We start from the raw sequence: 203,818 nt of genomic DNA, 5'->3' as shown, positions 1-203,818 counted from the left end.
GCCTAGAGTTGTTAGCAGCGCACCTTGCCTTGAACCATCTCAAAGGTCTCTTACGAGGCAAGCATGTGCTGGTCCAAATGGACAACACTGCGACTGTTGCGTACATCAACCGACAAGGTGGTCTGCGCTCTCGTCGCATCTCGCAACTCGCCCGCCACCTCTTCCTTTGGAGTCAGAAGGTTCTGAGGTCACTTCGTGCCGTTCACATTCCAGGCCTGCTCAGTCGTACAGCCCATGAGCAATGCTCCCAGGAGAATAGCGACTCCATCCCCTGACAGTCCAGCTGATTTGGAGGCAGTTCCGAGCCACTCAGGTAGACCTGTTTGCTGCTCCAGAAACCTCTCACTGCTAGTTGTTCTACTCCCTGACCGAGGGAACTCTCGGCACGGACGTACTGGCACACAGCTGGCCGCAGGACCTACGCAAGTATACATTTCCCCCAGTGAGCCTTCTCGCACAGACACTGTGCAAAGTCTGGGAGGACAAGGAGCAAGTCTTGATAGTAGCACCATATTGGCCCACGTGGACCTGGTTCCCCGAACTAGTGCTCCTTGAGACAGCCCCTCCTTGGCCAATTCCTCTGACAAAGGATCTACTGACTCAGAGATGGGGCACCATTTGGCACCCGCGTCCAGACCTTTGGAAACTTCAGGTCTGGTCCCTGGACGGGACGCGGAGGTTCTAGATGACCTACCCCAAGAGGTGGCGAACACCATCACTTCGGCAAGAGCACCGTCTACGAGACACGCTTAAGCCTTGAAGTGGAACCTGTTCGTCGAGTGGTGTTCTTCTCGCAGAGAAGACCCCCGAAGATGCCCGATTGCGGTCATGCTGTCCTTTCTGCAGCAAGGGCTGGAGCGAAGGCTGTCTCCCCCCACCCTCAAAGTCCAGGTTGCTGCTATTGCTGTGTACCATGACCCCGTGAATGGGAAGTCTTTGGGTAAGCATGACCTCATCGTCAGGTTCCTTAGAGGGGCCAGGAGGTTAAATCCATCCTGTCCCGCCTGTATACCCTCTTGGGACCTGTCTCTAGTGCTTAAATCACTACAGCAGAGCCCATTCGAGCCTTTGCATTCAGTTGAGCTAAAGTTTATTTCATTGAAAACTCTGCTCCTGCTTGCACTGGCCTCCATCAAAAGGGTAGGGGACCTGCATACATTTTCGGTCGACGATTCGTGCCTAGAGTTCGGGCCGGCTGACTCCCAGGTAATCCTGAGGCCCCGGCCTGACTACGTGCCCAAGGTTCCCACTACGCCCTTCAAAGACCAAGTGGTGAACCTGCAAGCGCTGCCCCTGGAGGAGGCAGACCCAGCCCTGGCTTTGCTTTGTCCCGTCCGAGCATTAGGGTGCTACATAGACCGGACGCAAAGCTTCAGGACCTCAGACCAGCTCTTTGTCTGTTACGGAGGCCGGCAGAAGGGGAGTGCCATCTCTAAGCAGAGGATGGCCCACTGGAATTGAAGGAGGTGTATGTGTGTATCTTGAGAGATGTAGTGCAGAGAGCAGCTTCTGGGAAGTGCCGTGGCATGACTGGTAACACAAGCATTAACTACAGTGGCCGTCAAAACACATAAATGGCTATAAATTTGAACTGTTGCTTTTAGATAAAAAATAAAATAAAAATAAAAAATTATACAAAAACCTTTCCATAGCATTGCTTTCTTCAGTGAAAAAAAAAAAATTTTTCATCTCAATCACACTTTAATTTAGGGACCAATTCTCACTAAATATTAACTAAAAATTTTGTTTCAATGAACTACTAATTTGCTGCTTATTAATAGTTAGTAAGGTAGTAGTTCAGTTTAGGTATAGGAAATAGGAAAATAGTGTATCAATAATGCAAAAGGCAGATCATCATTGAATTCAGTGATTTCATCATCCAGCTCAGTTCAGTTTAAATAGTATCTGTGCAATAAAGTTGATGATATCACTGGAAATTAATAAGCATGCTAATAAGCAACTAGTTAATATTCGGAATTGGGCTCTAAAGTGTTGCTTTTATTAATTATATAATATGGGCAGTTCTTACAGACAGAGGCATAGCAATACAGCTGACAAGACATTTTGAGGGACAACTGACTATTTGAACAATCGTAAATGTTTTTATTAATATAACATGGAGCAATACATATGCATCCCCCCTAGGGGGCCCCTTCTCGCATTACGCTGGATGTGTTTTTTCTTTCCCTTGTGATGCATCGGCTGCCATTTTCAAACTGGCACAGCACTTACTCATGCATTTGCTAATTTAAACATGAAGATGACTTATTCTTCTGGCAGCCAGAAGCGGGAAAAAGCAAGAAGAGGAGGAAAAGAGATAACATGCCAGAAGTAAATGATGGAGATAAGATTGACTAAAGGATAATTATATGACAAGCAAATGTTTCACTGTTAATTCCAGCATATTTTTGTTTAATTATTTGGAAGATGAATTACTGGTAATAGTCCAATTACAAATAGGGTTACTGGGAAATATTGGGTTGCACTTAGCACCAGCGTATTGGACAGACCTAAGTTTTTATTTATTTATTTATTTTCTCCCCGGTGGAAATTACTGCAGATTGCACATTGAATACTCTTAATGTTTTCAGTAATAATAATAATAATATAGTTTGAGCTAAAGCTGATCAGCCTTCTAGCTAGTTTAAAATGATTTTAGTTTTTACTTTCCCGACTGTACAAATAAACTGATTAAAACATAATTGAATAAAAAGCTAATAATAAATAAATAAAAATAACCAGCGAAGCATCAAAAACTTGAGAATATTTCTTCTAATTTTATTAGCCTACATTCATTGTAATTGGTGACTGATAATTGATATTTCTGGTATCAAGGTCATGCTGTTGAGGCTTACTGTTTGTCTGTTGTGAGACAAATGAGCATAACAGCCCACATGAAGAAACACACAAAAGCTTATTTAAAACTTAAAAACTTATTTTGTCAAGTCAAGTTAAGTCAAGTCACCTTTATTTATATAGAGCTTTATACAAAATACGGTAGATGGTGTCAAAGCAGCTTTACAGTGTCAATCGGGGAAATAATTTGTCAGTAATGCAAGAGGACAATAACAAACAGTTATATTTCCACTTAAAGTCAGTTCAGCTCTCTTCCAATAGTGTCTTTGCAATCAAACTGACAATATTGCCGGAAATTAAGCATCAACTTAAATACATTATTAAATATAGACTATCAACACCAAAGTACATACAGTAGATGGCCTCAAAGCTAACTGAGACAACAATTTCATCTGGTTAATTAGATTTTGAGAACATCTGAAAAGTCCCGCATTCTACTGTGGTCTTAGTAATGATGTTTTTTTTTGGAAGGATATGTTTGTCAGTCTAAATTCTGAAAATATTTTGCATAGAAGCACAATGGACTAATTTGATACAAATCCTTTTTTTTTTTCTTTTTTTTTTTAAGGGAGATTGACAATAGTATGATGGTGGCATTCATGTTGAACATTATAACTGGCTAGAGGTTTCCATGGATACAAATCAAGACTTTGGCATCATCTTTACACATCGAACACAGACAGCAGTGAGAAAAGAAGAGATGTGAATATGTAAATGTGCAGAGCTGAGAGAAAGAAAAAAAAGACGACAAGAGATTAAGATGTTTCAGATTCAAACACAAAACAAATGCCAAGATGTTAAAAACTTATCATCAATAATTAATTAATAGCAGGTAATATCTGGACCCATTTCAACAAACATCTCAGCATGTGAAATCCCTTGTGGAGTAGATGACCTGGATTATTTTACTAGCCTTGGGAAAGCAGCCTATAAACAAAACGTTTTTTGTCGATTTTTGATCTTCACTTTTTCATCCTCCAATTTTGAGTATTTTGTTAATATTGATATTGTAGAGTGTATTGCATGGGTTGTCAGGAGTTTACTGTGAAACAAAATAAAATAATTATCTGTATAACAGTAAAACAATCCCTAGATTTACCTAAGAATATTGTCTGCTTTTACACGTCATAAGGAGATTCAATTCTGAGGCTTTAAAAGCTCACCACTTGGCCTCCATTCTTATTCACGGAGGCATGGTAAACCAAGGTTGAAGCTGATGGTAATTTATTTCTTTTCATGCAGAAACCACATCATCTGGTTCAGAAGAAGGTCTTCCCAGCCCAAGAGATAAATTGTCATTCTGAAAGTTTCTTGAAAGGCTAATTTGGAGGCTAGCTGATTGCGGCCTCTAATCTGGGTTTAGTATTGGGAAACAAAAGCCAGTCTTTAGATATTTAGGCAGAAATATGCCCAACAAGTCCCCAGTCGAAGCCTTTCTCTGTATCATCTGCTCTGGCTTTCTGCTCCAGGCCCTGTGGTTTATGTTGAAAGCGTGGACTTAGAGTTCTCAATGACAGAACTTCATTGACCGGCTTGTTTACATGACTAAAGTAGTTCGATAAAGCAGTTCTGTTGTTTTGCCCATTGATAAATTACCCTCAAAGCTCCCGCCTGTGGAATACCAGGCAACAGCTCACACTTGTACAAAACAGTTCTCATAAACTAGAAGAACAATGTGATGCTCTCTGTTCTGCAATGTTGTAGAAGAGGCCTTCACTGACTTTAAAAACAATTCAATGAAACTTATTTCTTACATAATATTTTATTATTTTCTAAGGATGTAATGAAATCAGCTTTTACTTGCAGTTACATTACGGACTAGAGTGTTTATGTCCAGAGAGATACGTACATTAAGAGAGGTACCTCTCACCAAAAGAGTTTTAACGTATAAAGCCAGTGATGCAATAAGGGATTTTTAACTTTTTACTATACAATTCGAGTGCCTTGGAGTTCTAGTTCTTAAATATATACTATCCTATAAAACCAAAGAGCACCGAGATTTCATACCCCATGCAGCACTTCTTGATGCATTCAGTGCTTTGACACATTATTTATTTTATTTATTTATTTACTTTTTACCCTAAACTACAAATTTTCACAAAAAGTCAAGAAGTAACAAACCGGTATTTTGGGCAGTTTGAAAATCAACTGTCGGTCAAACTGACTCCCAAAACAACTGAAGGGTTAACTATATGCATTTTATTATGAGGAAACTTGTTTTTTTTTTGAATAACAGTTTTAGTGCTTATCTGTCTTGTCATTGTCATTTTGTCTGTGCACTGGAAGCTTCTGTCACCAAGACATATTCCTTTTGTTTGACAGAATACTTGGCAATAAATCTCATTCTGGGTCTTATTCTAAATACAGAGTGCTGCATGTCATTGCAGACAAAGACTTTCAGTAAAAGAACTGAATCCAGCATTTCTTTACTGTAATAAAATTGTTTTCAGTGCTAATACTGCTGATCTATAGCTTTTCGAAATGTGCAGTTGAGGTTAATTATGTCATTGTCTGAATTTATTGTGAAGTCTGGTGCCATAATTTAATATTTTATAAGTGTTGCTTGTAGTCTTGGCATTTGAGACTGACCTTGTCTGATTTACTGTTGTACTATAACGGAGCCAGCATTCTAGATGATTATCACAGTGTTGTTTGCTTTTGACAAAAACAATCATAAGGCAATTAACAAAGAAAGTTATTTTCAGCTCTTCCATTTTCACAGAAGTCCAAATGGAATTGAGTTAATAAAAAAAAAGAGAAAAAAAAAAAAAACTGAGCAATATTAGATAATTGCTTCCAGTAACTTTCAAAAAATAATTAAATTAGGTTAAGCCACACAAGAGATAATTGGGATATTTGGGTCTTGAACCATATGCATTTATAAACAGTTGTTCACTTGCCTGTTTTACTTGATTATTTTTGTATCTCCCTCTCATTTCCGGTGTGAGTGTGAGCGCATTTTTGAGTTTTTTTCTTTTTTCTTTGGTGTTTTTTTTAATAATCTCACATGATGTCATGGTGTTAGAGTGGCATAGTGAGTGTCGAAGATTGCTGTTTGGCTATGGGAGAGGTTATTGGGCATGATAGTATTTTGTGAGCGTCTAAAATGAATAGTGCTGTTGTTGTTGTTTTTTTAGTTCATTGGAAAAGGCAAATGAGTTAGAAGAGAAGGATATTGTTGTAAACAACCTCTTAACACCTGTTCTTCCACTTTTAATTCCTTCAAAAAATGTTACATATCTAATGTCTAATATTCCATCTTTTGTTTCTGATGATATACTGGTTGAATTTTGTCCAGCTATGGAAATCTTGTTTGACCCATTAAGAAGATTATTTCCGGTACCACACGATAACACCTTTAACTGCCCGAAACCGTTCTGGTGCTTCCTCAGCCCTTGATGGCAGAAATGTACTTCATTTACTTTTATATAATTTACTCAAATGTATTTGCAACTATACATATATATATATATATATTTATTTATTTATATATACAGTAGTCAGCATTTAAAGTGGATCAAAAAAGATCATTAAAAATATCCTAATACAAGAACACATTTTTGATTTAGGTTTTAGGACAACTTTGATTACACATTTTGATCCATTTCAAATTTTGACTGCTATATATACAGTATTGTTCAAAATAATAGCAGTACAATGTGACTAACCAGAATAATCAAGGTTTTTAGTATATTTTTTATTGCTACGTGGCAAACAAGTTACCAGTAGGTTCAGTAGATTGTCAGAAAACAAACAAGACCCAGCATTCATGATATGCATGCTCTTAAGGCTGTGCAATTGGGCAATTAGTTGAAAGGGGTGTGTTCAAAAAAATAGCAGTGTCTACCTTTGACTGTACAAACTCAAAACTATTTTGTACAAACATTTTTTTTTTTTTTTCTGGGATTTAGCAATCCTGTGAATCACTAAACTAATATTTAGTTGTATGACCACAGTTTTTTAAAACTGCTTGACATCTGTGTGGCATGGAGTCAACCAACTTGTGGCACCTCTCAGCTGTTATTCCACTCCATGATTCTTTAACAACATTCCACAATTCATTCAAATTTCTTGGTTTTGCTTCAGAAACAGCATTTTTGATATCACCCCACAAGTTCTCAAATGGATTAAGGTCTGGAGATTGGGCTGGCCACTCCATAACATTAATTTTGTTGGTTTGGAACCAAGACTTTGCCCGTTTACTAGTGTGTTTTGGGTCATTGTCTTGTTGAAACAACCATTTCAAGGGCATGTCCTCTTCAGCATAGGGCAACATGACCTCTTCAAGTATTTTAACATATGCAAACTGATCCATGATCCCTGGTATGCGATAAATAGGCCCAACACCATAGTAGGAGAAACATGCCCATATCATGATGCTTGCACCTCCATGCTTCACTGTCTTCACTGTGTACTGTGGCTTGAATTCAGAGTTTGGGGGTCGTCTCACAAACTGCCTGTGGCCCTTGGACCCAAAAAGAACAATTTTACTCTCATCAGTCCACAAAATGTTCCTCCATTTCTCTTTAGGCCAGTTGATGTGTTCTTTGGCAAATTGTAACCTCTTCTGCACATGCCTTTTTTTTAACAGAGGGACTTTGCGGGGGATTCTTGAAAATAGATTAGCTTCACACAGACGTCTTCTAACTGTCACAGTACTTACAGGTAACTCCAGACTGTCTTTGATCATCCTGGAGGTGATCATTGGCTGAGCCTTTGCCATTCTGGTTATTCTTCTATCCATTTTGATGGTTGTCTTCCGTTTTCTTCCACGTCTCTCTGGTTTTGCTCTCCATTTTAAGGCATTGGAGATCATTTTAGCTGAACAGCCTATCATTTTTTGCACCTCTTTATAGGTTTTCCCCTCTCTAATCAACTTTTTAATCAAAGTACGCTGTTCTTCTGAACAATGTCTTGAACGACCCATTTTCCTCAGCTTTCAAATGCATGTTCAACAAGTGCTGGCTTCATCCTTAAATAGGGGCCACCTGATTCACACCTGTTTCTTCACAAAATTGATGACCTCAGTGATTGAATGCCACACTGCTATTTTTTTGAACACACCCCTTTCAACTAATTCAACTAATTGCCCAATTGCACAGCCTTAAGAGCGTGCATATCATGAATGCTGGGTCTCATTTGTTTTCTGAGAATCTACTGAACCTACTGGTAACTTGTTTGCCACGTAGCAATAAAAAAATATACGAAAAACCTTGATTATTCTGGTTAGTCACATTGTACTGCTATTATTTTGAACAATACTGTATATATAGTTGTCAGTTATAAACATCAAAATTAAAATAAATAAACATTTGAAATATATCAGTCTGTGTGTAATGAATAAACATAATATACCTGTACAAGTTTCACTTTTTGAGTGGAATTAGTGAAATAAATCAACTTTTTCATGATATTCTAATTATATGACCAGCACCTGTAAGGTCCATAATACCTGGAGAAAGTCATCTGTTCGCATTCCCATGATAACCCGATGGTTTATTGGAACAGCCATCAAAGATGTTTTCCAGATGGTGTAGACAACAACTGTTAGCAAAAGCTGAAAGAGCAATGCTATTTAAATCTTGAGCCTGACTGTGTCACATCCAACAACACTGGCTCAACTGATTTTGGGGTTGGTCCATCTGCTATTTGGAGATGGTTGGCAGTGGTACTGTAAGTGATGTTTAAAACCTGGATACAGTTGCTACAGTTCTTCTTTCAATTGCATTTGGTGCTTCTTCTAGCTTAGAAATCGCACACTTCAACCATAAATAATAAATAGACAGTAGCTAATATCTAATGTGCATATACTCTTTCACTTTCTATTTCTTAAATCTCTTTGAAAAATCCTTTACATTAATATTTTCAACTGAGAGTTTGAAATCAGCTTCTCTCATATCAATGTTAGCATCTACCCTCTTTGAAGAATCAAACAAATTAAATGACCCTAGTGTGAACAGGATTGCATAACACCATCTGCAGCCTCTATCTTCATCCTTAACCAACTCAGTTCAGAAGCTCTGTGTGTTCAGCGTTAAGCCCCTGCTGAAGCACACTGCCTTGTCTTATATATCACAGTGCAAACTCAATTAATGAGCAGCAGCGCGTCAGCACTCCTTACCAGCACCTCTGAAAGCGCAAGCTTAGCTGGCCTTCTCTCTTAGGTTTGCTCGCAGCATGCGGCTCGTGGCAGTGGAATTTGTCTCGCTCTCTGAACTACAGCTCAGTGAGGGGCTCAAAGTGCTGACTGTACTAGAGATTCTCTGAGTAAAAGGAGGGTGTCTGGGGTGGATGAAAGGGAAGATTTCTCGTCCCACCGTGCCTGGTCCAGGACTTATGGTGCATCTTCAGTTCCCTGCAGATTGGAATGTTTTAATGATAGTTTTCATTCTGCTGCTGAAATGACTTTAGCTCTTAAAGGAATAGTTTACTGAAAGTTTACTCATCACCAGGCAATCGAAGATGTACATGAGTTTGTTTTGTCATTAGAAACAGATTTGAAGAAATTTAGCATCACTTTGCTCACCAATGGATCCTATGCAGTGAATAGGTGCCATTAGAGAACAAACAGCTGATAAAAACATTACAATAATCTAGAACTAAACCACATGACTCCAGTCCATCAGTTAACATCTTGTGAAATTAAAAGCTGCATGTTTGCGAGAAACAAATCCATCAAATCACTTCTTTTTCAAAATGCCAGTTTATAATCTATAATAACACTGCTTTAGGTGAAAAGTCCATACCCTATTGTCCTGTCATATCAAAATCCACTAACATATTGGTTTATAACTGTTTTGGCTTTTAACTTGACAGTTTGAAGTTAAAAACAGCTTTAAAATGTATTTGTTTCTTAAAAGTACACAGCTTTTCACTTCAAACTATGTTACTTGATGGACTGGAGTCATGTGGATTACTTGTGGATTATTGTGATCTTTTTTAGCATCTGTTTGTATCACCCATTCCCTGCAGAAGATCATTTGGTGACCAAGTATGTAGTGCAAAATTTCTCCCAATGTGTTTTGATGAAGAAACAAACAAAAACATTTACATTTTTGGGTGAACTATTCCTTAAAGAGGTGAATCTCATTAAAAGTAAATATATATATATATATATATATATATATATATATATATATATATATATATATATATATATATATATATATATACGTATATATGTGTGTGTGTGTGTGTGTGTGTATCTCATAAAACTACCTATTTTTGGACCATGACATTTAAAAACATTCCCTCCAAATTGTATAATTAAAATATGTTGCACTGTCTTGATTTGTATTGATAAAAAATACAAAACTGCATTCATTATTATTATTATTATTATTATTATTATTATTATTATTATTATTATTATTATTATTATTATTATTAATATTCTTTTATTTAAATTTAAAGCATGGTCTGAGGGACAAGGACTGAAATTGTTCCTCCTTAGGAGACAATGTTTTAAAAGAGAAAAGGGCAAACTAGAAAGAAACAAACATATAATTCCACCAGCTGACTCATTTTTATATTGTATTATAAATGTAAACCCTGGAAAAAATTTTTTTTTACTTCATATATAAAATAATGTCTCCATAAATAGGCAGTGGAGGAGGTATCAGGCAAAGGTAAGGCAAACATTCATCTTCAGTTCAAAACAACACAGCAAATCTCTAAGAACGGAACTTTGAAATGTATAATGCTTGTGAGTTGAATTGTTTGGCACACAGTCTCTGGGGAAGGCTTTGCCATTCTAAAAACATATTTATGGGAAACAACTATTTTAGGTTTTTGTGTGGTAAAGTAACTTTATCTTCTGTAGCAGCAATGATAAATGTTTCTAAACACATCTGAAGTAATTGTGCGCGTACAGCTGTCAGCAGAGATAACGGACAAGAGGATATATTGTAAAAATGGGCAGCTGTATTCAGTAGTGCTTTCATGGGTACAACATTCAGCGACATCAGCCAAGAGGTTTTACAAGCCTTGGCAAAGATCAACTGCATTATTGTCAGTGATAAGTAGCTTCCATTAGCATAATTGAGACTATCTCAACTGGCCAACACACACAGTGTAAAACATGCAAACTTATTCAAAGTTCACAAACCAGTGTGATAAACCAATCTGCTTAGAATTACAGCATCTGTGAATTGATCGTATTGACAATATAAGGCAAAAAAAAGTAGCAACTTGTTTAAGGGGGCTTATTAATTTTGATTCCACACTCATTGGTCTTATTTCACATTTCATGTTTAATTCCATACATTGGTACATTTTTCAGTAATCAAACACAGATGGTGCTGTTTACTGCTGTAGTTAAGTAATGACCCTCACTCGAGGTGCCTGGTAGCGATACTGAATGTCCCTCAGTGGACAGCCTTTTATTCCCCTGTCTACTGATGGCCGGCGACAGCTCCTCTGGCTACGGGCACCTGGCATTGAGCTCCCATTGTCACTGTGTCAGCTCAATCCATGGCATGTAGCTGAAAAGAGTCATGCAATGTGTGAAACAGAAGAATGTTATCCATAAATACAGCGATTTTACAGAATGAAAAATCCATGCTGCACTTTAAAAGAACACTCCACTTTTTCGAAAATAGGCTAATTTTACAACTCGCCTAGATTTAAATAGTTGAGTTATACCATTTTGAATCCATTCAGTCAATGCCCGGTTAGCACTTTTATCTTAGCTTAGTATAGATCATTGAATATGATTAGATTGTTAGCATTGAATATGATTAGAGTTAACATCTCACTCAAAAATTACCAAAGAGTTTTGATATTTTTCCTGTTTAAACCTTGACTCGTCTGTAGTTAAATTGTGTACTAAGACCGACTGAAAATTTAAAGTGATTTTCTAGACCGATATGGCTAGGAACTATACTCTCATTCCGGCGTATATGAGAATATAGTTCTTACTGTAGCTATATCGGCCTAGAAAATCGTTTATTTATTTTTTTTTTTATTTTTTATTTTTGTCTTAGTAAATGATGCAACTACAGAAGAGTGAAGTTTTAAATAGAAAAATATTGAAACTTTTTGGTCATTTTTGAGTAAGATGCTAACGGTCTAATCATATTCAATGATCTATGCTAAACTAAGCTAAAAGAGCCTCCACCAGACCCCGAGATTGGCTGAATGCATTCGAAAACTATAAAACTCAACTATTTAACTCTAGGGGAGTTGGGAAAATTAGCATATTTTCAACACACGTTAATGCAATTTTAAAAATATACATACTTGACTTCACTTTTATTGCTGTCATGTGAGTTTTCTTACCATATTCACCATTGTGAGGACTGGAAGCTGGAAAGAGTCATGCAAGGTAATAAAGAGAAGAGCATGTTCAGAAACACTCATTTGTTAATGTATTCAAATAGAAATCATTCAGATTTGACATCCCTTTTATTGCTGTCACATGAACTTTCTTACCATTATAGCAGATAAACAGAGGCATGTTGTTGGAAAGAGTCTTGCAAAAATCAAATATAGTGATTGTCCAGAATTACAGTTTCATGCTGGAAAGTTAATGATTTTTATGTACAGTATTTACATAAAACTTTAAGATATGACTTACCTTTTATTGCTGTCATGATATATGACTTTATTTTATTTATTTATTTTTTTGCCTTTGAGACGGCTCAAACCATGACATGCAGACAGAATCATGCAAAGAAAGAAAGTTAAAAAACGTTCAGGAGTTCAGTGACTTTTTCCATATATAAGATCTTGCTGCATTTTAACACAAGTTTACACCGTTTTTAATGTATTCATATATGCTACACATTTAGATTTTTTGAAAATTCAAAATTATCAACATTTTATTGCCATTATTCTTGCCAAGAAACATTGAAGAATCTTTAAGAGATTTTTATTTTCTTTTTGCAGAAAAATATATATTTTTTAATTAATCTGAAAAGGCCAATCATTTTTGCTGGATTCATGTATTTTTATAGAGCTTTACTTGATATATTGCTTGTCCTAGTAAAACTTCGATCCAAAATGACTTTTAAAGTCCAAAACATCATAAAAGCGCATTCAAACTGTTAACTATGACCTGTAACCATAGTCTCAGTGACTAAAGTAAATATGAAAGATGGTGATGTGCAAAGGTCCGATTAAGGCTTTGAAATAAAGCAAACCAAATACAGACATCCAACCCTGCATACACTCATTTCATTGTATTAATTAGTAATAGAATAGAATAGAATGTGAAATCACATTCATCACGTAGCAGAACATAATTACCATCGCTCCTTAACAGTCAAATAATTTTTCCAACAAAAAGGGATATAGAGTGTGACGAAAACCGAACAGAAGTGGTCACAGAAGATAAATTCAAATCGCATGTATACCAGGTGGAAATGGTATCTTGGCTGACAAAAATAAAAAATGCACTTTAATACTCTGGACATGGCTACTCTCTCTCTGATTTCTGGGATATTGTAAATAATTTGTGGGCGGCAGCTTATAAATTCTAATAACCAAAGGGTGGCAAAGTACCGGGAACAGAAGTGGAGGTAAACAAGAAAAAGTGTTAAAGTTTGCACTAAAGAAACAAAGCTGCATCAGCACTTTGGGGTCATGACCCAGCAGTGTTTTCATTAAGACCTGAGTGTGTATGGTTTAAAATACAGTATCATTCTGTTTGAATTGCAGCAGACGATAAGATACAATGACTTTGCATTTGCATAAATCTTTAATTACGCCTGTGAGTCAGTGCATTTGACAAGTGTTGCTTCTGAAGTCAATAATAAATAAAGTCCTTAGCTAAGCCATTTTCCCCCTCTCCCTCTGTTAAACACCCTTTCTTCTAGCTATGGTTGCATTTAACCAACTGGTGGTCAGATTTGAGAAAGAAAAATGTTGCCAATAATGCTTTACAGGCTCTAACAAGCTTTCAGACCATGCTGGGTAGCAACTGATTACATCTAATCTGGATCTGGACTTTTTTTATTGATTACATGATTACATATTATTCACATGGTCACTGGACATAAATATTTCATATGTTTGTATTAAGTGTTTTATTGTATTTGTAATTTTAAAAATATTTGTTTTAATTTTCACATTAATTTTATGCAGGTTTGGGAAATCTTTGGGATGTAATGTTATAATTAATGCACTTCATGTTGTTAATAAGAAAAAATAATGGCTTCTTATTGTCATGTCAATATAATACATATTATCCTATTTAAATCAATGTGATAAATGAGTTAGGTCAAAGTAATCAAAATGTTTTCTGATTGTATTACCTGAAATGTGTAATGTACTGGATTACATTACTAACTACAACTTTTGTCAATAATGGACTACAATTAAGTAATCAAATTAATCTATCCAGCACTGCTTTCAGATATGTCCTAAGAATGACAATAATATATTTCCGAAGAGCACATAAAGCAATTAAGTCAGAGCTTACAATGGTGTCATTTGATTGATGTAAAGAACATTAGGTGGAGGTGTCTGCAGTTTAGTTACTTACACCACAATCAATCTGGTGTGCCGCTCCATTAAAAGCTCTGTGTCAGAAAACAACCATATGCAGTATGAGTGTCCAATGCCTACTTCTAACCACTCACCATGTGGTAAACCCCTACTGGGATATTTATGAGGTCTCTGAGGACATATCGTTTTGAAATAAATGGCTAGAGAAATGGACTTTTAATGGCAAAATGACAAAATAATCTTTTCATTTGGTGCTGCGGGAAGCATTTAGCACTCCTTTCCTGTTTAGCTAAGTGTATAAACCCACTTATAAGGCTTAGCAAAAACATCATTGCAATTACTATAGAGTTTATCTTTCAATCCAAAACACAGATTTGCAGGCACATGTTTAACAAACATAATAGCATGGGAAAGGGTCCCACAATAGTGCTGCAGAGATTATATATTATAGATTATAGATTATAGCCCTAAACTGAAGAATTAAATAGCATTTTAGCACTTCTGGCTTCATTGTCCCAAAGTCAATAGGGTTTTTGGTTAAATGTCTGAAATAAGATCTGTGGCAAACAAATATTATGTCACAATATTTTCGCATTTTATTCTCTGACATTAAATGTCTTTTTTTTTTTTTAGTTTTTACTTACATTTACATTTACATTTAGTCATTTAGCAGACGCTTTTATTCACAGCGACTTGGACAATGGAAGCAATCAAAAACAACAAAAGAGCAATGATACTGTATATAAGTGCTAAAACAAGTCTCAGTTAGCTTAACCTCAGTACACTTAACAAGGGCTTTTAAATAATATAACAAATAAAAAGAAAACAGATGGAATAGAAAAAGAATAGAGCAAGCTATTGTTAGAAGTCTTTTTCATAATAAATGAAAAGAAAATAAATACAAAAAGATTAGAAAGGTAGTTAGATTTTTTTTTTCTGAGATTCAAACCCACAACCCTAAGGTTAGGAGTCAAATTCTCTAACCACTAGGCCACAACTTCCCCATGAATAGCTAAGGACTCAGCTGCTCGGATTGAGTTGGAAAGGTCATTACACCAGGAGAGAACATTTAATTTAAAAGTCCCTAAAAGTGACTTTTGCTGCTTCTTTGGAATGGCACAGTCAAGCGACATTCACTTGCAGAATGCAAGCTTCTGGAGGGCACATAAGTATGAAGTAATAAATTCAGGTAAATTTGTGCATAGCCAGTGGTGGTTTCGTAGGCAAACATCAATGCCTTGAATTTTATGCGAGCAGCTATTGGTAGCCAGTGCAAATTACTTGTCTTGAAAAAGGTGGCGCGACATAGGTTGTTCTGTCAAACAGGAAAACTCATCAACTTTCTACTCCACTTTCACAACCTCCCTGTGTTTATAGTCATGCTCTTGCAAACTATTCTAAATGAAACTTTTAGGGAAAATGTCTTTTATTTATTTATTTATTATAAATTTTGGAAGCGTAACTGGAAGGTTCAACTTCTGCCCTCCCACTAAAAAACTGTGACCTGCACCAGACACTTTTTGCAGGATTGGTCTGTTCATTACCTCGTTCAACAATTTAGCTTTTTAGTTACAAAATGCATAAAGGCTGTGTTCATTGTTGAGATTTTCTTGATAAACAAAATATGCAAGAATCATAAACTTTTTATGGTTACAGAGATTATTGTCTTCAATAATCCAAAAGCCAATAGAAAAATCTTATTGAGTTTATGTTGAGAGGACTAGGGTGATGCTCACTTCCGGGTGGAGTACAAAAACAAATCATCATTGCAGCACTCTATAACAAGCTACGGTTCCCTTTTAGTCGATAACTCTCGACGTTACGTCGGTGACCGACAAATTGGGATATCGCTTTAATAGACCAAACGACTTTGAGTTTAAACTAAACAAGCCAATGCACTGCTGCCGCTGATCACAGCGTGAGTATAATAAGGCAGCAGGTACAATGCATATCAGCTGTGAACTACCGGTTCAGCATGCTGTCTTAAGCATTGTGTGTTGGCAAAACTGCGCTTCAGTGGGGGTCATTCCCAAGTCGAGTGGGTTGTGCACTTCAGGCAGCACTAACCCCTGTTGTGTTGCAAGTGGCCAATTCTCCTGTGCGCCTCAGCACTAAAAGAGCATTTCCTAAAGAGCAAATTTCTCTAAAAGAGCTTCATGGGTGTGTCTTTTCAAAGAAGACAGATCATCCTTATAAGGTTGCCATTTCACCCGTGCGTTTCTGGGTCCGGTCGTTATCTAGCAACGGGTGATGGTCACAATCACTGGCTTACATGTCTGGCAATTTGTAGTTGTAGTTGTAGCAGACCGGCCTCTATGATGACGCAGTAGACAACCTGGCCCAGCAGTTCTCGGTTGCACAGGAGCAGACTGAGGTGGTCCATCCTTCTGCCCGGCAGGCAGCTGCTGCCTCCACCCGTCCACCGGCCGCAGTGCCCCAGCCTGCCAATCTCACCCAGTGAGGTAGTGCTTTGATAATGGTGAGTGGAACTACTTGTTCCGAGCCCCGACCTACACCTAATAGGGGTGCAGGCGACTCGCACAGGTCACTGGAAGGGGCAACACCCATGACACTTTGGAAGGGATCCCAATTCGTCAGTCACTGACGTTATATAGAGAGTGACCAACTGAAAGTGAATGTCTTTGTTACATATGGTAACCCTCATTCCGTGAATGAGGGAACTGAGACGTCACATCCCATCGCCACGGTTGCTGTACCATCGCTGAGCTGCTAGGTCTCTCGGGTTGGCTCCTCAGCGAAAACCTGGTATGCATTGCACCTGCTGCCTTATTATACTCACGCTGTGATCCGCAGCAGCTGGATGAAATAATTGCATGCCAATGTGCATTGGCTCATTTAGTTTATACTCGAAGTAGATTGGTCTATCGAAGCGATATCCCAATTCGTCGGTCACCAACATTACGTCTCTGTTTCTTCCTTCAGGGAACGAGGGTTACCATACATAACCGAGTATACCGATTATAGCTCTTAGTTAGGCTAGACCATTGGATGAGCATACAGCCTGTTCAAATGGTCTATTGCATAACACTGTTTTATTAAAAAACTGATACACCTTCATTCAGGTAAAAGCAAAAGTGATTTGTTCCATCCAAAGTCAGTATCTAAGTTAGTACTTCTTTTGATTAAGTAAATAATTTGTAAGTGTTAAAGGTGCCATATGCAAAAATTGAGATAAAAATATCCATAACATGACCTACACGCATCAAAAGAATGAGAAGAAATAAGGGCGATGATGTCATTAAAAAAATGTCAAGTTATAGTGCTGCAGAGATATCAACCTTAATTAGCATTAGCATTGCTAGCCCCGGCCCGACAGGTGTCGTAATACCGGTTTCGGCCATGGGAGGCGGTATGCGGGCAACATAACCACCAGCCAACCTGCAATACACAAATAACTTGTGCGGCTTGTGGGCGTGCCTGAACCAGATGTCAATAATGTGGAAAGTACAGCCCACTACTTCATTTCAGTTCAGGGAAGAGAGAGAAAGGATAGCTCAAGCCCTTGGCAAGAGACCACCACTCGCTACAGGGAAACAACCGCGCTCGGAATCACAAATCAAATCCGATAAGAAAAGAAGCAAATGAGAAATGAGGTTCGACTCCGAAATTGCAACATTTCTTTTTGATTGGTAAGTTAGATGCTGTTAGTATTTCGCTAGAAGTTCGTTTCATATGTTTGTGTATTTGTTTTCGGGAAGTTATAACATAGAAATGTATCGAAGGCTGTTCGATAAACATGTTAATGTTAGCGATGGCTAACCGTAGCTGTGTTTGATAATTAGCTAGCTATAACTTAACGTTAACCATTTTATTATATCATAACTAACCTGCTCTGTCTAGTCTGTTGGTCTCCGTGTCCTCTTCGTGGTTTTTCTGTGCGTGAAAAAATTGATGTGTGGCGTGAAAGGGTGTGAAAAGAATCAATTGCGTGTGTCTCACGTGAATGCTTGAGAATTGGCACATTAGTTCCCAAGCAGAATAAAGGACAGGTTGATTATTGCTGTTTAGCGTTTGTATTAATCTATGATGTGTCCCTGTTTGCGTACAGGGACATAAAAAAATTTATTAAAAGTGATACGTGGACCAAGGTGTCTGAGATTGTTCATTTTAAGTAAAGGATCCTAATATTTCATCCACAACAATATTTAATGAGGTTAACTTATAACCCCTTGTGGTTAGTCTGCACGAGATCAACAAGCTTGTATGCTTTGTGGCCGCTTTAAATACAAAATAAGCATTCGATCTACGTTAGAGCATCTGAGCGCTCACAAATCTTTCTGCAGCGTCGTGAGCAGAGCGGCAAGAGCGATTTTTGACGCTCTAGAGGCTGGCGGTGTGAACGCACAGTTAGGCTTCGGCTATGGCTGTAATGTTGTTGTGAAAGTAGGGGCGGAGCATAGAGAGACTATGCCGTTTCTCGTTTGTTACTCTAGAGTAGACCAATTCACTTTATTGAGGCATACTGCCCCCATCTGGTATGGAATGTGGAGTATGACTTGATTTTTTTTTTTTTTTTGCCAAACATGATTAATCGTGATTAATCAAAATATGTATGTGGTTCTCTTTCACTGCCTTAAAATCTATTAGTCTAAAAAAGACTCCATCTGTCAAGACAACAAGCAATTGTATTTTTAATAACAGGCAGAGAGAAAAATAACTTTCCTATCTACAAGTGTGCTGTACTTTTACTTAGTTTAATAAACCATGATACCAATCCAACTGAATGTGTGTTAAATGGGTGGTTTTGTTGAAGTACATGGAAAACTTCAGGTTACGCTGAATGAAAATATAAATGTCACATCTACATTTACAAGTGTAAAGGTTTTTTTTTGAAACACTCAAATATTTGAATATATTAAACAGCACTCATTGTAATGCAATTCTTATATTTGTTCTAATAATTGCTCTTATATGACCTTGCTTTGAAATGTACATCAAAACTAAACAAGTGAACAGATGTATCTTTAAATAATAATAATAATAATAACAACAATAGGAGCTTTAAAGGTCCCGTTCTTCGTGATCCCATGTTTTAAACTTTAGTTAGTGTGTAATGTTGTTGTTAGAGTACAAATGATATCAGTAAAATTCTAAAGCTCAAAGTTCAATGCCAAGCGAGATATTTTATTTAACAGAATTCGCCTGCAAAAAACGACCCGTTTGGACTACATCCCTCTAGTTCCTGCAGTAATGACGTCACTAAAACAGTTTTTTGACTAACCTCCGCCCACATGAATACACAAAAAGGGGGCGTGGTCTTGTTGCGCTCTAATGGAGAAGAGGAAGAGTTGTGTTTGTGTTTGTCGCCATGTCGTCGAAACGCTGTTATTTTCATCCCATTTTCAAGTCCAATCACCTTTGTTTGGGGTTCCCTGGGACATTGTACTTGGAGATTAATGGTTACAATTAATGTTTAACTAGGTTCCGAAAAATTATAATCCACATGTAAAACTATGTGCAGCACATTTTGCTGAGGACAGCTTTCTCAATCTCAATTCCCTCTTTGTCTGGAGAAGGCGTTGTTTATGGACCACAACCGGTAAGTGTATTTTATTATTTAAGTTGGTGCGTTTAACAGTTTCTGTAACTTATTACACAAAGGGCAATGCTGTTTAGCTTTGTTAACTAGATTTTAGGGCTGTGCAAAAAAAATGAATGCGATTTTAATGCGCATCTCGTCAGTAAAAATGCTCCTGTGATTATAAGTACATCTCCAGCACATGCTCCTGCCCACTTGCTTCTCAAAACTAGTCCAATCACATTTCCAGGAGGGCAGCGTGCGTTAAGCTGGTGTCGAATGACAACACAGGAACCGCTGGCCCAATCAGAACTCGTTACATATTTCTGAAGGAGGGACTTTATAGAACAAGGAAGTCATCAGCCCGTTTTTATGACAGTGAAAACAGTTGTATACAGAGAGGTGAATTGTGTGAAAAATGTTTCTGTGTTTTTCTACACGCGAAACATGAACACATGTTATATTGCACACTGTAAACACAATTAAAGCTTCAAAAAAATGCGTAAAACAGGACCTTTAAAAATAATTTTGCAAACCATATTTTTACTTTACTTAAATACACCTTAATAGACCAATAATACTGAGTTATATTTTGGAGCTGTCAGGATGGATTTTGTAGGAAATTGTAAACATATGCCATTCGTATCATGTCATATTCATACACAGAGAAAAATTGGTTCGGCTACACATTGAAGGAGAATAATCGACCATGGATCATTCAAAATGACATTTTCTTTAGTAAATCAAGTACTAAAACAATGTTGACAACATGTGCAAATAATCAATGTTATCAGCAATAAAAAGTCTGTGACTCCATTTTTTTATTTTTATTATTATTATTTTATTTTTATTTTTTTGCAGGGACTGTTTTTTGTGATGTCGCTGCTGAGGGTTTCATTTCTCCATCTCACTTCAGCGCACATGCAATTAAATGAACTTTTCTGACAGCGTGCTAGACAGGACAGAAAACTAATGACTTATAAATCTGACCATAAGGAAAAGAGATTAAAAAAGTTTGCAGAAGCCTCAACGCTTCAGATTTCCAAGAAAGTGGCTTACGGGGAGCGAGGAGAAGGTGCTGAAGGCGCCTTGTGTAATTCTACCGCAGATGAAAACTCTTAATGCCATTTCTATCTTATCAAGGTCCCCTCCTCAGCCCCGACAACTGAGCCATCATCTGAATACTAATGCATTGGTAAGGACATGTTAGAGTTCCATTAAAGAGAAAAAAAATCATAGCACAACTGAGCTGAGGCAAACTCATCATCAATTACAGCTCTGAATAGCCAAACTCTCTTAATTTTTTTTTTCTTACTTGTAGCCAGTAAGTTGAGCCTGTGTGTGTGTGTGTGTGTGTGTGTGTGTGTGTTCTTGTTTTTGTGACATATCAGGACACAACTCTATATAATGACATGTGTATGACACAGGTATTACCAGAAGAGGGTGACTTATGAGGACATAACCCATGTCCCCATTTTTCAAAATGCTTATAAATCATACAGAATGAGATTTTTTGAGAAAGTAAAAATGCACAGAGTGTCCTGTGAGGGTTAGAGTTAGGTGTAGGGCCATAGAATATACAGTTTATACAGTGTAAAACCATTATGCCTATGGGATGTCCCCACTTTTCAAAACAAATGTGTGTGTGTGTGTGTGTGTGTACTGCATGAATAAATAAATGTTCAATATATTTACACGCATGCTGTACCATACCTTATCACAAATACATATATGGTAAATATATTGTCACATATGTTTCAATCTATGAAAGCTGCAATATCTTATGTATTTAATATATTGTACACAATATATTATTCTGTATATGTTCTAATATACCATTATATAATTGAATACAGTATATTGATCATTCATATATTAGGAAATATATTTTCTCAAGGGTGTGGGTAGTCGAAATGCTCAAATAAGCAAAACACAGTGTATGTCTGTTTTCATGTGGAAATCATGAGAAATATGAAATATTCTATGAGACATATCATAGAAATGTGATGATAGCAAAATGATGCCTGTATATTCATATGAACAACCAGTAAAGGAGCCGAAAAATGACTGTGTCGTTCTATAGAAAAAACTTTATTGGGTTTTAATTTGTTTTGAAATGGAACACTTTGCTTTGCTTTCCATAATCTTGTTTCTTTCACCTGCACAAACCAGTGAGAGTGATGGTGAGCTTCTACAGAAGGGCCTTATATGGAGATGATTTGGGCTTGTTTTATGCAAATTTCTAGCCAAAGGCACATCACCTGTTATTAAGAATGAATCAGAATCATAAAAAATAGGTGCAATTTGGTGGAAATTATGATTAGTAGTAAAGCCATGCAATTATTAATGAATAATTCCCACGTTTTGGAAAAGTCAGTGTAGAAATGGTTTACTATTACTGCCTCTGGAATATAAGAAAATATTTTAACACTCCACATCAGCTTTAATATTGAAAAGTGCCAGTGGCATTGGCATCCTAAATATTTTAACAATAATTAGAATAAGTAATTAGCAATAATACTTAAAAAAAAGAGCATAGCATTGCAGCCTCTGTCTTTCAAATCTTTCCCTATATTCTTACTGCATTTTTACAAACTGTTGCCTGAAGTCTCTAAAAATATACAGTACTTTATTAAATCTGAAGGCACGGAGAGTCAACATCAGATTTCATCCGAGGCATCGATTTAGCTCACACTGTTAACTTCTTTAACCAAACACGTGTCCCACGAAATGAATGCCTTGTGTGTTTCAAACATTGCGTATGGAATTATAACTGCACAATATCTTCAGCAACTTTTCCAATCTTTCTCACAAATAATCAATCGCTTTGAAACTGGATGGAAATCGAGAGGGAAGAGAGGGAAGAAGAGAGATTCAGGACTACAGAAAGTCAGATCAAGGCAGCTACTTAATGGTTTAAACTCAACACTTTCGTGGCGCTGAAGGGTGTCGGAGTGAAGCTGTAACACCCAGAGTCTTCAGAACAGCAGAGGGTCCAGATCTCGATGTCCAGATGGAGGAGAAAAGAAATAGAAGGAAGAACATTTGAGATGCAGCCCCTACTGTTTCAGTGGGTGGTAGGAGTCGATATTTTCAGTCTTACATCAATGTCCATATTTATTTTATTAGCTCTGAAATGCAACTAAAATAGTAGTAAAACAAATATTTAGTGGGCACTTTCCAGTAATGGGGTGAAAAATAAGGTTTGCAACCCTTTAAAAAGTTTCTCATCCTTTCAGCAAATGCTCAGTAAATAGCATACTTAACCCTAAAGCCTTCTGGATCACATTTGATACACAACTTTCTAAGGCCTCTATCAACATGATCCAAACTTTGCTGAAAAATCAGTTGTACATGATCTTCTACAGACATTCTGTCATCTAACTGATAGTTTATACTCTTTTTAGCAAGTAAAATGACTATTAGTATAATAATAATAAAAAATATTATTATTAAGTATAAGAATAAGTTTCATATTATTAGTAAAATTCATATTATTCATCATAAAATCATCAGTAATCATGTTAAACTGTGAGTATCAAACATGATAACAGGCTTTTGAGGATCATTTATTTTAATTTATTTTATTTTAATATTATTAATTCTCAGTTATTATTCTATTGCATTGCATATTTTGCCCTACATTAGAGCTTGATCATAATACTAAGAATATAGATATAATCTTACTAAGGCATCTTACTAAACAAAGTCACAATGGATGTGCATTTTGTGTAAGTATTACTGTACTTGTGATTTACAATACAAGCTATTAGGATTTCATCTTACTTTTTAGAAAAATACATGTCATATTTTTATAAATATGTTTTTACATATATGTTGTATATGTTTATATGTCAGTTTTGCATATTTAAGATCAACTTACAAATGTATGTTTCAATTATGATGCTTTATTGGTGTTTTATTTTATATTTGGTTATTATTTCCCATGTTTACATGCATGTGTGTGTGTGTGTGTTTATATATATATATATATATATATATATATATATATATATATATATATATATATATATATATATATATATATATATATATATATATATGTATGTAATTACAATATTTATAAAACTAGTACATAATCTATTAATTTAATATTGCCAGCAAAACAATTATATGTATGTGGTAGAGTGCAACACACTGCATGTAAAGGACAAAAACTAGTTCAAGAAAAAAAAGATCACTAATGATGTGGCTTAAAATGTGTCATATTTCAGGAGCTTTGAAATGTATTGCACATTTGTTGTATCTGAAGGGTGAAAGGACAGTTTCAAAAGAGATTTGTTTGCATTTGAATAGACAAGCGTGTCTCAGAGACCTCCATTATTTAAATTGTGATTATGCTGAGATTCGGTATTGGTCAGAAGGGTATTAAAAATGTGGAATATCTGTTTGCTCTCTCATAATTGGAAATATTTAGATGGCCTTCATGACTTCAAAGGAATGTTTCAAGAACCCTAAGCTCCTGTTGAAAAGGTCTGTCACTTCATCTGTGCAACTCAGCTGAAAAGAGGTAACATCGCCCCCTAGAGGTTTGTAAGATAGCCCTGATGATAATAAAAGTAGCATAAACGATCTGTTCTCAGTTTGAAAATCAAAAGCTTAAAATCTCTCCAAACCCTTTAAATTAATATCTTAATATAAAATCACTTTTTTTTTTTCACGCATTTTTTTTCATCCTCTCTATTATGTGCAGATTCTCCCCTTTGCTCAGTGCTGCAATTTGATCCTGGATTTGTTTAGTTTATTATAATGTACTATAATGTTCTCAAATGCCTGCCTGCAGAAGAGACATTAGCCAAGTGGCATGACTGGGTGTGGTGAAGCCATTTATTGGGCTGAGGAAGGGCGAGTGGTGGAGGATAAACCCCAATGAGTTAGAAGTGGAACAAAAATGCATGGGCAGACAAGCTACACTGACTCACCAATCCTGTGAAAGGGGAACTTGGCTATTTATCATCCCAGCCTCAGATTTGCTCTAGGGGCCTTAACCAGACAAGCCGCTCCATGTGAATCATCAGGGTATAAAAAAAAAAAGTAAAAAAAAATTTGATGTATTTTACATCAAACCTCTCCTTCAGCAACATCTAAGGGCGTCTAATTGCGATCTTTATAGCCTGGGATGCACTGCATAGAGAACAGTGCATTTGCTTTAAAAGCCAACGGGGAAAAGAGAGCAGGGAAGAAGATAGTCTTAGAGTAATTTCCGCTCTTCTTAATGTCCTTTCAGGTAATAGATCAGACTGTGAAATTTTACTGCTGAAGGGAAGACAAGCTGCATATAATGTATTTCTGGACGTTAGGGCGTTTCTCTGGCCGCTCTTTCAAAGTGAAAAGCAATAAACCCATTAACGCAGTACCAAAACCTAGTGAGCTGGCCACATTTTAAGACATCATAGCTGCACTTCCAAGTATGTTCCGAAAGGCAAGTGGCAACATTATGCAGCCTTATGAGAAATGTATAGGTCTAACTGAAAGACAGGATTACGTACACTGAAAATAATTAAATAAATAAATACTAGGGCTGTCAAACGATTAATCGCATCCAAAATAAAAGTTTTTGTTTACATAATATATGTGTGTGTACTGTTTATATTTATTATGTTTATATAAATAAACACACACACATGTTTATATTTAGAATTTTTTTTTTCATATTTTAATTTTTTTTTTTTTATTTTTTTTATTTTTTTACAGCTTTAATTTATTTTTTTCATTTTTCATTTTATTATTTTATTACTTTCATTTCCTGATGGGCATTTTTAATCATAATTTTTGAGTAAAAAAAAAATATATATAAATATATTCATATAAAAGCTGTATCTTTCTCCAACCAAAGTGACTTGAACGCATCTGATACAACTTCCCGACTTGAATGCACTAGCAGTTGACAGCAAGGTAGTTCGGCAAGCTTGTAAAGACACTAAAGTCACCCCTGACCTCCTTCTCTTTTAGAAATCTTCTCTTCTTCTCTTTTCCATTTAGATTCCCTCTCATTTCACTCGCTCTGTCTACCCACCCTAACCCATTCTTCTCTCTTTAGTTCTGTGCTTTCCACTTTGTCTCATTAAAAAGTCATCAAGCTTAACCTATCTGCTTACATGTGGCAAGGGTGTCACCAATGAATAACTCAGTTTCTGCAAGTAAAAAGACCATATAAATGCGGGAGGGGGACTTGTCCAACAGTAAATGCCACACTCTTATTGATAAGAAATGAATCTCAATTCGGGTCATTAATCATGAGGAGGGGGAATCGGTGACAGGCTGAGTGCTCCACGTGCCGCCGTCTGCAGACGAGCCGAGCAGCGGAAATTGTGAAATTACCTCAAACGTCAAACTGTGGAAGAAAATGCAATGCTGTCATCGAAGTCAGTGTCAGACACTGAGACCCTAGCTGTAGGATCACGCAGTGTTAGAATCAACCAGCAAACATGGGTTGTTGTTGTCCGCCCCTGAGTTATTTGTTTGTTAATCAATGCCAATGCAATGCCTTGATATACAAAGAATGGTTTGCACAATGTGACATTGTGGGCACCTGTTTACATATAGTTTTCATTGCAGTTTTGACCTTTTAATGCCTCCCCATTTCTTATCTGGCCTGTTTTATGAAAACATCCATTTGTAACTGATGAGCATTTCACAGTATTCTCCCATCACAGAAAGCTACAGTATCACGACATACTATAACTCGTTGGCCATGTGTGGCATTCCCAGTTGCACTTCCAGGAGCTGCATCCTCTCGAATTGTCACTTTATCTTGCCTCCATCATATCCTAGCTCTTCGTAATCCACACACAGACCATATTAGAGTCTGCACCTGCACAGTTCTGCTGAATGCTGCAGATTTACACAGAATAGACCTTTATCACAAGGCTTCAGTTGTAGGGTGAAAAATCTTCTGCCTTTAGATTTTTAATGCATAATTCATCTTAAAGAGTTAATCTAAACAGACCTAGTACCTCAGGTATCAGTGGGTTGATGGTAAGAATTTATGTAAAGGTTTTTTTTTTTTTTTTTTTTTTTTTTTTTTTGCCATTCAGCTGAACACAGTATGAACACATGTATTTTCCAGTATCAGGAGGATAACTGTAAGCAGACTGCTTTTTTTATGACAGAAATGCAACACTGCAATGCACACAATAGTACAGTATAGCATCATTAGAGCAAATAAGAACAAGTCATGGGCCTACAAAAAAAAAAAAAATACTAATAATAATAATAATAAATAAAAAAGGTACATTGAGTAATGATTGTACAAAGTAAATCTTGATAATGTTCGCATTGATTTCATGCCCTTAGTATTTGATTTCATCATCATGAATGTTTTAAAACCCATTTTATGTTGACCAAACTTAGAATAGTTCTTTTAAAAGAGTCAGACAATTCAGGAAACATTGGTTTAAATATATTTTTACCCTCCTTGGTTACAGTGAAATGATTTGGGCATGTGTTCAGATGTGTATGTAAAGATAAAATGATGGTTGTATGATGATATGAATGCATTTAATTTTTTATTTTTTTATTTTTTAAGCAAAAACATCACTGTCTGTGGTAGAAGTACAAATGGGAAATGAACATTCACAGTAACGTTAAAACATCAAAGTTTATACAAATTTTTCGGCAAGTAGAACGCTAGACCAGGTGAGCTACCAAGCAAGTTTACCAACTTAGAAAAGCCATACAAAAATTATGGAGCTTATCACGTGATGAAAACATGAAAAAGTTTACAAATGGGGCGATTCTAGGATTTTCATTTACCACAAAAAATAGTTTCAAGTCAGTTATTTCTATATTTTGTTGTAGTGTGTCAGTAGAACATATCTGTTTACATTTCCAAACATTATTTTTCCCATTAATTGTAATAATCCAGTGAGATTTGTGTTTGCACAAGGAGTCCGACAGCAGCCAGTGCTCCACACAGAGATCTGATCTCACCATCATCAGTCTGTCTGGAATAACAAGAAGAAACAGAACAAACTGAGACAGACTAAATCCAGAAGAACTATGGCAATGTCTCCAAGACACTTCAAGAAACCTACCTGCAGAGCTACCTAAAAAACAATGTGAAAAAACAAGGCTATAGTTTACATGTTTACAATGTTTACAAATCATGTGCTACGGTAAAAAAATAAAAGTAAAAAATAAAAAACACACACACACAGCTGAGCCCATATTGTGCCAGGAATCTGATTCCTTATACTTTCAATGATCACAGCAATTAAATCTGCTGAAGTGTCTTGACTGATTCATAATTTAATGGTTCATTACGATGATGAGTCAAACAGGACCCCTGGGACACCCCATCCCTGTCCAAGCAAGAGCATCCACACGGGAGACCTCCACACAGCTGGTGAAGCCAAGGCCTCCAAACACGCACTTCAGCCTAGATGCTAAATCATTTATTGACATCAGCTGAAATATAATCAGGAGCTTGCACACAACAAACCCGAGCAGGGAAGCTAATCAATGCAGTTTCTGCAAGCGCACTGATATCTATTGCGTGTGTATCTATCAAAAATATATATCCCTGAACTGGTGCATGCATGTGTGCTTGGTATTCTGTAATGGTACAGTACAGTGCTATTTCAGTGTATACAGTACCTGTTTCCTTTCTGGGTATAGTCCTAATTAAACCAAACTGCTTTGAAAGACACCACAGGCGACCATGCAACACTGAAATCAGCCTAGCCTCATGCTGCCTGTTATGGCACGATTCCTGTTAAATTCTATTTTTTAAAAGAACATTTTTTGTCACTGAATTCTCCTCTAGGCAACACAATTACATTAAGCCTCAGATTCACAGAGCAATCGCTCAGCCATTACCCCATCACAGGAGCATTTCTGAGTCTCAGGCTGTGAGGAGGTCTCCTGTTCATCACGAAAACCATGGAATAGCTCCAATTCTCCCCGTCACTTGAACTGACTGTTGCTGAATCGAAGAGGCCGAATGCTAAAATCTGAAAATGACGAGTGTGGGAAATTACAGCTTGCACACCAAAAAGAGTTGCTGTCTGATTTGCATTCCACATATGAACTGCAACTGCAGAGTTGCAAAAAAAAAATACTAATAATAATACATGGGATTTTCTTCTCATGGCTTAGGACTCTTTACTGAACATATTCTTGAAATGAAGATGGGGGGTGATGATTGGTTACTGCATGAATTCTTGTCTTTTTGCTCATGTCATCTTAAATCACTAAATCTAACTAAAAATAAATGACCTTTGGTTGCGTTGTCAGTCTGAATGCCTCTTTGCAGGCTATCTTATGTTGCACAATGGTTTTAAACTAGTTGCATTTCATTCTACTGCTGCTGTCTTTCAGTTTTGGAGTAATGGAAAATTTTGAATTGCATATGTAAATTAGTTGGCCAAAGTGTTTTAAATTCTTCCTCCTGCTTTGCGTCGACTGAATGCTCATTTGGAATTTGACATCATTATCGTCCCAGCGCGCCCTGTATTTGTTTGACCGATTCTACCGGCTCCAATTAGGCTGAAGTCTAATTACTTTCATTTAGAAAGGTATTAATTCAGAATCCCCACCCCCACTCTCATTAGTTCCAGCTCAATCTATCAGACAATATAATTAGTCTGTTTGGAGTTGAAAAGGGGAAGAAAAGAATGGAAAGTGCCCGAATGACATGACGATATTCATTGACTGACGTATAAACATGATTTCTGTTGCTTTATGGTTCATTTCGGTTGTTTTATTTCCTTGGTTGACATTTATGTGGTTTTGGTAGTTTTACATCTGGGTTATGGGTGGTGTGAGCGAACAGTATAGCCCTTAAAGGAGTTGTTTCGAGCGTTTGGTTTATTGTAGCCATATATGTCTGGCCTGTTTCATTAGACCTTGAAAACTGCTGCAGGTCATCAGACATCCAGGAGCTTTCCTGATGTCACACACAGATAGATCTACTCTGCTGTATGACCCTTCAGGCCGTACAAGATATTGTCAAAGCGATCTTCCTGATATGTTGTTCTCTCTCTCTCTCTCTCTCTCTCTCTATCTGAGGATTAAGTGAGTGACTGTTATGTTGTGCACTCAAATCAGGGTAAATCTGCCTTTCTTGTGTTTTATCACCTGTAGGGCATCTGTGAACACCATCATCCATGGCTGTAGATCCCAGATGGACATGTCCACACCAACTTAGGTCATGTAAATCAATAGGGCAAGATGTCACTGGCCACCCCTTGTTAACCATATGGCCCAAAATCTCATCTCAAAACATTTAATGAAAGACTTTGATCTTATTAGTTTTGTCAGTTCATCTGAACATGACCATTTGTGCAATTTAAGCAGTAAAAACAGTTTAGTCGTTAACTGAACTAATTTCGTGCATTTGTATAATACTGTTTTGTGACATTGCATTATATGGAACATCAGCGTTTTTTGTATCTCTTAAGAGAGGATTTGTGGACACATTAATGTTTTTAGATTTCTGGAAATATTGTCTTTATTTTGCAAGAATTGGTAAGCCTTGAGTGACATGTTACTACTGTAGTGTTATTATATATATATATATATATATATATATATATAATAATTATTATTATTACTCAGTTATTATATTAAATGTATAGGCTATTTTAGTCATTTTATTTAAATCTATATTGAGTGAAATTGAGTAAAATAATTACATTTGAATATAAAAATATGAGCAATTATATATGTACATATATTCATATGCCATACAATGTCATAGGATGAATGTACCTTTTCGTTAAATCTATTTTACTGAGATTCTGCTTTGTTGGTCATCATTTATTTAATGAATCGGCTTAATTGTAAAAAAAAAAAAAAAAAAAAAAAAAAATTTAAATAGAATAGTTTATTTGTATTTTACATTTATGACACATAAAAATATAAAAATATTTTTTTATATATAATAATATATTTAAAAATATATATATAAATATTAAAATAAAATTACTTTCCTTGGAACTATTTTCTTTTGCTGAAATGCATATAAACCAACCTGTCAAATTTAGTCTAAAGTACAAATAACTGGATACTAAATTTTCTATTGAACTGTATCAAAGAATCGTCACACTTTCAATTGCGAATATCAACAGAGAGATAGATAGATAGATAGATAGATAGATAGATAGATAGATAGATAGATAGATAGATAGATAGATAGATAGATAGATAGATGCCACTTACAATATAGATTTTGTATTACTATTATTTGATAACGGAGATATATGTATTTTTTTAACGACTTTATTAATGAGAGTGTTGAACGTTAAGAGTAAAGCTGTTACAAATGCAGCACGTCTACGGGTGTTATCTAATGTAACCAGCAGGAGTCTCTTGATCTCAGGCTGACTGCTGCAGAAGTTTGGCTTGATGAAAGTTCCGAGCGCGGAAGTGAAGAGAAACTTTCGCGTGAATCTCTGCAAGAGAGCGACACTTTCCGCGTCCGAGTGTGGATAAGGATGACAATGATGACACACATCTACCAGTCTGTCTGAGGAAATACCGAGTTGCACTGTTCTGTGAGGCTTTGTTTCAGGTCTGATTATGGGGTTGCCTACTTTAGAGTTCAGTGACTCTTTTGTGGACAGTCCGGACTTTAGAGACAGACTCAAATGTCACGAGATCGAGCTGGACCGAACGAACTCGTTCATCAAAGAGCTGATTAAAGATGGACACCAGCTGGTCTGCGCGCTCAAGAGTGAGTAGCAACACAACACATCGCTAATAATAACACGCGCATCTCTACTATCACCGCTAATGTTAGCTGTAACTCAATGCATAGAGTGCTGTCTACTTAGAAAGCATGTGTTCACTATAGGCGTGTTTTAAAGCGCGCGTGGGACGCTCAACAGTGGTGTCTATGTAGGCGTCATACTAGGTTTTGAGACACAGTGATGAATTAGAAATAACACAGTTTGTTTATTGTCGCCGATAACGCACATATTAATAATAATACGTGATATTAATAATAAAACGTGGCCCGCTTTTATTAAACAAAATATCACTCAAAAGTTCCAACTCACATTTTACTGCTGGTTATATATTCTCTATATAATCGTGTATGTGACAAATAAAAAAATCTTGATCTAATCTAAAATCTAATAGTACATGTTTAATCAATGTTTATTGCTTTGAGTTTACTTTTAATTCAAATAGCACATGCATATGGACTAAATAGATTCTAGCTTTAGTTTGCAGCCTTTTTGTGAAAGTGACAGATTAACAAATGTTGTGTCGTTATAAATATGCTTGTCTGTTCAGAAAAATGTATGTACATTCAAAAAGGCATAGTTAGAAATGTTCTGAAATTGACTAATACATTTTGATGTCACATGCATGTGATAAGGTAGCCTAATTATAAAATAAAAAACAGAAGTATATCGATTTTTTTATATTAATTTTTTTTTTCTGGTCAGGGAAGAGAGACAGAAAAGGAGAACAAACATTTTGAAATGTTAAGTGTCGACATTTCTATTTCAGTTCATGTTCTCCCTAGAACTCCAGAGTTTATCTGAAGTTCTAAATGGTGAATAGTTTACTGATCAAGGCCACAGATACTCTGAGACTGTTGTGATTCTCAGCGTCGTCCGTCACTAGAGGCTTTCGGTTTATTAGCTACTTACACTGATGAGTGCTTTTCTAGAAAAAGAATCATGGTGAATTCAATTTTGTACTTTAGATAGAGAACTCCTATTTTAGCCACAAGCCATTTTTTATTTAAACACGTCTTTATGATGACTTGTTTATTACAAACATGCTGATTTTTTTTCTTCTTTATAATACATTAATTGATTGACTGGAGTCATGTGGATTACTTGTGGGTTATTGTGATGTTACAGTACTTGTGGATTATTATCAAACCTCTCTCATATAGTTTCATTATGGTGTCACAGATAGCTAGGACTGATGTCAAGATTTTTAGTGAATAATATCTTAAACTTCAGTCTGCTCATCACACAAAGCTATCAACTGGCTTCAGAGGACCTGAAATACCACATACAATGAATATTAACTTCTTTTGCATCCTTTTTGAAGCTTGAAAGCCTCCAGTTGCATGGGAAAGAGCGTATAAGCAGTATTTAAAATCTCTCTTTTTGTGTTCCGTGGGAAAAACAAGGTTTGGAAAAGCATGAGGGTGAATAAATGATGACATCATTTTTACTTTCAGGTGAACTATTCCTTTCGAGTTCATTGCTAATCACAGTTACTTTCTGTGACACTCATAAACTCTTATGTCCTTTAGATCACTTCAAATGACACACAAAGACACAGACTTGCAGTTTAATACAAAAACATAAAAAAAAATTGTACAAAGGAATAATTGTCCTTAAAGCTCTGTTTCACATAGGTTTACGATCCCTCTCTGTACTGTACATTTGTTGCTTTAACCTTGCTTTCTACCCGGCAGGTAACTTTAAAAACTACCATTTATTTTTATCATTTAAAGTGCTTCTCTCAAGTCAAATGAACCCAAATGAATAATACTGTCTTTCACACTGATGTGTCAACGGGCGGCAGTGCAATTTTGTTCACTTCATTCAATGCTTCAGCGGGGTGCATGTTTTTGGAAAGGTCACATAATCCTGCAGTTAACGGCGGCACATAGTGACTGCTAGAATCTCGGGTGGTAATTTTCTGTAGCTTTTTCGTAATCTAATATAATATATTCATTGTGCTTTTTTACTATACCACAAAACAAAGATCTTTCATTGTTCCAGTTTTTTTAATCAATAAAATAAACCAAGAAAATTACAGTGTAAGTGAAAATATGCAGTTGTTACCTTCTGACATTTAAAAATGCTTTCCCGTTTGCATACAGCCTGGTCTCATTATATATAAGTAGGTATTTGTACATAAATACATTTACAGGTAGAAAATATACAAATATAGAGGTTTATAGACATTTCATTTTTTTCATTTCATTTCATTTTTTTCATTTTTTATATTATTGAAGAATGGTTATAAAGAAAAACTTAAAACACAGACAAGTTTAATCACAGTAATTTATTCCAAAAATGTATAAAAAGAGTACCAGAGTAGTTCAAATGACATAAAACCACTGTCACTGGCAGCAGATTTCATCGTTACGGTCTCTGTGGCAGGAAAAAAACAGCTGTATGAAGATTTGAATTTGATTCTGTTCCTCTCACAACGCAATCAAGTCTATATTGCAGTGCAAGTTATGTTTATGATGATCATTTTATTGTGCATTTGTGGTGTACTTTAGAGATATTTTTAACAACATATTAATCATTTTTATGTTTTTTTTTATTAGCAGCATGTTCAGAAATCTTAAATTGTTAATAAGTAGTAGAAAAATGAAATTTGATTCATTTAGAAGTTTCAAAGTGGTCTTTTTTAAGAGTATGTAATCTGGCATCAGAAGCCACAATGAACAGATAGAAATATTGTAATTTCTCGTTATATTGTTTAAAATACATTTATAATTGTTACAATAAAGTACATTTGTAATAAATGCAATCAAAAGCTAAAGCTTGTTGATAATAAATACAATAGAATCAACTGAATAATTCTGTGAATTAGAATGTCCCTATTATGGGTTTTTGAAAATTACCTTTCATCACAGCTCTAAGTAAATGAAAAAATCCTGCAAAACTGAAAGTGCACCGTGTATAGAGTTATTGTTTCTCAAAAGAAAGAGTCGACTCTGAATCATTGAAACGAGTAATTTTTTAAACAAATCAAAAAACGTTTCATGTTGACGTCAACGTGAAAAATTAGCATATTGCCCACCCACTTTTTGGTCTTTTCACATTGGTCTGCATGAAAATGCTAATTCATTCTTTGCCACTAGGTGCCGCTTTTGGAGCAGAAAAAATAGTGGTTTCCCCGGTAACACTGTACACAAAGCAGCACTGCTCACAAACCTCCTTTATCAGGCATTAAATGCATGATGCAATAAAACTGAGACGAGTCTGACCAATCACCGCAGATTAGCGTCACACAAAGGAGGGGGTTTGGAAAAAGGTTTGGAATTTTTGGGAGTCATTAAGCAAGTAAGGTAAAAATAAATGCATATTAAAAGACAATAAAAGTGTCTTTTTAGACCTTGCATGCATGCAGTCCTGTTACTGGGGACTCCCAAAACCAAAATATAATCCTTTCATACCCCATAATAGAGTTCCTTTAAATATTCATAGATTAAATAAGAATTCATAAAACTTTATCCTAAAGTTGTGTACGTAAATGATTCATGTTTCACTACATTAGAATCGTTTGTTTTTGTGTCTACACTAATAATTAATTTGTGAACCAGTTTTGCAGTTCAAATCAAATTTTTCATATTTGGAGCTAGTTATCATACACCAACATTGTAGTTGACATGTATTTGAAGCCAGTCTTGCTGCAGTACAAAGATGCTCACTCAGCAATGGAAGTTTGAAACGAGCCATGGCTCTTCTGCAAACATGATTAGTCCCATCTAATTCTGCAGCAGAGAGTCTGTCAAGGTAATTAAGGGGAGCTCGAGCTGAAGAGACTACTTACCGCCCTAATGGGTTAGAGGTGCTTCCTGATCAAAAGGCTCTTTGCCTTATGAAGGTGATTAGTGATCTCCAGCTCTGAATAAGAAGGATGTGAGGGTCGGATTTCTGTTTAAATTAACATAATGATGTCCTTGTAACTGCTATACAATTGATCCTCATCTCTGAGGGAAATATTTAGGAAGAAGTATTGTATATTAGAGCCCAAATGCATAAGGACTGAATAGGCTAGTGATTTTTGTTTGAATTTGTATATTCTGATTGCTTCTTGTATGTGCAATGGTTGCGTGATCTGTTGGCTAGCATAGGTTAAAATCTTCTAGTATGAGTTGAAACAGTATTTATAGTTCCTGACTTTTAATAAAACAGGCTGTGTGACTTTGAGGAATAATGCACGGATAATCTAGCTCAAAAGGTGCATTGCCATGCAGGTTCAAGGGACTTCATTTAAACTTTTGCTATTGCTCAAGTGTAATGATTATCTCTCTGTGTGCCAAGGTTTCCGACCCACGTGGTAAAGGAATGTGAATGTCTAGGTTAGTTGAGATCTATTTTTAGTGTCGGTGAGATTGTCGATTACCAAAGAAAATGTTTACTTGTCTCAGAAAAATTGCTTTCAGTAATGCATGTATAATGTGGATTACAGGTCACGGCATTCTAAAGCGTTTATATAACTCAAAAAATCTACACACTACTCAAGCTTACAGCATTGATTTGCGACACATTTTTAGCAACATTTTGGTCAATAAACCTTCCTCAGGTTTACAACTCATACAAAAGTATCAGCAAAATTAATTCTTTTTTTACTATATTTAGGTAGCAAATGGATAAAATTTTTGACTATATTTGGAGAAAAAGGTCTTGTTAATGTTTTTTCAGTTTTGTACAAGGTAATTTAAGCAACAGTTTTTCAATAATGGAAGAATATATAAAAGTATGGTAATTGAGGTAAAAAGCACCTCTGCCGTTCGTGCTGAATTAATGCACAATAATTAATTAAGTAATATGACGTTGCTAAAAATAACATTATTTGGTGTATTTGGTGAAATGTAATGGGTTTATGCGGTTTAAAGTTCCAAAAACACATTATTTTCTGCATACTATACATTATTGCTTCTCCTCTATGCCCCGCCTTTCTGAATCGCGTACATTTTTACAAAGCTCATCATTCTGAATAGCGAGGTGTGCTCGGATTGGCTCAGACTTTCACACTGAAAACACAGCGTCTCCACAACATGGAGGAGCGGCAACAGCGAGAATAAAAGTAACGGCTTCTTTCTTTGTGTAAAAAATATTTGGACGGTGTTATGCAAATCTTCCCACACTGTGACGTAGACATGTGGGGGCGAGTAAGAACGAGCCGTTTCAGGGGGGCGTGGTTGACTCGTATCTATTATAGAGAATATCTCTTTTGATTTGAGACTTTAGTCATTGCAACTTAACAGATCTTCTTTATGCACCAAGAGCTTGTAACACTCCAAAGAGAAAGGACAAATTTAAATCACATCATATGACCCCTTTAATATGATGATAGAAGAGCTGGCTGACTTTTCCGTTTGTTGACATTACATGGTAAAATTCAGATGGTAAATATCATATTAAGTTGGGTGTCCACCTTAGAGATAATCACTGTTTATAATGAAACCATCACATTTAAAAATATAATATTAATCATATCATATCATTAAACATAACATTTATTGTTACTACTTCTACAGCTATATTAAATTATTATAGGAACCCCTTCGGTGCTCTATATTTTTTTAATTAAATTATTTTAATGAGTATATTTACTGAGCAAAAATGTATTATTTTATGTATCAGAATAAACAGAAAATAGAACAGTTTTTGCTAAAGTGATCGATTTTTAACTTATCAAAAACATATGACTTTAGCTAAAGTATGAAATCGCATTTTCACTGTCACACAAGATAAAAATGGTAATAATTAGTATTGTCATTATTTAAAATGCATGTTAAAATCGTTGAACATTTCTTTGTCCTACATGGACCTGTTATAAAAGCTGACGTGTCTGTTTATTTATTTATTTATTTTGAGCCAAATCTCAACTTTTATAAAAACTTTTAAAAAGAAAAGCATAAAAATGTAAATACAGAACATCAGGCATAACTTTAAAAGTGTCTATTTTAGTAAATTGCAGTCTTTTTTTTCATCCATATATTTCTAAAAGCATAGGAACTTGATACATTTGTCAATGAAAACCATGTCCTCTGGTGTGACACAATATGGTGATTTTAAGTCAGCCAATTCCACAGACAGCTTTAATTAGTTTAAGGACCCCATTCAAGATCATTCAAGATTACTGAAGCCCCATCTGAAGCCCATGACATGTGGGCTTTTTTCTCAGCATTTTTCAAATATTTAACTTTTTTGGAACCGCTATAAAAGTGTAAAAAAAATTTGTCATTTGGTGCAACACCCCTAAATTATATTTGTTTGCAAATTTGTATTGATAACTGCTATTGACAGGTCAGCTAGGAATAGCAAGGTCATAAACTGGCACAAAAGGCTGAAACATCCTTTGGTGTAGACCTGTACTGTCACACCGGAGGACAAAGATGTCACACAAGAGGACAAGGTCTTTTTAAGAATAATTTTAAATAGTTAAAAAAGATTTGTTTAACTACTTTGTATTATTTTTGGATCATTTTCAGTGTTCTTTAATACATTAATTAAATTAAACCTTGTTCTGATGTTTCTGCAGAAAACTTGTACTGTTATTAAGTTTCATGAATATAAGTATAAAATGTGATACTTTGTTTTTGAGATAGAAAGAATTGAGGGAGACAAATGAGTGGGAGAAAGAGAACATGGACATTTTTGAGAGAAAATTTACAGGAATCCAGAAATTAAATAGAATCAAAATGATGCATTAAAAAGAGCAGCTATATACTATATACTGTAATATATGTATATATATATATATATATATATATATATATATATATATATATATATATATATATATATATATATATACAATTGTTTAGATTAATGTTTAGATTAATGTAATAATCAAATCTATTTTCTTGCAGATGTTTAAAGGCTGATATGTAAAGTTTATCATTTTATAAAACTTTGTTTTTGTGAAAACTTGTAAACTGTAAATTATGCTTTTTACAGTTTAATATGGTACTATAGACATTGCCCTACACCGCTCATATGGTATTCATTTTATTTGTGCAGGTCTTAAAAAAGGTCTTTAAAAGTCTTACATTTGAGCTTAAAATCCTGCAGAAACCCTGTTATCTGCATGTCATGGCCATTAATCAACATCAAAGGGTACTTCAAGTTTAGCTAATAAAAAAAGTTTAAGAATGGTTGTATTACACAAATAAGAATTAAAATGAAGTTGTGCATTTCACTGCAATGTGTTTGAAAGAAAAAAGCCTTCCAAAGACACAGTTATTGATGCTTAAATAACCTTTCATTAATGTGTTCATCAGCAGTTGATGCAATGTTGAAAAACTTCTTAAACCTGAACTGATTTCTGTAAGTCCAGTGTTCTGAAACTGTGTAGCTACCTGAGACTAGTGACTGTGATTTTAGAACAGAAAATGTTTAAAAGATGAAAGAAAAATGGAATTAGGGAAAACTCATTTATTGCTATTGTGTGAATAATATGCAATCATGTAATCAGTAAAAAAGTAAGTGTAATCTGATTACAAGCACTGTTGGGAACGTTACTTTAAAAAAGTAATTAGTTATAGTTACTCACTACTTGTTCCAAAAAGTAACTGAGTAAGTAACTGAATTACTCGATAATAAAATTAACTCGTTACCAGGGAAAGTAACTATTTGCGTTACTGTAAAAAAAAAAAAAAAAAGTTGCTATATGTCAAATAATTTTCTTTTTTTTTGCAGTTTTCACAAGTCAGTTGAAATGAGTAGAACAGACAGGTGTTCATACATAACTTTCGATATTTATCGCACGTCAACAGACAGCAGGAGTTTTATCCTGCACTTCAAGTATTATCTTTGTAAGAAAAGTGTTTTTGGCCACTAGCTTTGTAGATGCATGTGTCACACATGTACACATAACATGCACGTTCTTGCCTTTGACCAGAATGAATTTGAAGTAATGCTTATATCTCCACCTTGAAAATGCCAACTTTTCATTGGATTGCTCCTGACTCGCCATTTCTGTTGCTGTTGCGAATCTGTGGAGCTGACTGTTGCGTGTATGTGTGTGTGTGTGTGTTTGTTTGGCGCCGCTGGCGCGTGTGCCGGCATGTGTGTAAAAACACTGGTTCTGATTGGCTACCATGAAACACATGACTCTGCCTTAGCCAATCGTAATCGCTTATCTCGTTATTAACCCACCTGCTCACTTGCTGTGTGAGCCAGGGGTGCGTTAGGATTGCATAGTTTATTAAATCAATGCATAGTAACGCACCGCATTTAATGTTCAGTAATGTTAACGGCGTTGTAAGTTAGATTACCCCGTTACTGAAAAATAACGTTGTTACCTAACGCCGTTCTTTTAAACACCGTTATACCAAACACTGATTACAAGTATTTTAAAATGTAATTTAATCTAATTACAAGTACTTAATTTTTGGAATCTCATTATGTAATCCAAATTACTAAAAATACGCACACAAATATTATCATAGCTTCATAAAATTAAGGTTGAACCACTGATGTCAGATGGACTAATTTAACGATGACTTTTCTACCTTTCTGGGCCTTGAACGTGGTAGTTGTGTTGCTGTCTATGCAGGGTCAGAAACCTCTCGATTTTATCAAAAATATCTGTATTTATGTTCTGAAGATGACCGAAGGTCTCATGGGGTTGGAATGACATGATGATGAGTAATTAATGACAGAATTTTCCTTTTTGAAAATGAAAACAGCGCCACCCACCCCCACTTCCCCGCTCTCGTAAAGCACAAGTCGCCAGTGCACTAAACTTGAAAGCATTTCTTTTCCTCTATCCCTGCACTAGTAAGGTCGTTGTTTGAATTTCACTACTCTTCTGGGAGTGGTGTGTGTTTATGCGAGTAAGTGCAATGCTCCAGGGGCTTGCCACAGGAAGTGCGCTGTAAACAATGTTGGGTAGGCTTGTCCTTTCCTCCCACACTGATAACTTTCCTCACTGACAGTACTGCAAGTGTGTGTCTGTGTTAGTTTGTATCAGTAGGATCCAGGATGCCGAGAGGCTAATTAATCTGAACAAAGATTGGATTGTGGGGAGTTATTTACACAGTGAAAGGTTCTAATTCTTCAAGGCTCCAAGAAACAAGTTACACAGAGTCCACTGTTAGAAAATGTTAGACTAGCCATTCCATCTATAAAAAATGTCACTGTGAATACGGTTCTGACCTTTACAGATTCACTCCCAAGAGCTGTTGCCCGATATGACCTAGAGTCTTGGATGAGAGATACACTCTTTAGTGACTAACACATCATCTCAAGTGATGCTAAATGAACACACCTGGATGGCATGTTAACAGATTTTCTAAATGTTGTATTTGTTACGCCCATTACAGATACTGTAATACAGTATATCTTACTTGCTTTATATGCTTTATACTTTATATGAGTTTTGGCCATTCATTTACGAGACAACAACATTTTGGTAGCCTGAAAATGCAAACTTTTGAAAATGGGTTTCAAAGTCCAAATATTTGAAAACAGTACTGCTATCGTCTACTGTAAACTACCAAAACACGAATTTGTGAAATGGTTATGTCATACGCATGCATATTAAATACTCTGTCTATAGGATTGTGTTTTGTGCATGGGCACATAGTGTTTCTTTACAAAGTGGCATTGGCGTAATACATCATTTTTAGTATTGTTCACGAATCTGTGTGAATGGGGATCATTTTGACAAAGTTGTCGTCTGTGCGCAAAACAGTTTTTAGTAAAATTCTTGTCATTTAAATGTATGATAAAACTAATATTATTAAAAACTGAAAAAAAAATTAAAATTATTTTATTTCAGCTAGTTGTCAAGGCAACAGTTCTCTTTTTTATTTGAAGTACTAAAATAACTAAAACTTAAACTTTCAATTTTTTCACATTGATAACACTAAGAAATGTTGCTTGAGCAGAACATCTTGAATGATTTTTAAATCATGTGACACCAAAGAATCTAATAATGATGCTGAAAAGTCAGCTTTGCATCACAGAAATAAATTAAATTGTAAATATATGTGTAACGCAGTACAAACTTCATAATCATCGGGAAGAAGGAGGCGGAAACCGGCAGACAATCAAAATGACTTTAATAAACACAAAACACAACACAACACAAACAAAATAAAAACACAAAATAAATCCCAGTCCTGGTCCTCTCTCGTCCTCCACTGTCGTCGCTCCTGTTTTATATTCTTCCATCTCCCCGTGGGACTCGAGACCGGTGGGTTGAGCAGGTGTCGCTCATTTCCAATCACTCCACCGGCCTTGCCCCGTTCCCACGGCTCTCGGCCCCGCCCCAGTCGCCACAATATTTAAATAGAAAACAGTTATTTTAATTAGCAAAATTATTTCACATTATTAATGTTTTTACAGTATTTTTGATTAAATCAATGCAACTTTGTTAAGCATAAGATCATTTTTCTTTCAAAAACAGAACAAAATTATTTTTACTTTTAATTATTCAACACTTTAAAATGCAAGTGTATGGATATGGACCTATATATAAAAAATAAAGACAAAAATAATCAACAAGAGAAACTAAGAAAAAAGTAAAAAAAAAATAATAAAAAATAAAATAAAGGCAATATAAAAAAACAAATAAACAAATCTAAATATTAACAAAACTATATCAATGGTACTAAAATAACCAACTTTTATAAATGGCTATTTTTTTCTTCCTTTGGCTAGTGCGTGTAATTTCAAAAGTACATGACCTGGATGATGTCATTGTTGGTTTATGGGCACTCACTTGTGAAAATGGCATGTGACTGCATTAGAACTACTTGCAGTAGACCAAAAAACATATCTATTTGCACAACAATCAGTGTCCTCTATAGTATTTATATGCTGCTTGCAGAATAATTTTTTGCACAAAAAAAAAACTGATAATTGGATAACTGGTTTGACCAACCTTGATCAAAGCTTTGTTTTACCTTTATATATCAGGAAAAAACTAAATCAATCCTGTTTATATATATTTTTTTGTTATGCACGTTGCTAGTCTGTGCATTTTTCATCAGGGCAACAGTTGTCTTTGTTATATTCATATATATATATATAAAACATAATATCATTTTCAAAATGTAGTTATATGCTCTGCCTTTGAAATTACTTTCCTTTTCAGATGACTGTGAATCGCTTTTATTTTCCAAGCACATATTTTCAACCACTTAGCTCCATTCTGGTAAATAATGACCACAGGTTTTCTTGTTGAATATTCTGGTTCCTATATCACATTGTTGAAAGTAAAGTTTCAATGTACTTAGTAAAGACATGGTGAATTACAGAACTGAAAACTTGCTCCTCAGTCTAAACAAACCATTAACTGAAACTTGGCTTAACTTCCTGAACTAGGTACAGTTAAATATCAAAATATCGTGATCATTTTTTTGCATTGTTTATTCAGGTCCTTCTTATATTTTTCATTTATACAAGCATGCATTCATACGTTTTCTCACACTTAATTTAATGAAGCGGCAGGTTGTTCAAAAGGTAAGTGTAAAGTCTGAAACTGCAGTTTCTCAGGTCTTAACTACAATTGGCCAAAATAAAAATGTGGTTTAACTTGAAGATATTACATAAATTACTTTTTTAAATAAAATACTTTAAATAATAATAATAATAATAATAAAAGTTTCAAATAAAACATAAATAAAATAATCATAGCATTATTAACACAACCACCTGTTTAATTCTAAGCATTATTGAGAGGGAAGATGGTAACAGAAAATGAAATCCTATTGTTTGTTGCAAGAAATCCTCTATTAGTATTATCAATTGAGCTTGACTAGCAGTATCACCCAATGGCCTGTCTTTCATCTTATAGTTCTATCTGTCTTACATTGTAAAACTCGTGCCAAGATCTGAAGATATACAGTACTGTATAATTGATCATTTATCCAGCTGAATTGTAATTGAACCCCATTCAGCTAATGCATTAAACAATGATCTTTAAATAATCCCTACTGATGTTAGTATTTGACATTTCCCTTTGCTCAGCAGAAAAGAGCATTTGGCACTAAACAATATGCTCTTCACTGCTAATTAAAATTGATGCCGTGTGATAGAATCTGAATGAGATGCATTAGTTTGTTTTGCTGTATGGCTGTTTGTCTTTGTTTATGCAATATATTTCAGGCATGGTATTGCTTTTTATGTATCTAGTGCATAAAAGCGGACACCTGGTTTTGTAATTTTGTCTTTGCTCTGGTAGAAGTTGCATGATTACCATTTGAGATGCATGTCACTTTGCTTTTGCTTTTGCTTTAAGAGGCTTGTTTGTACGACTTGTAAGAGTGATTCTATCAGAATCAAATCAGAATGAATGTATTCTGAGGCTGTTGAGCCATCGTGAACAGAGCTGTTCGTCGTCTGTGGTTCTTGTTTTGTCTGAAAGCTAGTATTTCTGATAATGGAGGTCTTGTATTGCCGCTGTGACCTGTTTGATTGGAGATGTTTGGGTTTCTTTTTGGCTGGTTGTTTTTATTGTGTTACCTTAACCTCTCTTTAATGATGCAGCTTTCTAGTAAGTTGGCAAATGTGTCAGAATTTTGCATACATTTTTGACTTGGCATGTTGAAGAATTTTGTTAGCGTATTTGACACATCACTTCAGATTGCCAGAAACGTCTAATTAAGCTTGCACTGGAAATACTGACAGACTTTAGGTACTCGCTCACCCACGGGCACATGTCACAAGTCAGAAAATCAGAACAGAACGGAGAAAAAAAAAGTGAGTATGCGTTAGATTAGAGTTCAGTAGGAAATTACACCATTTTTTTTTTCTTTCAGAATATATAGGCTCTACTATAGCAAATTAAAAATAGGCAACTTTCCAAGTGTGCCATATATATATATATATATATATATATATATATATATATATATATTAGAGGTGGGCATAGATTTTTTTTTAATCTAGATTAATCTCACTGTGATCTTGAAATTAATCTAGATTAATCTAGATTAAAATGGCTCATTCGAATTCTGCCGACAGCATTCAGAATATGTGTGTTACCCAAGTAAAATTAACAAACAGTAAGTCTTTGAGAAGGGGTTTATCAAGCTAGATGGTGCATTAGAAATGTTCATCTCCTGTTTCCAAAATGCATCACAAACTGCTTGAAAAAGCTGTAAACTAATTCCACATTGCATAAGGTGCAAACAACTGTACACCTGTTTCACATACTCACATATTTTTTTACGCACCCATGTTAATGGATTCCAGTTGCGTTCCAGGAGTGTTACGTCTGCAGCAGTGCAGCGATCGTTTACGTACCGAGTAGCTAACTGCAAACACGTCCTGTGTGAAAGCACATCGAGTCTGTGCTGCACCACATACGTAACGCACACGGACTGCATACGCACTGCAGACGGACTATGTGTGAAACAGGCGTGAGCTGGGCCATAGCTGGGGTCAGCGGGGACCCGGTGAAGGTTGTACCAGTGGGCCCTGTTTGAAATTGTTTAATTTGTATGTTCGTTAATTTTTATTTATTTGTACTATTTATACGTTTAAGTTTTTTTCAAGTTTGTAGGTGTCAAGATACAGAAACTAAATAATTAAATGTAAAAAAGCACTGGATAGTCTTCAATGTAAAAATGAAATATACAATGAAACCTACATTTATTCAGACACCTTCAACATTTCTCACATTATTACAGTTTTGCTATATATATCAACAAATATATCTGGTGTCTGAATCATTTTTGGTTTGACTGTTAAAGCTACAAAGTAGTCAAGAGCAGTGAATGATTTTCATTTTCATTTTCTTGGATTAACATTACAGCAGCTAGTAGCTAAATTAGGCGCGGTTACTTTAAGAGACGATGAACGCATCCAATATAATACACATCCTATTTTTTTCTCAACTGTTTACTTTCACTTAAGAAATAACTGACAGTTTTTTTCGAACATAATGTCCAAGGTGGATATTTTGACATATTTCGTATGTATTTGTCGGCACTAGAGTAAAAATTAGCTAATTCGATGTTCAAGTGTTTTAATCAAAACACTTGAAAACGCTTATTTTTAGCATCTCGAGACGCCTTTCTCTGCATGAGCCCTGAACACCAGAACACCGCGAGTACTGAATTGGGCTCTTTCACATCTTTTTGTTTGCAAACTGCGATTTGTATTTGTTCATTCGGTGCAGGAAGGACTTCGAGGAGAATTTTTATCGCCTGATAAGAGTCTCGCGTTAACGCAGCACGTTAACGCCGATAACGGCCCACCACTAATATATATATAGGGAGCAGCTGGCCCGTACGGTTAATGAATAACGGATCAACTACGACAGCCTACATCGCACATCCTGTGATGTGACTACCGTGGATTCGTACATCGCGATATCGATGCTTAAACGAAACATCATGCAGCCCTAGTTAACATATTGATACTGTTTACAGAAGCGGCACAATGCGATTTAAGACTAAAAAACTAAACAGTGATTCTTTGTGGAAGCAATTCTCCACAGTAAACTGATGCCTCATTCTATTTATGATGTGCTGACACAAAGGACAACTGATATGCAAGGTCACTTTGTGTAGACAGATACAAAGACTATTGTGGCACGATGCGACATGAGTGACAGCGGTTGTGTCTGGTGTAGATACTAATTTATACTGTAACCAGTTTTTTTTGGTTATGAATTAATTGCAATCATACTTTCAACATTTCTCTTGCATCCTGCATGTTTTAGGAGCACATATGATAACTTAAAATGATGTCTATGTAGGGCTTATGTTGTCATTTAATATAAAGCTGCAAAACCTTTCTACTTTGTGGCCCATGTAAATGCAGAGGTGCAAATTTTGGACAGCACCCATTTATTGCAGAAGATCCATTGGTGAGCAAGTGATGTAATGCTAATTTTCTCCAAATCTGTTCTTATGAAGAAGCAAACTCCTTCACATCTTAGATTGCCACAGGATGAGTAAATGTTCAGGAAATCTTTGGGTGAACTATTCTTTTTGAGTTGTGACATCCATAATTGAATGCACATTATTTTATCCAAGTCGCTTTGAAAAGTGCAAACATTTAACACAGGTTGTAAAATATATATGCTACAGATGTCAAAAGTGGTGCCAGTCTGATACTAAAAGTGCTGTGGGCCCTTTGAGATCAGCCATTATTAAGCAATAGCGTTCCAGCAGATCTTGATGAAGCCACCTGGCCATGTAAATTCAAAGATCTAATATTTATTATGCCTCTCCATGTCTTTTTTTCGAGATTCAAGCACGTACAGTGTCATTTTAGGTTGAGATACAGCAGGCCTGACTGGAGGATTGGTGCTCAGAGAGCTGCTGACTGGAGGAGTGCCAGGCCTGATTTCCTCCGGCTGACACATGGGCACCCCCCGCTGAGAGGCTGATGAGCGATTGTCATCGTTACCTGGGGCAAGACTCATCCACTTTCGATCCGCTCTGAGTGGAATCAAAGGACAGGGAACTCCTACAGTTCGATGAGAGAACAATCCCTTGCTTCTTGTTAAGCTGGAGGTAGACGAGGGTCTCTTTGATGGGCCCCTCTCATGGTAAATCAGTATGGTCTTCCTGTCAAGAGCATCTGATTGAGTATCAGAGGAATACAAGTTTTCTTCGAGACGTCCTGTAGTACCTTACTTGTCAGTTCCCACAAGAACATTATAGTTTTGGCGGTTCTGTTTCACAATTCTTACGAACCTCGAACAAAGAAAACTTGAATGGCACTTTTTGAAACCGTTTTTTTTTTTTTGAGTGAACTATATTATAAATCCTGTTTTATAAGAGAAGTCACCGAGAATTGTGTCATTATTTTTTATGTTATCCGAATGATTGACTGTCATAAAGCTGAAAGCCTAAAAATCTGATTTAATAATAAATATTTTTCAGTCATGACAACTCTCGGAAATTGTTTGAAAGACATTTTAGTAAAGTAAATGGAGATGTACATAGGTTTGGTATTGGCGGACTAGATCTGATACGCTGCTACTGCAGAGCAAGTATGACTCACTTCTACAAAATAACATATAAAGACATGCTGCTGCAAGATGAGAGAGAGGTAGATCCCCCTAGCAGATCTAGACAGGTGGTGGTGGGCTAAAGAGAGGGCTCTCATAGTACGCAGTTACTATGCACAGGTTTGCAGAAGACGAGGTTATATAGAGAAAATAGTAATGAATGTGTGAAGCTGACTGGTTGGAGATGTTACAATTGAATAAACCTATCCGGATGCTAAAGGGTTTCATGGCTGAACTATTTATTTAAAAATAGTTAATAATTAATTAATAAAAGATCAGTATCTTCCCAAAACTTATTAATTTGCTCCCTTGTTTTAGTTAAATCATATCCACATTGCACTATTCATACTACTTAATTTAAAGTTGTACTGCTTTAAATTAAGCAAGATAATGGATTAATAAATTGTGGTAACAAATTAGGACATGGTCACAATTTACTTAAAACGAGGGACTGAATTATCAAATCATGGCTAACAAATCAATAAAGCATAGTAATTAATTCTTAATTTGTGGTGATTTCTGTACTTTATTTTTATTTTTTTCTGTATATCTGGGGCTCTATACAAATTGGTTGCTGAGTAAAAACGTTCAAACCCTGAATTAGGAAAGTTAAATGGTGTTTGATTGTCATTTTATGTTGACTTCAAAGCTGCCTTTAATCCATTACTGATGTTTAAATTTAGTATCATCCAGTAGAAGTCACTGAACACACAGCATGCTTTAAGTGTTTTACAGCAGATACTCTCCATTTCAGGTTGTTTTTTAGAGACTTGTGTGTGAAATCATATTATCACTACAAAAGGTGTGATTTGCCTCATTATTGACTCTATTCCAACCGATGGAATATTTTGGAGTGTGAAGACAGAACTGAAATGCCATTTCTCTACACGCACCCACTGAGAAATAAATAAATAAATATATATATGTGTGTGTGTGTATATGTATATTGCATACACACAGCCACCCACTAACTGCAACACACAATTAAACACAAGCTCCCTCACTGTCTCGTAATGCTTGCTGTGGTAGCAGGACCAGAGGAAATGTCCTTTCTCTAACAGACAGTGAGCTATGGAGGCACTCTTCCACGGCAGTCTGTGTGGAAGTGTGACATCAGATGAAACCTGTGATAAAGGCAGGCTGGAAGCCCGTCATATGTGCACACTGCCTCTGCCTGGTTCCGCAGAATGCCCTGTAATTACACTCTCTGCAAAATTATACGCCAGATGCAACGCGCTTGTTAATATCAACAGGAATGTTGCTAAGTGCCGACATGCATGTTGAATCGTGTTTAAAAGGATAGTTCACACAAAAATAGGAAATTATGTCATTATTTACTCACCCTCATATCATTCCAAAAGCAACTTTTTTTTTGTAGAATACAAACTAATTTTTATACAACTCTTTCCATAGAGTGACATACATTTTTTTTTTATCTTTATTTGAAATAAAATAAACATTAACAAATAAAATGGTACTTGCCAAGGCTTTTTCACTTTGTTTAGCGAAACTTTAAGTAAATGACTTGAATTGTTTAAACTATAACGAATAAATAACAATGAAAACTACAATAAGAAAGTTTTTTTTTTTTTTTTTTTTACAAAACCAATCATGTTCAAACACAAAAAATTATACAATTATACAATTATACAAAAACAGAAATGCAATGATGGGGAAGTTTCAAATGTAAATATTTTATTCAGAATACAACATAGATAACATATCAAATGTTTAAACTGAGAAAATGTATTATGTTAGGGGAAAAATAAGTTGATTTTAAATTTCATGGCATCGACACATCTCAAAAAAGTTGAGGCAAGGCAATGTTTACCGCTCTGTGGCATCCCCTCTTCTTTTTATAACAGTCTGCAAGCGTCTGGGGACTGAGGAGGCAAGTTGCTCAAGTTTAGGAATATGAATGTTGTCCCATTCTTGTCTAATACAGGCTTCTAGTTGCTCAATTGTCTTAGGTCTTCTTTGTCGCATCCTTCTATTTATGATGCACCAAATGTTTTCTATGGATGAAAGATCTGGACTGAAGGCTGGCTATTTCAGTACCCTGATCCTTCTTCTACACAGCTATGATGTTGTAATTGATGCAGTATGTGGTCTGGCATTGTCATGTTGAAAAATGCAAGGACTTTCCTGAAAGAGACGATGTCTGGATGGGAGAATATGTTGTTATAGAACTTGGATATACCTTTCAGCATCGATGGTGCCTTTCCAGATGGGTAAGCTGCCCATGCCACACGCACTCATGCAATCCCATACCATCAGAGATCAGAGGCTTCTGAACTGAGCGCTGATAACAACTTGGGTTGTCATTGTCCTCTTTAGTCCGGATGACATGGCATCCTAGTGTTCCAAAAATAACTTTCCATTTTAAATGAGCCTTGGCCCAGAGAAAACGCCTGCGCTTCTGAATCATGTTTAGATATGGCTTCATTTTTTGACCTACAGAGTTTAAGCCAGCAACGGCAAATGGCACGGTTGATTGTTTTCACCGACAATGTTTTCTGGAAGTATTCCTGAGCCCTTTTTGTTATTTCCATTAGAGCAGCATTCCTGAATGTGATGCAGTGACGTTTAAGGGCCCGAAGATCACGGGCATCCAGTATGGTTTTCCGACCTTGACCCTCACACACAGAGACTGTTCCAGATTCTCTGAATCTCTGGATGATATGATTCACTGTAGATGATAACTTCAAACTCTTTGCAATTTTTCTCTGAGTAACTCCTTTCTGATATTGCTCCACAATTTTTCACCACAGCATTGGGGGAATTGGTGATCCTCTGCCCATCTTGACTTCTGAGAGACACTGCCACTCTGAGAGGCTCTTTTTATACCCAGTCATGTTGCCAATTGACCTAATGAGTTTCAAATTGTTCTTCCAGCTGTTCCTTATAGGTACATATAATTTTTCCAGCCTCTTATTGCTACCTGTCCCAACTTTTTTGAAATGTTTAGCTCTCATGAAATCCAAAATGAGCCAATATTTGGCATGACATTTCAAAATGTCTCACTTTCATCATTTGATATATTATCTATATTATATTGTTAATAAATTATACGTTTATGAGATTTTAAATTATTCCATTCCTTTTTTACTCACAATTTGTACAGTGTCCCAACTTTTTTGGAATCGGGTTTGTGTGTATGTATGTATGTATGTATATATTATTAGTTAACTTTATTAGTTATACATATTTACATATTATGCATATTATTAATTGTATAGCTTTTCTTGAAACATAGTTAATGCCCACCACCAAACTCTCTTAACATGTTGAGTTTTGTTTTGTTTGTTTGTTTGTTTTTTGTTTTTTAGGAAAGAGTAGTCTAAGAGTGTTATATGAAACAAGCAATGTGAAGATTTAGCAAAAATTCTCAATGTTCCATAAAAAGGAAAAAATACCAAATGAGTTTCAAATGACGTGGGCAAGTAAACAATGAATGAATTTTCAGTTTTGAGTTAACTATTTCTTTAAAGTTAAACGAGAGTGAAAGAATGAGGGAGAGAAAATGAAGAGGCAGCAATGTGGATGTATGTGACCTTTTAAGTAATGTCCTCTGAACATGCTCTTCTTCTGGTATCTAGTTTTTCCATTTAAGCCTTGATTGTCTTGTAAGGGAATGTTTTTTTTTTTTTTCTACCCCTGAAACTCGGGAGGTAATGACATGTATCATCTCTTAGCAGACTTATGTGTGTTATAGGGAGTGGTTCCAGCTGGTTATATGTTCACTTGCAGCTTTTGTGAGTCAGTTTGAGTGTGTAATGCTTTGTGACAGCTCACACAGCTCTGTCATCCTTCTTGAAGCCATTATTCCATCTTATTCTTATTGATTTATCATTAAAACCCGGTGTGAACTTGTGCAATTACTTAAAAACTCACACTCATTCTTACTGGTGCATGTCCCATCATGCAGTAGTGAAAACAGCTAGTGTTACTCTTGGCAGTGTGTTCATTACACCAGATGTCTGAATCAAGAGCTGTGTTCCAAAACCTATTGAGATGCCTACCTAGGGAGCATCTTTAGACATCATTGGTGTGCTTTTGACACAAAGTCTGTTGAAAAGTGTCATGCACCTCAGAACAGTTTGAGTCCAATCTAAGGCAGCATTGCTTGCTGGTGCTTCAAGTATAAATGGCTGTTTTGTTGAATAAATTGTATTTTTTTCTTCCATTTATCAGTGTATAAAAGCCCCCCCCCCCCCCCCCCCCAAAAAAAAAATGCTTAAGTATCTGAGAAAATATCAGTAAAAGCTATTATGGGTCAACCTCTACACATGAATGACTATTGACAAATTTGTTTCCATATATTTTAGTCTCTTACGATGTTCAATTTGGAGGAGGATGCTGGCTTACAAGGCAACTTGCAAAGGTTTGAAACAGCCAAGAACTCCCATTTACAGCTCAATGTGACAGCTCTGTGGAGACGGACAGCAGATCTACAAGCCATTACCCATAGAGATAAAGAGACAGTTTGGAGAGCTGAGGTGATACAGGAAGGTAAGGGGAGCAGAATGCCACAATGGAGACCCTGGTGGCAGAGGTGTGATTTTATAGGTGTTTCCACGGCTTTGTGCTCAGAATCTGAAAACCGATTGGGCAGCAGCAGGTGTCCTCCTCCCTCCTCCTCCCCTCATGAAACCCACTTGCATTTTATTCAGTGTTTGATCATGGGAAAAGTGAGCCCTATTAGCTCTCACTGAAGGTTTTAGGAAAGTAGTGTAGTTATGGATCAGCACTGCAGTGGTGATGCTGTCTGTCGGTACGAAAGGTGAAGGGAGCTGCATTATTGATGGGGCTCATTCAGCTTGACTGAGCAGACACTTACATCTCAAACAGATTATTGACCAGCACCCTGGAGTCTCAGAGCTGCTGCATGGCATGAGATGACATGCTCATTCAACTCATCGGTGGATAACCTTGTTATGCACTCTCAGTGCTTGGGTGATGCATAAGGCCTCCAATAAAACCTGATATTGGATTAAATTCATGTGTGTATCTCAGTTAGAATCTATGACTAGATTTAAAATATATCTTTTATATAGCAAGATGTTTGCAAATGGAAACTGGTTATTAGTGTGTTGTCTGTGGTTTCCAGAGTGTTGCTCTGCATTTGCTAAGGTGTTATGAGGGGTTTTAGTGCATTGATGTCATGCTTAGACAAAATTGGTCACCACTTTATTTATTATTTTCATATTATGGAAGTCAGTGTGGATCAGCAACTGTTTGGTTACCCACGTTGTTCAGAATATATACTTTTATGTTCAGCAGAAGAAACTCGTACAGGTTTGGAACAAATTGAGGGTGTGTAAATGATGGCAGGATTTTTAAACCCACAGGGAGTTGAATTGGAATGACAGGAAAAAAATAAAAATAAATAACACAACTAGCTGGAAATGTTAATTTATTTTATAATTTAATAAGTGAAACTCAATGCAAATCTCTATAATATGTCATATTTTTAAACATCCATCAACACATTTCAAAGCATTTTTTTTTTGACAAACTTAGCTTTTCTTGTTTAACATTATTTTTTTTACTTCCTCATATATCATAATCAAATTGCAATTACCGTATACGTCCAGTTTGCAACCACAACTCAAATTCATTTCAATTTAAGGATTGATTTTGCATTTAAAGGCATATTAGCATCCACACCTACAAAATAACATTCTAATTATTATAAGTGTCATGTATGTTGTATATACATATGATGTACAGTATGTAGATTCATTCATCATACGGTGTATAGACAACTTTACTGATTATGAGTTTTTTGACAGTTTAGACTTTAGTCAGTCATACTGTTCCTTGACAATGTAAATATACTTGCACGCTTTCTCTGTATAATTTATTTGTGGTTTGAATAACTTTATAGGATACAGGTACTAAAAATTAGTTAATTTGTGAAGATGATTCGGACATCTCTGAATGTTGAAAATGACATCTCACATCATTCCACTCTCTTTCATAGCGTCTTCAAGCTTCACCTCTGTTATTTTTTTTTTTTTAAATGACCCCTAATGATGAAAAACTTGCATACATTATTGTGCCTTTATGTGAGTGTATCAGTTTATTAGATCCATACAGTCTGTGTTAAAGGGACATTGGCCTAATAAAGCTTTGTTGTCTGTAATTAATGTTAATCAAGCAACAAAAGAATACCTGAATACTACTGTTAGACCTGAACTGTTTCCTAAATGAAATTCAGGTCCTGAGTTTAGTTGATAATATTGGATAAATAACTAATAATATTCAGTGATGTGATATGTCCTCTGCGTGGATTAATGTCTGACATGGTCACAGCTTGCACTTATTATTAAAACAAATAGAAAGCAAATAATCATTAATGGTCATTAATTTCAGAAAACATTTGCTATGATAAATTTACATGTATACTTGTAAAATAATGGAACATTAGGTCTTGAATTACTGTCTCAAAAGTCATGAATTCATCCGAATTTATTGGTAAAAATGTGTATGAACCCTGTAATTCTGTGACTGTTTTGTTTGCAAGAAACTCTGACTAAAATTGTGACCTTAGCGGAAAATGGCTACAAAAAATATATGATGTGCTGTGTTGTTTTTATGGGATGTGGGAAAAATCACATCACATCCTGTTGCCCTTTGCTGCAATGTTTTCTTTAGTTAGGAATCATGGCTAATTTATCCACATAAAATCTGTAGCCATTAGAACTGAACCCTGTAAGTGGAATGTTCCACTGTTTACTATAAGTGAGATTGCAGTGTTCTCTATATCCTCCCTGAACTCTGCATTCTGAATGTATGTTTGGCACGTGAGATTCAAAGAGCCAGAAGTTACAGAAATGTTATTTATCTCTGTTCTTGACCGTGTCTGACCAAAAAGTGGGCGGAAATTGTATAATGCACACAAAGTTGAAATAGAAGAAAATTAAAGTCATTAAGTGTAAATTGAATATGACCTGAAGCTCTCTTCCCAGTCCTCACTGCTATTTTGCAGTGTTCAGTGTCAATGCTATTACTAGATTTGACCAAAGCGAGCCATAATGCCCCAAATTAGACTTACATTGAACTTAAAAGTGAAGCATTTGCATGGAATTAACTTTTGATCTTTCTGGAATTACAAGCCTTTCTTCGTGGCAGATTTGTGTCAGTCTGCATATTAGTGCTAGTCTATCAAATGAGCATTACAATGCTTCCCTGTGGCCTTTCTTGATAGATGGTCAGTGAAGAATTTACCAAGCCAGCAGTCAAAAGTGCAAAGTTAGAATTCCTCCCTGCCACGTTGTGAATGTGTACGTATTGCGCTTTTGACAAATCTTGTGTTCTTAAGATTGAAAGAGTAATTTTCCAATCCTGTGTTTTTCCAAATAGAAGATTAAGGAAAAAGTAATGAGAAAACCTTTTCAGAGTCGAAAGTCAGAAAGCTTTTGAAAGCTTTTTTTGGTATTTGGAGGAGCAGTCGGGTCTATCACCTCTTTTAAGGCATGATGAAATGGCTTTTCTCTGCAGTCTCATTACCGTTTTTTGATTGAGTTGCTTAGCATTTCCTGCTCAAGTCTCTTCCACCCACTCTTGATGACTGAGATGTACATTTAGCACTCCAAATGAGAACTCATTTACTCTCAGCAGGGAGTGAGGATTGTGAATTTGTCTTTTTATACAGACTCCCATAGTATCGTGTTGAAAAGAGGATACACCTCTGACTCAACTGGCTTTGATTTTAGTTCGATTTTTATCTCTTTAGTTTTAGTTTTATGGTTTAAATCTCTTTTTCTTTGTTTCAGACCTCTCGGCAGCCGTGCAGAAATTCTCCCAGTCTTTACAGGAGTTCCAGTTTGAGTGCATTGGTGACGCAGAAACAGACGATGAAGTAAACATCGGTAAGTGTGATGTCAACTGCTTATTTGAGGTCTGCTACTGCTCATACTCCTTCAGTCTTGTAGATGCACATGACAAATCACAACAGGTTTCCTTAAATATTTCAGTTATTTGTCCAGGCAGGTAGATTAAATTGAGAACAATTGCAAACATTTGCTGAAGTTTCCTGCTTAAATGTTTTACAGACAAAAAGACCTAATGGAGTTTCAGAAGCTAGGGCTGTGAGATTAATAAAACAAATGTATTGATTTAGATTTGGGCTTCCCGTGATTATGAAAGCATCAAAATAAAACGATTATTGTGCCACATTATTTTCCTTTCCATTACAGCGGTGCATGTTTACCCCGCTTAAAAACCCAAACTTTACATCCAATCATGGGTACTTGGACTTTGGACTGCAATAATGAATGAACTAGGATTTGAGATTGACTCAGACATTTTGGACTGGAATTGTCTGAGTGCAGACAAATCTATGTCATGTGTAACATGAAAGATAGAAAAAATTGATTGAAACATATAATTAAGATAAAAGGCATTAACAAACACCTCCCACTCAAACTCAATTGGTTAAATAATAGTTCACCCAGAAATGAAAATTTACCCATAATATACTTACCATCATGCTGCGCCTACATCCTACATCATCGCTGGAATGCCACTCTCTCGTGAACACGCATACGAAAGTTAGCGGAAGCTAGAGATTACAGATTTTTACCACCGTGGTGGTAATGGACCAACAATTGCCGGTGGAGCGGTGTTGATATAAAAATATAATATATATAATTTATGTATAAATATATTAGTGGTGTCAAAATTATTACGTTAACAATGACGATAATTTTCAGTTTAATACATTAAAAATATTTAACGCAATTAATGCAGGGGCGAGACTAGAGTTGGCCACCCCACTCACAACTGCTGCTTCTGTCTCTTTTTCTCTTGACGAGAAGTGAATTCATTCAAGTCGCAGAACAACTCAGAAGTCAAGCGAGCGCAGAAACGGTCCTGTGCTCGCAGTGCGTGCTCTTCAATCGCATGCACAAAGGCACCAGTGCTTGCTGCCTTTTTTCGTATCTTTTCAAATAAAACCGCAAAATAAACTACATGCATGCAGTGTTGTTGTCAGTTAAGTCATGGAGCCAGCTCATGTTTATTTAAGCACTTCCATCAGTGAATTCGCAGCCTGTAAAACATAAAAATAAATCTAAAAAAAATAATACAGTTAGACAAGAAAGTAGCCTGAATAAGAAAGTTAAATACGCCCTGTCTATCGGACGCGAGCGGCGCAGCGCGACATGATATTACTCATTATATTCAGTGATGCTACACTGTATGCAGCACGACACGACATGACAAATCCCCGACAGTAAACTGCCTCGTCCTGTTTATGAGGTACTGACATGGTGTTCAAATGTTCTGAAGACACTAGACAGATTAAACCTGTTGCGATGTGGCAGTGTTGTGTCCGGTGAAGACACGGTTCACTGTTCCGCTGCCAAGCAAATGGCTCATTAACTCCTCGTCTGCCCGTGCTCTCTTTGAAATAGGAAGAGTTACCAGATTTCTTGTTAACATCTTTAATTTATCACGGTCTCATTTGTATTTTGCCAGTTTGGACAAAGCCTCATCAAACCTGACCAGCCAGCCATTTGCGCTCACAAGAACTTGAACACACTTGTACAAATTCGGATGGGTGAGATGAATGGAGATGGGTCCAGATATAATATTTGATTTCCCAACAGAGTTCATCGCACAACACAAAATTTATTTGCTGAACCAACCAATTTGCTGGCATTCGTCTGAAAGAAAGTCATATACACTTAGGATGTCTTGAGGGCGAGTAAATCATGGGGTAATTTTCATTTTTGGGGGAACTATCCCTTTAAAGACTTGGACTCGATTCGAACTTGAAAATATGGACTCGGGCCTTACACTAGTAAAAAGTATTCTGTGGGACGTGCTTGATATTATAAAGAAAGCATATAAAGCTGTAAAACAGAACTCATGCTCTTCCCCAGGCATCGTTCTGTGCATGTGCTTCTAGACAATGAGAAACACAGACAACCAAACTATACTTTGGGCTTCAAGTGTAAGCCTAAACTGTCAAATACACAATATGTATACAATATAAAATATGTCAAAATTCCCACCTTGACGTATTGCCAAACACTGTTAATTATGCTCAGACCTTTTCTCATCAGATACGAATATTCTAATTAAATATGAATTCCTTCAAGTCTTAACTATGTGGGCTATACTATCCACATTCATTTACTCTAAACCCTTTTAGTATATTTTTAGTCCATGAACTCTTATCTAAGCTATGAAAGAGCAACATCTAAGCGAAAAAGAAAATAGAATAAAAATGTTCCTCCAAACCCATTAAAGATGATCTGCTTAAGCATTTTAAGATCATCTTAATGGAAAGTTCTCCTAATGCTCTGAGGAATAGTTTCCTTCCTCGTCCCCAAATGTCCCGCACACTGACCCAGATGGATGGAATTGTCATGTTAATCAAGAATTATCCCTGGAAATTCCATATGAGTTCCATATAAGTCATCCAGAGTTGAGTAGCAAAGACAGATTTCTAGGCTCTTGTTTCTTCCACTCCGACTCTTTGCCTTTCGGCTATCAATTACAATCTTTAGCACGTGAGAAGTCACAGAAGGACTTACAATTCGTCGTTTTGTTAATAAACACATACTCGTACGAAAGCGAGCATCGGGCATTCTGATATCCTGTCCCAGTCCAGATTTAGCTCAAGAGCTCAAGGCAGGTCTCAGTGAGATTGCCTGGCCGGTATGCATAATGCATTGTATTGATTTGCCTACATTCCAGACAAAAAGGTCTCCGCTCAGCCCTTTAAGAGATCAGAGTAACTAATTGTGATTTGTGTCAGAGATTAAGGAAAATGCAGACGGCTCACCCTCAGTGGGCACGGAGCAGATGTGCTGAGAGTTCATACGCCCTGATGGGTTGATCACTCATTCTGTTCTGTCTCTTTTTGGAGCCATTCATCTCTTTCTATCCTTCTCTCATTTCTACGTTCTCTCTCATTACTTTGTTTATTATCTTCCTGTCCTGCTCTGTGCATTGTGTGCTGGCATGACACTCAGAGCATCTGCATCTAACAGCTGGCTTCCAGTCTTTCCGGACTCTCAGTTGCACAAGCCTGCTACCTTTTCCTCTTCTTTTCCCAAGCAATCTGATGAGGAAAAAATCAATTTCAATGCGTTGAGGTGTGGCAAATCATAATGGAGTTCATTTTGGCCCTTTCGTATCTCTGTCTAGTCGCCAAATAGGAATGGGGTGAATTATTTTTCCCAGTATTTGTATGATTAAAAGGGATGTTGGGCGAGCCGGCCTTAATGGTAATGTTTTGGAAGGTGGCACAAAGGCATCTTTACGGCTGTTTAGCTAATGGACAGCTTTAATGGACAGAAAGGTTGATAGGTAGGAAATGATAGGGCTGCAGCTATTGATTTACACATGTAATGCGGCGAGATGATTTTGGTTTGCATTCCATGGACAAGTGAATTTTGATGAAACCTGTGGCTGCATATTAATACAATCTCTTTGACATGAATCCAGCATTTTGTTCAAAGTCTGTTCAGTAATACTCAGATAAATATTGTAATCTATCCATCTATCCATCCATCCATCCATCCATCAATAACTGTATATAATTGTTTCATTTGATCATAGCAAATGAGAATTAGAAAATAATCTCTACAAAATATTTGAAAGAAAAAAACGCAGCATTGTGGTTGAGACCTACCGTATTCATTCAAGTCTGGCCATACCGGTATATATACAGTACAGACCAAAAGTTTGGAAACATTACTATTTTTAATGTTTTTGAAAGAAGTTTCTTCTGCTCATCAAGCCTGCATTTATTTGATCAAAAATACAGAAAAAACAGTAATATTGTGAAATATTATTACAACTTAAAATAATTGTTTTATATTTGAATATACTTAAAAAAATAATAATTTATTCCTGTGATGCAAAGCTGAATTTTCAGCATCATTACTCCAGCCTTCAATGTCACATGTAACATCCAGTCTATCACATGATCATTTAGAAATCATTCTAATATTCTGATTTATTATGAGTGTTGGAAACAGTTCTGCTGTCTAATATATTTGATGAATAAAAGGTTAAAAAGAACTGCATTTATTCAAAATATATATTTTAATAATAATATATATTCTAATAATATATATTCTTTACTATCACTTTTTATCAATTTAACACATCCTTGCTGTATAAAAGTATTGATTTTATAAAAAAAAGAAAGAGCAAAAAAATGACTGACCAGTAATGTATGTTGTTATTAGAAAAATATTTAAATTTTAAAAACATAGCTTCTTTTTTTAACTTTTTATTCATCAAAGTATCTTAAAAAAGTATCACGTTCTGAAAAAATATTAAGCAGCAGAACTGTTTCCAACTTTGATAATGAATCATAATATTAGAATGATTTCTAAAGGATCATGTGATAATGATCCTAAAAATCCAGCTTTGCATCACAGAAATAAATGATAATTTAAAGTATAATAAATTAACAACAATTATTTTAAATTGTAATAATATATCACGATATAAATTTTTTTTCTGTTTTTTTGATCAAATAAATGCAGGCTTGATGAGCAGAAGAAACTTCTTTCAAAAACATTAAAAATAGTAATGTTTCCAAACTTTTGGTCTGTACTGTGTATATATATATATATATATATATATATATATATATATATATATATATATATATATATATATATATATATATATATATATACACACACACACACACACAAGAACATATAACCTCTATTTATATAATATCAAGCATATTAAGATTGTTGTCAAGTACTTGTGAGATTATTTAATATATCAGAAGACCACAAAATCACCAAGCTTATTTATTAGATTATTTAAAAATTAAAAATAAATGCATAAAAAAGTGTTTAAATACAATACAAATTTTATTTATACTTAAATCCACAGCTTTTAAAAAATTTCAGCAATTCTTGCCTTTTACTTAGTGCTGTTGTTGACATCGACCATTGAAAACACTATATCTGTCGACCAGCAGAAAAACATTCTCATCTATCAGTCTTCATGGAAAGTTTTCGAAACTGTCTGGTATTTCTGAGTTTTGTTCCCATAGTGTCCCAGTCCTAAAAGGGTACGATTACTCTTACTGAAGAAAATGTAATTGTCTTGTGGAATCAATCTGGTCATCGATGAAAGTGAGCTTTCAGAGTGACTTGACCGGACCCCTCGTGTGCTGTGGGACCAGAATCTTGATGTAGCTGAGCTGCAATCTGCTTTGAAGCTCCAGCCAGTCTGTGTCACATCAGCAGTCTGTCTGGGAGTACAGACAGGGTCACCTGACCTATCGATTTCATTCCATGACTTCCTGCTGTGACATTCACAATCCACACCAGTTATCCTGAAATCAATCTCACAAAAAGATTGATGTAGCTCTAGAAATATTAAATGTCCTAAAAGTATAAGACTGACTCTTCTGGACTCTGACTTTTCCATTGTCTCACACAGCGGAGCTGTTCACTAATGACGTCAATTTGTAGAATGACCCAAGAGGAAATAGTAGTAACAAAGTCCAAAAATGTCATAACCATCCTTCACTAACATATTTTTTCTTATATTAATATTTACAAGAATGTTTTAATTTAAGGCCATTTCTCTGTAGTTTCAACCCAATTCAAAAGCAAAAGGTAAATGCTGATGTCTGTACCATCTATGTTTGTATTGAATGTAGGCTACTTACTGTGCAGATACTGCCGTTAATTTCAGATGGTTATGGTTATTGTTTTCAATAGCCAAAAGCCAGTTTGTCCTATTAAATACCAAATAAACATCGTGTTGAATGCATACTTTCCTTATTTATTGTTTTGTTGCTTAAAGGAAAAAAAAAATGGAAATTGGTATCGGAATTGGCCAGTTTGCTTGTAAAAAAAAATCGGTATTGGTATCGGCCATGAAAAATGATGATCGGTGCATCCCTAATCAAATTATATGATATTTTTATTATGAGAATTTTTGACTTTGAATTCTGTTTTCACAACATGATCCTTGAAAAATATATACAATAAAAATTATAATATAAATAAATTAATAGGAAAAAAACCCATGGCTGTTATGTAACTAAAGCTTAACGTTTTTAATAGAAAGAAAGAAAGTATTGCAATAAAAAAACACTCTGAAAATAATGTTGTTCAAGTGATTTCATGGGGTTTTAAAGCTATTTCTTGTTGAACTGTAGTCGTGTGCGACCGGTCTTGATTTATGGGTGGTGCATTAAGGGTTTTTAAATGAGAGGACGAATCCTTGTCTGCCCCTCTGATCAGTCCCTCGCAAATGTATGTACGTCAGATCTCTTCTATCTTGAGCCAAAAGCCCATTTCACAGAATGACTCATCCCTGTCATTCTCCCTATTATCCTGTGAATGATACATACCTTCTAACCCCTTTTAGCCACTATATCCTGCCTTAAGTACCTTATAGTTTAATAGAGACATTTATCCAGCGCTTCTGCTCTTTTCTTCCACATCTCTCACTTTATCCCTCTCACTCTCTTAATTAATGAATAAACAAATTCCAAATTGTATTTATTATTATTATTTTTATTTTTATTTGTATGTAAACGTAAGATCACTTTGAAAACTATTGGTAAGTACACAATAAAAAAATAAAAAAATAAAACAAAAAAAAAACAATGGCCATGTTTAATTAACTTTTTATATGTCCATTAATGTCCCTAAAGTTGGGTTCATTTTTATGTATTAAAATCTTTCAATATAAAATATAGGTAAATATATCTATTTTTACAGTGTGAAAAAATATATGTATTTATTTATTGTTGAATTCAACATTTAATAAATTTTCTTTAAACATTGTCAAAATACTAAAAATGATCAAGATATAGTTTGAAAAATAATATTTCCCAGCCCTAACAGTGATTGTGTTGTGTGCATGTCTGGCATCAGTGGGTGTTTTTGGAGGATTCTGTGAGATGGCAGTCTTACATTCAGCTGTCTATGCCTGCTAAAAGCCATGGTGCATAAATGGACACAAAGAGAGTGGACAGACTATCTGGACCGATGGTTTGATAATTGCATTTATAGAGTTGGCAAGCTGAGCTTGACCAAGTGTCCAAGCTCAAACGTAGGTAAAGTCCATCCAGGCAGAGACAGCAGCTGTCTCTCATTCACAGTCTGTTTAATTGAAGCGATGGAGCCATCAGTGGCTTGAAGACGCTGTTCCGAGCAATCACAAGCTGTTACTGTGCTACAGCGAGAGAAAGAGGGTATAGTGCCAATGCTGGATGGTGATGGGTTTCATTTTAAAGGATGTGTATTTCTTAGTGAAGCACTTAACACAATAGTCTTCGAATTCAAACTCAAGATCACTTCACTCAAGAATGTAATTTTGTCATTATATATTGAGAATGGGTCATAGTTTTAGTTGGTTAGCATGGTACAAATTTTTTTAAAATAATAATTAATAATAAAAGTTCCATAAAACATAATTCATAATTTGAGCACTATATTTCCTAATTTTCATTCATAACATTCATAATTAAGGGAATTATAGATGGAAGACTTCATCAGACTATTTCCAAACATCCATATGTTTAACTTTTACATTAAACTTAACTGTATGGTGAATTTTATAATATGCGCAAATTGGAATCAAGGTTATTTATTCACACTCACACCTGCTTCTGTTTCAAATTTTTAGAAAAATAAATTAAAAAAAATATTCCAAGGATAGCTCATATTAGGCTACATTAATTGTAGACTCGCTTTCTCTCTTGTAACCTTTGGGTTAAGTACTTTGCTCAAGGACTGTGGGAATTGTGGGAATTAAAATAATTTCCAGTTCATGGGTCAACTCTATTTGAGATTGATCTACAGTACCTTCAGTGCAGTGGTTACTCCTACGGTAAAGGTTACCTTTTTTTAGTCCCTGCTGGTAGAGGCTGTAACTACACCATCTGACATCTGAACTTTTTTAATTATTTTCTTTTTCATAATATTACATTAATTCCAGTATTATAATCAGTAATCACAATTAAATATGATTATTTCTTTGCAAAATAATAAAACTATTATTATTTTATATTAAAAATGATTTTTTTAAATATGAAATGGTTAAGAGTTGAATCTGGTAAAAAGTGTGTGTGTGTATACATAGAATTTAGTTTAAACTTTAAACCCTGAAACCAATCAGCAGCACCTAAAAGCCTTTAAGCACTCAGTTGTGGATAAACCATTAAACACGTCTATACCTTTTAGGTGACCTAAAGTGGAGGAATGTCTTTTTTAACTGTTCTGTATTGATTTAAATTCATAGAATAATGTCCATTGTTCATTCTGCATTTGTATTAAATGCTGAATAATTTATATAAGTAGCAGTGGCAATAAATCAATGCTAACACTGTTTACTTAACAGCATTTCTATTGACCCACATGAATCAAGTTATTATAGTAAGTTTGAACTTTTACCAACAAATGAAAATGGATTAATAACTCTATTTTACTTCTCCAGCTCAGTCCTTCAAAGAGTTTTCCCAGCTGCTGAGCACCATGGAAGAGGAGAGAAGGCGGCTGGTAAGTACTGAGTATACATACTATAGATGTGTTTATGGTATCTGTAAAATGAATAGCTGTGTATCCTATGAACATCATTTTATTTTTTTATTTATAATACCATAGTAGTACCATATTGTTTTCCCCATGTCATTGCTTTCTTGGGTGTGTACTGTATGTTTCGGACATGTTCTATGGCAATACCATTATGGATTTATTTATTTATTAAAGATTATAAAGGTAAAAAATGTGGTAATACTGTAAAGCATAATTTTTGCAGATGCCAAGAAAGTACTGCTGTTGTTTCCCCTCAAATTAACGCTCCATAAAATCCTCATGATTAGCAGAGCTGATAATGAGAAAGCAAGAAAACAAACAAAGCCTGCCTTTCCCCTCTGATCAGTAAAACAGCAAGTCTGAACAAATATGAATCTGTCAGATAAATAATGTTTAATCACCCTGTCAGGGTTTATTTAATGATAATGACCAGTTAACGGTGTGTTATCTTGCTTTTACACAGCTAATTTACCAAATAAAATAATGCTATTTTGTTTGAAAAAAAAAGAGACCAACACAAGAAATTAAACAGTTAATTATACAGTTGTTCATTATATCCAAAGAGCTGTGCAATTTTTAATCAGCGTTTTAAAACAGGTACACTCTTCAGTGTAGATCATAGTGGCACGCTAGACTTGGTCGTACATTGTGTCTGGTTTCTGTGTGGATGTGTGTGTGTCTCAGACCTCAGAACTGACTTGTCAATGAAATCCAGAAAACAAATATTAACCACACAGCTCTATGGTTAATATTTTTTGACGTGTGTGGTCACTCATCACGACTTATATCACGCACAGTTCCAGTAATATGAAGTACAGTTCTGGGAATATGAACCCTTGCGCTGTAGTTTGACACCAAAGGTTCAGTAGTTTGTACGAAGTCACTGGTGCACGTAGCCCTTGGGCCTTATTTTCTTCACATTGCGTCATTATTGTCCTTCCTGTTAAATTAAATGTGAGAACAGCAAACACTTCAGGCAATATGCAGCTTTATTTAGACAAATGTTTTTAAAACGTAACCACAAAGATGTGAGAATAATCCAAAATGCTTAATAGCTCACTTAAATGGTGCTTTAATGATGTGTGTTACCAGATGACCAGTTACCAGCTGTTCATTTAAACCTTTACACTACTTTACTAAATGGCAAGAATAATACATCAGACAAATTCAAAATCAGGCCATCCATTTTTAAATGATACGTTTTATAGTTTTGTTTTTAAGTTGTGCTGTAGATCCAACATTCATCTTTCTAAATGGTTCATTGCTTGCTGTCAGTAGTATAGTGATGTATAAATCACAGCTCACAGAGAAATCACAAACCAAGCAGATTTTGGTGGGTCAATGCACTGTATCTATCCTCATGACCCTCTTGAACCTGTCGCAAAATCTGCGTGGGGAAATCTTTTGCCCTCATGTGAAATTCCCAATCACGTGGACTCCATTTGAAATAACTTGGTTTAGCAAAAAATTGTTGCAAGTGCTTATTCTTCTCTATTGTGACATCAGAGTGAAACTGCTTCTTGAACAATAACACAAAAAAAAGTATAGGGAGTTGATTTTGCCAACTGAGTATTGATTGGATCATTGGATTTGTTGTCATTTGCTAATTAGTACAATCTCATGTGAGTAGTTTCTGGAGGGGAAGCCATATTGCCCACCTCGGTGCGCATGTCACCAGAGAAGAGATGTTTATGTGAGGGGGAAGGATGAAAACAGTTTTTTCGGATTATAAACATTCTATCAGTGCCAATGTAAACTCTGATAACAGCTCAGTCTAATTTAAACACAGCATCACTGCTGAAAGTTGACGCGTCTTCATGGAAGATGCCAGCTAGTGCAGAGCCCAACTCGACCGCAGCAGAGAAAATCAGGTAAAATTGTTGACCCGCGAGATAAAGTTGTATGCAAGCTACTTAAGATACAGTTAGCATAACATTCGAACACTAGCAACATGAGGTAACATCTCAAAAATGTGCACCCAAATGAGCATTGCATAATGTGTGGAACTACAGCTAAACAGTCACGTCTTGACACTTAACGTTACTTTGCATCGCCCGCCGCAAGCTCTTTGCCGGCAACACGACAAGAGGCCATAACGGATAAAATAATTTCGTTCATTTGTAAGGACATGAGACCGATCAGTATCGCGGATGGGGCACGCTTCGGGGAGTTCTCTCAAGCAATGGATCCGAGGTTTGATTATTTATCGTTTCATGTCAAGGAAAAGGTCGATGTTTACCACAGCACAGCTCACTCTGAGCATTCGATGTCGGTTCTATATGCTGTAAAACTTCAATTAATATTAATAATATTTGTTTCAATCACTGAGTGAAGCCTGCTATATTTGGGACAACAGTCGCGACCTTAAATTGCTTGCACAAAAATTTGTTTGTTCATTTAAACCATTATGCGCAGAGAACATGAGGGTGAGAGAGCGTGAAGTCTGCAGTCTTGGCCATTAGTTGATTTCCTTGTTTTTGTGTAGGTTATACGTTGTCATATATGTTTAAACTTAAATAGACTAACTATACAAGTAGTTATGTCTCTTTGTATTATTTTAGCCTGTTATTGACGTTATGCGCATCATTGACAACATGCGCAGCCAGATGTTCGAATAGTTCGAATATTCGTGTATTTTTAGAGGGAATATTCAAACGTCATTTTTGAGCAATTTTGACAGCCCTAACAAGAACCTCCACTGAAATCAATTGTGAGTTGATTCTACCATACACTTCACAAAATAATTCACATCCTTTTGCATTTGGACAACATTCTAATCTGTCACTTAAGAGGTTAGATAACAGATAGGATGTTGCCTTGGTAGACAGCATGGAAGCTCACTATGTTTTGAAACAGAGTTTAAGTATGTGTGTTTGTAAGTGATCCCAAATGGGAGCATTACTGTTTGCTTCCTGTGAAATGTTTGAAGTTATAGAAGATAAGGGAAGTTTGATAAAATGACTAATGGTTTGTTTTCGTGACCTATGTTGCTGTTTTTTCTAGAAGACCTGCTCCTTAATGTCTCTGAGTTTCGTTCGTATACTGCAACCCCTGCTAACTGATCTCCATATATGTGGGGGAAAAAGCAAAGTCTGTTTCATTTCAGACAGTGAGTAATAGGGTGAATATTATATAAAAAAGGACTTTTAAATATACATTTTATTACGCTACTCCTAAATGCATAATTTATGGATTTATGGCTGGAATAAACTCATTTGCGCGGTCTCACACCGTAGACACATTAGTTTTATTGAGAACAAAACACTTTTGAGAAAAGCAGCCTCAGTGGATTTGATTTCATTTTCCTCTCCATCATCTTAAACATGTAATCTCTTTTTAGAAGTCTTCATGCATAGTTTGCTGCAAAGAAGAAACGCAGAAGATTTAGTCAAAGAGGAAGCCCACAGGACAGAAAATATCTCAAATGGGATGTCTTTATTATCTTTCTCCTAGACAGCAATAAGTTTAAATGGAGATCAAATGGAGGCTTAAAGGTACAGTCTCACAGAAGCATGTGAAATTATTTTGGACCCTGGAAAAAATATAAATTTGTATTCTTTATATTGAAAATATTTAGAACTGTTGGTCAAACAATTTTTATAATTGTATGTATGCCAAAATGTATTTATAAAAATAGTTGAATCCAATTTGAAAAATAAACTTGATTTTTAGCTTTGACAAATACTTACTTCAATCTCTTTTTGAGTCGATTGTGTGTTTAGTCTCGTGTGCACCGTATAGAGTAGAAGTACTATTTGTGAGTCGCTGCCTGTGTTGAGCATTGCAAATCACTCATTTGTGAGGTTGCATTACTCAGGATGCTGATGTTGAAGACAGCTGTACGTAGGTGGTAGACAGCGAGGCTAGGTTTTGAAACAGAGCCATTATTATTTTTTGCATTGTGTGGATCACTGCTCTTTGTTTTCGGCGATTGACTTTCCTCACTGCTTAATCAGACATCCTGTAATTCAGGGCCAACCATGGTTAATGAGAAACCACATGGAATGTAGCTGGAAGTCAATGAAACTTTCCACTTTACTCAGTTTATTTACATAGCTTAGTGTTTCATCCCTTTGGCCTGTAAGTCTGCTCTTTTTAAAAGGATGCAATGACAGGTGTGTGCTTTTTTAGGGTATACTTTTGTGTTTAAAGCTCAACCTGATTTCAAATGCTCTCATTGCTCCATCTAGCAAAACCTTGTGTCATACATTTTTGAACAGATGAATATAAGTAAGGGAGGAAGGAGATTTTCCAAATATTTTCCATGGTAGAGTTGCTAGTGCGCTCTTGATCTCCTGAGCCCAATCAGTCATGGAACAGAGAGCGCTTCACTGTCAGACTGAATCCAAGGCACCCGTATACATACATTCGTCAGTTCTCTTCAGTCGAGTGGGATTGAAGCAAGGACCTTCTGATGCAGTAATGCTCTAAATAATTCTGACCTGTTGACGTGCCAATGAGAGAAGAATTGTGATTATCTATCCACGATTATCTATCCACGTCTTGTGGAGATCAGAATGCTAAATGGCGCTTCAGATTTTAAACTTTCAGTTTGCGATAGGTTTGCACCTCTGAGATGCTCTCTAATCATTTAATCATCATTTACATTAAAGTAGGGGCCACAAAATCCCTTAATTCATCTAGCAAAATTTAATAGTGGCCAGATACATAAACCGTTTAGACTGTTCTCAAAAAGTCAAAACAAAAAGTTATTATTTCATTGAAGACTTGTTCTAACTTTATTAATTAAGGTACAAAAAGGTAGATTGGTCTAATTTGATTCTGAAAAGTAAAAAATTAAGACTGAATACTTTTCTCGGCTAACTGGTTAACACAGTAGGGGTGTAAGAAAATATTGATATACGTGAGTATCACGATATTTTGTTTGGCGATACAGTATCGATTCTCAAAAATGGAATATAGATTTTTTTTTAAATCATACTAGATTAATGGCAGTTGTTTTGTAATTTTGAGTCATCCCGGCCGCTAGATGGCAGTCTCCATCTCTGAATGACAGTCAAAGTGACAGAAAATACTAGCATTAGAGCATGCTACTGGTGTTAGCATTAATATCACTCCAAGTAATGGAGGATGAAAGAGTTGTCCCTGTTCCTGGTTCAGTGTACAAAGCTGAAGTGTGCTGTCATTTGGGCTTTGTAGTAACGTCCACCGTGGGACCATGATGAGGGCGCCGCCTCGGTCCCGCCACGTCCCGTGTGATGAGGGGCTCGCATGGGGCGGGTCAAGGTGGGCGGTAGGGTCGCTGTGCGGCGGAGCTGCAATAAATTTGGGGGTGTTTTGTGCAGTTGGGGCGGTGCTCGCGTTGCGGTTTCGCCAGTTACACTGTAACATAAATACAAAGTGAAAAACCTGTGAAATCCACTTGAAAAGGTTCAACATTTGTATTTATTTTATTGTTTTACAATTGTTTTGTTTTCTTTAGGAATACTGTAAGCACTTTTTTATTTATATTAAGCAGATGTAATTTTTTGTTCAGATCAAAATGTTATGACATTGTATCTCACAATTGTAAAATGAAACAAAGCAGGTTCTAATATATATATATACATACTTGTGTGTATATATATATATATATATATTTTTTTTTTTTTTCCGTACATTACTTCCATATGTACATTAACTGACAGTCACCACTGATAAGTGACTACTAAACTTAATTTTCTGTTTAGTTGCTTTGCAGCAATTTGTATTGTAAAAAAAATGCTATATAAATAGATTTTAATTGAATTATGTTCTTAAAGACAGCTTTCCTAAAAATATATCCTTTTCCTAAAATAACTGATCCCAATATATTATATTGCTGACAGTATCGAAATTTATCGCAACATATCATATCGCAACCCCTGTATCGTGATACATATTGTATCGCCAGATTCTTGGCAATACACAGCCTTAAGACAGAGTCTTAACATAGTGGCTATTTTTATGCAGCTGCCCCCAGAACTCCTTAGAAACCACCTGTTAGTGCCTTAGCAACCACCTAGACCAGCCTAGCAATGTCTTAGCAACCACCCAGAGGTGCGTTTCCCAAAAGCAACTATGGTCCCATTGTTATCAATAGAGTTCAACAGAATTTGCCACCATATTTATGCCCCCAGGAACTTTATGCCTTTACCCAGGAACTAGGGACTTTGGCCTGGTCCTTGGTGTGCTTCCACCGCAGGAACCAGGAACTAAATAAAGTTCCGGGTAAAAAAATGCCCCTCAGAAAGTCCCTGCTGGCGAGGTAGTACTTTTTCTAAGTTCCGGAACTTTTGGGGGCGGGACCTGGGCGCTAAACATCCTGATTGGTTGAGTTCACGCAGCATTGGTTGAGTTCAACCACCATTTTTTCGGATAATTAAAAAAAATGTACTGTTATTGTTTTATGAAATGTAATTTAAAAAGTATTCCAGGCGATAATGTAATGGTTTAAAACTAAAAGATGTGGTTTATTTAAAAAGACAGCGCCTACTTAAAAATGTTTTTCCGCCGATCTCGGAGACGGTGAGCTCCAGGCGTTCAGCGGGAGCTCAGTCCTCATGTATCCGCAAACAGCAACTCGTCTAGACCTTCTGATATGTGCCGCTGGCTCTGATGTCTCTTTAGTGGTTAAACATAAGATATAATTCATTTTGGGTAAATCTAACAGGTTATCTTTGGTCTGTATTCAATTTATCTATATGTTAAAATCAAAATAAAAAAGGCAAGTTTATATAATATTTCGTTTCATTGTAATGGCTGTATATATACACATATCCCTGAACTAAGTACATTCCTGCAGCTGTTATTATGCTTAAATGAAAACGAAAGGGGTGGTATTTGATATCCTATTCATTTTATTGTAAATGTACAGTGAGGAAAAAAGCAGTAGCCAAGGCGAGCTGACTGAAGTTATCAAGTACGCTGCTGCTTGCAGATTTACCAGATTTGCGTCGTCGCGGACATCACACTCCCGAGTTGATACGTCTGAACTACCGAGGATGTACGTCCAAAATCAGCGTACTATAGTATTGAGAAACACACGCAGACCTACGTCACCAGTCTATTTGCCTGATCTTCCTGGTACTTTACACAATGGTGGAAACGCAGAAAGCAACAAGTCTGGGAGGGGAAAAGTTCCAGGTACAAATGTTCCGGGTAATTTCGGTGGAAACTCGGCATTAGTTAACAATACTTTTGAGAAACAGCATAACATCACCTTAATAACCACCTAACAACATATTAAAACTTCCCAGAACATCAAGTATAGCACCACATTAGCAACATTGTATAACTCAGTCTATCGAGGTCACTAACAACATTAACAAAATGGAACTTTGCAGTGAATATATCAGGGTCTTTAGTAACCATCAAGAACAGCCTAGTAACAACCCAGAACATCCCAGAAACCACCTAGCAATGTCTTCACAACTATCCAGCTCTATCAAACAAAAGCATGCACCTGTATCTCACCAAAACATCATAGCAACATGCTAAACAATTTAGAACACTTTGGCAACTGCATAGCAACACCCTGGCAACCAGTAGCACTGTAGCAGTGAGATTTGCATGGGCAAACATCACCCCCAAATTCTTTTTTGACATGATATGAATGAAAACTAGAATGAATGGATGGCTGAAGGTTTTAACAAATAAACTCAAAGCAAACCCAGCATTCTAGATCAAGTTTCTTTTGGGGCTTTGCGGGTGTGTGCTTTCACAGATGAGAAATTGAAACAAAATCCTCAACCCCCACCCAACCCCCCGTGTCCCCTAGTCACATCTGGAGTCAATCAACAACCCAAAAATAGAAAAGACACTGAGCGATAAGAAGCTGCTTTCCCTCACTGCCTCATAGATACATGTGTATCAAATTAGTGCCACTTCCTGTTTTAGAGATTTATTAACTGAAATATATATTTTGGTGCCAGGACTAATTCAAGGAGGTTTTGGAATGGTTTGTACAGTGAAGTTGGGTTATTGGCACTAGACAGGCATGAAGGTTTTATTACCGTCATGATGGTTTGCTTGGCTCAAAGCCACATAAGAAATCCGTAACCATAAATGTGTGTGAATGTGTTCATGTGTGTGTGCACCAGCCACCCAAGTGTGTTAATGTGGAGCACAGACTTATCGAATTCCACCATTTTAAAGAGAAGTCTGGTTGAATTCCCCCTGGTGTGAGACAGCAATCCTTGAACAGCAGAAAGAGAGATGGAAAGCTTGTGTGTGTGTGAAAGAAAGAGAGAGAAAGTGCATTGAACACTGCACGGTTGGAGATTGTTCAAAGCTGCTGAGTTCTGATGGTATTCAGAGGCCAGGGGCCTGATGTTGTGGCGCTGTTTTAAAGGTGATCATATCCTTTAGGGAAATCCTCTTGAAGCTGTTCCAGAACAAATCTGCCCTCAGCCAATAATTTTGTGAAAGCAGTGAAATTTGGTTCCTTTTTTGTCAGTCTAGCCAGGTGGGGTTATCTTCAGCCTGCAAACTGTTTTGTAATTTCCTCACTTGCTTGAGCATGTTCCTCTTAGCTTTTTTTGTGTTTTAGACAGCTCTAAGTACACCTTTACATCCCGTCTTACATTAAGAAGACAGGCCCTGTGTTCATTCATATAATCTTAAGTTACAGGGAACACACATTTATGCTTACATTCTGCCCTAAACCACTCACAGCTTATTGTACCCTCACATTAAGCTTCAATTTGACGTGATTCATATTTCAAGAAATGCTGCTCTTTTGAATTTTATATTTTATATTCATCAAAGAATCCTAAAATATATATATATATGGTATCATAGTAAAAATTATCAAACATAGAAAACGGTTACTTATCATTTTTACATGAATAGTTCACAGTCTTACCGTTTTACTGTATTTTTTATCAAATAAATGCAGGTTTGGTTAGCATAAGAAACTTATTATTTTTTTTTTTTTAAATATTTAAAACTTGGATTTTTGAATAGTAGTGTATGTATAAATAGAATTTAAAATTGTCCCTGACCTCAGTGACATTTAACCAATAACTTACAAATAAAATAAATAGAAGTTTGATTTTTTTTGTGAGAAGGGCACAAAAAAAACACCTCTTTTTATTATTATTAATATTCTTTATTTATTTATTTGTTACAATATTTTTTACTAAATTAATCATATTTGTTTAATTTTAAATTCAAGTGCATTGCTGAGAATTTGGGATGGATCATATGCTTAATTGTTATAAATATATAAAAATAAGCCACCAAAATTCCAGTAAAGTGCTAATTCGAAGTTCATGCAAACCAGGACCTGGTTTAGGCTAGATGTGGTGAGTTGTTCAGTCTCCTTGCTGTTTTGTTTATCTTCGCTATGATTGCGTTGCCAGTGTGGGCACGCAGTGTGCTGAGGCCAGTCTTATGGAATGTCACATCGAGCATGACGACAGAGAGGGTAGAGAGATAGAAAAGAAGTGATTGTTTTCAAGGTTTACAGAGTTTGTTAATGGGACTCATGAGGGCATTTATGGTGAGACACATATGGACTGTACTCTACTGTGAATCCAGGACTCGAGATGAAATCACTGCCTCACAGCTAGAACCAGAAAACAAGGAGATTTATTTGAGTTTACTGTAACTAAGACAAAAGTGTCTTTAAACAAAAGACACCACATACCTCTCACAGCTAAATAGAATACACAGAGAGAATGCAGCTTCATGGATAATGTCCATACACAATGACAACTTATATATATATTTTTTTTTTTTTTTTTTTTTTGTGAAAGACTTCTCATGCTCAGCAAGGCTGCATTAATTTGACTACAAAATATTGTAAAATATTAATACAGTTCCTGTGATGCAAAGCTTAATTTTAATCACCATTACTCTTCAGTGTCATATGGTCCTTCAGAAATAATACTAATAGGCTGATTTACTTCTCAATTATTATTGGTAATCAGTTATTAATATTGGTTCTTGTATGATAATGTCAAAATCAAAAAGTTCTTGCTGCTTAATTTTTTTTTGTCAAAATCATGATAAAATGTTTGTTTGTTTTTTCAGCGTTTTTTGATGAATGTCCAAAAGAACAATTTTTTTAATATACTTTTATATTTATTATAGATGCCTTACATACAATCAAATTGTGTATCACAGTTTAGTAAGTATTAGAAATATTAAGCTGCAAAAAAGTATTAGAAATATTAAGCTATAAAAAAAATAAAAAAAGAAGAAAACTTAATTATTCCTAACTTTTCTTGTGACTGGTAATTAAACCATTTTACTTAACATAATGTGCAATTTTTCCTAGAATGAGTAAAAAATCCATCGGGAATTGAATGGAATGTTTTAAAAGGACTTTATTTATTTTAGACCAGATAGAAGTGGCAGTTATCTCTTTTAACATCCTATCTATGAAATCTGACTGTTTTGAGCAAAACAGGACATTCTTCACCTTACACCTCTTCCAATGAATTGAACCTTGAATGAGACAGCCTCTCCGACGCCGTCATGCTCAGAAAAACATCTCATATCTACTCATCGACTTTTCAGATGAGTAGGATGTGAGGGTTTATTCAGGAAACAGGTATTTGGCTGCATTAGCACCTGAGGTGGCAGAGCAGGTCAGGGAGATTTGTGTTTCGCTGAGAGCGCACTTAACATAAACACAACTTAATTGATATCTTAATGGAGAAAATGCTGTCATGAAAAATCAATACGAGTTCATCATAAAAAGTTAATGTAATTTGCTGATGAAATGCCTTATGGGTAATGCTTCAGAGCCGAAATGGATTTCCCTCTCTCTTTAGGTTTATCGGCGGAATGTGTGCTGCAAGATCTGTTGAACTTCATCCAAATGAATTCAGCAGATATTCGGTTTTCAGCTCAAAGAAAATTTTTGCAGTCAACCTCACTGACACCAATTAGAGTTGTATATAGATCACCGCCGACTGTTCTCAGATGCCCGGGATGAACCAGGTGCTTTGTTCCTTGCAGGCATTTTCTTTGATCTCTTTTGAAAAGTTTTTATGAGTAACTTGAAAGAGTTGATGAGTTTGTTATCATATGATTAAGTAAAAGTTTTAATTGCTAACAATTTCATATATTTTTCAGTGTATGGAATGATATTCCGGACATTATTCAAAAGGAAAAAATTGTATTTGCAATTGGGTTTTCAATTTGTGGACGCAAAAAATGTGACATAATCTAAATGCAAATCGCGCATTACTGTTTGCATTTTCACTTTCGCGAATGCACAGTGAGTGCCAAATTTCAAATTGAAAAGCAAAGTCCATTTGCAAATGCAGTTATCATGTCTTACGAGCTATGAACCAGTGATATGTAAAAAGCAATATTAATTACCACATTTGCTTTTTCACTCTCGTAGCGATGGAACACTTTAATCCCAGTTTATACAAGGGCAAGATGAAAAAAAATAGTTCACCATTTGAACCTTTCTGAAAACAGGCAGTTCCCCTCAGAGACACATCTCAACCGACATCTCTATCCTTTAACACTTGAGAATGTATACAAGTATCACAAAGTATCTATTTTTATTCACAGACGCACTGTTTTCATAACAAAGGAGGCGTTGTGACAAGTTGAATGGGAATCCACTTGCAGGCTTTATTAGTAGAGGGTAGTCAAACAGGCTAGGTCAAACACCAGTGAAACAGCACATACAAGGCAATCAAAAAGAGTAATTCACTAAATAAGCGAAGGTCAGGGCAGGCAGCAAACAATCATAAACAAATAAATAGTCCAATATCAAAATACTCCAAAAGAATTTTGGGAAATGGAGTCCGGGGTGAAGTGGCAAGAGTCTGGAATGGAGTGCCCCCTAGCGAAGCTCACAGGCACTCCAGCTAGAGAACATGACAGTTTTCCTTTGTTTTCTCTTTTTATTTAATTTTCACATTCCCCCTATATTCTGTTCTTTTAGCATTATATTTAGGCCTTATGGCATGATGTTTCTTGGGGTGTAAAACAGTTCTAAGGAGTGGAATATAAAATCAGTCCACTCCAACTTTTTGCATGTACTGTATGTTTTACATAAACTTCCTGCGTGATACAGCAATTACTTTTTCGCATTTAAGGCCTTTTTTGATGTCCTTGGTATGTCTTCAGTGACATGTGATCCCTATAGGTGAGACTGTCTTCAAAGGCCCCATCAAGACAGGCCATTTCAGATAAGGGTGATTATGGCAGCTCATCCCGAAATTAATTCCAAAGGCCAAATGTCCTGAGAACTGCCTCCACAACTACAAAGGAAAAAAGGCATTGAAAACCTTTGCTGTTGATATCAAGTCATTCAGATTCAGATTAGTCACAGTGTCTGAGCACTGCAGCGCAGGATGTTTTGCTCTACAGCTAGGCAAGTTAAGACGGTATGAAATCAGCCGTGAGGACGTTCCACTCCAAACCGGTAATAAATTGCAGCCAAGGTGTCGATTTAACTCATGCATTTAAATCATATAGATCTGATCCCTTTCAGATCTAAGCATTATCCTGGGAAGACACACACACACACACATAGTCCTATTTGTGCCTTACAGATTCTTCAGAGTTTCTAATACACATGCTTTATTCATTGGTCATAAAATAATAATCAAGGAATGAGCTGGAAATTGTAGCATTTATTGAGTTATTTTCCAGTTAGCCACATTTAGCGTCTCCATTAGCCGTAGGGATGATGTTCTCATCGCAGTTCTTCCCTCGTGTCGGAATATTAATCTAACCAGTAATTCCTTTGATAAAGTTATGCTTTCTAAATTCCTCATTCAAGGCTTGGGGGGGGGGGATATTTTTGAATGCCAATGAAGCAGTGCTTCCTAAATTGTAATAAAACAAAGGAATGAAATGAGAAACTGATAGAAACCGTGCCAGTTTTGGGGTTTATGTCTAATCACACAGTGTTCAAATGTAGATGAGGTTTGTGTGCCTTTGTTAAGCAAAGGTGAGGGTGACCGTGTGTTTCATGGGCTTTTTGAGACAATGAAAACAATTCTTTTTGATTTATGGGTAGAGAGCGACGCTCTCCAGAGATGGTGGAGGAGAAAGGTCTCTCTAAAATTAGACTAGGTATTATGTGCTGTGTTATAGCTTTATCACACACCCTCACAGTGTGGAATAACTGTTAATCAAAGCAAGTGTCATGTCACACAGCCACGGCAGGTCTGCTCCACATACGCCGATGTGCATCCTGACCTGGTATGTTTGCATGTTTTGGGCAAGGAGGTTTTTAATACCTGGTGAGAGGAATATTCATTAGCTTACCAATTCATCTCATTGACAACTGTAATGTGCTGCTGCAAAAAAATAAAAATAAAAATAGTAAAAAAAAAAGTATTTGGCATTACAAAGATCTGAAATACATGGTATACTTACTGCAGGTTTGATGCAGCTTATATATTCTGGTTTCCTTTTACGTATATTTTTGCATTTTTAATGTTATACATTTAGATACATTTTATATTATCTTATAGACGGTTTCAACAGCAACAACATGAATAAACGTTACCGTGCATGCGCGCTTTTGAGGACCTAACTTCCGGTAGACTTCCAAATAGAATCAAAAACAACAGCCAAGTCCCTCTAGAGTAGGGATGCACCGAATCCAGATTTTTGGGGTTCGGCCGAATACCGAATCCACTGTTTAAGATTCGGCCGAATCCGAATACCGAATCCTACTCGCATCCTTATTCCATTAAAACAGTAAAACACATTAATGAAGTAAACAACGTCCACAGCAATGTATTTTTCATTTTATTTTATTTTATCTGTAAAAAAAAAGAGAATGGGCAACATTATGCCAGGATGACAAGCAGAATTTTTTTTTGACAATTACCAAGCTTATACTTACCCAAGTAAACAACCAAAACCTTTCAATAAAAGTGCAGCAATGCAAAGAAAGGTGTTTTTCTTTTCTTTTTAAAAATCTGAATATGTTTGGTGACTTAACTGAAATTAATGTTATTGAACATTAACTCAATAAACATGTATAGCAGGCTGTTTAGTTTTCGTTTATAACAGTAGGATAGGCTACGATTAGAACAGTAGCCAAATATTACGAAAAATATTACGGAAGATCACACACATCTCCTTCATCATAATTAAATTAACGTAAAACCTCTAATCTTTCACATGAAATGATTAAAAAAAAAACAAGACGCTCTGCATTAACAGGTGACAGCCGGTTGCGAGGGTTGGAACGAATGTCCCCAGCAGTACTGAAAAGTCTTTCACTGGGCACAGATGTAGATTTTTGCCATTTTTGCCATGCAGCATTGGAAATCGCTGCTGGTTTGCCTTCCACCACTGAAGAGGATCCTCTCTAAGAGGAATCAAAGGCTCACCGAAAAAAACGCTTATCTCCACGTCAGCACCCAATGTGACTGGCTGGCTCTGTATTGCTACGGTATAAATCGTCCCAGCCGCTCAAGATTCCTGAAGAGTTTAGGTTAGAGCGAACTGTTGGGCCGTGTTCCTCCTCATATAAACACCTTCACGCAATCCACGGCCGCGTGACGTTGACCAGCGTAGCACAAGCCTAGGGTTCGGTTCAGTTCGGTGAAAAAAAAAAATAAGATTCGTCTGAAACCGAACCCCGTCAAAAAGCCCAGTATTCGGCTGAATCCGAATCCTGGATTCGGTGGATCCCTACTCTAGAGTAGTAATTTTTTGATAACAAACAAAATATGTTTGCTGCGTGGATCAGGCGGACTTAATGAAAATGCAAATTCATTCTTTGCCCAATCTGAAAAAATTATATTATATTATATTTAGGGGTGTCCCTGACTAAGGATTTTCATAGTCAAATCGGAATTTTCAAATCTTGCCGATGTTCAACTGATAATCGAATCAAATGTTTGGGGGTGGGGCAAAATACATTAACAAGAGTCAAGTCAGATATTCAACTAACATAATTACTGATGTTAACACACAGGGAAAATGTGTAATGAACACCTTGCAGATATAAACGGGGTAAATAAAGTTTTATGTTTTGATTAACAGATATCTAACACTTAATGTCGGCGAAACGTTTTATTTTATTTTTTACAAAAGTGCTCTCATTATAATATTAGCCTAAAACGAAACGTTAGCAATTAATGTTCTGCAGTTCTGTTATGAGCTGCGCATGCTGATGATGACCTGTAGAGTGACGCATTTGATAGAGTTTTTAATCAATGGGATTCAACTCATAATTTCATATAGAATACGCTTCGTTATCTATACAACATTACATTAATATTAAGACTTATAGGCTATTTGCAAAAAGGGCCCAAAATGCACATGAACATATCTGCGGGGCTCTGAATGGACGCGTTCTTCACGAAACAATGTGCAAAATCACAGCAGCTAAACTAATAGCATTTTAGTATAATGGTCTTCTCATTATAATAGTATGTATATACAGTCACAGTCTTAATCCAGTCTCTGTGTCAGTTTGAGTCTTGGTAAAGTTTTAAATCCCTGCCGCCAAGATGCTCCTCTGTCGGTCACGGATTATGGAAAGTGGAAGATAAATCTAAAGGGGTGGTTAGATTTATTCTCACACTTTAAAATATTAATTTGAAGCTTCTTTATTTTCAGATTCTTCTAGATTTATCATAATAGGCTGTATATTAACTTATTGGGAGAAAACCAGTAGTTCTACTGTATGTGAAATCAGACATTTAAGCTCCCCCATATAGTCAAAATGGCATAATCAATAACACTCCATGAATGATTGAATGACTGTTAGATTGGTAATCGAATCAGGCTCCTCGAATCGAAGCATCGATTCGTCGACTATTATATTATATTATATTATATTATATTATATTATATTATATTATATTATATAATATTATATTATATTATATTATATTATATTATATTATATTATATTATATTATATTATATTATATTATATTATATTATATTATAACAGGAATGCTGGAGCCTATTCAGCATCTTGGGTTGATTCAGTGTGTCAATTAATGTAAATCAAATATAGTCTATAGAATGCAGTAATATGCTCCTAAAAAAAGTTTATGTCTCATATTTATATCTTATGACATAAAAAATATATCACACAAGCAACGAGTGCATGATCACACAACGCGCTGCTTTTGTCCAAATGACAGAAGTGCAAATCTGATACTGATTTTGTATAACAGTTTTTTTTTTTTTTTTTTTGATAAATTATTATTATGATTTATTTTTCCGATGACGATCCCTTTAAAACCAATTAAAACCCAATAATAGCACAGCATAATTTATCCTTTTAAATCGCAGTATAAATGCATTAATGCCTCTGACCTGCAATAAACAGTCTGTAAATACCAATTCAGATGCAGCAGCCAAAAAAAAGAAGAAGAAAAGAGATGGAGCCTAAAAATGTGTTTAAAACTTCTATGTTGAGTCAAATAAAATATTTATTTCTAAAGCTACTTTTTGCAGTGTTTATTTAATAAATAAATAAACAGCTGTTGACCAATCAGAATCAAGAACTGGAACAGTTTTATAATGTCATGTCATATATCATATTCCTGGTTTGAGACCTTGGGGTTCATATTGACAACAGATTGGGCAAACAACACTATCTTTCTAAAATCTCATTGGTTTTAGTGTGTGTATAGCTGCACACTCTTTTAATCTGTTGACATGACTGCCTTGTTCTACACGGTAGTGAGCTGGGGCTCTGGGTGTAACAATGCAGATGAAAGAACTCATCAAGAAAGCAGGCTTTTTCATCAGAGAAGAACGGAAGCATCTGGAGGTTGTAGAGGAGAGGAGACTGCACTCTCCACCCCCTCTATGACATGGCTGTAGAAATGAACAGCATGTTCTGAAGTAGGCTGATTCAGCTGTGCAACTGAAAGCACTACAGGAAGCCAATCATGTCTACTGCCTAGGGTGGCCATATGTGCCGTTCATACGGGACACGTCCCAGCCAGGATTTTAATACGGCCTAAAATATCAAGGTTTTGGCTATTTGCACTGTGCAGGTTGATCATTGTGTAACATTCATGAGAGCTATAAAGAGCAGAGGAGACGGCTCCTTATGCCTTGAATCGCTTTCACATGTTTGTTCGTTCGTTTGACTTGAAGCATTGTGGTGCACTTTGTTTTGTTTTGTTTTTTGAACGGAGCATATTGCCACCCTACTGCTGCCATAATCAACAACCATGTGCAGTGACACCATTGACCTTTAGTGAACAATCAGATGTTCTTGGGCACAACATTAAAAATCATGCAACATTGTTGCAAACCCCTCAGTGAGCTCCCATAGAACATCCTATCTTCACCTTGGTGATCTCCTAGAACACAGCACACTAGCAATGCCTTTGTAACCACCCAGAGCACCATAATAACCACCTAGCAACATCTTTACAAACCTGTTGCTGTTTCCCAATTCACATATGTATAAATAGTATTCGAAAAGAACTGGCATGTCCCAAAGAGAATTGAGAATTGGCATGTCCCAAATCATAGCAGGTTGAAATGAGTGTTAAAAAACTACAAACATGGTGGATATGTGAGATGATGTAAAGTGGAGAAATGGGTTTGAGTGAAAAAATAATCAATGTATATCCAGTCTGAAAAAAATTATTATTTAATATTATCTGCATTACATTTCATCTGCAGCAAATTTTATACACATATGTTTGGTCATTAACTTTTAAATGCATCATTATGCATTCACACGAGTAGAGTTCTCGGCATGAAGGGTCCACAATTTGCAAATCAACCTGCAACTTCATTTCTCTCTAATATGGTAGGAAAGCAAGTTATACGAAATGTGAATTATGTTAATGTGACAAGACAATTGACAGGGCGGTTTAAATGGTGACAGAATGCACGAAACTAAGCAACAGAGTTGTCTGTTAAAGACACAGTTATGACAAAGTAGTATGTCCCAAAGTTTGCCTACTATTCTGCTACACACTCAAAAGTATGTACTTCTCCTTCACAAAGAATATATTGTACAAGTAGGCTAATTGGGACGCAGCATGGGTGAACACCTAAAGAACACCCTTACATCGCCTAGGCAACCTCCAAGAATACCCTAGCAGCAGACTAGCAATGCCTTGGTAACCACCCAGAGCACCTTACAGCAACTACCTTACAGCATTGTAGCTATTTCCTAGTAACCACTCACAGTATTGTAACAGTTACCTAGTAACAACACCCTAGCGACACTCCTAAAAACCACCTAAGACACCCCAGCAACCACCCAGAGCACTGTGCCAACCACCTAGCAACTCCCCTAGAAACCACCTAGCCATATCTTAGCAAAGCCTGAGTGAGCACCCTATAATTACCTTAGTGACCTCCCAGAATACCCTAGCAGCAAACTAGCAATGCCTTAGTGACCACGCACGACACCATAGCAGCCACCTAGCAACATCATTGCAAAGCCTGTGACCACCCATTGAAAATAAGCTTGTAATGCACTAGCAACCACCTAGAACATCCTTTCAACTTCCTAGCAGAGCCCTAGCAAATACCAGCATAGCAACCACATAGCAACACGAATGTAAATCATCTTGATCTCTGGTACAACATATGCGAACAAACACACAGGCTGATGCTGTAATTGAGAGAGTCTCCTGCTATCTGTCAGTGTGCTATGAGGGGCTTTTAGAGCCCATGATATAGAGATATAGGCATTTTTTAGATTTTAAATGCATGTCTACTGAATCTGTGGATGTGAAACTCCTTCTATGCTCGTTGATGGCCATATTCCTCTTGTTTCATTGCCTGTTTAAAACAAAAAGCTCTTTTCTTATTTCTTTATTGCTCAGATTCACAGTCTTCATGTTATTGCCGATTTCCCTCATTTTAATAGTCTGTGGAGTGAACTGTAGCAGTGTGCTCTGGAGTTCTCATTAAATGAATACTGATGAATGAAGTTTTATCACACTAATCATTACTGTTCTTCTGTCGGTGTGAACGTTCTCACAAGCCTGCCGCAAAAATGTAAACTCACACCACAAATTTGCTCTAAATAGTGAGCTTGTTAAAATTTCTCAGCTTTTGGTGTTAATGCTACACGTTCTTTCGAACTTTCATTCAAGTTGTGAAGTACACCGAAGTTAATGTAGTTTAATGAAGACTGTTTTCTCATGCAATGCCTTGCGTCTGTGCTTGACTGATTGCAGATCCAGAATGCCGATGATGTTCTGATCACACCCTTGGAGAGATTCCGGAAAGAGCAGATTGGAGCAGCCAAGGCAAGTCATCCTATTACACTTCAGAAAATAATCAAATTACCCTGGTATTTAAACTCTGTACCAACACGACTAAAATATGCTACTGATTTATGATTGTGTGTGTTTTTGGAAATGTGTTTGCATTTAGACTTACAAAATCTTGTTTGGAATATATTCTGTGAAAATCTGCTGCTGGGTTATTTATAATTGAAATGATCCCTTATAAGGGTTTTGCTTTTAGCATGTGTTGAAGGACAGAAGATAGTAATATTTTATGAATGTTTAGCCATTACAAGAGTGTCTTTATACCTAAAAAGTACCTAAAAGTGCCTACGGTAATACCATGTTTACCCTGCCATGATTAGTCAAAATATATTGGAATACCAAGAAGTATTGTATATGAATATAATTCTGTCATTGAGACCAATTTCATAATCAAAATAAACTGTAATGGATAAAATCCCGCCCAACGTGTCTTTTCTAACTGAAAGTCTAGTTTTACTCAATGTCATCACAGAAGTAAAATGGGTTTTGAATGTTGTTTTATGGATTTTATTGTTTTATTTTAAATGGATACTGCAGTTCTAATTCTAATTATTGGAGAGCTCTGTTTCCCCCACCCTGGGTTGCCAGATGCAACAAGGAACAAGCTCAAATGACATGTTAGACAACAAACCTTACACTGTAAGTTGAGGAGGTGTTTTAGTATTCCTGTGCTCATAGAGCTTTTTAGATGGATGCCAAGACTTTTTAATTAGGTAGAATTTGCGATCTCTGACCCAGTTATTTTGCTGGCTTCCTTTGGTGTCCAATACTATTGGGTAAAATGGTAGTGGGCGGAGTCACACCGACCAACACAAAAACAGACATTCCGACACAGAACTCATATTTCAAAGCAAAATAACTGGCTGGAGCATTGTTTGTTGGAGAATAGTATATGAACTTAGCATGTTTCATAAATATCTGCAAATAATATGGTATTGTATGATCAAAAAATTACATACATACACTTTTAAAATAGTGATTAAGCAAGATACTATGCATTAAGACATAAATAAAAAATCTTCCTAAACATTTCTAATGTATGTTTTAATGCAAATACTCTGTACTTTGGTGGTACCATGGTAAAATTATGAAAACACATTAGAAATACTTTGATGTGCACAAATACAAAGTTATTTCAAAGAATACATGGCATGGCAAACATGAATTCTGTTGACGTATTTTTAGTTAGTGGTATGAAGGCACTCTCCTAATGGATAAACATTCATAAAATATTATCTTCAGGTATTCAATAATAATACATTTGAATCATGCTAACAGCAAAAACCTTAAATGGAATATTTTCAATCCTAAATAACACAGTGGCAGATTTTGGCAGAATATAGTTCAAACAAAGCTTGTCCACAGTCTGAACACAAACATGTTTCCAAATACACACACACACGGCAGCATCACTGTAAGGTAGAAACTAATTATACATTCAAATAAGCAGCATCAAAATGCCCAGCAGTTTGAGGACCTTGGGGTCTGAAAGATCACAAACACACACACACACACACACATTCAATCACACATATGAACAACTACACTCAGCCCTAAATAAATATATACCTACACACTCGAACACACATGCTGAGTGTCTTCCTTGAGGCGAGTGTTAGGTTCAGCCATCTGTATATAACCCAAGACCTCTGATTTATATTCCCACCTCAAAGCAACTTTTGATTTATTTTGCATGAAAAGGGTTTTTGTGAGTGTGGCCTGTGCTTTGTGGAAGGTTCACTGGCTGGACCAGAGGGCCAGTATTCTCTCTACTCTTGAGCAGAAGAGTGGACACATTGGAAGCAGAGACGGATTCTCATAAACCGAGATCAACTGGTGTCGGGTTGTGGAGCTCTTTCTCTTAGATTTTTAGTAAAAAATAAATATATATATATATATATATATATATATATAGATATATATATATATATATATATATATATATATATATATATATATATATATATATATATATATATATATATGGTTTTAAGTCAGTTATTTCTATGTTTTGCTGTAGTGTGTCATAAGTAAATATCAGTTTACATTTCCAAACATTAGTTTTGCCATTAATTGTAATAATCCAGTGAGATTTGTGTTTGCACAAGGAGTCTGACAGCAGCCAGTGCTCCACACAGAGATCTGATCTCACCATCATCAGTCTGTCTGGAATAATATGAAGAAACAGATCAAACTGAAACAGACTAAATCCAGAAAAACTGGCTATGTCTCCTAGTTTGTCCGTTTTTTTTTTACGCATAGTGTGGTCACACTAAATGTTGATTAAATTTAGTTAAGTTAATAGAAGATAATTAATAAAATCTATTCATGGCATTATTTTTGACAGCATCCTTACTTTACAGCCTTTTTACACAAGTGCCTAAAACTTTGCACAGTACTGTAGCTTTATAGGTTTCTTGAAGCATCTTGGACACGTGGCCACAGTTTTTCTGGATTTCGAAAAACAGTTTGTTCTGTTTCTTCTTGTTATTCCGGACAGACTGGATGATGATGATATCAGATCTCTCTGTGAGATATAATATATGCAATATATATATATATATATATATTTGAGAGCAAATGTGATTTGACTTCATCTTACAGAAAAAAAATATTAAAGTGTTTTCAGAATATAGACTTTATGTGCATGATTTCATATGCCTTATTGTCCTGTTGTACTTCTGTCTGTCTTGTTTTGTTATGTTTTCTTCTGCTTTATATATTTATTTATTTATTTATTTGTTTTTTCTTTTTTTGTTATTTTGTTTGTTTTGTTGCTTTGTTTTGAGGTTTTGTGTTGTCTAGTTTTGTTTTTGTTATTTATTTGTTTGTTTGTTTTTTTCTGCTGTGCAGCACTTTCTCTATGCCTTTTGACTTAAAATGTGATTTATTAATATGCATATATCTGTTATTGCATGGCCATATTTATTTGATGTACATATTTCTCATGCATCTGGTCAGAATGTTATAGCTTTGTATCATGCATTGTAACATCTACATCTCACTCTGTTTTTGTAAACTAAACAAAAGGATCATGACATTCACCTCAGCCTCTCTCTGTAGAAAGTGTGATTATGAAAGTCATCACCCAAGTCTCTTTTTTCACTCTTTATCTCCTTTTTAACCATTTTTATGGCTTATTCCTTTCTCCTGTACTATAAACAGTCCTAATGTTGAGAAGGGATGAAACACTAGCCATGGAGTCAGGAGCCTTACTAAAGGATTATGAGAATGTGGAGGATCTGCCAGCTGCCAGACCTCCTCCTTGCTCAAATTTAGTGTTCAGAGGGTGGCTGGGAGGTGTAGACATCCATATTAGGGAATTAGAGCCTCGCTGCAGCTCCAGCTGGTTAACCGAGTGAGGTCAGTGGCCGATAAAAGGGCCACTCAAGCCTAAAGCCTGAACAATTTATTTCCTGTTGGCCAAACAGTTCTACTCGACACCTCACAGGCACAAGGCTTTAACTATGGAGGAGCTCTTACGTATGGGTCATCGGAGCTTAGAATCACAAGCTGTGCAACGTTAAAAGAACATGAGGAAAGTTTTTGTAGAATTGTACTGTTCTTTCTTCTCCATGCAGTTAATGCCTCATTTTGTATTTTATAACAAATATTTGACATCTCAGTATTAAGTGTAGTTTTTCACATTTGTCTAAGAGATTGATTTTGTTTTATTAATAATTTGGGGTAAATTCGCTTTTTCCTTCCTCTGCAAATGTCACTGGCACAACTCTAGCCCAGAACAGAAGTTAATGATCTCAGCTCATGATATTAAGACTCGCTTGTGTAATTTTCTGTGAGCCACGTCTCATAAAATGGCTCCAACAGGTCATCAAATCGGCATATCAGCTCAAAAACGTATAAATAATTAACAGAGATGGGACCAAGTCACACATGTGCAAGTCTCAAGTAAGTCTCAAGTCTTAATCTTCAAGTCTCAAGTAAGTCCCAAGTATTTTTTTCTTGGGCAAGTCAAGTCAAGTCAAGTCACAAGCTATGTCAAGTCAAGTCCAAGTCAAGTCACCTTAATATTGTTATTTTACCCGCAGAATCTGATCTTAATAAAGTTAAAAGACAAGATATAAGTAACTGTCAGTAAATTAAAATAATTTGGATTTGCATTGTAAATACTCATGTTCAGTAAAATACATCATGGAATCAAACAAAATTGTAACTTCCTAAAATTATTTATTTTTCACTTCTGCCAACAGTGTTTGAAATGTTTTACATTTTCAACATTGAGTCCATAAAACAAATAACAGCTAAACATCCAACAGACTCCTCTCTGAACACCTCTCTCTCTCTCTCTCTCTCTCTCACACACACACACACACACACACGCACACACACACACATACACACACACACACACTCTCTCTCTCTCTCTCTCTCTCTCAGAGTATAGAATCTAAATTGTATTTTCAGTTGTTTCATTCTTTTTGTTATGTACAGTACAGACCAAAAGTTTGGACACACCTTGTCATTCAAAGAGTTTTCTTTATTTTCATGACTATGAAAATTGTAGATTCACACTGAAGGCATAAAGGGCTATTTGACCAAGAAGGAGACTGATGGGGTATATATATATATATATATATATTTATATATATATATATATATCTATATATATATCTATATATATATAGATATATATATATATATATATATATATATATATATATATATATATATATATATATATATATGTAATATGCACTTCTCATGATTGGGTAATCGCGGCAGCTACATTTGTTTTTCTGATTAATTGTTTTGCTCTATGAGAAAGACAAGGTAACTAAATATTCGGGGCTTATGCCCCCTTAGCCCAGCCCTAGCGCCGCCCCTGGAATGCGTTTTTTTGACGGCCTGCTAGCGGATCATTAGGGGCCGTTCACATCACGTCTTTTGCGCGCGCAAGTTCGTTATTTCCAATGTAGACGCGCGGTATGCGTGCTCATAATGGAAGCAACGCGCTCACGACGCGCACCGCATCGAGTTAAAAACATCTCAACTTTTCAGAATGCCGCAAGCGCACCGCAGGTCATGTGACAATAACTAATCAATCAGCTTCATCCTTTCCCGTATCAACGTTGAAAGCTCAGCTAACATGAAGGAACAGTTGTTCGTAGCTGTATATGGATTGCCATTTTGAAATGAATTTAGAAGCAGAGCTACAGGGAGCAATTTTTAGTGCTGCAAATCCATTTATCCTTTGCTGAAATTTCCGCGTCTCCATTGAGAGAGAGCGTGTCATGGATGCTTAGCAACGACAGACGCCCCAAGAGCACTTCTGTCCGAGCGCTTTGGAAAGAAGGAGAAAGCGGCGCGACTAGCGTTTTCCACGCGTTTTTAGTCGCGAACTATTGAAGACAAAAGCGATGACCCTCGGTACCTCTCAGGCTGACATGTTGATGTGATGTGATATCTGATTTAAGTGGGCGTGGTGTGTGTAAGGAAGAGAGGGCATGACTGATGATAGTGTCCTGATCGAGTCACGACGCTATTCTCAGCCTGCGCTCCAGCTGAGTAATCAACTTTATTTAAAAAAATAATTTATATATTTTATATTCAAACTGAATATATGATTTGATTAACACTCAAGTCATTCAAGTCATCGTGTCTCAAGTCAAGTCAAGTCCCGAGTCTTTAACTTCCAAGTCCGAGTCAAGTCTCAAGTCCTAAAAATAGCGACTCGAGTCGACTCGAGTCCAAGTCACCAAGTCACAAGTCCCCATGTCTGATAATTAAAGCTGCATCGTCAAACTGGACCACAAACTTACCATATGCCAGTCATACAGTCATTGCCAACAGTATTATCTAGTTCACTGAACTAAAATCGGCAGCAAGCACTTCTTACCTTGCCCATGAAAGTAGGTTTGTATAGTTTATTGATAATAAAACATGTAACTTGCCAATTTGGCTATAGAAACCACTTGGGCCATTCTACAAAACATTCGCCCCTTATATAAATAACTTTGACAATGACTAGCTGGTGTCAGCTTGTACTGTGTGTTTATACTGAGTTTACTAACTAATGTGATACAGTATGTGGCATTTTCTAGACATATTACAGAAATGCTTTTACTTTATTGTATATTTTTGTATGTGCTCTTTCTTGAGGTTAATTTCTTTATTTTGCTAATATTTACAATTTTGATTCAAGTCCAATTTATTTGTATAGCACTTTACACAGTGCAAATTGTTTGCATATAAGTAGCTATACAGAAAATCATGTTGATGTTTATAATATTTTAATATCTTCAATATTATAAATTTGTATTCGTGTTTACCAGAGTGGAGGTAGTTAAGTGCAATAAGGCGGTGAAAAAAAAATTATGATGTATTTTTTTTAGCTGTAAAAATGTCAACCCTGTTATCATACGTTTTTAGAGTACATCAAATTAAAATTCTCTGTGAGACACCTACTTTAATGACCTTACACACAAAACATTTAGGGACATATTTTAACGATCTAAACGTGAAATGTAAAGTGACGGAAAAACAGTCTGTGTGCCGGGGTGCATTTTTGGAATGGGTTGTCCCTATTCTCTTAATAAGTAATGGGCGTAATGTTCAATAAACCAACCAGAGTGTCTTTAATCTCCAATTCCCTTTAAGAGTGAGATGCGGAAAAGCTGAATAAAGAAACCGATCTGCTCGTGCGCGAAGTTAACCCTCTGGAGTCTAAGGGTATTTTTGGGGCCTGGAGAAGTTTTGTCATGCCCTGACATTTGTGCTTTTTTCAGTTTCTTATAAATATCTAAATGGGTAAAGTCTAATATCACTGTAATCAGCACAAACTGGGCTATAATAATATGTGAAATGCATGTATGTACACGATTGTATTTTTGAGAAAAAAAAAAAATGTTATGCATGGTTAGTGAAAAACTAAAAATGTTAAATCACTCGAATAAGGCCATAAAACACATACACAACATTGGTTCCCGGGATTGTTGAGAACTGGAGCTTGTAGCCTAGAGTTTTTCTTTCTAAATTATGCGAAAATCATCTTGCTTACTCATTCACAGAAAACAATATATTGATTTAAATTTTCTAAGACACTTTTTGTTGGTAAAAGTCATATGCGAGTAGGCGTCAACTATCATGAATATCATTGTGATTTACACCTGAGAAGACAAAGGCCTGCATAATGAGCTGCATAATGAGCCTCTCATTCAACTGTGCCACTGTGAGGGAGGACTTACAAGAAAGAATGTGAGAACAAAATAAAAGTATATTATTTTATGTTTGTAGTTTATTAAGAATATATTTAATTATCCCACAACATAATTTAATATCCACTTGGGGGAGCAATTAAACAGTTTATTAGGGACAATCAAAGCTGACTTTCAAACACATTTTTGGGCATCCTTATTCCAGTCACACAATCCTTCAGAAATCCTTTTAACAATCTTATTTTCTACCAAAAAAAAACATTTATTATCATCATCATCATCATCATCATCATTATTATTAATGTCGAAAAGAGCTGAGAATATGTTTCAGTTTTTTTTAGGGGGAATAAATTGAAAGAACTGCATTGTTTTTACATTTGTTAGAGTTATGTCTATTTGACACATTTATATTATTTACATCAAGCTTTTGAATGGTATAGTATTGTATACTGTTATTGAAACTTCATAATGTTTCACTTGATTATACATTTAGTCAGGAATTACAGTTTGGAAAAAGTATTTGGAAAAAGTCTAACTAGTAAAATGTTTACACGTTATGTGAAAACTAGTGCGTGAGCAGATCATCTACGGGACAAGCAGGAATCCACCAAAGCTTCCCAAGGTGAAGAAGGCGTGGAATAAAGTAGAATTTCGTTCATCATTATAAGTAGTAATAGGCTGAATTACAAATAGGTAGCCTAATTCTTATACACGCAATGACTATCCATCATTACATTTTCATATTTATGTAGCCTACACAATAATATTATTTTACACTGTAATCCTTTTGTTTTTAATATTTGGCATGTTTGTATTATGCGCATCCCTGTGTGTAATAAGCAAAGTCAATGCGCACTGTGGACCCGCCCAGAGGCGCATTTTCTACCAACGCGCTCTTTAAATAATACAAAAATATTGTGTCATTGACTTTAGACTTTAGACCAGGTTTGAGTTGGTCTATGGCGCAGTCTATTTTCAGCTCCTTAAAACAGCAATGTGTCAGCAATGTGCCTGAACACACCTATTTTTTAGACCAGCACGCCCATGGGTGCACAAATGGGTGCAAATGCATTTGCTAAATGTGAACGGCGCCGGACTGAAACTAGCAAACACACTTGTGCTGCGCCTTGCATTGAATTGCGCCAGGTGTATGATAGGGCCCTTAAAGTCAAAAAGGTAAAACATAAAATCATCAAGCTGCCAAACCTGTTACCTTCCTTTAACCCTGAAAACATCACATTTAAATTCTCATTCTAAGAAGCACCTTTTAGTTTCATGACGTCAAGCACAAAACTTTTAAAGTCAAATAGACAACAGTGAACCCTGTTAAGTTCCTGAAGGAATAATTATACCACAAGTAGTATTAAGATTTATTAATTTAACTTGATATCGCACAATGCAGTTTATATCTGAAATGTAAAATGCATTTTAAAAATCGCCTCACAAACTTTTGCCTATTTGCCCAGCAGCAGTTAGATCATCAAGGCCAATAGAGTAATGATGGATGTGGGCCCATGGTTTTCTGTCAGAGTGACGGCTGGAGATACGAGGCACGTGTGAAGCCACCTCTGGACTGATGGTGGCTGGAGCAGGTGGCAGAAGGCAGGGGGTGAATGAACATCTGCCCTGACCGGGACTTTGCTAATGAAACATGCCGCTATGAGATTGACTAAGTGGTTACACAGTCAGATTGGCAGACAGAAGACCACAAATGAGAAATGAGTTCCTATATAAAGCTAGATATCTTACGAAGGACGCTTATTTTGATTGATAAAACATAAAGTTTGAAAAGAGTGAAGGAAGAGGAGTGTTGATTGTGTGGAGATGTGTTAAAACTCTCAGAAAAAAAGGTACAAAAGCTGTCACTGGGGTGGTACCTTTTCAAAAGGTACACTTTTATAGCTTTTTGGTACTAATATGTACACTTCATGCACTCCCTTTAAGGTACAAATGTGGATTCTTTAGGTACAAATGTGTGCCTTTTGAAAAGGTACAACCCCGGTGACAACTTTTGTACCTTTTATTTATTTTTATTTTTTTGAGATTGTTTGTATTTGCATTGATGTGTACGATCTTGCTTAAGACACGACTTTGTTGGAGGAACTAGTGTAAGGAGGAACTAACTACAGATTTCATATCTTCAGGGCCACAGCGTGGCACTTCATGCATAGTTGTACTTTATGTATGTGTGTTTTCAGTTTCGTTTGTGAGGTTCCTTTTCAGTTAGGTTTCTATTGTAAGGTGAATAAAAGTGGCTGACTGAGATTGTGAAGCAGAGCCGGTGTGTTCAGTTGTATGTGCATCTCTGAGACCTTGCATTTCCAGCCGGCAGGTCGAGCTAACCCTGGTCAAAGACAGAGCTGAGGTTTTGTTTATGTCCTCAACCACTGGGAAATTCACAGACAAGAGTTCGCTTACACAAAAAACTCACACCGTCAGTCACGACACACACTCCCACTTCCCTAGACCAGCATGCATATCTGATGACATTCAAAGGTAACAGCCAAACTTGGAGCATTGTGCAAACATGCAATTACTTAAAGAAGTACATTGTGAATGGGGAACAACTTGTAATCATGAGCAAGAAGTAATCCATACGTACTTTGTTCATAGAGTTCAGTAATTGTAGATGCATGTCCTTTTGTTTATAACTGTTTATCTACTTAAATATTGAGTTTAAGCAACCAGTATGGTTTTAGATGTCTACCACCTACATTGGCAACTTGTTGTTGTAGTTGTTGTTTTTGTTGTTGTTGTTTTTTAAGTTGGAACAGTTTTTATCAATACTTTCCAATTAAAAACGTAAAAAAATAATAAGAAGAATAATAAAAAAAAAGATATTGAGTAAAATTTTATACAGTATGTATGGGTATTAGTGGTGGGCCGTTATCGGCGTTAACGTGCTGCGTTAACGCAAGACTCTTATCGGGCAATAAAAAAAATATCGCCGTTAATCTATTCTCAAAGTTGGGTTGGGAGCTGGGTCTATACTAAGCAAGCTTATGATGACTTTCACCATGATATTTTATATAACTGACTGGCTGAGGCCAACCTAAAAAGATGCTCAGGACAGTTGACGGGCCACTGCTGCGCATCGTCACGAAAGCTTATCTTTTTCACGTGTTTTAAGACGTACCGCTTGTCGATTTAAACATTAAAGCATCCAAACACAAGACACGGAAAAGCTGAACATTTATAAATTTATTTATTCATTTATTTTTTACACAGGGCGCAAGCAGCTTGACATAATACTGTAGAACCCATTATTATCAGTGATGCTGTGTACACTGGATTCAGTGAACTGATGCCTCATTCTATTTCTATTTATGACGTACTGATACAAAGTTCAGTTGATATGCAATGGTTGCATCCAGTTTAGACAGCCTCAAGTTGGTGCCACATCTGGTGTAGACATAGTGTAATTCTTCTTTTTCCTCTTTTAAACAGTTTTTCTAAAACATTCTAATGTGTCATATTATTGAGCATTGAATATTCACAGTATAGAATGGCCATGTAATTGGGTTGCAAAAAATGCTTCTGAATTTGGGGGGAAAAGCACCTATCAGTCAACTCTTACTATTTATTTCACCTGGAAACTGAAATGTAGACAGTCACACATTTTTTGTCAAAATAGGTTGCAATTTTAAACCATGACTTCAACAATTTTAAAAGAAAATGACAGTCAAGACTCACTGAGTTTATAACAGTATATTCTGGGATTGCATATTCCTTGAAGGATGTACTATATGTAATGCTGTCTGCTGTTTGGAACAGCTCTGTGATGCCTTATAATGTTGTCTAGAACTTTAGAACCAAGTTACAAATATCTGTGGCAGGACAAGAAATACATAATATCTGAGGTTTTGCTGTCAGGTCTTTCTAGGGTTTTAAAATTCACGATGAATGGACTGCATCAGGTCATCATCTGCTCAAGGCCTGTCTAATCTAGGGCACTTCCTGTCTGGTGCAGAGTGCTGTACAGTGTGTTTTTGAATAACTTTTCTCTGCAGGAGGTGGACAGATTCAAAGATTACTTCAAACCTTCATCAGAATAAGAGCTGTGAGGGGAGCTTCTTGCCTCCAGAAATAGTTCAAAATAAGAGGTGGGAAGCTGACCCTTTACCCTTATGCGCTTGGCAGGAAATAATAGCTTTTATGTCTAAGGTTGATCAAAAGTTGAGGGAAGAACAGTTCCCGTCTCTGTGACGCTTTCATGAAACAAGAATTGAAATGCGCTGCAGTATGTTATAGTATTCAGTTCTGTGATTACAGAGTTCTGATGTTTGCATAATAAGATTAAAAATGATGGCTTGGTAACTGTTGTGCTAAAGTTCTTTGAATCATTCAGGATCATTTTCATAATAAGGTGCCTTGCAGCTTCCTTGTGATCACAAATATTGCTTTTTTTATATCATCGCCGGACACTCTGTCTAATTAGTCATGAGAAAGTTTGCCGGATAAAATTGTTCATTGTTATTATTTATTCAATGTTTTATTTTATTTTTTTAAAGAGCACTGCGCTGCATCAGTAGAGCTTCAGTGTCTCAGGCACAGGTAATGTCCCACCTGCTCTTATCAGGTAACAGAAGACTGAATAGAACTTAATGAGTTTAAGAGAAGTGTTGTGTGAAGATGTTCAGGATGTCACTACACATTATGATCCACAGCTCTATAGTGAGCATCACAGGACTGAGACAACTTCTCTTCACTTCTCTTCTCTTCTCTTCTCTTCTCTTCTAATACCTATATTTTATCTCTGGATATTCTCTCTTTTCTTCTTCTCTTGTCTCATCTTGTCCCCTCCTCTACTCACCCATTGTCTCATCTCTCTTCTATTCTCCAGTTTCAGCTTGTCTGGTTTTCTTATCTTGTCTCATTTAAGCTTGTCTTTTCTTTTATCTTATTACTTATTATCACCTCTCCCCTTTTCTTGTCTGTTCTTAATTTTTCTCTTGTCTCATCTTGTCTTCCCTTGTTCTCTCTGCTCCTTGTCTTGTGTTGTTTTCACTTCTCTTCTCATCTCAGTTTCTTTTCTCTTATCCTCTCTCATTTTTTATTGAATCTTCTCTGTTCTTGTCTTTCTTGTCATTATCTCCTCATCTCTTCACTTTTCTTGTCTTGTTTCTTAATTTTGTCCTCTCATTTGTCTCTTCTCATCTCATCTTAGTTTGTCTCCTCTTCCCTGTTCTTGTCTCATCTTCTCTCCTCTCTTCTCTTCATCTCATTTTGTCTTCATTGCTTAGCTCGTTTTAGTTTGTCACTCATCATGTACTGTCTGCTTTTCATCTTTACTCATCCTTTTTTACTGTTGTCTTCTGTCTTTTTCTCTCGTCTTGTCCCAGCTCACCTCATCTCCTCTGTTCTTCTTCTCTTGTCCTCTGGTCTCTTCTTTTTTCTTTTCCTTTCACTTCTTTTTTCTTGTCTCATCACTTCTCCTCTTCTCTTTTCTCCTCTCCACTTGTCTTGCCTCGATTTGTCTCTTCTCTTCACTCATCTGGTTGTATATTGTCTTTTCTCCTCTCCTTCACTTGTATTGTATCTGTATTTTTCCATCTCATCTCATCTTCTCTACTCTATTTTCCCGTCACTGCCTGTCTCATACACTCATATTGTCCATTCCTCTCATCTTTTCCTCTCTTATCTCCTCTTTTGGTACTAAGTAAGGTGATCCTCTCATATTTATTAATTGACGTTTTATCAGAGTGATACAAACAGTGGCAAAACATTCCATCACAGTTGTTTATATTTGGCACCAAGCTTGGAAAATGTGGATATTGGCTAATGTCTTCTAAAAGCAGAAGAGAGAAAGAATAAAGAGTAAGAGTCTGGGCTGTTTGTGCTGTCCACCCTTGGGGGTGTTGGTTTGTGTCCCCTTGGAGCTGTCAGTATCTCAGGCAGTGATTGCTCAAAATCGGTGCCATCTGCCTGTCTGGCCAGGTGGCTTCGCAGGCTCCAGGATTCTCTCTCTGTGTGTGTGTGTGCGTGCTCGTGCACATATGTTTGTTTGCCTGGCTTTTTTGTCCCTTTGTGGGGGATCTGAAGTCTGTCTGTCATGCAGAGCCCCATTCGTTGCACAGTGGTCTTTAACCTGGCTGCAGTTCACACTGCCCCCGTGAGCAGAGGTCACGTGAGGTCGTCTCAGCAGAGGATGGCAGTAAATTGTTGAAAGTCTGAAACAATGCCCTGATGGCCACACTGATGGTCCTGCAGACGCCCTGCAGGATCAACGAAACAGGATCACACTGCGTAGCGTGTCTCGGCACCTTATAGGTAGCACTGCATTGACTCTGTTACTGTAGGAGCACCACATTTCCAGAAATATTCAATATGAGTTTGCCAAGTTCTACTTGTGCCCTGTGTTGTTTGGAGTGCTTTCATAGTTAGGGCTGGGTATCAATTTTGATGCTTGATTTTAAACCGAAAAATGTCATTTGTCAATTGCTACCAAATTTCGATACCTAAGGGTATCTCGTCAATGTCATGAAACATGCTTAATGTGCCTAAATCAGTGCTGGTAATCAGCTCTGGTGAGGAATCAAGGAAAAACACTAGTTCACACCGATTACACCCAGATACGTGACTCACACATGAGGCTGTAGTGTGTAAGCGTCCCAACACCCATTAATGTACATTTACATTTTGAATAGCATTTTAATATGAAAAACGATCCTCGTCCATACTAACATTTCCACTGCGTTTCAGAAAAGATCTCTGTCCCAACTACATGACCAAAAACACACGTCATGTGATCTTAGATGCACACTTTGCTCGTAATAACTTCAGATTGCAATCTAATGTGTGTTTTGGCCATATGTTGCTAAAATATGTTATTTTTAACCTTCTATATCAAGCTAATCACTACACCTTCTCATGTAACACCCTGTAAAATAGGCAGAACCTCATGAAAATCGCATACAAATCATATACTGTCATAATCGTGTGTTTATTACCTTCATGTTTCATCTGTAGAAATGTTGTTGTTTTTTGGGTTTCATTTGTACAGAACTGAAGGCTGGAGTGTAATGGATGTATGTCATCAGAGACAGGACATGTTATGAATGTGTAATATGAGTGACATATGAGCAGAGAATGAGCTTCCTCTGAATCAGAACAGCGATTGTGGAAGAGAAAACACAGGCAGACAGCGCTGGATGCAACCAGGCGGCAAGGAAGTCATCCGGAAGTTGAAGTCGGCCGCGAGCTGCCATCTTGTAGCAGAACTTCACTTGCGTTAGCATCCCATTGACTTTGCATTCATTTTGGTGTCACTTTGACGGCGAATGACTTTACATCTGAGGCATTTAAAAAGACTCCATTTGTCCATTATTTATTTCTAAAGATACACGACAGTGTATAAAGGGCTCCATTACCTTCTATGTTACATTATGGCCCCATAGAAACAGTTTTTGTAAAAATAGGCTAACGATTGTGTCATAACCACTCGACTCTCTGTCGCACAGTAGAGAAATTACCGTACAGACAGGAGGAGAAGCTCGCAGGCAATTAACTTAATATGGCGTACTGGCGTTACATTTTAAAATACTATACAAAATAATTAATCAGAATACTTACTCCTGCTCACTCACGCCAAAGAACTACCCGCTCAAGATCGCCGTCTCTGCAAGATTAACGATGGCAGTTTGCACGCACAGCTACTAGAAGATTTACATCTGTCAGACAGGTTGTTGACGTCGTCAAGCTTCGTTTGAGTCTGCGCGTCAGAAACGGAAGTGCTAAAAAACGCTAAAAATGGGCTTCACTTGTCTCAATTGAGTTCCAATGGGGTCGCTGTGTCCATTTCTTTTACTGTCTATGGATGCAGCTAATGCTTAACAGTTAACAGGGAAATTCATAGAAATTGTTATTCTGTCTGAACTACGCATTTTAAAATGAAACACACCAGTGTAAATGTAGCCTAAACGATGCGGAAACTGAAAGCTATTTGAACTTTATAACAACTATTTTCATTGATTTCTTGTGTTGGTTACATTTTGTTATCCAATGTCAAAGAAACATTATTAACCTCAGCTGACATATGGATTAAGCAAAATAATTAGTAAATGTGTTTTAAAGTGTGATTTAAAATTTTTATCTGACTATAAGATGTTTTATTGTTAATTTAAGAGGCTATTATTCATTTAAGTTATTTTGGACTCAAGGTTGACATACTGAATAAATAAGTAAAATGTAAATTTTGTGTTTCCATCCTAACATGACATAGTTTCCTGCTAGTTTGGAGCCGGTCTGCAGCCAGTTCTCTCCATAACTCCGTGCAGTGTTTGTGAATGGAGTGGTTGTGTGTTGGACTACTGAGGCATTTCTTGGTGTGGTGACTGTGGCTGTAGTGTGTTTGTGGATGACCACTGAGGTCCTACCGTTCATCCTTACTCTGTGGCTTGGGATCTACGGGTCACTGTGGTTTGTTTCTTTGCTCCAACAGAGACAGCTTGTTTGCAGAATTGATTTCCCTTTTCATACTCTGGACTTTCTATTTTAGTTACTGCATTAAGAATTATTAGTAGAGATTGTCATGTGATCTCAACATGGCTGCCCCATGACCTACCGCTTCTTTTTAGGTCACTTGTATGATTTTTTGAATCTCATGTGACTGCACATCATTAAAATGTTTAAAATACATCGAATTGCCGATTTGTAGAATAATTTTGGTTTAATTTTCAAATGATTAAGTATTTGATTCCATTAATACTTTGGATATTACACATTTATTTTACTCTATTTAAATCAGCTTTGCAGACTTCCACTTTTTCATCTAAATTCTAAATACAGATACTGCAGGGACCAACTTATAAGCAAACCCTGAAGTAATTTGTAGACTTTTTAGTATTACTGTCTTTTTATAGCTGAAATTCTTATCAAATTTTCCATTATTGTCAGAATAAACAAACACATATGAATTCTGTGGATTTGTGTGGGCCTGGTAATGATAAAGCCTCTGGCTTATTTCTTTGGTTTGTTGTTTTTTTTACTTCTAGTTTGAGTGGTTATAGAGAATTATCCCATTGATTTACAATGGGATCCCATTGATCCCAGTTTAATTCTCATAGTTGTATTTATCTCTGATTCTCCCTCTCTCAGCATCTGTGTGTTGGAGAGAGAGAATATGTGTTTCCTTCAGTCAGGTTTTTGCAGTATTCATCTAAAAAAAAAAAAAATGTCATCAAGCCCAAAGATCCAGTATATTGTATTCCTCTGTCATGCTCTCATATAAAGCAAACAAACCCGATGGGTAATTTATTTGCTGTCAAGACACCATCTTATGTGTTTATTCATTTATTTGTCTGTTTTATTGTTTAGGAGTACGAGTCAGATATAGACACGACAGATTCCTCTGGAAAGATTTTCTCTTGGACACAGTAGAGGTCTTAAGACTCAATCTTGCTATTACTTATTGATTGTTGTCAGGAATTTGGAAACGTGGTGGATGCAGAACTGTTATTATTTTGTCACTCAGGTTGTGTGGTGGTGAGATTGTTCAAGCGCATTGTTTAGCTAAGTCATATCAGTAGCCGTTATATGGAGTCGAGGGTTATTGGAGGGGCCATGGGAATGAAAATACACACTCAAGCTCGAGTTTCACTGGAAATTTCCGTTCACTGCATGACTGTGTATAACTACAACTATAGCTATCTTCAGAATAGCATGTTAACATGCTGTTTTCACAGTATGCACTAAGTATACTGTGCTCAGTATACACATTTTTCTGTACATATTTGCACTTTTTTTATATAAATAGTATTGAGGTTTTTCGAAAATGTTTAGGATCACATATATGGCGCTCATGCATTAACCTCAAGGCCCTGCATTAACCCTGGCCCTCAAACAAACCAGCTTGCTTCTTTTGACAGTGGTCCAAACAAACCCTCTGTCATTTCCCATGCTCCCACTCAGAACAGCACTTAAGTTGCTACAAAGAAACCGAGCACTTTAAAATTTACATATGACCTTTGAATATAGTGATAACTGTAGAATCTAGAATCGCTGCATGAAAGGCCTTGGGCAAGACAACTCAGGTGTGAAAACACTGAATGGAGTCAGGGACTTTTGAAGGGTTCAGTGTTGTGGATTCTCTTGTGTGAAAATCTCCTCTCGTGAAGTTGTGACAGGGAATGGAAGAAGCAGATGGATATCTGAATGATACATTCACGTCTGTTACTCTTCAATCTCTCTTTTCATCTAAAGCTTGCTGATAAAAAGTGCACCAAGTTTTTTTTTTTAAATAAACTGTTTTGTGCAATGGTGTTTCCACACCAATAGGTGTCAATATAAAGTCTAAGACCACAGTCATGTGGTAAGTGAAGCCAAACAAATTACTCTGAGCACTCAAGGGCTTTGTCCGAAAGCTTAGGCAGCGAACTTGTTGCCTTTTGCTCTATCGGGCAATGGCTTTATAGGCAGCATTTGTACACAAAGGGTACCTCACTTAATGATTTCAGACAGATTTCTGAGGCAGCATAATGGTTTAATGATCTACAACAAAATAGAGAGAGCTGAATATTTAATTATTGCATTTATGCTGCCTTCAAAAATCTGATGAGGGTTAGGGCTGGGCGATATTCGATTTCCGATTTTTTTCCGATTTTCCCCGCTACTTAAGGAAAGCAATAAGTACAAACAGCAGACAACTTAAAGCAAATTTAGCTTTTATTTTAATCAAAAGTAGGGGTGCTCTGATCACGATCGGCCGATCGTTATGCGCATCTCGTCAGTAAAGCCGGTTCTCTAATCAGCGGTAAATTCCCTCAGGTGCGTGATTTCACATCGAGCAGCTGTTACTACACAGAGCCGTTTGTTAACTGAGAAGATGCGCAAATAAACGCTGAAAATGAAGTGGATTTGCGCATCTTCTCAGTTAACAATGGCTTCTTGTAGTAACAGCTGCTCTATGTGAAATCACACACCTGAGGGAATTTACCGCTGATTAGAAAACCGGCTTTACTGACGAGATGTGCATTAACGCTTGGCCGATCGTGATCGGAGCAGCCCTAATCAAAACAAGACAAATGTAACCCACATTTTCATATTCGGCTGGTGCTGCTGCTTTTGACTGCCATGGGCTTTAGGCAGCGTGGGGTCTCTTGCTCCACGTCTGTCGCAGCAAACCCATACCAGTTCCAAACAACAGATGATTTTATTCCTTTCTTGGGAACAAACTTCCAACTCTCATCGGTAGCCATGTTGTCGCTTGCTGTTTCGTGTGTGCTATGATGTTGTTGTTGTTGCTTGCCATACTGCCATGTGAAACTAACGCTACGGAAGCTCCGGGGAGCCAAATATGCGCCATTACACAAAAATTTGATTTACTTATTTTTTTAATCGCCTGTAACAAAAAATTCAAATTAATTAATTCAATCGATTTTTCGCCTAGGCCTAATGAGGGTATCTCAGTAGACAAGATGGTCACATAATCATTGGATTTGGACGTGCATATGCTACTTGTGGAAGCAGCATTTTTCAGCTTTTGGACACAGCCAAGTGCATGCATGGTCCAGTTGGTAAATGGCGTAACCGCACCATTGTGCTGCCAAAACAGCATTTTTGCACTGATGGGCTTTCAAAAGTGACTGTATTGTGACAAAACAGCGTATACCATCTTGACTTTTAACACCCATGACTTTGAACCTACTTTGTAAGTTTGTGTTGCTCTATCTTGATTCTCTTGGCTGAAATTTTAGATTTGTATTGATTGATTTGGTACGTTTCCTCTGGTATGCTTGAGAGAACAGTTCTTGCAGTGTGCATTTCCATAGAAGCTTGTCTATCAAAGGGTACATACCATACTACCTGTGTCACTGAGTCAGCATTTAGACTCAAATCTGACTTTTCTGTCTGCATGCATCTGTCAGGGAATGTAATCTTAATAATAGTTGACCCATAAACTCTCGAAGTTGGATTTAAATGGCAGTGAAGGCAATTGTGCATATTTTCAAAAGAGTGCTGTGATTTGCTCTTCTGTGACTGTTGAGAACAGAAAGAGATCAGTCTTATCTTGTAACTATGTGTGATTAAGTATATAATCATCTTAACGCTTGGTCTATGTCATTTCCTTCAGAGTGACAATATATTTATTTACATGGAATATTTTAATTATGGGCTAAACTGTTTCTATAACAGTAACTGCATACTGTCTCTCATTTGGAGACAGGAATGGGTTTGTGTGCTAAAGTATTAGAGTGCCATCTTATGGCCTGATAGGCAGAGCACAGACACATTTTGTTGTCAAATGTTAGTGTAACGTGTTCGTAGTTAATGTGTTTCTCTACACCTGTGGTAGCTCTTTTAGGACACCTGTGTGACTGACTTAATACACTAAAAACCACTAGAAAAGTCGGTTTGGAGAAAAACGTTGAATTATTTTTGAGTCATTGCTCTGTATTTTTTATTAGTTACAGCTCTGGTAATTTTACAGTTTACATATCAGACTTTAAGCTGCCTTAATAATGCAAATATAATGCCAGTAACAATGTGTTTTTCATAGGAGGGGAAGAAGAAATTTGACAAGGAGGCGGAAAAGTACTATTCCTCACTGGAAAAGCATCTCAACCTGTCGTCCAGAAAAAAAGAATCAGCTCTCCAAGAGGTGAATCATTCCACAAATTAGGCTAGATTTGCATGTACCGAAGGAAATAACAGTACTTACATGGCATCAAAAGCATTATAGTAAGCTTAAGTTAGTGCTGCATTTGAAGTGTCTGACCATCATGACATCTTGCTTTCTGTCTGCTGTGCACTGAACAAGTAACTACAAAGACCAATCAAAATGTAGTCTGCAAACCAATGCAAGATAGACAACTGTTCACATTTATTTATTTATTAAAACAGAATCAACAGCATGTGCAAAACTGAAACCGTGTAAATTGTTCATGATCACATTTTTAGATGAGGTAGGACATCTTAACTTTTATAGTTTTTATAGTCCTTGGTGTTCTTTTTGCAACTTGAAAGGCTAAAATTTTCTTTTTTGTTTGCTTTTTTTCCCATTTTGGGATGAATAATCCTCTAGAAAACATCAGTGTTTAAAAGCTTTAGTTCTTTTATTTTTCATGCTGTTCAAAGATGTTCCTGTGCATTTTTGTAGCTTGTCATCACTCACATTCTCACAAAGCTGAGCCAGAAATTCTCGCATGTAACCATTAACCAAAGCCCAAACACGTCCAAATGAGTGTACAAGCCTGGCAGCCATCACTTTCTGTCCATCTCTCCGGTAACAGCGCTCTTTGTTTGTTTGCAGGCTGATGTCCAGATTGATAAGGAAAGGCAGCTCTTTTATGATGCCTCTCTAGAATACGTCTTCAAAATCCAGGTGGTTCAAGAGAAGAAGAAATTTGAATTTGTTGAGCCGGTAAGATCTTTGTGATACATAAAATCACCTCTTATATTAAATTTGAAGTTCACAAATACATACAAAGCCACTCGTATGCACATAAGCACAAGAAAAAACATGTATTCAAATGTGTCTATTATAAAAGAAATCAGAAGCCCTTCATGCAGTGTAATGCAACGAAAATCAATCCATCTGGTCAGTAATGGTTTTGTAGTGAACAGAAAGTAGCTGGACAGTTTATGACCACTGAAGTGGTCGTGCCAACTTACAACTTACTCATTTCCTGTTTCACAATAACCCCTGATCTATTAAAGGTACAGTTCACTCAAAAAATCACTGTCATATTGTTCCAAACCCTTGATGACTTTCTTTATCTGTGGAAGACAAGGTATTTTGAAGAATGTTGCTAATCAAAGTTTTTGGTTGCCATTGACTTTCATCGAATGGGAAAGAAGACATTGAGACATTTCTAAAAATATCTTCCACAGAAAAAAAAAAAAAAAGTTGGGACAACATAATGATAGAGTCAATGATGACTTTGCATTTTTAGGAGAACCTAACATGCACTGGCATGTAAAAAAAATTCCATTTAAATTCAATCCAATAGGAAAGAAAAATCTCAAATGAGATCTTTTTCTAAGCAGCAATGAGATATATTGAGATTTCTGATGATACCTTCTGCTTCTCAGATTTTTCTCCAGAAAAGACCTCATTAACCTCAAGTATGTCTCCTCTGGAGTTTCAGAAGAGTCTGGGACTGTGCTCATATTTGACCAGATAACTGCAACCAAAAGTCACACATTTTAATATGAGCTTAAACTTGTTCACCCAAATTGGTCCATTATCAATGATCTGAACTGTTATCCATGATGTCAAGTTCTTCTAATGAATCTTTGAAGGAACATTTGAGGCAGACTTGATCCTTCCTTTTAACTTGAAACATTGTCTGAAATATTTTTACTATTAAACGCAGGAGAAGAACAGATCTTTGTTCTTTTTTTCAGCCCTTTTAATGTTTTACCTTTTAAATCTCCACCAAGCGGACAGCTCGCGTGAAATACACAACAGCTGGACCTCACATATTACAGCAGTGGACAGAATTTGCATGACTCATTTCTGCATTAAGCATATTTATATGCATATATGTCTGTGATAAAATGAGGCAGAGAATGTGCGGTGTAGATTTAGAGGTGCATCCATTGTTTATCACCTGAAATGGGAAAAAGATGCTGTTAATCTCCCAGAAGCACCGCATTCTGGTCTGATCTTGAGTTTCAGGTTGTGACTTTTGCTAAAGTCACTATCAGAAAGTCAAATTTTTGAATAAGCGTTAAGTATGAGAGAGCTGGGATAACTGTAATGATTAATAAATGGGGCTTTAGTCATAACGTTATGCATTCATCGTGCACTGAAAAAAAAATGGTTTTGAAACAATTTTCACTCAGAAATTGCTATTAAATGTCACAAGCTATTACAATAAAAATGCGAGTAACACATTGATTTAAGCATGAAATTTTGAAATAGATGGACTGAAATTTTATTTTCTTGTAAAACATGCTCCAAAAACCAATAACTGGAAAATTATTAATTTCAGTGTACGTCAGTTCTATGCAGGAACCTTTTTTTCTCAATAATTAATTTGGTAAATTAAGTAAATGCCTTCTCAGTAATTTTATTTTCAAAAATCATAGCATGCGTCACTTCTCCAAATCTGACTTGTACTGACACCTAGTGGTGTGGATGCAGAAACATGCAAAAGGAATAGTTTCCTGTTACCGATGCTACTGTAGAAATGGACTATTCACCGGAAGGCAATATTTATTTTTAATTGTCAGTGAAAAAAATCCAGCAACAGAATTTACAGAAGATTTACAGAAATACAGCAAAATAGTATTTGGCTGGTCATGTGATCTCAACATGGCTGTCCCCATGAGGGGACCCACTCCATGTAAAATTAAGGGTTTTTATTAAGACTACAGTTTTCTTATTAAGTCAATGCACATATTTTTTAACATTTTACAAAAGTACTATTTATGTATTTAATTAATTAATTCTGTCTTTTGTTGAGGATAAATACACTTTGTATTGTGTAACAGTAGTTAGAGAACTTTACAATGAATTTTGTGTGAAGTCTTGTCAGTCTTTTGACTGAACAGTTATGTAAAACCTTCAGAATTTACAAACTTACACAAAACATTGTGAAATCTCTGTGTTGCACTGAGAAAGAGGTAGAGATGTTATGTAACAGGCATATGATGGAAACTTGTTATTTACATCTTGTTGCACTTATATTTTGCTCGGGTTGCAGCTCTTGGCCTTCCTACAGGGTCTGTTCACATTCTACCATGAGGGTTACGAGCTGGCCCATGATTTTGAGCCCTACAAACAACAGCTACAGTTTAACCTACAGAATGTAAGTACAGTACATCCCTTGTGAGTCATGCAGCTTCTCTTTCACTTTTTCACTTACTGTTGACCAAAAATGGTTTTACTTTAGAAAATATATTTAAAGCCACATGTTGTTATGCCTGGCACATATAAAATGTTTTGCGTCCATTTTGCCCTCTCTTTTTTATGATGTGACCTGCTCCGTGTGTCTTTGATCAATATTGGCCTGTAATAAAACCACTTCCTGCTGCTCGTCAGCATCTCGGTGTCTGGGCGCCGTGACCTTTGACCCTTTCATTGCATCACTGTCACTATAAACTCAAAGCAGATGTGGTGTCACAAAATGTCAGCCTGTTCTAAAGCACAAAAGACCAGTGCAGCAGCACTGCGGCATGTATAGGCTGAAACAACACTGCTGTGAAGACGTGAGGCATTAGCCTTAACAGTAATTCACTACCGCAGGACAAGCACCTTTAATATTGTACGAGTGGCATTGATAATTCACAGTGATGTATTTGGCTGTGATGTCAGTATCTCTAGAGGAGAAAAGAAGGAGATGAAGCCATTTCTTTACAGCAAACTGTGAAAGACAATTTGAATGCACTTGGTGTGAACATACAGTATATGAATATATATATGAGGCATTCATGGCTAGGTTTGCATTTGTTAAGTAATGGATAAAGCATGTCCAACTGGTTGTTATTGAAAAATATACCCAGACAGGGTTAATCAGGTCTTTTATCACCCGGAGGGTTTTATTTTGTGATAACAACCAGCTGGTTGTACATTATCCAGCTTATTATGAGGCTGCTTACCACATAAGTAAATAATTGGACACAAAATATTGAATTGAGTCAAAATATTCCATTAGCACTACACATTACTGCAGTACTATTACTGAAATCTTCCGATTTAATTTTCACCACAAATGCTAAATGGCACACAAAATGGCACCAGTCGAATTTGAACGTAACAAGAGATAATGAGTCTGCGGTGTGTTAAGAGATAAAAGAAGTGCCAGCTTCAGATATCAGAATGAGCTGTCTGTTATACAGCGTTGGTATTGACGACAGTCATTATCAGGAAACATTAGACCTTGGAATGCTGCAATTGACAATCAGAATCAAGTATTTCAGAGTTTCGTTTAATAAACACCTAGCTGCGGATCATCTTGCCTGCATGGAAACTCCATTGATGTTTGCAGTGCACAATTTGAAATATCAACAATATCACCTCTTTGCAGAGAAATTTTGCTTTTATTCAATAAAAGTCAGAGGGCAGTGTTGATGACTAGTCTCTGTGCTCCTGAATGTTTTCTGTCTGATTTTCAAATCCATTTTTGTTTAAAATCACAGTTGATTCACCTCGTAGCTGTTGATGATTGTTTGTTGAGAGAGAATTCACTTTTAGACCAACACAAGCAATAGCAAGCTGTCAAAAACGGGTATATGTGTTGTTGGCATGACCCAAGGAATATTTTGAGACCAGTTTTAAAATAACAATAGCCTAATAAAATCAAAAGTTATTAGCATTTTTGTAAAATACAATAAATGGTTTATTACTCTTTACCAGTGTTTGGAATAACGGCGTTTAAAAGAACGGCGTTAGGTAACAACGTTACTTTTTCAGTAACGCGGTAATCTAACTAATTACTTTTCCCGTCGTTACAAAGCCGTTAACATTACTGAACGTTAAATGCGGTGCGATACTATGCATTGATTTAATAAACTATGCAATCCGAACGGACCCCTGGCTCACACAGCGAGTGAGCAGGTGGGTTAATAACGAGATAAGTGGTTGTGATTGGCTAAGGCAGAGTCATGTGTTTCATGGTAGCCAATCAGAACCAGTGTTTTTACACACATGCCGGCACACGCGGCTGCGCCAGCGGCGCCAAACACACACACACACACGCAACAGCTACACAGAGATTCGCAGCAGAGATTGCGAGTCAGGAGCAATCCAATGAAAAGTTGCCATTTTCAAGGTGAAGATATAAGCACTACTTCAAATTCATTGTGGTCAAAGGCAAGAACGTGCATGTAATGTGTGACACGCATCTACGAAGCTAGTGGCCAAAAACACTTTTCTTACAAAGATAATACTTGAAGTGCAGGATAAAACTCTTGCTGTCTGTTGACATGCAATAAATATTGAAAGTTATGTACCTGTCTGACTTGTGAAAACTGAGAAAAAATTCTCTGACATGTAGCAATTTTTTTATTATTATTTTTACAGTAACGCAAATAGTTACTTTCCCTGGTAACGAGTTACTTTTATTATAGAGTAATTCAGTTACTAACTCAGTTACTTTTTGGAACAAGTAGTGAGTAACTATAACTAATTACTTTTTTAAAGTAACGTTCCCAACACTGCTCTTTACAAATTTGGTGAAAATCGGACCAAAGATCTAGGAGGAGTTTGAAAAAGTAGGTTGTCAACATGAATCTAAATTGTGGAAAGGAAGTTCAGCCAATATTGGTATAATTAGTATCTGTGTTCACGTCATGATCCAAGGGATATATCAATAGTTTCAATAATAGTTAATCAAATTGGTTTCGTAATGATATCCTAATGCGTTCATAAAATACAGCATTTTAGAAAATAATTCAAAATGGCCGATGCCGAAAATGGCTGACATGGGCATGATGCACCAAATCTAAAGAGATTAGTTTTGTGATTTTTGGCCAAAGCATTCAGAAGTTATGAGCAAAAATATGCAGTTTTCATATCTGCTGACCACTAGGGGGCAGAGCGCCAAAACACTTCAGGTAGTCTCAGGTCATGCCGTTGTGGAGATATAGCCTCACGTCCACTTTTGCAGGCTTTTCATAGAATTCGTTCTCGTGCTATTCAAAAAGGGTATGACTAATCAGCTTGAATTCCATACATTTTTGCCAGTGAGGTCTGAAGATGATATGGTTTCATTTTCATGGCAATTGGTTCAATGGCCTAGGACGAGTTCGAAAAAGTAATTTTTACAATCAATTGAAAAGTGAAAAAAATCGTCATTTTACGATTTTTAATTTTGGTTTTGTGTATTAAAATTTTGTGGCTTATGGTTAAAAAATTATTACCATAACATTTTTGAAAGTTTAGACAAGTGGTGGCGCTAGAAGGTTTGAGTTAAAGACTCCAAATTTGCCATGGTAACTTTTCCCTCTGTCCTCTATCAGTGTGCCAAATCTCACAACTTTCCCGCAAGCGATTCTATAGGCTTCCATAGACTTGTAGCGGAAGAAAAAATAATCATGCTAACGGATACAATAGGCGCCTAAGCATCTTAAAAAAAATCTTTAAAAAAATCTTAAGTAAAGTTGAGAAAAAGTTGTCACGACTTAACAAACTTTAATTTGAAGCAATAAAAAAGTATTCGAAGTCAAATGGGCAAAAATTTCATTTTTTTTTTTTTTTCTGAAACAGATCATTGTGATTCTGGCAATGTTTTTATTATGCTGGCTTTGTACTTAAAGGGCCAGTTCAAAAATGAAATATCTGTGATTGGCACAAAAATTTGAATACTATTTTGCATTCGAAAATAGTGTACCATCTACACTAAACCCTACCTTAAACCTAACCGATAGTGTTGGCATGCACGTAGTGTAAAAATGCATTTACTGAAGCAACCATGTCTTTTTAGCTTGCTTCTACAAATCTTTGAGCTCTTTCATCATGACTTGTGTTTCATGAGACTGTACCTGGTGAGTTACTGAGCAAGTTTGAAAAAGCCATGCATATGGAGCTGATTGTATGCAAACATCTAAATGTATTAGTTTATAAATCATTCGCTATATCTTTTACAACAAAGCTTCTCTTTCCTTTGCATTTCTGTATACTGTAGATGTCTATTACTCTATACTTATGTCTGGATTTAATCTTTCACATTAAATCTTATTCTAAAATGGCAGTTGTGGTGCTGTCACACGATTCCCATGATCTGTTGTTATACATGTGTTTTTGTTTGTTGGATGAAGACAAGAAACAACTTTCTGAGCACCAAGCAAGAAGTAGAAAATCTGATGAACAGAGTCCGATCTGCAGATCAAGACCAGAAGCCCCCAGGCCAGTGGACAATGGAAGGCTACCTCTATATCCAGGAGAAACGTGAGTGTTAAATGGACTGACTACAATCTTTTAGGCTCTAAGAATGAGCAAACAGAAGGACAGACAGTCTGAGGCCTTCCATACCAAACACTTTTTTAAAAATATGATAAGTCTAGAATTTGTTTTTCATGCATCTTCATTTTTATCTTCCCTAAGTGACCTCACTCTGGTCTTATCCTGTCTTTTTTCCTTTTCCTTCCTGCTGCAGAGGAAATGCCAGAATTAAATTGCTGTCCTCATGTAAACAGTTAGATTGCATTTGATTAATATTATAAAATCTCAGATAAGACAGTGAAAGACTTGGTCTAGAAAAGGATTGTATTGCCCTCTTGTGGATGGATGCATAACACACAGTTATTACAAAACAAATATTGTATAATATAATTTATAATTTTTTTATTGTCTGTAGATTGTAAAATTAAAACGCATTAAATGACCACAGTAAAGAAATAAAAAGTAGAGATAAATATCAAATTCACACCTTTTTAATCATTTGAATTAAACATTCTATATTATTCTATAAATGTAATAAAAATGTACATTAAAGCTAATAGAAGAAAACTGAGTTTGCTGTAGTCATGATTTGCTTGGGTATCTATAATGAAATGTGTTATTGTAAATCTATTTCCTTATTTTTGTAACAACTGTAATATTCACAAAAGGTGTATATATATGTGTGTGTGTGTGTGTGTGTGTGTGTGTGTGCATGTGTGTTGTCATTCATTCATATTTTAGAGATTGAGCGCTTACACATGATTATGTTTTTCCAAGCAAGTATGCACATCTCATGTGTGTGTTGCAGGGCCGTTGGGATGCACATGGACACGCCATTATTGTACATACGAAAAAGCCTGCAACACATTCAGCATGTGCAACACAGAGGCAAAACCCCCAGCTAAACAGGTACAAAGATGTTCATGTTTTAGTGTCCGTAGGAGCTGCAACAGGAGTTGCGGTTTGCCTCAGGTCCTAACTTTCTGTCCCTCTCTTTTCACAGAACGGAGTCATGTCAAATCCCACAGAGAAGTTCAGACTGAAGTCCTGTATCAGGAGGAAGACTGACTCGATTGATAAGCGCTTCTGTTTTGACATTGAGGTGGTTGAAAGGTGGGTGTCTGCACTGACAACACAGCACAGGCGTTTCATTCCCTGAGAAATATTTCACCCAAAAATGGACATTTTGGACATTTTTATTCACCCTCATGTTGTTGTGAACCTGTGTGACTGTCTGATTCTTTCTAATATCACCTTTTGTGTTTTACGAGTCATACAGGTTTGTAACTAATAGAGGGAGAGTAAATGAAATCCAAATTTTCATTTTTGGATGAATTCCTGCTCCTTTTAACGTGCTATAGCTTCTATTTCTCAAATATGAATTTTTCCTTCTTGTTTTAAGAGTGGCCTGCATTTCTATTTCCTGCATGCTTCTTGTGTCTTTTATTTCACACTATATTATCTGTCTTCTGTATATTTTAGCTGTATAATTTTCTCCTTTTTTACTTACATCTGCCTTCATGGCACAGTCTTACGATATTAGGTGGCAAATATGTAAGCATTTGTGCATGCATATTAGAACGTGCACATTCTACTAATACTCAGTCCATCTGTGTGTAGCAAATGTAACTTCTTGTGTGTTCATGAACTTTTCCACCTAGTGTAAGGTTGCACTGTTGTTTTTCTGACAGTTTACCTTGTGCTGTATGTGCCCATTTCCCCTGTCCCTTCTCTGTGTTTATTTCAATCTAGAAATACCATCTATCGTGGATCTCTTTTCAGACCACTGCAATTTTTCTGTAAAGCCCGGTATGTGACCAGCCCAGAAGCATGTTTTAGTGCATGTGCGCTGCTTGTGATCTCATGCATTCGAAACCCCACGCTGATCAAAGCTCATTTCTCACTCCGGTGGTTTTAAAGGATTGCATGTTGAAAATCCAACACATTGCCTGCACCTGTAATTGGTGGGATAACAGTTTGATTTGATTTAACTGGCTGAGTGATTTTTGAACTGGAAATCACATTAAGGAGCAAACATCACATCATCAAATCAACATTGGTTATAGCCACACCAGGCTAGAGTTAGGACAAGATGGAGAGGAAACATCCAATGATAGAATTAAGACCTACCAAGAAAACATTTTAAGGCATCATCCAATGCAAAGGCCCAAAATGCCTTTAGTTCTTTAGTTCATTTGAGTTTAATTTGTTCTGAATTATATTGGATTTTCCAAAATAGAACTATTGCAAATATACATCTTACATTTACAGACTGAAATTATTCGATGATCATACGATCCTTATAAATAGTAACGTTAAAACACATTATAATATTATGTATATTTCTTTAATCAGTCACTAATAAGGTTTTATGTTATTTTAAAAAGCAAGCAAGGCAGCTCACTATGTTTTGGAACAAAGTTGTTCAGAAGTTCACAATTCAAAGCCATTATAACTGATATGATATGCATACACTTGCTCGCGTACACAAATCTCCTCTCAGGAAACACTCCATCCATTACCTTTGAACTGCTCTGCAGCGTGCTTGCCCTAACAAGAGGGATAATAATCAAAGCATAAGTGAGGGTATATCTCGTTTAGCCATGCACAGATATTAGTGACAGCTGTTGCATAGGCATGGCTGTATATGCTGCGAGGAGCGTGTTAATGGCTATGAGCTCGCTCTAATGTTCACCTTAAAGTTACTGCAAATGCTGTCAAATCATGTGTAAAAAAACTCATGGGTAATATTTATGGTTGGATTAATTCATCCTTGTGATTCTAAATGAGTGTCAGTATAGAATATAATGAAATTGATGTTTACATAAATGAAGTAGTACTTTCATGTATATTTTTTCCCATACGATTTACTGAGCTTGGGAAATTGAAAATTAAGACATCAGTTTTGATTTTAGTTTCAAAAAATTTCAAGAAATAATTAGCCACAAACACATAATGCAATTTCAAATTCATATGACTTTTTTTTTTTTTTTTTTTTTTTTGGGAACACGAAAGCAGATGTTTTGAAAAATGTTCACGCTGCTCTTTTTTTCGTAAAACAACAGCAAACAGTCACCAGGAGCGGTCAAGCTCTAAAAATGAAACAAAACCTCAATAAAAGTTGAAATAAATTAAAATCAATAAGATCAGTGCAAAATCTGTGTGCTGCTAAAAAAGCAGTTTGAACATTATTTGTGTTCCATTTAAGCAAGAAAGTCATACAGGTTGCCACACAACCATCCAAAAATCCAGAAAATTCTGTCATCATTTACTGAAAAAAGTTTTATACTATGGTGTGAGGTCAGTGGTAACCAAAAATGTTTGGTAACCAACATTCTTCAAAATATCCTCTTTTACATTCCACAGAGGAAAGAAAGTCATACAGATTTGGAATGACATCAGGATGAGTTAATGATGACACCATTTTTATTTTGGGGTGAATTGTATATCACGAGGCACCATTTAATTTGGGTCTAAATCCTTTACATTCTTCAGTTTCTCTTAACATATACAAAGAAAAGGTTCTATTCAGGAACTATATTAGGTAGATGAGTAAGATATTTCCAGAGCATGTCAGACTTTTAAGTGCTGTGTTGTCTTCAGGCATGGCATTATCACTCTACAAGCGCCGTCTGAGTGCAACAGGAGACTCTGGCTGGAAGCTATGGATGGCAAAGAGCCGGTGAGTCCTGAAGCTAATTTCTTGCCTGATTTAATACAATCTTGACATTTGCTTCTGTATTGATTCAAGCTTCTGAAGATCCTCAAGTCCAGATATTTTGGTTAGAAGATGTAATAATTAATATGCCGTTTATCTGCGATTTTATTGCTCAACAAGCAATTTTCAATTAACTACGTGCAGTAATATATTTTTTTCTCTCTTTCAGATCTACAACCTTCCTGCTATTCTGAGCAAGAAAGAGGAGAGTAAGTATTTAAGTCTTTAAGCACAGCCACAGTATTATTAATTCATTTTGTTTTATATTAGGTCTTGCCTCTTTTTCTTTTCTTTTTTTTTTTAATCAGAGTGAGCTTGACGTTTGAGTCTGATCTCACATGGTCTCATCAGATTACCTGTGTTTAACACACACTGATTCAGATAGTGTGTTCTGTTTCCCTTCCCTTCACCCTTCCCTTCACACGAGCTAAATCCATCTATTGAATGTTGTTTCTTTTCACCCATCTCTTGCAGCATATTTAAATGAAGCTGGCTTTAATTTTGTGAGGAAGTGTATAGAGCTGGTGGAGGTGAGAGGTGAGATGTGTTTACTGGAGTATGAATGTGTGTTTGTGTGTAATTGTATAACAATTATAAAATAAATTACTTAATTATATTATAAATATACAGGTGCATCTCAGTAAATTAGAATGTCTTGGAAAAGTTAATTTATTTCAGTAATTCAACACAAATTTTGATTCATATGTATTACATAAATTCAATGCACACAGACTGAAGTAGTTTAAGTCTTTGGTTCTCTTATTTGTGATGATTTTGGCTCACATTTAGCAAATTAAAGCAAATTAGAATACTTCATAAGGCCGATAAGAAAAAAAAAATTGTGAATTGTTGGCCTTCTGGAAAGTACAGAATGTTAATTTACTGTACATGTACTCAGTACTTGGTAGCGGCTCCTCTTGCTTTAATTACTGCCTCAATTCAGTGTGGCCTGGAGGTCTCTTGTTTCTCATTTTCCTCTTGACAATACCCCATAGATTCTCTATGGGGTTCAGGTCTGGTGAGTTTGCTTGCAAGTTAGGTCAACGTTTGGTGCTTTTTGCAATGTGGGCAGGTGCCAATTCCTGCTGGAAAATGAAATCGACATCTTCAAAAAGCTGGTCAGCAGAAGGAAGCATGAAGTGCTCAAAGATTTCTTGGTAAACGGGTGCAGTGACTTTGGTTTTCAAAAAACACAATGGATCAACACCAGCAGATGACATTGCACCCCAAATCATCACAGACTGTGGTAACTTAACACTGGACTTCAAGCAACTTGGGCTATGAGCTTCTCCACCCTTCCTCCAGACTCTAGGACCTTGGTTTCCAAATTATATAAAAACTTGCTCTTATCTGAAAAGAGGACTTTGGACCACTGGGCAGCAGTCCAGTTATTCTTCTCCTTAGCCCAGGTAAGACGCCTCTGACATTGTCTGTGGTTCAGGAGTGACTTAACAAGAGGAATACAACAACTGCAGCCAAATTCTTTGACACTACCTTGACCCCAGCCTCAGTCCATTCCTTGTGAAGTTCACTCAAATTCTTCAACTGATTTTGCTTGACAATCCTCATGAGGCTGCGGTTCTCTCGGTTGGTTGTGCATCTTTTCCTTCCACACTTTTTCCTTCCACTCAACTTTCTTTTAACATGCTTGGATACAGCACTCTGTGAACAGCAGCTTCTTTGGCAATGCATGTTTGTGGCTTACCCTCCTTGTGAAGGGTCTCAATGATTGTCTTCTGGACAACTGTCAGATCAGCAGTCTTCCCTACGATTGTGTAGCCTAGTGAACCAAACTGAGAGACCATTTTGAAGCCTCAGGAAACATTTGGAGGTGTTTTGAGTTGATTAGCTGATTGGCATGTCAACATATTCGTTGAGATAGTGAATTGGTGGGTTTTTGTTAAATGTGAGTCAAAATCATCACAATTTAAAGAACCAAAGACTTCAAACTACTTCAGTCTGTGTGAATTTATTTAATGCATGAGTTTCACTATTTGAGTTGAATTACTGAAATAAATAAACATTTCCACAACATTCTAGTTTATTGAGATGCACCTGTATTATTGATTAATAATGTTTACGTAGTCAAAATTAAAAAGATTTTTAAAAAATTATCTTATCTTACATCAGTTGGTAAAAGCTTTCTATTTGGTGTAATCCGTGTTGGGGAAAGTTACTTTTAAAAGTAATGCAATACAATATTCCGTTACTCCCTAAAAATGTAACTAATTATGTTACTTTTTATGGCAAGTAATGTGATACATGACATTTGCCTTATTTTTAAATATGAGCAGGGCTTGATTGTTTTTAAAATAAGAAGTTATTTTTATAGCAAATATCCCTTTCACACCAAAAAGTGTAATGTATAAACCTCAGACTGACGGAAAAGTAAATTCACGTCTGTACAGTAGAACACAAGAATGTTCAACACTCTTCAGCAAAAAAAAACAATGAGGCACAGTTGTTAGTTTATTTAAAGTCATTTTTGATTATTAGTATGGTTGAGCTGGATCATCAAAGGTCACCAGCAAAGACATTAGTTAATAAAATGGGATATTTAATTATTGCAGGTTTGCATCATATTCTGACTTTAATTCATTAATTCATTTTGATGAATACTAAATTAGTTTTTTTACAAGTAAGATGAGTTAATGCACATTCACATTTAGTCTAGAACTATATCATGTTCAAATAGCGCAATATAGCGCAATATATCCTGTCCCAATATAGGGACAGGAGACTTGTCAGTCAATAAATGGAAAAACAAAGTAACTGGTGTTACTTTTTTTTAAAAAGGTAACTCCGATACTTTCTTGTAAATTAAACAGTAATGTGTTACTTTACTAATTAAAGTAATCTGATTACATAACTTCACATTACTTGTAATGCGTTACCCCCAACACTGGGTATAATAGGTCACATCTGACATCAGATAAACTCATTCATACGTCATTTGGTCTCTCTCTTTCAAAATTGAGAGTAATTATGCATGTGTGCTGTGTTTATATTTGTGTATGTTCTGTATGTACTGTACACATTCTCCTCTCAACAGGGCTCAACACAATGGGTTTGTACAGAGTCGGTGGAATAAACTCAAAAGTGCAGAAGCTCATGTCCACAGTCTTCTGTAAGTTACTTCACTATACACATATAATGCTAGCCTCCAGAACTAGACAAATAAATGTGTGATTCAGGACAGATCGCAAAAATCCTTCGCTCTGAAGCAGTCCCCCAGTCTTGCAAAAACATTGTCAAATGAATTTATGTTGGAGCTTAACGTCACATCTGGTGGCTATTAATCTTGTTCTGAAAGATCTGAATTAATGTCTGGATTTAGTCAGTAAACCTAAATCAAGTGTAAAAGTTTTACAGACCAACTTAAACTTTAAACACCATGTCACCATGAAACAAAAATTGACAATTTTTTATTTTATATATGGAATTTTTATTTTATTTCCTGGAATTGTATAATATAATCATATTTAAAATTTTCAAAAACATGATAATGAAAAAAATCCCTTGTTATCATTGCCATAATAAATAAGCATACATTAAATTCAATACATTTTATATGATAAATTATTTATAGTGCGCTTAACAGTCATGAAAATAATTAATAAACCTAATAATTACCTCCATTTTCCTGCAACTTTTTTTTTTTTTTTTTTTTTTTTTTTTTGAAATATGACTTTTTTGAATTAGCAGTTTTCCATGGGTCTTCCATATCACTCCAGCATTTGCACATTTGTTCCTGGTTTTCTATTACAGCACACAAAGCAGCATCAGATATGGATCTGGACCCAGATACCTGGGACAATAAAACCATCACCAGCGGCCTCAAAAATTACCTGAGGTTAGTGTGTTCCTCAGGTTTTGCTACAGGTTACAGGCTGATGTTATTACTCCTAATGGAGATTAAGAATGCTGATGGGAACTGTAGAATTCAGCAAGATTACACTGAAATAGAGTGTACCTTTCTCCATTTGAGAGAGTTGAAAATAACCAAAAGCTTTTCTGAGAGAAGAGCTAACAAGATGTTATTCTCGTCTCCGTCAACTAGGTGTCTCATTGACCCTCTCATGACATACAAGCTCCACTCAGACTTCCTCTTGGCTGTCAGTAAGTTCTAAAGCTAAACATTAAGACACTGAAAAGCTAGTCTATATATGTATATATTTGTGTTGAGTTTGTGTTGATGGTGTATATTTGGTCTGTTTCCTTTCAGAATCTGATGATCAGAACTACAGAGTGTGTGCAGTTCACGCGCTGGTGCATAAACTACCTGACAAAAACAAAGAGATGCTGGAGATATTAATCAAACATCTACTCAAGTATGACTGAACATTGACTTTATTTTTTTTTGTTTTGTTTTTTTACTTTTGAAAGAAAACTTTTCTCTCCCTAAACTCACTTAATTTTTAGTCTCAAGGAATAGGTTGTAGAGTTATTTAGAGCAAAATTTTATAAATAAGATTGTTGGTCACCAGCATGTGTTTTGTTTTTGGAGCTGGCGTCTTCGCAAGACTTCTTAACTAACGTTAGCTTAACCAAGAACAAGATGTACTTGATCTATGGACTCCACCACTTAAAATTTAGTGCTAGCACTAACACTAGGTTGCATTAGAATGGTCTTGTCCTGCATGCAAGTTTTCATTGGTGTCAGGTAGTTGTGTGGGGTAATGAAGTATTATTTGAAGTGTGTTATTGGTTCGAGGATTTGACTGACGTGTTTCTCTGCAGTGTGTCCGCTCACAGTGAGAGTAACAGGATGACCGTGTCCAATCTGGGAGTGATCTTTGGCCCTACGCTCATGCGTTCACAGGAAGAAACAGTTGCTGCCATGATGAACATCAAATTCCAAAATGTCGTGGTAGAAATTCTCATTGAAAATTTTGAAAAGGCAAGATTAATACACAATATACCCCTGTAAGAAATGATACATTCATACTGTATCTATATCTGCAGATGTCTATATAGACTAACTTTCAGAATATGTTTTAATGTTTTTGAAAGAAGTCTCTTACACTTCATAGCAGCAAATCATAATGTTAGAATCATTTCTGAAGGATCATGTGACACTGAAAACTGGAGTGATGGTGCTAAAAATAAATCAGCTTTGCAATGATAGGAATAAGTACAATTTTAAAGTATATTCAAATAAAAAGCAGTTATTTTAAATTGTACAAATATTTCACACTATTACTGCTTTTGTTGTATTTTTCTGGTGAGCATAAGAGAATTCGTAAAAAAAAAAAAAAAAAAAGCCTTAAAAAACTTACGTTTCAAAAACTTTTGACTAGTAGTGTATGCTCACCAATGCTGTTTTTTTGGGGTTTTTTTTTTTTTGTAAAATATATATACACACACACACATAAAAAAAAAAAAAACATTGTTTCTATTCTAATATATTTTTCAATGTAAATTATTCCTGTGATGGCAAAGCTGATTTTTCAATCTTCAGTGTCATAGGAGCCTTGAGAAATCATTCTAATATGCTGATTTAGTGCTTTAAGAAACATTTCTTAGTATTATCAATGTTGAAAACATCTATTTTTGTGAAAACTGTGATGCGTTCTCTTTTCCAGGATTCTTTGATGAATGGAAAGTTCAAAAAGAGCAGCATTTGTTTGAAATAGAAATCTAGTGTCTACGGTCACTTTTAATCAATTGAATGCATCCTCGCCGAATCAAATGATTATTATTATTCCTTCATTTTTGTCTTCACAGATATTTCATCAAGCGCCGGAACCTAACATTCCCCTGCCACAGCTTCATTCTCGTCCGGAGTCTCGCAGGAGCAGAGCCATCTGTCTCTCATCTGGATCACGCAAACCCAAGAGCCTCTACACACCCTCAATGTGCCTGGCAGACGCGGACAGTGAGTCTCACACCAACGGCCACCCTCACATTTCACATTCACTGCTGAGAGTACATCCTCTGTGTTTTATGCTAACGTCAGAAATTCATTTTAATATTTTGAAACCAGTCAATTGGACATAACATAAACAAGTTACGGAATGCAGCTTTAATAGGCTGATGTATTAGGATTCAAATCAGGTTTCAGCTGTTATGTGTCTCCACAGCACATGTTCATACTCCCCCTGCAGGTGACACGTTCAGCAGTAGTTCAGGCAGCACTCCAATCGGCAGCATGGACTCCCTCTCCTCCCACTCCTCAGAGCAGAACAGCTCCTCCAAAACCTGCTCCTCTCCACAGCCCAAAGACAAGCCCCCCTTCCCCGGCCTGCGACATGTCCCTTCCTCCCCGTCCTCCGGCGAGCCTCAGGGCCCCACTTGCACCAGCAGTCCAGACTCCAGCTCAAGAGAGGACACGGGCCGTGTGGATTGGGAGGAGTCCTGTAGGGTGAACGCAGCTTCAGCAGCTGTCGGTTCTTCACCAGCACCCAGAAAGGCTCCTCACTCTGAATTAGGAATCAAATCAGCACAGCTTAACCGCTCGAACGCCCCATCTCTAAGATCTTTACACATCATAGAAGGTAGGGGCCAAAAACATAAGTTACTGGTCAAAAGTTTCGATTTTTTTTTTTTCAAAGAAGGCTCTTTAGTTCTTCAAGCCTACATTTATTTAATCAAAAATACAGTTAAATTGGAAATATTGTGAAATATTATTACTATGTTGAATAACTGTTTTCTGTTGTAATATGATTTAAAATGTAATTTATTTCTGTGATGGCAAAGCTGAATTATCAGGAGTCTTCAGTGTCACATGATCCTTCAGAAATCATTCTTATATGCTGATTTGCTGCTCATATGTTATCATCTGTTATTGGTGCTCAATTATAAATCATGGTTCCTATTAATATCAATGTTAAAAATAGAGCCCGACCGATATGGATTTTTGGGGGCCGATGCCGATGCCGATATTAACTTGAAAAGAGCCGATTTATAAGCCGATATTTTGAAAATAAACTGGATATTAGACCCATTTCCTATAAGCTGCACTTACATAACATTCAATGGCAAAATATCTGCCTGTTCTATGTATGTGGGCTGTATAAACCATTTTCCAGAAGGGATTTATGTAAAAAAAAGCCTTAGATTACAGTCTCAATCACTAAAGAATTGCACATCAAAAGTATATATTTTTTAACGATCAAAAAACAGTCTGATTTTAAACATTTAACACTTTTACTTTCTTCCAGTTGAAGCTGATTTTAACAGTCTGTGTGTGTACTGTAAATAAATTATAATACTAAAGTTAAAGTATTTGCAGAAGTAGTCCCACACTTTTGCTGCTACATCATTCACCTTTTTCAGCCATCTGTAGGGCAGAAAGAGAGACATAGAAAGAATAAGCATGTGTATTAATAATATCACCATGTATCATTACTCATGTCATCATTAGAATTATAATAATAATAAACAGGGATCTCCTACATAGGCAAAAATGAGAAATATATATATATTTTTTTTATTTGTCAAGCAATAGGTATTAACCTCCTTATATTTAACAATATTATTTCAACATTTTCCTGTTATGTCTGTAAAGCTGCTTTGAAACAATATGTAAGAAAAAAAAGAAAAGAAAAAAGCGCTTGTTCAGCTCACATTTATTTACATGTCCCCTCTGATTTAATCATTTCTGACGCACCTACTGTAGTTACTGTAACTACACTATATTTGCTCTCACAGACACATTCACAACGGACCCGTATATATTCTCCTCTTCTCTTTGTGCAGTCTGAATCAAAATGGTTAACGTTAGTGCCATGAACACACCGCTGTCAATTTTGAGAAGAACCACCTTCAAACAAGTTAATAGCAAGCATTTAAGGGGCCTGCTAAAAAGGAAGCTATATTAGCGTTAGAGTAACGTAACCAGCCTGAATTCACCAAATTGTTCCCTGGGCCTGAGGGTAGCCTCTTCTTCCTTGCTTCTCTCTTAATTCTCATCAGCAGGACTAGCGCTATCGCTCGCTTCTTACAACGGGACAGATACATGTTTGCTGCTGACCGAAAAGAGGAACAACAGACTATGAAAGAGCTCCCGCTAAAAGTTTTTAAAACTCCGCCTACGCTATAGCGCAGAGCAGGGCAAATCGCGTTGTATCTGAAGGGCAACGCTAAACCCAGCGGCCAAGCGCTGTGCATACCGCGTCCTGTGTGAAAGGCCCATTACGCGGTCATTATGTGGGAAACACACCGCAATAGAATAAGCACTAAACGCTAACTTTATAGTTCGACCTCTTATTAACGTTTGCGCTCTTCCACTGATAAACATGGTATTAGCTTTGTGGCTAATCTAATATAGCAATGCATTAGCTGCTGTAAGTGATGTTACAGAATATTTAGAAGTGATAATGATAGGACCGTTAACTAGAACTACCACACCGTTTTTATATACAGTGTATGAACTAAATCTACAATCATTTCACATGACGAACGACAGACTCACCTGGGTGGGTTGGCTGATCGCTTTCTTCTTTGTGGATTTCTGGCGCTGTTGCAACTCTGGAGCTACAGACCGCCCTCTGGTGGGCAAACTATGCAACACTCATAACATGAGTGAAGAATATGAGACTGTTTCTCATGTTTCATCGGCCGTTATAAACGCCGATGCCGATTTATATGCAATTAGCTCATATCGGCCGATAATATCGGCCGGCCGATATATCGGTCGGGCTCTAGTTAAAAACTGATTCGCTGCAGTTTTTGATGCTTAATGTTTTGTGGAAAGCATTTAAATTAAAATTCTGGATTCTTTGAATAGAAAGTTCAGAAGAGCAGCATTTATTTGTTTTGTAACAATAGAATTAAGCAACAAAAATAGATTTCAACTTGATAATAATAGTAATCAAGCACCAAACCAGCATATTAGAATAATTTCACTGAAGACTGGAGAAATGATGCTGAAAATCCAGCTTTGCCATCACAGGAATACATTGTTTTTTTTAAATATATTGAAATATAAAACAGTTATTTTAGATAATAATACAATTTAGCAATATTGCTGTTTTTTTTTATAATGTATTTTGTGATCAAGTAAACACAACCTTACTGAGCATAAGAGACTTCTTTAGAAAGAGAAACAAAAACAAAATAAATATATATATATATATATATATATATATATATATATATATATATATATATATATATATGAATTGTTCCAAATTTTGACCAATAGTGTATGCCCCTTTTTTTGTGTCTTTACAAAACTGTATTCAAATGTATTTTTTTTTTTTTTTACTTGGTTTAAAACCCCTAAACTACACAAAATAAACCAATTTACTTATTTTGTTCTCTCGTGTTTAGGGCTCTCTGGAGGTCGTAAGAGCTGTATGGGGTCTGCACAGAATCTAGCATCCGCCCCCTACCACGATCTGCCACCTAAAATGGCCCTGCGCCGAAAGCTGGAGAACAGCAGCTCTACCAACGGCTATCAGAGACCAGGATCAGTGTAAGTGAAACTCTCTATCAGTGTCCAACCCACTGATGCTGAAGCTGACATTTGATGAAAACCCAGCTCTTTCTGTTCCTCCAGCACTCATTCTCAGATGAGAAGTCATTCAGTTTTCTTAGATGTTAGAAAAAACTTGATATGTTGGGGGACCATGTATACCCTGTGAGCCAATCAAAAGTTTATGGTTCAACAACAGATTCTAGTCAACATATTAGGATGAAGATGATGAAAAAAATACAAATAAAAAAAACTTCATTTTAAAACACGTTTTTAGAAATATAAACTTTTGCATGCTTGTAAAACATACTTTAACCATATTTATTATTGGAGACCGTTTCCGCCACTGAATAAAAAATGTAAAGAGCAATTGTGACTTTTTTTTCTCAGAATTTTGCAATGTAAACTCACAGTTGTGACTTCTGAGACTACTATTTTCTTACAATTGCGAGTTTATATCAGAATTCTTACTTTAAAATTCAAAATTGCATGTATAAAGTCAGAATTGTGGGGTAAAAACTTGCAGTTTGAGGAAAAAGTCACAATTGCGAGTTTATTTTTCCGAATTCAGACTTTATAATTCACAATTGCGTGTTATAAAGTCAGAATTGCAGGGAGGGGGGCTTGCCAGAAAAAAAAAAAAAAAAAAACGTGCAATTCTGAGAAAATGTCACAAATGCGAGTTTATCTCGCAATTCTTTAACAGTAACAATGAGCTTTTTTTACAGTATTTATTTATTCATCTTTGTTAATGCTATCTAATAAAAAATATAACTGTTCATTGTTGGTCCATGTTAGCTCAGCTCCGTTGAATAATATAAAAAGATAAATCTTTAGATTTTAATAATTTATCACTTTAATAATTTTGCATTTTTAGTTAACCAAGTTAACAAATGAAACCTAAAGTGTTACACAGAATGGCTCTGATTACAATACAATAAACTTTTGAAGAAATTGATTTGGCAGACAAAAGTAAAAAACTGCACTACTATTAATATTATTACTAAATATACTATTATTACTATTATTACTACTAAAATATACTAGTTCTAATTTAAAACCAAATAGGATTGATAGATTATGGCACGTTATTTAAGGTAATGTGCTGCTGTAAGAATTATATGATTTTTTTTTTTTTTTCATTTTTATTTTGTTTTAATTATTTTATTTAAATCTCAGTGCAACTGATTTATTATTTAGAAACAAAAGAATCAATCATGTAAGATGTATGTTCAAATTATTGTCAGCTTTTATTTGTGTCGGTCAGGTTTCAGAAAAACGTTATTCAGTGTACAGCACATAGTGAGGAAACATGGTGCAGTATTTTGTAGTGCAGTTGCTGGCTTGAAGAGGAAGCTGCTGAATGGAGATTGATGGCAGTTCTTTGTTGGTACAAGTTTTAATTACACCACTGAAAGGGTTGATGTGAGCTAGCACTAGTTTTTATACTCTCTCTTCAGGGAAGGATATATCATTTTACCTGTCATGACATAGAAGAAAAGAAACATCACAACTCACTTAAGAGGACTCGATTCAAAAAATAATTTTATTTGTTTTATAAGTTGTACAGCTTAAAGTGTTAGCAACATGTTGACTTGAAAGATGTTTGGCCTGAGAATATGTGTGTTACTTTAACAGTGATAAAGTGTACATGAATCACTGTTACAGATGTGATATATATATATATATATATATATATACTTTATAAATGTACCAGTAATGAATGCAGAATGCATACCCCTTTTTTTACTGTATATGTGAGGTCAAATTGTTGATACCTGCTTTAGCTGAAAATGGTTTGTTTATTCAGTTTAATTCTTGTGATGTAAAATCGTTGACACTCACCCTGTCATTGGGCATGGTTCTGTGTTCCAGGGCTGCCAGAGCGATGCTTTTTGAGAACCCATCAGCTGTAAAACCTCCTCCCTCGGGAAGGTAACAATGAACATGGCCCATAAAAACATTACTGTCTCAGATATGTTTGATGCCAAATGTCATAAAAATATAAAACCAACAAATTCTCTTTTAAAACAATGTATGAGAATATCCATACATGTTATCATTTCTGATTTTCATCTACAGAGATGCCAAAGCCATATATTCATGTGAAGCTGAAAACAGCAATGAGCTGAGCTTCCCACAGGGGGCTCACTTCTCCAACGGTGAGTCTATCTGTCTATCTGTCTATCTGTCTGTCTGTCTGTCTGCCATTAAGTCCATCCATCTATTTACCTGTCTGCATGCCTCCCGTCTGTCCATCCATCCGTTCGTCCATCCATCCGCCATTCAGTCCTACAGTATCTATCAATATATCCATCTTTTATTGGTCTGCCATTCAGTCCATCCATCCGTCTGCCATTCAATCCACCCACCCATCCCTGTCTGTCTGTCTGTCTGTCTTGTCTGTTGTTCCATGTCTATTCATCTATCCATCCATGACCGAGATGGTTACAAGACTCAAAAAGAGAATGAATTATGACTGGACTGATGCACATTGCTGCATACCAGGGCATTAATATTGATGGAAAATAATGCATTCCAGTGTCTGCTCTGTGGAACAACCATCTGTTGTTGTTCTTCGAACATATCAGGACTGGGATTTTATAGCTGGATGTATTTCCCGCAAGGAACAAACTTGGCTGGGCATCAGGGCATTGAAACAGGTCACAGTAACCTGGTGAAGGCAGTGTCTTCCCCTCTGTAAAGCTCAGCAAACACTTAGCACAAGCACAAAATAAACCACCTTTTACCCATCAACCATCTCACTGTTGACTTATGAGAGCTCTGCTTATAAAACAATTTAAAACCTCTTTATTTTCCAACCTCATCTGCCTAATGCTTTACAGTCTAAACAGATGCTCAGATAGTCCGGAGTATGTTGAAATGTGTCATTACAGGGTGAGGTCCTTTGAGGTCACTTGTGAGGTCCTTTGAAAGCTTTATGTGGGTAATTTATCCGAGCAAACTGGCCTGACTTGATCTGTCATTAATAATAACCATGCATATGCGGTTCACTGATGCCCCCTTTGCTGAGGTCACTATTGTTTTTTTTTTTTTAACATAACGGACAAACAAATCACTTTAAAAGTAATGGCTTCATTGTCTCAAGTCTGTTCAGGACTTCTACACATTCTGTGTTTGTCTGAGATGCAGGCTGGAAAAGGGGCCTTGCTTGTAGTTTCTAAATTTGAGTGTTTCTGTTCAGCTGTTTCAATATGTCTGATCACTTAGAAAAATAATAGCACACCTCAATAAGCCACAATTTGAGGTAACATTCAAGTCTGTTCTTAACATGTGGGACGACACACAGGCATATGTCAGATGTGATGTTTAGGGTTTGCAGGGTCGACATTAAGGATGTTTTCTGCTGACCCAGATGGCTGGTGGTTTTTTCTTTGCTTGTCTTGCCTGCAATTTCAATGACCACATCAAAACAATTTTATATAAAATACCCATTTTATTTTTTACTTTGTTGACTATGACTTTTAAATTAAGTTGTATTATTCCTCTTAAGATTAAGAAATTATTGCTACTTAATTTACTGTATAGCCCATTTCACACTGCGATTCTAGCAAATACACGGGTAATGTCTCCTGACAATTGTTCCCGGGTTGCTAGATTTTGCACTTTCACACTGCCAGTTATTACCCGGAATATGTGCGTACTTTCACACACAACCTGTATAGGTCCCGTAACGTCACGTGACATCAGGGCGTGAGGTGTAATGTTCGAGTTGAAAACGTTAGGCACGTTATACTTTCACTTAAACTAACGAACAATCTCAGCTTCAGCATGGAAAGTGAGGAACTAACGGATCTCTGCTTCATTACATATTTTTTTATCGCAAATGTTGATCTTCCTTCAAAATACCTGGTAAAAGAGTCGCGCGATAACGTGCATCATCACATGGCATTAGATCTGAGATTTGTTCACACAGCGCTCGTTCCGGGACTGAACCCGGCAATGTTACTAGATCCCCGACCCGGGATCAGTCCCGGAATCAATCCAGGGACGTGTTTGCTTTCACACAGAAGGCAACCCGGCAATGTTCCAGCAATTTTCCAGCTCCGACGTGCAGTGTGAAAGGGGCTTATGTCATAATGTTAAATTGGTACCATCAAATCATTAAACAACTTTCACTTAAATATTAATACATTTAAATTAATTGAATTATCAATTTAAATAAATGTAAAAAAAAAAAAAAAAAAAAGTTTTATTTAACTTTCTTTCTCTCCATATATATGATTAATATCACATGAATATCAGTGCGGATGGCAGGATATCGGCATATTTCGGTGTTCCTCTGGCTGTGATTCTGCCGCACAAGAGTGTAAATTAAAAAAAAAAAGAGACAACAAGTGTCTTTAAAAAATGCCTTTTGTGCAGAACCACTTCCTTCCACCACAGATTCAGATCTCAGTTTGATAGTTTAAACAGCTGAGCCCAAGCCTCCATTACTAATTCGAAAACATCACTTTAAAATTAGTAATGAAGGAACGTTGAGTTGCTTCACAGAAAGCTTATGGTATTAAAATGCTTAAAAGCTCACTGTATTACAGTATGTAGAGTATTATGAGAGAGAGGGATAGACTAAGCGAGTGTAATTACCTGCATCTGACAAAGCAATTATTCTTCAGCTCAATCTCATATTCAAAATAAAACATCAGTTTGAATGTCCGCTGAGGAAAGCCATATCTTTGTCGTACTATCCTTTCATCTGTTAAGGGGGATTTCAGATGACAGCGCTGCTCAGTGCATTTGTTGGTTGTGCCATAACAAAGTGTTGTTGAAAGTAAAAGAAAAAAAACTTCCTTGTTTACAAACCTGTTTCAGTCTCTTTCAATATAAAAGTCTTTACTGCTGACTCATAAAGACATTCTCTTGTTGCAGAATAATGTAACTAAAATCACCATCACGAAAACACACACACACACACCATACTGTTGCCTCGTACCTATGGCCCATGCTAATATACAGCCATATCGCACTGCTACTTGTGTAATATTGCTCATATATAGTAAGTAATAGATGGAAACATTACTGACTGATTTGTAATTTCTAACAATATAATTAATCCTTCTAAAATTAAGACATTATATTGGTTACATCAAATCAGTAAACAACATTCTGTTTACTATTGAATAATTTACTTTTGCTAAATATACAAAGCATGTACAAGATCAACAATAGTAAGCTCTGCTGACCCAATGATCTTCTGTCATCTGTCCCAAAATGCTCTCAGAAAGTAGCTCTAAGTATGAGTAATAATACTATAGAATTTTCCTATCAAGTCTTCACCACTAAACTTTCCCATTTCCCTCTGTGTAGTGTATCCTTCAGTGGAACCAGGCTGGCTCCAGGCAACATTTGAGGGCAAAACAGGCCTCATTCCTGAAAATTATGTGGTGTTCCTCTGACAGCGTCCAACAAAGGAGGCCCAAGCATTTCATGGTATCCATGGTAACATCAATTTTAGACCAAGGGCTTTAAATATATATCAGTCATTGACAGATATGTAAGTGGAATTTATGTAAGTGAAATTAAGACATCACGGATGGTACAAAAAACCTCAATGATGCAGCACAAGGGTGATTAATGTCTGAATCACGGCTGTAATTCTAGACAACTGGCTTCCAAAGCTTTTGCTGAGACTAAAATGTTGAAATGAACTTCATGTGCTGCTTGAGTCCAGATAAACAAATTCACATACACTGAGATCAGGAGGTGCGATGGACTGCACTAAATGGTCCTTTTAGGTCTACTATGTGGTGGAATACTGTAATTCTGTTAAGAAAGGTCAGATAATAAGTCTAAAAGACAGACTTCCTTTTATTTTAGCTCAATGCTAACTGCCTTGAAACGATAGAGAAGAATGTTAAACCTCAGCAGTAACTATTTGAGCTGTGAATCACTGTTATGTTTAACTCAGTTCAGCAGAAACTCTGCTTTGTGTGGGGGGTTTTTATCGTGAATGTACTTGGTTTTACTGTCATTCTTTTTCAATAGACTTAGACCACAATTGTTAGGATTTTTGAACATTTTAAACAGCCAAATTAAACAAACAAAATGAACACACATTTCTGCAATATTTCTAGATGACTAATAATTATGTTAAAGTTTTCAAGTAAAGTCCATCTGGGCAAATCTCCAGCTTAACACTGAAGCACAAGATTTCACTTGGGAACACTGAAAAACAAGATGATTTGCTTGAGCAGCTTGAGTGCTGCTGACATTAAAAGGGACATATAATTATATTTACTCATTTTCAGTTATAATACTCATATTCATCACATTATGCTGTTAATAAAATGCTTTGAAAGTAAAAATGAATAAACGTGCCCAGCGGGCACCTTGATATCAATTGGATGTCAAACATTAGTCAAGACTTGATCAAGATGCTGTAACATCATTTTAAATTCAGTTTGTTTGATGACAGTTTCTTCCAGAGGTATTTGAAATTGGTTAATTGTACAGTATATGTAGGCCAATATGTATGATGTTCAATTTACATCAAATCAACATCAAGTTTAATTGACCACTGGGTATATTCTATTGACTTATAGAATTTTAAGCACAGCCATTTAAGCACAATTTTTTTGGTGGACACTAAAATCTTCCAGCTTTGTGCTGAAATATAATCACACTTAAAAGACTGCTTTATTCAATCAAATGATTGGAATGCAATGAAGTGTTCCAGTTATTTATAATTGAAAGGTCTAATATTTTTTATACACAATATTTCTAATCCTAAAAAAAAAAGTTTGGAAACCACTGGTATAAAGCATGAGATAGCAGTGGATCATTTCTCAGTTTTGCATCGAGGGCACTTCAGAACGTCAAGCTAAAATCAGTTTTTAACAAATACTAATGAATCAAGTCTAGCTGTCGCATTAATGTCCAGGTCACATTATTCATTCTGAAGTTGTCATGGTACGTTCCAGTTATCTTATTGTCTCCATAATTAAATATTGCAAACTTGTATAATGGAAATAACAGGTGATAGAAAATCTAGATGTTAGAAGTTTATACATGGATGATTATTTTGTAAATCACATATTTTTCTTCTTAGTTCATTTTTGTTCTGTCAATAAATGTGTTTATAAAATGAGACCCACTTCTTGTTTTCTATTTAAGAAAAGCTAAATCATCTGAAGTAAATCTCAGACATCAGTCACTTGATTCCGGCAGAGATCTGAGGGGAAACGGCATCAGAAGTATGTGGAAAGCAGGCGATTGCCAAGATCCCAGTGTTCTTTTCCAATTAAACACATGAGAATGCTCCGTACCCTTGACTGTTGATGTCGGACTGATACTCCCTTCAGCTAAACCATCAAGGTCACAGATAGGAAAAGACAGATGATCCAAAAAATGTTTTTCAACTTTAATGCTCTTGGCTTCTGATAAAACATTTAATATTCTGCTTTAAAAATAAACATCAGACTGGATCAAATTATACAATGATCCACTTATTATACAGTGATCTCTGAGCCGATGTACAATTGAGCTCTTTGTCTTTCAAACATTGTTAGCGTCTGCAATCAGCATTTATTATAACACGTTATGTGACCGGATATTGTGTAAATGTAAGTAAGATCAAAGGTTTGCAAGATCTCACCATGAAAACTAAGTTAGACAAATAAGCATTGGCTTTTCCTCACACTCAGATACATTTCCTGAAAAGCTAGGATTTAAGTGTATAATTAATACATAAATTAGAGTCTAATATGTTACAATTTTTGTCATATTTAAGGATTCATTAAAAAACACATTTTAGTACATATTAAGACTGAAAGTTACATTCTCTGTATTTATCATAAAAGTTCTCAGAAACATGTTATGTAAGATTGACAGGTTTTGTAAAAGGCAATAGCAGATTTGATAATACAGCATGATTACATGTTGTCTTTGTTATTGGACTCTTTGCATTTTCAGCTAACACATTAAATCAGAACTTGTAACTATTATAAGGGGATGATTGTATATGGAAAGATCAATGTCAGTGTTAATTAGATGTGGTACATCATCACAGACCCCAAGCATCCTGTCTGGATCACTTGTTGTGAAACATGAGGGGTTTGACCATTCCCGCCAGCACTTTTGGCAGCTGCGATGCAATGACCTCCGACATCATCTCTGGAAACTCCACCTTCATGGCGTCCGCCTGGATGTATGTGCTCAGACAGTAGAGATTGACCTTCTTTACAATCTACACAGAGATAAACTCAACATTACAATTCAAGCTCGCCTATCATTCTTTGTGCACTCTGAGATCTAACAAGTGATGGCGTGAATATGTGACGTATTTCAAATGAAAGATTTGATACATGCAATAAACTATTCATTTGATGTCGACGTCACACAGCTTATCACAATGTGTTTTTAAACAACAGATTAGAGGGTTTCACACCAAGGAAAAGAACTGAAACTATGACGTTTTATTAATCATTCTGATTCTATAAAAATATGGAAGTCCAAATCACAACTACATTGACATTGACACAGAGTAATGTAACGCATTGCTGGAATCACGGTCATAAAGATATTTTTCCAGCTCATGTGCGATTAAAACACTGACAGCCAATCAGAATCAAGTATATTTAGTCTATAGCTCCCCATTGTATTTTTTTACTCATGCTGTACCTCATGCATGGCGTCCATGATTTTGGTCAAATGGTAGAATCTCTGTGAGCTGGCCACCACTCCTTTCTCCTTCAGCTGGATGGCTTTCGTCAACTCGCAGATGTAGTTCTGTCTCATTTCATCAAACTGTGTTTGACTCTTCAAGCCTTCCAGAGGAACTGTCACAAATGCATCATGTTAAATCATTTCCAAAGAACTTCTACCAGTGGTTATGTTAGAGTTTCCTGCAGCATTAGTTACAGATAAATGAAAACTTCTTTGAGCTTTCACCATGCATAAAATGTTGCTTCTGTAAATCACTGAAAAGATTATGACGGCTGAAAATTGTTAGTTTGGAATTGAAACTTAGTTGGACTTTTCAAGGTCTCACAGTTTGCCAAACACGTACTGTATCTCTGTCTATCCATGCCGACTGGCACGGGGCCAAATGGTTTAAAATTGTCCAGACTGTTAATAGAGTTTTATGAGTCCGAGAGGATTTATTACCGGTGTTGAGGAGCATCAAAGCCTTCATGCACAGAAACTCTTCCTTTGTCACTTGCAAGTTGGCAAATTCCCGTGGAACAAACTGCATAGCCAAGCACAAGTCGTAGATCGGAGACCTCCTCAGCTGATCACTAAAATGTAAACAGCTCTATGAGAATACTGAGCATTCCTCAATGTCTGTTGTTTACTGCATATACAATATATACACAACTGTTAACTGAATGTAGCTATTGGGATTCTAATAGCCAGACACATTCCAGAAATAAGGTACAAATAGGTAAAGGTCCATGATAAAGCCCCTGTTGCACTCACAGAAAAGTTAATTTTTGTTCTTCACTTGTGAGTTTGAAATACCTGAGCTAAAGTATTCTGTTAGCAAATGTGTGCTGGGAACTATTCTCTTAAGAGCACAATAAATAAAAGAAAACAGTGAGAAAGCAGCGTTTAAGAAAGCATCTGATCTTAGTGTAGCTAAGTGGATATGTTTGCTCCAGATCTCTGCAATTCAGGGTTCTGGCCGAATCATGTCAGGTCACACTTATTTATATAGCACTTATTTATCACATACAATTGATTCAGTGCAAGTAGATTTATCATATAAAGCATTAAAACCAGAGTCAATATCACTTTGAATTGGAATTACTATTATGTAATGGGTTTTTTTCACTGCATGGTACGGCACAGTATGGTTCGGTACGGTTTAATTTTGGGGGGATTTCCACTGGGTACAGTACCTGGGTACCTAGTCCTTTTTTTTAGTTCCACTTCAGTTGAGGTTCCAAGTGAACCGTAACATTACCAAAACGTGATTTGTAAACATTGCTGATCAGAGATTGGCAGGTGAGGATCATCACTACCTGCGGCAATGAACTTGCGACACAAACGCAAAAAAAACGCTAGATTTAAATCAGCACAGCAAGCGAAGGAGCGAACGCAACTATTTTGAACAAGCCAAACCAACCCAAAAAAACAGTTTCGTTGTCTGTTGAGGAAGTACAGACGATCCTCCCATTGATAGCAGAGAAGTGGATCCAGCGACACAATGAAGGGGCGACATGAAATAAAATGCTTTTCATAAGTCGCGGCAGTAGAGGCAGCGCAACAATAACAACGCGAATAATCCCACTCACTCTAAAGCGGTACTGAGCCATGCCGTACTGTACTGAGCCATACCGAGCCGAGTCGTACCACGCAGTGGATAAGTGCCATCATTACCACAAGCCAAAGGTATTTACCAGCCAGTGCAAACTTTTCAATAAATTTCACTTTGCCACTTTTTGATTTCGGTAGCCCAAACAAGCTTTGCTTTGGCCTGATTTTGTTTCGAAATGATGTCGCACCACTTTGTTTTCCAATTTTGCTAGTATACCAGGGGCCTTCACTCTTCAAAAGATTTTAATTCTGTTTTTTACTGTTACTTACTGACTCAAGATGAGATCAGGTGCAAAGTACAGGTAATCAGTGGTGACATTCTGAAAGGTTCTCCAACCCAGCGAGAACAACATTAAACCCATCCAGGAATACTGGATTAACGTCATCTGGTCATTGATGTGCAAATTGCGAAAACCTGTTAAACACAGAAGTAACTTTTTTTCCATTATAAAGAACCTTTTGTGCAAATGGAAATGTTCCACAGTCGAGGGTTAGATTCCAATAAAGAACGTTCATCTTTAAAAGTGAAACTTAAAATGTTTATATTAGGCTGATTGTAAAGGTGTTACCTGGAAGAGACTTGGACCATCTGACAATCCAGAGCAGCTGTCTCTCACAGAGTCTATTGAGACTGTTGAGGAGAAGGTGGGGAAGCTCTGGTTGTGAGCTGTCATAGCCAGAGTAAACCACCTGTGGCTCAATGTTCTCCAGAATGCTGATCATCTGAGGGGACAGCTGCAGCTCACGGATCGCTGGCATACAGTGCAGGGAGGACACATTTTGACCATCAGCCAGCAGGGACAACGGACCCTGGAACATCAGCGATGGACTCAACCCCATGACCTTCATACCCGTAAACCGCTTCATCTTCCGGCCTGAAACATAAATGTACTATAATGAGGGTCTGTCTTGATCACCTTCTCACTTTTATTCAATATGCTGGGGTTATAAATAGATTTCTTTTCAAATTGATCACTGACAGTCCCAGTCCCTGTTCACTTTCACCTATAGAAATAAGCAGCTTGGACATTGTTCTAAACATCTTCTTTTGTCTAAGACTGAAGAAAGTCCAGTTATTTGGGTTTAGAACAACACGAAGATGAATAAATACTTTACAATAAAGTCCCCTTAATTAATGTTACTTGCAATCTTTTAACTTTATCATTGTTAGTTTCAGTTAAAAAATAATCCAAGCCCAGATCTATTAAACAATTTTAATAGACTTCTCATTTCAGTAATGTATCAGTAAATGCTGGACTTAATGTTAACCAATATAAATAAATGATTCAGAATTATGTTTCATTGTTAATGCTAGCTACTATAGTTAACTAATGTTAATTCTGTATATTAACCTTGATAAGAATGGCCTTTGGAAAATATTCAACATTGTGAAGTATGACTGTCCATTAATGTCTATTAAGTTTTAAGAAGCTTTAGCATTTTTATATTTAATATATAAAATATATACAAAACCCTAATATGTACAAAAAAAAATGTCACATGAAAGATACCTCCAAGCATCATCCCTGCCTGGTAGCACTTTCTAAGACGACATGCAGGACAGTTTTTCCTCCTGATTTTATCAACAATACAGTCGTTCCGTCCGGCACACAGGTAGTTATGGTGACCTAGACAAGAGACAAAAAGAAAAATTATTAAACCAATGAATGACTATGTAAGGGAAAAAATCTGTCAACACAGATGCACATAAATGATTCCAGTTCTCCATCAGAAATCATTAGAGTAGCATGTAATTTTTAAAAGAGGATGATTTTGTGAGCACAGCAAGGGAAAGAAAGATAAAGGCACAGAGTGAATTGGTTTGAAGCAAGGCTGTGAGGGCATAGTGACATGGCCATGGTCAGACATAGTGGCTCTTACATATCTGTCCTCAGTGATAAGAAGAATAACAAGGCAGAGAAAGAACACGGTGAACATTGGTCCAAATAATAATAACAGTCTTCTGGGAGTCTGAATGCACCATGACTCACTTACGTTGAAACACAATATAAAAGTTTCTGTGTGCAACAACACTTTACAAAACAATGAAAATATGAAAAATCCCTATGCAATCGCATATTTTGTTTGCTTTCAGGGCATCTACCTTATGCTAATGTGTTTTTTAAAGTGTTTTTTTTTTTATTATTATTAGTCTTGGTCCACTAGGAAAATGCAATTTTTTGCCAAATCAAATGCTCTTTAAAATTAGAGTGTCCCACCTCCAATATCCTCTGAAGACTATTGGCTATCCCTTAAATATGTCCTGCTCAGACTTCCTGTTTGGGAAGTTTCCTGTTTCATGAAATACATCAACATTACAGGAGAGAGGAAGTGCAGTCTGCAAAGTTCATGATAAATCAATATAGTTCAAGACAGAGCATTGCATTTTGACAGAATTATTACAATAGTTTTAGTATGTTGCTCACCCTCAACAGCTCTCTTGAAAAACACCTTGCAGCTTCCACAGGTTAGAACTCCATAGTGGCAACCTGAAGCCTCGTCTCCACATATAACACACAGTCTTTGAGATGGAACCCTGAATGTAAGCAAGACACAATATTCTATCACATCCTTAATAACAATGGCTCAAAAAAGTTTTTGTTTTGGACTAAATGGTTTTAAACCTGCAGATGTTACTTGATGGTATTTTACATTTAATGTATGCATTTAGCAGAGACTTTTATCCAAAGCACTTTTCACTGCATTCAAGGTGCACATTTACATTTATCAGTTATTGTTTTTCCTGGGAATTGAACCCATGACCATGGCATTGCTATAGCACCATGCTCTACTGTTTGAAATGAAACACACACATTTCTTAGTGTTCCACAAGTGTCCAAATTGGGTCAGCGTACAATATGTTCTGACCTCTGACTTTCTGATTAAGTGATTTTTAATGGTTAGCTCATTCAGTGCTAAAGTAGATGTGCTTAGTCCTGCTCCTTTAAAGAACTTGGTTCTGGCCCACACCAAGTGGATGTAATATGTAAATCTAATTTATTTTTTATTATTTTAATTATTATTATTATTAGGAGCAGAATTAAAAACACACTACATGAGTCATAAAAAAGGTATAATATTACCTTGAAACAAATTTCTTGTAAATTTCAGGAATAATTACAATGAGATTGTGTGTGTGTGTGTGTGTGTGTGTGTGTGTGTACATACACACACACACACGAACACCTGTATAATGTACATGTACTGTACTTATAAGAAGTACTTATTTATTACCCCTAAAGGTCTTTTTTTATATATATTATATAACTCTATTTATATTTTCTATTACATTTTCTATTTTTTATTTATTGGTTACCATTCAGTTAAAATTAGATGAATTCACAATGAATTGGCCACAACCCACAACCATGGTATCAAATTTGGTTTAGTATAAAAAAAATAAAAAAATAAAAATAAAAATCGATCGGCTCCATTTTGAAGGATTTGGGGTAACAACAGAAAACTTGTTCTATTGTGCATATGATAAAGTTAGTCTATTTCAATATATAATGATAAATACAAATTTGTAAAGGTGACATTTCCAAAATAATAATTATTCTGAATAATTAAATTAAAACTACACAAACACACACGTTTAATACTTCTTCTTTAAAATCAGAAAATTAACGGCTTTATTTCGCTTAAATTCAAATCTGAATGAGGCACAACATAAATGATCATGCTTACCCAGGGAATGCCGTGTAAAGTGTGTGTGAGCGCGAGATGAACCCATCTGGCGAAGAGTATCCAGCGTGCTCTTCATTCATAGTAGCGCTCTGATACCAGAACGGAGAGTCCTTGGGTGAAATCCATTTGGAAATGTCCGTTTTGGGCATCAGGGTAGCTGAGCTTGTTCCATCGAAATTCAACATACCTCTGCCGAGAGAAGGCGACACTCTTCTCGGTGGTGGCAAAACCACTGTAGATTGAGTCATGTCCAGCTGAAAGTTGGAAGAACTGTCCACAACTACCTGCTGGGCTGCTTGAGATGAGAGCAAAGCTGAAGACTCCTCAGTAAACTCACACTGCTGTTTCTTTTCTGCTTGGTCGTAGCAGCTTTCCAAGGCGCTGATGTTTAAGCCTAGGTCGAAATCAGTGTTCGGTGGCTGCATAATAAGAGAATGCTCATTCTCATCTTTAATAAACGAACACTCTGAAACATTTGACTCCTTGGGAAGAAGCGCTTTTGCGCTCCACTGTCCGCTTTCGACTTTCAGAAAGTCATCCATGTGACCTGTATACGTGGTGGTACTGAGAGGCAAGTCCAGCAGAGATAGCTGATCCAGAGCTTCGCTGCTTGATCCAGGCGCGCTGCTGCGTAAAGACCCCGCGTCTCCAAAACTACGCTCGGAGAACCTGCCTTGCCCAAAACACTCGTCCGTGAATTTTTCTATTAAACTACTTATTCCAGTCTTCGCCTCTGTGGAATCAGCGAAAGAAGTGTTCACAATGTCCATCCTGCTGTTAGATTTGGATTCCATAATTAAAAATCTGGCCGGCAAGAAGCGTCCTCACTGGTTGCTTGGATGTTGTAAACTGGCGTATAACCTTCTCTGTGTATTCCTCCTTGTGGTAAGAGGCTGTACAAAAGTGTCCCCTGCGACTTATTCCGAAATCTATAACAACGAGACGTTGCTCTATTAATTAAAATATTTAGCCTATTTTATAACAGTATAGATTTTTTTTTTTTTAAACTGACAATGAAAGGTAAAGGTTTGTAGAAAGAGAAACTCTCACCTTTTGGCTACAAGTCAATTACACAAAATCAATCTCCTGAAAGAGTGTGACGAAGACACCAAAATACAAAAACGGAAAACTGGTGGTCATTGATGACGTCGCGAAATAAAATGCATTGTAATGTTATCCAACATGCTCCAGACACATGCTCCACATGATGTGTTCAGCAGGACTGAGGAGAGAAAAACGTCCTTCTAATATATCTGCGCAGAAGTTACACATGGAGAAGATTTGGACACGTTTGGTTCCAGACTGAATATGAAAATTAGGCTATTTACTAGCATCTGCATCATAATCCAACTGAAACTGTCTGTGAAGTCTATGCTCAGCAAAGTCTGTAAATACAAAGAAAATAGTGTGGTTTTATATGGTGGAAGATCTTTGTTTGAGGTCATTCATTAATGAGATGTGAACATCCTGTACTTGTGTGCTCGGTTTCAGAAGGCCGGTTAAGAGCTCAGCTGAAGCTCATTTCCTTACAGAAAAGCTAGATTTACCTACTTATTTTCACACCAAATAATTTTACACTAAAGCATCGTTTAGTCCATGCATGTATTATTATTATTAATAATAATAATAATAATATTCTTTATTTAATGTTTAACAATGCAATGCAGGTTTTCAATTTAGCCTACTTCATTGAGCAAATCATTAACAAGTGCCTAACACACCAAAGTTTGTTAAAATCTTAATCTTAAAGCAATGGTTTCAACTACAGATTTTAATTTCTTCTCTTTCCGCATTCCCATTTTCGGTGAACACAAACACCCACTCACATACAAGTATTCAGGTTGCTATGGATACAGGAAGTATAACCTTTCACTTAGTAGCAACGTCACAGTAGCATAAATTCAGATTAAGTAATTGCAGCATCTTTTCTATTAAAGCAAGTTAACCTATCTCTATTTTTAATCTAAACAATAACAACAACTAAAAGGCGAAGGCTAAGCAAGTAACCATTTCTAACTACATTGCAACATTTATTTTTAAGATAAGATAAAACATATCACAATAAAACACTTTAAGAACGATGGCCCATTCTGCAAGGTTATTGCAAAATGCACTTCCTTATACAATCATGGTAGAGTTAATAAAAAGTATACATACATACTTAACTTTTGAGCAAAACCCTAACAGAATGTATATCTCATTACTGCCTTTTAAAGCTTTTCAGTTTTTTTGTGGCAGACATTTGTAACCTCAAAGCTCAAATGTCGTTATCTAAATTGAGAGAGATTGTAACTCCAAATTAAAGTTTACCAAATCAAAAATTTCCTTCAGCATTCTGATAATTTTCTTATTCAAAAATATGTTTTTGCATAAGTTGAATTATTCTCCTTATTCTAAAAACAATTTCTTGCTGCTCCATCCATTGAGGTTCCATTCTGTTTTCCCCTTCATTTCTTCTTCTTTTGCTTTTTGGCTTATGTGCCCCAGTTTCTCTGAATCCCTTCTACGAGAACATCATCAAAGTGAACTTCTAGTTTACCAGGTTCGTTATCACAGTTTCTGAGTGAGAAATGATCATGGATGGGAAATTCCACATTTATATTAGATACGACAGTCCCCATGACATAATGTGGTATATTTTGTGTAAAAATATGTTAATACTTGTTTCTGAATGCTGAAATCTTACAAAGTTACTGCCCCTCTACAATCAAACACAACAATATGTGCTTAAAAATGAATAAATAAAAAATAATCACTGTTATTTGAGTGCAAGTAGGCTAAAATGCCATGTCCCCAAGTAAGTTTGCATAACGTCTCTGTTACGTATGTAACCCTTCAGGGAACGGAGACGTCACGTCGGTCAAGTCGTTTAGAGAAACCAATCTACTTTGAGTGTAAACTAAAAGAGCCAATGCACATTGGCATGTGATTACTACATCCAGCTGCCGCTGATCACAACGTGAGCATAAAAAGGCAGCAGGTGCAAAGCATATCAGTATTTCGCTGAGAAGCCAATCCGGTGACCTAGCCGCTCAACGGTGGTACAGCAGCTGTGGCTACGTGGTGAGTTTTAGCAATCCGACACTAAACCGGGGCATCTCAGTGCCTCTGCCCTTTTTAAGGTGAGAACGCAGGAGGATATTGGCTCCACACGAAGGCTATAGAATCTAGAGAACAAGTTGGGTTTCACCCAGTCCACAGCTCTACAAACATCCGTCAGTGAGGCACAATGAGCCAGCGCCCAGGAGGATGAAACACTTCTAATAGAGTGAGCTCACAACCTGAGCGGGCAGGGCACAAGGCCCTGTAACAGCCTCTGCAACAGACAAAGATTTGGTCTGAGGTTCTAAAGCTTTGTGTCTGGTCTATGTAGCATCTCAACGCTCGGACAGGACAGAGACAAAGCTAGGTCTGCATCCTCCATGGGCAGCACTTGCAGGCCTACCACTTGATCCCTGAAGGGAGTAGTTGGAATCTTGGGCTCATAGCCAGGCTGGGGTCTCAGGATTACCTGGGAGTCAGCCGGCCCAAACTCTAGGCACAAACTGTAGACCGAAAATGCAGGTCCCTTACCTTTTTGTTGGAGGCCAGTGCAGGCAGGAACAGAGTTTTCATTGAAAGAAACGTTATCTTAACTGACTGCAAAGGCTCAAATGGGTGCTGCTGTATTGTTTTAAGCACCAGAAACAGGTCCCAAGAGGGTATGGAGGAGGGTGAGAAATGGTGTCTCGCTAAAATGATGGTGTCCACTACCTCTTGGGGTAGGTCACCAAGAACCTCCGTGTCCCTTCCAGAAACCAAACATGAAGTTTCCTGAGGTCTGGACTTGGGCGCCACAGGGTGCCCCATCTCTGAGTCAGTAGATCCTTCCTCAGAGGAAACTGCCAGGGAGGGGCTGTCGCGAGGAGCATTATTTCTGGGAACCATGTCCAGGTCGGCCAATACAGCACCACTAGCAGGAGCTGCTCCTCATCCACCCTGACCTTGCACAGCATCTTGCACAGACCCAGAATGTGAATTGCATGAAGTGCAGAGCCTTCCAACTCCAAAGGAGGAGGTGGTGGGGGAGATGTCTTGACGGTTCCTTGCCTTGAACCATCTCAAAGCGCCCTTTGAGACGGTTCAAAGAAAGGCGCACCACTAACTACTCTAGGCAGTTGATATGCCAGTGCAGTTGGGGACCTGTCCATACCCCTGACACTGCGTATTGCACGTGGCCCCCCAGTCGGTGGTGGGGGCATCCATGTAAACCACAGCATGTCTGGGTTCACTCTGCTGGGAGGAAGTATTATTAGGACACAACTGCATTGCAACTGACCGCATATACCCCCTAGCTGCACCAACGTCGAGGATAGTGAGGGAGGAGGAACCAGCAGATTGGTTTCTGGCAGAAAAAGGTGCCGTGCAATTGGTAGAAAATGACGCTGTTGTCTGCTAAAGAAAAGCAGCGACACTACAAGGCTCGTTGTGATTGTTATTGTGTCTACAAGGCCTGTTGTTTCACACCCTGAAGGCAGATATACCTCAATAAAAAGAAGGGGAGGTGCAGGAAGGACATAAAGGAAGGAAGTGTGTGTGTGTGTATGTGTGTGTGTGTGTGTGTGTGTGTGTGTGTGTGTGTGTGTGTGTGTAATGTGCATGTGAGAGGGAGGGCAAAATAATAGGTTCTCTAAAACTATAAACTTTCAATAGTAAAATACAATAAACTTATTTTGTAGCTTAATAAATGGACGGCATAACAAATTAGAGCTTATAATAAAAGGTATAACAACTTACTTTAATGTGATAATAGGCCCTATATCCTATACATTTTATATACAGAACCATTTATCTGTAAAGATTGTAAATTGCTTCCTGTATTAGGCAACATGTTGAAATATACTGTTGTTTAGCTGTGTGATGTCCACCCTGTCATGTCCTGTCCACCCTGTTTCCCCCTCTGTCCACCCTTACCTTAAAGTTTTTGAGATATTACTAAATAAGTTCAACAAATGCTATGCATATTTTTGTGGTTACTTTTAGGGAATGAAATGGTGAAATGAAATAAGTTTAAATGGTTCCAATAATGAATTGTAATGTATTTTTATTCTAAAAGAAATGTGTTGAAATTATGAATATCAAAAATAAAACTTTTTTCAAGATAATGCCCGATTATGAACATTTTGTTAAAATAAATTTGCAGAGTAAGAAAGAAAATGTAAATATTACAATAACTGTGTATTCAAAACACTTGTTAATTTAGATGAGAATGTCCTGTAACAGGGTGGACATTTGGTCCTTGTTAAGTTACCAAGCTAAAATATGCGCCGAATAGTAAGAATGACCCATATCTCTTTAATCAAACACACTTGATTCAGTTCATCAACTCATTACTAGAGACTCATAGACTTGAATTGGGTGCGCCAGGCAAAGGAGAGATGCAAAATGTTCAGCGTTGGGGGGGGGGGGGCTTCAGGAGCATTATTTGGAACCACTGATATAGGCAATATGATTGATATTGTAAACACCACTAATTATATCATGTTCCGTTTTGACCTGTTTTTTTTTTTTTTTTTCAGCCGTCACTGACAACAACTGATTAGCCTTGGTTGTACGATATCAATTAAGGCACAAAAAAAGCGGAGACATTTTCTCTAACACTTCTGACATCAGAGTGCTCAGCTGAAGGGTTTAAAGTGACCAAACAGGTTCTTTTCTTTCCTTTTTCGCATCTTCAAGGCTTTATTTCCAGTCACCTTGGCAACCAAGCTTAAGTGAGCTGTGACAGTGGTGTGATCACAAACTCTCTCTTAAGAAAAAACTAAAATTTGATCTTGTGCTAGCATAATTAAACATTTAGGGTCCTATATTTATATTTTAACATTCTTAGTGCAAGGTCTTAAAGCACACGGCGCAGATGCACATAGTATGTGTCCAAATCCACTTTTGCTAGTTTAAGGATGGGGAAAACGTTCAGCGCACTGTCTAAAGGGTTGTCCCTATTCTCTTATGAGTAATGGGTGAGTTTTGGGCATAATGTGCAATAAACCAATCAGGGTCTCGTCTCCCAGTCCCTTTAAGAGCCAGGTGAACTCGCACCATGGCAAATATGCAATTTCATGGCTGAATTTGCAAACGCAAAGACAGAATACGTCTCCAGAGAGGAAACAGATCTGCTCGTGCATGATTAAGTTACTTAGTTACTTTTTATTTAAATTACTGCATTGCATTACTTTTTAAATCTGGGCTGTTTTAATATAAAAAGTTATATTTTGGGCAAATTTAAAAGCCATTTCACACCAAAAGCCTCAGGCTAAAGGAAATGTAAATTCACGTATGTAGAGTAAAAAGCAGAAGAATTAAGTTCAACACTTCAGTAATAAACAATAAGTTTATCTTGTGTCATTTTTGCTCATTAGTATGGTTGAATTGGACCATTGAAACACAGCAGCAAATTGGTTAATAAAATGGGATTAAATACATAAAGGATATTTGTATCATTTAACATATTTAATTATTACAGTTTTGAGTCATATTCTGAGTTGCCTTTAATTGTTATTGTATTAATTTTTAGGAAAACTAAAAAAAAAAAACTAAAAAAATATGATAGAGCCATTAGAGTATAATATTGTATTTAATGAATCTCTGGAATACCTAATTCTGATTGGTCAACCTTTTAACATTTTTGCATAACGTATACAAAATAATAGTGTCAGGCCATCATGTCACTTTTTCTTATAAAATAATTTTAACTCAAATCAGTACTTAATGACTTATTTACTTATTTGATCATTATACAAAAAATATTTGCCTGCTCATTTAGTGTCTTTCAATGTGATGTGCAAAAAAATAATAATAATAATATTAATAAATTGGAACATTTGATTCTGATTAGTCAATAATTGAATAAAACGTGACAAATCCAGTCAAAATGTCATGTCCATTTATGTATGTTTTTGTGAAGTAGCAATGTAACAGTAAGCTAGATAATGCACAATGAGATTAGACTGAAAAAAAAAATAACTCAAAATAATACAAAACTGCTACTCCTGTTGGGATGTAAGCAAGCAAGCTGTTATTGAGGTCAGAGCTTTGGTGGTCAAGTCAGCCAATTCTGATAAAAGCTTTTGTCTATTTCTGACTCATTTCTAGACAGAGAAACACCTGGTAAATTAAACCTGTATGGGCTGCACTCAACACACAGGTGGTGGGAGGCTCTCGAGAGGTCAGGTTGAACTATGATGTAACATCCCTACCTGTTACTGTGAGACCACAATTTAAAATAGCCTGTGTGTCATAATAGCAGCGATTTACAATTGTTTAGTGTAATCTACCTATCCCCATGACTTCAGTAGTGATCTGAACCTCTGGGCTGAACAGAATAAGAAGGAAGGTCAGGTATGGGTTTCATACTGTAGTTGAGTTTCTAACAAGGCTCAATAAGTTGAACTCAAAAAGTGTCTTGCAGTGGTTGAAAATGGTAGCACTGGAGGCTAATAGGTTCTTGGTGGTTTAATGCTTAAGTCTTCACAGATCTTTTGCTGGTAATTTACACTTTTTCTTCTCAACAAATTTCTTTGCAAGTTCACAAAAAAAAAAGAAGACTATTATTGACAACAAAGATCTTTATTGTCTGGAAGTCACACTCTAATCATTTGTGTGTGTGTGTGTGTGTGTGTGTGTGTGTGTGTGTGTGTGTGCGTGCCAATTTATGTCCCACATTTCCTCATCAAAAATTACTCATAAGTAATTGATCAGGCTTTGATTAGAATATCCACTTAACTAATAATTATGCACACACTATCTAATAATATTTGCCAGTATTAAAAATGTTTTTGTGAATAGTGCTGAAAACAATTATCACTCAGTGCTACTAAATTAATAACACTATTTCAAAACAAAGTGGCATTTTTAATAGCCATACTCATCAAACAAAGCATTTATCAAAAAAAGCAAACAAACAACAAAAAAAAAAAAAACCTTAGGTTTTAAATAGGAATTATGCAATTCTTAGATGGTTTACTGGCCTGTTGGCTAGTTTTAGAGGGCCTTGGGTGTTACCACACTGACAATTCAGAAATATGTGTTATCTAATCATTTTTTGTGGTAGACTTTTTATCTCTTCACTTTCAGTTCAGACTGCAGTGAAAAGCTTTTGCAATTAAAACATTTAAATAAAAATACCATCATTATATTATCTGTAGTTTAATTATACAGTAAAAAAAAAGATAAAGGCTATATTTTAAGATTTGAAATACACTACAAGTTCACATTCAATTCACTTAAGTACACATCTTTTTCACAAGGGAGATCTTGCTCATCGGGCAGTTATTAAATACAACTATGCAGAATAACATATTTTGTTCCTTCAATAGGTTTGGGACATATAATTGATAAGTGAACAACTGGTGTCCAAATTATTACAAACCCCACTACCAAAATGAGGGATTCATTACCTCAAAGTAACTACCTGTAGTAAACGTATTAGGGTTTATAGTGTGAAAGAACAACTAGTGTTAAAGAAACATTTATTTTTACCTCTTCATTTTTTATTATAAATATACAATTGACTCCATAGTAATACTGGCACCTTATAACTGTCAGACTTCACACATTGAATAATTAATAATTTGAATTAATAAAACATCTGTAGTGGACCATGATTAAAATATGATAGATTTACAAAATCATTAACACCAAGCAAAACACAGTACCTACACATTTACAGTGACATTAGGTCTCAGACTGACATCTGTTCTGGCTCCACTATGCTCAGCTTCAGTGAAAACACAGTATGATGAAATCCAATAAAATTCAGTCAAAACACATTTGGTCTGATGTGTAGGCACTGTGTTTTGGCTTGGTTATGGCATGGCAAGCAGAATTATTAGCATTGTCAGTCCCAAAAACAAATTCTGAAATGTAATAACATTTTTAATTAATTTAATTTCAGCTTCATTTTTGCAGAATTAATGCTCTCCAGAGGAAACTTTGCTTATAAAACAAGCAAAAGTGACTTAATGTTGAGTAATGTAATAGAGTAATTTTCACAACTTACTCTACCGGTCAAAACATGTTTTGGAGCCAGTTGAATAATTTGCTTGGACTAGTATTAATTTAGTCATTTTTTTATTCTTTAAGACTGTCTATGACTTATTTTAACGTCAGCTGCATAAAAATGTAGATCTGATTTTAGAATGAAACTCCTTTTGCTAACTGCTAGTTGGTCAGACTAGTTATTAAGACACAATCTTACATGGCTTTGTTTATGCAACTGAACCCTAAGGAAATTAAAAAGAAAATTATCTTCTGCTTTAAGAAAAAAGCCTATTTAAGTATAATTAATAATTTTAATATCCAAGTTCTGATATGTTATTAAATATTTAGAAATGTATTTTCCATGTATTTAAATGTCATAGTATTTGTTGTACTACCATTATTTTATGATATTGCAAAAAAAAATACATGATAATAATAATGTGTATTATATTATTAACAATCTAATGAGAATCACCGCTGAGCATAATGAGAAAACTACAGGTTTTGTTGACTGGCTAGTCTCTCTCCGAGTCTCCTGACTAGTTCTGCCAGCTCCTCCGTCTGACGGGACATCTCCTCCAGCAGCTCATAGCGTAAACTAGAGATGTCCTGCTTTATCTCCTTTAGTTCCCCTGGAAGACACAAAGAGATTGATAAAGACCTTCTATCGTCAGTGATATGCTTAGATAACTGGATCATTACATGACTGACACACAAACAGAAGTGCAACAACCTAGAAAAGTAGTTCCAATGGAAACCACATTTTAAATAAAAAATTAAACCTAACCGTGGGAGCCGTGGGAACGGAACGATCCGGTGGAGTAAATGATAAAGAGAGACACCTGCCTCGCTCTGTTCCCACGGATCTCAACCCGGCTCCACTCGTCACAATAACCATGAGTAAAAATATAAAACAGTTTAAAGGAAACCCTTTTAGAAAAAGAAAACAACAGTTTAATAATAAAGGGATTTTAGTTTGGAGGACAGAAGTCAGACAAATGATCACAAAGTCCACAACATTGTACCTTCATTAACTTCATCTCCCTCTTTGTCAGTCTGTGCTTTGATGACATATCGTTTGATCAGCCGTTTCATGATCCTCTGTGGGGAGAAAAAATAGCACCAAAGTTATTGAGGCTGTCAGTAAACTATACTGGAAATCTAAATTGTTGTCTCTAATTATTGTTCAGCATTCCGGTGACTTGTCAGCCATGATGTATTTACCTGGTAACGACTTGTATAAGGTGAATTCTTCTCACTGGACTCTTTTTGTTTACCCGACTGAAAGAAAAAAATATATATTTGTGAATACCCAACCAAAAATTATTTATTCTTTCAATAATTCAAAAGCTCCTGATGTTGTTGCACAATCTGGCCATAAGAGGGAACAAAAGACCAATAAAAGTAACATTCAAAGGAAAACTTAGGCAGTAACATTGAGAACCTCAAATCATTATAGAAATAAAACTGAATGCAACATTTTGAGAAAACTGAGAAAACATCAAGATGCATTTTTAGTCATTTAAAGGAGTCATATGATGCAATTAAAATTTTTCCTTTCTCTTCGGAGTGTTAAAGCTCTTGGTGAATGTAAAGTTGCAAAGACTAAAGTCTCAAAACCAAAGAGATATTCTTTATCAAAGTTAAGACTCTGCCACGCCCTCCTAAAACGGTTTGTTTAAACACACTCCCACATGTCTACATCACAATGTGAAAATATTTGCGTAATACTGCCCAAATGTTCACACAAAGAAAGAAGTCATGGTTTCAGTAACGGCAGTTAGTGTTGAAGCGGCCATGACAGGGAGATGCTGTGTATCTAGGCAAAAGCACTTTATTTGGCCTTCTGAAAGTAGATGCATTTAGGAATCATTATGATTACTTACAACAGAACAGTAACACATTTTATGGACGACTGTTTCGTGAACCTAGGAGAGGAGGTCATTCTGACATTGCTACGACAATCTGTCACTTCTGAATCAGCTACTCTAAGTATATTTATTTATTAGTTTAAGTATTTGCTACTGAATGTTCAAATGCAGAGTTTTGCACGTCACACGCGCTTGTGTGTGTGTGTGAGAGAGACAGTCACATCACAGAGTCAGCTGTGTACTGCAAACACCACAAGCTTAGCTTCATCACTGTCTGTAACATGACTCGGTTTTATCATCAGTTCAAGCCTGATAGGTGAACAAAGGACATTATTAACTATCTTTACATTTATTTTGAAAGATGAAGCTCACGATAATAGATTACAGTGTTCGACCAATCACAATGCACTGGGTCAGTTGGCCAATCAGGGCAGACTGTGCTTGTCAGAAGGAGGGACTGTAGAAAACGACACGTTTGAGAGAGGCGAGGCATAGAGGACCTACGATAATGTGAAGTATTTGAAAAATAATGTGTGTTTGGAATATTAAATCATAAATACATAAATACATAATGATCTTTAAAAAAGCATCATATGATCCTTTTAAGAATGTCTCTCCTTCATCTCACCTCATTGAGCTCCGTGTCTTCTTTTAAGTCCTCTTTGTGTCTATGAAGGGGTATTAGCAGGAGCTGTTTGAGTTTCATAGCCAGGCTGATGACGGACTTTGGGCTGGGGATGAGGTTAAATGGCACAGGCAGCGTCCCTCCTTCCTCAAAGTACGAAAACCACAGCTTGGCCCTTGCAAACTTCCACTCCACATCGGCATCGTCCTAGATGCACACAAAGCACTGGCAAATGACACTTCATTCGAAATGCCTTTAAAACTGTTTATTTCCAAATAGGTACGTTTAGTTTATTATTTCGCACTAATACATGTATGAATAGTGTTGCTTTAAATAACCGAAATGCAGCACAGATGCACTTCTTAAGCAAACCATTTTACCTAAAGAAGTTTACAATTTAGATTTTAAAATGATACAACATTTTATAATTTGGGGATTTTAGATTGGAGGACAGAAATCACACACACACACAAAAAAAATTTAACTAGGTGTTTGAAAATTATATATAAAGCCTGATAGATAAAGTTCATGTTTGCGTAACTGGATTTTTACATCTTTACTGATATAGAGAACTTCCTCATGTTACAACTAGCCTCAGTCTTCCCAATCTCAGTCTTCCCAATCTCCCCGACTCTAAATACAAAATAAAATTTGCAGCAATGCCATTAATTGACCATTTTGGGTCCCCAAAGAACCTTTCATGCAACAGTTCTTAAGAGTAAAAAATGTTCTTAGTGTGAAGATCTGCTTAATAATCCCAAGAAACTTTTTCCACAATAAAGAACTTTTTTGTGGAATGGAAAGATTCCATTACTGTTAAAGGTTCTTTGTGGAATCATAAATACCAATGAAGAATTTTTATTTCCGAGAGTGTACTGTATGTAAGAACTAAATGACATCAATCTGAAGTATCTGATGAAACCAAATCATCACCTTGGAATTATAAGGTTCTATCTGCGTTTTGAGGGCAGTTCGAGATAACGATCTTAAAAAGTTTTTGCATTTCAAATAGTGATATGGTGAGCAAGTCTCTTTCATACATCAGTCCCAGAATGTACACAACAACAAGAAAATACACATAACATAAATATGTTGTCACAGAATAAGAATATGTGAATTACTCAATTTTGACAAAAAGATAGAACCTTATAATTCCAAGGTGACAAAATGCTGAAACATTAAGGGGCAGTATGACTGTAACAGTGGAGTGTGTTGACATATTAGTAATGGTCAAATAATTAGACCCCAGGTGGCAATAAAATGTATAAAAAATGACGACTTCTGTTTCCTGTTACCACATCAGACCTCTCTGGCGCAATAAATTTGCAATGCATGACCAATTTATATGTCACTGTTGGATGCTACTGTACACTGTGAAAGGCAAGTTGCTTTTACACAAACAGTTGCAGTTTATAAAGCCAACTCAATCAATTTATACTGTAACCAGAGAGAACAAATTAAACAGTACAATAAAGATTCTGTATCTCATTTAAAAGGGAGTATGAATGGGAAATGATGGTGCGTGGACATTTACCCCAGGCCTGTACCTTCATACTATCCACAGATCTAATTTCAGAATATGATTACCTCAATTTCCTGAAATGAGTTGTTGATCATGGCTATGAGCATGTTGAGTAAGACGATAACCATGGTAACGTTGTAGACTCCGTAAAGTACATAGCCAATATTCTCAATGAATTTGTGCCCGTTGTTGATGACGACAGACTTGACCTCAGAAAGTCCAAAAATAGCCCAGAATAAAGTTTTAAAGCTTTCCTCAACCCTGGAGTAGAAGAAACAGACGATTAACATGAACAATGTAAAATACTTCTAAAGCATTTATTAATCTTAATTAATTTAATATTTACTTATATATTATTAATTTCAAACGTATTATCTATTAATTTTTAACTAACATTAACAAAAATAAATAAATGATGTAACAAATGTATTGCAAATTGTTAGTTTATGTCAGTCAATCCATTAACTAATATTATTTAATTGGACCTTGTTGTAAAGTATTACCCAAAATGTTGCTTTGTGTCTTCTAGTCTGTCTTTAAGTTTTGAGGTCAAGATGAGAAAAATAACTTAAATATACAATACAATTAAAAATGTAGTCTTTCTCTTGAAATTGGAATCACTTTCCTCCCTGTATTATCAACTACCTCTGACTAGCAACAGCAAATGGTTTATGGCTCTGTTAAAACTAAAACATAAGGAACACCCAAACATCCTGTAGAAACACACTGCACACTTTTTCTGAGAAATATTTTTCCTGTTCTTTTCCTGCATACATTAAAGTGACCAGGAGGGGGTTCATGTTCAGTTCACTTATTTTTGTTGTGGCCACAACATATTAACTCGTGGGAAAGTGATAAAATGTTGTGGCCACAAGATATTAACTGGTGGGAACGTGATGTGTTGTGGCCATGAGTTCATTTTGTCGAGGTAACAACATCCTTATTTCGTAGCCTCGAGATGCTATGTTGAGGGAACAACATCCATTTCTCATGGCCACGAATTCTGATGTTGAGGGAACAACATATTTTTAACGTGGCCACGAGTTTAATGTGTAAACAAACCTGCATGACCATAGGGTCACCATAATATTTTTTATAAACAATTCTAAGTTGTTTAACTACATGTTTCAACCACAGATGGCGATAGAGAGCCCATGAGTTCATGGTAGGTCTACCTCGGATTAAATAAGCTGCTATTGGTAAATAACTAAAAGAATAATAAAGTGCAGTAAACTGTTTGCTTTAAAAACCAGTGTACCAACTGCAATATCAAGCATTTGGACGAATTGGTGGTACATTTTTATGAATTTTTACAATCTGTGTAGATCTGACTGACCTGACCATCGGTTAGGTTTAGGGAATGGGGGTAGAGCTTCATGCTTAGTTGTTTTCTAAAAATCATTTGTTTTCATCCCAAACAAATTATACAAATTCATATAAAATAGTTCAGATTTCTCATAAGATTGGGCTGGACCTCAATATATAACCTCAAAGCTTCTAGACATCCTAAAACCCACAACAGCCAATTTTGATTTCACAAGGTCTTTAATGAATTTCACTGTATTTTAATGAATTACTTCTCTGTTTCATATTACTCTGAGCCTTTTTACAGAGTATGAAGACTCCAGGACTCTTATTCATTCTCATGTCCACATGGAATGGTAGTCATGATAATTGAATTTGCCAAACGCCTACTTTCAGTATGTCCTTATACATTGCTTCCAAAGGCACTGGGCGTTTTTGTAATTATATAACTTAAAAAAGACACAGATGTGATTCAATTACAAAGGACAAGACAAACAATCATCAAAGGAATTGATGATAATCAACCAGATATGTTCATTGCTTACGTTGTGAATGCGCCATTCTGCTTTGCACCACGATAGTATGAGTAGAGGTTAAACATTCCAATCATGAAGGCCACAAACACCATTATGAAGATCACCATGAATTTAAATATGTCTTTCACGGTCCTGCCCAGGGAGATCTGCAAGGGCCCAAAGCTCTCATTTGCCGGTAGAATATACGCAATCCGAGAGAAGCTTAGAACAACTGCAATGGCATAAAGGCCCTCAGAGATCAGCTGAGGGTCTGAAGGAACCCAGTGGACTCGAGCTAAAATATATGCAAAAGAAGCTTGTTAAGGTTGAGCATATTATCTTTTCTTCAGGTATTTCAAAAGGTCAAGCTGAAATATATGGTGGGAAAAAAGCAATTGGTAGAAAAAGTGTGAGCTGTCATATTTAGATTTCTACTTGTCAGTGTTGGTTTTGGCGGGGACGAGAGACGTGGGAACAGGAGCGAAACCGGTAGAGTGATTGGAAATGAGCTACAAATGCTCGACCCACCGGTCTCGAGTCCCACGGAGGAGATGGAGGGATATAAAACAGGAGCGACGACAGTGACGGACGAGAATGGACCAGGCCTGGATTTTAGTTTGTGTTTGGGTTTTTATTTGCGCGCGTCAGTCGTCCGTGAGGGGTTGACGCGCTGTTTTGTTTTTATTTTGTAATTAAAATGTTATTTGATTGTCCGCCGGTTCCCACCTCCTTCTTCCAGATGAATATGAAGTTTGTACGCCGTTACAGCAATATTAGGTGGAAAATAGTTGTAAAAAACGTCGGGAAGGTGGCGGGTCGATAAACGTGTACGAGACTCAAAAGTTACATTTGTATTTACAACACACTCTTCTAAGCAAGGTAATTTTTATTCCTGAAATATGAACTTGTGTGTGATACTTGACATATAGCTCCGATTGACTGCTCACTGACAACATCAGTCGTTTCTCCATGTTGAATGAGTGACTCCTGACCAGGCTCCCGATTGGTTAACACGTTGCAAATTGACACCAAAGTTTACATTTTTCAACTCGGGCGTCATACGCAAAATTGTAGTCAGAACTAGACGCGCAAATGAGGCGAATTCACGTCTACCGCGCTGCGAGACCTCCAGACGCGCGTAAACGCGTCTTTACATTGACTTAACATTGAAATAATTTGCGCCAGACGCTCTGTTCGCATTTGGTTATGAATGCAGCATTAGAGGGTGCTATGGGGAATGACACTGGCATGACTGCTGCCTGAAGCATGAGTCTAAACAAAATAATGAACTTGACAATTATGCTGTCCCAACTGGTGCGGCCGAGAGTATAAAAGGGCACCTTTGGAAAACATCTTCTTAACATTAACTTCTTATCTGAAGGAGATGTATGCAGGAATGCCTGAAGCATGGCAAAGGGATTAAGCATCTCATTCCCTGATCTCAGGGAACCACTGTTACATGCTTAACCTGAGACGTTCCCTTTCGAAAGGGATCTTGCAGTGCATCCCCTAGAGGGCGCTATGGAGAATGGTATACCCTTGCCCTCATGCTGAAGGGATAAATGCCTAGTTGACTGAGCTAAGTCAAAGACTAAAAGGAGTCCCTCCCCTGCACCGCCAATGCAATCATAGACCAGAGCTTTTCAAGAATGGAGGACTCAACAGGAGAGAAGAAGCCTAACTACAGTAAATTCTTATTCAGGCCAGCATCCAAGAAGGCTCACAGAGAGCCTAACACTAAGAGCTAACTGGCCCTCAAAGCTCTACAGAGTGGAGGCCTAATATACCAGCTCTTAAATGAGAGGCGGCCTAGCAACCCTGCACACTAAGGTCAGTAGCCGAGAAGGCTCCCAGAGAGTCTAACAACTTAGTATACTACCCAACCGGCTAGCCGAGCTGTAGGAGCGGAAGGATATTGAATACCATGCAAGAAGGCACACATACCCCTTTTCCACCAGCATGAACTGGGTGCTAGTTCAGAGCCAGTGCTATTGCCGGTTCGGAGTTGGTTCAGTTAATGAGGCATCTAAGAACCAGTTTACCTTTCCAACGACTAGAGACCCGCCACAGAGCCAGATCTTACATCACTGAATACGCCTCATCAATGCTCGCAGTGGCCATGGAGGATCACAAAGAGCCTAACTGCCTGCTGAGCTCTAGGAGTGGAGGTATAAAAAGAGAGTTCAATCAACTACTCAACAACAAAACAACTTGTTGAGAAATTTTTTATCATCAATGCTGTCGATAATTTTGACTAATTGTTTCAGCCCTAAGGCCAAGGAGGCTCAGAAAGCCTAACAACCCCACACCATTGTATGATGGATCTCCGAGGACAGAGGCCTCAGCATAACAATTCTCTAAGATTAAAGGAGAACCAATTACTGTAACCTCATTGAGAAAATCATGCAATTTAACCTATTTCAAACAATGGATTTTATCACTTTAAAAAGAATCATGCGAGAACAGGAGCAAATGCATTGCTATAAGTGCCTTATAGAGAGCTGAACATGGTCGTGCAAACACTAACTACTATCCCTCAGGGGAAAGTTGAAAGGAAAGAGTTCCATACCTGTCTCTTGTAGTCAGTTATGTGAATGCATCATACCTAGAGCATCGACCATGCTCAAAGAGAAGACTGCATTCTACTCAAATCAGTGCACGCATTCTGCTCCCTCATGAGGTAAACACACGTGATCCTAACTCATGTACAAATAAACGATCTACTGAAGAAAAGAAAGAGGATGAGATATTTCACAGGTGCCCTTTTATACTCTCAGCCACACCAGTTGTGACATCATAGGCTGCCATGTTTAGACTCATGCTTCAGACACCAGTCATGCCGGAGACATTCCCCATATCGCCCTCTAGGCGACACAGCACTAGGATCCTTTCGAAATGGAAAAAATAAATGCATAAAAAATGTGTTTCATTTACATTTACATACATGGTCCATTTTTTAATTTTTTTTTATAATTTAAAACATTGCACAAATATAATGTTTGCAGAAATTATTTTCCATTGTTGAAGTGATGATGTAGAAACCATAATCAGCTTTTTTTAATTATTATTTAGCAGTTTTAATTCTAAATAGACCACTTCTCGAGATTATATAAAAAACTAAGATAAGTGGTTTTTGAATGGACAAAGCATTGATTTTCCAGTAATATTTGACAGCAATACTCACCAAGTCGATAGTATTCTATCTCAAGGGGCAAGGTAATGTTTGATAGATCGGTGTAGTGCTTGTCAACGTAACTCTGTGCAACATTTGCATGCCAAAATGCCATAAATCTAGCAATGAAGGAAGTCACAAAAATGGCCAGCATTCCAAAGTCCAGCAAATTCCAAGGCTCCAGCAGATATTCCCGAGGACCCTGCGACCATATCTCCTTACATTCAGCCCAAATCATTCCTTTAATTGGAAGAAAGAGGCAGATAATTAGATTTATCGTAAAATATTTATGCACCCAAAGACATTTAGTGTCTTAAAAATGATTTAATTTGTAAAGATTTAAACAGTACTTCTAATAGGTTTAATAGAACAAATGTAACAGATGGTAAGACAATTTGAAGTTGTGGAAAAACTGGAAGAGTTTTTTGAACCTTTAGTTTCATATTGTTATAGCAGACTTTCATATTTAATACACAGGCTTTTATTGTTCTTATAGTATAATACAGGATAACATAGAGCTCATACTAAATGAGAATAACAAAAAACACCTTACATTTATTCAGAGGCATAAACTGAGAAAAAAATATGCAATTTGGTGTAGTTGCTGATATTTTTATAGCCAAAAAGTAAGATGTGCTTATTTTTATAATCTAAATTCTGTATTTTCTTTTATTGTAGTGGGGGGGGGGTATAAAGCAGTGCAATACAATGATTTCTGAAAGATGTACAAATAAACATTCCTCAAGTCTGATAAATCATATTTGCTACTCACATTTTAACATGATTTTGTGGAAAAATTATATGTATAGATGATCAACTGAAATTGCCTTAGTCCAGTAAGTATTCTTCTTAAAATTAAACTAACAATATAAAAGTTATTCGTATGTGTATTCTCTTGGCATTTGACTTGCTAAACAAAGTATAAACTTTCAATCAGATAACAAGTTTTTCAGCATAGTTTTAATTATGCTGATAATTTAGATGGCTTCGAAATTTGTGTTTAAATTATACAGTAGGCTTTATAGGGTTACGCTTGATGTTTAATGTGTCATATTTACTGATTCTCATGACATTCCAAACTCATATGTACCGGTCATATAAACTATTCTATAGTTGTCACGTTACGAGACGCTTGAAAGACGGCGAGAGAACCAATTGCAGGTAAGTATGATTTATTTAAGGGATAATCCAGAGGGGTAAACAGTCCAGGCAGGGGTCGAAACCAAAACATCAATCCACATAAACAAGACACGAAGACAAGGCAAGACAAGGCAAGAATGACGGACATGAATAATATACTGACATTAAACAAGGACTCAGTAACACAGACTAAGACAGACTGGGTATTTATACACAGAAGGATAATGAGGAGACAGGAGACAGGTGGGGAAACAATCAATTAACTTAACAAGGAGGAAGGTGACCATATAAGGGAACAGGAAGTGATCTGGTGACAGACACCGTGAGAAAGGAGGACATCTAGTGGAACCCCAGGGAACACAACCCAGACACTGTGACAATAGTGCATTAATGAGAGATTTTGGAATTTATTAGTTATCATACAAAACTGAGCAGTGTGAACATTCTGCAAAAGCTCTTCTTTTGTGTTTCAAAAAGCCATACAGGTTTGCAACGTCATGCAGGTGAGTAAATGATCTGAACCAAAAACAAAAAAAAGATTGATTTGTTGTTGTGTGACATGATGTGAGATGATGTCTGACCAACAACCCAGGAAATGATCAGCATTTCCATCCAGGTAAAAGGAGTTGTCTTCATGCGGAACAATTGTGAGGGATGATCGTGGATGGTCATATTTGGTAAAAGAGATGTCCCTTCGAAGCGGTCAGCAGCATTCATAATGAGAAGGCCAAGAAAGATGGTGAAAGAAGCTGCATGTGCCACAAATTTTAAGAAAGGACCACGTATGATCTTCCCCAACTATAATCAAAAACATTGCACAAAACAAATAAAGAATATTCTCAAATAATGTCTTGTAGTAAGAAGTCATTGTCTTATAATATCACATAAGCAGCAAAATTCAAATGTGTGGCTGAATTCACATTGACTAAACGTTATTACAGTCTGACCTTGCTTGAGGGTGCTATCCAGTACAGTAAGGCCAGAACAGGAAGTCCAACCACCACCCCCAGAACCACCAGCAACTTGACCGCTGTGGTCTGCTGCCTGAGCCCTGACAGATTCTCATACCATATGGACAAAAGCTGCTGTTGGCAGTTGGGATGAGCTACAAACTGTGTGGGAAGCACAAGAGCAGGCAGAGATACAATGAACAAATGCCTTTATTATTGTACTGTCATCCACAGTGATTAAGCCGTTGTATTTTAACACTTAAGGCTACTTGGCTGAATCATTTTGCCTAATAATTAAATCACTAACTGAAATCATTGCATGAAATATTAATGTTTATTATGAGAGAAGCCTACCTTTTTCAGCTCGTATTTGATGGCCAGTTTTAATCGAACTAGATTAGGTCTGCCGCCCTTATCAAAGTGGCCACCTGCCTCTGCGTCTCCGTTTAAAATGGCTTCCACCTCCTCTGTATTCCGACACAGATCCAGAAGTCCAACTACAAAATCCTTACATTGCATAGACAGCTTCGTATAATCATTCTGTGAAAGGAAATTAGCAGAGATCGGTTGAAAACGTAGACACAAGTAAGTTGAAAATCACCATTTTATAAAATCTTTACATAAAATCTCAAAAAATGTCTTATTGCAAGTCATTTTCAGAAATAAGACATAATGGTAACACTTTATATATGCTTTCACTAACAATATTAAAGGGATAGTTATTTTGTCATAATTTCCTTTTTTATTTTTCTTGTAATTGTATTACTCGTCTCAGTGGTTTTTTTTTTTTGGTTTTTTTGTTTTTTCGGTCAAGGCCTTTCCAGCCCTTAAACGTGGAAGTTGCTTTGCTATCTATGCAGGGTCAGAAAGCTTTCGGATTTCTATCCCTTTAATAAACCACAAACACAAATACATTTCTTGGCATTATTTAGGACACAGCCAGAGTTTGCCGCATGATTCTCCTTAATGCTAGCAAATTGAATGTAACTGGCATGCACGTAGTTATGAACATGTTACAGCAGAAATGTTCTAGAGATCAGTCTTACCATCTGTTAAAGACTCAAACGGCATACAAAACATTCAACTTATCAATAAAAATATAAGCAAGAAGAACTAAGCCACCCACTCGTTGGCAAAGGCAGCAGAGTCACCAACTACTAAGCATGTACACCCACATTCATTTGCACTCCACATAAAAAGTTAAATGTTAAATAAAAAAAAATAAAAAAAACTCCTCAATTCATTAGTCTAGTTGCGTGCCTTTTTCCTAGTGTATTTCCAATTGATATTTCCCAATAAAATACTTGGACAAATCCCTGTACTGTGTCGACAATGGCATATATCCTATCAAAACACATATATGTCATCTTTATTTGACACTCTAACTCCAGCACTCTCTATTCTAATTCTATTCTTAAAAAAAAAAAAAACCTACTACCAGTACTCCGTCAAGCTAACTGAGACTTTTTAAAGCACTTGCATATCATTGCTCTCTTGTTGATTTTGATTGCTTCAATTGTCCTCATTTGTAAGTTGCTTTGGATAAAAGCATCTGCTAAATGACTAAATGTAAAACAGTAAATTAGGATGAGAAATTATTCCATGTTCCATTATTTATTAACAGAATCTTCATTTTCTACTCTTATCATGCCCACCTTGAACTCTTTTTCTACGTTGGCTAGAACAGCCAGTTCATTGCTGAGCTCTAGAGCTGTCAGTACCGGGTCCTCGCTGGACAGGGACAGGTAGGCAGGGCTTGCCAATCCTTTGTAGGCATTGATTCTGGAACGTGAATGGCTAAAAGAGTCATGCCTCTGGTGATAGAGGCAACTGTTGCATTTGCAAAAGTAATCATGTGGGCGCTCAATCCGGGCACCCTTCCTTAGCAGAATGTGCACGATCTCGTATTCATGGCAATGAGAAGCTAGTATGATGGGTGTAATATCATGGGAAAACCGCGTGCCATCCTCGTCATATGCGAAGAAGTCATCTTGCGTCTCTGCCTGGAGGGGGCTGCTAGTGAGTTTGGATGTATCCGCAAAGGCCTGGTGGCCCAAAATGGCCTCCACAATACGAATGTAGCCTTTACTTATGGCTAAAAGCAGAGCGTCACCAATCCTGGCCAGGTTCTCTTTCCTCAGCAAGAGTTCGGTCACTTCCAGGTGCTCATTGGCAACAGCAAGCTGCAATGCATTCTGGCCCATGTAGTCCACACAGTTGACATTGAGGTCTGAAAGTTCTTCTAGCATCCTGCGGATGACAGGGATATTTCCATACTCAGCCGCCTCTAGGAAACGCTCTTCATTTGGCGATAGACTATTGTAGCGGGCATTAAACATGTAGGCCGGTCTCCGCATAGCCATGCGCCGGCTCTTAGCCAATGCATGCCTCTGAAGGTCATCGTTGCTCCACCTATTCCAAAAGAGAGAAAATCAAATCACAAAACTTTTTTTTTTTTCAAAGCTTATCAAAATATGAAGCACAGCTCACACGGAAGTCACTTTCAAGCCAAGCAGGTTTTTGTTGGCCAACGTGGTTAATTCACACAACCAACTTGTAGCAAAATCTCCTTGAGAAATCTTTCGACCTCATTTAAAATGACTGATTCCAAGGATTACTATTGAAATTACTGTATTATGCTTGTGTAAATTTGCCAGTGTAATCTTGTTTTCCAGATAAGCAACTCGTTAGAAAGTCTTGCCTGTGGCAACATTTCTGCAAATTAATATGAAATTGGAAATTGCTTCTTACACATTTTATGACGTTTGAAATTTAATGTCCAGTAAGTGATGCAAAATGTCTGGACAGTTTTATCTGAAACAGATTATTGTGACTCTAGTAACGTTTTATTGTGTGGTTTTATTGTGCAGACTCATACTCATTTTTTTGACATCGCAAATGCTGTACTGTACCAGTGATGAAATCAAAACGTACTGCTTTACAAATCATGCACAATGGTAAGTGTTGTGAGGTCATACCATGGTATCAAAAAGGGAAGAAAAAAAAAAGTTGTTGCTGTTTTACTGCCACTGGTGGTCATTTTTGTGGGAAAATCCAGTGAATTGTATGTATAGGTACTTTTTTTTTTTTTTTTTCGCAAAAACGTAGAAATGATTTAGCAAAAACGTAGAACGTATGTTATAAGGATTGGAAACAAGGCTTTGATTACATTATGCATTATACAATTATTATGAATAGTATAGTTATATATTTAATATTTTCCCCGTAAATAGCTTCGTTAACTACTTTTGTTAGTAGCTTGACTGTAGTTTGACTACTTTGAAGTCTGAGTAGCCTGTAGCCTGTCCACTACCATGCTACTGAATTTTTTTAACTGCTTAGCTGTATATATAATCTTCACAGATTTCCAATGAAAATGCACCTGCATCTAAGATGCATATTAATTTTGAAAAACTCTTCTAAACATGTAACGTGATTTACCAACTGATAATGAGTTCTGAAGGTTGTTTAAAACAGGGTAACAGATTTAAATGTCAGGAAAATGAATAAAGAATAAGGATGTGCCTGAATGATTGCGTTTAAATTGCCTAATTTTGTTGAAATAATTATTTTTTTTTCTCTGTAGCAATGACAGCACTAAATCAGAGATCAGCGAGCCCTCTTACACTAATGCTGTCTTATTTCTTCAAGAAAATTCTCATCCAGTGGCCAAAGAGCATCAGTGTCAATGTTCTCTTTGTCACGTTTCAATCTATACATACCTTTTCCCTTTAAAAATCAAGACCTCTGAGATCTTCTTACAACTTCTACTAGAACTATCTGTATTTTAAGTCATAATAATCCATGTATGAGTCCCTAATTCATTTTACACTGGGCCCAGCATATAATGTTTCTCTAGTAATAAACATATGCAAATAATATATATATATATATATATATATATATATATATATATATATATATATATATATATATATATATATATATATATATATATATACACTACAGTGCAGCTATCAGCAAGATTAATAAAAAGAGGCTACACCTCTGGTTTTAAGGGGGTTTATTACTTTATTTTTTAAATGTACCACTGAGAAGCACTAAATTTGGCTGTACTGTTGTGCAATGACAATAAAGTATTTTTTATATTCCATTATGTTATAAATAAAGCAAATTATATATATATATATATATATATATAAACAAACAATGAAATTGGTGAAAGATTAATTAGGTGGTAAAACTTTAATAGGCCTTATTGTAATACTAATATCTTGTAACATTTCTTCTTTTGCATTACTAATAGAAGAGTGTGCTCGTGGATTGTGCAGGCACTCAAAATGTAATATAAACAGAACTCACCTCGTGCAATAACGTGGTAAAGAATACTTTTCAAAGTCGGCGTTCATCCGTTGATGGACAGAAGTGTGTTTGACAGAAGTGTTATCAGTGGACATCGGTTTGCTGCCGTCTTCATGAATCTCTCACTGACACTGATGCGGACGAGACAGCCGCTCACCCCTGGAGTAGACGTGCCCCTGCAAAGTTAAGTGAAATTTTCCTCAAACTTGTTTTTCATTAAATATGTGAATTCTGGTGTCGTTCTGGTCCATATAACTGCACGCGCGTTCATGTGAGGCTTATTTCGAGTGTCCTCAGCGAATCGAACGTATGATGACGTCACGGCTATAATGTACGAGCCGTTCAATGAAAAGCCTTTTCTAGTTTGATGAGGGGATTTTTTTTAAGTAGGTTATTGTGTGATTTGAAACGTTGTATCTTAGCTGAAGAAATGTCAGATAAACAAACACTCACATGAGGGAAAGTCAGTAAAAAATCTGCTTAATTAAAGGCTACGTGAAGCGGGTCGCCCCCTCATGGGCGCTGGCATGTTGACTTTGCATTTACAATGATAATACATTTACTTTACATGAGCTAAGTGTTTTACAAAATGTAAACATAAAAGTATTAGAAAACCCTAAACAACAAACACAATCTAGCTACATAGCATACTTCACACAAACATAATGAAACATGCATCAACGGTGCTGTGGATCGGCGTGAGCTAGGTATATTGATGCGTGTATAGTATGAGGAAAAAATATAGACAAAAGGAAACTTAAAAGATATAGAAGACAAGATAGATAATGCTATACATAGTAATGTAAGTGAACAAGTATTTTTATTTTTCAATATCATTAACCAAACCAAAATGTTTAGACATTATTCACAAACTGACCACTTTTTATTTTATTTTCCAAATTTTAAAAATATTTCCACACTTAACTCCATATACTTATAAATAATTATAAATTATAAATAAAGGGGAAAGTGGAAACATTTTTCTTGACTGCGTGTATTTAAGACTGTTTACAGTCGACTCCAGTGAGAGACCTATATGCGTATCTGCAGACCAGTCGATCAGCCATTTTGTTTGAGCCTCTTCGCCATGGCGGAGATAGACGACGGTGATGAGCCGAGTTTAGTTCACACTCACAGCGGTTCTTCTGGATCCAAATCAGCGGGAGACAAGATGTTCTCCCTCAAGAAGTGGAATGCGGTAGCCATGTGGAGTTGGGATGTGGAGTGTGACACCTGCGCTATCTGTCGGGTTCAAGTCATGGGTGAGTGTTTCTCTAGCTAACCGGCTAACTTAGCTGAAATAGCTTTTGTTTACTTTTCCATGATTTTTAGCTGGTTTACCTAAACAGACTACGAATAGACGGATAACACTACCTGAATCCGGCCACTACCGAGTCGTGTGTATAAATAAGAATGTTAACCCTGAGTTATGGAATGTACAGTGTGAAATGTCAGCATTTGAACAACGTTACCCAGGGTTGGTTGTTAAACCCAGGTAAATTATGAGTGTGTAAAACTTGAAGCAAGATGATTCCATTTACCTGGGGGTTTAGAATCCGACAGGGTTAACTGTTTTCAAGTGTGAAAAGCCCTTATGAACCCCAAACTACTGAATTGCACAATGTTCAGAAGTGATGTGATGAATGTTCAAATCAAAGACTTTAGATGTACCAAGACAGTGAAATCCTTTCTTATTAATTGAAGAAAGTGCAATGCTCAGAATGGTGTAATTATCTCACCTACTGAATAAAAGAGCCAGTTGCTAATTGATAGGAGCTGCACTTGCATGCCTGACAGATGTTTCAAAGGTGGCCACTTGTCTTCGAGGGGCTTTGTCCCTGCATTGTGCATTCAGTTGTTTGATAAATTTAAACCATGAATAAAAAAAATGCTGTCTAGGTAAGCTTTGAGACAAGTCTCTACTTAACTGCTTAATCACAAGTACACGTAGGCCTAGTTAAAGCGTTAGTTCACCCAAAAAATGAAAATTATGTCATTAATGACTCACCCTCGTGTCGTTCCAAACCCGTAAGACCTCCGTTCATCTTCGGAACACAGTTTAAGATATTTTAGATTTAGTCTGAGAGCTTTCTGTCCCTCCATTGAAAATGTATGTGGTATACTGTCCATGTCCAGAAAGGTAATAAAAACATCATCAAAGTAGTCCATGTGACATTAGAGGGTACGATAGAATTTGTTGAAGCATTAAAAAAAACATTGAATTGAACATTGAACATTGAATTGAATGAAAGGAGGTCTTACAGGTTTGGAATGACATGAGGGCGAGTCATTTATGACAATTAAAATTTTTGTCTGAACCAAACCTTTAACTTGCCTTCCAATATAATCTAACTGTAATTATACAGACCAATATGACTTTAGGAAGTCTGTCCTCTGACAGAATTAGCCTATGGCCAGCCCCTCCCCCAAAACGGCCATTGTCCAATCACACATCATAGCAACTGTTACTATGTGAGCTGTTCCGACAAACTTTGACTCCAAGCAAAATGGTGAAGTGTTGCGACCACGGTGTTTGTAAACACTAGACACTAGATACCCCGAGACATTGTCTGGAGGAGTTGTGTTCTTCCCATTCCCAAAGCCGAAAACACAATGTGAGTGGTGCCTACAATGGATAAAACAGTGTGGACGGCCCCACTCCTAGGTAAATGTGTCGAACATGTAGGTTTAGCTAGCTAACATACCCTTGTACCTTTGCGTCATGGCAATCTGTCGCGGTGGTCATGTTTGACCATTTGTTTGTCGGAAGTAGCAACAGTAACTAAGGGGGGCTCGGCGAAAGGCTAATTGTAAAATGACACAAATTTCAACTTATTTCTACCCTAAATGAATATTAAAAAGACTGGGTGTGTTTGAATGAATGAATTAATGAATGTTGAATGATATTTAGTTTCAAATGCATTTCAGATGCATGCTTGAGATGCCAGGCTGAAAACAAACAAGAGGACTGTGTTGGTGAGTCAACAAAACATCACTGCTAGCACACTTATTGCCTTCCTAATTAATCAATTACATTTATTCCCTAGAAGCAGGTGTCTTCACTGTTCACTGCCATTACAGATTTCACTTCATTGATATTTTACAATATATTTTATAAATTATTTACAATATTATAATAAATCATATACTTGTCATCTATCAATTCCGAATATGGGTTACCATGCTTGGCAAATGTCACGACTTTCACTACAAAACCTGTCTTTTTGTCTTCTGTGGAACTTCTGTGTTTTTCTGGGTCTGAAACATTTCTGTCTCTTATTTCGTCTTTCTCTCAGTGGTATGGGGAGAGTGCAACCACTCCTTCCACAACTGCTGCATGTCCCTCTGGGTGAAGCAGAACAATAGATGCCCACTATGTCAGCAGGACTGGGTGGTACAGAGGATCGGCAAGTGAAGATTCAAGCTTTGGACCTACATTTCCTCCGTCCACTTTGGCACTTCTCTGCTTGGAGAGACCAGACTGATTATCAGAGCATCTCCAGCCACTGAGTGTGTAGGAAAACCTGTGTGCATGTGTGTGACCGCCAAAGTCAAACCAAGGATATAGGCAGAAATCCAGGTGACACTGGTTGGCTTTACCATCTGTCACCTAGTACAGCATTAAGAAGAACCAGCCCGAAGAGCTCCAGGATGCAATAGATTCACTTGGGGGTTTGTGGCATCATGTGTGATGATATAACTGAAGTTTTGCTAAGAATGTGTGGGTTTAAGTGTGTTACAAATAAAAACAAATCTCAATGATTTAGTTGTGTGTGTTACTGATTGCTGAATAATTTCTGGGAAAGATTTGCACATAATATTTTTTCATATTACTTGACTGTTATATATTTATATACATGCATACTGTGGAGATCAAAATTAGAGAGCAACCTACAGTTTCCTAAATTTCAAGGTCACTGTTTAGTCCTATTTGATGTTATCCTAACAGGAGTAGAGTGGCAGTTTTTTAAGCATATTTCAGAAAGTGAATTGTATTCTGAAGCACAGTATTGAAAACTTAAATGAGATGTTTGAAAAAGAGCTCTTATCAAAATCGGAGAACGCTTACAGATATCTCCCAAGTTATTGGTGTTAATCTGCTGGTGCTATTTTAACAAATCCGTTACAGATGAAGGCCAAAGGGATGACACATTCAGCCATTGCAAGTCATTCCAAATCTGTGATTAATAGAATACTGCAGCTTTACAATGACACTAATTAATTCAAATCCTCCAAAAAGGCTGGTCTTCCACTTAAGATAAATGCACAAAAAGACAGGATAATGCAGAGACTCTCAATGAATAAATGGTTCAACACTGCAGCTGGAATTGCTTGGCAGTTCAGAGCTGAACAGGGTAAGGATCCGTCTAGTCATGTTTAACTGAAGTCAGACTGAAAGCACATTCTGCAGTGACGAAGCCTCTCATCTGCAGAAATAATCGAAAAGCTAGGCTCAGATTTGCTGAGGAGCATGTTGTGTGGAGAGAACTGGTCCGAAGTTCACTTTAGTGAGCAAGTTTTAATTTATTGGGTCAGCTGGGAAATATTAAGTTATGCATCAAACTGATGAAAGACTGAAAACCGAGTGCATGAAGTCAGTGAAAGGTGGAGGAGAAAGTGTCATGTTTTGGGGGTCCTCTTATACAGCTACATGGCAGGGTGAATGCACATGTTAATCAGAACCTCCTTCAGCCATATGTGGTACTTTCCCTGCAAGCATCTCCCAATCAGCCTGCAATTTTCAAAAACTGCAAAATGGGTAAAGCAGTTCCTTGAAGTTAAGAAACATTGAAGTAATGAAATGGCCAGCCTTAAATCCTGATCTAAACCCAACTGAAAATCTGGAAAATCCATGGTGTCACAGTTATGGCTAAGAAACCCACTACAGTTACTGAACTATGGAAGAGAGTGGACCAAAATCACACCATCACAGTGTGAGGAACTCGTAATATCCTGCAGCCGCAGATGTGCTGAAGTTAAAGCAGGGGTCTCTACATATCTACAATTCCTACTAAATTTCTGAAAGTTGTAACCCTTCTTCTTCTTTTGTGCTACAATGGTTACTGTTCTCTAATGTTAATCACTATGTTTTCCACAAAATACAGGTTTTTGTTGAAATGCCTTGGTTATTTTGCCAAACATGTTAGTATGACAGTGGTAATCCTACAGCTAATCTTCCTTAAAATTCGGAGTGATCTAACAATATTTCAGAAAAAAAAATGAAATAAAGTAATTTAAAAATATAGAATTTTCTATGAAGGGCAAAGGGATGACACATTCAGCCATTGCAAGAGAAGTTAATGATTCCAAATCTGTGTTTTATAGAATATTGCAGCTTTACAATGACACTAATTAATTCAAACCCCCCAAAAAGGCTGGTAGTCCACTTAAGACCCATGAACAAGAAGACAGGATAATGCAGAGACTCCCAATGCATAAACGGTTCAACACTGCAGCTGGAATTGCCTGGCAGCTGGAATTGCCTGGAACCCTTAAGAATAATTTCCAAGACAGATTTAGTTGGAATTTGACACAGGCTTTTCAGCCGAGGGCAAATGTTAACTAAAATCTTTGTATTGCTCATTCCCCGTTGCATTCTGGGGTTAAGGGTTTTGTTAAAGAGTGTAATCAAGATTACATTTGATGCATTAAATTATACTGCATAGTTTACACGTTAAGCATTGAGACAAATGTCCTGCTATACTGTAAACAATATGTAATAACTTGAAAATACTTAAAGTTCTTCAGGCCATTTAATAATGTTCAAGAATAAAGCTCCTTTGGTCCTCATATTCACGACTGGCACCATTCTGGTTTGAAACACCCACTTGCCACAATTCAATCAGTTCCTAATGGATATAATTTAGGCTTGCCCAATAAAATTTTAATAGAATATCCTGTAACTGGTCTATACCTATAATGCATTTATTTGTATTTATCTGTTAGTTGAGCATATTTGATTGATTTATTTATTTTTTAATTGTAAAGGATTTTACATGTTCAAACAGAAATACAGGTGCATCTCAATAAATTAGAATGTTGTGGAAAAGTACATTTATTTCAGTAATTCAACTCAAATTGTGAAACTTTTGCATTAAATAAATTCAATGCACACAGACTGAAGTAGTTTAAGTCTTTGTTCTTTTAATTGTGATGATTTTGGCTCACATTACATTGGTAATACTTCCAACAGTTAACTCATTTTTCCAAGTGGCAAAATGAGAAAAATCTGGTTCTACCAAGATCAAATTTACTTTTTCAATATTAACTCATATTTCAGACAGCCAGGAGTACCACAAAACCTTGAATAAGCCCTCACTAATGCTAATCACAGTAATACCTAAAGCTGGCAGTGATTTGGCTTGGAACAGCACACCCTTCTTCAAAAGAGTAGTACACCTCAAAGGGTTTGACTTGAGTCGGAGATACATACCGGTGAAATGGGGATGGATTGTTTTTGTGTGTTTGACTTGTCTTTAAGAATCTCTTCTGAAATGGGATTTTAGTGAAGATGATGAAAAGGTCAAAGAGTTTGTACAATGATATATGTCTTTAAATTTGACTTGAAATGCTTATTCAGGTGGCTTTTAGAAGGTTGAATGATTTTTCTCAAAACCCCTCTTGTTGTCTTTTCCATCGTAGGCTGGCACTAAAGGGTACATGGCGCCAGAGATCCTGAAACCGGAACTGTACCATACGTCAGTGGACTGGTGGGCCATGGGCTGTAGCATCTATGAGATGGTGGCCGGCTGTCAGCCATTTAGAGATCTCAAAGAAAAGGTTACTAAAGAATAGATAGTAAGACAAACTCTAGAATATGAGTGCAAATTTGAGCCCAAAAATGTTGACGCCTCCTCAAAGGACATCATCAGTCTTTTTCTGAAAAAGAACATTGAAGACCGCCTTGGCTGCAAGTATAGTGGCAGCGTTTCTGTGTTTTGTGGCAAGAGGATACACTGTTTCCACTCCAGGTCTTTATTAGGACATGGTCAGTCCAACTCTGCCCTCTGCATGCCAACACAGGAGCAGAAGCTTTACTCTGTAAGCAAAATCAAGCCATTGTGGCAGCAAATCAAAAAAACAGACTGTTTCTGTCAACCTTTCTCAGTGAGAGCAGTGGGTTTGGAGCCTCAGCACTGGGTTTGGATGAAGCAAAGCATGAATGTTAAAACATAATATCTTTGGTTCTTTTCATTCTGTGGGTGAAAACACCAACAGATTCAATTCCAGCTCCATTGGTTTGAATTACATAATAACATATAATAGTATTCCCAAAGTCAGTTGCTGAAACCATGTCAACCCATTACATTTTTATTTGAATCCTATTAAAGAAAAGTGAAAATTCTGTCATTATTCATCCTAATGTTGATCCAAACCTGTGTGCTGTTAATTTTTCCATGGTACACAGAAGGATTTTAAATACTTTTGTGCAGTTTGTTTCTGTCACATCTGTCAAGAATGGCCAAAAACATCAAAAAATCACCATAGGTATTCAATATGACTCATGCACTTTCAGCTTTTAGGTTTTTTATGCCTTTTCATAGTTTTGTGTGTGGAAACGAAGTTAAAATGTAAGTTATTATTGACTTCAGCTCTCAAGTCAAGAATACTGCTGGAAGACCCATTAAGTTTGACGTCAAGGCATTTAGTCACAAGGTTGGCAAAAACGAATGATGTTTGATGCAGTGCTGGTGCCACATTGATTCAAAAGCTGTGACAGAGTTTGGTTTGTCATAATGCTGTTGAATGGCTTCAGAAGATTAAAATACTGATGAACCCCAAGAGAAGGAAAAAGGAAGGAAAAAAATAATTCTTAGAACTTTTAAAATGTGGAAGTTCTCAAAACATGAAAATTAATTCTGCATCATTTATTGAGAAATTTTAACAAATATTTTTAGATATAGTATACAGCATACAGCATAGTAAGATGATAGTACAACAATACAGGTTAATTATTATTTTAATACTTCAAATAATTGTAGGTAAACTACATGCGTAAACTATACATTTATCTATAACTGTTTTTTGCCCTCAGGGATGACCAGCGGAAGCATGAGTACTTCAAATCCATCAACATTCCCCGGCTAGAGGCGGGGCTTAATGCGCCTAAATGGGTGCCCAAACCCAATGTTGTGTATGCCAAAGACACACGGACATCCGGGACTTCTCTGAGATTAAGGGGGTTGAATTTGATGACAGTGATGAGATGTTTTTTAAGGAATTCAACACTGCGGCAGTGCCATTTCCATGGAAACAGGAAATGATTGACAGCGGACTCTTTGAAGAGTTTAACGACCCAAACCAGAAGAAAGCGGTCTGGATGACGATGATGACCAAAAATCCAAATCTTGCACTCTTCTGTAATAGAACAAGAATGTCTCAGTGTCTCAGGTTATGAATGTAACCATGGTTCCCTGAGTAGGGAACAAGACACTGCGTCCTGTAGGGGGTACTATGGGGAACACCTCGTCGTGACCCGTGTCTGAAGTATACATTGAAAAACCACCAACAAGTTGGCCGGCGACAGCCTCTGACATCACTACTGGTGCGATTATAAACAGGCACCGGGAGAACATGTCCTTCACTTCTTTGTCTGAAGCTCACATCCGAAGCATGGCAGGGAGCTAGAGGACACAGTGTACTGTTCCCTACTCAGGGAACCATGGTTACATTCGTAACCTGAGACATTCCCTTTCAAGGGAACTTCGAACTGCGTTCTCTAGGGGGTGCTATGGGGAACAGTATACCCACGCTGTCATGCTGAGGGGAGTGCAGGCCAGAATCATGGCGAGCACTAAGTACCAACTCTACCATTTCCATGGGAGTTGCCCCTGGGACATTTAGACATCTGTCTGTGACAGTACCCCTTATGGCCAAAGGCCTAAGCTACATACCTAACTTAATCGTTAGAACCTCGACCCGGGGTAGAGCTAAAGGCTTGGAATCAGGAAAGATTCTTTTAAAGGGATACGGCTAAGAACCTAGCATATTATACCAAGTCTTGCCTGACACAGAGGGGCTACCGCTTGCTTTCGCATAAGCTTGCTGAAGGAGCTGTCTCAACAGATCCCTAGTAGCAACACCCTTTTTAAATGGGTATCCGAGGATACATAGGTGGAGTGACGCCCAAGATGAAGGAGCTTTTACAAACTCAAGAAAGGGCATGAAGCAACCGTGCGAAGCCCTCACCATATACGATTTTAGAAAGAACGCAGAATACTAGCTTGCAAACTTACCACAGTGTTGATTTTTCAGAAAGTGCATAAAGACTTCACATGCACACTTACCATAGCATGGATTTTCAAATACCGTTTTCAGAAAGTACACAGAGCTTAACGTGTGTAACTAAAAATTCCTAAGCATCGCAGAGGTGCTGAAGAAGCAAGCTCAAATTTTACAAACCTCTGGTGAGGGGAGAATCACCTGAGCCAGCATATACAAGAAGTCTTTTGTAACTGCCACTCCACTTCCCGCTAGATGCTACAGCACAACTAATTGGCCAGGAGACCCCTGCAGTGCTGTGCCAGGCCTGATGATCAAGGAGGCTCCCGCAGAAACCTGTGATCTCAGCCACCTTATACCGTAACATGAAGCCGCATGGCTGGTGCTGAGTAATGTTTAGTAAACACTGTAATTGAGCACTGCAAAGGAAACTCACACAGCTTATTAGTAGACACTAAGTAGTAGATTGGTCTCCTCAAAGACATAGCGTGCGTGCTCTTCACTCAAACAAATTTTTCAAAGATCGCGTGTGTCATCGGGTGTCAAATAACGTCTACACAGATGCACACATTGTCTAATCGCTTGCTAGTATTCACCATGATAGACAGAGAAAGATCGCTCTTACCGGTTCTTTCAGATGCACACTTCAAACAGAAAAATCAGTGAAGACGAAAGAGGATGACGTGTTCTCCTGGTGCCTGTTTATAGTCGCGCCGGTAGTGACGTCAGAGGCTGTCGCCGGCCAATCGTTGGTGTTTTTTCAATGTATGCTTTAGACACGGGTCACGACGAGGTGTTCCCCATAGCACCCCTTAGAGGACGCAGTTCAAAGTTCCCTTGAAAGGGAACATCTTACACAACAAAACAAATTTTCTATTGCTTTTGCTTTTTAATTTATTTTTGGTCCTTTTTTGATTTTCAGAGATTTTCCTGTAAAGGAGCTTACTGTGGCTGTACTTTGATGGTTTATTGTTAATAATAAATAATATTATAGCATCAATTTCTGTTAAAACCAAGTGCTATTAATGAGTGTTTATGGGAAAGATTATGAAAGATTACAATTTTGTTATGTTGACGGCTGATGCATCTGCACAGTCACCGGAGTTGGCTACCAGCATGATTTGCTACTAACATTCATCAAAATATGTATAAAGAAATTTATACAGGTTTGAAACCACATAAGGATGAGTAAATTATGACAAAACGTCTCTAGGTTACGAATGTAACCCTAGTTCCTCGAAGGAAAGAGACGCTGCATCGAGCGCGTTGGGGAAATGCCTTTGGCAAAATCAATTCTGAATATCATGTGCAATCTGTCCAATGGAAGAGCGAGATGTCACAGGTGGGGTGACTTAGCGACCTGGAAGCTTTAAAGGCACGTGCACCGCAGCTGACTTCAGCTTCGAGTAGGGAAGCAAGCGTCGGCAGGGGAATATGACTCTGCGATGCAACGGGAATATGACTCTGCGATGCAACGAGCCGACTCAGCGTGATTCGATCCCAGGCAAACCACGCATAGACTGTGTGTATCCCCACCCGTAATGTAGCACAGGCAGGGAGGAACACACAATCTATAGTGTGATCTGGAATCACCCTTCAAATGTTGTGTCTTTGCTTTACTTTTTGGCATTATGTTGTTTATTGGACAGACAACAATAAATAAGACTCACAAGACAGTCTTTAGACACACACAGAGCGCTTGCTGAAAGACATGAAGCTGAAGTCAGCTGCGTGGCACGTGCCTTTATAGCTTCCTGGTCCCTACGTCACCCCGCCTGTGACATCACGCTCTTCCATTGGACAGATTGCACACGATATTCAGAGTTGATCTTGCCAAAGGTGTTTCCCCAAAGCGCTCGAAACAGCTCGAGTTCCTGTAGAGGAACTTAAATTTTTGGGTGAACTAGCCCTTTAAATGCTGTATTAGTTGTAATATGTCACTCTAGTAATAAACTAGCCATTAAAACAACACTGGAACTCTCTAGAATGTCTTGAACTGGCTTGCAGTGCTGACACACTAGTTAAACAGATGCCACTTCCAAACTCTCCTCTAGTTGCCAAATTTACTGACTACTATGACCAGCAGAGGTCACTGCTCACAATGAAGATACTGCGGGAAAACAACGGGAAAAAACTTATGAATAACAGTACTGATAAACCCATCCATGCTGAAAAAAGTTTATTCTTTTCATTTTTATGTGAGCTCCTAAATATTTTAGCCTAGATTATCTTAAATCCTGTTCTTGTCACGGGGGGATTATTAATGAAATATGATGAAGGATGGGGTCAGGCATGACATGGGAAAGAGAGGCTTGTGGTTTTGGACAGTGTGTAGATATTTGCCCTTCTCCTCCATGTTCAGGACACCTCAGCTGTGTGATAAACAAGCTCTCTTGAGATGAGTGTAGTTCTCTGTGTGTGGCTCGGCCGGTCAGACGGTGCTCTCAGACCCACTGCGCTGCACCTTGTGCCACATGCTCCAATGTTTTGTCTACAGCTAATGAGCGGCAACTAAAATAGCCAGTGGTTTCACTAGAAAAACAAGCCCCATCTGTTTGTATTATGGGCGAAGGTTGACATTATTAAACGTGAATATTTGTATTCATTTTATTTTTATATTAATTTTATTTTTATTCATCATCCCACAGACTGTTCTGAATGTGTCTGGGTCTCTTTTTTACTGTTTTAAAGGATGATTGGTGTGAGCAGATTTCTGAAATGGAAACATAATATCATGGAAATCTCACTTGTTATTGTCTATGGATAAAAACAATTTGTGTATGTTTTTGTTTTAATTACTTATTTCATTTATATGTTATTTTATGTTTGTGCTTTTGGAAATGTATCATAAATAACCTAAACTGGCTTTATTATTTTGTCTGGTAAAAGCTGGTTTAGCAGCCTGGTTTTAGAGGGATTTTGACCAGCTGATTAACCAGACCAGCTGTTTTGAGACCAGCTTGACCAACTTAAAACCAGCTATGTCCAGCTTAAACCAGCCGAGTTTGGACCCCCCTGGACTTGAAAATTGCTCTTGTAACCTGCAGGTTATACTGGTCTGCCTTTTTGAAGTGTATAAGCGGGTTGATATAAATGTGCTGGAAACTGGCACATTTCTAGGGACAGCTCCATTCGGGGACAGGACAACACATGGGACTTTCCCCTGAAAACGGGGACATCTGGTCACCCTAACTTGAGTTCAACAGAAGTGGAGCTCTGTGGCCAGCATCTGTGACATTTTGTTGATTACCAAATAATTTAATCTCTTCCCTCAGTTAAAATGACAGTTGAATTGGTCAGTAATGTATGGTGCTATTATCATCCAGTCCTCCCCTCATTTGTGTTCTCCTATCATGCGAAAAGACATTCATGGCTTTCATGGCAGGCGCTTATCCTATTTCTACACTGCAGATAAGGACAGCAGCTGGAGGACAGTTGAGCTTCACAGCTCAAATAACACATTTTTGAATTAAATAATTATTACAAGCACATTAACAAAAGTATGAGCTCCAAATTGTTGCTTTTAACCATCTGTTATGCTTTGCATCATAGACTTCCATTGTAAGGACATTACTTTAACTGTTTTTGTTTTTGCATACAAATATGCAATTTGGACTTTGAATATCTTGTTATTAAACTGGCAAATACACAAGAATGCTTCAAATGATTAAGGAAACTCTCTTCAGAGTTTATTGACATTTGTCCGGGGGACTTTACTATGGTGTCAGCACCTTTTACAGTTGATCTTGTCTGGTGTAATGCTGGCTGAGCATTTATAGCAAAAAAAATCTTGCTTTTGAATACAATAGGCATACTTGCTTAGGGATTTTTGCTTGTGTTGGACTAATTTAGAGTTCTTAAGTGTTTAGCGGTGGATATTAAGTTGAAGGCCTCCTCTTTTGGTATCTTCTTTTACATGGAAATTATTAGGTTCAGATTTCACCTCAGCAGCACAGCCAGTGATCTCTAATCTCATTTAACAAGCTGACATATGGCTGATAACACAATACTCTCATGAAACCCTCCACTTCAGCCCCCTGCTATACTTTAACAGACTGTGGTCGGCCCTATAACATTTCAGAGGGTTTAATGTAATTTTCAGTGTGCTTGTTCATATGCATAGACAGGAACACAGGTTCAGACACTTGCATTTTGGAATGATTTAATCCAAGACTAAGGCAAGCATCACTATTATTGTTGCTTTTAGTAAAATGAAAAGGGTGCCAAGTTATATGAAGGGACCAGAAAATTAATAATAATAATATAATAATAATATACTTGTGGACTCTTTTAACTTGGAGCAGTAAGCAAACATTCTAGCAACCACACAGAACACCCTAGCAACCACTGGAAAACACACACAACTCCAAAGCATTAGTGGTAAGTTTGAATGTGCAAACACCTAAACAAAGTATATTATATTATATTATATTACTGTATATTTTATCCTATCGTATCATACCGTATTATATTGTATCGCATTGGATCGTATCGTATAGTATCGTATTGTATTGTATTGTATTGAATATCTATTTTCTGTTCACGCTTGGCCCAAATTACTAAATAAATACAGAAATAAATATAAACAACAAAATAACAATATTTATGAATTAATACTAAGATAGATTGCTAAACTGTTGTTCATTGTTAGTTCATAATACATTAACTTCAAAATAATTAATAATACTTCTAACAATAATGGTAATGTTAATTCCTGCGTGTACTAATAGATTTTCATTAGTTAAATTATTAATGTATTAATATTTAAGCATTAAGAAGAACAATAACTATATTTATGAATTAATATGAAGTTAGATTAGAAAATTGTTGTTTATTGTTATGATACCTGATATATGAAATAATGTTAATAAATGGCACCTTAATGTAACGTGTTGCCAAAAACGTAAATAAATAAATAAATTGCTTTTGTATAAAATTCATATAAACATCCATTAAATTTGTCTACAACATGGATTTCGACAGAATTCAGATCAGGTCAGGTATTTCCAAATGTTTTACTACATTAAAATAATACATTTTTAGTGCACCAGCAATGAGAGATCATGCACTGAGAGATTTTTTCTTTTATTAGGGTTAATGATGTCAGAATGTCATGCCCTATGAAGTGTGCCAGAGGACAAGAGCGCTGAGATTCACACTAATGTGTAGATGGAAATCCAAGATGCTCCAAGATTGTGACTGTAGACTACAGACATCTGTGTCTGCCGCAGTGACAGCTGGAACTCCATGGAAGATCTCTGAACATGTTTTTCCCAGGCTGGTCTATCAGTGTGAAACTCAGATAATCTTACAAAGGCCGTCTCTTGGTCCTTAATGGAAATAGTTGATCAAGTCACCCATCCTCACACACACCGTCAAAGACACATTCACACCTACTTGTAGACACTAAATATTTACTGTCTCAGCTCACACTCTCAAATGTGCAGAAACCATAAACACATGCACACTTCTAGTTCTTGTGCGGGCAGTTGGTGTGCAAAAAAAAAAAAAAGTGACGGTGACGGCAATTTAGAAGTCATGTTTGAGACATGATCTGTCTTCGCTTCACATGGTGGAAGAGTGTAAAAAATTCTGCTCACGAATCTTCAGCTGATAACTTGACATTCACCATTTGTGTGTGGCTAAGAGCCGAGGGGAGAATTTGGGGAAATAGTAGACTAAATATCTAATAAACAAACAAGGCTGACGAAGAGATATTTCAGTTATATTTTATTTAAAGGTGTCTTGGTGCAGTGTACAATCTTTGTGAACTCAAAACCTCTTTACAATCAAGTGTTGAGTAATATTGATTAACAACATGTACTTAGTATTTATGATTAGGGATTGATTTAGGGATAGTTGCTTGTAATTATGCCAAATTTACTTTACATGCAACATATGTATGTAGCCGATAATTTATTTATATATATATATATATATATATATATATATATATATATATATATATATTTTTTTTTTTTTTTTTTTTTTTTTTTTTATCGTTTAAATTCCTTACATCATAAATAATTTGTCCACATCTTAATCTTTATTTTCGGTACATTTTACATCATATTTTCCCAGGAAACATTGTCTCTTTACAAATATCTTGAAACATTAACCAAACGTGTCATGTAATTTTGTTTTTCAGTAAAAACACTAATGTTGTGAAAAGTAATTTATTTAGTTCCTGTGATTAAAGCTGAATTTTCAACATCACTACTCCAGGCTTCAGTCACATGATCCTTCAGAAATCAGTCTAATATGATGATCTGCTGTTCAAGAAACATTTCTTCTTATTACATACATATAATTTGTATTATTAATAAATCATAATATATTCATATTTAAAACAGAACTACTGCACTGTTTATCTTTTATTCTAAGAAATAGCAATAAGAAAAGATTATGCAAAAAAAAATCAGCTTTTTGTCATGATTTCAGGACAGTTATACAACCTTGAATTTCAAGAAACAGTGCTGAAATTTTTACAGATGTCTGACAAAGGTGAAAATCACTATTGATTATCACTCGTCTGTACTGTTGTATTGAAGAGAAGAGAAGAGATCATTCACATGTCTGGTTGTCATGGTTCCTCAAACTGCAGAGCGTTGCATTTAATTTTCAGTGTTTGTCTGTGTTTAGTAGAGCCCATTATTTGAATTCTTAACATTTCCACAGATAAGTGAATTCCACAGAGGAGGCCAAAGGAAACACAAACCTCAAACCCTGGCATGTTTATCTCTCATTCTCTCGTTTTCTCTTTATGTGCACATTTGTCATGTCCCAGTATTATAATAAAGAAATAAATGTAGCTTATCAAATTCAGCTCTATAAATAGACTCACTGACTACCAGACCTTCTGACCACCATTGTCGTGTTACAACTGGAGCAAACCAAAGTCGCAAAGACTAAGTTTTATTCCTGTTTACTGTAATAAGGTTAAATATTAAGCATCACTTGATGAGTTTTATAAGGGCAGAATCATCTAGAGGATAGATGCTCTCATTGTGTCTGTGGTCAGACTGTTTACATCAGTTAAAATAATCCAGTATGGTTAAATAAACTTTGGTTTTATCTGTGACCAGTAGTGAAATCTTGAAACAAGTGTCATTTTAAACCTGGAGAATGTTTTCTCTTTATTTCTGTCTGTGTCTGTTTGTTTGTGTTTTGTTTTTTGTTTTTTTGGTGTGTGTGTGTGTGTGTGTGTGTGTGTAATTGCCTATTGCCAGGTTCTCAGTTATTAAACAACTAAAGTACAATTTATGAACAAACCTTACACAACAGATTTACAAATGATCAAGTCATTCAGCCCAACATATCGACAGATGCCTGGGAATAAGATCAATTTGTTTTCTCTTCTGAAAAATAAGTGTGCTATTTGTAGTAAATATGCAGTTGTAGTGTACTTCAAATCTAAAAAGTATATGAAAACTGTAGCAAATAATATTAATGTAATATAAGGCCACTCAATTGTATGTAAAGTGTATGTTTCTAAACACACTTAAATACACTTTGTAATAATGTCAAATTAAAAGTTTTAATTTAAAGTCAATTTTAATTCATTATGTTTTAATGTTTAGTGGTACACTTATTTTGCTGTGTTGACTAAAGCACATGTAAAGTACTTGATGTAATTTTAACTGTAGTGTTATTTGACATTACATTTAAAGTTAATATTTTTAAATGTTCTGCAATTAACTACAACATCCATCATTATAAATGTATAATTCTAAATATATTTAGAATATAAGTTTCATATATAATTTCAATTTTAATTTTATTTGTATAGCGCATTTACAACAGCCTCCAGGCTGACCAAAGTGCTTTACAGAAGAGCAAGAATATTACACATACATAAAAAAAAAAACACCAGACAAAAATTTAAAACCACCCATTTCAAAATTTAGCATAACACAGTATTCAGTACACTATGGAAAATAAACAAGTTATATTAGATATATAAATGACATTCAAGTTTAACATTTCACATTATCATGGTATATTTTATTTATACCTTTATATATTTTAATTTATATTTTTTTTTATATTTTATTTATATTTTAATTATTGACTCTAGTGTCCAAAAACATGAATTTCAGTTCACACTTAAGCATATCCTATTAAAGTATATTATTTCCATAATATGTGCATAAATATGATAAAGTGTACTTCTTTTTAACAAGGGTTATTCCTCATTTGTATGGATTTCTGAATGAACAAGAGCAGTTCTCAGAGGCAGCTAATGTGTTCTGTAGTACAACTTTATAAAAATGTTGTGCAGGGACTCCTAGACAAGTGAGACAATGTGGTTGTTAAAGTCAAAAGAACCCATCCTTCAGTTGATATTACCATATTTTGGCTTGGGTTGATATAAGGCTTGGGTCCTTCCGTGCAAGTATATTTGATTTTGTAAAAATGCTTTGTTGTTTTGGTGTTTGTCTGATTGCTTAAAAAAAGTTAAAAAATTAGTTTGATACATCTTTTATACAGTACCATCCATAGCATCGGTCAAGTCAAGTTACATGCTTGAGTCGTCCTAGGAATCAATATATTCAGGAACACTGGATCCACATACTCTATTATAAGAGCACATTGGGATTGAAAGCAGTTCTGCTCTGAATGAGAGAACACTATGTGGTTTGCTGGTCTGGTATAAGTTTGTATCGTCGTTCGCATGTCCAGACTCCCATGTCCAGACTCCCATGTGTCTATTGAAAATGCCTTGGTGATGAGACCTATGTTTAGAGCTGCTGTAAGTTAATATGTTAGTCATATTTTTAGGTTTCTCTGACATGCAGTCATTTTTGGCTTTGCACTTTCGTTGCACTAGCTTTCTGTCTGTTCTGTTGGCCACTGCTTGACCCTTGGCATTCAGATGTAATTAGATTCATTGTAATTTAGTTATTCACATGTTAAAGGACATATCTGAAAAGAAGGATATTTGTGCTACTGTTTACCTAAAATCTGGACCAAAATAACAGAATAAAGTGAAATGAGGGACACTGAAATAAAAGAGCATGAAAAAAAAAAACCAATGCATTCCAGAGCGTTCTGGCACTCTCAAGAACCCAAACACACATACGTGCGCACAGAAAGACACAGACACACACTGTACCCAGATGTTGGCCTGGGTCTGTCTGACAGTAGTGTATTTATGTCCTCGTGGCCAGTGATGTTCCTTATTGTGCTGAACACAATTCTTCTGTGTCGACATTTCCATGTTTCAAGACCAAATCATGGTGGGGACTTTCCATTGACTTCAGTTGTTTTAATATTCAATTATATTTTCTATACACTACCCCTGAGTCTCACAGAATTCATTCATTAATTAATTCACTTATTTTACTAATGATGTGAGAAACAATGCTACAAAAACATTATATAAAACTGTCTACACTGTAAAGCTCTATACACATGGTAGAATTTAAATATACAGTGTGCTTCCACTGCTGGCTGTTTTAACATTGGACTGCACAACTAGTTCTTGATATTCAACTTACGATGTCAGAGAAAAAGGTTTAAAACTGTACCTTTAGGGGTACAGCCTCTTGTTAATGGGCCAGTACCCTTAAAGGGATATCTTTGTACCCCACTTAACCCTAAAAGATGCATATAAATACCTTAAGGTAGTAATATGTACGCTTAAGGTAATATTATGAAAATTGTATGCACGATGTATGTCAAATCAAAGATAGAGAGCACTGCAACAATTATATTTTTTGTAGGCAAACCTGGAGGTTAGCATCGCTCTGTTTCCCTCAACAACAAAAAAAACAAACAAACAACAACAGCAAAAATCATCATCATCATCATGATAATCCCACTAAATTCTGCAGCATATATAAAATCCATAGAAGTAAAAATCTAAACATAGGTACCAAACCAGTGCAAAAAATGCCAAAATGCCATAGGTGTCTATAAGGACATTTGCATATAAAAAAAAAACATGGCCGCCATTGGCTAATGAAATTTGAGCACTTATTCGACGAGGTTAATGGAGGTCGATCAGAATGGAACTCAGTGGGCCTGTTTGACTCATGGCCCTAAAGGTCTGTGAAAAATTTGAAAGAAATAGGCCACTGTTGGGCAATATCAAATTTTTCAAGGGCGTAAACAATTGTATATAGGGTATATGTTGAACGTCACCTGACCAAACCCGGAAAACAGATCTCATCACTTCCGCTTGTCAGAGAACATGTTAACAACCATAATAAAAAATAACGATATCTATGGACTTTTAAGATAATCAGTTAAACTAGCAAGCTATTTTTATTGTTGACATTTTATCAAGTTTTTCTATCTAAATGTTGGTGAAAAGAATAAGAATAAAAATAAAAATAACTTTTAGATATCAGTCTGCGTATGTGATGGACATTGGTTATGATCATCATCGGTATCTACTTTGAAGACATCTTCAAAGTAGAAAACTGCTACATATTTAACAAAGCAAATGTGAAAAGCTTGAACCAGAAGTGACGAGAACCGGTTAACAGAATACGGAAGTCTTTTGCGCATAACCCTTATCAAAGTCACTATAAAAGCCAAGACTGCAACCTTTAGCCAAAAGCATAATGGCTAATGCTAACGCTTCGGCTTTGGCAGTACGTGGGAAAGGAGACCACATTGTTTTATTTAATGGATGTCAATGGAGGAGAGGCTTCACTATGCTGAATAAGGTGATTTTCATATGAAAATGAATCGACAGCCTGTCGGCTAATCTTAAACATGTTTTATACTAAACAATACATTTGGATTTAACTATTTTTGAGTTTACACCAAAACAAATGCAATTTTATAAGAGAAGTCACTAACTTTTTGCGACAGGTGGGATGCAGTTTACGACATTTCTCATTCATTCCTATGGTATCTGTAAATGTAAACTGATTTATATTTGATCTAGATTTTAAGACTTTAATCTTAATGTTATCTGTGTCCACGGGGGTCTGAGAGTAATGCAATTTCGATTCTCTGTATTGTATGTACTGTACATGTGGAAATTGACAATAAAGCAGACTTGAACTTGAACTTGAAAAGTAATGCAGACCCTCTCATCTCCCTATAGTAAGACAATTTCTGACTGTATTGCATGGTTTTTCACACATACACAGAGAATTTGAATCATCTGATAGACCTACTCATTCCAAACAACTTTTCATTTATAACCACTGCTGTTAAACTTTTTAACTGTAAAAAAAACTGTAAACTGTAACTCTAAACTGTTTTAAACTTACGTTAAAAAAGTGAAATTAACCACCCCCTTTGAAGCACTTGAACTGTTTTGCAGTGTCACAGTTATGGATTTCTGTTCTTTCTGAGTTTCCTTATTTGGTAATGTTCCTTTTCTTGTTTAGTTAATTAATTAGCCCCACACCTGTTTCTTTTTCCCACTGATTACATTCCCAGTATTTAAAAATCTGTGTTCTTCAATTTTGTTTTGTCCGCTATTAATAATATTTGAAGATTTGTGTTTGGTTGTGCCCTTTCTCTCCTGTGGATAATTAAAAGAAGTATTTTGTTAACTCCTTCGTCATGCACTTTGCCTTATCCACCAACACGTGTTTCAGAATAGCGGACCTAAAAAGCGAGAATAGCTTCTTTTTTTTTTTTGTCTCCCGGTATGACCCTAGGTGTTCCCTCCCAGCCTCCCTCTCCCGCCTCCTTTCAAACCAGACTGTTCCTCAACCCTATCTCTGCTGGTTCCTGTCAGTCCCTCTGCTCACCCTCAGTCTGCGCCACCTGGGCACTCTTATTCACCTCAGTACTTCCAGTCTCCAGCTCCGCCTTGTCGTGAAGATCCCCTGTCTCCGCCTCCAGCCTCAGAGCCCTGGACTCCACCTCGGTCCTTCGAACCAACGGCTCCGCCTTGGCACTTGGGTCCCTCATCTTCACTATGGCCTGTCATCCCACCAGCTCCACCGGGCTCCCTCGTCCCTCCGGCTCTGTCTTGGTCAGTTGTCGATCATCGGCCGCCTTGGTATTCCACTCCTCTGGCTTCACCTCATCACTCCATCCCTCTGGCTCTGTTAGGCTCCTCCTTCCCTCCAGCTCCAACTCTGCAGCGGTCTTCCGGAGCGCCGCCTTGGCCCTCTGGATCCTCCGTCTAAAAAGTATTTTAAATGCACAGGTATCTTTTAGTTTTTAAATAAACTAAAAGATAAAAAGGCTTAAAATAAATCAATATACATTTTTTGTGCAGTACCTACTGTACTCTAATTCTAACCTCAATAGTAAATGAAGTAAAAAAAAAAAACTCATCCGTGTATTCTATGCACAAAGAAAAGCTGCATATACTGAAATTGTATGAGTAGCATTGATTCACGTATCTGAAGCATGGCCAGGAAATCTCAGTACTGAGGAAGTCGATGAGACAAGGGCTGTACATTACATGCTTCAGGCAACAGGCCCGAAGACCCAGTGGGGTGAGAGAGAGTCATTAAACTCCACAGCAAGAAACAGATTAATAACTCAGGACTCATTTAGAGTAGGTCCGCAGCAGCTACACATCAATTTATCACAATTTAGCATCTACACAGAAAACTAGTTTTAAATAGTCAAGATTTATATTACAGAAAGCATACACTGTAAAAAAAATAAAAAATAAAAATCTGGATTCTACAGTCATTTACAGTGTTTGTGCACAGTAAATTACTGTATACAAGTTCACAGTAGAATACTGTAAATTCAGTAAAAATTGCAGTAATGAAAGAAGTACTGTGAGAGTCACAGTAACCAGCAATGTCCTGTAGAAAATCACAGTCATTACCTATGTATTTTAGAAAACACATTAATCAGTTATGCACTGTAGAAAATTACAGTAACCATTTATGTATATCCAGGTTATTGTTCAATAGAGAGTGGGCACGGCCATTTTTAACTTTAATGTGTTTGGCTTCTGGTGTAATTTGCTTCCAGTTATTTTACAATGTTATTGTACAAAAACAGCCTGCTATACTGCTTTATATCGCTTTTATTCATTATCATATTATTTTAACTTCAGTATAATAATCATAACTACACCCTGGAACGAGTACTGCCATATACTTGGGTTTTCTGAAAAGCCTCCACTGGGATAGTAAAGAAAAACACAGTACACTGCCAAATGCTGCATTTTAATTGACCTCACTTCAGTTCTATTAAGTTTTCAGTGTGAATAGAGAATACAGGAAGCAAATGTATTCTTTAATAAAAAAAATAAAAATAAAAAAAATTGTTGTTTATTTTATGTTTTATTTTAGTTTGTTTTATTTTATTTTTATTATTTTATTTTATATTATTTTCAACACTAATTCCAGAAAAGTTTGGATGTTTTGTAAAATGCAATAAAGAATCTGTGATTTGTTAATTCTCTTGAACCTTTATTTAATTGGCAACAGTGCAAAAAAAAAAGAAAAAGATTTCTTTTAGAACTTAAATATAACCTAATTTTTTTATTTTGATGACTGCAACACACTCCAAGAATGTTGGGACAGGGGATGTTTCCCACTGTCACATCAACTTTCCTTTTAATTTAAGTGGTTAATCATTTGAGAATTGTGGATGGTAATTGTTCAAATTTTGCATTCAAACTTTGTCCAATCTTGCTTGATACAAGACTTCAGCTGCTCAGCAGTCTGTGATCATCGCTGTCTGATTCTCCTTTTCATGACTGGTCATACGCTTTCAATAGTAGACAGATCTGTACTGCAGTCTAGCACATTTACTCTCTGTCTACGAAACCATGCTGTTGTATCACATGCAGAATGAGACCTGGCATTGTCTCAATCTAATAACCATGGACTTCCCATTAAAGACTTTATCTTGATAGCATATGTCCCCATACAATCCCAATATATGCCTACCAATAACCGCAGTATTACGGACTCCTGAACCCAACATCTATGTGATAATTTGATGTTGGGTTCAGGAGTCCATAATTCTGTGGTCATTGGTTTGTCACTGAATCCACCACATGGCTTCCACAAGTCCAGGCCTTGTGACATATGGTAACTATGAAAAACATGGAATAGTTAATGTCTAAAACATAAACTTTTGTGGCCTAAAGGAAATGTCAAGGTTTTATACAAAATTTGGCTCACCCATCAAATGTGTGACCCATGCACATATTCAAACAATGTTTACAGTAATATATGGGGCAGAAATTTGACAGTTATTGATTTTAGAGTAAATGAAATAGAAATGCATGTATATATGTATATGTTTGTATACATGATAGGTAAAAATTGTTAGCCTGAATGCACTTTAAGTCGCTTTGGATATATATTTATATATATATATATATATATATATATATATATATATATATATATATACATATATATATATACATAAAACAATCCAGTATGTCACTCCAAATAAATCACTATGGAAACTTGTTTCTGCCATAGGATGATAAAAAGGTAATTGTGACTTTTTTTTTCCTAATCCTGATTAATTCAGATGTTTTTCTTACAATTTTGAGAAATTTAAATTGAGAGTTTTGCTGGATGTTAAAGTAAACTTACAATTCTGCAGAGAAAAAACTAATTGTGACATATAAACTCACAATTGTGAGAAAGAAAAGTCAGAATTGTAAGGTATAAAGATAATTATGATTTTTCTTTTTTTTTTTTATCCAGTAGCAGAAACAAGCTTCTTTAAAACAGTGATATAATACAATCAAAACTAATGAATTATTTTTGAGTTATTTGTGTTGAAAGAAGCTGTTTAGACATTCAGCTTGTAGACTTCTACTAAAGTGGCAAAATCTTATATTCCCGTCTATTTTCTCAGTCTGTGTGAGCAGTGAGTTTCCTGCTATGTATGGTTTATGGGACTTCCTTCATGCATCAAACATCTTGATTTCCTGAGGTTCTGATTGGCATCGTTCAGTAAAGTCAAAGTATGATAAGGCCTCCGCTTGAAAAGAAAAGCAGAAATGAGTAAGATAAACATGTCTGAATGTAGAAGTAACCCCTCAGAGACGATCCTATCATGCTAAGATGTTTGGCCTGCCTTCTGAAAGTTCTAGGCATATCAGTACACCATTTCCAGCCTGGCATTTACTACTGCTCTTTGTTCAAGTATCCTTTTGAAAAATACCCTCTTGAAACAGAAATACACAACATAATATATATATATATCTATGTAGTGTATTTAAGTGTGTTAAGAAACAGTCATGAAAGTGCACTCTCCTTAAAGGGTTAGTTCACCCAAATATCAAAATTATGTCATTAATAACTTACCCTCATTTTGCTCCAAACCCGTAAGACCTCAGTTTATCTTTGGAACAAAGTTTAAGATATTTTAGATTTAGTCCGAGAGCTTTCAGTCCATCCATTGAAGCTGTGTGAACGGTATACTGTCCATGTCCAGAAAGGTAAGAAAAACATCATCAAAGTAGTTCATGTGACATCAGAGGGTCAGTTAGAATTTTTTGAAGCATCAAAAATAAATTTTGGTCCAAAAATAGCAAAATCTACAACTTTATTCAGCATTGTCTTCTCTTCCGTGTCTGTTGTGAGAGAGTTCAAAACAAAGCAGTTTGTGATATCCGGTTTGCTAATGAATCATTCGATGTAACCGGATCTTTTTGAAACAGTTTACCAAATCGAACTGAATCGTTTAAAACTGTTCGCATCTTCAATAAGCATTAATCCACAAATGACTTAAGCTGTTCACTTTTTTAATGAGGCTGACACTCCCTCTGAGTTCAAACAAACCAATATCCCAGATTAATTCATGAACTCAAACAGTACACTGACTGAACTGCTGTGAAGAAAGAACTGAAGATGAACACAGAGCCGAGCCAGATAACGAACAACAGACTGACTCGTTCTCGAGTCAAGAACCGTTTCTGTCAGACGAGTCCGATTTGAGAACCGATGAGCTGATGATACTGCGCATGTGTGATTCAGTGTGAAGCAGACTAACACACAAAGCGCCTGAACCGGACTGATTCTTTTGTTGATTGATTCTGAACTGAATCTCTGCTAGTGTTATGAGCGTGGGTAAACTGAAGGCTTGAATCAAGGGCAGTCATCGCCAATGACGCCATTACGTCTTCAACCGGTTTATTGAATCAAACTGTCCGAAATAAGTACTGGTGATCCGAAAACCGATGCAACCAGTTCTTGACTCGTGAACAAGTCAATGTTTTGTTCATTATCTGGATCAGCTAGGTGTTCATCTTCAGTTCTCTCTTCACAGCAGTTCAGTCAGTGTACTGTTTGAGTAAATGAATTTCTCCAGGATATTGGTTTGTTTGAACTCAGAGGGAGTGTCATCCATATTAAAAAGTTAACAGCTTAAGTCATTTGTGGATTAATGTGTATTGGAGGCGCAAACTGTTTAAAACGATTCAGTTCGATTTGGTGAACTGGTTCAAAAAGATCCGGTTACATCGAATGATTCGTGCATGAACCGGATATCACAAATTGCTTTGTTTTGAACACAGAAGTGAAGACAATGCTGAATAAAGTCGTAGATTTTGCTATTTTTGGACCAAAATGTATTTTCGATGCTTCAAAAAATTCTAACTGTACCTCTGATGTCACATGGACTACTTTGATGATGTTTTTCTTACTTTTCTTGACATGGATTGGATAGTATACCGTTCACACAGTTTCAATGGAGGGAGTGAGAGCTCTCGGACTAAATCTAAAATATCTTAAGCTGTGTTCCAAAGATTAACGGAGGTCTTACGGGTTTGGAACAACATGAGTTATTAATAACATAATTTTGCTATTTGGGCAAACTAACCCTTTGGGCTTTTGTTTAATTAATAGAAATTTAATTTAAGATTTATACATTTCATTTATTATTATATTATCTATAAGTACAGTACAATAAAAACATAACTTCAAGATTCAGAGTACACTACAAGTGCACATTCAATACAATTAAGCTTCTCTTCCACAAGGGTAGTCCGTTTGGACTGGTGCTCATATTTTAAAGACGTGCACATATTTCGATTTTTTGACTAACATACTAAAGCATGCGTTAAGTACGGCATGTGTTTTAAATCATAACTGTATTGTGTTATTTGATATCACATTGAAAGTTCATGTATTTTCTATGTGCTAAATTACAGCTTCATATGGAAGTTCTAAGCGGCCATACATTATTTTTTTCCTATTTCTCGTTATAATGACTTAATTTTCTCATTATCTCGACATAACAAAAGTCGTTTTCTTGTTATAACGACTTAATTGTCTTGTTTTCTCGACATAACGAATGTCGTTTTCTTGTTATAATGACTTAATTTTCTCCTTATCTCCACATAACGAAAGTTTGTTTTCTCGTTATAATGACATGACAGTTTTACTGTTGCTATAGTAACAAACTCAACTTTGACAGGCATCTGATGGACAACCATGCAGGTGCTCTTACTGTAGCCTATATTTCTGCAAATTTTGCTTTGCCTAGGTAATAACGTCTACAATACTGTACTGTACATAAATAAAGGCTGATCAATCACTGTTGATTTTTCCAGAGACAGTACACCAAACGTTTTGTTTTTTAATTAACATTTTTTAATGGCAACACCGCAAACACAGGTGGAGCGCCTTCAGAAGGATGCAGAACTATTCTATCTTTTAGATCTTTTAGAACTGCTTGGATTAAACTCATTTTTAAATTTCCCTTTATTTGAAATAAAATTATATGTAATTTGTAATTTTTAGTAGTCATTATATGCTGTGACAGATATCATGTGCATTACAAGCTTCTGTTTGAAAAGAGCGTTCATGTGTATGTGTACATGTATTATATGTGTGTGTGCAGAAAAAAAATGATTACAACATTATAGAACAAAACTGAATTAAATTAGCCAATGCACTTTACATATACATCACATTTCTCATCAAAATGATTAACAAAAAAGATTAATAATAAGGAAAAGAAGCACATCACAAATAGCCTACATCATTAAATCCCATCCTACTGTAGGTAGACAGAACATCTCCGCTTATTAACATGTAGCTAAAAGAAGCACAAATAAAGATATAGGTGCAAACAGAATACAGTGACATCAACCTTGGTTTTGATAGGCAGTTATTTTATGACACAGAACACGTTGGTGAAACTCATCATGCATCTAGCAAGCAATTAATACACAAAATAATCATATTGATTCAAGCATTTAACATTTATGAATTAATTAAATGTCAGTAATGAACAAGACTGCACAAATTATAGCGATCACGAGGAAGGTAAGCGTACAGTAAAGTGGATAGTGTACAACACCCCATCAGTTATATTCAGGTCTATAGTGCCACCTGCTTGCACAGTTTTGTAACTTCTTAGAGAAACTTAAGTCATTATAACAATAAAACGACTTTCGTTATGTCGAGATAACGAGAAAATTATGTCGTTATAACAAGAAAACAAGAAGGAAAAAAAATATAATGCATGGCTGCTTAGAACTTCCGTAGCTTCATCATTTGAAATGTGCCATTATAAATATATTAAAATACTCTTACTTAAAATACCTTCAGTATGCAGAAAATATTTTATTTTATGTTTTATTCTTTTTAAAAGTCTGCTAGTTCTGTTTCACAAGGGTAGGTTGGCAGCTCAGGTTCCCTTTCAGTCCGTCATGTTCTATGTTACGTCAGAAAGAGACTGATGAATGGGGTCTTGCCTGAGAGCCCAATCACCTTCAAGTGGTAACAAAATGAGCCAGTGGTACACAGTGTACCTTGGTCTGTGGGATCTGCATTGCGAAATCCGCCCCGCTGTGTGGGTATATAAGGAGGAGCGCAAGCAACTTGCATTCAACCTTTCGCTTCGGAGCCGAGCACATCGCTTGCTGATTTCACGAGTGTTTACAAGCGAGTCAGCTGGTGTTAGTGTGACGGTGCAATTCAGCGGTTCGTCTTAGTTTCATGCCTTCAGTCTCACATTCTCACATACTGAAAGAGCTACTAAAAGAGTTTTTGGTTGTGTTTGCATCTTTTTAAAGATGTCATTCCTCCCATGTGTTTCTGGATGACTCATGTTCTCATTGTGGGGATATGACCATTGATTACCTTAAAAGGTATAGAGTCCCCTCTGCCACATCCGTTCTAGCTACTCTTCTCATAAGAGAGCAACTTTGGCTGCTGGCCAGGGTGACCTGAGAATTACCATGTGGGCTTCCCCTACGAGCATTCCTCTTCGGGCCACAAACCCCTCACAAACACCCCAGCCGGTTGAGTTTCCGCATGAGTTTGCTGGACCCTCTCAGGCTCCTGACATCTCATTTGGGGCTCTGGAGGAAGACGTAGAGAAGACGTGGAGAATACCATCGTAGCTACCATCACTTCAGCTAAAGCCTTGTCTACCAGACACGCATATGCTTTGAAGTGGAACCTCTTCGTCACTTGGTGTTCTTCACATCGTGATACCCCTGGAGATGCCCGAATGGGTCAGTTCTTTACTTTCTTCAGGAAGGTTTGGAACGAAGGCTGTCTCCTTCCACCCGGAAGGTCTATGTGGCTGCCATTTCGGCTCACCATGACCCTGTTGATTGTAAGTCTCTTGGGAAGCATAATCTGGTCATCAGGTTCCTGAGAGGGGCCAGGAGGCTCAATCCACCTCGCCCTCATCAAGTTCCCTCTTGGGATCTCACAGTGGTTCTATCGGCACTGCAAAGGGGTCCCTTCAAACCATTGCTCTTAGTAGAGCTAAAGTTTTTATCATTTGAAAAACTATGCTCCTGATGGCTTTGACTTTGGTTAAGAGGGTCGTGGACCTGCAGGCTTTTTTAGTTGATGAAGCGTGTCTGGAATCCGGACCGGCCAACTCTCATGTTATCTTGAGACCCCGGTCTGGATACGTGTCCAAAGTTCCCACCACTCTCTTTAGAGATCAAATGCTGCCCCTGGAGGAGGCAGACCCAGCACTGGCACTTCTCTGTCCGGTACATGCACTCCGCACTTACATATATAGAACTCAGAGCTTTAGGACCTCAGACCAGCTCTTTGTTAGTTACGGTGAGCAGCAGCAGGTAAAGGCTGTCTCCAAGCAGAGGTTATCCCACTGGATAGTGGATGCTATTGTCCTGGCTTATCCGGCTCAAGACCTGCCATGCCTCCTAGGGGTGAGAGCTCACTCAACTAGGAGTGTAGCCTCCTCCTGGGCGCTGGCACATGGCGCCTCATTAACAGACATCTGTAGAGCTGCGGGCTGGGCTACACCAAACACATTTGCAAGATTTTATAATCTCCATGTAGAGCCTGTGTCCTCCCGGGTACTCGCCTCTTCAGGCCAGTACACCATGCTTGGTGTCAATCTGCTTTCTGTGCCATTCCACTCCACGGACTGGATGCATGCACTATTTCCCACAGGTTCCCACAGTTCCTCCAGCACCTCCAGCACTGTTGATGAGCAGCACTTATCAGTCAACCCTGTGTGAGGCTAGGTGTCTCTATGTCTTGTGATTCCCCTTTTCTGGGCAATTCCACGTGTGAATTTCCACAGTAGGTCTCTTGGTAGCATGTGTCTTTCCCTTGGCAAGCACCTTGCCAGCTCTATCGTAGAAATTTCTACCCTGCAGGCTTGGAACCTCAGAGTTCATACGTATCACCACCTCTTGGTTGATACCTGCCTTTGTAAGTCCTCCTACAAGCAGGCAGCCTGCTAGCATAAGTCTGGAATATGCTACCCAGTACATTCTGTGTCAGGTATAGGCTCTCATTCATGCTGGCCTCATGACAGGGTGCTATCACTCACATGGGTCACTGGAAGACAGCCATGTGGTGTTTTGTAAGGGACCCCATTTGTTAGTCTGTTTCTGATGTAACATAGAACGTGACCGACTGAAAGGGAACGTCTAGGTTACGTATGCAACCCTCATTCCCTGAAGGAGGGAATGAAGACGTTACGTCCTTTTGCCACATCACTTTTCCGCTGAACCGCCGGGTCACTGGGCTCGGCTCCTCAGCGAAGACTTGAATGCGAGTTGCTTGCACTGCTCCTTATATACCCACACAGTGGGGCAGAGCTCGCAATGCTCTCAGGCGAGACCCCATTCGTCAGTCTCTTTCTGACGTAACGAGGGTTACATTCGTAACCTAGATGTTTGTTAACATAGGCTACTGCGCTAAAGCATAAACAATGGATTTACCTGGATTATCAGCCATATAACTGCATACTGAAACAGGTGCAATAATATGTTACCCTGGATCACAAAACCAGTCTTAAGTGTCAATTCTTTGAAATTGAGATTTATACATCATCTGAAAGCTGAATAAATAAGCTTTGCATTGATGTATGGTCATTGTTAGGATAGGATAAAAATACTGAGAAAATAGTCTTTAAAGTAATCCAAATGAAGTTCTTAGCAATGCATATTTACTAATCAAAATTAAAGTTTTCATATTTTTCAGTTAGGAAATTTACAAAATATATTCATGGAACATGACCTTTATTCAATATCCTAATGATTTTTGGCATAAAAGAAAAATGTATAATTTTGACCCATACAATGTTTAAATGGCTATTGCTAAAACCAAAGACCAGGGTCACATATAGTCTTGGTTCACACTTCACTTCTATATAGGCTACAGTAGAAAGGCTATCACTCAGAAAGTGAATGATTAAGAGAAAAAGGGAGAATACCCACATCCCCCTCATTCTAAGCCTCAAATCCATTGAATGAAACATTTTTCAAAAGTCTCTTTTATTCAGCTCAGACTCTTGACCTCCATTGTGAATATCTGCTGTGCTATGCAGTGAAATCTGCAAGTAATTATGTCACAGCTCAGAGAAGAACAGGTCATTTGTAAGCTACCCACGAGCAGAAGAGTTCAAGCATTCAAAACAAGACAGATTCAGACCTGCTCTCCTCATTCATAATCACACTCAAATTAACGCAAACAGAGCCAGGGATAGAAGGCCCTCGTCCTCTGCTCAGGAAATAGATTGAAGAGATAAAATGACTGATAATGTGTGTCTGGGAGCTAGAGTTTGTTTGCCGGAATCTATGCAGACTTCCTAGAGTGAGCAAGAAGAGATAGAAAGAAGGAGACAATAAGACAATGCTGTGGCTTAAAATGAGAAAGAAGGAAAGAGAGAGTGAGATTAAGAAATGAGATGAAGGTTTGGGGAAGGGGACGGAAGTATAGCTGAATAACACAAAATCCTGTTACCCGCAAATGTTTTTAGAGCCACGATTGGGCAATCCAAAGTTCAATAGCAAGGTCGACATCACCACCCCAGCCAGCTTTAAAAGAACCAGTGTTATATAATGACAGATATTCATGAGATTGTAGCTCTATTTACACTTTCACAGCTGAGCCTGTTTCATAGTTTGTTTGTTTGGCTGAACTTGCCTTGGATCTCTATGTAGTAGCTATAGTAGCTATGAAGCTCTATAGTAAAGCAGTTTTATTTTCAGGAGGACCAGAGATTGAATTCATCTTGGATCTTTTTCCAGTTCCTGGCCTACTCTTGTGAAAAAGTGGTAGACTTTAAAAGAGAATTACATGAAAATGTATTATAGTTTAAGTTTATGTTAAATGCAATTAGCTTACCTTTAGAGTTTACCCACTCCAGCTGGACATCTTTATATGCTGCACTGTCGAATATACTGACAAGCATTTATGATAATATATATATATATATATATATATATGTGTGTGTGTGTGTGTGTGTGTGTGTGTGTGTGTGTGTGTGTGTGTGTGTGTGTGTGTGTGTGTGTGTGTGTTTGTGTTTGTGTGTTTGTGACCCTGGACCACAAAAAATATTTAGCTGGGGTATATTTTTAGCAATAGCCAAGAAAACATTGAATGGGTAAACTTCCAAAAATCATTAGGATATTAAGTAAAGATCATGTTCCATGAACTTTTTTATTTCATACGTTAAATATGTCAAAACTTAATTTTTGATTAGTAATACGCCTTGATTAAGAATTCATTTGGACAAATTCAAAGTCAATTTTCTCTGTATTTAAATTGTTTGGCACCCTCAAATTCCAGATATTCAAATAGTTGTATCTCAGCCAAATATTATCCGATCCTAACAAACCATACATCAATGGAAAGCTTATTTATTCAGCTGTATAAATCTTAATTGAACTCTTCTTGGGTCTTTGGTTGGCCCATACGCTTACGTTTACAGGAGCTGTCCTTGTCGACAGAACCAGCGGCAGATGGTAAACAGCAATTATGTTCCATAAATAAGTAAAACAATCCACCATAAAACGTGCAAGAAGGAGTAAATAATGAACTGCTTGAAGCAAGCCAGTGGTTTGTGGATGCTAGACACTACTTCCGCATTTGTCCAGGACACTGCTGTCATGTGGTTTCTACGGCAATAAAGGCGGTAACAAAGGGTAACTAATTATTGTTAGTAATCAGCTGGACAAAATATATAACACTAGCCTAGTGGTTTTTGGATATTTCACTGCAAATATCTTACAAATTAAACCTTAGATAATACATACATAAATGTTTTTAAAGTAAAAAGTTTATTCTGACAATCAGAATTCAATGTGTAATTTAGTCAAGTACTCAAGAAACATAGTTATTAATTATATTATTATTTTATGCTTTATGCTGTTTTTGTTGACAGTTGTAATGAGACAGAGAGGTTCGGATCCATGTGCAAAACTTTTAATGAGAATGGTCAGACAGGCAATGATCAGCAACGGCGTCAGGTATATAGGGATAACCAGAATCAAAAACAGGAACAAGCAGATGTCGGGGGCAGGCAGCAGAGAATCAGAGTCGGTATAAACAATCCAAAGGTCAGGTACAGAGAGATCAAACACAAGGGAAACGCTCGGAAATGACAGACACAGCAAATCAAGACTTCCCAGAGAGTGAGAGTGAGTGTGCTGCTTATATGTGTGCAAATGAGGTGCAGGTGTGGCAAGGAAATTGGCTGATGAATGATGTGCAGGTGTGGCAGGGTGATTGTTATGCAGTGACTCATGGGGAATGTAGTTTGGGTGTGGTGCAACAGATGAGAGGTGCTAGAGTTCGAGTGACATCTGGTGGTTGATGTGGAATGGTCCTGATTGGAGTGCCCTCTACAAAAGTTCATGGACACTCCATGTAATGATCGTGACAACAATACACAGCAAATAATGGTGAAAGAAGATTAAAAGAACCCCTTGTGCTTAACTGAATTGAATGTGCACATTTTAGTGTACTTCAAATCTTAAAAGCATACATTTAAAAAAGTGAATATATATAGTATATATAGCTGCTCATGTGTACTTAAAGTACACTTTAAAAATAAGTAAGATGTACTGTACACATGTATTAGGCTTTTTCGAGCGACCCAGGCTCAACGAGGCCTCACCCTCTCGGGCATGAGAGTGAGATGGCTCCCCCTTGTCTGGTTCTCTGTAGAATTTAAGGTTGAGCTCCAGGGGCTTTTTCGAGCGACCCTGGCCCAACGAGGTCCACCGTCCAAAGCAAAATGGTAGCTCTCTAAAAATAAATGTATGCTGCAATGCTCTCATTTACAATTCACTTCGTATGGTTTGTAGGATATATGTTTTGGTTTATTATTATTAATAGTTTATTTAGCAGAGCGTTTATTCTCTTGTGGCACCAGCAATGGCTATTCTTGTCAAAACAAAGTATACACTTTCAGTGTGAAGGATTTCTTATTGTAAAATAGGGCTTTTTCCCTCACAGGTTATTATTTTGATAAATATCCCCTTCATTGTCTTCTATAACAATGCACAAAAGGCTGCGTTTGATGTCAGTACTGAATGCCCTGCCCACAGCAGCTAGTCTTTTGAGGCATGGGGTTTCTTTTTCCAATGGTTTGGCAGGCCAGGCTGGTTGTGCAGAGGGACAGAGAGGGGGTCTATGATGGGGTGAAAACTTGCAGCAGCCTTTGGGACAATTACAAGAGAAACAGCCAACGGCTCTTGTGTTTCATATCCCCCCTCCGAACTCCTGTGAGTCTGTGTCTGTTGGCCTGCAGTGAATGCCTGCTTTGTGTTCTCACACCTCATGTAATAAACTGAGGTATTATTGACCGGGTCTGAGGTGTCCGCACTCACGATAAAGCACACAAGATGTCAATTAGTGCTGTGAGCCAACCTTTCATTCGTCCTTTATTTATTCTATTTATTTTTGTTGGACGCAATTATTTCTGACATGGCGTTTCATTGGCATGAACTGTGATATGAAGCCATAAATTGCCCAGTGATTGGGCTTTTGACAGGACCGGTTTCTCCATCGGGGAGCTGGGTTGTGTCACATTTCATCTTTGGTCATAGAATTGACATGTTATTGTTCTGTCCAGACTCAAAACATGCGAGCTGTACCCTGCTACCCAAATTAGAAACAACTTCATCTCATTCTTCCAATGGAAAAATCAGTAAGTTAGAAGTTAATTCATAGATTTAAGTATTTATTAGATCAGTATCACCATGAAATACTGAAGATCATTAAAATACAAATGTACTTTCTAATTATTAGAAAGTTATTTTTCCTTAGAAAACATTATCATATTAACCATAGTTTTCCAGCCAATTGCATCAGTTGCTTAAGTCGTTATTACTTATTTTAATGCATATTTTTTGGTTGCACTTTATTTTACAGTACGTGTACTAACATGTACTTATAGTGTACTTACAGTGTATTTATCTAAGAAAGTTCTGGTAATACAAGGGTAACTACACGGGGTAGGGTTAGGTTTAGGGGTAGGTTCAGGTTTAGTACCTAGTTATTACATAGTTATTGTAATTACTATAATAAGTACATAGTATGTACATGAGGAACAGGACTATAAAATAAAGTGCTACTTATTTTTTTATCACACCTAGTTAAAAACAAAGTGATGTTGTTACAGATTAATTGCATTGCTGAGTAATATTAACTAACTGCATGTACTTACAATAGGGTTCGGGTTTGGATTAGTTGCTTGTAGTTTTGCAGAATTTACAATTATTGGTATTATTACAGTAAGTCCATGTTACGTGTAACTGTCACCTTGAAATAAACTTGTATCACAAACTGATGCTGATATTTATTTAGGTTCAAGCATGATCAGATAAATGTATTGAAATTTAACAAACTGTAAAATATAATGCACTGCTATCTTGTGTGTTTACTGAATATATAATATTCTTTTGGAACTGACAGATTTAATTGAAATGATTTTTAATAAATGCACTTGATTATTATGAAGTTACTTTTTTGATAAAGTTTTGGATATTTTTGTAGTAACAATATCTGTAACAATTATTATATATATATTTTTTGGAAATTGTGGTCAGTTTTTTAGTGGTCTGTTGTGCTTACAGCAAGTCACATTAGTTTAATTACCTCCTTTCATTTCAATCTCATTCTTCTATCACTTCTCTGTCCTGTTTCTCTCGTCCGTCTCTGTAATCTAATCTCTACAGATAAACTGTATCATCTTCTGTCCTGGTGGTGCTTGTCAAACATGTCTGACCTGAGGTCTGTTCTCTCTCTACTGCTGTCTGCTGACTGATCACACTTTATTTTAAAGTGAAGGGATTTATGGGTAAAAGATGCTCATCAGAACTTTATGTATGATGCTGAATACTATCAATTTTGTGGACTTGTTTGTACATCGATTTTCTAGATCATAGAACCTGTCTGAAGTTGTTCATGGATAAACAGAACCTCTCTTATCTTCCAGTACTATAACCCTCTATCACACAGTGTTTCCTATACGATGGCAATAAATGTTGTAAAAAAGGGGTGTCTTAGAATTATTCTTCTTTTTTATTTTGTTTTATGGTCACGTTATACCCTAGTACTTAAAATTTAATTTGTTTTATGGATACATATAGAGTATGGTATTAACATGTTTATTTATTTATTTTTATTTACACTATCTATTATTAAACATTTACCTTTCAAATGTTTAATTAACATTTTAAAAAGCATTTAAACATTTAATTTAAGTTTATGAGAGGTTAACAGAAGCCAGTTGTATTATATATGACACTTATCAATAATCATTTTTAAAGGAACATTTCCTCTGCAACAAACGGTTAAAGGGTTATGTTAAACAGGCAATGTATCAATGGCTTGTCTCTGCAAATTATGAGACAGTAGAAAGTCTTTCAGCTTTAAACAATATAAAACATTTCTCCATGGTAATCACATATCACTGAACCTTCATTGTTTCCTGCTTTCCACAGAGCTCTCAAAAAAGATTAAAACCAGGATAGCCCTGACCAACAATGATATGCACTGCAGGGTGTCCCAAAGACACGCACTCAGTGTACCGTCATGTTTTCTTGGCTCATAACTTGTGTCTTGTTTCCAGATTGTACCTGGTTAAGAGAAGCGGCTGTCAGCCTGGCACCAGGTAGCCTTAGGTAAACACCCCCACCTGACACCCAGAAGTGAATGAGTCATGAAAGCTCTCTTTTTTTTTTTTTTTCAAACACGCTGACATGTAGAGACACACCAGAGTCTTAAAATATACCACAAGCATGGAAGAGCTAGTGCTCACTGGCATTAGAGACGCTACACTCTTAAAACTCTTAAGGTTTTTTTATTTTTTATTATTATGGTTCCTTAGATTATTACAATGTTCTTCACACTAAGACAAATATGGTTATTTTAAGAACTGTTCACTGAGGGTCTTTTGGGAACCAGAATTGGTTCTTATATGGCAAAAAACCCTGTTTTGAATCTTTATATTTAAAAGTTTAGTTTCACGTGATTCAACATGATTAGTTAAATCACAGTCAAGCTGCAGATTTGAAAATGCAGTTTGTTTGCCTACGAGGTATTAAAAAAGTAAGTTTGCAAGCAGAGCAGTATTTATTTAATTGAAAAAAATAACAATCACCTAATAAATCATATATATAATTAAAAAAATTATAGTAGTAAAATATTTACTATTTTTTACATATATACTTCATTGCAGAGAATCAACTGAATCAAGCAATCATGGAAACAGGCTCATTTCCGAGAACCATCTGGACAATCCAGATGTCTCAGCCTTATATATAAGAAAGACTGGTTGTTCTAGGAAAGTTAGAAAAGCCACACTTTTCTGAAGAAAAAAAAACTGTGCTACTGTCAACGCTACTGAAAAAAAAAGTAGTTAAGTTAGGAGTGCTGCTACTTTAAGTTAGCTTTACTTGCAAGAGTACAAGGAACAACAGTGTCTCGCCAGCCCCTGCCACCATATGCCAGAAATTATCATACAGATTTGCCTTTGTATCCATTTTTAACACACAGGAGAAGAATCAAGCCTTTATTCAGTTCACTGTTTACTCTTCAAGCCCCATGGCCTGAGGACCGAAAGAGAGAGAGAAGACGACTCTGGTTTGAGTAAATGAAGGGAAAGGTAGAGCACTGTAAGGCATAGAGGGAAGGGAAGGGGTGGAGAGAAGCAAGAAAGGAGCCCTTTGAGTGACAGTAATTCAGAAACCTATGCTTTTTATGAGTTTCCTGCTCTTAGAAAAACACACAGAGAGGGAAAAGGGGCCCAATTCAAATCGCTCTCTTTGAGCAGGGCTCTCATGGCAGGACACTCCAGGTAATGCATGTTTGTACATGTGTCTTTAAATTCAAGGGGATTTCAAGATGTTTGGAACTTGGGAATATATATATTGGCTTTACGTTTATTATATTTAATGTCAACATTTATTCATGCCATTCCAAACGAGCATTATTTATTCCATCGTACAAAAATAAATATAATAAATATATGTCTGAGCTGCTCTTTAAAGAGAGTGGTGAATTATAATGCTAAGCTACAAATACAAACTCAAAAATAGCCCATAAAACTTATGCAATAAATTCAACATGATCTTCAATTCAAAACATTCAAACAAACCACATTGTAGTATGTTACAACTTATAAGAAAAGTCAATGATATTTGACATTATTAAGGTGAAATACTACATCTAGTAAAGACTAATCTATGGTAGATACAACTGTGTATTAGACTTAATATCCAAGTAGGGAGGTTCTTCAGAATTAAACATAATTTCAGAAACATACTTTTGGATCAAAGATGGCATATACAGTAGTTTTAAAACATAAGCCTAACTGTCATGATATATATACACATCATATTTCTTGCCCTTGGTGACAACTACCACTGTGAAGTTTTTTCATTTTTGTGTAACATGAGGAGGAAGTATTTTGCTTTATTTGAGTGGTTTTCCACAAAAAAAACACGATCCACCTCCAAGGCTAACAATTCGTCTGGCATAAAGAATGTTATGTAAAAGTTGTAAGAATGACTAACGAAATGCTGCAGCGATCCAGCTCCTAATGGTTGTGTTGATTGATTCGTATTTTCATGTTCAGTAAGGCGACACAGTTATGAGTTTGTTCCCCCATGGGTCTGAAGCTGAAGATTTGAGGTTTTGAGGACCCCTCTGACCCACACTTCCCTCTGTTTCCAGGCCTTTTTTGTGAACTCCGTGAAAGAAAACACTGGATAAATTATCAGCCATTCTGAAGGCGACCTTGTTCTTAAGAAAAATGGGTAAAAAGTGTACCTACTGATATTTCCACAATAACTTTTTATTCACCCTTTAACAGTGGTTCTGGTGGATGAATGATGGTGTCCAAACAAGTATCAAAGTATCCAAGTATTTTGGTAGTATCCAAAACCTTGTCCAGGGCCATCTTTTGGTCCCCATGAGGAAAACAGCTTATAAATTATATAGCATATTCCAATGTGGAATATATATACGCAGTTGCCAATTATTAGGTACACCTTGCTAGTACCGAATTGAACCCCTTTTTGCCTTCAGAACTGCGTTAATTCTTCGTGGCATTTAAACAATGCTCAATTGGTACTAATGGGCCCAAAGTGGGCCAAAAAAATATCCCCCACACCATCACACCACCACTAGCAGCCTGAATCGTTGAGACAAGTCAGGATGGATCCATGCTTTCATGTTCTTTTTGCCAAATTCTGACCCTACCATATAAATGACACAGCAGAAATGACACTGCTGTTGTAGCCCATCTGCTTCAGGGTTCAACGTGTTGTGCATTCAGAGATGCTATTCTGCATACTTTGGTTGTTTGAGTTACTGTTGCCTTTCTATCATCTTTAACCAGTCTGTCCATTCTCCTCTGACCTCTGACATCAACAAGGCGTTTTCGTCCACACAACTAGGACCATTCTCTGTAAACCCTAGAGATGGTTATGCGAGAAAATCCCAGTAGATTAGCAGTTTTTGAAATACTCGGACCAGCCCGTCTGGCACCAACAACCATTCCACGTTCCAAGTCACTTAAATCCCCTAAAGGGTGTTGCTATGCATTTGCTATTCAATGTTATACTTTTGCTAGGGTGCTTTGGGTGGTTGTATGGGTGCTATAATGTCAACCACACTGACTGAATGAAAGGGTGTTGCTATACGGTTGCCAGGGTGTTTCTATTTCAACCACACTATTATGCTTAGACTGGTTGAAAAGGTGTTGCTGTTGCAATGTTGCAAGGGTGTTGCTATTTAAAGCACACTAGAAGTGGTCAAAAGTGTGTTGCTATGTGGTTGCTAGACATTTTTATGACGCTGCAATATCAACCACAATAAGGGTGTTTGACTGGTTGAAGGGGTGTTGCTCTGTGGTTGCTAGTTCATTGTTATGCTGCTAGGTTGTTTAGAGTGTTTTGCCAGGGTGTTGCTATGTCAACTACATTCAAATATTTTACATGGTTAAAAGGCTTTACATGTTAAAAAGTTGTTGTTTTGATTTTACCACAATTTGGTAGAGTGTTTCTATGTGGTTGATAGTGTTGCTTTACTGTAGTTATGAAATTTTGAGTTGTTTCTAGGAAATTACAAGGGTATTCTGAGTGGTTGCCAAAACACTTTATGTAGTTGCTATGGCGTTCTTGGTAGTTGGTAGGGAATTGCAATTAGGGTGTTATAAAGTGGTTGCCAGGGAGATGCTATGTCAGCTACACCAGGGTTTTTTGAGAGTGTTTTTAAAGGGTATTGCTGGTTACTGGGAAATTGCTATGCTATTGCTAGGTTGATTTGGGTAGTTGCTAGGTTGTTGCTATGTCAATCATACTAAAGTGTTTTGGGCTTTTGCCAGGGCATTGTTGAATGGTTGGTATAGGGAATAGGTCACTAACAGGTGGACCGTGGCGCGGGTCTGGACCCAGAAGTCGCCCCCTACGGACCTGGACCTACAGCCAAAACGGAAGGTTATAATAGATTAATCTATTATAATTCTTCTATTCCATCCAGCACAGCTTTTTTAGTCTTTACGGTAGGGGTAGTTGAAAAGCATAGACCAATTGCATGCGAGTTAAGCTATCCCACGTGATACCACTCATCCAATCAAACCTGTGCATTCCAGGCGCCAAACATTATGAGTCGTCTACGGTACAGACAGATGAGAGAATTAGAGCCACGTTACACATTAAAAGATGGCAGAAATATAGTGATACATGTAGAAAACAGAGAGAAACAGACAGAAGAAAGTTTAGAAAAAGACGAGTGAGACGGAGAAAGGGTAGGGATGGGAGAATACACTTCTGACAGTGTATTTAAATAGAGCTGCATTTCCCAATAGTAGCCTATAATAAGAAAGCATTTATGTTTTTGGAAAAGGTAGCCCAGAACAAGGCAGAAACAAATAGGCTATATGTTTGAGTTATTTAACAATAAACCTATTGAAATTGTATCCCTAGTTTGTGCAGTACATTTATTTAAATTTGAATGTTAAAAGTTCATATTGCTCATGTTCTTTTCTTTATTTTTAATATAAATCATACACACTCTGAATAAAAAGGTTGCATTTAATGCATGCAACAGCCTTTTACTGGCAGTCCCTAATGACAATGAACCATGGTAAAGTGAACATAGTTTAACTATAGTCTATGTAGATTTCCTTGGTTACCACTACAGTACCCATATTTTAACCACGTGTTAAACATATAGTGTTCCTGTAGCTTAATTGGTAGAGTATTGTGCCAGGTTGGGGGTTCGATTCCCCGGGAACACATGATAAGTAAATATTAATAGCCTGAATGCACTGTAAGTCGCTTTGGATAAAAGCGTCTGTTAAATGCATATATTTAATTTAATTTAATTTTTAATTTAATTTAACTTAAATTAAACAAAAATACAACATATTATGTTGAAAATAATGCGTATTGAATGTTAAAATGCATTTCAAATATAAAGTTAATTAGGTATTATTACCCATTGTACTCATAGTTCAGTTTAGAAGTATCGTATTGGTATTGATATCGACGATACTGGCCTTTAAAATTATCGGTATCGTATTGAAAACAAAATATGTGGTATTGACCATCCCTAAGAAAGGGAGAGAAACAGGCGAGTGAGATGGAATAGGGATGGAAAAATAAGGAACAAATGGCGCTTTCCAAAAAGAAAAGAAAAGTGGACAGCAAAAATAGAGCATTTAATACAGAATAGACAGACTCATTTTTTGTTTATACTTGCCACTGGGAGCACTAAACCAGTGTGTCTCATATATTCAGAAACCATGGCACTTATTAAAAGTGCCAATGTGAAACACTATTATGAGACAAAACATTAAAATTTATGACCAAACATAGCCACTCCAATCTGAAGTGAGATCACAGAAAATAAGTAGTCTCAGAGCCCAGTCAACCAAGATCCTGAGTGCAGCAGTCAAAACATTACTTGAGGGAAAACAAAGACAATATCTTTGTGATAAAATACCCATAAGCAAATACCAATGTCAGCATTATTAATATTATATATTTTGAAATATTAATTCAGGATGTGCTAACCAGCTAGATGAAGCCGTGCATATGGCATCATGTGTAGGCTTAGCTTTGGATGAGTCCACTGACATTTCTGACAATGCTCAGTTGTTAGTGTATGTCAGATTTTTCAA

The 203,818-nt window shown here is 36.6% G+C and overlaps 4 protein-coding genes across 10 annotated transcripts; 2 read left to right on the top strand and 2 right to left on the bottom strand.

Annotated features, from left to right (window-relative positions):
- Positions 1 to 31,199: 31,199 nt before the first annotated feature.
- LOC127934467 (rho GTPase-activating protein 42) lies at positions 31,200 to 130,513 on the top strand. Of its 7 annotated transcripts, none has more exons than XM_052531876.1 (25): positions 31,200 to 31,541; positions 55,294 to 55,389; positions 63,965 to 64,026; positions 83,166 to 83,237; positions 102,933 to 103,034; positions 103,686 to 103,796; positions 106,087 to 106,191; positions 110,141 to 110,270; positions 111,073 to 111,173; positions 111,268 to 111,377; positions 112,017 to 112,073; positions 113,868 to 113,946; positions 114,152 to 114,191; positions 114,457 to 114,519; positions 117,035 to 117,109; positions 117,751 to 117,835; positions 118,043 to 118,101; positions 118,208 to 118,313; positions 118,723 to 118,882; positions 119,710 to 119,860; positions 120,066 to 120,479; positions 123,271 to 123,403; positions 125,279 to 125,338; positions 125,486 to 125,565; positions 128,732 to 130,513. In XM_052531876.1, exons 1-25 carry the CDS (start codon positions 31,388 to 31,390, stop codon positions 128,818 to 128,820), a joined length of 2,694 nt encoding a protein of 897 aa, XP_052387836.1. In that variant the 5' UTR covers positions 31,200 to 31,387; the 3' UTR covers positions 128,821 to 130,513. The 7 variants fall into 7 exon arrangements, with proteins under 7 accessions (XP_052387836.1, XP_052387834.1, XP_052387838.1 ...); XM_052531874.1 differs by having other exon boundaries at positions 31,201 to 31,541; positions 123,259 to 123,403; XM_052531878.1 differs by having other exon boundaries at positions 31,202 to 31,541; positions 120,090 to 120,479.
- A 257-nt stretch (positions 130,514 to 130,770) lies between these two features.
- On the bottom strand, positions 130,771 to 138,730 carry LOC127934472 (progesterone receptor). Its single transcript, XM_052531887.1, has 9 exons — positions 138,419 to 138,730; positions 137,369 to 138,297; positions 136,108 to 136,217; positions 135,193 to 135,309; positions 134,251 to 134,556; positions 133,952 to 134,096; positions 132,530 to 132,660; positions 132,044 to 132,201; positions 130,771 to 131,609 (listed from the first exon to the last, which is right to left on the bottom strand). The coding sequence occupies exons 2-9, from the start codon at positions 138,160 to 138,162 to the stop codon at positions 131,454 to 131,456; spliced, it is 1,917 nt and encodes a 638-aa protein (XP_052387847.1). The 5' UTR covers positions 138,163 to 138,297; positions 138,419 to 138,730; the 3' UTR covers positions 130,771 to 131,453.
- A 6,279-nt stretch (positions 138,731 to 145,009) lies between these two features.
- LOC127934468 (short transient receptor potential channel 6-like) lies at positions 145,010 to 162,246 on the bottom strand. The gene is made up of 12 exons (XM_052531882.1): positions 161,810 to 162,246; positions 159,142 to 159,898; positions 157,841 to 158,026; positions 157,484 to 157,648; positions 157,118 to 157,334; positions 155,409 to 155,636; positions 152,255 to 152,519; positions 150,470 to 150,665; positions 148,886 to 149,089; positions 147,611 to 147,667; positions 147,412 to 147,487; positions 145,010 to 147,018 (listed from the first exon to the last, which is right to left on the bottom strand). Exons 1-12 carry the CDS (start codon positions 161,902 to 161,904, stop codon positions 146,882 to 146,884), a joined length of 2,583 nt encoding a protein of 860 aa, XP_052387842.1. The 5' UTR covers positions 161,905 to 162,246; the 3' UTR covers positions 145,010 to 146,881.
- Positions 162,247 to 162,824: 578 nt separating this feature from the next.
- On the top strand, positions 162,825 to 165,571 carry LOC127934496 (RING-box protein 2). Its single transcript, XM_052531932.1, has 3 exons — positions 162,825 to 163,071; positions 164,738 to 164,785; positions 165,106 to 165,571. Exons 1-3 carry the CDS (start codon positions 162,846 to 162,848, stop codon positions 165,222 to 165,224), a joined length of 393 nt encoding a protein of 130 aa, XP_052387892.1. The 5' UTR covers positions 162,825 to 162,845; the 3' UTR covers positions 165,225 to 165,571.
- Positions 165,572 to 203,818: the final 38,247 nt, after the last annotated feature.

The sequence above is a fragment of the Carassius gibelio genome, chromosome A18 (assembly GCF_023724105.1).
Source record: "Carassius gibelio isolate Cgi1373 ecotype wild population from Czech Republic chromosome A18, carGib1.2-hapl.c, whole genome shotgun sequence".
NCBI lineage: Eukaryota > Metazoa > Chordata > Actinopteri > Cypriniformes > Cyprinidae > Carassius > Carassius gibelio.
The sequence above is the reverse complement of the archived record's forward strand: the minus strand, read 5'-3'. Positions and strand labels throughout refer to the sequence as shown.

Excerpts from the sequence above, each read along its gene's own strand:
- LOC127934496 (XM_052531932.1), top strand. The coding sequence starts at position 162,846 with ATGCGTATCTGCAGACCAGTCGATCAGCCATTTTGTTTGAGCCTCTTC. Across the intron at positions 163,072-164,737 it reads CTGTCGGGTTCAAGTCATGG|ATGCATGCTTGAGATGCCAG; the intron begins GTGAGTGTTTCT and ends AATGCATTTCAG. Across the intron at positions 164,786-165,105 it reads CAAACAAGAGGACTGTGTTG|TGGTATGGGGAGAGTGCAAC; the intron begins GTGAGTCAACAA and ends TCTTTCTCTCAG.
- LOC127934472 (XM_052531887.1), bottom strand. The coding sequence starts at position 138,162 with ATGGAATCCAAATCTAACAGCAGGATGGACATTGTGAACACTTCTTTC. Across the intron at positions 132,661-133,951 it reads CCTGATCTCATCTTGAGTCA|TGATCAGCTGAGGAGGTCTC; the intron begins GTAAGTAACAGT and ends TTTACATTTTAG. Across the intron at positions 132,202-132,529 it reads TTTGATGCTCCTCAACACCG|TTCCTCTGGAAGGCTTGAAG; the intron begins GTAATAAATCCT and ends CATTTGTGACAG.
- LOC127934468 (XM_052531882.1), bottom strand. The coding sequence starts at position 161,904 with ATGTCCACTGATAACACTTCTGTCAAACACACTTCTGTCCATCAACGG. Across the intron at positions 150,666-152,254 it reads CAGAATGGCGCATTCACAAC|GGTTGAGGAAAGCTTTAAAA; the intron begins GTAAGCAATGAA and ends CTTCTACTCCAG. Across the intron at positions 147,019-147,411 it reads GGGAGATGAAGTTAATGAAG|GGGAACTAAAGGAGATAAAG; the intron begins GTACAATGTTGT and ends TGTGTCTTCCAG.
- LOC127934467 (XM_052531874.1), top strand. The coding sequence starts at position 31,388 with ATGGGGTTGCCTACTTTAGAGTTCAGTGACTCTTTTGTGGACAGTCCG. Across the intron at positions 31,542-55,293 it reads GCTGGTCTGCGCGCTCAAGA|ACCTCTCGGCAGCCGTGCAG; the intron begins GTGAGTAGCAAC and ends TCTTTGTTTCAG. Across the intron at positions 123,404-125,278 it reads TATCAGAGACCAGGATCAGT|GGCTGCCAGAGCGATGCTTT; the intron begins GTAAGTGAAACT and ends TCTGTGTTCCAG.